General features: G+C 46.8%; 2 protein-coding genes across 5 annotated transcripts; one reads left to right on the forward strand and one right to left on the reverse strand.

Moving 5' to 3' along the window:
- Positions 1–93,218: 93,218 nt before the first annotated feature.
- MOCS1 (molybdenum cofactor synthesis 1) lies at positions 93,219–116,138 on the forward strand. 2 transcript variants are annotated; one of them, XM_058663541.1, is made up of 11 exons: positions 93,219–93,438; positions 98,635–98,770; positions 100,025–100,192; positions 108,848–109,012; positions 109,907–109,968; positions 110,289–110,400; positions 110,668–110,780; positions 111,143–111,253; positions 112,966–113,086; positions 113,437–113,484; positions 115,010–116,138. In XM_058663541.1, the coding sequence occupies exons 1-11, from the start codon at positions 93,337–93,339 to the stop codon at positions 115,768–115,770; spliced, it is 1,899 nt and encodes a 632-aa protein (XP_058519524.1). In that variant the 5' UTR covers positions 93,219–93,336; the 3' UTR covers positions 115,771–116,138. The 2 variants fall into 2 exon arrangements, with proteins under 2 accessions (XP_058519524.1, XP_058519532.1); XM_058663549.1 differs by having other exon boundaries at positions 113,437–113,499; positions 115,010–115,147.
- A 3,246-nt stretch (positions 116,139–119,384) lies between these two features.
- DAAM2 (dishevelled associated activator of morphogenesis 2) lies at positions 119,385–231,973 on the reverse strand. Of its 3 annotated transcripts, none has more exons than XM_058663563.1 (25): positions 231,929–231,973; positions 160,768–160,989; positions 155,816–155,905; positions 153,128–153,202; positions 152,655–152,749; positions 149,801–150,134; positions 148,790–148,900; positions 147,393–147,496; positions 146,277–146,343; positions 144,556–144,673; positions 141,873–142,011; positions 138,977–139,035; positions 138,654–138,838; positions 137,820–138,125; positions 133,630–133,737; positions 130,170–130,276; positions 129,107–129,191; positions 127,373–127,479; positions 127,205–127,293; positions 123,699–123,867; positions 123,462–123,569; positions 121,990–122,050; positions 120,551–120,682; positions 119,914–120,084; positions 119,385–119,639 (listed from the first exon to the last, which is right to left on the reverse strand). In XM_058663563.1, exons 2-25 carry the CDS (start codon positions 160,933–160,935, stop codon positions 119,418–119,420), a joined length of 3,210 nt encoding a protein of 1,069 aa, XP_058519546.1. In that variant the 5' UTR covers positions 160,936–160,989; positions 231,929–231,973; the 3' UTR covers positions 119,385–119,417. The 3 variants fall into 3 exon arrangements, with proteins under 3 accessions (XP_058519546.1, XP_058519552.1, XP_004590394.2); XM_058663569.1 differs by lacking the exon at positions 231,929–231,973 and adding an exon at positions 176,538–176,767 and having other exon boundaries at positions 153,128–153,196; XM_004590337.3 differs by lacking the exon at positions 231,929–231,973 and adding an exon at positions 176,538–176,766.
- Between the last annotated feature and the right edge of the window lie 17,828 nt (positions 231,974–249,801).

Genomic DNA, 249,801 nt, shown 5'->3' on the forward strand with positions numbered 1-249,801 from the left:
TTGAAGTTCCCAATTCTTAAGGGACATACTCAAATCATGGCAAGCAGAAGTTCTGATCTACATGGCTGGTGTCAATGTCAATCAAATGCTGCTGTTTGCAAGTGAGCAGATCATGATTACTCTCAAAGATTTGTAAGGAGTGACTAATCTTTAGACTGCTCTACTTCTTAACATCATGTTCTAATGGCCTAGCATCAGTAGTTCCTACGAAACTTTTCTAAAATGGGACATGCAGGAGTTTTACCAGGTTAAATGCTACCAGGTTGTCTTGGATCAACAAGCAAAGAAGTAATTGACTGTGGTCCTATGACAGTTGTTACATGAGAGCAGGTAGGGTCTTGCCTGAGACATGCTAATGTTAAGACCGAGGCCAAATTCCTCATCCTGGCCTTCTGAACGGGACGTGAGGTCGCTCGGTGAAGCAGCACACACCAGCCGAAGGATGCAACAGCAAAAGGTTTATTTCATTCGCGAATGGACAGCAACACCCCAGTACTCCTGGTAGCTGCTACCACAAACAACATTTCTCCAGGATTTTTATTGTCCCAAAACCACATACCATAAACTTACACAAACAACTTGACCTTTTTCTGCTATTGGCTAGTTTTACTCTAACAGCCCATTTCAAAATCACAACTAATGACTTCCTCATTCTTATACTATTTACTTTATTTCGGGGAAACAGAAACTTATATCTAACATGGCGACTATTCTTAAAATGGTTGCACTTATGTTAAGCCTTATTCTATTAGCAAGCAGAATACAGCATAAACACTTATAAAAAGACTTTAAGACTCTTCATTATTAACCTCTTGATGTTCCCATGGCTGACAGCACCAAGAATTCTGATAACAATGATCCCACAGAGCCTTATGGCCTGAGATTCAGATCTCTTGAAAGCAAGTGATGCTCCTTTTATACATGACCTACTTCATGAGTGAATAAGGTGAGCAGTTTCTAGTATAGGTTGATAACAAATGTATTACATGTGCTGTAAGTTGGGCCTTCCTGAATTAGATTTCATATAATCCTAGGGAGAGTGTATCTAGCAGAGATCCACACCTGTGAAAAGGAATAAAATGGAAAGTGGAGAAATAAGATACTGGGGCATTGCCAACTTGCTGGGTAACTTCATAGAGCTCTCAGAGTACCACTTCAGGCCAAAAGCGTCAGGCCTTTGTTCGTCTTCACCGGTTATAGACTTAGGCCCAGGAAATGCCTAGAGTTGAGGGCATTATAACAGTGCCTGAAAAGGATCTTGTGAACTTGAAGCTTCCAGGCTGCTACAGATAAGATGGTATAGAACCACTTGTATTAACAGTGGCTGAGCAGAGGACACTTGGTCACATAAGAAGCCTAAGATGCAAATCCTACCTGCATTCCTTGGTTATGTACTTGCATTCCCTGAATGCCTGCCTTATTTGCACAGCTGGCCTGCATTCATAGTCTAGCCCAAGTTCTTGCTGGTTCTTTGTTCTGAGAAGCCACCTACTGCCTTTCCTTGAAAGATGGCTCTTTCCCCTCAGTTTTCCAGCCCATTCTATCCTTCAAGATGAAATGTGGTCTCCCATTGCAGTCTCCTCACCTGGTGGTGGTAGTGGTCCTCTTTGCCATTGTGGGAACTCATTCCTGGGCAGTGCTAAAATTCCTGGGCCTCGCTGCATTACACCATCCTAGTGTGAGTAGGAAAAACTGGAATGTGGTTTGAATGACTTATGTAAAAACTAAGGTCTGGTTTTCTTGGAATATCCAAAGTCGAGGGAGAGCCAGGCACCCTGAAGTCCTGAAAATCACTGGTAATGTAAGCACCGTGAACAATTCAGATGAAACTTAAGATACTGATCAGAATCTTATGCCACAGGAAAAACGGTGCTGAGAAAACCCTGTTTTAAAGCAAGTTCATGGCACAACTACTCCAGGTTCAGACATACACTAGACTTGCCTTCCTTGAACTCTAGCTCAGGTGGCTAATGCTAGTTTGGTACCTTGCTTACAACTTGAATAAAGATAATAAAAATATCCCTTGATCAAATGTTGCCAAGTTCAACTGTCCAGCCTTTAATTTTACATGAGTGTGAGCGCCGAGAAGGATCCCACGGGCATCTCTGTGCCAGGGTAGGCAGCTCTAGAACAGAATGCCAGGTGAATGGTGAATCATCTGGGGTGAACCTAGTCCCTATCTGTAGCAGCCTGGAATCCAAGTTGCTTACAGCTTGGATGAAGATTGCCTTGACAGGCACCCCATGCCACGGCAAAGGCAGGGTGTGTATCTTGGCCTTCAATTTACAAGCTCACGATACAGAACTCCAATCCTGGGGATGAGGAGTGCCTTTGCAAAGGCTTCTGGGTAAATGGATCAGCTTAGCCATAAACCATCTCTAACTAGGAGACCTTTCTTGTTATCCTCCTCCATGCCTCTTTCCCCTTGTTCTTGAAATAGCTGATCTTGTGTTGAAGTAGAACAGATTTTTGCCCCGGGATTTATCTTAGGAATTGCCTAAATGTTCTTCCTGCCAAAATGCAGGTTCAAGTCTGATCAAGTGTCTAGATGTAGCTTTCAACTTACAGGGGATATAAGGGCAGGAAAACAGATATCACAAAAATCCTGCAGTACCTAGACTTCCTGGTCCAGTTTCAAGGAAATGTAATGGGTTACGGATTGTATCCAGATCCAAAAATTAAGGATTTCAAGTATCAGGGCACTTCATTTCTTAGGTTGTTTATATTGGTAAGTACTTACATTTGTCACTTAGTCTCACAATATTTCAGGTTAAAACAACGAAATGGGGTTAGCATCTGAGAGCTTATATCATTAGAATGATTTGGATCAAGGTTCCAGTGGTTGGAGAAAGTATATAGAATTAAGTGCCTAAGAGGTATAATGTCTAGAACTGCAAGATACATGAAGATATCTGAATATTTTGAGGACAAATTCATGACAATAATGCCTGTGAAAATCCAAAGTGAAAAACTTTGTTAAAGCACAAAATCCTCTTGCATTACTTGGGCCTAACCTCTAATTGTCAATGCCCGTCTTGAGAGTGGATGAGGAAGGGATGCCTGTAGTTGAAAATGTTAATGACTGAGATTCGTCTTCATTTCAGACCCCGCTTTTAGGGGGACCCCAAGCAGAGACTGATGAGCACATAGTCTACTGAGAACAGGTACCAAGGATAGGAAGTAGCAGGAAATGAGAGGAAATCAATCCAAGCAGGCTCTATTGAGTTAGGCATCACCCCAGGCAACTAATTATCCTATCCCAAAGGACTTCACGTACAGCTTCAGAACTGTCCAGTGGAGGCAGTAGTTACCCAGGTGTAACACTTAGCACTGTTTGATCATTTCCCTTGATCAAATGTTGTCAAGTGCAACTCCCCAGCCTTTAATTTTACATAAGTGTGAACACTGAGAAGGATCCCATGGGCATCTCTGTGCCAGTGTCAGAAGCTCTGGGACAGAATGCCAGGTGAGATGGCAAATCGTCTGGGGTGAACCTAGTCCCCAAGGCAATAGCTCAAAGGAAAAGTCAGTTGCTGGAAATGATGTCCAAACATTCAGTGCTCCCGAATGTAAAGACTGAGAGGGGTCTTCAAAATATGTGAGAAAACTGCACAGATTTTTAAACTTTGGCACAAAAACATTTCCATTTGAAGTACGTTCATTGAGGTACCCTTGTATAGTTAAGCGCCCCCTTGGGAACACACGTTTAGTAAACGATGACTACAAAAACAAAGGCACTTCAAGGTTTTTTTTCAGGAATGGAAAAAACACCATGACAAACCTCAGTTGGGTTTTTGAGGTATGAGTAAAATGAATTCTTAAGCTTGCTGAATTGACAGTTTCTAGAAAGTTGCTAAGATATGGTTACCTGGCCTACAAATAGAAGCAACCCTAAAATGCATGTTAGTAAAACCATGACCTGGGTGAACATTGACATGAATATGCATGTTTCTGACAAACACATTAATGCAGTATCCACAGAAAATTTCAAATACTTCACATTAGTATTTGTTAGAACACTTAACATTTTACATTAACTTTATTAGCGTTGAGCAACATTTCTGACTATTATTTTTGGAGTTTCAGCAGTCCTCGCTGGAAAGTCTTGAGGACAGCTCCAAATGAGAAATAATCAGCTGTTCTTGTTATATGGAAACTTGCTGTTCTAGCCATCAATTACTCTTTAGAGTCTGTTTCCTGATGTGATTACTTTGTAATATAACTAGAAAATAGCACCTCTGGTTTTAACTGATCTGGACCTCCTGTATGGTAGTTTTTCTCGAAGGTAAAAGTGAACTTGTAACAATACAGGAGCACAGTTCTAGAACTTTCTATGTTAAGGTCAGAAAACGTAGAACTTCTGGTATCTTAAAGAACTCTTCAAATACATGTTCAGTGAGATAGTATGAAAGTTTCGTTTTTCTTTATTTCCTGTTTAGCTGATACCTTGTTGGATTTATAGTCTCACAGTCCCATCAGTGACCTTCCTTGGCGCAATGTAGTTTTCAACTTGGTAGTTTCGTGTGAATGATACAATAGATGAATTGCACCTGCTCTATCAACAGTGGTTACACTGACTTTCCATAAAGGGGTCATTTAATGTTGAATATGGCTCACAAAATTTGAAGCGTATGTCATTTTTGAAAAAGAACCTAGCAGATGCCACAGTGCACAAAACACATGCCTCCAACTATATAGCAGCCTCCAACACTAAAATTTGTTTTTAAATCTCATTTGTTAAAATTTTCAGTATTCTGTGCATCTGCCAACATTATCTGGTGGTAAAGAAATATACTTGGTTTGTTCTATTTCCAGTGTATTCTAGCAATCTTTGTCATGGTGAGAAAGAGCCACATGTTTCCTTAGTGGCAAATAGCAGTAAGCTATTGAAAGGTAAGAGTGAGTTTAGAGTCTTGCGCAATTCTTATTCCAATAATCCACAATACAATAGAGCATTGTTAGAACTGTTGACACTTGCTAGTATACAAGGATACACTGAAGATCAGAAAAAGCATATTGTGAAACTGGATTTCCATTTTCTTACACCTAAATAGATCTAACTTGCTAACATGTGTGAAAAATAACTTTAAGCACTAAGAAAGACGTATGTTGGTTTGAAAAGAACCCTATCAAGAGTAACATGAATTCTGCAATTGCCACAAGGAAAACTTAAAACTTGGCTAGAATGAGTAAAATCCACTGCTTCATTGAAACATTATGGGTATATTATCCCAAAGAGAACTTAAAGCTTGCAAAGGTACATGTTTTAAGAAAGGATAAGGAAATGTTAAAAATGAAGCCAGAAGCAGACTACTCACACCTATTTACAAGAAAACAGCTAATCTGGTCCATGCGTGGCTTAAAGAGAAATAATGGCCAGTAGCACAGACGCCTCATTGGCTCCATTTATATAATCTAACAAACTTAATTGGGGTTGTTGGCTCAGTTACTCAAATGATTGCACCCAGGTCTGCTGCAGCCAGGAGTATAGCTCTCAATGGGAATTATACATAAGTGGAATTAACATCCCGAAGCACTTCTTAGGTGAACTGGAATGGGAGTTGACATGTCTGTGTGCTGCTTACTGTTGTGAAAATGAACACAGTCGGTAAGGTAACTTCCAAGAGGTAGAACTGGACCAGCTGACGCCGAGGCTATATCCAGGGAGTCCTTAGTGTGCTTGACTTCCTCGAGTGCCAAGAAACACTTTATTGTGAACAATCTGAGAAACTGAGCAAAAGCTTTAGCTTACTCGGAAAGGCCTCACTAGGAAGTCCTTCACCATCATGACTTTCCCATGCTCATTCCTGTGAGGGTAGTTTTGCAAGAGCTTGCCTGGGAAGTCATTAGGCATCCAACTTGCAGTCTTGATGTGAGTTTTGCTTGTTCTTCAGTCTTGAAAGGATATCTGATTTCCTTCAATTAATACTATACTGTAGGAACATGGTTAGTCTCGAGCATCTTCAGCTCCTAAGGATAGACCTTAATGGCTGGTATCATTGCTTATAAGTCTTGGGTGATGCAGTTTATGTTCAGAAACAGGTTACAACCTCTAGCCTTAAGTTTATCTTCCACAAACCCCCTGATGTCTCCTTTTGCTTACTATGATCTTAATGGCTTAGCAAGACTGGATTGGGGAAAGAGTTTGCTATTAGCAATAACTAGTCTTATGCCAGTTTTGTGTCAGTTCAAGTAGTGTGATCTCATGGCTATTGGAGAACCATACAGAAGTAAAGATGACCAGGCTTGAAATACTCCTGTTCTTGGAGTCAGATGCTCTACCGTTGTAACACAAGGTCCTGAAAATTTTCCTATCCTTAAGCACCTGCGTTAGTTTCTTCAGCAGGAAGTTTGATGGTAGCCTTCCTTACATCACATGCCTTCCCACAATGTGAAAACAATTGAAACAATATTCTGCTTAGGATAACACATCACTAGAAATTGAAAGCAGAACTGAGCCCTGGGGAAACCTTGAAACAGCCACATGTTGGAGGAAAACATGTGTCCCAAGTGCACTCTGACCATCCAATGCAGAGAGGTGAGGGTGAACTTAGGAATCTTGTGCTGTCACAAGTGTCTGCACATGGCTGCCACTGTGTCTCAAGAGGCAGGCATGCCGGCCATGTGAGACTTCCCTGTGAGTGTAAAATGACAATACTACATGATGCTCTAAGTTAAGTGATTAAACCGCTTAGTGGCAGGAGTGTCCCAAAGAGCAGAGTGACAGGTTCCTGAGGATGTACCTGAGTCACAACAGGATTCCCAAGAGGGCAGTGAAACACCTTGTTCCAGGACAGAGGCCTGGCCAGTTTTCTAGAGAAGAGACTCCCTCATGCCAATGCGAGGAGTAATACTCTGAGGAGGATGGTAGGAAACATCCAGAGACCTCAAGCCACACTTGGAAGCTGTTCAATTCATGGAGACTTAATGGATGGTCAGTCATCTTATGTAATTCTTCATTCTATCCAGCTGGTCTTTCACTTAAAGGAAATGATTGAATCTCCAATATCAAGATTCTCTGGAATAGTATAGGGTAGAAGGTACTGACTATGAATCATTGCCTATGGAGAGAGGTGGGTAAGATGGGATGTAGTAAGTTAATCAGACAATGATAAAGCCTAGGCGTGCTCTGGAGTGGGAAACTATCAAGCTGTTGCCACATCAGTGTGGGGCCGACATGGCCAGGGCTCCCTATACTTACCTTCTGTCACCAGGCACAAGCTGCCTCTTGGGCATCCTTGGCTCCTACCTCTCTAAAACAGCTATAATCATAGCAAGATTGAGGCCTGTGGGACTCTTCTTCAATACAAAGGTGACAATTACAGACCAATAAGTGCAGTAGGCATGAGATTATAAAATACTGGCAATGTTCTACATGTTATAAGAACTGAGATATTCCTATCTTGGTGGTTTATTCATTGTGGTGATCTTGACAGTGGACTGACTGTGGGAAGACAAGCTAGGGTGTACCACCTGTCTCCATCCCCAAGGTTTGTCTGACCAGTTGCAGTCCTCACACCACATCATTCCTGTTGAAATGCCCACATTTGTGTAGGGCCTAAACAGGAGAGCTAACTTGCTCTGCTCTCATGGCATGAAGCAGAGAAATGGCTGGGCTGAGGAGCTAAGTATCCCTGTAGGTGGACCCTGACTAGTACATGCTCACTCAAGGTTTTGTGACAGGATTCGATTTTAGAGCCTGTTTCTCTCCCTCCAACTCTACTACTCCCTAATCAGTCACCTGGCAACTTTTTCTTTAGTCTCCTTTGAAATGTAATCTGGTCAGGTTAGGCTTACTACTGTGCTTAGCTGTAATATGTGGGGGTTGGGAGGTGGACTCAAAGTGTCTAGATGAACAGACACCCCTATTATGATCCCCTGAGATAGAAGTAAGCTCTCATGCCAAATGCCCTCTAGAACAACCTGGCAGTGGAAAGACTCCCCACAATCTCACTGGGCTGCTATTCCAAGGCTCTGGTAAAATCCAAGAGCCATACTATTCCACAACTGCACTTTGCTGTGCTCTAAGACAAATATGGATGTGTCCCACTGACTAGAGCACTTGGACCTATAACCTCAGAGGGTTATGAAAATCATATTTAACCACTCCAGAGACTTTTTTTCCCCCAAGGGAGAACCTGCCAGCAGAGTTGCCACCAACTTCAATTCTACCTCTTTCTGGTGTTAACTGCTAATGCTGTGGCTACAGAGCACCTCTCTACTGTTCACAGGGTCTCTAAAACAAGGTCAAATTTGGTTCATTGGGCATAGGAGTGCATATAAGAGGCCAGTCCTGTTTATGTGGCTATACCAAAATACCAAATTGCACAGATTATGAAAACCGGCTTCTCATCTGGTGCAGCAGGAGCTGGCAGACTATCTGATGAGCTGATTGCTAGTTCATAGTTTGTCCGTGTACTGCATCTTCACTCCTCTTCACTCACTGAAAGTGCCAGGTAAGCTCTGAGGCATCTTCTAGAAACAGCAGTTCAATCAACAAGGGACCTGCCTTATTGACCTAATCACCTGTCAGAGGCCACACCAACCCACCATCTTGGGGTTCAGGTTCCAACTTACAAGTTGGAGTGGGCACAAATGTTCAGACCATAATGGGAATGGTAAGGAGTACTCAACTGGCAACTCGGTCACTATCTGATTCGAAGGTGTGACAAGTGGTTAAAGCTATTGGTCTAGGTAGACTGTTTGTTCACTGACCTGTTACATGCGGGAAGATAATGATCAGATTATGTAGGAGGGTTTACGATGGCTCCCATGGGAAAGTTGCATATCTGGGCTGTGAGAAGGCTGGAAGGGCTGTCTGGAGTCTAGATTACTCTTAGGACTGAGCCTCAGCTTCTGCATGCTCACTGTATTGCCAGGGCTTGGTGTCTTGAGGGTGGACAGTCTTGGATGGACAGTTAGATGAACAGACACTGGGGCCACCTCAAACTGATGTGCATGCATCTGGTTTTTCTGACTTGCTCTGTTTTGAGTACATCGTGTTCTGACAGAAAACTCTCAGAATAATCTTGTTTCTACATTTGCCCTTATGAAACCCAGTGCGTGCTATCTCACTTCCAAGCCAGGATATTTTTTTCTTAGAAGTGAAGTAGATAATAGGCATAAAGAATTTTTTCACCGTTGTCTTTAAGAAACAACCAAGTTACATTCTAGAAACTTACTACCATTTGAGATTCTATCCATCCTAGACATGCTTTTGACTTTGTACAGATCAAATAATTTTGAGTGCCAGCAGAGTTTGCTATTTAATCCACCTCTGATGCTGATTCTCATACTACATTCATAATAAAATGGCTAGGTTTGTGTAGAAGATCGCACAATGCCTGGTGATGGCTAATTTTCAATTGCAAAATGGGAGTTGTGCATCTAGGATTTCTAGCATCATGGGCTAGGAGTGGACAGTTAAGCGGGATGCAAGTCCTGCCCACCTGCAATTCCACAGAAGGTTTTGGACGTACCTTCCTTGGCTCTGCTATGGGGAGTCTCCTGGTGATGCCTAGCTGACTTACTAGTGCTAAGACAGAACCCAGCAGCAGATCTCCCCTTTGCACTTGTCCTATCCATGACCAAGGCACACATTAAGACTCTTCCCACTTTTTTTTACCTGACTGGGGTGCCACTCCCTACCTCAGTGCTGGAGATATCTCTAATTGCCACAGGTTGCATTCAGGGATACTAATTTTTTAAATCCTTTGGCTTGTGATATTTCTGTGTGGGTTGGCCCACACTCCAGTGTAAATATATGCAGCTTTCCCTTGCTGTTAAATCCTGTTCCCATTTGAATACATTGCTAGTCTCTGCTTAGTGTTTTTCTCTGTGGGAAACAAGCTAGATTAGAAATTAAGATGCTCATTTTCCACATCAGCTGTACAAATCTACATTGTCTATAGCCTCTTTGCCAGTGTTTGTTGCTGTTGATGATAGCCATTCTGAGAGGGGCAAGGTGACATCACATATTTCGGTAGCTGCACAGCAACAGCCAGAGTTTGGTACATTGGAAACAGAGGGAGGCCATGTGGGGTCTCTGGGAGCCAAGTCGTCATTAGATCCCACTCAACCCTAAGCATTTTACTTAGTGAGGACTGTGGAATTGTGACCATTAGCTGGCAGTAGTAGCAAGGGGTTCAGCACTTCCCACCTGCTTCTTTGTCATGATAACAATCCCTGACAGGGGACCCAGGAAAGAGGCAATGGGCAGTGGTCAGAGCAGTAAGTGGTGTTTTGTGTTCCTCCTCTCCTCCATCTTGCCATCGCCACCACTGACCTTCAGTTTTGCTGTTTGTAAATCTCATCACTTTCTTGCTGAACTTTTACCCTCTGCCTCCTGGATAGAATCTTTATAAAATTGATCTTCTGGTTAAGATGGTATCTGCAGGCCGGGAGGGTATGTCCCCCACCCCTTCTATAGTTTTGGGTGTCAGTGTTCTTTGCCAGTTCCTTCTGTACTAATGTTATCTATGGAGTTCTGTTTCCCAACAAGTGTCCCTCAGCCAGGGCACATGTTTCAAAGTGGCAGCAGTGGTAGTAGTGTTTTTCCCTGGTTGGGTTTAATCTCTAATGTTTGAAGAAAAACTACAGTAGAGTAACACATTCTTTTTTACTGCATTTCATTTTATGACATTGTTTCATAGGCTCTGAGGTTCCCCCAACCCCTCCCTGTACCCTCCCCCCATGGTGGATTACTCCACCTTATTGCAGTATCACAGTTCAAATCCAGTCTTGTTTCTTTCATTGCAAGCATGTACCATGCATAGAGTCCAGCATTTTATTGTCCAGAAAAATTCAACAGTTTCTTGGAGACCAACTCTGGTCTAAAGGCAGAGCTGGCAGAATATTGTTCTGACCAATTAAAAGCCATAACATAACATCAACTGTTTACAACATTATGGGGTTAATTGACACGATATTGAGTGACTGATATGTTAGAAAATACAGGTTCTTAACCACATTCTGTGACTACTTCATTAACATTTCAATTTTAGTTTATATACATCCAGCTTCTATCCTCCTTAAAATGGCTATAGGATCCTATTCAGCTGTCTTGTGTCTATTTTCATTTTTGTATTTAGCAATTTATTGTATTGAAGCATAATTTTTACTGAACTTGGCAGATCTTAGTCCAAACTGGCTTATAACTTTAACAAGGCACATGTCAATAGTTGAGGCACAGAACAATTTTAGGAGGGGTGTGCAGAGAAATCAATACCCTAGTTAGGAGTAACTTATTTTTGTGTCCTACCTAGTAAGGTATGTGAGTCCCCGCTGACCGTTTTCTGTCTGGTTCTAAGCTTTCCTTGGGAGGCAGAGAACTCTGAGGTCATCCACTCCCATTTGAATCTCCCACATGGGATAGAAGTCCAAATCCCTCCTCGCAGGGTCCAATGTCACTGGAACAACAGCCAGGAGCTCTGAGCGGTCTGCAGAAACAGAAGACTAAACTCCCTTCGGGACTAGGGAGAGGAGTTTTCTCTGGTCCTTACTTAGTTCCAACTTTGGATCCCACCCCCTGCTGCAATGACTATCAGGGTTGCCCCAGAGCCCCCCAAAACAAAATAAAACAAACAAAAAAATTAGAATAGACAAAACAACAAGGAAAGCTTAGAACCAGATTTTCATATTTAATCAATTTAGTCTTTGAATTGGGCCATCTCGTCGATTTACATTCAAGGTTGTTGTGATGACTTGGTCTTGGATTTTTTTCTTTAAATCTGTTTTGAAGGACCCATCTACATGCTTTCTATAAAGACATCACCAAGAATAGAGATTTAAAATGAAAGAATGCTGACACTTCATGCAAAGGAAACTGAATAAGTGAGCATATATAGCTATCTTAATACCAGACAAGCTACTCTAAGAACCTATAAAAGGCACTAAGGGATCAACTCAAGACATGACTACAGTAAAAGTGTACCAAGTTATCTAAAATACTAATGGACATAGGGATACCTGTTATACAATCACAAAGGGACAGTGCGACACCCCACTTCAATCAATTGATAGGTCAGTAGAGCTAATCTACATTTCCCAAATGGCTTTAATCGGTGTATGCAAAGCAGCTCATACCACAGCCACAAAATACACACTATCCATCATTGTATGGCAACTTCCCTAGAACAGGCCACATGCTGGGCCATAGAACAGATCGCAACAAAAATGCCAAGAACCTTTTCTGAGCTTAATGGAATGTTGGAAATGAACATACATTCTAGAAAACATGGCACAAGGGAAATGAATATGCTGTTGAATGGGTCATGGGCTAGGAGTGAACAGTTAAGAGGGATGCAAGTCCTGCCCACCTGCAGGTGCCACAAGAAGGTCTTGGCCATGCCTTCCTTTGCTCTCCTATAGGGAGTCTCCTGGTGACTGAGACCTGACTTACTAGAGCCAAGACAGAACCCAGCAGCAGATCTCCCCTTTGCACTTGTCCTATCCATGACCAAGGGAAGGTCCTTGAGACAGTGAAGATAGGGTACAGCAAAGGCAGGGCTAAAAGGAAAGTTTATAGCCATCAAGAACCTGGCAAGATATCAAATGATCAATGTATCTCAACCTAGAAAAAACCCAAATTAGGAAATAATACAAGTGGGAGAATTAACACACCATACAGAAAACAAGTGAAATGAAGGGCTGTTTTCCAACTTCAAACAAAACTGATACCATTGAACCAATTCTCCAAAAAGGATAAGATCCAAATTAAGATTACAGATGAAAAAGGAATTGTTGTAACTGATACCACTGAAATAGTCAAATTATTTCATGGCAACAAATTGGAAAATCTAGTCTGTGTCCCCCATTTTCTCGATGTCTTCCTCAGTTAACTCTGAGGTTGGCAAAGGGTTTTGCTCCTTTTCAGGGGAGTTTTTGGTAATATTCATTGTGCCTTTGACTCTTCTTTTGCTCTTGATCATTGTACTTCTGGTTAGCAGAGTCTTCTCCTTGGGGCAGGTTTCTAAGCTATGTTACCTACAGGTCTACAATGCGATTTTAGTTATTGCAGTTGGTACACAACTCTTTGCTTGTAGCCACTTGTGCCACTCCCTCCAGCGAGATCCAGGTCTGGGTTCTTATGTTAGATTTCCACCGTGATCTCCACAGCCTCAGCTCCTGGCTCACCATACTCCACCTCCTGTGATACCGTGCTGAGGCTGCACCATTGTCTCTGCAACCTTTCTCCCACTTCTGGTTGGAGCAGGTCCCTGGATTAGAGAGACACCAGGTGTCTTATATAATTAGGTTGTTGGTGGCGCTGATCTTGCCGGAACCTGTTGGACACTAGGTCTGGGTGCCACACGGACCTATTTTGACCCATACGATGCCATGGTCAGTATTATCTTCCTGTGGGACCAGTGCAATCCACTGAGCTCAGCGAGTTCTTGTGAGCTCAGCACATGCACAGTTCACTGTTGTCCCTGCAGTCCCAAAGTTACTGCCACAGTGTGCAAAATGGCGCCCTATGTGCCACCACTACAGTTCTTGATAAGCTGGCCATCAGATCCGAGGGCTACCCAGACCTGTCTTGGGTGGAACCTTTAGAATGCTACGTTGTTGCAGTTCACTGAGTCAGAAATGAGCTCACTCCCAGCTCAGCGCATGCTCCATCCTTTCCTTTACCCTTTTCTCCTTACCCAAAATGGTGCCCAATTCAGCTCTAGGGGGCTGACTGGGATGTGAAATCCACCCTATTCTTGCACTGCCCATCTGAGATCTGCTGCTCTGTCTCTGCTCCTGGTCAAATCAAACAGACCAGCAGGATGGAGAGTTCTTTGTCTGGGTTCACCTCCCAAGGTCCTAGTGAAAGTCCCTTCCCACCTGGTTGCTGGTGGAGTTTCGGCTGCTGGTGGAGTTCAGATCGCTGTGCTGGAGTATCAGTCTCTGCAACACCACACTGCTGTGCCCGCTGCTTTCCTGTGTCAGTCAGTCTCCAGGTACCCCTCTGCTGTTGTTCTGTCCTTTCCTATTTCCTGAAATGTGTCCTCTCTGCTTCATCCTGATTAAATGTTTTTCCATCCATTTAAATGTGTCCTTACCCTATTCCACCATCTTGATTCTCCCTGTAGCACAATCTTAACTGAAAAGCAAATCCCTGAAACAATCACACTGCCCACCTCTGGGTTGATCCCATTGTACAGGGAGATTTCCAGCTGATGGTGTCCAGGGACCTTTTAAGATTTATCCTTTACTGGAAAGGCAGATCTACAACTAGAGACAAAGACCCTCCATCTGCCAGGTCACTCAGCAAGCAGCTACAATACTGGAGTTAAGCCAGACAGAAACCAGGAGCCTCCAGGTTCCAAGGCCTCGGGCCATCCTCCATGACTTTCCTAGGCCACAAGCAGGGAGTTGGAGGGAAGTGGAACAGACAGGACATGAACATGTGCCCACATGGAATCTCGTTACACGTAAGGTGAGGACTTAGCCACTGGGCCACTGAGCTGGGCTCTTCAGGGACCCTTTAGATGATGGATTGCATCTTTGTCCACACTGGCTGTCTGGCTTCTAGGAGCATATGGCAAGTGATGTGGGGCTCCAAAGCCCCCTGGCTTGCTTGCCAAATGGTTGTTGCACACCTGTTTACTATAGCCTATTGAGAAGTAAGTGAATTACACTATCATAAACCCCTCAGGAACAGATCAGGTGTTAAGAAAATGAAGTCTCCTCAGCAAGGGCTAAGTCATTCCACTTATCTCTACTGGCTGAGTAGTTCCCACAGCATGAATGAATTTGAGGAGTTAAAGGATCTCTGCTGTGAAAAGTAAAGAATATTCCAAAAAATCTTCCATGTTCAGATTGAAAGAATTAATATCAATCTCCATACTACCAAACAAAATACTAAGGACATTCTTCTCAGATCTAGAAAACACAATGCTAAAACTTAAACATGAGACCCCAAATAGCTAAAGCAATTTTACAACAACAAAAAGCCAAAGACATCACAGCACTAGATACCAAGTCACACTACAGGTTTGTTAAAACAGCGTGGTGCTGACACACATAAATCATCAGAACAGAATAAAAACCTCAGAATTTAATCCATGCACATAAAGGCAATTTATCCTTTGAGAAATGAGTTGAAATCAGTCCCTAAAGAAAGTTTGCAACAAGCAGTATGGGAGACATTGCATCTGCATGTATATAAGTATGAAGCAAAATCCCTACCTTACATGCTATATAAAAATCATCTCCGAACACTAAAGCTATAGGCAGAAAGGGAAGAAGCATTTGCAAAATATACAACTGATAAAGTAGTAATACCCAGAATCTGTTTAAAAATTAAAACTCAACAAAATAATTCAGTTCTTAAAAAATGGGCAAAAGACTTGAATAGGAGAGGATAGAATCAAACTGCTAGCAGACACCAAAATGCTCAGGATCTCATTAGTCATCAGGGAAAGGCAAGTGAAAACTACAAGGAGGTTTTGCCTCTCCCACTTAAATGCTGGTGAGGATGTAAGTATACCTTAATACAATAGTTCATAATTTGTTTACATTTCAAAGACAATGTGTAGATTCTTCAATCTGAAGATACAGCATATGACCCAGCCATCCTGTTCCTGGGAGTTTGTCCAAATGAAATCAGGATATGAAAGCTCTATTCCCATGTCTATTGGAGCTCAACTCAAAATAGCTAAGATACAGAATCAACCTAGATGTCCAACTAGCAACCAGATTAAAAAATAGTCCGATACACCGTGGAATACTGTAACAAGAGAATTAAATCCTGTCTTATGTAACAAAGTGCAACTTAAGCAACCCCATCTGTAAATAACATGCTTTCTGATATGTGGTAGTTAATTACATGAAACGAAGAACTGACAGGAACTAAAACCTGGAAGCGTGGTTCTTACCTTGTTTTTTTTTTAAAGATTTATTCATTTTTTTATTACAGCCAGATATACACAGAAGAGGAGAGACAGAGAGGAAGATCTTCCGTCCGATGATTCACTCCCCAAGTGAGCCGCAACGGGCCGGTACACGCCGATCCAAAGCCGGGAACCAGGAACCTCTTCCAGGTCTCCCACGCGGGTGCAGGGCCCCAATGCATTGGGCCGTCCTCAACTGCTTTTCCAGGCCACAAGCAGGGAGCTGGTTGGGAAGTGGAGCTGCCAGGATTAGAACCGGTGCCCATATGGGATCCCGGGGCATTCAAGGCGAGGACTTTAGCTGCTAGGCCATGCCGCCGGGCCCTTACCTTGTTAAACTTTCTCATGGAAGCAGTGCTAATCCCTCTATTATCGTCTTGATCAACTTCATTACTATGACATTTAAATTCTCCACTAAAATACCAGGAAGGGAATTGTTATAGGAAAACACTGAAGGCACATGTTTCAAGACTTAAGAGTAAAGTGTTCAGGGGAACAAGGACTTCCATGCTGAACAGGACAGATGCAAGACACATCCCTATGTGGGGCCCATTTGAGGGTGTCCCAGTAAATGTCTAAACTCTGTGGATGTGGCCACATCTTAATCAGAAGATGAGTGTAACACTACAAGCAGCCCCAAGGCAAGACTCGTATCCGTAATAAGTCCCTGGTTTATTATGGATAAATGTTGATGTGAACTTCCGTTTGGAAAATGAATAAAGGAACTCTTAACATGATTGTGGCTACAGAATGCAAGTTCAAGTCCAGAGAGCTGAGCTCTATAAAGGTCAGGATCATTAAAAGGGAGAAATAATTACAATCCCAACATTTGAAACAGTAAGTGGAGCTCATGAAAGTGGCCAGAGAAACTGAACTGGAGGTGGTTCAGAGTAGACAAGTCAGTGGAGGAACGGAAGTATTTTTCATTTTTCTGTTTATGTTCCTTGACCTCCCAGCTTCCTACCCATAAATGTCCACTCTATAGTTCTCAGCTGCCAACACTGGCCTCATTTGTGACAGAACTGGCTGGATTCCAGCCATCAAGCCACCAAGGTTGACTGAAGGAAGTGGGCCAGTACAGAATAAGGGTATGTGACACATCAAGCCACACAAGTAGAAGCAATGCTGCTTTTCTGAAGTTCATATGCAAGATGTGGTTTGGGAATTCAGAGTGCTTATGAACACACTTCCATATTCAAGCTCCTGATCTGCCATGTATCCTCACCTCATGTGTTTTCACCCACTTGCAGTAAAGTCAAAGAGGCTAACTTACAGTCCAGGGTATTTGAAATCCTCAACTCAGTTCACAATTTATTCCAAGATCTCTCTAGTAGTATTGTTTCAACAATTACTTGGGAAGTGTAGGAGGACATTGTGACCCTGGAAGGTCAGCGAGCACAGGATTACAATTGATTGGATAATATTTGTATGATAACAAGCGAATGGATACCTTTTGTATCACTGACTGGGCATCATTTGTGTGAGAACAGTTGAGTGGACAGCATGTGAATGGGAACACTTGGTAGAATATATAAAACAAAAGGAGTTCCAAACAAAAGTATAGAAATAGTTGATGGGTTTTGTTAAGCTCAATACTTGCTCCCTTATCCCATATGACCCTCAGTGTATAAAGTCAGATGCCACTAATAAACTTAAGCTTTTGACTATCAGAGTCCACACATGTTATCGGCTCAGTGCACCAGGTCCATCGCTGAGGGACAGTGACGGGAAGTTTAAGTTGGACTACATAGGGACATGTTATTAACCCACTACCACTGAATGAGGGATGCCAGGGAGAATTTAGAATTCCTCTTTGCCTGACCCAAAAATGAGCTGAATATGTAACAGAAATAAACCTACTTCAAACACTGTTTCTGCTTCAGAAAGCAGGGGCCAGTGTGAAAAACTGAAGTCTAACATTTGAATTCAGTGAGTACTCTGAAACTGAACTCAAATCCTGATGATCACTTGTAAGTTGAGCTTCCTTGAAACTAAGGCAAAGAGGAGCATCCTCCAGAAAGATGGTGCTTGTGTAAATAGTGTCTCTTGCTTTTGCATGTGCTCCCCCAGAATGCCTTCATAGCAGCTACATCATAAATATTCCACTTGGGAAAAGTGGGGCCAGAAAACCATTCACTCCTATTATTTAGTTGCAGCATATTCTTCAATTTTGTTTGGCAGTTGAAGTTAAGAATTATCACTGCGAACCAAACGCCAGGCTCAGCGAGTCACACAGGTGCTCTTTATTTGCACATAGGGAGATGGGAGTGTGCCCTAGTGGCAAAGGGGCAGATATTTGAGAGTCCAGGGCCATGGGGGGTTGGTAGATGGGGCTATAGGCAGGCACCTGGAATACGGTGCCACAAGAGACTGGCGAATAGGGCCATCACACACAATGCCGTGGATTGATGAACAGTAATACAAGATTACAGTGACTTGGTGTAGAACAAAATTTTAACCTAAAGTACAGAAGTTACACAAGTAAAACTTAAGGGAACCAAACCTTAAGGAAAGCAGATATTTAAAATGGCCCCAGGTCTAAAATGATAGGGGTCTTATTGGTCTTCAGGGCCATTACTTGCACTGTTCCTCACAAGAGTCAAATCACATTAAAGTGTCACTGAAGCCATTATGTTATGACTCAAAGTGAAAAATGACTGTCATTGTCCCACTTGTGTGTCTCCTAGCTGCTCTGTGACTTGGCATAACTTAGAATCACCTCTTATTGTTAGATGATTAGCTAGAATATTCTAGATTTTAGTTGATGGAGACAACTGGAAAGCAGGACAATGAGATGACCTGTAGTATGGGGATATGTGATGGGGGTAGAAAAGCATTGGAGACTGTTCTACTTATCCTAGCTTCTGGTGATTAGAAGGAACAGCCTTTTTTTTTTAAACTGCAAGTCTCTGGTATATCAGAACCCAGTGACTGCAGTCTTGCAGTGTAACTTAGTTGCTGCTGCTAAACAGGGCTGGTCAGCAGATGAGTTTGTTTCTATTGAAATTCCACTTCCCTTTGCTCCTAGCGCACTGGCCCACATCCCCTGGATCTGACTTTCTTGACTTCACTGAGGAGGAATTCCAGCTGTGAGTACAGCGAAATGCCAGTCTATTAAAGTATCAGTTCATCAAAGTCTACGCTTTTCACTTGCCAGCAAAGAGTCCCGTTGGATTAGATTTTAATTGATGTTGTAATGTGGCCCAGGAAAGGGGGTTTTGGGGAAATTTCATTCTGTAATCTGGCAGTAATTAACCGACCTCCTCCAGAGCTACTGCCCCTGGGAGAGCTAAGGTGGCTAAATTGCTAGGAAGAGGAAATTTTTGTCTAGCATCCTGATCCTTACATGCTTCCAGTCTCTTCCATCCCCGTTTTTTGTATTATGTTGAGTCACTTCTAACCCAGAGCTCCCAAGGACTTTGCAACATAGAGGTGTGACCATGAGCAGATAAATGTCTCCCAATCTCCGTGTTAGATTCCTGCCCCTCAAGGTAAATTAACTTTGATCTTGTGGTGCAGTAAGTTAAGTCCTCACTTGTGAGGCTGGCATTTCCTACCAGAGGATGAGTTCAGTCCCAACTGCTCAGCTCACAACCCAGATTCCTGTTAACACAACTACCACAGCAGGAGATAGCACAAGTACTTGGGACCTGCCACCCACCTAAGAGACCAGAATGGAGTTCTTGGTTCGTGGCTTTAGCCTGTCCCAGATCTGGCTTTTGCAACTGTTTAGTAAGTGAACTCTGCTCTGCCTTTCAAATCTTTAAAAGAAATCCAAGCATGAGTCACTGTGAGGCAAATTGCTCCCTACCTTTGAACAAATGAAAGTGAACAAGCCATGTGCTTCCCAAATTCAGTGATGACTCAAACATTCTTGGTCCATAAAGCAGAAATAGGCCATTATTTCTGAAAGGAAGATAGAAGCCAGGAATAACAGGTATTATGGAGTCTAAAACTTAAAATGACTTAGGTTAGGACATGAGTCGAGGGTTATTCCAACATACTGAGTGGTGTGGGGGGTAAGGGACATCCCCACCTGCTCCATGGCTTTGCTAGGCAGGACACATGATCCAGCTGTGCCTGACCCCTAGAGTACCGAGCTTGCATTTGGGTGCTTGCAATTCTCATGGGTTGCAATCATATGCCACTGAATCCTGATTAGTTTTAGGGGTAGCAAGAATAGTCCCTATACTGGCCCTTGCCGTCTACATGGAAATAGCTGCACCCACACAGCTCTGGGGGTAAAGTGTGTGATGCTTTGTCACTTGGAAGTGACAAGGCCACTCTCTGAAATTCCTTCTGTAAGGATCCTAATCCTGCTTGTGAATCCCATTTTAATCTCACAACCTAATCATCCCCAAAGGCTCCATGTATTGATCTAATTATTATGAAGCTATTCACACATGAACTTTGAGGGGACACAAGCATTCAGACTAGCAGAATCCTTTAGGTCCTGCCATTCTAGGGATAACATGATTTTTATTTCTATAAGCAAAGATTATGCAGCAGTGACAAACCTTGGTACATTCATACAATAAAAGTAACTCAAATGATACAAAATCAGAAGGCAAACTAAGCTGTTCTTCAATGGAATAAAAATCATACATAAAAGTAACATTAAGAGCAATAAGACTGCTGATGCTTGTGGGAATGAGAATGAATCTCAAGCATTAGCTCAGGAAAGGAAATCGGACACACAAGAACTGGTGTGTATGAGGTTCCAGGCAGGGCAAAAGTTTACTGTTAGAAATTGGAATGCAACGTTTGACTAATTGACAACTAAAAGAAAATGGGCTTCTTGGGCAATGGGACTGGATTGTATATTCAAGAGATGGTCATCAAGCTGGTAGATACCTCTGTCAATTTGCTGGATCTATGCATCTAAGATTTATGCACTATGTGGCTCAGTGAGTCAGGCTAACTGAAGACCAGGCACTCTAGCAGAGTACTGGTTCAAGTCCCAGCTGCTTTGTTTCCAATCTAGTGCCCTACTAACACATGTGAGAAAGCACTGGAAGATGGCTTAAGTATTTGAGCCTCTACTAGCTATGTATGAGACCTGAATGGGGCTTTGGGCTCCTGGATTCACCACCCTTAGTTGTTAGATCCACCGGGTAGTGAATCAACAGACACATAATGGCTTCCTTTCAAGGAATTTTCTTAAAAGATATGTTTTTCTGTATGTAAACTTACCAACAGGAGGCTAAAGTGGAATGTCTTTTTCTTTTAACTTCACTAATTCTGGGAATTTGTCTTTAGACAAGTATACAGAACTTATGTTGCATAGATAAAGTAGAAACACATCTTAATGCTCAGTGGTAGGATTGATACTGGCTACTCCATGACCATGAGAAAGTAATACCCAAATGGACTATGACTTGGGACAATAGTGTGAGTTAAAATGCTGCAAATTGAAGCTCAGTGGCTAAAGCCTGTCCTCACAAGTGTCAGGATCCCATATGGGTGCCAATTCATGTCCTACTGCTCCACTTCCCATCCAGCTCCATGCTTGTAGCCTGGGAAAGCAGGAGAGGATGGCCCAAAGCCTTGGGAACCTACACATGTGGTATACCTGGAAGAAAGCTGCTGGCTCTGGATCTACTCGTCTCCCATCATTGCGACTACTTGGAGTGAACCAGCAGATGGAAGATCTCCTCTGTTAATCTGCCATTCCAATTAAAGCAATGTTTCAAAAATAACCTGTAAATCCACTGCAAACCTTAACTATGACAGTAGGTAGTTTTGGTTTAATTACAGGCAGTACATAAAATCTTGTTTCCTATATAACATTAGATTGGCTATTAATTGCTGTGTGCAGGTTTAATACCTGGTTGTTGCTGTGTATTTTAAACTAGACTCAGAACAGCTCCTACCACAACACTTATATCTAGATGCAGATGTTACTTTTCATATAAGCCTTCAACTTCATACATTCCTATTTTAGCAAAAAATAAAGTTGGCCACAGCTTTGTTCCATGTCATTGGTACACTGATCTCAGTTCAGATGCCTGTGTTCTCCAACTTGTAGCCACCTCTCAGGTGTGTTCCCCAGACACAAGTCTAGCCCACCATTGTAGGATGGTGCCCGCCACCTTTCAAGATGCAGGCTTAAATAGGTAGGACCTATACCTGAAAGTTCTTACAAGGCTTAGTTTGGGCCTTTGCTTCTACTCGCAGATCAGTTTTGGGGGTTTCCATAGGAAGAACCTGCACACTGGGCTCTTTTCCTGGTTGTAGCCATTGAGCTGTTTTCCCTCTAGCCTTCTGCTAGGTTCATGCCTTCTCACCTTCCTTCCACTCTAAGCTTTCAGACTAAGATGATCAGCTCTCAACTATCTTCAAGTTCTATACAAAACGGAAGGGTGCAGAAAGTTCATGGACAATGTATACTATGAAACTGGATATCAATTTCAAGCTTTCAACAATTTCCATGAATCTTTTGGAGTCTTGATGAGTAAGTAGGAGTCTCAATCCATGAGTAGTAACTAGTCAAGTCTAATCCTCAGTGTGACTTTGTTTATAAACAGTTTACTGAGCAACAAATTGAGATCAGCATGGATCTAGGACAGGTCCACTGTAAGGCAGATTTTTTAAAATGGAAATTTGATGCAACAACAGAGGCAGAATTTGGAGTTAGATGGAAACTAGCCAAGGAACACCCTGAGGTGCTAGGAATTGGCAGGGGTTGAGGATTCAGCCCAACCATAACCATTACCATCACTAGTATCTTCAGGAGGAAAAAGGCCTTAATGCTGCTTTGATTTTAGACTAAGGATAAATTTGTCTTAAGTCACAGCGATGTACTACAGCAATCCCAGGAAACCAGCATAGGCAGTAATTAGATCAGCAAAGCATGTTGCTTAGTTGTCCTATCCCATCACATGAAGGGGTTTTGGTAGTCTCTGCTGGAAAAATGCAAGAATCAACACATTCAGTGAGGATTTACATGCAGGCAATTCGAGAGGCAGTTCATGAAAATCGAGAGGACACAGATGAAGTGCCAGTAGAAGCCAGAGTAATCATGTTTGCCACTTGGTAACCCTTGCAAGTTCTGTTCTCAGGCACGAGGAACTACACCAGTGCCTCCCAGAATTTACCATACTAGAGACAGAAGATGGGAGCCTTAAACTGGCTGATTGCCTCTCCTTATTGATCAACAATCACTCAAGCAAATATTGACCTTATGGGACCATGTTTCTTCCAGCTGTTCTTGCAGAAACGAGAAATCCCTAGGCAGAACGGGAGGGGTTAACATCCCACCACCTGGAGTGGACATGAGAGCCGTGACTGCAGTTAGTGGTGTGACTGAAGAGGAATGGAGACAGGATACTGTGGCACTGGGAAGGCATGTCCTCATGAATCAGTTTGCAGCTTTGGAGAAATGCTTTCAAAATCCCGGTTGTAACTGATGACTAATCTGTCACAGACCTGACCTGTCAAAAGGTTGAAGAATGAATGTGAAAGTCTTTCACAAACCAAAAAAATACAAATGAGTTTCTCATGGCATAAATTTGGCCTAAATCACAAAAGCATGTCTTGTCTTGGCTGCCTTTCACGTGCTCCCCGCATCCTCGTGCGCTCTCCCCTCTGTCAGAACTCACAGCTCTAGCCCTTTGTTCCCCATCCACAGCTACTTACAGGCTCAGGTAGAGGTAGGTAAAGGTTACCAGAAGGAAGAGTCTGCACTGTAGGGTCAGAGACAAGAGTATCCCCAGAGACAAAAGAAAAACTTACCCTTCTTAAAGTATCTTTTCCTATAAAATCTAGTCACATCTTCTCTGCTACTTTGGCAGATACAATTTAAATATTCGACAAGGATACCAGCATCAGCACTGTTGGGGTGGCTATGATTGTGAGATGAGACGGCTGCTCAGTCTGCTCTGTCATGACTGGGTCAGAATAGACCTGCTCCTCTCCAAGGAGCCTGGGCTGTGGATGCTGCCTGCCTAGGGCAGGAGTTGAATTGGATTCTTGGTGGTTGCTTAGCATCTCCATCACACCAGAGACTGTAATGTTGGCCCTGGGTGTAGTGGGTCCTGGGGCCACTTGTTATTACTAAGACTTACCATTATTTAACAGGCCTGATTGTCTCCAGGGGAAGGAAACTAAACAACCCTAACCAAACAATGGGATTTCCATCTCCTTGGTGTCTCTAAATTGTTTGCCCTGATCACAGGACTCCAACTACATTTTTCAGAAATATCTTGTGGCAATAAGACTAAACTATAAAATAGAATTTATCTGAAAAAATTCCCAACTATGGTTATTGATGAGTTAGTGAAATACAGTACAAATCACAATGTCTCATGAGTTATATCCCATATATTGTAATGAAAACATTGATCCAAGTTCCAACTGTTGCTCATGTTACAGAAGGTTTGTATCAAGGACTATTACAGAGCAAGCAAGAGGTAGAGGGGGTCTCGGTGTCCTGGACTATAGTCAGGGCCACTCTGTTTCCAACCCCAGCCCTGATGGCATGAGAAAACACCCTGAACAGGAGTTGCAGCCCTGGAGTCACCCACAAGGATGCGCTAGGAACAAACGAAGAATGCCGAGGACTCTATTCCTCAATTGAAGAAACTCAGCTCGGATAGCTATTTAGTGTTTAATGTGGGATGCAGGTGTCCCAAGTGGCAACTTAGAGTGCTGATTTGAGGCATAGCTCTTCCACTTCACAGAGTACTGATAATGGGTATCCTTCAATGTAACAATGATGTTCAATGATGGCTTAAGTATTAGACCCCTGCTCCCACGTGGGAGATCCAGATGGCTCTTGGCCTTAGCTTGACTCACCCCTGGCTGTTGGTCATTTAGGCAGTGAATTTTGAGGAAGATCTGCCTTTCAAATAAAATGAAAAAAATAAACTCTGCTTAGTTGGAAGAAAGTCATTAACTTACCAGCCTCCAATCTAGAACAGATTGTCAAGAGGAAGGAACCAGCGGTTGACAAGCTTTAAAGTGGGAAGTGGGTGGGGAAGAAGAGATGACATTAGACTGAGGAAGGTTTTGCTGTTTGGCTCTGGATAGATGGGAGAAATCACACAGTGGAGATTAAGATAAGCTTAAGTTTATATCTTGGTTCCTCTCTTAAGCTCGCTATCAAGTTTTGTCCCCATACAGACCTCATTAGCAGCCTGCCTAGGATAGAATCTCATGCCTGTTCTATACCTAGTTTGGTGTGCCTGGAAGATTTCCTTACAGCTGCTTGAAGACACAATCTTGTCAGCCATGGGTAAGGAATGAGTGATAAGCATATGGTTCCTTGCCAAGGCACATGTTCCTTCACTTTGTTGGTGGAATGGGGGATAAAGGGAGGCATTGTATACCTTTCCAGGTGAAATGTTAGGGAGAATGACCAAAACTTCAAATGGGCTGCTTTGGGTGGGTAGATGTGTGGAGGGAGTACTGGTAAGGGAGTGAGTTACAGATGAGGAATAAATACTGAAGCACTCCCACTGAAGGCTACCATACTTGCAGGTAAGCAGTCAGGCGAAGACTGACCCATTTGGAGGGGAAAACTAGAGGACTCTTTAGGGTCAGAAGCACCAGCTCACATAGGGACCAGAGCTGGGGTAGTTAGCATCAACCACCCCAGAATACCGCTCACTGGAATACACTAAAGCTGGGGGCTGGGAGACTTCCTGACAGGACTAGATCGTGGAACCCACCAGTGAGTCAGAACCAGAGACTGGCAATGTTGGGCTGTGCCAAGACACTAACTAGTGCATAAAGGAATCAGGTCTGGGGGCAGAATCTGGGTGGGAGCAGGGTGTGTGTGGGCCCACCCCCGTGGAGTTACAATATTCGCTTAAGAACTGGGGATGGTGACAGGCTGAGCTAGGCATGGCCATGGAACCCTCTAGCACTCATGAGTACTGGGGTTGAGTACAGGCAAGGTCAAGCCACAGGATCGGCACGCTCACCCAAGTATAGGGTATAGGGTGGGCCAGGCTGTAGCATCCACCACCTTATACATTTGCCAGGACAGAGGGCATAAACTATACTGGCTCAGGGCCTAACATCTGCTGGTATGTGAGATCTGGGTGTGAAGATAGGCCTGGTGGGGGAACTTGGGAAACTCCCCTGATGGGCTATTGCTCCCACTAGTAAGCATGTGATCCAGGCTTGGGTGTTGGTCAGGCTGAACAAGGTAGTGCTACCCATCAGCAAATGTGTGAGTTGGTTCTGGAGGGGATGGAATCGGCAGGGCAAAGGCAACCTTAGCCCACTGGCGAAGGCAGGAGCCAGGTAGGAATACAGGTCAAGTCAGACCAGGCTATTACCTACCAGTTTGCATGAGTCAGGGATGGGAGCAGATTAAGCAGGACTCGGTTTCAATACCTGCCAGTGGGAGTTGGGACTGTGGGAAAGTCAGATTAAGCCAGGCTGTAGCATCCAAAGGCAGGGGCCAAGATGGGGGACTGGTTATTCCAAGCTGGGTCAGAGTAATTGCTGCCACATGTAAAGCTATGGCTGGGAACAAGTCCAGTCAGGGAGACAAGGGGAATCACTGTGACTGGGCTGCAGCTCCCGATGTTATGTGAAGCCTGACTATGTGGAGGGCAGGGTTGGGCTGGGCCACAGTACCCATTGGTTTGCATAAGAAATGGTGCTGGAGATCAGACCTAGCAATTGCAGTTACCAATGTGAACGTAAGTTGATGTGGGTGAGAGAGAACTGCACCCTATAGAGATGGGCACACACACAAGATAGGTTCAAGATCACCTTGGACAAAACTGCTTTGAGGATGCCCTCCCCACCCCCACCAAACCACTGGACTCGTAACCCCAACTATGGGGAGTGGCAGGACGTGTGGTCTGACAGTGGAGTACATGTGTCAAAACTGGACCTCGGTGGCTTTGATGGAGCAGTGGACGGCATAGCCAGAGGCATATGGAGAACATGATGGTCCACTGGAGCCTGCAGAAGACACCTGGTACCATAGCAGAGGAAGAGGAGAAGCACAAAATGATCAACTAGCCCAGTAAAGCATGACAGCAAACACCTGAGCAAATGGAGACTTACAGGTGGACTGTGTCAACCGATGAGCCCTAGAAAGATATCCTCACCCCTGTATCTGTACGAACAGCGTTTCAGAACTACCAGAACAACTTGATCAGAACCCTGGGGGCATGCTCCACCTTAGAGACTTTGGGATAACATCGGTGGCCATTCCACCTAACAGCAGTCCCTATTCGAAATAAGAGCAAGAAAATTACCCAGAACTACACAGTGCTACTAGTTCAGGAGTATAATATCTGAAGTATAAATGTATTGCACCTAGTAATTAAAGAACAAAAAAGCTGAGCTCGCTGTAAGGTGAGATTCAGAAATAAGGAATACAGAAAATATTAAAGCGTGACATAAGTAGAATAGAAAAATATGCTAACATCTGAATTATAAGAACACCAAAAAAAATTGCAGTGGAAAATACTTGATGAAATGGTAGGGGGAAATGTCAAAGGGCATTGAGGTGCTGTGGAGAATACCTCCTATCCAGACATGTTGAATGAAATAAGACTAAGAAGTAATAGGGGCTGGCACAATGACTAAACAGGTTAATCCTCTGCCAACCCTGGCATCCCTTATAGGCACTGCTTTATGTTCCAGCTGCTCCACTTCCTGATTCAGTTCACTACTTGTGGCCTGGGAAGGCAGCAGAAGATGACTCAAGTTCTTAGGACCCCTGAAGCCATGTAGGAGACTTGAAAGAAGTTCCTGGTTTTGAATCGGCTCAGCTCTAGCTCAATTGTGGGTACATGGAGTGAATCAGTGGATGGAAGATCTCATATCAGTAAATCAGCCTTTCAAATCCTTAAAACAAGTGCACAATCTTAGCTGGGAGAAGAAAGTTGTTCTTGCTTTTGCCATGCTGTTGAAGGCTTGTCAAAGCATTAAAAGAAAATGTTATGTTCCAGAAAATTATATCCAGTCAGGTTAACATGCATTTTAAATATTAGGCAATCAAAGCCTTACACTTGCCATAAAAGACCATCATTGAAAACAGGTTTTAAGGACATACACTTTTTCCAGCTTTCAAGTATACTTGACAAAAATCAGAGTTCAGGTATAACATGTTTTAATATATACACAATGTCTGATTACTACAATCTAGGTAATCTATTGATATCGGGATCTTTGTGTGCATGCATGTGTGTTAACACTTCAGATTAACTGTTCAAGTGTACTGGAGTGAATATGGGATTAACTATAGTTGCCTTGCTGTGCATAATGTTCTAAGAATACTTTGATCCCGTGACTGAACTCTTGCCCCTATGGTACTCCTATCCTCTGGTCCCAGCTGGCCATCATTCTACTCCCTGCTATTGAGATTGTTTTCAGATCCACATGAGATCATGTGTTTTCCTATGTTGACCTTATTTCATTTGCATTATACCCTGTTCTGGTAATGCAGGATTATTGCCAAGACAAAATCAAGCAGATTCATCTACAAACTTGCAAATGGCAGAATTTCCTTTTGTGAGACTGAGTAATCCCTAAGGACATAGAGCAGTTATTCACTCACAGAAATTTAACATATTTAGGTCATGTCCATATACTGGCTATAGTGACCAGTGCTACAGTTAAAAGGGGATGTGTGCTCCTATGATAACTTCATTTGAGGCCCTTCCATACTGGTTCCGTAATAGCTACACCAGTTGTATATTTGTACTAACTGCACATGGGTTCACCTTCCACAACTCTCCAACACATCTGTTTTCATAGTTACTCTTGCAAACATGCTGTGGGAGTTCATTGTGTGATCCATTTCACCTCCTGATTAATGATGGAGGACCTGTCCACATACCTGGTGGACATTGGCTTCTATAGTTCATTATCACTGTAACAATATCTGAGGCAGGATAACTTCATAAAGAAAGGTTTGCTTGGCTGTCCTCCTCAGGTTATGTGTCAGCTTGGCACCAGCATTGCCTCAGCTCTGTTGAAGGCCTTCTTGGCTGCTCCACATCTGGGCATATGGCAATAGTGGGAGTGTATGTTGGGAAGAATTACATTTCAAGATGGGTAGGCAGAGATTGAGGTCAGTCTGCCTTTTGCTATGTGCATATGCCTGCTGCCTTCCAGACACTGCATGAATGAGGAGCTGGAGCTGAGGCCTGAGCTCAGGCACTCCAGTATGGAGTGTTGGCATTGTTACGGGTATCTATCTGATCCAACTGATCAAATGCTTACCACCTTCAGGTTAGTCAAATTATGAGTTTCTTAAATATGTGAATGTTAAAACTAAGACAATCATAAGGCACTAAATGATTTGTAACAAGGATATGTTGGATAATTTCCCTGATCACATACAATGTTTGCAACTATGAAGATATTTTTAAAAGTTCCTATAGAACACAACACAATGGTGCTATGGCTCCCTGCTTAGGGCCTGAGAAAGCCTTAGGACCTGGCACAACAGGGGAGACCTGGAAGAAGTCCGTGCCTTTGGATTGGCTCAATTCCAGCCATGTCACCACTTGGAGTGAAGCAGTGAATGGATCTTCCTGTCTCTCCTCTCTTTAAATCTCCCTTTCCAAAAAATCCTAAATCCCTATGGAGATAGTTTAAGCATTCTATAGAAAGAAAACTTACTTCAGTTTGCTCATAACATGCATTCCTGTGAATTCCTGGAAAACTCCATGGTTGCATCTCTTCATGGTGTGTGCCTCCTATTTCATAACTTTCCTCACTTTTGGGTAATTTTCAGAATTGTTTCTGGTTAAGCTGTACAGAAGTATTTTTAGATTGATACAATCGTACTTAGTTTATGACACCCAAAGCAGAGGTGAAAAAACAAAGACAATGTCAAGCTTTTTCTTGTGTCTTTGCCTAGTTTTATAGTGTTGGGTTTTACTTACCCTTTAATCCCTTTGAGTTCTATGTGCTTATAAGGTAAGGATTAAATTTTATTCTGCATGTGGCTATCTTGTTTTCATGGCACCATTTAATAAGGAGACTATCTTTCCCCATTGTATATTCTTGGTACTCCTGCAGATGAACTGTAAATGGGTAGATCTATTTCTGGTTTTTGTTTTATTTCACTGGCTTACACATTTTCCTGGTGATACTGTTTTGATTACTATAATTTTGTAATATACTTTGAATTTACATGTAACTTCAACTCTAGACAGTGGGCCTGCAAAGCACAGATGATGTGGCTCTTTCTGGATCCCCAAGAAGGCTGCTTCTATATTCTACCAGGGCAAGCGGGCCGGTCTACAGGATCTTCAGTTTCCTGGGCCAGAACAGAGCCAGGTTTCGGATATTTCAGAATACTCAACTGAGTCTGAGGTCAGGAGAGAAGGGGTCACTGGAGACATGAACAAGCATGGCTCTTCCCAGTTCCTTTTGGCAGATAATTGAGTGGGAGGGCCAAGGCCAAGACAATGGCAGTCAGGGATACTTCTAGTGTAACCAAAACCACATCTGGATATGCTGCCTCCAGAGTCTAGGTCTGTTTTCCCAAAAGTGGGTTTTACAGGATGAGGCATGGAGAACTGGCAGTTTCCTCCTTGGATCCCAAAGTCTCTAATTTTATCTAAATCTGGCTGCCCAGTTCCTCTTGGCATAGGGGCACTCACATCATGGACCTATTGCTCTGCCATCCTGTTCATGTGACTCAAACGGGTTTTGGATGAAGCTCATAATTTACACAAAGCTTGCATAGATCATATTATAACACAGGGATGAGCCTGGATGATCAATACCCTTTTCCTTAGCTATTCTTAAAAAATATTAAAAACGAAGAAATATAATCTCAAACTAAATCTGTAATGTAAATTATAAAAATGGAAGTGAAAGATCAATGTGAAGTTCTTAAGATACAGATATTATAGAAAAGACTTACACATAGAAAACATGGGACAAGCTGAAAGGATAGGAGGTAAAGAAATCAGAATAAACTTCAATGCTACAAAACAGATGTACAAAAATCAAGTTTGAGATACAAGACTGAATTTAAAAATTCTGATGGCTATCTGTACTGTGTACAACAGAAACACCTAGAATGTAGTCTTAATGCAAAAATTCAGCTGAAACTGTTTTTGCTTCAGTACTATCTGCTATAAATACAGCTACTAGACAACACAACCATGGATAAGGAAGGTACTATTACTACAAATGACCAAGTAGTAACAGCAGTTTAACCTTATTTTTGCATTACCTGTTAGCTTCAAATTATGGAAGAGATTGGCAGAGCTATAGAATGAAATCAATAAAATACAATGGTAAGAGTTCAACACATCTTGAACAACAATGCCATAAACGTGTAAGTGGACAATAGTTAGCCAAATCTTTCAGTCTTACAGATAAATTCTCAAATATTCACTAGGACACAAAGCTTGAACTAAAGAACCGGTTTTATAAAGATTCTGATCTTTTGAAAATTACAAATCAACTTAATAAAATACATTTTAAATGATGCATTAAAATAATAGAAATGGTGTCAAAATTACCACAGCCTCTTGGAGAAAAGCTAATAGCCTTAAATACCTTTTCATTAAAAAATGATTAAACAATGAAACAAGTTAGGTTTATACTACTTTGCATTTTCTAATAAAGTGGATTATTTTTAAACCACACTTAAGATTTCTATTTTATTCATAAACTGAATCAGATTATTGCAGTTACAATAGATGTATCTATCTTGATCATATCAGAAGCAACATTCATAAAATGAGAAAGCTATAGTTTGACATAATTGGTGATGTTTTATACACTATCAGTCCTATGCAAACTTCAAAAACCTAGGCAAAATGAATAAAAATCCCAGAATTGGACAACTGAAACAGGACACACTAATAAGTCCCCTAAATGCCTGCAATAGTCAGAAGAACCAGGCTGAAACTGGACTAAGGCTGTCAGGCATGCAGGGGTAGACTCGAGCACAGGAACCATCGGTGGCTGCTGCCCAGAGGACACATCAGTTAGAGGCTAGAATTGTAAGTGAAGCTCGAACTCTGAACCCATGTCTTCCCGTGTGGAATGTGGGTGTCTTGGCTGGTAGGCCAGGTACTCTAGCTTTAAAAACTCAGGTTTCTTTAGCTAAATCCAGGTTTGTGCAGCACACACTCAGACCCGCTCATGCTGACATGCTGGGACTAAAGGGCAAAGGGGACTACTGTAAACACAAAGGTATTTTCTGCCTTGCCAGGAGCCTGAATCTCCTGTTGTAGAAAAGCATCTATAATGCTGTGGTAGGTAGGTTAACATGTTAGCTTTCAAGTATGACAAAATCAAGTTCATGGAATTATTGCAAAATATACAAAAGCATGTGGTAATCTACAACCATTTGATAAAAACTAACAAGGATTCCTGGAAAATGCAGCTTGAGAAACCATGAAATATTTCTTAAATGACTTGTACCAAGATAAATTCCTACTAATCTATTATAAAATGTCTGAATAGGATCTAATTTGAGGCATGAAAAAGCATATTCCTAATGAATGCCTTGTTTCAGAGAAACATGAATTCCAATAAAAACTAGAACAGACATCAAATTCAAAGGGAACAGAGCAAAAGATGGTGAAATTGTCCAAACTTTTCATAAAGCATCAACGTGCTGAAGAAATCGGTTTACAAATATTCCATTTTAAAGAAAGGATGAGGGCCCGGTGCAGCAGCCTAGTGGCTGAAGTCCTACCTTTGCATGCACCAGGATCCCATATGGGTGCCAGTACATATCCTGGAAGCCCCACTTCCCATCCGGTTCCCTGCTTGTGACCTGGGAAAGAAGTAGAGGATGGCCCAAGTCCTTGGGACCCTGCACCCGTGTGGGAGACCTGGAGGAGATTCCAGGCTCCTGGCTTTGAATCAGCACAGCTCTGGTGTTTGTGGTCACTTGAGTTGAATCAATGGATGGAAGAGCTTTCTCTCTCTTCTTTTTGTAGCTGACTTTCCAATAAAAATCTTAAGAGATGAGACAAGGTTGAAGATGAAGCTGGTGGTATCACATCAGCCATACAGAATCATAAAGGGAAAGTCTTATTCATGCCCTCAATGAGCTAGCTCTAAAACTAACAACAAACACCATAAGCATCTCAGTTGACTCAGTTTACACAATCCTGGCTGAAAAATTTAAGTGGAGCAAGATCTGACGGGTCAGAGCTTTCCATGGGAATTCTAAATAAATGAGATCAAAATCTTACAGTGTTCATTGAAAGAACTGTAACCAGAGATGGAGTGTGGCTCGATCAGACAATCCTGAAAGCGAAACAAAGCGATGGATACTGAGAGGTGTCATCAGTGCTGTCCAAGCAAACGTCTGTCCGTCCACAGTAAAGTCATAACCAGGGTTCTTTGGGGTGCTCATGGCATTTTGCTGATTCTTTCTGGAGGACCGGGGAATGACAACTGCTCATTGGTAGACTATAGAAAGCAGGGTGACGTTTTAGCAGTAGAGCATGTGGGGAAGTTTAGCAGAGGGGGGTCCTCCTCCATGACGATGACCCTGCTCACTCCAGAGGGATAAGAGCAGCTCTGAATTGTCTCAGTGGGGAATCACTGGGTACCCGCCTTAGAGTCCTGACTTGACTCGTGTGACGCTTCTGAAGTTTTCAAAGGCATTCATTGTGTTTTTCGGTTACTACAAAGATAATAGTTTTGACATGGTTGCATTCCCAGGACCCAGTTCTGAAGGATGGATTGAGTGACTGGTCTTATCACTTCCCACGAGTGTCTTGAACTCAATGGTGCTTATGTTCTTTTAATTCCATCTTCTACAGTTATCCCCTTGTCTAAGGAAGCATTAAAAAGCATTCATTTTAAAACCAGTTGTTATAACTAATGTTATTTAGCGTTAAAGTTCAAGCAAAGATTTTTGAAAGAAAGCAGAGCCAGGTAATCAAACTCATGTAAAATCCGAAGCAAGCTATAAGAAACATTTGATACATGAGGTATAAGAACAATATACAGTCTATTGCCAGCGTGTGTGTATACAAGCAAATCAGAACAAACAACTAGAAAATGTAATTACTATTGTAAATGAAATGATGTCTTCACTTTCTCAGAATATCAAATGTTTAATGTCTGTGAAACATAGCCTCTACATGAAAGATCTACTTAAATGAAGACATTGAAATGATCTAAATGGAAATGTTAAATAAGTTTATTAATGGCTTAATAGTTTTCAAATAGCTCTAATTTTTGTGGGAATACAAAATGGACAAGTATGTTCTCTAATGAACTGACCCAGGGAGCATTTCAGTGTGGGTAAAATCACTAGTGATTTACAGCAGGCAGTATTAACAAGACTGACCAGTTGAAATATAGAATTCTGATTTTTTAAAAGACCGTGACAGGAAAGTGCCATGTTATGGGTAAATGGAAGAATTTTTTTCAATATATTTGGAAAGTTTTAATGCTGTGGAATAAGATGAAATTTAATATCTATAATATCCAATAACTACACATAAAATAAAGAATCTGCCAATATTTTGAGTCTTAATCTTGCCTTGTTACTGGATATTCAGGTCTGAAGCACAGACTGTAAAAGGATATTGGCATACTTGTGTTAAAATTAAGAACTTTATCACAGAAATGTCATAACTTTATAAATACTAAAAGCTAATCTACAAAACATAAGACCTCACAAATGAAGTAGCAAATAGACAAATTACAAGATACTGAATCCTTCAGAGGGTGTAAGCAGACATTCATTACTGACCAAAGGTGTGGATGAAAGACACCGAGAACATTGTCTCCATCCACTGGCAAAATTTTAAAGCCTGAAAATGCCAAGAATTGAAAAAGCTACAAGAACTACAGATTAATAACTTACAGATGGAAACACGAATTGGTACAATCCAGTGTACAGATAGCACAGTGTGCAAGAGTCCTTGTGCATCTGCAAGAGGGTGACATCTGGTTCACAAAGTACTTGACATTATCTTATAGATCTGAGTTTTCAAGCTATTACCCAAATAGATTTGAATCTCCCCCTTTTCTGGCTAGATGACACATCCTGTAGGTCAAATTGTGGCCAAAGAGAAAATAAGTGGCACCTCTTCCTATGCTACAGAGCTGAAAGACAGATGCCAGCTTACTCAGACCTCTGCTTCCCTCTGGCCCACTGTCAGCTTGTGACAGAGCAGGGACTCCAGCCCAGGTCCTTGAGTGATTCTAATGAACAGACTTCAAAGGACACACAACCTGGGTGGAAGAGGAATGTTTACAGTATTAGGCTGCAGAAATGTTAGTCTGTTACTGCAGCATCCAACACCCTGTTCTGATGAATGCCGATGCTGTAAAGGTGTGCCAACTCCTTACTGTTTGTGATGACTTTTGAGACCACTCAGCTGCCCAATGCGGAAGGGGACTGAATGAACTGCTGGAATAACCTCGTGAGAAGTGATTCAGCAGTGAAAGTAAAAGCAGAATCACACACAATACATGTGAACTCTGGCAATGTAAAAAAGCAAATCCAGAAAACAAACGTAACTTAACTAGTGTTCATAATATTTTACATGTACATATCAATATGTCCTCATAAAATTCTTAAACCTAAAATTTGAACTATGCCTAAAAAATATCTGCAGGTATAAGCTCATAGCCATAATTATATAAAACAGAAAAATTAAATACATAACTCTAATTATTGAGGCATGAAAAGCTGTAAAATCAAATAGATAAATCTGCATTGTCAGATGTAGGTTATTGTCGAATTGTTTTTGGACATCAGAACTGGGAATGTGGCAGAGGGAAGAATATTATTTTAAAACACCTAAATTGTAGTTTATGGATCAATGAATGCTTTATGAACAACACTAATCCATAACCCAATCTCATCTGCCTAAAATGTCAATCTATTAACATCTCTGAAAGGAGGGGCATATATGTGGACGCATTCTCAGTCACCCAGGAATTGAGCTAAAACAGATGCGTACCTCATTCCAGTTCGTTCTTGACAGGGTCTGAATCAACTTTGGTTAGGACACTGCATTTCTTCTGTGAGGGTCTTCATTATACACCACTGTCGATCGCTGACCAGGAGACACTTTAGTCAGCTTGACTCATGCAAAAAATTAACTTTTGGGAACTGAAGATAAAGTGCGCAAGAATGCCCTGAAAGTGGGAAATCCATTTGCTGGGACAAGTAGGGAAATAATAGGTATGATGGAAGATAAGGGAAGGCTCTTCATCCAGACTGCTTAATCCAAGAGTGACTTCCCACTTGACACTTAAATTGTGAATAGGAACTGTCCAGGAAAGGATTGAAATGACGGGCATGGGGGTTGAAGATAGAATACTACTATTATCACCCAATAAAGCCATATGTGTAAGAACTCCGATGAAAGCTGTGTTGAGCAACCATAACATTCATCTACCTAGGCTGAAAACAACAAAGTAAAAGATGACAATATGAGAATCATATGGGGCCTGTGGGAATCCAGATTTTGGCCTGAGGGCAGTTCACTGCTTTAGAGTATGTTAATCAAAGGAGTGGCATCAGATCTGTTAGACAAGTGCCTTTGGGCTGCTAGTGTGCTGGGAGCTCATTTAGAAAACTGGATAGGGTGTCCAGAGTTCCCACAGGAAGGCAAGTTGTGGCAAGATTAGGAAATGATGGGACAATGCTAGTAACTGGGGAATTCTTTTAAGATTTATTGGGAAGGTCAGTTTACAGAGGAACGACAATGATCTTCCATTCACTGATTTACTCTTCAAATGGCCACAATGGCCAGAGCCAGGAGCTTCTTTTGGGTCTCCCAAGGCTTTGCGTCATCTCCACTGTTTTCCCAAGCTACAAACAGGGAGCTAAGTTGGAAGTGAAGCAGCCAGGACACGAACTAATGTCCATAAGCGATGCCAGCACTTGAGGGCTGAGAATTAGTTGACCCATTGCACTGGCCCTGCAATTGTAAAATTCTTAACACAGCAAGCCATAGAGCTAAGATGAGGAATGTTGAGCAACAAGAGACTATTGCACACTGTGTCCACTGCCACAACAAGCTCACAGGAAGTGATGGGGTACCCTCAAGTATCATGCCTTTTACTTTCTTGCCTGTGCCTCCCGTTAGGCAAACTCAACTAGGAGACAAAGATGGAAATCAGATGGAATAGCCCATATGAAGGCCAGCTGCCTGGGGTCATTGTAGGCTGTGAAGGAGCCAATGAAAACTTGAATAGGATGCTTGTGAACTAAGTTGTCTCCTTACCCCCATTCATGTGTTGAAGTGCTAACCCCCAGTGTGATCAGTATGATCAGATTTGAAGATTTGGATTAAGCCCAGGCACAATGCCTCATGACAGGATTAATGTCCTTAGAAGAATAAAAACAGCATCCCCTCCCTTTCTCTACATAGAAAGGCAGTTGTGTGTAAGCTGGAAATAATATTGTCATTAGAAATCAAACCTGCCAACATCTTCACCTTGGACTTGGCTTCAGCAGGGATATGCATTTGTCATTCTGCTACTGGTCCATGATGTTTTGGTATGTCAGCTAAAACAGGCTTTACTGGTAATCCTAGTGGTTTAGTGGCCTGGAGCAGGGCACAGACCAGATGAGAAACATGAGGATTTGAAAACTTTTAGAAATGAACATGCAAGAAAACTCATTTTCCATCTGGGTGGAAGCAGGCGGCCACAGGGTCCTTTCTATTGCCCTTTTAGCACACTCCTTCACTCATCCCCGGGACGAGCGTAATAAGCACCCTGAATCGGGCTTTGCCATCCACAGGGCCAGACTTCAGTTGGAGCGTCACTTGATGCTTTTGCACCATGAGTTTTGTCATTTCAGATCTGACAACAGGCATGGTCTGTGCGTAGGATTTTTGGATGGACAAGGGCCCCTCCTACACTCAGATCATGTATTACACACAGTGATGCTCGGCTTGTGGGTCTGCTCTACAAACCAAATCTCTTCCAGAGGTAAAGGCTTAGATCTGTAGGAGTGGAAACAGGGAAAATCTCTAGTTCAGATCCAAGCCAAACTCTGAACCTTGTAGTTTGATTTGCACTGGGATGCTCTGGTGTTTGCCTTTCAGTTGGTTGTGAGAGGGCAGAAATAATGCCAAAAAATGATGTCCCAAAGACTCCAGTATTAGTTCAGGGTTGTCCATATAGGCCATTGTGGGGTCCAATTCACATGGGCTTCTGACTGGGGCTCCCTATTCAACCGATAAATGCCCACTATTGTCCCACAAAGCAGGGGGAACATTTAGATGGTGGTCAACTGAAAGGTTGTCTTGTGCCCACAAAAAATGCCACAAATGAGTTGTCACTCATTTCACAAACCATTTGGAAAGGAAATCAGTAGTCATGAAAGGTCTCTGGTGAATTAGATAATTAGAGCTATAAAAACACAGCTGATGAAAGTGTTAGAGAAATATGTATGCATGGTCACTTCTGTGTTATAAAATTTACCTTTTGTCTGCTACACCATGACAGAGCTAACACAAACCTCTTTGGAATAAGGGGCAACACCAACCCAGAGGATCAACAAACAGTACGGACTAGACTGGGGAAAAGAGGTCTCGCCAAAGGATACACCAATTTCCCAGTCTCGGATTGACAACATCCTGCCATGTCATGCTTGTCCACTTGAAGTAATATTGTAAACTTAATTGCCTTCTAACCACTTCATTCATGACTTTTTCCAAAAGTGATTCACTATGCATATCAAAATCATTTGCAACCTATAAAACCATTGTTATGAAGAACCTTCTTGGCAGAGAAGTACTGATGATTAAAGCTGGTTAGTTCAGGTACCTGAATACTAGAACCTTCTCTACATCCCAAGGAAAATGCTTATTTCTATCTATGGGCATAACATTTAAATGCACAGAAGTAACTGAGCTGTGAACAGGGGGATTCAATATAAGGAGCCAGAAATCACGATGTCTTTGTCTTGGTCTCTGTCCTGGAGCCCAATCTAAAATTGGAACACATGTAGTTTATTTTGGATGTCATCCTAGGAGACTCTTGTTGGAGTTTCAGGGGTCCCATTATGGGACCATTATGCAAGAAATGTACCCTCCATAGGCCATTCCTCTTCCTCACTCCATCTCATTATAGAAATGTCCCCATTATCATACACAGGAATCGAGATTCCCCCACGGATTCACGTGTGACATTAGTGGAGGGCTACTAGTGTGTGCTATCTGTTTTGATTGTTTGAGGACAGAAGGAGGCAACATGCCTTGGCTGAGAAGCAGGCGCTGGGAGATGGATGTCAAAACAGCATTCGCTGAAATTGGAGGGCCTGAAGAGCATCAGCAGGGTACCAGTACTGTCTGCTTGAACCCAGTCTTCTCTGTCGTCACATAGAGGGACTGGGTGGGGTGAACACCCAAATAATAGCAGACAGAAGCTTTCACTATTTCTGTGTCTCAAATAATTTATGAAGCCCAAAAACTTACCTTAGACTCATTGAATATGAATCTGCTACCCTGAGAGGGAGTCAATACTTTAAGAAGCAACTAAAGTGATTGTTATACTTGACCTAGGCCCATGGTTCTCAAATTTTGCTGTACTTCAAGATCACCAATAGTTTCTAAGGTTCACAGTGGATAGGTGACCTACCCATGAACAACTCCAGAATCCAAGAGACCCGGGCAACGGAATGGCTTAACTTCCAGGTGATTCCAGCATTCAGCTAAACTTGAACCAGTGACCTAAGAGATGAAACTGTTCAGTGATTGACTTAGAGAAATGGGTTAAAGAGTTGTTAACTCGCCTTTTCCCCCACCACTAAAAGCCTTAAATAAGTAAAACAAACTGAACTCTAAAAGATGAAAATGTAGGGATACAGGGACCAAACAGCTAAGTTTGTTTTTTGTTCAATATTCTTGACTGTTTAGTGCCAACATCCAATTTAACAGGTCAATCTTAAATAGTAATAAGATGTGTGTAACCCAAACATCCCAGACAAATCCCCACTGCCTGATATAAGCAGCTTTTTAAAACTATAAATTTTTCATTTCTAAAAATCCAATATCCTAGTGTCCTGACTAGCCTTCTATTCATGAATTGTTGGCAAAAATGTAAATATCTATTGCTGTAAGTTCTTTTAGTGTTATTTATAGTCTAAGGATTTAGAAGTCATAGAAACCATGTATAAAAACCACAAGCTTTCCACAAGAAGAAAATAAAACATTATGTATTTGTAGGTAGCACAAGTGGGGATAGACTTCCTAGATTCAGCTCAGTATCTACAAGTACATGAAAATGTTACCAACCACAGCACACACATTTTGGGAATTGAGTACATATATTCCTACAACTGTGTACCTTTTCTACAACTTATTCATTTTTAATATTTGAGAAGCTCTCATAGGCAATGAAATGTCATGGCTAAGTCTCAAGAACTGTTCTTCACATTCCAAGTATTTAGCTTTGTAAAAATTGTTTAAAATGTGTTGAGCCCTTTTCGGTCATTGCAGTGCACCCTGTATTATGTTCATAGACAGCCCTACTTCCAGGGAAGAATAAGGTTATCACACACTGCTCTGCGCAATAGAGCCATGTGAGAAACCCAACAGTCGGTTTCCTCCAATCAAATGTATTAGGGAGCAATAAATGAGTTTTGATTGAGTTTTCACCTTATTTTATTGCATTTTCTAAAAATCTTAAAACCACATTTTAAAGGAAAATTATCTTAGAAGGGGATTTCTGCCAAATTATGAATGTGCTTCAATTGCACCAAAAACCAAAGTTTAGTTTGATTCTTCCTGGAGACAAAAATCATTTGCTTCATTTATTGTACGTTTTCATCTTTGTGCTCCAAACCTTCCAGTAAAGAGTTAAATATCCAGGGTAATAGTCTACATTCTTCTCACACCATAGTTTTGACCTAATGCAAAAGAAATCCTTTCCTGAAATGCTGCTGGAAATAATCCTAACAGGCAAAACAAGACACTTTTATGTGTTTAGCTCTGCCTGAATTGCCCTATTCTGGAAACATCTTCCATTTCTGGTTCCCTTTTTTAAAGGAAAAAGCACTAAAATACAGCATGTCTAGCAAGAAGTGCACATCAGTATATAGATAAATCAGTTTGGGCCCTCTGGCATACTCAGTGAACACAGTCTTTACTATTCCCTCTCCATTTATTTTGTTAATGCTGGAAGCAAGACTGTATTGTGACTTACATGGTACAACTTGGTGAGGCAATGTTTAAACACTAAGTGACATGACATCCACACAGTTCTTATATTCCCTGTATTCCAAAAATAAGGAAATGTGGTGGGGGAAGGGGTCTGGGTCTGACTTATTTCATGTAGTATAATTTCCAGTTGCATCCATTTTGTTGCAGGTGTCAGGACCTCGTCAGTTTTATGGCCAAGTAATATTGCATCACATATATAAACCATATTGTCATTATCCAATCATCAGTTTATGGACCTCTAAGTCATTCTGTATCAGAGTATGAACTGATGAGTGCAGGTATCTTTCATGTGTTGGTTTCATCTCCTTTGGCTGTATTCCCAGAACTGGGGCTAGGCTAGCAGGGTTACATGGTGGATCTAAAGTTTTCTGAAGTGTCTCCCTACTGCTCTCCATTATGGCTGTACCATTCTGCTTTGACTCTGGTCCATGCTGAGTACTGATCAAACAGGCACAAGTGTACAACCTGGAGCATAGCAGGTGCAAGACTGACAGCGAAGGTCAGATGGTTTCTGTACTCCTGATAACATGTAAAAACTCCCCTTACTTGCCGTCTTACTCGAGAACCCCACGTTTATCCTGCCCTTCCTCTCATCTCCCAAGTTTAGTCAGTAATGGAGGAACCAGTACAGGTATTTCAGGAGGGATTTAACTCAGTGGGTGCACAGCTGTTCTGCAAGTTATTTGATCCAATGTGCCCCTGCTTCTGTGAGACGGAACAACCATATCTACCTCCTTCATACCTGATTTCCTGGGTTCTGAAAGAGGGGAGAAAAGCTTCTCATGTTCTCAACCCCAAAACTGCAGAAAAGTGTTCTCCGGAGACCCAAAGTCTCCACCTGTATCAGTTGCTCTTGAACAGGTCTTCCCTTCTTTCTACTGTTGGGAGTGGGTGGAACTTGAACCTCAGAACTCTCTCCACCACTGTCTATGCTTGCTTCCCGAATTTCCCTACCCCACTGAAACTGCTCTCGAAACTCAAAGCAAAAACTGATCCTTTGTGTAACTCACTAGGTACATCTGGCAAGGGGAGTGCCCAACTCAACCACCAGCAAAATATTCAACAGTTAAGCAGTATTAATACAGGTATGTGCACTAGTGAAAATGGAAGTCTCCATTATAAATCTGCATAATCACTTTCTTCCATCTCCTGAAAAGAGTTGAAAAGCATGCTGTGTTTATCAATTTCCAGGGCCTGCCTCTTGGACCAAAAATGCAGAACCAAGAGGCTGACTGTTGCTTTAAGTTCTGGAATTTTGGGGTGGTCCCAGGATACAGAGAGCCATTAGTCTTTTAATGCTCACTTACATTTTAATCTACCAAAAAGGTGTAGCAGCAAATGAATAACATTGTGAAAGAACACACAAACCAATTAGGTAGATCCTAGACAATAATTTCATAGGAATAACTACCATTTCATATATACACTACACACAATTTATGTGTTTAATGATAGGAGGATAAGGATGTCTACCATCACCCAAGGTCTGTTCTTATAGAAGGGAGGAAGAGACCCACAGATGCATGAGCAGTGAGGTGACACTCCTTGTCAAATCTGCAGAGCCTGCTCCTCCAGTGGTCTGATGGGGTAAACTGAGTCACACTAGTCACATCCCAGCATGATCCCTCCTCATATGTTGTGAATGAGAATAAAAGACCAAAAAGGGAACTTAAACGAGCCATCAGGGTACCTCCATATGAGAGAACTTGTAGCAATATCCACAAAAGTCACACCTCTCAAAATCAAGGAACACACCAACTTTGCTCATTGCAGTCTCTACAATGTGAGCCATCACAGGGGAGATGGTTAGGAGTCTGTAGTATCTCTCTTCCTTCCAACAAAGAAGATACTTTAATACGTAAACCCCTAGCAGATTAAAACAGCACTATCTCCTATAGTTCCTGAAGCTCAAGAATTTAATCATGGCATTGGGTGAGCTGATAACTGGGACACCCAGGATCCAAGGCTACAGGGTCACTCCTAAGGGTGCTGGCAGACTTGGTTTATCTGGGGACTATCAGAGAGGGCCCAGATTTCCTTCAATGTTCAAAGATGTGGTGGCTAACTTCTCCCAGAACAGGTGACCCAAGAACCACTTGCAAGACAGAAAATGCAATGTCTTTTAACAGTTCCCAACTCCCACATGCTCTCAGACATGAAGCCCAATCACATTACAAAGTGGAAGAATACTTACCATTCTATTAAGCTCTCAGAGTAGTTCACTTTACAAATCAAGCAGCAATTGTTTCATTCAGCTCCTTCCATGGACTTCTCCAAAGAACATTGAACTGGAAAGATGAATATTATGGGGTTCCATGGAAATATGGTCAAATGCTATTAACTATAATTGTGGCAGATCAAGTGAGTTCAGAGTTTAAAGTCAGACTATAGTAGAATACTGGGTCTCTGTATAACTGGTCTAAGATCTTAACATGAATTGTGTCTAGATGTGCTCTTGACCTGCATTAGAATCATCTTCCCAAGGGTCAAAGGAGAATCACTCTGGGATAATAGATTGTGGAAATGACTGTACAAGTAATGAGCCCTCACAGGCCGAGCTCATTCACAAAGAGCAGGGCTCTCTCCTGGGCCAGACTTAGTGCAATTAAAAACAAGTCCTCTGATGTTTGGGTGCAACGGCTTTTTTGCTAGTTCAACTCCTCTATCTAAAATGTATTCTCAATTGCTGCTCCAGGACTCTGTTTCTCCAGGGAAACTATAGTTTTTATACTACTCTGAAAAAAAAAAGGATTTCAGTCCTGCCTTTGAGGTAGGAAAATTAGTCAAGGTCTAAAAAATCTAGATGCTAAAATAAGATTTTATAGAGTGAGGAAGAGGCCCTGTTGTATTTCACCAAGTTTTGAAGCATGAAATAGGAACAATCTGTGGTATTGGGGTTAAAAAACACTTTCCCCCTTGTTCTCTTACAATCGTTAGGAACATTTCACTTGTGGTTACCAAACTGTATGGGGATTTCCTCACACATACAACTAATTATTACTCCACTGGATACCAACTAAATGTGTTATAATTCAAGCATGATGCTATCTAGCTAGAGAGAAGGTCAGACATCACTGGCTAAGGGTTCGGCTGCACAAGACAACTCCCCACTTCAGTGCCAATTGCAATTACTGGGTTGTCACCTATACATCTGACCAGCTTGACTGTGTATTGAGTTCCTATCATCCTTCAATATGGTTGACTTTTGAAAGCAAATCACTGAACTCGGGGAAACATGCATGCATTTATTCATTTTACTGATAAGAACACAAATCAATGGGATGGAGGAAAGGCATGAGAAGGCTTACAAAATGGGTGCAAGCTTTTATGCTCTCCAGGTGACCAACCCTCCACACACACACACCACCAGGGAATACATATTTTGAGATATCCAGAAACTTCCCTGAACCTAGTCCATTAAGCTTCCGGCTGAGGCATGAGTGATTGAGTCATTGACCAATAGTAATCACCTTATCTCTAGCCCTCTTCCCTCTGCAGAGATGGGAGGATAAGGCTGGAATTATCAGCCCTCTAATACTGCTCTGGTCTTCTCCAGATCCTGAATCTGTCCAGTGACCAGTAGTTCTCAGGATATGAAGGACACTTCTATCACTGAGATGGTTACATGGATTTTGGCATGTGTTCATACACATGTGCTCCAGGACACTAGGAGGGAGACCAAATGTTTAACAGTATTGCAGGCTCTGGTTTTCACATTAGAATTCTGTAAGACCTAGGCAAGCAACACATGGTAAAGGTTGGTGAGTTCATTGGGTTTCTTACTGTGTTAATGTCTCACAAAAGGATAGGCTAGATTATACTGTGATACAACTCCCAATTTTTGGTGGAGCAAATTATGGTTCATGACCATAGAAGATGGACTACAAGTTCTGCTCATTACAATCAGCAAGGAAGTCCAGACTGAAGTATCTACCACCTGTAGCTGGCAGATCACAATGCCAGAGGAAAGAATCCACTGGAGTCTCCCATAAGTCAAATGTTTAGCTCAAATAGATGCACCTCCTGTATAGTCATCTCCATTCATAATCAATTGGCTGAATTGCATGATACACTCAGCAATTAGGGACAAGAAATTATAGTCCTTTAGATGTCTGGAGTAGGGAAGGAGAGTGAACAGTACTACTAACTACCACAACTGGAATCCTATTGAGATGGAAACCCAGATGTTCATTAGCTTTCCCTGGTGCTTGAATTCCCCCAGACAACCCTTCATCTGTTAGTGTCTACAGATGGCAACAGCCATGTGAATCTAGAGACTACAGTATGTACTGCATTCTGAAAGCATCACTCTTTCTTAGGAAATGCTATCCTCACTATGAGTCCAGGTTTGGTCTGACATTCAGGAGTCCTGTTTACCCTTTGGTAGAGTAGAACAAATGACTCAAAATTGGAATTGATTCAACAGTGTGGGTGCTGAAATGATTTCGTACACTCCAATAAAACTGGCAGCAGAGACTTGTTGAGCATGAAGTTAGGGTCACAGAAGGAAGTGGGTGTGACTTTAGAGGTGTGGGTGGGATTCGGAGAAGCCACAAAGTTAACTCAGATAAGGCAAAAAGTCTCAGCATGAACCAAATGGGTTTTTTTTTTAAGTGTTTAAAAAAATAAAATTTACTTTAAATATAGGCTAACAATAAGATAATACACACAAATTTAGAAGAGTATATTTTTGAGCTGTTATAGGGTGATAGCTTTTTTGAGCAGGGACTCATTTTCTTAAAATTTTATTTATTTAATTTTATTTCAAGGGTAGATACACACAGCTATAGGGATTTTGCATCTCCTGTGACCATACCAGTTAGGTTTGGGCTGGGCTGAAGCCAGGAGCCAAAAAAATCAATCTTAGTCTCCCATATGAGCAGCAGGAATTTAGCTACTTGATTCATTACCTGCTGCTCCCCAAGGTACATAGGGTACACATTAGCAGGAAGCTGAAATCCAGACCACAGCCAGGACTTAAATCCAGACACTCAACATGGGACGTGGGTATCCCAAGGTCATAGTGACAACTGTACCAAAAGCCTGTATCTAGAGTTATTTTTAAGTTGATAGGCAGACAAGGGTTGAGGCTGGTAAAAAAAAAAAAAAAAAAAAAATCAGTGTATACATTTGGAAGGCTGCTTTGCATCGTAATGGGACTTGAACCCATGCACTCTGATATGGAATGAGAACCAAATGGGTTTTGCCTCTAAATAATAAAGCAGAGGCGGTTGAGATCTCAGCCTTGAAAGCTAGACTTGGGAACAAGGGGCTGTGGCACAGAACCTCTAGCTCTTCAAGCGCACCATTACTGCCCAAAATGTGACCCAAAGCAAGAAGGCAATGAAGAAATAATTCTCTCCCCACTTGTCAACTAGCGATTTGTGTTTTCACTAGCTGAACCTGATGAAAAGTCAGCTTGCAAAGAACTCAAGTTAATCAGGTTTAGGGCAGAGAAACGGACAGGAAATGATCTGAGAAAGATGGGGAGGGCCAGGGGTGAGGTAGTAAGCAGAATCAACAGTTTTTAGCAAGGACTGGAGAAAATAGGAAATTTGCTATAACTTTCAGCCTAAAATTTTATTGAGACTTTGAAATTTGCTCAAATGGGGAGTTCCTTTCCTCTACAAAAATAAAGGAGGCAAGCTAATATAGGGAGAGACCCCTATGGTTTCCATCTGGGATGTTCTTTATATGCTCGACATTGTAGATGTGCGTCTTAGCTTTACTACTTCAGTAAGCTAGAGTCTATAACTAGCAATGATTTGAGAAACAGAGGGCCAGTGTTTGGCAACTCTGAATGTGGGCTAAGTATATTAGTCTACCACCTTTACAATCCTCTAAAAACAGTGAAATTCTTTCCTCCCATCCTACTGACTTATAAATATTAGTGATGAGCATAGGAAACAGACAGGAGGATTTTAATTCATGACTACTACTCCCGCTGACCATGCTGACAACTGATTGACCATAGACTTGAGTTAGGCTTCCAAAAACTTGAACTCCCTGGGCAAACACAACATTGACAAATGCAGAGAAGATACTTCTGTCACTTGAACTATCCCTTCTTAACACCTAATCGCCACCCAGAGGGGACCTGCCACCCAACCAAAATCTCAAGTTGAGAATCATGAGCCAGAGTAGAGGCTGGGCCCATTGAGTGGCCTGGTTGTGTCAATTGGGGTTGAAGAGATCTCTAGAAGATTCCCTGATCTTTATGTGGATGACTTCACCAAATGCCTGGTTTCGATGGAAGTCTGCGCTTGAGTGTTGATTGGATTTGGGAAGAGCAATCCCTGCCTGAGCCTTCAACCTCAGGCTTGTGATGCAGAACTTTGTTGAAGGTCATAATGTGTGAGGAGTCAGACTGGGTAGTATGCAGTTAGGGCATTCTGGGTCCCTGAGCCATTTTCTTAAAATGGCATTTTCCCCAGCATGTCTTGGATTCACCAGAGCACCTTTCTTCCAAGAGACAAGGGTGACATTAACATACCAATTCCCCACCTGAAACGTCATCCATTGTCTGGCCATTGTGGGGAAGGGCCTCAGACTGGTCTCCTTATCAATGAAAAGAGAACAAGGAAGTAGCATGTCTGACACCTTTCTGGCTTTTTGTCTCAAAAGGTACCATGGGGACCAGGAATTTCCTCTTGGAGAAACCCCCTTAAAGCAAAGCTTTAAAAAGATTCCAACACCCCCTGTGTACGGGTCTTTTCTATCTCAGAGCCCTCTCCAGTCACCAGGACTGGAGTCTCCTTTCTCAGCTTTTCTAATCTTGCTTTAAAACTGTGTCCGCATGAAAATTCTTCTTTCCTGTGAGACAAGAATTGAGGTTGCTGCTGTATTCGGGGTCAAAACCCCTACAACAGTGTGTTGCTGATTGCTATAGAATATGATTTTGCTCCCCAGTTCATGCAGCTATTTAGACCCCAGAGCTGCAAAATAATGCATAAAAGAGGGAAGGGCTTGGTCCAAGCATGATGCCCCAATTGACAAGTTTGGGCTAGGTTGCTAGGAAATGGCCCCATGAGGGAAAGAACAATGGTTTTCTGAAGAGACCCGTGGACCATGTGTCCCCTAGCTCTGCTTCTGGGGATTCCACCCTGGGATGCTTCCCCTCCGTGCTGTTTACCACTCCCATGAGATGCCAGATTGATAGCGTCCCCTGATCTCAAGCTGGGAGCCTCCAAGGTTACAAGCTGACATTTCCTTCATAACTAGCTCCTATCAGGTATTTAAATTGCAACAACAAATACAAGGACCTACCTAGTAATACAGAAAACTTTTGCATTTAATTTGACTTCATTTCTCGTACATATGCTGTCTCAGTATCTACCTTTCTCCCACCCAGCAACCATTTTCTCTTGGTAAGAACACCTTGAAAATGCTTGCTCCCCATCTCCAGTCAGTTAGGAAGAATGTCGATAACAGGTTATAGCATAGGTTTATGAACAGTCAGCAATGGTAAAGGATTTACTGTGCTTTGTGGGTTTTTTTTGTTTGTTTGTTTTGTTTTGTTTTGTTTTGTTTGCTGTTTTTCCTTTCGGTTTTTTAACTGAATCCTACTGAAGAGTTCCTTTTCTGGTAGTAAAGTTGGTAAAAAGAGTAATGTGACGAGAAGCCCCATGCCCAACCAGAAGGATAAAATCAGTCTTCCATAGAAGCAAAGTAATTCAACACTTACAACTCAGAGAAATCAAGAATGTTCCAGAGAGTTCACATAATCCCCACTCACCCAATCTCCCCTAGCTGCACTCATGCCCTTCCTAAAGCCAATAACATTTCCTCATTGTCCGTGGCAGACTTAATTGGATTTCTGTCACAAGAGAGTACCGACTGATTTAATAAGGGGATTAAAGGCAGTTGTGTGGGCATTTCTGGGTCTCTGGCTATCACACCCCCTTTGCCCTAAATTCTTAACAGCATAGATTAGGACAGTGATGGCAGAGTCAGCCTCAGCCAACTCTTCCCAAGTGGGTCATGGGATGCTTGCTAGGGGAACATTACCTATCACAGGCACAGGTTTCCAGAACACAAAGCAGTATTTAAGGAGCTTCAAGTAACAGAGTTCACTGAAAAGGGAATTCTACATACAGGGAATACCCCACAAGACAAGCCACAGCATTTGAAGTTGAGCTCATGGGCAATGGGGAGCCACAGCGTCTACCATGCAGGATCCCGAGCCTCCTAACAATCGAACCCACTGATCTGCCTTGAGCTAGCCTTTGTCTTAAACATCTCATCTCTTCTATCTACTTAAGATGTCTAGTGGTGTTGTAGGGTTTATGACCCATATTACGGCAGCAACCTCAATTCTTGCCTAGCAGGAAAGAATTTTCATGCGGACACAGTTTAAAGCAGGATTTACTAGAAAAGCTGAGAAAGGAGGCTCCCATCCTAGTGATGGGAGGGGGCTCTCAGAAAAGCCCTGTACCTCCTGCAGGAGGTGGAAAAGAAAAACCCAGATTAATGCTGGGGAAAGCATCTTTTAAAGGTTCCCCTTGAAGACGTTTTTCCACAAACAAGGAGAATTCCTGGCTTCCATGGTACCTGGCCTTGAGACAAAAGACCCAGAAAGGTGTCACTAGCCAACTTTCTTGGTCTCTTTTTAATGATAGACACCAGTCTGAGGCCCTCCCCCTTGGCAATGGCCAGAGACAGAACTGGGCTGACACTTCAGGTGGGGAATTGGTATGTTAATGTCGCCATTGTCTCTTGGGGAAGCATGTTCTTGATATGTTAAAATATGCACTCGACTCAGAGATGTGCTCTGGTGAATCCAAGATGTGGTGGGGAAAATACTTTTATACCTGAGAAAAAAAAAAGATGACTCGGGGACCCACAATGCCCTAACTGCCTACTACCCAGTCTAACTCCTCTGTTAGTTGTAGAAAGAGAATCTCTGCTCATTGCATTATCCTAATCTGAGGCAAGGGAGAATGGAGCAGCGCTGGCCATGGAAGATTGAGGAGGCACATCTAAGTTCACCCATCTTTTCATCTGATAGGACAATGCCCACCCAGCCCAAGCAAAGTGTCCTTATACAACTTTTGCTGACTCATGGACTAACCAACACCGCCATCTAGTGGCAACCGTGAGAAGCCATCTCACAAGATCACCCCAGCCTTTGCACCTCAGCAACCTGGGGAGTCGTGATCCTCCATCTTAGTGTGGTCTCTCTCTGATCACTCACGAAAGCAAGACTCTAACCAGCAAGCTGTGTTTAGTTACCAGCCTCTGTAATCCATACCAAAACCATGACAACCGTCTCTTGAATCCCTCAAACTGTTTTCCACATAAGATAACACTGTCCAAACATGGTCTTTCAATGGGTTCCCCACTGTATTTTCAATGGCCTACAGCTCCCTCCCCAGTAATTTCGGCAGCTACAATGCAATTTGACAACTCCAGTCATCTTGGGATTTTCAGCTTACTGGGATGATGTATGCTTCTGCACTTCACGAATATTACACACATTCCCCCCACGCCTGATGAGCTAGAAAGTTCATGTGATATTGAGGGCACTGGCAGCTTTATGGAAAGGGACATCACAAGCTGTCCTCTCATGGATGAACTGAGGCCACCATTGACTATTCCTCGGTTCTTTTTACCGAGACATGTTCCCTCTGATCTCCACCCACCATCACCAGTTGTCCTTATGCCCATCACTTAAAATGTTCATAGGCTGTGAGTATTTAAGGACTTATGCTCTGCAGACTCCCAGGCTAACCAGTATTCCAATTGGTTTCAAACTCAAAAGAACAGCACCCCTAACAGCAACTTGTGACCCAATATATCACAGAAAGTTCTTCCCTTCCACCCTGCTTATGTTACCCACAAGGCTGGTCTAAGACCAGCCAGAAGAACCAGAGGAGCCCCACCTGACTGTCCCTTGTCTTGAAAGGTACTGATAATGTAGGCTCGTCAGGCCCAGGCTCCTAGCCTGATCCTTTCAAGGATTTTAGAACCCACACACTTCTTGACGTTTATTCATTTGCCATGTGCTATTCTGCCTAGAATCCAATGGAAGGGAGAAAGGTGTAGGGGAGGGGGAAGGACAACAGAGAACACCATCAAAAATCCCATGAGAAGTAGAAATTACAACATCTCAACATGGCACCCAGATGTTTTCTACAGAATATGGAATTGAAATTGACCAGGTTTCTTCGATTGTACCAAAAGTGAAAACAGTGAAGTGATTCTGGTTTGGTTTTATGTCCATAGTTATGTAGTTTGCAAGGTTATGGTTATTGGTTTAAATCACAAAGATGTTTATTCTGTCTGTTAGAGGAATACTAGACCCTGCTTTAAGAATCTCAGCCTAGGCCAGGAATGGTAATCTAGTTGCTAAAGTCCTACCTTTGCATGCGCCAGGATCCTATATGGGCTCCAGTTTGTATCAGGCTGCTCCACTTCCCATCCAGCTCCCTGCTTGTGGCCTGGGGAAAGCAGTACAGAATGGCCCAAAACCTTGGGCCCAGTACCCATGTGGGAGATCCGGAAAAAGTTTCTGGCTCCTGGCTTTGGATGAGCTCAGTTCTGGCCAAGGCAGCTACTTGGAGTATACCAGCAAATGGAAGATCTGTTTCCTTCTTTCTGTAAATCTGCCTTTCCAATAAAAATATTTTTCAAACATCTTGACCTGCTTTCTCCACAAATCTAGGAATGAATAGAGGGCTGAAGGGCTGCCAGTGGAGGAAGGACCTGAAGTGGCCTGCAGGATTGCAGGTCTCTGGAGTCTGCTGGCCTTCAGCTCTGCACCTGCATCTCTGCCTCTATGTTGACTATGGCCTCATTGCATCCACTCATCTCATGTTGAAGGCTAACCACAGGCCAGGGCCCATTTAGAAGAGGAAAAATCACAATTAGTGGAGTGTCCTGATTATGGGAACTACCCACAGAAACTCCATCTGGATTGGTATGGGTGGGGTGGGGATAGGTGGGACCATAGAAGCCATGAAGGAGGAAGCCACTCATTGATTAAAAGAAACACACATTGGAAATGGAAAGAATGGAAAGTTAAAAATACAAAACTTGGATATGGTGCTTGTAGTGTTCCCGTGTTCAAAGCTTTAGGATGCATCCTCAATGAACAAATGTGAAGGAAAATTCTGAGAACAATTCCATGCATGCTAGCATTTTAAAAGAACATTTAGGAAGTGAGTTAACCATGGTGGTAAAATATTTGTGCATTAAAAGCTATAAACCATGGCTGAAAGACAAACAGCAACAGATCTCATCTCCGTGGGTTAGAAGACCATATCCCTGAAACACCAATATAACCCAATGTGATTTACAGGTTCAGTGTGATCTCTACCACAATCCCAAAGGTCGCTTTTGAAAAGATAAAAAAGCTCATTCCAAAGTTCATATGGGATTTCAAAGGGTCATGAAAGCTGAAACAATCTTGGAAGAGACACATGCTGGAAATTCACATTTCCTGATTTTAGAATTTACTCTGAAGTACAGTAATCAAAACATGATCCTGGCATATTGATCAGCTGAATAGATACCACAAACAAATCCTCATGTGTTTGGCCAAGTGAGTCCTGTTTCCATTTGTAAACTACAGGGAGAACAAGCAGTATTTCATAAAGAGTCAGGAGCGTAGTGAAACTTCCCGCCCACCCTCCTCTTGCCCACAGTCTCCTCTTCCCTCCTCCATTTGCTTTTGCTCTTAAAATAACATACTTTGCATTTATTCTATAATCACAGGCTTAACCTTCCACTAGATTTTTTAAAAACTGAACCAATATTAAGGAGAAAAACACTGTTCCTCAAAATTAGACTATAAACAATCAAATATCAAAATGTCAATTTAACTCTTGATAAGGGTGCCATGAAGCGAAAAAGAGGATCAGCATACAAAACTATTGTGCTGGGAACACTCCACAAAAAATGGGTTCTTACCGAATAACCCTTGCCAGCAGGAAAAAAAATGCAAATAAAGCTTGGAATGGATCAAAGACATAAATGTAAGACCTGAAACTCCTAAAGCTCTCAGACAAAAGCTTCACAACATTGGTTTGGGCAGTGATTTCATGGATAGGATTCCAAAGGCACAGGCAACAAAAGACAATGTACACTTGAAGGAAATTCTAGCACCGCAGTTAGCAGGCACTATCAACAGCGGTAAAAAAAAAAAAAAAAGAAAATATTTTCATATTATGAATCTAATAAATTAACAGGGCCAGCATAGTAGGATAGTGGGTAAGCCTGACGCTTATCCAGCTCCTTGCTAATGGCCTGGGAAAAGCAGCAGAAGATGACACAAATACTTGGGTTCCTGCCACCACTTGGGAGAGCCAGGTTAAGTTCCTGGCTCCTAGCTTTGGAGCAGCCCAATTGTTGAAGCCATCTGGGGATTGAATCAATAGATGAGTGATTCATTCTGCCACCTGCCCCCATCCATCCACACTGTAACTGTTTCAAATCTTAATAGATTCTTTGATTTTTCCTCTAGAAAAACTCCATAAACAACTCCAGTTCAAAAGTGGACAAAGGACATGAGTAGACATTTCTCTGTAGATGATACCCAAATGGCTACTAAGCACATTCAAGACCACTGAGAACATACTAAAGCAACAACAAAATACCACCTCATATCTATTAGGTTGGCTACTATAAAAACAAGCATTCGTAAGGTGGGAAAAATTAGAACCCTTGGGAAGTGTTTGGAATATACACTACTACCATTGTGGAAAACAGTATGATGGTTCAAATTTTTAAAAAATTTACATTAATTCAAATGTTTTATACCCAAGAGAACTGAAACCAAGACCTCAGTAAATATTCGTACATTTATGCTCAAGCAGCATTATATGCAAAGGCCAAAATATGGAAGCAAACCCATTGTCCATAAAGATACATGGGTAAGCAGAGTGTCACGTACATATCCTGGGATACTATTCAGCCTTTTAAAAAATTTGGACACACCCTACAATCAGAATGAACCTGGAAGATCTTATACTAAAAATTTGGTCACAAAAAGAAATACTGCGTGATTCTAATTACATGAGGTGGTTAGTCACCATCATAGATTTAGAAAGTAGAATGGTGGTTGTCATGAACCAGTTGGAGGGGAACAGGAAGTCATTGTTTAGTGGATGTAGTTTCAAGTCTTACAAGATGTAGAGTTCTGGAGATGCCTGGAGATTGTTATATAACAATGTGCAACCACTAAACATTTAATGGTTAGAATGGTATAATCGTTTTTATTTTTTATTTTTTTTTTTTTAAGATTTATTTTATTACAAAGTCAGATATACAGAGGAGGAGAGACAGAGAGAGGAAGATCTTCCGTCCGATGATTCACTCCCCAAGTGAGCCGCAACGGGCCGGTGCGCGCCGATCCGAAGCCGGGAACCAGGAACCTCTTCCAGGTCTCCCACGCGGGTGCAGTGTCCCAATGCATTGGGCCGTCCTCAACTGCTTTCCCAGGCCACAAGCAGGGAACTGGATGGGAAGTGGAGCTGCCGGGATTAGAACCGGTGCCCATATGGGATCCCGGGGCATTCAAAGCGAGGACTTTAGCCGCTAGGCCACGCCGCCGGGCCCGGTATAATCGTTTTTAAACAGTATATTTTTTTCACAGTAAAGTTTTGAAAATGAATTGTAAAAATATAAAAGCATGCTCCTGTAATGCAAACTTAAAGTATTATCTCGAGCAGGAAGGGAGAGCATGGTGTAGAAGCACTGTCTTCTTAGAATGCTATGAACTATCTTGAATCAGCTAAAACCAATTACTAAGGAAAAACTCCCCATTTCCTGTAGAGCACTCAACTCAGTCCCCCTACAGCCTGACTCACCAGTCCCACATGCCAATTACACCTCTTGTACCTAAAAGCTCGATTTATGGGGAACACAGACCAATCCCAACCTCTGTCTATGGATGTGGCCCTTAACCAAACTAATCTTCATATCTGGTTCTTACCAAGCGGTCTTCAACCTGCCAACTCGGACATCATTGTCTTTGTTCTGGACTTCCTGCTTCTGATCTGCCAATCAGTTTCCTGCTGCCTTCTTCATTCCCACAGATCTTGTCCCCTTATTGTTACACTTTTCCTGACAGTGCTCTTGAGTCTGACATCCCACTAGACTCACAGCGGAGTCAGTACTGTCTTGTTTGTGTGTTGAGGATTGGAGTCAGTAGTGGTCTTGTCTGTGTGTTGAAGATGGAGGTGATTGCTGATTGCCAGGAGGCTTTTGCAATAAGTAAAGTGACTCAGGCTAGAGCCTGAGGCAGCAATGGATTGAGAATGTTTGGTAAACAGTGGGCCGTAGGAACAGGGTGTACCAATGCTGCCAGGAAGAATGAGTTAACATTCTTTATGAGGAATGTTCATGGTCAGGGTGAAACCAATGCCCTGTGTTTTCCCACATCCTCCAGATCTGAAATGTCACACTATGGATTGCAAGTATCCAACCAGAAACCCATAGTTATTCTCCAATGTAACTGAGCAGAACTCTGACAAGGAAAAAGGGGATGTTGGACAAGCATGCATGCTGCCAAGTCAGTGTTAGAGGACGAAGGTGGCTTCTTGGCTGGAAGTCATTGGCGAAATGGAGAAGATGGAGGGGAATCAGAACCAGAGGGTAAAGTGGCACTATGAGCTGAAAGGGCAGCTTAAACCCCATGGTCAACAAGTGAGAAATCTAAGCTCCTTGAAGAGAAGCAAGTTTCCTGAGTTCCATGGTTAGAGCTCAGGTTACACAGCTCTGTTTTCAGTGTTTTGTTCCTGTGAATGGACTTAAAGGATCTGAGGGCTGAGAGCTTGGGCTCAGGACACTCACGCGGAGTCCTGTGAGGTGTTTCCACATTCCTGATGATGTGTGCATAAGAAGGGCACTTCAGAAGCTTCAGGAAGATGAAATTAAATGCATTTTAATGCAGAAATATTTTGAAATCCATTCATAGTTCTCATGTTAACTTTTTGAACACCCCTTCCTATTCAATTCTGCTTCAGTGAACTTTATGAAGCATCTTTAAACAACCCATGGCTATTCTAGAATGACAAATTATTAAATGTGCCTCTGATATCCCCATAGACAGATCAGTTCTCACATCCCCTCTGTGTTCTCTTCTGAGCTGGTTTTTCCTTTTTAGTGTATCCTTCCCTTCACCCTGCCAGGCAGCCTGAACTATTCAAACTTTAACTTTGTGACATCTTTGAAAGAAATGGTGCGGTAGCTTTTGGACACAGTGAATTTCCCCCATTACAAAATCATATATTCTCATCATAGTAAGTCCAGAGAATAAGAATGCTTTAGACATATTTACTCATAGCCAGGAAAAAAATTTCAGTATGTATCTGTGGATGTAATCTTACACGGTAGGAATCCAGAGTCGCACACCTGGTCTGTACCTGCCTTCCTATGATGTGTTCAGAGCTGCTGCCTCAGAGAAATTTTCTGTTTTGACAACCTGTTCTTGGCTTCTCCTATTCCTATCACCAAAAAATAAATAAATAAATAAAAATAAAATAAAAATCCAACCCAGTGCTTTCTTTGAAACCTAAAAGTTCTTAGACTTTTAAAACTGAGGCAGGAGTTGCAATAAAAGCCCCAGAACAGAGGAACACTGAGATAAGAGGAAATAAGAAAAGCATACCCAAAAATGTCTTCGTTTGAAAAGGCCCATCAAGTATGAAGCAGTATGAATTTCCAAAACTTGAAACACACTTAGATACCTACTAGTGACACTTCTGATCTCAGCAATAGAGATTGCAGAAGCATTCAGAGATGACAAATTACAAATCTTTCTACAAAGTAACAAGGCTCAAAGACATCACCGGTAATTCACAAATGACAGTGGAGCAATATCTTCCAATATCTGAAAGAAATGGCGAAGCATAGAATTCTAGATGCAAAAGATCAAATCAAATGTGAATGGAGGTAGAGTGTAAGTTCACGTTCTGCAAGGACGCATTCTAAGTGGGACTGGGAAAACAGCTGTAACAGAAAGGACCAGAAAGTTCAGTGACCTCACACATGGGCAGTCAGCTGGCTCCACGTAAGCGAGACAGGCTGGGAAGAATCGGTGGGCGGGACAGTCAGACTGCACCCCCTTAAAGGACTGAAGGTGTGCAGGCTTGGGCTGCTCTGCCCATGAGACGCTTCTGCCTGAAGCATAGCATGGGACCCAGGGCTCCATTCTCCCTGCAGTGACTGACCCACCAAGCCCATGTGCTAAATGATGTGCTCTAGAAAAAGTCCAGAAGGACCAGAGTGAAATATGTGGAATAGCGGGGAGCAAAGAGCATCCCAAATCTAGCAAATGAAATGAAAAATTCTCATGAAAGCAAGCCCAGGTTAGCTCAGAGCTGTTCCAGATAATTTTTAAAAATCACTCCCTTGTTATAAAGGGTTCATTTACACCACTGAGGCGTCTACTACAAATAAAAACTAAATGATCAGAAACATTATCAGTCAATGAATTGTGGCTTTTTAAGGACTGATACATAGAAAATACAATGATTTTAAAGAATGTTATCCTTGGCAAAATGAGAAGGTTTGTAACACAGCAAGTTGGAGGTAAGGAATAGAAGGTGAAAAGAATATAGCCAATTCATTTGCACATCTCACAGTATAGGTTGTGTCTAAATGTAAGCAGAGGAAGATGTTTTTATGAGTATTGTCTGTTTCACATCAAGAACTATCAAAACTATCAAACTGGAGTTTTTGGGAAGTGAGGCTGGGGGAAGATTTAACTGTTCGATGTAATTCTGTTTGTATCATGTACATGATTTTTCATTTTAAGTGGTTAAAAACATGCTTGTAACTCAAATTTCAAAATGCTCACCATCTTGTAGAGAAAGCATATACAGAACCTTTAGTTACTCAAACATGAAGCAAGAACACATCTATCATGCTTAGAAAGATTGCTCACTCTTCACCTGAGTACAGATGTGTCAGGTTAGAACAGAACAGGTGTCCTATTCAGTAATGCTGACTACATTTAATTCTAGCAAGATTGTGTCCTTAGTGAAATTTCAAGAAATATTGATCAGTAAGTTTTTCTGCCTCTGAGTTCTGTTTTTGGAGGGTCAGTTATTCTACAGGTAATTCTTAGAATATGCATATTGGGCAGTGGCACAAGGGATTTGAAAGTATCTTTGTCTCAAGCTGGTCACAGAATTCTGAAAATGATCACAGGTGAAAACCAAGCTCGTTCCCAACCATAAGCCCCAAGTCCAACAAATTCCAGTAAGAAGGGAAGCTTTAGGAAATGAGGCTTCAAATATCTCAGTTGCTATGCCTGGAGGATAAGGCTATGTTCAGCCAACGTGGTGTTAGATACTGCTATTAAAGGGACAAGGGGGGAAAGACCCTTCTCTGTAGCTGGAGACAGAGGAGCCCAAGCCAAGAGGAGACATGGTTTAGCCAAGGCCTGAAGGAGGCCTCTGGTGAAAGGGCACAGACCAGATTCCAGAAGCAATGACATTCAGAATATGGCATCAATGTCATCTCTTGCTTTGTAATCTTCCGTTACTTCTGTAAGGTGCACCATGGCCAAAGCTAAGAAGTTGAGCAAGACCTTGTCCAGGCTTTTACCAAACTAGTGCGATGAGCAGGAAGAACAGATTGGAAATACCCTAGAGAACTCTGCTGACAGCAGGTGATTTGATGGGAGAAATGGAATTTCTCTAGGCATGAGAGTGGCTTCAAGCCCCATCTCTTCGGGCAGAAAATGCTGTTGGAGACAGAAATGGGAAGCGGGGAGCAGGGCAGTAAGGGGAAGTTTGATAGTCTTCTTGGAACTGTATGGAATGTATAAAATTACATGTGTGTAACAAGTTTAAAAAGAAGGGAGACATAAAATTATTTCTGAAAATTAACCAGTAATATTTATATGTAAAAATTCCTAGATTCTTTTCAATGAGGGCAATTATATCTTGATTACTGAATGTTGCAGTTATCTTTTTAATCTTAACATTTTTTCTCACTACACTTGTGATTGCCAGTTCAAGGTTTAAATGTTAACACTGATCATGGCCATTCTTACTCTGTCCTGATTTTGAGAAAATACTTATGGTGAAGAATGTTTCCAGTAAGCTCTTGGATGATATGAGGTTATTTCAAAATGTTTGTGGCAAATGGAATTGCTTTTTATTTTAAAATTTGAAATCCACTCAAGTTTTTTCATAATACATGTTTTCATAAACTTTCTGAAGAATTCTCATGTGGATTTCACAATTTTTCATGCCAAAAATAAACTTGTAATTCTTTGAACTTTTTGAAGTCACTTCATATATCAGGAATGTTTTCTGGGACCGACTCCATGGCATAACAGGTAAAGCTACCACCTGTGTTGCCAGCATCCCATAGGGGTACCAGCTTAAAACCTGGTTGCTCCATTTCTGATCCAGTTCTCTATTAATGTACCCAGGAAAGCAATCAGGATGCCCCAAGTCCTTAGACCTTTGCAGTCATGTGGAAGAACCCAAGATGTTCCTTGTTCCCAGCTTCAAACTGGCCTGGCTCCAGCAGTTACAGCCATTCATTTGGAGAGTGAATCAGCAGAAGGAAGATCTCTGTATTCTGCCTTCCAAATAAATCATTTTTACAAGTTCCTTGCATTTTCTAGCTAAGGATTTCATTGAATGAGATTATTGATATCCTTTAGTTTATTAACAGGACTCTGTTCCGTTGGTCTCCTGTAATATCTGTCTTAATTGTAGCCCTACAAATCTGATGGCTAGGTAAATGAATCTTTTTCATTCTTTTATAAAATTCTGGTAATTTGTTACTTTCCTGAATAAATTATGAAACACTCTTGTTGAATTTACAAAAGCTAGGGTGCACGTGGAGAGAACTAAAATCCTTACTATTAACATCTTTTTGCTGCTTGAATTTTTCACATGACACTTGTACAACTATGGGATACAGCAATAATCCAATCTCTATACACATCATAATTCAAACAAAGCAGCTGGACTTCCCCATTTCTGTGTCTGTTTGGAGTCTATCCACTTCTCTTCCAGTTGTTTGCACAGTATGCAGCACGTTTTCATGAACTACAGTCACCCTACTGTGCTAAGGAAAGCTAGAACCTGTTAATTATCTGAAGTAGCAGACTTTAGTGTTTTGGCACCTGTTTCCTGAACTCCCTCTACTCCTACCCTGAAACCTTTCCAGCCTCTAGTAATCTGATTCTAAGCTCACATCAGCTATTGCTTCAGCTTCTGTGGATGGGATACAACATGTGGTTTGTCTAATTTATTTCAGCTGACATGGTCACCTCCACTTCCATTTTGATGCAAATGTTGGGATTTTATTGAATAGCTTCCCATTTTCTCTGGTCAGCGTTTTGTAATTTCTAGCCTGTCCATAATTTATAAGGGAAATACTTAAGTATGTCATTTAAGCAATTATAAGGACTGTACTTTAATTATGGTCTTCATTGACAGTTTAATTTTTTTGAAATTTTTCATTTGAAAAGTAGTGACAGATGAAGAACTCAAATCTGTTGGTTCACTTCCCCAAATGACTAGGACTGGACTGGGCTGAAGCTAAGTCAGCAACTCAATCCAGGTCTCCAGCCTGGACAGCAAGGATACAAGTACTAGAACCAATATCTTCTACCTCGCAGGACGTGTGTTAGTAGGATATGGAGCTGGGAGCACAACATGGCTAATCCAACCTATCTTGATAGGAATTTCAGTGTTCCAAGCAGGGTTTTCACTAAATTCTCACCCTCGTAGTTGATTTTTATTATATCCCGTGACATCACAACTCACTCATTCTAGTTTTGTTTTGCTTTAGATTCCCTGAGATTTTCAGTATATTATATTCTGTCAACCAGAGATAGAAACAGTCATTATCAATATGCATTCTATGTCCTTTGTCCAGACAACCCCTAGCACTAGGTTGAGCAAGAGGGAAGAGAACATTTTTGCCTTGTATTTGGTCATAAGGGGAAAAGCATTCAATCTTTTTCCACTAAAGAAAATGTTAGCTATAGGATTGTCTTTTGTAAATCGTGTTTATCTGTTTGAAGAACTACCTTTCAAATCCTCTTTTCTGATAATTTTTTTTATCACATATAAAAGCCTTAGTTCCCTTCATCTTTCAGCATCTCTTACATAAGTTTTCTTAAGTATTCTTTCTACATGTATTTCAAGTCACAAGAGAAAATGCTAAATTTCTGAAATATAGAAAAGTCTACGGAATTCTATGTTTACTCACCTTTTTACTTGTTGGTTCCTGATGTTTATGATTAACTCATTTCTTTTATGTTCTTTTTTTTTTTTTCAATTATTTGAAAGAGACCTTTCCATCCACTCCCATTCATTCTCCAGATGGCCTCAACAACCAGGGCTGGGCCAGGCTGAGTCCAGGAGCCAGGAGCATTTTCTAGGTCCTTTATGTGGGTGCAGAGGCCCAACCAAGTATTTGTGTCATCTGCTGTTTTTTCCCAGGCCATTATTAGCAGGTAACTGGATCAGAAGTAGAGCAACCAGAACCTGAACCAACATCCAAATAGAACAGAGGTGTTGCAGGCAATAGCTGCAGGTGCTGTGCCACAACGCTAGGATAAGAATCGCCCATCACTTCCCTCTACTTAGACAACTTCTGATAATCATTCTTATTGTATGGCTCTGTGGGTGACATGGTTCTTGGTGCTCCTTCATCTGAGAATGTCTCGACTTCCCTTGCATTCCCAAAGAAATTTTTTCTGAAGACAGAATTCTTGGCTAATTCTGTGCTGCTATACTTAAACTGCCATCTCCTTCTGGCCGCCTTAGTTTCTCATCATCTCCATCGTTCCAATTACGATTTCCTCAGTAGCTACCATTTCTTGATGCCTTTGAGACTGACTTTAACTTTCAGATGTTACTGAATTTGGTTTTGGCTTTTGGAGCTTACCCTGTTTGAGGTTTCTGAATCTGTAGTTTTAAACATGTCATCAAACTTGGGAGACAGTTACCCTTGCTTCTTCAGCTATGTTTTCTCTCACTTTTGACACTAAGCATGTCAATTTTAAAGCTTTTCCAAGTCCCACAAGCCCCTGTGATTGCCAGGTACAGTCAGTACCCTTAAAATTTACTAATTATCATCCCCCTGGGTAATGTGGTAGTGGGGAGGCTGGGTGTGGTCTCTCCCATTTTATCCCCCCTCTCCCCATATACAGGAAGGAAAAATGTGTAAGCAATGATCTCAGCCACTACCCCCTGTCCTCAACCCATCCCACCCTGATCAACTATGTAAACATCATCAAAAATAAGACAGAAAAATCAAACTTATTCCCTCCCATCTATTTTGCCACTAAGCCCATGAGTGAGTAATCTTGTTTAATGTTTTTATTTTTAAAATTTCTATTTTTTCCTTTTGTTTCAAACCTTTTCATTCTTGCTCTTTTTCTTTTGCCCCCCCCCAACCCATCCGGTAATGTTAAGTAAATCCATACTGTTATGAAACCACCACTAACCATTCATTTCCAGAAAGCTTTTTATGTTAAGAAACAGAAATAAACTTTGTGGCCAGTAAACTGTAGCTTCTCATTGGCTCCTTCCTCTCTGCCCTGGGCAACCACTGTTCTGCTTTGTCTCTGGAGTACTGTAACGACTTCATGGGAGTGGAATTGTGCAGCATTTGGTGTTTATATAATTGACTGTGCTGCAGCAGGTGTTAGAATTCCCTCTATAAATCTGAACAGTATTCAAATTTTGCTGCTTCCTGTGACACTTTGGTTTAAGACCTGACGCCATGAAGATCTTTGTGCTCCTCCTGCTACTTGTGTCTGCTCATAGCTTACAAGATTTGTTTGCATCCTGTACTGACTACTGGCTCCAGGTCAGGATTAAATGAGTATGTTTTGTGAATGAACTGCAACCCCAGAAGTATGCACTCTTATCTTGGAACTGGCTATCCTATAAGCAGAGTGTTGCCTAGTTACTTTGAGTTCATATATACACTTTCTTATTGTGGCAACCAGAAATATGAATGACTTTAGGGTATTCTGAGTTCAGTTTCTTATCAGTATTTCTGAGTGTCAGTGGACACGTCCCTATATTCATCTAAAGACTGACAGTATTTTGTATGTATCACATTTTCTTCAGCCATTCATCTGTCCATGGACACTTGGTATACTTTGACATTTTAGCTACTGTGAATAATACAAATATGGGAATATAAGTACCACTGAGACCTTGACTTGGATTCTTCTGGGTCGAAGTGGAATTACAACATATATGGCGATTCTAACTTTCTGCAGAGCTTCCACACTTTAGTGACAGCATCATTTTACATCGATGCCTTTAGTGCACAGAATCCAATTTCTGTATCAGCACTTTGTGGTTTGCTCATAATCATCTAGTGGATATGAGATGGTATTTTATTGTAGTTTTATTTAGCATTGCCCCAATAAGTGGTGTTGACAATATTTTCATGTGCTTATTGTGCAATTGGATACCTTCAAAGAAGTATCTACTCGAAGACACTGTCCATTTCTGAAAGGGGCTACTTCCCATTCACTTCTATGGTTACTGTTTTAAACTCTGCACCTACAGGCTTTTCAGTGTTAGGAGCACATCAATTTCAAATCTGTAATGTGTAAAGCAAGAAGCAAGTCTCTTGGGAGACTTGCCACCATGCCATTTCTTGAGTTTAATATCCCTAACTGGTCCCCAGCAGTGTTTTCTCTTCCTTGTAGCATATCTTACATTTGTTCTATATATAATATCTAGGATCTTCACTTGCACTTTATATGGCTGTTTATTTCATTTATTCCATTAAAACTACTGATTAGTTAAGGTTATAAGCCTGTTCAGATTTTCTTTTCATCCTATTGGCTTCTACATGTCTTTCTCAGGTCACTAACAACTTCATTTTTCAAATGTATGGACATAAAATCGTTCACTGCAATCAGTTATATTAAAGTGCCCTAAAATTTCTGTAGTAATGTTTCCTTTTCTAGACATTACTTTGGTCATTTGTTATGAGGGGCCCAGTACAGTAGCCTATCGACTAAAGTCCTCGACTTTCATGTGCCAGGATCCCATAAGGATGCCAGTTCATGTCCCAAAAGCTCTGCTTCCCATCCAGCTCCCTGCTTGTGGCCTGGGAAAGCAGTCAATGACAGCCCAAAGCCTTGGGACCCTGCATCCAAATGGAAGACCAAGAAGAAACTCCTGAATTCCAATCGGTGTATCTCCAGCTGTTGTGGCCACTTGGAAAGTGAATCAGATGGAATATCTTCCCCTCTCTCTCCTCTTCTCTGTGGCTTTCCAATAAAAGCCAATAAAAATTAAAATTATCTTTATTTGAAAGACAAAGTTGGAGTTCTGCATTTTCTGGTTCAATGGCCAGAGCTGGGCCAGGCAAGTCCAAACCAGAAGCTTCTTCCAGGTGTCCCACTGAGTACAGTGGTCCAACTACGTTCCCAGATGTATTGGCAGGGAGCTGGATCAAAAATGAAACAGCTTGTATTCAAACTGCATTCACATGGAATGCCAGTATTGCAGGCAGTAACTTTACCCACTACACTACAGCAATGGCCCCTATTTCTTCTTCTGTTCCCCATTATGTGTGGCAGAAATTCATCTGTCATCTTAGAAGATCAGACCTGAGATTTGATGCTGTGCTATGTATGGTATGTTTTCTGTTCTTAGTAAACTAGCTCTTGCTAATTTGCATAATGAACCACCAAAACTCACTATTCAACCTTCACCCACTCTAGTTTTTGCTTGCACCAGTCGGAACAGTCAGCCCACCGTGGCCCTTCCCTTATCTAGCCCACATGAGGCCCACAGGTGGTTGGGCTAGCCGCAGTACTAGCTGGCAGAGGCTGGCACCTGGAGCTAATTCTGTCAAGTCAAATGCCAGAACTACCTGGAGAGTGCATAATCTGGGAGTGAGTGTGGCCTAGAAGGGAAATAGTGGGCACCTCCTTCGGGGCTACCACTCTCATTGGACAGCACGAACACCAGGACAGGGGCAGGGGTGGCTGTACAGAAGGGCACCTGCCAGTAGGTGTGTGGGCTGGATAGTAGGTTGGTTGGGTTGAGCTGGGCTTCAATGCCCATCGACACGTGCGAGAGCTAAACGGGATGTGGGACAGACTTGACAAGCCTGCAGTGCGTACTGGCAAGCATGAGAACCAGAGTAGGGGGCAGAACTGGTGGGGGTTTGGGGGAGTCACCCCAACCAGGGTGCAGCTCCAACCGGTTTGCGTGAGGACCGAGTATGAAGTGGGCAGGATCGAACTGGACTACAACACCCGTTGGTACACGAGGAAGACAGGGCTGGAAACAGAATGAACCCAGCAATCCCAACGACCAGCATGAGCATAAGCTGATTGGTGTGATGGACGGTGTCGGGCTCTGTACTAGCAAACTCGCGCAAGAATCAGGCCTGGGATCATCTCAGATGAAGTTTCTTTGGAGATACCTCCAACTGAACTGCTGATCTTAGAACCCCAACCATGAAGAGACTGTCAGCCAGTGGATTCTGAATAGGGTTCATTGCGATTGGAACTGAGAGATTGGCAGCAATCCAGAACTGATGAACTATCAAAACTGAATGAGCAGGACCCTCAGAGCGCGCCTCCCGTTGGGGATCTGGGATGGGTGGGAGGTTGGGTGGGGCTTTTCCCTTTGTTTTTTTCCCTGACCCCAGATACAGGGTAAACTGATATTGCTGTGGAAACAATGGTATTACCCACTTTCACCCTGTAGCCCTTGACACTTTGTTCCCTAATCAACTAAGTAAGATTATTAAAAAATAATTAAAAAACAAAATAAAACAAAAAAACCTCACTATTCAAGCACAAACATTTAGTCCTTCCTACAGGATGCATTCCACTGGGCAGTGTCAGGCCGTGTTCAGATCTCTTCCTTCTCGGCCGCGGACAGAATTTCCTCTGAAAGGCGAGTTTGAAATGGACAAAATTAAACTGCACAAAACTCAGGCCCCTGCCCCTAAAGAGCTCGCCAACATTTCATGGGCTAAACAGGTTGATAACAAAGCTATTTCTCAATGGTGTGGGAAGCAATTACATTCTGCCTGACACCCCTGAAGCAGCCCTTTACTGTGGGTAGGATGTGTAATCGGACTGTAGGAGAGAAAAACTGAACCCAATAATCCAACTATCACAGTTAATTGCTGTTTGTATCTTTATTGTCCTCCATCTTATTACTTTGGAGTCTGTTCTCTAGTTTCCCGAGTTGGATGATTAACTCATAAATCTTGACACTTTGAACATAAGGCTATAAACTTTTCTAAAGGTTATGCTTTAGGTATACCCCATAAAATTTTGGTATTTACATTTTCATCATTCTTCAGGTGAATTATTTCCTAACATTCCTTTCAATATTGTCAGAAAAAATTTTAACAGGGTGGTTTAAAATTTCTAAGTGTATTTTTGTATGTTTTTTCTAATTTCTAGTTACACGGTTAGATAACACAGCCTGCACAAGGCTTCCTTTACTAATTTGCTACTAATTTTCACAACTGTTCTATGCGTGTTTGAAGTTTATGTATTTTTTTAAAATTTGGATGAGACTGAATGTGTTCATTGAATCACATCGTTATTAACATCCATGTACCTTTCCATTTAATCTATCAAATTTAAGGCATTTTTAAGATTTTTTTTTTTTTTTCTGAAAAGGCAGAGCAACAGAGGAGACAAAAAAATCTTCCCTCTGCTGCTTCACTCCCCATATAGCCAAAATGGCAGAAATTGAGCCTGCCTGAAGCCAAGAGCCAGGAAATTCTTCAGGGTCTCACACACAGGTGCAGTATCCCAAGGCACTGGGCCATCCTCTGATGCTCTTACCGGCCAGAAATGGGAGCTGGATGGGAAATGGAACAGCCAGAACATAAATTGGCACCATTTGAGATCCTGATAACTTCAAGTGGAGGATTAGCTAATTGGGCCACCATGCTGGGCTCCAAATCTAAGCCATTTTAAAAATTCTATTGTAGGTTTGACATCTTGTATTTCATTTTTTTGCATATTTTGACGCTACATTTTGGATGTGTATTTAGAAATATATCTTTAAATAGACATGATTTTGAAATAACTCTTCTTAAAGCAAAAGGTATTTGTAGAGGTAGTGCCTTTGCCTCATGAAATAGCTGCAATAGTTTTACTTTGGTTAACTTCTGTTCTACGTGTGGCCTTTGTGCTGTCAGCTTGATATATATGAACAGCATAGAGCTAACTTATAAAATATACTGTAAGGCAATCTGATTTTTAAGTCATTTAGTGCTTTTCTAGTGAATATTTGAATTTCTAGACTTGTGCTAAAAATTTTCACTTAAGGCTTATGTTTTAATATCTCTGATTAGAATGTTTTAAAATTCATGATGCAATAGAGAGCAGCTGTGTTCTTAGTGGCATAAGAATTTGGATGTATTATCCAGCTGAAATCCCCTAAAAGTAAAAATGCAAAATGACTGTCTCCTCTTTGTCCAGTCTTTATTTGATTTCTGTTTATTTTGTTTTTAAAGTCACATGCTATATCTTTATAATTTTGGTATTAGAATTATAGCAACCATGCCTGAAAATTCTAAAGCTGGTCTGTATCTTACTTGGATTCTTGCAAAAGGTACCCTTAAGACAAGAATGTGAGTATTTCGGAAGTGACCTCAGGATGCTCAATGAGACAGAGATACAAGCAGCATTCTAGAGCAATTTGGGAGACATTGAAGACTCAACCCTTCCAGGCAATTAGGGACCAGGTCCAACAACTCTTATTGGAGAGGACAGGAGTGGAGCATTTACCTACTGACTCTCCCATTGGTTGAAAATAATCCCTGGGTGTTAAGCAGTTGCAGGCTGAAAAGATGGGGTTCAGGCAGAGCGTATTTCCTTGGTGCAGGAGAAGGACATCAGGCATCGAAGACAGACATGTGTCCAAGGAGAAGCCATCAGTTTATGGAGAATCATCTGTTGCGGTAGCAGCATGGTTGGACAGAGGGATGTGGTTGGGGTATCAAGAGTGGTGGCTGTCCTAAATTAGTATTCCCAGTCTCTTCCTGCTTTATGCCAAAACCTTGAACTCCACACCTGTTCACCCCTTCTGCTTTGTGTTTATGTCAGTTATACATATTTTATTTTTAATTTGAGAGCAGTTTTGCCCACAAGAGCTGAGAATGGATCAGGCTGAAACTGGGAGCTAGGAACTCAATGTTTCCTACATCGAGTTGGAGCCTGAACCAGGTATCAAACCTGAGTATGCCAAATTGGGGTGTAGGCATCCTAACCGGCCTCTTTTTTTATTATTTTTTTTATTTTATTGTATTGTTGTTGACAATCTTTACATAGTTAATTGCGGTTAAAAAAAAAAGGTTCAGAGGGTATAGGGAAGTGGGTAATACTATTATGTCCATATTGTTTCCATCATGTATCTGAGGTAAAGGGGGATATTGAGGGAGAAGCCCCACCCGGTTTCCCGCTCACCCCAAGTCCCGGATGTGGGGCATGCTCTGAGATATTTGCTCAAGTGGTTTTAATAGTTCTCCAGTTATGAATCACTGCAGTTTCGCTTGATGAGGTCGTCCACTGATTGATATGGTCCATCATAAAGTCTCCGTTTGCCCCATATTTCGCTGCCAACATATAGCTGAGATGAATGAATGACCTGTTCTGTCTTCTGTCTTTTCTTGGTTAGAGTTCTGAGTCCAGCAGTTCGATTGGGGAGATCTCCAAAGAAACCTTGAGGTATTCCCAGACCAGATTCTTGTATGTTCTAGCAAGCACAGGGCCCGGCACAGTCCATCACCCCGATCAGCTGGTGGTTGCAATTGCTGGGTTGGTTCTGTTTTCAGTCCCGAGTTGCACTGGAACCAATGGGTGTTGCAGTCCAGTCTGCTAACCGGCCTCTTAACTGCAAGGCCCAACCCCAACCTCATCAGGATATACTTCTTTCCACTTTTTTGTATCCCTGCAGAAAGTGACAATTTGGGGGATTTTTAGATGAGCATTAAATCACATTTAATTAGCATGTTTATTCCCCTGCTCACTTCCCCTTATTGAGAGTCCTTTATTACTACAGAGGCTTCATTTCTTATATCCTTCAGTATTATGCTTGACATCTGCCTTTTTTGGTTTCTAAATGTGGGTAGCATTTGGATATGAGATTGAAAAGCATACTGTGCTGCATAAATGCATTTCATTGTTGGATTTCACAATAAATAGCAAGAGTTTTTATGAAAAAGGGATCTATGTAGTTCAGAGGTTTTTTTTTTTTTTCAGTAAGAAACTCAGTTTAGTCTTTCAGAAAACAGCTTTGTTCCCTATGCCCCAATGACAGCTAGACTGAATATAAAATTGCAGGCTCCTTACCACCTTTCTGAGCAGTTACAAAACAATACCTGAGTGTTGTTGTTGATTTGAAGTCAACTGTCCATCACTCCACCAAGGTGGCCTTCTGTTTTGCTGGCTGCTTTCAGATACTCTAGTTGTGTATGCTGTTCTGCTCTAATGTGTGCTTGCTTTTATTTATGTCAGAGCCATGGAGCTATTTCAAGAAAAAGAGGGCAGACTCTGCTTGGATTCTGTCAATGCTTTCTGACCAAGACTTAAGGGGAAAATGAAAACAGTTTAGTCTGGCAGTGATGAGTAAATAAAATCAACTGAAAGCTAGTTAGAGCTTACCAAACTCTGAGAATTCAAGTTGAAACAGCAATTACTAAAGGTACTGAAACAAAAGGCCTCACTCTCACCTAAAGTAACAGACTTAGGACTCCCCTATAATCTACAGGTTACAAAAACTGGATTCAATATGTCAAATTGTGATGTAAAATGAATTCTCCTGTATGTAGGCAGCTCCTAGTTTGCTGTTTTGAAATGTCCAATAAGCAATGCTAATTGTTGCCTCATAATCCTATGATAACTAGTCTTAGGAAAAGCTTACAGGTTAAGTATCTCAACCCTAGAAATAACAAATGTTGACTGTGATAAATCCATGTCACTTATGTTACTCAGGATAATGTCTGAGTATTTAAAATGCTTGTAGAATATAATTGAACTTGACATACTAAACCAAATAGCAAATTTTCCCATGATTCTAAAATATATGCTTGATTTGAACTTGAATGGTATAAGTGACTTAACATATAAACAGTGTTAGAATAGCTCAGAGAAGTTGTATTAGAGTTGCCTAATAACATTTGAAGAATTAGCTTTTAGGGTCCTAAGTCTGATTTTAGTCATTCCAACTTCTTAAAGGAAATTGAATATAATTAAATTTATAAATGTTATTTAAAGGAAGTAAGTCTGCTCAACTCTAGTTTGCTTAGCATTAATCAAAATCAAATTCCCTTAAGTAATCAATCCAATTTATATTAAAGTTTCTCTGAAAATGACTCTAACGTAAAACGTACTAAGTTTAAAAGAGTATAATGAAATTTATAAGATGAGCTTAGGAACCTAAGGAAAACTATGTCTTTAAACATTTATATAAATCTAACATTCAAAAATTTGAATAAATGAAAATGATCTGTCTGTACCAAAGCTGCGCTTGGACATTGTAAATATTACATAGAAACTTGACTGAAAGATTCATGCCATCATTTGCTGGCTCCATCTATTGTGAGATTCCTGTTGGATCCTTCCACTTCTTTTCTTGCCTCATTTTCTACCATTTTCTTCAAAACATGTGAATAACTTCTTAACCTGTCTCTTGCAATTCTAAATTCTGCCTTCACCTGTATCTGAATCTATCCACTGGGATTGCTTCTCAATTTGAATAGCTCTATCAGAGTGCTGCAAAGCAATCAGGGAGAATTGGAATTAAAGATGAGCTTATTTTGGCATGCATTTTTTATATCTATGCATAGTTTTCTTTTGTATCTTCCACAGGCTTTAAGATCCCTAGGATGTCTCTTATGATGTCAGGCACAAGCCTTGTGCACATTCTCCTACTTGCTAAGATTGCTGTAGTGAACAAGCTCTGTGGCCTTGGCTGAGCCTCTCAGATGGACAGGAGGCCTGGGTGTGAATAACCACCACTTTCCAATGCTCAGCCTGCTTCTCCCCTCTGCTTCAGGAGATGAAATCTGGTTCCTTGCATGAATTCATTCTTTGAGGGTGATAGGACTTAGGGTTAGGCTCTCCAAGGAGTGTCTTGACTAATGGGTAATAGTAAGAAAGTTGACAAATTCTCCTTCCTTCTTCCCTCTAATCAGAAGTGGTGTTCCCCTTTGAAAACTGTCCAGAGAAGTCCTATGGCCTAAGCAAGACATGAGTGGCTGTTTCTCCATGGCTTCTCAAAACCCAGTGGCTGGCTCATACCTCATGTCACATCGCTTCACAGCTTTCTTCAGCCCACTTGCTCTTGTGTCTGCTGGCTTCAGCTCATCGGACTTGCAACTCCTAAGCAGGACAAAATAATGCCTCTTAGTCCTTATTCCAATCTTTCTAGCGAACCTCAACTGTGAGATTCTTGATCTTTGGCTTTTGAGGATCTAAATCTTCCTTTTTGTAAAGTGCATGTGTTCTGAGATACTATGAATACAGCTATCAGTCAGACCCTATAAAATGATATATCATTTTATGATATGTCATTTTATATAATAAACATACAAATGTTTATCTTGAATTTGGGGGAATCCTATTCCTTCAAACTGGTTTCTGAGTTATTTACCTGAAAGCCACAGCAGGAGCATGTGATGGAGAGAGACAATGAGCTTTCCATCTGTTCTTCCCCCAAAATTACATCAGTGGGGATATGACAGTTTCAAGCCAGGACCACCATTTGGGTCTCCCAAGTGGGTGGCAGGAACTCAAGTGCTTGAATTATCAACTTCTCCCTCCCAAGCACTTCAGTAGACGGCTAAATCAAAAGCAGAGGCAAGACTGAATCCCAGGTACAACAGTACAGGCATCCCAGGCAGTGGGTTAACCTATTGTACTTCAACATCTGCCCGTAATCCTGCTCATTCAGGTGACCGTGTGAGCAGATCCTCAGCAGGACCGTACTGAAGGGAACCGTGCAAATCTTCAGCTGGGGATTTTTCTTTTGCTCCAAAGAAACCTTGTGATTGCTGTCAGATACTGCCAGCTTGAGAATTCACACAAGTACTGTGAATGCCAAGCTCTGCCTTGAGGGAGGGAGGACTCTGGGGAATCCTTTCCGTTGAATGAAACTTCTAGAGAGAAAAGTCCTTGGTTTCCTCCCTTGCTGAGGGGCTGGTTTGCTCTCAGGCCCTGCTCTTTCGCTCACAGTAGAACAGTTCTTTGACAGCTCTCAACCTTTTAGAGACGCTGCATCAAGGTCCCCGAGGCAGACAAATCCCCTAGAGACCACTGACGTTCACACCTTCAGTTCCTTCACCATGTTGGCCCATAGGGTTTATATTATTTTTGGATAAGGTTAGTTATGGACTCAGAAGAATATTGTCGATATTTTATCATTTTCATGATATTTTTATAATGGGAGGCTTTTTGCATCAGTTAATTTGTAATGCTAGAAATGTAAACTGAGGCTTGACTTTAATAGTAATGATGATAGATGGAGTGATTTTTCAAACACAAGAAGTAAATAAGTTCATTTCTTGTCTGAAATAGTTAAGATGCCAGGCCATGTCCTCTATGACAGACACCATGACTGGACCAAGTATGAAAAGATCATATTGTGAGAAAGGAAATAGGGTGCAAGCTGGCAAGGTTGGGAAAATCATTAGATCATAACCCAAGTCTAACCCACCATAAAGGAGAGAGTGGAATGACTTACATTGCAGAGCAGCCTCAGCCAAGTTCAACAGAGCTGTGAAGTATCTTTGCACCAATGCAGGTTGAGGAAGGAGTGTCAAGTATCCTGGGAATGTGCTTGCCTTCACTTATCTGCTATTTGCAGTCATGTTGGGAAGTAGCCCAGGAGAAGATGTGGCCTTGGCACAGATGCTGTGATGAATTGTTCCAAAGTGCAGCAGGTGGGGCTCTTGGCTAGGTCTGTTTTCTGTGCTTGGTTCTCCCAAATGCATTCTCAGAGCCACCACACCCACTCGGAGTATGAGGAGGTGAGAGGTGGTTTAACTCGTCCAAGGACCCACAGCTATTGCACAATGAAAGCATGCAAGCTTGGATAGTTTGGCTCCAGAGTATGACTTCATAATGATATCATTCTGCTTTGTTTAGGAGTTTTTGCATTCTTTGGGAAGAATATTAAGTGTACAAATAACTGATTTTTTTCAGGGTTAAAGTTGTTATTTTTGATTCCACAAGAAGCTCTACAAAAGAAAGAAGGCCTTTAGAAAGGGGGCCCTCAAGATCAGGGGTCTGCAGATGTGACAGTGGCTATGTCATTGTAAAGTCAATGACTAGTTCTGTAACTCTCCTTCTCTTCAGCCTGCTTGGTTACAAACTGGTGTTTATCCCCTTGCAGGTAGTCTATGACAGCCAGCTGCCTGCCCACTGTCCTGCTCGATCATTGTGTCCAGTCCAGAGAACAGGTTGGGCAGGATGGCCACCTGACTGTCTCCTAGCAATAAAAGCAACTGGCTGGAACTTCCAGAAAATTCTTGCTCTCCAGAAAATTCAGGAGCTATGTTCCGTGTAGAATCATCACATGTGCCTGGAGATGATCACATTGTGGGTTGGAAATCATTTTTTAACATCTTAAAATTTTGATTGACATGTGATGCATAAATCTTAGTGAGGACAGTGCTATATTTCTTGTCTTGAGCATAAACTGTTCAATCCAGAAGTTATCTTTCCCATTTCCTTTACATTGCGAGCCTATGAGACTCCCCTTTCAGTTCTGTACATAACATGCAAGAAATTGTTATGAAACACAGTTGTCCCCATGCTGTGGAACATGAAAACGTGTTTTAGTACCTCTTCTCCAACCTCCTATTCATTGCTCACACCCTTCCAGCCACAGATAATCACTGTTCTAAGTTCATATCTTTCACATACGACAAAGCATGCAATGCTTGTCTTTCTGTGCCTGGCAAATTCCACTTAACAAAAGAATCTATGATGTCCATCCAGATTCCCACAAATGTCAGGATTTCATGCTCTACAGCTGAATACTATTCCATGGAGGACCTATGTTCAGGAAATCTTGAGGCAGACTCCTCTGGCCCTGTAGTGTGTGGGGTCCTAGCAAAGAAAAGACACACAAACTCAATCACTTGCAGTTGGGAGTGATTTCATAGATAATGGAACCATTAGGGAAGGTGTTAGCAGAAAACACAGACGTTTCCAGAATGTTTAGAGGAGCTGGGATTGTGGTAAAGCACTCCGAGTTGCCACTTGCCAGACAGAAATCCCAGTCCGGAAGGGGGGAGTTGATGTGCTGATCTGAGTTCCAGCTATACTGCTCTTCTGATAAACTTCTTATTGGTTCATCGGGGAAGGCATCAGAATGAAGGCTAAGTATTGGGGCACCTTCCACTCATGTGGGAGACGAGAATGGGATTCCTAACTGTGGGATGCAGCCTGGTCCAGCCCTGGCTGTTATGGTCATTTGGGTAATGAACCAGAAAATGGAAGATCTATCTCTATGACTCTTGTTCTACCTTTCAAATATTTTTTAACTTCGTGGGAAATGCCTCTGTATGGATTTTAAAAATACTTGGCTCTAAAAAGTTAATTTTTGCCATGAACTATCTTAAAGTATTCCACGTGTGAAAATTGTGAATAGCATAGGATCCCAAGACTGGAACCAGCTGGGTAGATATCTCTACCTGCACTGGAAAGGAGGGGATGAAGCAGAGCAGGCAGGCTTGAGGACAGTGACTTACGGATCAAGAGATGCAGCAAAAGGCTTCGTTGGTGATAAAAGTGGGTACTCTAAACCCATTCTCTTAACCTATGAATAAATCTGTCTGAACCCATCAAAGTCAGAGGCAAAATAGCCACTGAAGCAACACACACAGGACATCTACCTCAAACAACCAAGTAGGAAAACGTGAAAGAATTCATCTGAGTGAGGACATACAGACATGCACTTGGCTCTACCATCTTTTATGATTTTCATGTAGCTGTGGTGCTTGGGGTAGCAGTGGTCATTTGGTAACTGAATATGGAAGCAAATTGCTGAGATGATACAGCAGACATTCAGAGGAAGCCTGAGCTTTGGCATTGAAAACTAACTTGAACAGCCCCAATAGTGGCTCTCTTCTTTTTTCCCTCTCTCCCGCCATCCCTTCATTCATCCAAATATCTTTAAAAACATCTCCAAGTATGGCTGGTATTGTGACACTGCCTTCAATGCAAGCATCACATATTGACACCAATTTGTATCCTGACAGTTCCACTTCCAATCTAGCTCCTTGCTAACGGCCTGGGAATAGCAACATAAGGCAGCCCAAGTGACTGGGCTCCAGGAACCCAGGCAGAAGACCTAGACAAAGCTGCTGGCCCAACCCTGATCATCATGGTCATATGAAGAGTGAACCAGTGAGTGGAAATCTTTCTGTCCCTGTTTTTCTGTCACGTTGCCTTTCAAATGAATGGATAAACACTTTTAAAGGAAAGAAAATTCGAATCTACAGTCTTACCATCGCTATTCCCCACATATCAGTTCTGGTATATCTGTTACCTGTCCTATACAAATGTAGAGATTGACTTTCATTTTAATCAACTCTGCATGCTTTTGTTTTTGACTGAAATATCAGACATGCAGTAGTCCAGTGTGCCATCAGAAATGTGAGTCCTGATCTTTTAATAAGATCCTCCAGCGCCAACTTCAAAATTTACAAAAGGAACCTCCGTATCTTGGAAGAGAATCCCAGAGGCAGCGATGGAGTGATCTTAAGAACATTATCAAAGTTCCCCATAACCCAGAGGGTGTTGGAGTGTGAGGAAGGGAGAAAATCCTGACAGCACACCTGCTTGAAAAGTGAGTCAGAGGACTCCGGTGCCATGGGGAAATGTTTAATGATGTCTTCACCAATGTTTAAAAACTTAAGTCAGTTTAGGGCGTAATTTAAAGTATAATAAAAACCATCCTTTTAGGCACAAAGATATCTCAACTGTTAAAAATGTTATAAAGCTACATATCCATCACCAAAATTGGGGTTAGACATTTCAGGTTTTCTCATGCCTTGTGTAACTAGTCAGTCTGTCCTCCTCAGCAGCCCTGACCTCTCTGGTCTGTTTCCTTCCCCTGCTGATGATGTCATACAGCATGCTGAGTGTGGCTTCGTTTACTTAAAATATTTTCTTACATTTATGAGTGGTCCATCCTTTTTGTTGAGGAATATTCTGTCACACAGATAAACAATGTTTGAACATTCAAGTTTGTGGTTGGCAATTAAACAGGTGCTGGTTTTGCATGAATACACAGTTCTGTTTTATATGGGTCATATAGTAAATGTGGATTTAACTTTTAAGTGTTACTTGTTTGTCAGAATAACCTCGCATCAACTAGTTTACTTCTCAAAAGCAAGTGCAATGACCAGGGCTGGGCCAGGCTGAACTTGGGAGCTGAGAATTCACTCCAGAAAACACATTAAAAACAGAACCAGAACTTGAACCCAAGCATGCCAACATGGGACACACGTGTTCCAACTGGGATCTGAACTGCTGGGACAGACACAAGTTCCAGATTTCACTTCTTAAGAAACCTTTGGGTTATTTCTAAAGTGTCTGAACTTTCAAATTTCCACCATCAATAAAGAAAAATTCCAGTTTTTGTGGCCTTGCTAGTTCTTGCTTTGATCTGGTTTTAAAAATTAGTTACTGCATCAGTTTGTGGTAATATGTGATTTTAATTTGCATTTCCTAGTTGACTAATTATATTGGTCACATTTTCAGGGGTTAATCTGCCATTCTTAAATCTTATTTGAATATTTGTTCAAATCATACTTAATTGGATTGTTTGTGTTCCTGTCATTGAACTATGATAGTTCTTTGTATATTATGGATATTTTTATTAGATATGTTTTGTAAATAGTACCAGTTTTTTTCATTTTCATAACAATATCTTTCAGAAAACAGAATACTCATGTTACATAGAGCCAAGTCTCTCTTGTGGCTCATGATCTTTGTGTCTAATTTATAAAAGCTTAGACCAAACCAAAGTCTTACAGGCTATTTTTAGATTTTCACAATCAAGTCTATAACCCATTTTTATATATGGTACAAAATATGAGTTAACGTCCAGCTGTTTCATTTATTCAAAGGACTCTTTTCTATTGAATTCAATTCTTACTAAAAACCAATTGACCATGTAAGTGGGAGTCTATTTTCTGTTTCACTGTTCAATTTCTTTTGCCAATTCCATATTGCCTTAATAGCTATACCTTGACAGCATATCTTGCAATCAAATAGTACAAATCCTCTGACTTCACTGGTTTTTATAGAAAAAAAATTTTGATTATTCTTGCTGCTTTGGTCTTTCCTATAAATTTTAGAACCAGCTTCTTGACAAAATCCATACCTGCCAGGATTGGGGATTTAGGCATTGTATAGAATTTATGGATCAATTTTGAGAGAATTGACATCTTAACACTAGTCTTTGAATGAAGAATATCTCTCATTTTTGTAGTTCTTCGATTTTTTTCAAGATTATGTCAAATAGAATATTACTGGGTTTATGTTGGAAATACATTCCTAAATACTGTACGGGTTTTTCCAGTTCTGTTGTGAGAGTACTTGAAGACATTTATGAAAAGTGTGATTAGGGAACAGGCATTTAACCTAGAAGTTCTTTAAAACTCAAGATGGCTGTGTCTCATATTCGAGCTCTGGGTTTGATTCTTAGCTTCAGCTCTCAAGTCTCATTTGCTAATATATGTAGATCCTGGGCATTGATGACTCCCAAAATTGGGTTCTTAGAGCCAGCATTGTGGCAAAAATGGGATAAGCTGCACCTGCAACTTCAGCATCACAAAGGTGTTGCAGGTTCAAGTCCTAGTTGCTCTACTTCTAATTCAGTTTCTTGCTGATGTGCCTAGGGAAGCAGCCCCTGTAACCCCAAGGGAGACCTGGAAGAAGCTCCTGTCTTTGACTAGCAGTGGACCAATGGATGAGAAGTTGTGTCTCATATGTGCATACAACTCTGCCTTTCATAAAATCTTCCAAAACCTGGATCGCTTCTACTCATATAAGGGACATGGAATGAGTTCTAGCTCTTGGTTTTGACCTGGCCCAGCTCTGGCCATTGTGGGTACTTGGAGTGAACCAGTGGATGGGAGTTCATTCTTTTAAGTAAATTTTTTTCCTACTTGCTATGAGTTGATACCTTTATCTAATGGAGTGTTAAGCCTGTAATTATGAGTAAAACAAAAATATGCCATTGCAAACAGGGAGAAGGAGAGGAGATTGGTGGAGAATTTCACTATACTCCTAAATCTGTATTATGAAATGAGAAATTTGTTCAACTTACATAAATTTTTCAAAAGGAAAATTAAAAGCCAACATTCATAGAAGGTGGGATCTTCAGAAATATATATTTTGAAAACATAGATTTCAAAAATTTTTCACACCAAAATCAACTCTAATTCCATTTATCTTCACAAACTGAAGAGTCCTAGTATCTGACATTTTTTCTAGGTTTGTAATGTTGATTACTAATATGAAGATAAGATGACCTTTGAATATTCACCTTATATCCTGCAACCAGGAGAAGCACAACAGTAGCTTTTATTTGTATCCTTTAGGGTTTTCTATACAAATCATATTACCTACAAATGGGTTTAGTCTTCCTTCCCAATTGTATGTCTTAATATTTTTTAACTTCATGTTGGCTAGACCTTCTGTTGTACATAAGGCCAATATATGATAAATATAAGTATTAAAAGGTATTTCAGTAAATTTTGTCAGCTTAATTGGTGGTGTTCTTTCTCAGCGACATCTAAAAAATGGTGGGTAGACAAGCCTCTGAAGCAGTGGTTGACACTGCCTGGGCTGCCTGTATCACATATTAGGATATTTGCATTTGAGTCCTGCCTTACCTTCCAGTTCTGCTTCCTGCATGTGATAGCATGTAAAGGCTCAAGTGCTGGGATCGCTGCCATCTATGTAAACTGTCTAGAAGACCTGGGTTGAGTTCAAGGCTTCTGGCTTGAGCCTCATCTATTGCTGGCTATTTTAGGTATTTGGGAAGTGAACCAGCAAATGGAAGATGTGTGTGCATGTGTGTGCGCACGCAGTCCACACACAACGTTCAAATAAAATTCTTAAAAGGGCAGGAATATTTTACCATTAGCGGTACTAGGTACAGTGAAACTTGTAATTAGAGCAGCACATCTCTTAATTACAGAATATGGTGAAGGCAGTATGGCTAAAGCTGGCAGAGTGGCAGCCCTGCTATTAAGTTACATATGTGTCAGGCTTGATAGTTCATACTATTATCACATAACTAAAGTATGAGGTTTCAATATAATCCTGAAGCAAGTCTAATACTGGAAGTTCCAGAAAGTTATAAAACAGTTTGGGATTCAATGACATTCACTAGGTGTTGATCATGATATCTGTAGCTCTCAAACTATGGAAAAATCTGAGATCCTACCATACTGGCAAACTGACAAGTCAGTCTGTCACAGATTCACAGATGCTTTAGGAAAACCATAATGCCTGGGTAAGAGCCAAAGGATTTTGCTACTTACAGCACAGCAGGTAGAGCAAGTTTTGTGTTTGTGCTGGGTTTCTCTTGCCTACCAAATCCACAGAGCAAAACAGAGCTAGACGCAGATGGTTGCAAAACATAAGACAGATCTGTGTCACACCCAACAAAAGCCAAACTTAGGCTTGCTTACAACTTCTTTAAAGACAGATTTCCCATCAAACCATTTCCCAAAGTGAGGTATTATCTTTATTAATGTGGATATCAAACTGCCTGCTGTTCCAATGGGAAGTGAGACCTCTGTTTTTAAGGAATGTTAGAACTATGCAAACATCCATGAAAATACAGTTCGGAGTATCATTTGTGTTTCTGCTCAGATGAAGGCCGTGCATTAGAAGCATGCCAGCAGTAACAATCTCAACAGGCAACCGGGAGAAAAAATTCTATGACAAGCATGATGCCAGTCTGTCCCCAGCTGTGGCAATCTGTCTACATTCAATAAGCCTGCTTTTCTGACAGGACACGCAGTTTGACCACATTCCTCACCCTCTTTTGCTGTTAATTGTGACCATAGGGCCTAAATGGCTGCTGAAAGGGGTGGAAATGAGGTATCAGCTCTGGACTTGGAGTTCAGAATATTCACCGCACTGTCCTCTGCCTCTCCTCCTTTTCCCACTCCTTCCCCACTCTGGTCTGATGTAGAAAAATTCTTAGAAGGTTGAGTCTTTGAATGATTCTGTGGGGCAGAGCATATTCCCCTTTCTACTTCAACATGCATGGAGTTGTGATCTAAGTGAGAGAAAAACCAATATGTTTTTAATAGGCTGACAGTAAGATTGTCAGTTACAGTAATGTTGTCTACCAACACGTTAGTCTTACTACCATGTGAGTCTAGCTAAAAATCTCTTCTGATTGTGTGTGGCCTAAGCACGCACTGGTTTATCTGTTATTTATAGCCCATTTGTTAATAGCAGAAGAAAGACTCCCAAGTCCACTTGCTGTGAATATGGTATATTTTGTATAATTTTTATCACCTCACAATGCAGTGGTGCCAGGTGGCACTAGGGATATATCTAAACCAAATCTAGAGGCATAAGTAGGGCTGGGGTCTCTCACTTGGGACAGGAATTCTTTGGCCACTGCCCCACGGGCATAGGTGTGGAAGAGATGATCAATAGCATAGTGAATTGTATATTGATCAGCATCGTGAGACACTGCCTGGATGTGCTGGAATACCTTGGTAAGAAGTCAACTTAGTCCACATGAGGGATCAGTACCATTGGAGGCCAGAGCCAGGACAAAGACTACATCTTTCTTAAGCCCATTGGATACTGTTGGGAATCGAATCCTTCCTGCCACCTACTTTCATGCGCAACAATTCATGGGCTCACAGCCATGCCTGTGTTTTAGGCCACAGCTCTGGCTGCTTTTGTGCTCCAGTGACAGTTGGTTACCTGCACGGGGCTATATGATCCACCACTCCCAAATTATTTACATTTGAAAGTGACTGCTGAGATCATGACTGTGTTTGCTCTGTGACTGTTGATACTAGGGCTCTGTTGAGTAGATTCAATTCTACTAGTGGTAGAGCAGGTAATTCTGCTTATGACTTGGGATTCCTTCCAAGGTTCCTTTTTCCTGTTTTTACAGCAGTCCTATTGTATATGTCTCCTTAGCCCAGAAGATGACTTTTATTTTTTAAAAAAAATGATGGTGGCTCTGATGGTGTACACACATCATTTAGGAGTGTTATTTTGAGTCCAAACAGTTCTACTTTCAATCAAGCTTCTTGCAAATGTATTCTGAAAGGCAGCGTAAGATGGTTCAAATGCTTTGGCCCTAGTCACCCCTGTAGGTCGCCCAGATATAGTTCTGGCTGTTGGCCTTGTCCAGCCCTAGCTGTTGCAAGCATTTAGGAAGTGAACCAACAAGTGAGAGAGCTCTCTCCCTTTACTCTTCTCTCACTCCAGTATGTGAAATAAATGTTAAAATAAGTGGTTAGAATACATCAGGTGGCAGGAAGGATTCAATTCCCAACAGTATCCAATGGGCTTAAGAAAGATGTAGTCTTTGTCCTGGCTCTGGCCTCCAATGGTACTGATCCCTCATGTGGACTAAGTTGACTTCTTACCAAGGTATTCCAGCACATCCAGGCAGTTCATTTTTCCTTTCCATAACTGAGCACTGTACACTGTGTATTAGAGCAGAGAGCCTCAACCTGCCTCTTTTCTTGGGCACCTCTCTGTATTCTCATGGTTCCTCAACAGTAACTGAGCCTGTTATGTACCTGGAGCTAAGTGATAGAAATTTGTTCTAAAAGTGACCCTTAGACCCACTCAGGATATGGATATATTCAGACATATGCCAGTATGATTTTTCCTAAGAAAACTAAATTTTATTGTATACATTTGAGGTTTGCAACATGAAATGGGATACGGTAGGCAGTAAAATGATTACTATAGTGAAGCATATTAACATCCATCAAAGCTTTGAGACAAAAGCCACTAAAACCCACTTAACAAAAATCCCTCATGTAGTAGAAGTTTGTTGCCATTAGTTCTCATCTTATACATTACATCTCTAAATGTATTCATTTTATGTATCTATTTTGTAGCCTTTAACTCACATTTTCCAATTCCTCTTCCCTACCCCACTCCACCCATGGGGACCATGTTTCATTCTTTATCTCCATGTACTAAACTCTTTCTTCATTATGCCACCTGTGAATGAAATGGTACACTATTTTGTTTTCTGTGTCTGGCTTGAATATGAGCCAGCTGTTAAGGACAGCTCTGCCCTCCTCCTATTCCTCACCCTAGAGTCCAAGAGTAGCAAAAACACAGGAACTGGAGAAGGGAGGAAATAAAGCCAGAGTGAATGCCTGGTAGAATGCGTGAGTTCCAGGAGTAGTCAGGACTTGCTTCTATGGGGGGGAAAGAGGCAGAACCAGAACAGACCCATGCTGTCTGGAGAGGGCCAACCAGCCAGAGAATGGGAGAGCCAGGGGACCTGGGGCCCACTCAGAGATCCCTGTGGTGGCTGTGGAAATATAGCTGAGCACCTGGGTGCCGGGACTGTGAGACTTCACTTTGCTGCCTTTGTCTAGTTACCGACTCCTACCTTTGTAGGACTCTTTCTTGTGTCTGCAAAGGAAGTCATCTGGACAATACCACAAGGAAGAGAAAGCATGCATACTTAGGAGGTCTCAGATGCTGGGTGATAAGAAGGGGGTTGAATGCACTAAGGAGGAACTAATTGGTCTGCTTTGTAAATGGAGTGGGAGATGATACCATGTTTTGCCAGGCATAAGATCTACGGTTACGGTTGGAGAACTTCTTTCTTGTGGTCCAGCTCACTCCCTGTGTCCAGAAGGGTACCACTGACCACTCACAGCCACACTCCTAGCCTCCCTGGACCCTCAAGCCAAGGCCTCTCTTTCTGTTCATCTTTCTTTTCGCAAGGAGCATCCATATTTGGGTCAGGCACTGTTCTTGCCGTTTTATAGCCTCACCCTGGACCTACATCTGTTCCCAGTTTTCCAACACTGCTCCCTGCATTTGAATGAGCTCAAGCCACAGGCCCAGGAACTTGTGCCTGAGAGCTAGCAAAATAGATTGAAGGTGTGGGGAAAATACACAGATCAAGTATCCCTAATACAGGGGGTCGGGGGGTGTTGGCTGAAATTCAATATGTTCCAAAATCCCTAACTTTCTCAATGCTTACTTTATATGGCAACTAAAATTATTTCAGATTTTGTAATGAAGATTTTGGATTTGGGGATTAGAGATATTCAAAGCAATATTTGTGAAAATATTCCAAAATCAGAAAATCCTAAACCTGAATCACTTTTACACCCAACATGTTGGATAAGAAAAACACCACCTATATTTAGAAAATAGCAAATTCTTTGTCATTTCTCCATAATCTCGAACCACTTTTCACTCCCCAACTCTCACCCTCAGAACTGCGGTGCAATTTTTTCCTTCTCTGCTCTTTTACCCGAGCTCTCATGTTTTATGTTCTTGGGTTCATGTATCCCACACCAGGAATGCTTACTTGTGTACAAACATCATGTTCTTCCCCTAAACCCTTCCATCATTTTTCCACATTTAAGTGAGATCATGCAATGACTTTCTTGGGCCTTCCCAAGTGCCCAGTTGGGTATTGTACATGTGTCATGGAGGGGTCTGGTGATGCCCAATAGGAACGTAAGAGAGGGACAGACAAACATGCCAGGGGAGGAATGGAGTGATTGAGAGGCTATGCCCAGAGGCACTTATTCAGAGACTTGGGAAAGAAGCCAGTGAGTGGCAGGGACGCACCAGGGAGGTGGGCAAGCAGCAGCAAGAAAGGCAGGCACCTGCATCCGTGTTTGCTCTTCTAACAAGATGACTGACACTAGATGTTTTTGTATACAATGGGAAGTCAAAGTGCCGGCAGACTGGATGCCTGATGAGTCCTGGCTCTGCGGAGGGCAATACCTAGCTTTGTGCTGATAAGGAGGCACAGGTGGGACTCCAAGCCCCTTTTGCAAGAATGCTAATCTCATTCATGAGGGCAGAGTTTTCATGACCCAATTACCTCCCAGATGTTCCACCTCATAACACCACAGCAATGATGATTAAATTCCAACATGGGAATTTGGGGTGGGGAAACGGAGATACTTGAAGCATGGCAGTAGGCAACAATACTGAGTTTCTATCACACTAGGCACAGCTTCAAACCTCATCAGTGACTCATGCAACCTTCAGCCACTTCAGAAAGCTGACACTATTGTCCCTTTCTAATTAAAAAATGAGACATAAAGGGACACACCACCTTGTGACAATTGTGGCCGTTGAGTGCTAGAGACAGTCTTACCCCAGGTATCCTGACTCTAGAGCCCATGCTCATAACCCACACAGCTCTACCTCCCTGACTCAGGAGGGTTGTCGGCTCCCTAGTTCTGCAGGGGACTCTGACCCCGTGAAGGCACAAATTGTTCCCTCAAGCTACTACCAGGGTCACATCAGTCTTTGTGTCCAAGTACTTGTATAGTGAATCCTTCCCCCAGGCCATGCATGCCTTATATTTTTTTGGGTAATAAATTAGGTGGTTGTTGGGGACACTGCACAACTAGGCCACCACCTACAGTTCTGTGAATTGTGCACATGGGTACAAGTGCTACTTTCCTGCACTCAGACCTGTTGAAGCAACACAAATGTCCACTTCCCAGATATTGCCTTGGGCTCATTGTACACCATGCCAAGCTGGTTCCAGAAGGGACTTACAAGAGCCTATGCATGGAGGAAGATTAGTCACACTCTGAAAATTGAGTCTAGGGTGTTTTCCTATAAAACCATTATTCCTTCATTGTTTTTGAGATACTGTTTTCATACTATCTAATACTACCAAGAAGCAATATTTACGTTTAACTCACAGGCACAGATTAAGTCAACTACGACCGCTTTTATTTTTTTAAGATTTATTTTTATTGCAAAGTCGGATATACAGACAAGAGGAGAGACAGACGGGACGATCTTCCATCTGATGATTCACTCCCTAAATGACCGCAATGGATGGTGTTGCGCCAATCCAAAGCCAGGAGCCAGGAACTTCCTCCATGCAGGTGCAGGGTCCCAAGGCACTGGGCCATCCTCGTCTGCTTTCCCAGGCCACAGCAGGAAACTGGATGGGAAGTGGGGCTTCTGGGACTAGAAACTGCACCTATATGGGATCCTGGCATGTTCAAGGCAAGGATTTTAGCCACTAGGTCACTGTGCCGGGCCCTATGCTTTTCAATTGATCTTCACTTTGACTAGTCAGTGTCTTATCAGGACCCAGAGGCACACTCAAATCAGAAGACCCTAATAAAGCTATAAAGTGGGCATAGGGAATTTCAAGAAAAGGTTTGGAGCTAGTAACTGCATGTGGAAAGGGGGACAGCGGTGCATCATTGTTAAATCTGCTGGATCAAACTGAAGGGAACCTGTAGTGACCCCAGAAATGATGAAGTGTCCCATGGTGAGGACCACTTTGACAGAGACTATGACTGCAATTGAGGTCCTAGCTGTCCAACAGCCAGCACCCAAGGGAGGAACCAAGAGCCTAGAACCCTCATACACTCTAGTTATACTACCAGTGCTCCCCTCTGGATACACCCATTCAGAATCCAGAGTGCCAGGGTCATCCCCACAAGTCAGACTTCTACAGTCAGAACAACAGTGAAAGGATGGATAGTGGAAAGAGAAGATGCCCTCATGCCAGTCTGGCCTCTTTCCTCAAACCCAGGTGTAGGGATGAAGCCACAGTGTTGGAATAGCACCCATCGACCCAACCTCACAGGACACAAAGCACCAGGCAAGAAAAGAGCTGCAGAACCTGGTCCTCTTCCTGCAGAGCAGCCCGCAATGGAAAAGGAAAGGTCATGTACTCACCACTGAGATAAAGTTTATCTTAATTGTCCCATTCTGTATTGCTTCACATCTATACAAGGCTTTATGAGTAATTCCAAAATCCAAAGTGCTTGTGAAAATTGAAAGTTCTGTTCTTCAACTCTCACCACATGTAACCCACGGATATGAACTACTTGAAACTCGCCTCCGTACTGCTGGGTATGAAAACATTTTCACGTTTTCTTACAGAATCATTTGAATACTACAGGCTCACCTAGCACCTGCACTGTGGGCTACATTCACACAGTTTAAGATTGACATCTGACATATACAATTTACAGTGTGTGGTTTTCAAAAATTCCAAAACACACCGAAGTTCAGAAAGTCTACCAGGCCCTTTGGCCTGCAGATAAGAAGTTTTGGATTTGTGTGTGGGTTCATTTCAGCTCCATAATATTCTTTGGAAATGGACAAGGGAAAGTTGTGTTTTGCAATCATAATTATTTGAAGTACCCCAAAAAAAGGTCATGGGAAAGGGCATGAAAAGATAGGCTTGGCTTGGTGCAAAGAAACTTTGAAATTCTTGCCTACATGGCTGTATGGTTTGGCTGTTAGTTTGGACATCGGAATGCTCCCCCAATGGAGTCCATGTGATGGCTTAAAGGTTTAGTCCCTGGAGTCATAGGCTAATCAGACTAAAGGGTGAGAACAGGCCCCTGGGAGTGAGTTGAGGGTGGAGTCCCATGATCGATTTCTGTTCTCATTATAAGAGAACAGATGGACATGGACCAACTCACTCCTGCTGTCTTGCCACATGGGGTTTGATGCCACTTCAGGACTCTGCCAGCAAGAACACCATCACCAGACACTGATCCAAAGGGGCCTGGTCACTCAGTGAACCTGGAGAACTGTTAGCCAAAGTGAGTCTCCTATAACGTCAGCTCTATCTAATATTTGGTTTTAGCAAGGCAACACTGACTGTTGCACAGGGAACCTTCAGAAAGTTCTTGACAAATACAAGTTGCTAAATTATGATGCATGAATTTCAATTTTTGCCTTACTATTTAGAAGTATCTTATGCAATTTCTTCACATGAAATTTGCCTTGGATGCTGGTTTTGATAAAATACAAAGTTACCTTGCACTTAGAGTTTAAGTACCTTTTTGCCCCTATGGATCTTAGATAAGATTATGAAACACAACAAATTACAGTAGGAGTAGAAACAGATGAAAGAGATTTAGGAATACTCAGTTTGTGAAAGGGCTATTCACAGGAGTTGGTCAGAGCCCAGGACACAAGAAGATGGACCACGCTTCAAAGCATAGATTCTGCAGCTGGACTTCCCAAGTGGGAATCTCAGCTTGGCCACTTGGCAGCTATGTGAGGCTGAGCTGTTCACTTCTCTGTGCTTCAACTTCTGGTTTTGTAACGCAGCAAAATCCTCTTTAATTCAACTATCACCCTGAAAAAATGTGGATAACACAGGCCCCTTTCCCTTGGGTACATGAGGAAGCCCAAGATGTTAATTGTCCCGTGGTTAGGTGGTGAAGTTACGGCAAGTGGTGACTAGCAGTCAGGGGTGCCTGCTGCCAAGCCAGGGTTCTTAGCAGCTATCCACGGGCATGTTCAAGGTTGGCCCCTCCCTGACTGCTCCAGGTGGGAATGTGTCTTGGCATGTTTCATCTGCCCAATTCTCCTTTAGCCGGGGACAACTTCTGACATGTTTCCAGCAACATTTGCTTTTGATATGTCTTGCTTTAAATCTCCACCCCAAGAATGAGCCCACTTGGATTTAACGATTAAACAAAGCACTTAATCCGGATAGTACGTGAGCTTGCTTGAAGACTCCAGGTTGAGTAAGGGGATCTGATTAGAGGAATTAAAGAAAATATTGTACTTCAAAGGTAGGTCCCAGTCAGAGTTGCTCTTTTGCTAAGCGCATGGGCCTTTGCTCATGGAACTTCAGTTCTACAGACCTGAGTAGAACACAGTCATTGGTAACAATATTTTGCTTCCCAGGGAATGGTGAAGGAAGAGTCAGAGGAGTGGATGCCCTGTCCTCTCCTGCCCTGCCATCTATTCCCCACCAGCAACTCCCACAGATGGAGTTCAGATGGAAGGCTGAAGGGAAAGAGGGGTATGCGTGATCATCCTCTTGGGCAAACACCGGGACAAAGATAGGTGCAGAACTGATGTCGGGAAAGGGCAGGGCAGTTGGAAAAGAAGCAATCCAAAACTCCACCAATGCACATACCCAATGGGATCTTTTCCCTATAACGGCAAAAGGCAATGTCTTTAAAGAAATGTCATCTCAACATAAAAAAATTTGCAACCTGTATCAATCTTCCATGTGTCACAAGTTATTCCAAAGCATAGTGGTTTAGAACAACCAATCTGTAACATCTCACCCAGTTACGGAGTGTTGAGAATTTGGGAGTGGTCTGTCTGGGTGCACCAGACTCAGGGTATCTCCTAAGACTGCAGGGGCTGGAGATACACATCTCAGGTTCACACACTTGGCTGTTGCCAGGTCTTGGTGACATCATTTGGGTCTCACTAAAGAGCTGCTCTCAACACTGCAACTTCTTTGGGGTGATTTCAAGGGGAGAACAGGGAGAAGCCACAGTGGCTCGTTGCTCACCCTCAAGAGTATAAGACCATCAGTATTCTACATCCTTGCTTGTCCGCATCCTCCATACAGCCCACACTGAGGGGGAAGGGATTGAGGCTCTGCCATGTGGGACTCGCCTGAAATCACCAGTCACTCAGACTGGGAGAAGTAATTCAGGGTGACTGTCTTATGAAACCATCTGGAGAGAACTCAGTTCCAGGGACCCATCCTTCTTGATAATCCCTGCACCTTCTCAATCTTCCTCTTTCATGTTATGCCTATACCATTTACCATCTTTGCCTTAGCTAATGAGCATCCAGAAAATCACTAAAGCAATTCAAGCTTAGATGTTCATAAGATCCTGCAGTGTCACTTTCACCCTGTTGTGGCTGATCATAAGCAAGTTATAAACCTACTCAGTTGCCAGGGAAGAAACTTAACTACCCCCTCTCCCTATTCCACAGGGGATGGAAAGAGTAAAGGATCTAGAAGAGTGTTGAACATTAGTGTTCAGAAGTCATAGACAGCTACATAAAAATTCTTAAATTCCCTTGCTGAGTCACACTAGTTTCATGTCAGGTGCTCGGAGGCCCCCTGCGGTCTCAGGATGGTTCCATTATTGCAGAAGATTCTGTGTGGCAGCAGGGCTTGAGCAGAACACATGAGGCAGATTTTATTTTCTTTTTAAGATTTATTTTTATTGCAAAGTCAGATCCATATATAAAGAGGAGAGACAGAGAGGAAGATCTTCCGTCTGTTGACTGTAACAACCTGAACTGAGCCGATCTGAAGCCAGCACGCAGGAGCTCTGCAGGGTCTCCCACATGGGTGCAGGGTCCCAAAGCTTTGGGCCATCCTCAACTGCTTTGCCAGGCCACAAGCAGGGAACTGGAGAGCAAGTCGGGCTGCTGGGATTAGAACTGGCGGCCATATGGGATCCTGGTGCATTCAAGGTGAAGACTTTAGCCTCCAGGCCACTGGGCTGAGCTCAAGGCAGATTTTCTTATAGCCACTTTACAAAAATACTCTCTGCCATCGGAACTCAGGGCAACTGAGCTGTACTCAGGAAGAGGGGCGATCGTGACATAGTACCTCACACAGCGCTATATGAGAAGGAGGGATGGCAGCAACTACTTCTGTCTGATGAAGAGGAGAGCACTTGGCTCATCAGAAAAACTTAAAGCTAAGTTTCTTTTGGTGGGAACACTTTTTAAATCCACGTCAAAGTACACATCTTTTATCAATTTAAGAACTTTTACACATAGTCCCAGGCTGTGAAACTAGACTGGTAGAGTTCACCGCAAGCTGCTTTCTAGGCAGCATGCTCCCCCTTTCTGGGTTGATGGGCCTTGTTGAACTTGGATTAAACATCACAGCTTCTCAGGAAAAAAAAATCTGTGTATCCCACATCTATATCACCCCATGTTCCTCCAAGGACTTTCCTGGTCAGAGCTCACTCCAGACTGGGAGCTCTGGGAGGTGCTGGCTTAGCACCAGTCACTAGCAGAATCCTTGGCTCTGGTGACATTCATCCTATATCACACACACACACACACACACACACACACACAGAGTATATTTGTGTTCCATACAAGTAAGGGTTTTGATAGGAAGGGGAGTGTATTGTGGAACAGGCAACATCGAAGTTGGTGAGAGTCCCAAAACTAGAGGTATCACAGCAGATCTGCATTACACAGGAAGAGTGCTGCATACAAACAAGCATGACCAAGCCCAGAAGTTCTAAGGTTCTGCAGTGATAGGAAGGCCCAGAGACAGGAACAATCATGTACAACCGGGGTAAAGAGGGCAGGACGTAAAAAATGGCTCCTTGTAAGCAGATGCATTTAGATGGTCTCAAAGAGGATGAATATCCTGGGAGATCCCAAGATCACCCTTAGAGAGCTACTGCTAAAAATCAACACACTGTTGTTGCTTCTACAGATCTGGTACCCAGTAGCCGGTAGATACTTCACCTGCTATTCTACAACTCACTCTCTCCCCTTTAGTCATCTCTGCCTCCCCAGTCCCTAAAAATGCTTCAAAACAAGTGCCTCCTTACAGTGCCAAGTGTCTGGATAGGAGGGAGGCACAGGAAGGTTAAGAAGCACAGAAGACCCCATACTTTGAAGATGAAGGAAGGGGCCAAGGAAAGCAGCTTTCCAGCCTGGAAAAGACAGAGACCCTCTACAAGAGCAGGTGCAAAGAAGGCAACCTATCAGCATCTTGTTCTTAGCCCAGTAGCATCCATCTCAGACTCCCAGCTTCCAGAAACATTACAGTTTAACAAACTGTCATAAAGTTACCATAGAAAAAGATTGCATTGTTGATTGAGAGCCAATGTATTGACTCAGTTTCTACTTCCCTCAAGGGACTTAATGCTGGGTCAGCTTTATTGCATCAGGGGGGTACTTCCTGGAGTGCAACCCTCTTTTGGAATTCAAACTAACAAAACAGTAATTGTTGTTCTCTCTGTCCTATGCCCTAGCCTCCTGACAGATCTAGAGATGGATGGGTCTTTAGTGCAGCCTCATTCCCCTTCCCCCGAATCTGCTGTGCCAGTTCCCCCGGGTTCAAACACCTGAGGCACACCATCTCCCATGATGTACTTCCTGAAATCTGAATAACATTGTGAGAAACTCAACCTTCATCTAAAGGTAAAATCATCCCATTCTTATAGTCTTGCTACATATGTGAGTCTGCTATATTCAGTTATTCTTTCCTCCATAGAGCCTGTCAATTCTTCTAGACTGAGAATCCTATCCCTACTGTCTGGTATACCCTTGCCAGCTAGTCTGTTCTGGTCAGTTAATTTCTTGCAAGTCCAACAGTGATCGAATTTTGGAAACAATGCATAGGCTCATTTGAATATAAAAAATGCTACAGAGAGGGAGAGAGATCTTCCCAACTGCCATTTCATCCTCCAGCTGGATGCAATGACCAGGATTGGGCAAGGCCAAAGGCAGGCACCAGGGGCTTCCTCCAGGCTTTCCATGTGAGTAGTAGGGATTTAAGAACCTGGGCCACCCCCCCCACACACACACACACAAAACAGCTTTTCCCAGGCCACCAGCAGAGAGCTGAATGGGAAGTGGAGCATGCAGAACATGAACCACCATCCACATGGGATACTAACATTGCAGCTAGCAGCTTTACCCACTATACTACAATACTGACCCAAGTATAATGATTCTTAGTACATAATCAATGAGTGGAAATTACCTCCTAAAATCTTAGCACATTTACATCTTTGCTTTTCAGAGAGGAGGTATAGTCACTTCCACCATCCCCAATACTACAGAATCTTGATTATATAAAGTGTAGAGATTTGACTCATTGGGTATGGAATCCAGTTTTGCCACTCAATCAGCTGTATGGCCCTGGAGAGATTATCCAGCCTCTGCAAGCCTCGTGTTCACCAGTCATCAAGTGGACATTCTGTTCCATGACATATGTATTCAGTGATGCTCAGCATGGTGCTTTGTAGGAAATATTCCAAAAATGATGCCCACGCACCCCTTGATTTCTTTGCATAAACTCCTTTTGATCTAAGACTGATATTGTTCGTGTCCTATGGAGGTACAATTGGAGAAGTGTACCTTGAAAAGAAAGTGACCCTTTGGCGTTGGAACTAGGAAGCAGCAAGCCACGTGAATGCAGAATGGGTCTTGATTTTAAAATGCTCAGTTTGGGGGTCAACATTGTGGAACAGCAGGTGAAACTGGCACGTGCATGCCAGCATCCCATGTGGGCACCAGTTCTTCCAACTGGCTGTTTCACTTCTAAACCAGCATTATTTTTCTTAGATTTATTTTTATTGGAAAGGCAGATTTACAGAGAAGGATAGTTGGAACGATCTTCCATCTCCTGATTCAATTCTCAAGTGACAGCAACAGCTAAAGCTGAACCGATCTGAAGCCAGGAGATTCTTCTGGATCTCCCACATGGGTGCAGTGTCCCAAGGCTTTGGGTCATCCTTTACTGCTTTCCCTCCCAGGCGACAAGCAGGGAGCTGGTTGGGAAATGGAGCAGCCAGGACACCAACCAAGTTCCCCGCACCTGCAAGGAGATTAGCCAATTGAGTTATTGCACCTGGCCCAGCTCCCTAATGGCCTGGGGAAAGCAGCAGCAGATCGCCCAAGTGTTTGGTCCCTTGCACCTGTGTGGGAGACCCAGCTGTAGTTTTAGGTTCTAGCTTTGATCTAGTCCCAGCCATTCTAGCCACTTAGAAGGTGAAATGGCAGATCAAAGACCATTCTGGTCCTTTCACTTTGTCTGTCAAACGTCTTCAAAACCCAAGTGTTTCGGTTAAAACTCCTTTGTAACATCATCAAAGTGGCTGGTTTAATTCCCAGCTCCTGACATCAGCTTCCTGCTAACGCAGGCTCGAGTAATTGGGTTTCTAACACCAACATGGAAGACCCTGGTTGAGTTTGTCACTCCTGACTTCCAGCTATTTGCCGGCATTTGGGGAGTAAATCAGAAAGCATAGAGCTCTTTGTGTCTCTCTCTGCTCCGAAATAGTTTTCAAGGCTGATACTTACTAGATTTGCTTTTTCAGAAATTTTGCATTGCAACATCTTTTTACATATTGCACTCAAGGTAGTGGCTAGCTCTCTTGACTCACACCGCAACTAGAAGAGGGCGGCAGACAGACGCGAGCCTCCTGGACCCAAAGCCAACTTCATGCTTCTGCCCCTAGAATGCTTAACCGGCGCGGCCGCGGAGAGGGGCGTGGACTACAACCCCCATAAGGCCGTGCGGCACGGCGCCCTTGCCGATTGGCTGTCCCAGCCCCGTCCCTGCCCCGCCCCCGCCGGGGCGACGGGGCGGCGAGTCCTGGGCTAGCGTGCTCCTCAAACCGGCTACTCGCCCAGGCGCTGTTGACCCACAGGCTCCATGACGGCGCGGCCCGTGACCCGGATGGTGCGCCTCCTCCTGCGGCCCGGCACCCGGAGCTGCAGCTCGGGGCTCCCGGTGTCGCAGCCCCACCCCGGCGAGGTGAGCCCACCTAACCCGGCCCCAGAAGCACCTGCCTGTGCTCGGAGGCCACTTCTGGGCTCGCAGGACTGGGTGGAGTGATGGCCGGCCGGAGGGGCGCCTGGTAGTGGGGGGCTGTCCCGGGGTAGGGGGACCCCCCCAGACCTTCCCTCACACCCCCTGAGGGCCGGGTTGCTGTGTGTGAGCAGGCGTCCCTGTGACACCGTGTCATCTCCGTGCCACCAGCAGCCAGGTGTCACTTTGGACCCACAGCTGTGTGACTCGTGCCTGGCTGACTGCGGAGTCCCTGTTTTCTGTTGGGAAGGGATAGAAGCTGGCATCATCCGGGCAGGGGGCTTCACTGCGTTTCCCTCCCGCCCCCCCAGCCTTTGGGCAGCAGGATCCCTGACTCTTTGAGGGCACCCCTTGGAGTGCTTCCTGTCCTAGTCTGTTGTTGGTTGCTTTGCTCCTGTGGTCAGGAAAACGTGTCTGGGAATACTTGTTTCCTGGAAGTCTCTGCCCGTATTCTTTCTCCGTCTTGGCATCCCTGGGATCACTCGCTGGCCCTCCCCCTCCTGCTCTGTGAGGGGGCCGGGCTGCCCACACCGCTGGTGTCCCCTACCAGACCCCGTGGGATTCCCAGGTGAGCTGGACCACCGGCAGGAAGTATAGACCTGCTCAGTGTCAGCCCTGAGTTTCACGGGGCAAGGAGGGCTGAGAGGTCTTAAAAGGTTTCAAGGAAAGGGCTATTTTGCATTCTTATGAGCTGCTGGTGTTGGCGCCTGGTTCTTCAACACAGGTGTTGAGAGTTCACTTCCCTGAAGGTCACAGACCTCTAAAGCTGAGAGGGTAGGGAGTAAGGCAGGAATTGGAGCCCCAGCACCTGTGCTCTGCATCCTCCATGTGGGGTGACCTGGAGAGGTTCTGTCTACCCTGGAGTGCTGCAGGGAAGAGGGGTCGTGCACCTGGGGGAACTGGGACCCCAGAGCAGGATGCTGGGCTTCAGATACAGCCCCGCCGCTAACGAGGGTCTCTGTGGAAAGTGGGATTGGAAGTTTGTTTTGAGGCAGTTTTTCCAGATCCATGCATTTAAGAAGTATGACAAAGTTCATGCAAAGTGCATATTATGGCAAACATTATGTATGGATTTCAGTTTTTTTTTTTGTACCAAAACAAACTGACATCCTATTTTTTTCTGCAGACTTCTTCTTGAAGTGACCCTTATATATGTTCAGCCACTCTGCAGAGCTTGTCTGTTGGCCAGAGTAGGGGTGGGGCTTCTGGTCTGCCTGACCGCCTTCTCTTTCTATCTTTCTACAAGGGTTCCTCTCCCACACTCGCTCCAGGATAGAAAGCTAGTCAGGCATTGTCTATGAGTTAGGTTCAGGTGTGAGAGGGGTGTGCGAGGAACCACATCTGTGGGAACCAACAGGGGGGACCATAGGAAGAGGGCCTTGGAGAGCCCCCTGGGACAGGCCAGGTGCTTGCACACATGGAAAAGGAACTTGGCAGAATGCGGGACTGGCAGAGGCACCTACTTGCTGGACTGAACAGGATGGCCAGGCCATCTGCTTACAGGTTTAGCCTGGCCCAGGAGGACTACACTACTCCTTTGGAGGCTTGAGCCCCTAGCAGGCTCTGCTGCGGTACCAAAATGCTGGCCTGAGGCCCTGAGCCTCTGCTGCCCAAGGCAGAGGCAAGGAGAGGGCAGCTTGGGGCAAGGCCAAGACACCCAGCCATTCAGGGTCCAGAAAGGACATGCTGACCAGAGGTGGGTTATGTTGGAAGAAAGTAGATATGAAAGTTGGAGAACAGGGCTGGTGTGGGGGACAGAGAAGAGCTGTGTGGTGTGGGGATTTCCTCTTGACTCCAAGCCCACCCTGCATCCCATGTTTCTGTGTGATCATCTTTGCCTAGAGCCAGGGTGGGAGTTGTAGAGGAGGGGAGAGAGAACCGGGATGGTGTCTGGGACCTGGCTGGCTCCTCCCATCACACAGATCACCCCAGCACAGGTTATTTCTGAGTTTGGAATGCGCCATTCTTCTCCCCTGTCTCTACACTGGAGGGCTCTTTGTGGGGCTGGCCTTTTACCCTTTGGATCAAGTACACTTAAAGTCAATGTCTCCTTAACTAACTCCCTTGTAGCATCCTTGCCCATCCCCCACCCCCATATTTCAGGCTTCACCCATGCCGCCCCAGCTTACACTGACAAGAGGTAGCCATATGCGTAATGCCTGGCTACTAGCCCCTCGTACCAGGGCTCCTTGGGGAAGCTCCTATTTCTCTAGTCCTGCTTCAGGTATTGGGGCCACAGGTCCGGAACCCCCCAGCTTCAGGCCATCTGCCAGTGATAGAGATGGAAGGGGTAGTCACGGCACACACACGAATATCGAATGGGTGAATGTCAAGAACTCTTTTAGTGAAATAACAGTTGTTCTCTGAAGACCTGGTATGTGCCGAGAACTCCTCCAAGCCAGCTAGGGAGGGTGATTGTCTCACCTTGGAGAGGAGCAACCTGAAATTTGCAGACCTCAGGCCACTTGAGGACAGCTGGAGCCAGGCTTGTAATCGAAGCATGCCTTCTCCAGAGCTCTCAGATCAGCACCACAGCCACCACCCCTGGATGAAGCAGTAACACCTGATGTGGCCAGCACTTCCCAGCCCTGACTGCACAGAACGGGGCTGGGACTCTTGGGTGTGTCCCAGGCTGCTGGTGGGGCTCTGTCATCAGGCCTGGGAGGCTCTGCAGGTAGTTTTGATGTGCTGCCAGGGTTCAGAACCACAGCGTTAGGTTAGTCCTTTTGACGGCAGACCCCAGCCCAAACATGAAGGCTTCCTTGTAACTAAGGTTTGCATACACCACCTTCCCTTTGGATTAGAGACAGGTCTGTCCATTGACACAGAGGTCCTATACCCGGTACCAATGCACCATAAGTCAGGACAACAGCCCACACAAAGGAAACTGCCTGGGGCTCTGGGAATATGAGTAGCTGGGGGCTTTGTCCTACCCCTTCTCTTTGCTTTATCCTGTCATTCTCCACCCTGAATTCTGGGTTCCTTCCACTGCTACAAGTAACCTTTTCCTTCCTAGAAAATCGAGTTAAAAAAAAAGAACAGCCCAGCATGATAACCCAGTGTCTAAATCTTAGTCTTGCATCTGCTGGGATCCCATATGGGCACCAGCTCTTGTCCCGGCTGTCTGCTTCCCATCCAGCTCCCAGCTTATGGCCTGGGAAGGCAGGGGAGGATGGCCCAAAGCCCTGGGACTCTGCACTCACGTGGAAGACCCAGAAGAAGTTCCTGGCTCCTGGCTTCAGATCAACTCAGCTCTGGCTGCTGCGGCCACTTAGAGTAAACCAGCAAATGGAAGATCTGTATCTCTCCTTTTCTCTGTAAATCTGCCCTTCCAAATAAAATAAGTCTTTAAAAAAAATGAAAGAACAAAAGTAGGACATGAACTGTTGGAGAGCCAAGGCAGAGAGGAAGCTTGTCCTTACCCAAGTGAAGAGTGTGTGTGTGTGTGTGCATGTGCGTGCGCTTGCATCTCAGAGATGGTGGTGCAGGGTCAGGCCAGAGCCAAGGGCACAAGTCTGTTCTCCATCACTCTCTCCTCCTGCTTATGCTCTGGTTTCTGCTGAGTCATACTCCGTGATCCTTTCGCCTGCTCCCAGTTGCTGTGTTTGTGTTGGCTCTGCTCTCACCCAGCACCTTTTCCCACAAAGCATGTTAAGATTAAGGTGAGGAGTATGTGTTGGCAGGTGAAGGGGAACAGCCGGGAATGAGTGACAGATAGCTGTCGATGGAAGAAAGGCTGCAGCTGCACCTTAAATCAGGGGTGGGGCAGTCTCTGGAATCTGTGGATTTGGGCCAGGGGCATTCTCGGGTACAGGGCATTCCCTGCCCTACTCCCCAGCGCACCTGTGGATGGACTGTGTGGTTATGGGGAGCGCCCTCCTTCTCTGTGCTGCTGGGATTGCAGGGGCTTTAGTTCAGGGAGATAGTCCTGGGACTGTGAGCAGGGCTGCTTGGAGGGGGTGGGGAACTGCTGTTTGAGTATACTGAGGCCAGTTGGGTGGACATGGGAGAATCCCGGAAGCTCCCACCTCGACACACTTTTACTCATGTCACTTGTATCTCTGAGTGGATTAGTGGCCCTGCATTCTGGCTGCACATCTGAGTTGCCTGAACTTGACAGTAAGTATCCCCAGAGAGCTGGATTCAGTTGCTGTCCAGTGGATTTTGTTTCTTATGCCTTGCAGATGGTTCTGATGGGCAGCCAGGGCTGTAGCTCTCTGGGAAGGCAGCGTTTCTTCATAATCCTGTGCCCAAGAATGTTGGTTCCCTTGGATCTGTGCAATGCCTGAAGTCCCCTTTCCATTAAAAGCCATCTACCAACATCCTGACTCCCACCTTGGCCTGTGTAAGGTTAAGGAACCTTCTCAGTGTGCCTGGTCATACCTGATTCACAAGCCAGGGACTCCCACCCCACTTCAGACCCCTGTCTGTAGACTCTACCCCTTCACCATGGATGAGCACCAGGGCCACAGCTGCTTTTCCTTGAGGGTCCCACAAGGGTAACGTGGCCATCGTACCCACCTTGGCCTCTCCCTGGACCATTAGTGCAAAGAGTTTACAGCTTGGAATTGGGAGACCTGGGCTATATTCTTGCTTTTGCCCAGGGTTCTTGGACCGATCCCTCCGCACTGAACCCTATCTGAGCCTTAGAGAATCTTACAGGCTGGGGTGGGAATGGAACTGAGGACAGTCTTTGGAAGGTAAGGTGCTTTGCTAAACGGCACCACTGGAGCAAGAAGCTCGTCGGGCTGTGTCACAACACAGGCTTGTGCTTTAGATGGGGTGCAGCAAGGTGGAGTGGGGAGAGTGAGGGTGGCCCCTACCCACCCCAAGACAAGTCTGGGCCTTGTTTGGAGCCTCCGGCACCATAGGCCCCACCAGACAAAAGACGCCTAATCCTTCCTCCTGGCTCTGGGAAGGATGCCCATTTCTACTCACCTCCGCTGAGCCCAGCCCAGGGGCTGGACCATCGCCCAGGCGCTGGACCATCGCCCAGGCTTTGGCACTCTGGGCCAGGCTGTAGAAATGTGGATGGTGACAGTGGGGCTATTGGTCTCTGGGCTGTCTGGTTGCTGCCCAGGGAGCTCTCCCCAGGGACAGGGCCCACTGTCCTCATCCTGTCCTCATCCTCCATCCTCCCAGCCCCTTCAGGAGCCGTCCATACGCAGGCAGTTCCTGCGGGAGCATGTGGTCCCCTTCTCCGCCTTCCTCACCGACAGCTTCGGCCGGCAACACAGCTACCTGCGCATTTCCCTCACCGAGAAGTGCAATCTCAGATGTAAGTCACCTCCCTTGCTCAGAAGCGCTCCGCACCTCCAAGTCCGGGTGCCACTTCCACCCAGGTACCCCATGTGAGACACATGGGTCACGACTGAGTGTGATGGCTCCCCAGATCAGAGCACAGCATGGTGGCTGGGTTCAGGACTGAGGTCAGGTCCTGCACAGCTCACTCCTCGGGACTGCTTCCTCCTGTCTCCCAGCCATTCCGAGTTGGGGGCGGTGATGGGGTTGAGGACATTGGGAACACTTGCAGTACATGGCAGTGCCTATGGCAGCACTGTTGACTGGGGAGACACCCTAGCTCTCAGCCAGACCAGTACACAGAGCCCTCTTATAGTCCCAGCGGGGAGCTCTGGTGCTGTGTCTGCCCTCCACCTCCCCTCCTTCTCCCTCCTCCCTCCCTCCTTCCTTCCCTGCTTTCCTCCCTCACCCTCTTTTGTGCCACCTTCTCCTTTTCTCTCCTCTTCCCTCCCTCTCCCTCCTTTCCTCCATCCCTATTCCCTCCCTTCTGTGCTTTCTCTCCCTTCTTCCTCTCGCTTCTTCCTCTGTACGTGCCCACAGAAATGTTTGCTTCACAGATCAGTTAATACTCACATGGATATTTAGCAAATGTTTAACCAAATAAAACTACACCAGTCCATCCTCATATTCTCATTGTGTTCTCCTTACTTGCACAATCCAGTTCCAGACTGGGTCACTAATCTGACCTGTGACCCACTAACAGGCCCTACCCCTACCTACCCTCAGTAAAACTGCCCTGTAAGAAGTGATGCTGAATGAAGGCGCCCCCTCCCTTCCATGTCCTGGCCAGCTCTTCCGCCTGTGACATGGGGACGGATGGCAGCGGGGTGGGCTGGGGAACACTCATACACAGCCTCTGCTGAGCCACGGGGTACCACTCCTTTCAGGGTACCCACAGTAGGTGATGGGGAGAAGGGTGGACAGTGCCAGTATGAACAGGCTCTGAAGCCCTGGCCTTTCTAGGCAGACCCTGCCCACCAGGCCTGCCTGTTGCTGTTGGCCCAGCTCATCTGTAACTCATAACCTCAGCTCCCTGCAGAGGGATGTTACAGCCAACTGGGGAGGGGTTGCTTACATTTCAGGGACCAGAAGGCAGGGTGAGGATCTGTACCACCTCAGCTTGAAGTGTCTAGTTCAAGTTCTGGGGCCTCTGGACCTGCTGGGAGCTGGGGAGCAGGCAGTGTCTGCCTCCATGCCCATTTCTACCTCCTCATCCTCTTCCTGCCCTCAGGCCAATACTGCATGCCCGAGGAGGGCATCTCCTTGACCCCCAAGGCTGACCTGCTAACCACAGAGGAGATCCTGACGCTCGCCCGGCTCTTTGTGAAAGAAGGCGTGGACAAGATCCGGCTCACAGGCGGAGAGCCACTCATCCGGCCAGATGTGGTCGATATTGTGGGTGAGTTGGCCAACTGGCATCACTGCTCCTCCCAGCACCTGTCAGCATGGCTGCTCAGCAGCATCTGCCTCCCTGGTTGGACCCTGGCATCAATGTGGCACCTAGGCACAAGTTCACTTCATCCGATAGCACCCTGGGAGACAGGCACTCTTGGGAGTCCCATTTGGATGAGCAGATGAGGCAGGCAGAGGTTGAATAACCCCCCAAGGTCACAAGCCAATCCATGCCAGGTCCCGATGCCTAGCTGTGTGTTTTGGTTAAAGTCTTTGCCAACAGGCCATGTGACCTGGCTCCTGCTGCCTGCTGCCTCCAATAGCTGTTCTTTGCCTGGTGCTCCTCACAGATCACACAGCTGGGCCTGCACACTGGCTGGTCCCCTAGCCAGGAGCACAGAGCTCGCTGCTCCTCTTCAGGTCTGCTTGGTGTCACCTCCTTGGCCTGGCCTCCTTACCCCAGTAGGAGGTGTGTCTAGTGTACACACCCATCACTCTAGGAGCTTGACAAAGTCCTGGGGAGAAATCTGGATCAGCACCTGTGTTGATGTTTTGTAATCCAAGAATGATTTTTAGACTTCTAAACTGTATGTTGTGTGGAGGGAGGGCGGATGGAAGGAGAGATCCTGTTTTACACTACGTGAAAGCTATTTGAAATCCTAAGTTCAGTGTCTGCAACAAGGGCCATGTTGTAGAGCTGAAAATGTTTGTTCTCCAGACTCTGCCAGGAAGAGGGTGGCATCTCCCTGCCATCTGCTCTCTTCATAGCATTTCGCCCCTCCTGACTTGATGGTTTTGGTGGCACATTCGTGTTTTTCATTGTCTCCCTCATTAGTGAGTATGGGAACTCCTGGGTTGCTGCTGGCAGGTTTTGCTCACAGCCGTGTCCCCAGCCCCTAGCACCATGCCTTCTATAGAGTTGGTACTCACTTATATTTGTTGAACCAGATGTATTAAAAATGGGTGGAAGTGAAGACCACAGAGCAACACAGCCCATTCGGATCTCGGTGATACCTCTTACCAACAGCAAGTCTTCAGGCTCCTTTTACAAATCTAGTTTGAGCCTCGAGGCAGTGATGGGATCTACCTGTGGGGGCTGACTTGCAGAGGAAATACAGAAGTGCCTACCATGTGCAAGGGTTCTGTGGAACTGGCCCTCAGAGCCTCATGCCACGTGCTGCTTCTAAGCCCCAGGGGCAAACGGGGAAACCTTTGCTTGTGTCTTCTGGGTGATGAAACCAAGGGCAGTGGGGACCCTGGTCTTGAGTGGTCAGCCCCTTGCCTGCTGCTCTGGACGACCCTCCCAACTCCTGCCCTGTCCACAGTCATTGAAACACCTCAAGAACTTGTACTGTACTGAAACCACATAGGGAAGAGCTACAGCCCCTGCTGTGAGACCCCACTATGCACTGGATGGCAAACCCCTCAAGTGGTTCCATCAGTGCACTGAACCCCTAAGAAAGAAGTGCTCACAGTACTAGAATTGCCCCAAAGAACATCTTGAGGCACCCTGACCTCCTCCCGTCACCTTCTTTGGCACCAGCTCCTTCCCACACCCCCGGGTTCTTGCATTGGAATCCTGACATCCTTCTTGGCTGAGGACAGCTGACCCTTGTTCCAGGCAGCTCCTCGGTGCTAAATAGCAGGCTAGCGTCCAGGAAAGCAATGCACCTGCTGAACCGTGCTGGTTGCCAGGCCCAGCCCTTTCATCCAGCTCACTTTCTATACATGCTACCCTCTGGTATGGGCTCCACCCATGCCCCTGGCGAGAACCTGAGGGAGGGGTAGGGCACAGGATGGCAGGCTGCTCAGTCAGGCACAGGCTTGGATATGTGGCTTCTCATGGCAGCCTCTGGCCTGCCCTTTACGCCGAGTGGGAGCCAGGGGAGCTGGCACCCTGTTCCTCTTCTGCCACTGCCTGACCCCTGTGGAGTTATGCACAGCCTTTCCACTGGGCCTCAGAGCCCTTGTCACCAGAGTAGCCACCCTTCAGGACGTTTCCCACTGTGATGGTTCATGGTTATTGGGCCTGGCTGAAGACATGGGGGTAGGAAAGAGGTGGTTGCCTGGTAGACATCAGTTAGGACAAGTGTCCTGCCTTGGGTCCCTTCAGGATGGTTGGGCTCAGGGAGACAGTGTATATTCCTCCCCAGCCACACACTTCAGAAAGACGGGACTGCAATGCCTTGAGTTGCTGTGTGTACCAGCCCTGCACATCTTCCCCACTGGCCTCTGATCTTCCCCAGGAGGAGTTGCTTCAGAGCTAGCCAGGCAGGGGCTTGTCAGTAGAAGTGGGAGGAGGACTGGGCCAAGGGAGGGAAGGCTGCTCACCAGCTGTTGTGCCCAGACTCCTGGGTGAGAGTGGCGAAGGATGCCACCCAGAGGGCATTATGAGGGCGGCTGAGCCTGCTGTTCCCTCCCTCTCCCCTCTGAAGCTCCGTGGGCCCTGGGGCTGCTGCCCAGCTCTCCTGGAAAAGCTTTGCGACGCTTGGCTCTTGGCCTCTGTCGGCAGTCATCTGTGATGCCCTCCCCCAACCCCCTCGCCTCTGCAGCTCAGCCCCAATCTGCCCTGAGTAGCAGACAGTTCCCCTGCCCTTTTCTGCTGAGCAGTCTGCAGTGGCACTATCCACTGGACTACCCCAGAGGAAGGGCACCGTCTGGAGACTGATACAGCAGCTGCCAGCCACCTGGAGCACTTGAGCGTTTGACCCATGGCTGATGAGACTGGGGACTCGGATTTGTCATTTTATTCGTTTTATTATACTTTAATTAATTTAAATAGCCTCATATGGCTAGCAGCTGCCATGTTGGAGAGTGAAAGTTAGGGTTTTTTCCAAAAGAAGTGAGGAAGAAGGGAGCTGAGTGCACAAGCACTTTGCTGGTGCTGGAGGAGTTTGCAGGGCCCTCGATTTGGAGCCCGACTTCACTGTTGGAAGAACTTGACTCAGCTCCAGTCATTCCATGTGGCAGCTTTTGCTTCCCCTCACTTAGCTCTCCCCTCCCTTCCTCGCTTCTTTAATTTTTCAAGCTGTTAGTCCATCTCCCCCACCCCCACCCCTGGCCCCACGCCATTTCCTTCTTTCTTAAAGGGAATAGCTACCCTGTTCATAGCTTGAAGCCTGTGAGAGATGAAATACAATGAGAGCCCATGGTGGGTTCTGGAAAAGGATGAAGCTTGTTTTAGTTTGATGGGTTCCATTGATAATCCTTGGCCATGGAATATGCTCCTCATTGGTCCAGGCAGGACCTGACTTACATTATTGTGTTGGGCTTTATGGATAGGTTATAATATCATCCATTCTCAAGGAAGTCCATTGTCCCTCCTGTTTGGGAAGAATAGAGAAACTGACAGTAACTCTCAGCCACCTATGTAACCTCTCCTCTTCTGGACACACGAATCCCTACTCCTGCCTAGGTAAATCCTCCTGATTTTTATACTCATCGTTTCCTTGCTTTTTAAACTTTAGACATATCGGGGCAGGGGTTAACACACTGTTCCGGAATGCTTTTAAATTTACAAAATAAATGAGGTAGCAATACAAAATAGTTTCCCTGTAGCCTCACCCTTTACCCCTGTTGGCATCTCATGTTAGTATTTGTCACAGTTAATGGACCACACCTAACTCCCCACCCTACTGCCCCTTTGTGGAAAATCCTTCTCTCCCAACATTCTAGGGTCACACTGAGGGGTGACTGTTCGTTTTTGGTTTTTAGTTTTAGCTTCACATGTAAGGGAAGAGCATGTGATATTTGCCAATTATGTCTGGCTTATTTCATTCAGCACACTGTTCCAGTTCCATCCACTTTGCCACAAATAACAGAATTTCACTCTTACAGGTTGGCGATATTCCATTGTATCTGCCACATTTTATGCATTCTTCTGATGAAGGACACCTGTCTTGTGGATAAGAGCCATTCTAATAGAGTGCAGGGATACCTCCTTGTGGTTTGGATCTGCGTTTCCTGATGGCTAGTGATGTTGAGCATGTTTTCATGTCTTTGTCGACCATTTGTCTTTTGAGAGCTGTGTTCAGGTCCTTTGCCCATTTCATAACCGGATTGCTTGTGTTTTGTTGTTGAGCTCTTTCAGTTGCTGATGTATTCTGGATATGACTCCTTTATCATATAAGTACCTTGGTGATGTTCCGTTCGGTTAGCTGCCTCATCTCTGGAGAAATCGGACATAACCTCATCTGTCTAATTTTGCTCTTGTTTCCTTTGCTTTGGGGATCTTATCCAAGAAGTCATCACCAGTGCCAACGTCACAAAGTGTTTCCTGTGTTTTCCGCTCACAATTTCATAGGTGTGGGTGTTTGATTTAGGTCTTTGATATATCCTAAATTGATTTTTTTTTCTTGAAATACTTGGGCTTCTATTATGTTTTGTTTTAACTTGTTACACTCTGTTTCTCTTCCCTGTATTTTAGTTTTAACAAAAATGACTCCTCTTTTTCTCCCTGAAAGACGAGCACCTTGGCACACTCTCCCCTCCCTGCACTCTCCAGCCTTCCCCATGCTTGCTGAGTTTGGAATTTTAGTCCTGGATGGATTGCACCGTGGGCTCTGTCTGCTGACACAACCAGCTCTCCCCAGCTCTTTCACCATTCAGAACCGCCATGGTCTTCCAGCATCTCATCGCTATTTTGTTTTTCTCTCTAAGCTTTTCAAACGCAGGTCTCTGTGTGTGACAAACCCAATTAAATCTAAGATGCCAGATAGTTCTCACGATGTCTCAGAGTCGAATGGTAGCTTTATGATGCAATTTGAACGTGTCTAAAATGTTAGGCTCCACGTTCTTGCCTACAGTGTGTTAAGGACATGACCTGTTGGCTTCTTACCATCAGCATCACAGTTAAAGTCTGCTGTCAGTTTGATTCTTGTTGCTTTGTAGGTGATCTGTTCTTTTGCTCTGAAAGTTATTCGTGCACTTCCTTTGCTACCTAATTGTCATGAATTTGACCACCATAAATGTGTTGAATTGGCTTTCACTAATCTGTCCTATGGACTTTCAGTGAAATTGCTAATACTAAGCCATGTGTCTTAAGTTGAGGAGAAAGTTTCTCAATTATATTTCCTTCTTTCCGTTTCATGTATTGTCCTTCCAGGAACTTTCATTTCTGCCTTAAATGACACTTTGATGGCTTTTGTCCTCTGCTGTTTCCTGGGAGAACGGCCGAATCTTCAGACTCCATTTTCTCCTCCCGTGCCCAGCCTTGTGACTGGTTCATTTCCTGTTATTTATTTCTCAATCATACTGTTACCTAATAATTCCTCCTTTTGTTCTGTGTATCATCGTGGAATTTTATCTCATATTGTGTGTGTATGTGTGTGTGTATATATATATATATATATATGTATATATATATTTTTTTTTTGGCTGTACTTATCATTCCTGCCATGCTTGTTTAGTACTTTCTTATTCTTATATTTTCTTGGTGCTTGAAAACTTTAACATTTCTTACTTATTGATACAAAGAAGAAAGATTCTATGCATTTCATAGAAACAGTTGTAAGGATATTCACCTCCCTACCTCCTCCTTCCTTTACTGTCTTCTAATGTTATTCTTTTTGCAATAATTAAAGTAGTTTCTCCCTACGAGAGGAGAGGACTCGAGGATCTCTGGTGTAACTGAGAATTGAGGTTCCCTCATGGTTTCAGCTAATCTGTGTGGCACTGCATAATGGGAAAAAGGTTTAAAGCCACATCCTCGTCTTTGACAGCAGAAGGGGAGGAAAGAAGGGAGTGTGAAGAGCCTTAGGTTGCAGAATATCAGCTGTTCACACTTTTTTCCCTTGTGTATCAGACAGCTTTCTGTCACTGCAACTGTCTAAGACAAGCAACTTAGGAAGGAAGGAGGTTTATTCTGGCTCCACTGTGGAGGTTCACAGGCCTAGATCCGGCAGGTCTCAGTGGTCCATTCATCTCGTGGGGCCAGAGGATGGCCGTGGCCAAGTACGTGCAGAGGAAGGATCATGGGATGAAACAGGAAACAGAGTGGCTGAGCCCAATTCAGGCTTTGAGAACCATGCATCTTACCAGAGCTACCCTCTAAGGGTGAGCTTCCAATGCCTGGAAGACCTCCCACTGGGACCACCTGCTAAATGCCACAGTTAGATTAAGCTTCCACCTTCCCAGCACCAGCAACAATGCAGGGCTCCAGTATCTGCAGGAGTTCCACAGCCACATTCTGCTCAGACATTGGCACCCCAATGAATTCCCAGCCTTGCCTCGAAGACTGCTACCTGGACTGGTCTGGATTCCAGCAAATCCCACTCCGTTAGGTCTGGGCTCCCCTGGGGTTGTGGACATCACCATCCTGCAGGTCTTTGCCTTGAAGTGGAGGTAGTCACCACTGGTTGTAACCCACAGTCCTGGGCAAGGACAGGAAGGGTAGGGAGTGAAGGAGTGAATGCCAGTTTCCCTTCCGACAGGGAAGTCTGTGCCCTGAGTATACCTGCTGTGAGCAACCAGCACTTGTTTCTTCAGTAAGAGTGAGTGTACCAAGCTGTGCACAGGTGTCGGTGGGCAAGGCCAGGACAGAGCTTAAACTGCCTTGCTTTCCTTCTTGCTGTTTATGTTCTCTGCCAGGCACCTTCAACCCAGTTCAGAGCCACTTAGCTTGTCTTCCTCAGAACTTCTCAACACATTATATTTTTAAGTTTCCTGTTTCCTTGTTTGTTAGGGGTGGATCTGGTAGTCGATGCCAGCAACCACTGCTCACTAATCTTCCTTGTTGGCATGGCCAGAGGAAAGCCATTTCCTTTCTTTTGCAAACAATTGCTTTCATTTTTTAAGAGTTTCGTTTTCTGTTAAAGTACATGTTTACCTCAGATAAGCACAAAGACCACTGCTGCTGCTCGGGTAACTGCTGGGAGACCTACCTGTGTCCTCTGTCCCCTAAGTAAAGCACGTGCATTTCCTGCAGGCCAACACGTTGCAGAATCCGTTTCGAATCATCATGTTCCATCACCCAGAGAAAACACACTTGTACTCTCCGGATTCTTTCCCACTTGCCTGTGTTACATAATACACTTCATTGTAACTAAAGACTGGCCTATCCATGACTATCCCCTTAGCTTAAATTCCTAGCAGTGTTTTTTGTTTTTGGTTTTGGTTTTGGTTTTGGTTTTTTTTGCTTTTTTTTTTTCTTCTGGCCAAAGATTTTTGAAGTCCCATGCAAGGCTTCTCTCCAGCAAAGCTACAGGATATGTATATCTCAGTATTGGAAAAGTAAAATCCTTCCTTACAGAATCAAGTTTCAGCTGTAGGTAAGAAATGCAAATATCGCCTACAACCTTGTTGCTCAAAGATGATTGAATGTATTGACAATTCATCTTTCATCTGGATTTTGTTGGCTTTCAGTGTTGAGCAGGTGAATTTTGTCTTTCATTTCCTTCCTTTGTATGCAGTTCTGCAAGAAATTCTTTGCTTGATTCTCCGGCTAGCTAAATTTTCTCTTCAGATATATTCATTCTGCTTTGCACTGAGTTTTTTTCATGCTATAACAACCTATATTTTAATTTCCAAGAGACCTAATTTTTCTTCGTTTTCAGCAAGCAGTGTCTGTCCCAGTGAGGATTTTAACTCTGCTGTTTTTAAGGAATACTCATCTTCCATTTCCTCCATGACTGTTGCTGTCTTGCAGGTTTCTGGGATGTGCCATACCTCCCTGCATGCCCAGTGCTTCTTGGCTATGCTACAGCTCCCACCAGCCTGGCTGGCAGCACTGCTTCTGTCTCTGCTCAGCCGGAAGTGGAGGAAAACAGAGTGTGAAGTGCTAGTAGGTGCTCACCAGTGGCTGCCCTTAGTGTCTACACTGGTGTGCTTGCCTTGGGGTGAATGCTTTTGCTTACCGGGAGAAGCCAGCTGCCCAAGGGCAGGTCCCCAGCCAAGCAGCACCCCCTGGTCACACAGAGGGGACTCTCTGCTCCTGGGGCTGTCACCTCTGAGCTTGGAGCTCACAGATCTCCTGCTCCCTCTTCCAGAGCTGCTTCTTGGTACCTTCTGGCTGTGGTCTCCCTCCGTCTGACCCCTTCCGGCTTACTTGTTGAGTATTTCTTTACCTTTCTGGGCCATTGGCTATACTTAAGGTTCCCCACTCTGACCTCCACAAGGTGCTGTACAAGGTGCTCCACAAGCCTGTACCCTGTGGTTATTGTCAGTGGGAATTAATAGTTCAACACACGAAGCCTTAGGGGACTCTTTCAGGAACATATGCAAACCAGAACTGCTAGGGAATTGGGTTTAGTTTTTTTAAATCTATGTTATTTCTGAGAATTTTGGATGCAGTGGAAATGCCAAACAGCATTTCAACATTTTTGTTTTCCCTTACGCAGGATCTGAGTCCTGGAGTTAAGTCCATGTGGACTTGGATCTGGGTTGTGTAACTCAAACGATTTGCTCAACTCCTCTTCACCTGCCTTTCCTTCTCTAAGTGGGGATCCTTTTGGTGAGGCTGCATGAGACCCCGTGGAGAGCTGCCAGCACAGCACGGATGCTCTTTGTTTAATCCTTTGGTCATAGTCTTTGTTCTGATGTTTCACATTAGCCAACCCACGTATGGCTTACAGATCCACAGAGGGCAACTTGAGTCCATCTCCCTTGGACTAAGAGCAAGCTGCTGATGCCCTGCTCCCTCTGTTGTGCCCTTTTCCCTCAACAGCCCAGCTTCACCAGCTGGAAGGGCTCCGGACCATCGGAGTGACCACCAATGGGATCAACCTAGCCCGGCTGCTGCCCCAGCTGCAGAAAGCTGGCCTCAGTGCCATCAACATCAGCCTGGACACCCTGGTGCCAGCCAAGTTTGAGTTCATCGTCCGCAGGAAAGGTGATGGGGACATGGGCTGGGTGGCTGTTCCTCCAGGTAGCTGGGGGGCTGGGCTGGGGCAAGGCGTGGGGCCTGGTCATGTTCTCTGGGAGTGTGGGCTGTGGCAAAGCAGTTTGTACAGCTCATGGTTCTGGGGTTTCAAGAGCTTATATTTGGCGATGGCCTTTGTATTTTCCTGGCAGTGTTTTTAGGTTGCCTGGTCTGTGTGTGTGAGAGGGAGGAAGAGGAGAGTAGGCAGCTTTTACACATGGTGCTGCTGGGGTCTCCTGGAACCAGTTGTCCTGTCAAGCACTCCTCTCCAGACAGGTGGAGGCCACCAAAGGACCAGTGTGGGAGGGGAGGTGTTAGGATTCCCATCTCATGCTGCCACACAGCCATTAGGTACTTGATGGGAGCCTGAATAACCAGGCTGCCCCTCCACTGTGCCCCAGCTCGAGTTGTCCCAGGACCAAGGGGGTTTCTACAAGGAAACTTGCAGATTTACAGCCCTGACTGCCCCTGGAGTGAGCTCTGAAGAGAGGTGGGACAGCCAGGAGGAAAGCAGGCTCCTGAGGTATCAGGAGTACACTGCCAGCTGGGACCCCAGTGGCTCCCCACCCTGTCACTGTGCCCATCTAGAGGAATCTTTTTGCTCCCTGCAACAAGCTTAGCCCTGTCTTACCCCTGCCTTGGTTTCTTCCTGGAGGATGCCTGTCTGTAGCCCTGTATTCCCAACAACGCTCCTTATGACCACAATCTGAATCCAGTAGCAACCCCCATGCCCTGCCCCAACAGTGTCTTTGTTTGAGACCACATGCTAACCTGCAGGCCAGTAGTGTTCAAGCTTTCCCCGTGGGGGTGGGCCTGGGATGAGGGGCGGTTCCTGGACCCTTGTTTCTCTCGCCCCACCCTTAGGCTTCCACAAGGTCATGGAGGGCATTCACAAGGCCATCGAGCTGGGCTACAGCCCAGTGAAGGTGAGAACTCACTGCTCCTGCGGACAGCAGACTTGCTCCTGGCCCTGACCCAGTCTTCCACTCACATGCCGTTCACCTTGGCTGGGGACCTAATGTCCGGCCCTGACCAGTGCAGCCAAACCACACCTCCCACCACTGAGAGAAGGGGGAGAGGAATCAGTAACCCCTTGGAATCCTCTGACACAGGACTGGATGGGAAGGGGCCAAGAATGGGAACCTGCTCCCTACCAGTTAGAGAGCCTTGGCAGGTGCTGAGCCCCCAAGGCTCTCGCTACCAGAGAGCAGGACCAGCCCTCATGGCGCCATTGTGCCCTGGCCAGGTGAACTGTGTGGTGATGCGAGGCCTGAATGAGGATGAGCTTCTGGATTTCGTGGCCTTGACCAAGGGGCTCCCCCTGGACGTACGCTTCATAGAGTACATGCCCTTCGATGGTCAGTGGGCCAGGGGTGAGGAGGGAGCAGGGAGAATGTGGCCAGACCTGCAGGGTATGCTCACCCTGGGGTGCGCTGCAGGGATGGGAGCCCAGTGTCCTCTCAAAGCTGTGTGTGGGTGAGGTTGGAGCTGTCCATCCAAGCAGGGCCCCTGTCTTCCCCACCACAAGCTACAGAATGGCCACCTATGCCATGTGGGAGGGTGGGCTTGGAGACCCCTATGCCCCTTCAGCTCTGTGATCCCAGAGCTCCCGGCCCCCACCACAGGCAACAAGTGGAACTTCAAGAAGATGGTCAGCTACAAGGAGATGCTAGACGCCATCCGGCAACAGTGGCCGGAGCTGGAGAAACTGCCTGAGGAGGAATCCAGCACAGCCAAGGTTAAGGAGGAGGGCCAGAGAACCAGCAGGGGGTGCTGCGGTGGGACCATGGCCACAAGGGTAACCCCAGTCAAGCAGGAAGCCTCCCAGGACCATCACAGCCAACCCCCCGTTCTGTGCAGGGGGTCAAAGGAGGCTGGGCATGAGCAGTGCAGCTGCAGGCCCAGGCCGTCTGCAGCTCTGAGGCCCCAGTACCTTTTATGCCTTTCCTCCAGGGAATCCAGGCCTGGGCAACTCATGGGTCATCCCCAGAACCAGAGGTGTGGGAACAAGCTTCCTGGGGGCTCCTCACATCATGGAGGGAACACATGGATCCAAATGCTCACCCCCCCCGCCCCTCCCTTTCCCTCCTTCCCACTCAGGCCTTTAAAATCCCTGGCTTCCAAGGCCAGGTCAGTTTTATCACATCCATGTCAGAGCACTTTTGTGGGACTTGCAACCGGCTGCGAATCACAGCTGACGGGAACCTCAAGGTGAGCATCCCCCTCCCCTCACGACCTCTGTGCTCCCTGACCAGAGGCTAGTTCAGCAGGGTACACATCCGCTCTGCTGCCATCCAAAAGCAACATCCCATGCGGTCAGCCCTGTGAGCAATGCCAGGGCCAGCAAAACTTAGGAGACCAAGAAGAGGCACTGTGTGTCCCCAGCCTCCCATCAGTGTAATCATTTGTCAGGTGTGGGGCTGGAGAGGCAGTAAGGGGTTGTGGTGAGGGGCCCGGGGCAGACCACATGGACCCAAGCCTTGAAGTTGGGGATAGCAGGAGAGGTGGGTGGAAGGGTGTGTGTTGGGGTTTGCATGGCTTTGTTAGGGGCAGATCAGAATCTCATGCGTGGAGATACAGGGGACTCTGCATCCAGCCCTACATGTCAGCAGGAGTGCAGAATACCGGCCCCAGTTATGAACATGGGGAGACATGGTGAGGCCCTGTGCGTATTTTAGCAAGAGTGAGCCACATGTTGGATCTGTAGCCTGGAAGGCTGGTTATCTGGCCCTTGCACAGCACTCCCCGAGTATGAGGGTGCTAGATGAGGCTGGGAGGGAAGGACCGGGAAGCTTGGTGATGCCTGTGGAAAGAGGGAGGGATAGCATCATGCTGGGTGGGAGGCCTTGGCTCTGGCTCAAGACTCAGGGTTTAGATGCATGCAGCTTGATACCCAGCAGGTTGTAGAAAAGATAGGGGCTTCTCTGGGCTGGAGGCCAGCACATCAGGTCAGCACATCAGGCCAGCACTAGCACTAAACTACAGCTGGGATTCTGAGGATGGAGCCCAACAGGTTTCTTCCGGGGTGGTGCAGGGTGAATGACATCGTCAGGGACGGTGAGGCATTTGTGGCAGCAGCATGTGGCTATTCCCACTGAGCCAGCAGGTGGAAGGGGAAGCAGTGGTGCCACTGAGACCCAGGGAAGGGAGTTGGCACTTGAGATTCGGCAGGAAGCAGCTGCTGCAAGCTGTCAAAGCATGGAGGAAGCAGGTGCAGGGCTCCACCTTTCTTCTCGGCCTCCTCTCTGCCAGGCGGGAGTGAGCTGGAGGGAAGCACCATAGGGTGGGATGTGCAGTGGGAGTGGACACTGAGGCTGGTGGGGAAAACCAGCAGTTAAGACCTATGCCTTGTGCTGCACCTGCCATGTGCCAGCTCTGCCCTCGGGGTTGTTCTGATGGCCTCTGCATCCCTGGTGCCCAGTGCAGAGCCGGCATGTGGTACTGCACACCTAAGCCCACAGCACCATCTTGCAGGAGTTGGGGTGACCTTAAGATGTCATCTCCATCAGTCCACAGTAGGGTTCATGGCCTCTGACAGATGCAGGGGCAGGCAACCTGTTTGCAGAGCAGAATGACTGAAGTGAAACAGGATGCCCAGGCTGGGTGTGGGGGCACCACTGGATCTCGTGGCGATGACAAGGCTACCCCATCCACTGTTGTAGGCCAGCTCATTCTGTAGGGTCCCCTGAAGGAAACGTGACCAGGGCATCAGATGCAGGCCTTGGAAGTCAGTTCTTATCCTCCTGGCCCACACCTGTGTCCCTCATTTCCAAGGTCTTGCCACCAGTGTGTTGCCACTGTGGGGGGCTCTGGGGCACTCCTGCTGAGCCACAGGTCATTTGCATGAGTTGCTCAGACTCTTGGAGGTCACGGCTCACAAGTAAGGCAGGCTTGCTGTCCTCTCCCCACCTCACTACACACAGGTCTGCCTCTTTGGGAACTCGGAGGTGTCGCTGCGGGACCACCTGCGGGCAGGGGCCTCAGAACAGGAACTGCTGGCCATCATTGGAGCTGCTGTGGGCAGGAAAAAGCGGCAGCACGCAGGTAAGGGTGGATGTAGGAAGGCCGAACTCAGTGGGGAGGGGCTCTCAGCAGTGGGAGCGTAAGCCTGGAGCATAGTGGGAAGCTGGTGGAACTCCTACCTGGGGGCAAAGGCTGCCCAGGAGGGGCACCGTGGGCCCTCAGGATCTGTTTTCAGGGGTAGAGGGGCAGGGTGTCATCGCTGATGTAACAGATCAGGAGGATGGGGCCCTAGGCAACCTTGTCAGGGTGCATATAGAGTATGCATCCTAGGGGCTGTGGAACCACTTCCGTCCAGCCACCCATCTCAGTAACCTCCTCTTCTCACCCTCCTTCTCTCCCCACCCCCCACCCCCATCTTTCCCTCACCCTAGGCATGTTCAGTATCTCTCAGACGAAGAACCGGCCCATGATCCTGATCGGTGGGTGACCCATCAGTACGTAACCGCTCACCCTTGTCACCGGGTCCCCCAGGGTGGGAGAGTGGGTCCCTGCCCTCAGGTGCCCCTGGATCACGTATCGCACCCTGACTTTTTTTGCTTCTGCTCTTTCTCCCTCTGCTTAGCCCTCCACATCCTCAGTGCTTTTTCTCCTCTCTGCCTCAGAGATGGCCAGCCTGACTCATTAAAGAGCAGGTCCCTGGTGAAGGCATATCACCCCCCCCTCCTCTTCACTGCAGCCTCTCAGCTTCGCTGCACCACCAGGCACTTTCCCCTCTGTAGGAGGGACCTGCCCCGTGCATGTGGAGCTAGACAGGAGCTCCTGTTCAGTGTGTGATTGTGCATCCACACTGGTCAGGGCCAGGGGCAGCTAGCTCAGAATGTCTGTCGCCTTTCATCCCTGGGGCAGAACTGGCCTGGACCTCAGTATCCCAACGTCTGAGCGCCAGGGAGCATGCATGCCTAGGACTTGTCCTGTGTGGTAGGATGCTTCCAATAGAAATGCCCTTCTTACGAAGCCATTGTGGTCCCCAATCCTGGGGACCTGACTGGGCTACCATGGCTAACCTTGGTCTGGGCCCCCTGAAGGAGGGGGAGGAGAGGCTGGAGTAAACTGGAGCTAGCCCAACGGCCGCCAATGGCAGCTTGCCTCCCATCCCCCACGAGGAAATCACCATCTTTCTTCTCCTGCCACTGGTACTGGAGTCCTCTCTCTGGACCCCCATGCCGATGCAGCTGCAAAGTGGCAGGGAGTGGGGATGCTCTCCCGGCTACCCCAAAAAGGGATGTTGCTGTTGGTGTAGGGGCTAGGAGTAGGATGGAAAGCTATGGAATTTCATTATTCCCAGGATATACTGTAACCACTAGCATAGTTTCTGTAAAGCCAGTTGCCTGGGGCAGGGCCTCTCAGCTGTTTGTGTGCACACCAGTGGCTTGGGACCCTGTTCCTCCAGGTTCTGCTCTGGGAGTCTGGGTGGGATTCTTCCACTTTAATGAATCCCCAAGGTAGTGCTGGCCCTACTGGTCCTGACCACACCTGCCAAGTGCCCAGGGCCCTCTGGACTGGCAGGCACTGCATGTGCTTCCTGGCTACCCCTGGAGCACTGGAAAACCATGATCTTAGTTGATGAGATTTTGTCCTTAGTATGTCATCTGAAACCTGGAAGATGGTGGTTATGAACTCCTCTCGGATGTGGCAATAAACCCACCTGTCCTTGGTCATTCAGGGGAGTTTCCCTTGAGGGGGTCACATGCTCCAGGCTTCAGTCTTCAGGTGCTTCTGAGAGCCCTGAACATGACAGTGGGTGCGTGGGGGTACCCAGTGGGTGAGCCTACACCACCAGTGCCCGGAGTCCAGCAAACCATGAGCATCCACTGTCTGCATGTTTCTTATTGCTGCACTCTTTTTTTCTTCTCTGTTCCCCAGCAGAAAATAGTCAACTTGTTCACATGGGGATAAGGAGATAGTTGGGAAACTTAGATTTTGCATTTTCTCCTTGCCTTCTAGCATTGTTTCCAGTGCCACGAGCTTCCCCACAAGCCAGACTAAGCATTTTCTCCTGGGACCCCCACCGTGTTCAGGGTCTGAGATGCCAAGTGAGTTTCTCCAACCAGATGGTGACATTGTGGAAAAGATACAGTCACCCTCAACCCCACACCCCAGCCCAGCAGTGGCCAGGCTCTGGCTGCCTTCAGAGACACTACAGCTCCCACGTACACTCAGATGCCAACTCTAAGTGCCTTAGCTCAGCATCCCAAGCCCCTGCCACCTGCTCTGGACCACTGCCAACTTCGGACGAACTCACTCACGTGGACTCTGAAGGACGGGCCGCCATGGTTGATGTTGGCAGGAAGCCAGAAACAGAGCGGGTGGCCGTGGCCTCGGCTCTCGTCCTCCTGGGCCCTGTGGCCTTCGAGCTTGTCCGTCAAAACCAGCTAAAGAAGGGAGATGCCCTCCTGGTAGCCCAGCTGGCTGGAATCCAGGCAGCCAAGCTGACCAGCCAGCTGATCCCTCTGTGTCACCAGGTGACCCTGACCCACGTGCAAGTGCAGCTGGAGCTGGAGAGCGCAAGCCACACCGTGGCCATCCAGGCAACCTGCAGGGCTCGGGGACCCACCGGGGTAGAGATGGAGGCGCTGACCTCAGCTTCCGTGGCCGCCCTTGCCCTGTACGACATGTGCAAGGCCGTCAGCAGGGACATCGTGGTGAGCGAGGTGAAGCTCATCAGCAAGACGGGCGGCCAGCGAGGCGACTTCCACCGAGCTTAGAGCTGCCACGGCCTCTCAGGCAGCAGCCCGGCCAGGTCCAGAAACGGGAAGCACCCGAGAGCCAAGGAAAGATGTCAAGTTCTTGAGTCCCAGCGCACCGTTTGCTTTCACCAGGAGCCTGAGATCAGCCCTGTCCCTTACCACTAGATGACCTAGAGTAACCTGTGGGGGCTGCTGCAGAGGATCCCCGGCAGGCAGCGCCAGAGAGAGGACTGCCGGGACTCACGCTGGAGAAGGGAAATGCCACCTTGCTGCCAGTGGCCACCAAGCCCACAGTGTCCTCTTCACGGTTTGGGTTTTCTCAAATACTTCCCTGGGAGAGAATTAAGGGCTCATGAAACAGGAAATCCACTGTGAGGAGGAAAGCACAGGGTGGCTTGCAGAGAGAGTGTCACTGTTTTTCTCCAGCAGCTGCACCTGTTCACACCACACTGTCTGTCCGCCCCGCACTCCTGCCACAGTCCCTAAGGCGCCCCAGGTCAGCCTCCGCTCATGCCTGGCCCTGCTCACTGCCGTTTTATCCGCACCAGGACACTTCAGGGAAAGAAATGGAGTCGAAGATGCCTTCACATTCACAGTGCAAAAAATAAAGCCGCGCTGCTACCTTTGGAGACATGAGAACAGGATTGTGTGTATGCACGCTGAGTGGGTAGGGAGCAGAGGGGAGTAGGGTCCCGAGCTGCCTTAGATCCATCCTGGAGAGAACAGGTCAGAGACCCTGGAAGGGCCTCCTTCTGTGGATGAGTGTAGCCCCAGTCCAGGGGGCAGGCAGGCAGCCAGATCCATATGCTCACAAGGGGACTCTGCCCAAAGGGGAGGGGTGTCACCTGCTTGCTGCTCGTATCCCCAGTTGTTAGTACAGTCAGCCCCTGCAGCATCCTCCAACACAGGCCTGGTCCATAGGATGCTACAATGGGGCTGGGCCTCTTCGGGTCATGTCTTCCCGTCGACCTCACACCGAGGTGTGCTGCTGGCAGAGGTTAAGTTGGCTCTCTGGAAAACACCCCTGTGTTCCCATCCTGACCATCGGCACTCCTCCAAGCTCAGGTCTTGGGGCTTGGTGAGATTCCTAGAACCATAAGCCAGCAGTTCTCACAGCTAAGCTGGCTCCAGTGCCCCGTTGGACATGCCCACCACACACCACACCCTCAAACCCCTCCCCGGAAGAAGCATGCTTCCAGGCAGGTAGGCACACTAGGGAGTGGTATGGATTTAATATATATATTTTTAGTATGACAATATATTCTTATTAAAAAGGTACAGGTAAGGACATGGCAGATTTTGTACATGAGCCTCATTGGGTGTCTGAGGCAGCTGGTGAGAGCAGCTTTGGTATGGAGGGCAGGGGAGACGGGCCAGCTGGTGGACATGGAATGGGCGTGGGGAGAGTCCAGACCAGACCCTACCACTCCACCTGCAGGTTTCCTCCTGTCACGGGGGAGCAGCAGGAGCTGCTGCGAGAAGAAAACAGCTTGCACAAACTTGATCGAGTTTTACATTGAACACAGACTGCTGGGGACTGTAAGACCAAGGAACATGCTAGTAAGAGTTAACAACCTGTCAAGGACCAGTCCAGCCCCCTCTCATGGACACCAGCCCCCCTGCTTGCTGAGTTGACCATGATAATCTCTGGTTTAAGGCACTGTTGGAGATCTGGCCATTGCAGCATCTAATACCAGAGCCATGGGCCAGCTCTGAACTTTAATAAATAGAGAAGTAGAAATCTTGGGGGGATGAGGAAGCTGGGGGCTGTGGGGACTGTATGTGTCCCTCTGTAAACAGTGAAACCAAACTCGTTTTTTTCTGCGGATCGAACAGGTCATGAACTGCTTCCATAGTCTTTGTCTTGCCTGGTGCATATCCAGCGCCAACCCCTGGACGTGCTGCTCAGGCCAAAGCGGAGCCTTCCCTGCCCGTTGTGGGTGAGGCTGACGTCCGCCCGGCCAGCTGCTGGGGAGAGAACTTCCCTGCCTCTTGCACAGATGGCCTTTGGTTAAGCAGCCGGTGACCCTGAAGCTTCCCCCCAGCCACTCCCCACAAAAGCCTTCACCTCATCCTCACCTGGTTTCCAGGACGGCCCCGTTGCACATGCTCGGACCCCTGCCACCAGAGCACATGCGCCGCTCCCTCGAACCAACACACGTTCTGGGCTTGCCAACTGGGTCTGTTCCTCTGCAGTTACTACGATCCCAGCACCTCCCCCACCCCCAACCAGGAATCTGACAGAGAAAAGGCACAAGACAGAAGAGTGGGCCCTGCCCACCAAGGCTGTCCCTGTGCTAAGGGGATTGGATCAGAAGATGAGAGACCCAGAAGGCAAGGAGTGGGAGCAGGTTTCCAAAGGTGCAGGGTGAACCGGGGTGGGAGTGAATCCAGAATAAGGTTTGATGGAGCCTCCTGTGCACACCTCCTCTTAGAAGAAAATATGTGCTGGGTGTAGCTGCTACCCCCACATGCAAGTGAGGTGTGGGAAAGATTCAAAAGGGGCCCTGTGTGGCTGGTTGAACTCAATGCCAGAGCTAGGGCCTTTGCCCTCCTCTGGCCTCTTCAGGCAGTGCAGCTGGCTGTCCAACCTCCATCACATCTCTCCCTGGCTATCTGCCCTGCCGCTAGACTGAATGCCTCCAGGAGTGTGCACCCTGGGACCCGGCCTGCACATGCAGAACACACCTCAGCCAAGCACATGTCCTGAGGGGTCCCCTGCGGGCTAGAACAAGTGGGAGGGCACTGCACTTCCTGCCCAGACACAGGTGTTAGCGGAAGAGCAAGGATCTAAGTGACAGACAGCTCTGGGGCAGAGGTGGCCCGGCAAGTGTTGCCCTGGGTGCAGGGCCAACAGGACTTCCCGAACGCCATGGGCAACACCTGAGGTCTGGTCAGCTGGCTTCATAACAATGGTCAGGTGGCAATGGCAGGGGTAGGGGGACACAGATCTGTCACAGGAGCCTGATGTATGAGGTACAGATCTGGTGAAGAACAGAGTCCTTGGATAACCCTGCCACCACCACTACCAATCTGGGCACATCAAGGACCTGGCAGTACAAGGTCACAGGAACTCTATGGTGAGTTTTCTGGATTGTGGGTTAGTACATGGGATGCCGGGGGGAGGCAGAGAGACTTAGAAACGTAAGAGAGAGAGAGAAGCCAGCAAACCTGTGACATGGAAGTTGCTCTGTCCTGAGGGCTTTGGTCCCTGTGTAACGCTGCCAGCATCTGTTTTCCTGGCATCCACCAGAACTGATACCACATGGTGGGTGCCTCTTTCCAACCAAGGAGTGGACACTCAGACCTACTCCATCACGCCTCCTCTTGGAGGAATTGGAGTCTTGCACCCCACCACTACCCCACCACACATACTGCAAAGGGAAGCAGGGCAGGGCTTGTGAGGTCTGCAATGCCAACACGTGGTGGTCCCATGGTAGGGGATGGGACCCAGAAAGAATGATGTGCAGGGGAAATGGGAGGGGCTCCTTGAGTGAGTGTAGGGATACACCTTGTCCAGCCACACACAGCCTGCAACCCAGGGCCCAGCCCAGGGCTCTGAGCTCACCAGCACCCAGCTGTGAGAGTCTCACCATCTCCCAAACTCAACTCTCCGGCCTGTCCCCATCTCCCAGTCTCCTGTGCAGCCTGTCCACTGCCGTGGGTCAATGCTTTAGCCTATTTATAGCCCGCTCACGGGTCACCTCCAGGGCCTGGCCACTTGACCGCTTGCGGCTGCGCTTGAGCTTGCACAAGTCCTTGTCGAAGACTTCCCCAGAGCGCAGGGCTGACACCAGGTCATCGAACTCGCCACCCTCCTCCAGCGCATTGCCAGCCAGCACCTTCCGCTGCCGTTGCCACCGCTCCCGCTCCCTCTGCTCCTTCAGCTGCAGGGTGGAGGGTGGCAATTTGAGAGCCTCTCAGGGGCAATGGACCAGGACAGGGGCAAGCCACCAATAGCCCTCTACATCACCGATGGCTCCCAAATGGGAACACTGGAAGACCCTGCTTCCCCACTGTCCACTGCTGGCTTGGTTCAGGTCACTGGCTGCGCCTCTTTCCTAAGCTGGCATGGGTTCCTCTGCTGTGCCTCATTTTCTTGCCTAACCTTCCCATCTGCATGCCACAGCCTCTGCCTTCCCACCAGCCCAGCCCTCTCACCATGGCTTCCATGCGTGCCCGGCGCTCCTCTTCCTCCTTCTTCCTCCTCATGGCCTCCAGGTCCTGCCGGGCCTCTGAGAAGGCCTGCAGAAAGGTGTCAAAGATGCCAAAGAATTCGTCTGGCTGCATCTTGCTCTCCTGCTCTCCAAAGTGCATCAGGGCCTGAGCAAACTGTGGAGGAGGATAATGAGGTTGGTGTGGGTCATCTCCCCCTACAAAGTGAGCTGACCTGTAGTGGAGGCCCCTCTTGTTCCTACAGCAGAGGACTGGGAACAGGACGATGAGGCTTTGGGAAATCAAAAAAAGGACCTATGAGATCATCTAGTGACTGAGTTAGTTACATGAGTTTCCTGGGCCTCCACTTTCTCCTCTGAGAAATAGGAATGATGATAGAATTACTTTGTAATGTTCCAGGGAGTACTGTGTGCGCCCAGAGGTGGAGGACTATCTCCCCTTTGCTGGGCCAGGTATGACCGCAATGGCCCTAGGAGCCTCCATCTCCAACTCGACCCATTCAGTATCATCTAGGTCCCCACCACTCCATGTGTGCTCCTGGCAACTTGCTAGAAGTGCCACTTGCAGTGAGGTTGGGGTTAAGTGGGTGAGTATCTAGCAGAGGCCTGACCCCTCCCCTTACCTTGTCCCGGGCCTCATTTAGCTGCTCCTCTAGCTCGGAGAAGCTGAAACTGGACACTGTGATGAAGTCGCTCATGATGGGGACAAACCTGTCGCTGGGCTCTCGCACCTGGCGTTTCTGGTAGTCCAGCTCCTATGGAGGGAGGAAGTGAATGAACGAGGCATTCAGGGCTCCCTGTTTCTTCCACCCATGGTGCCAAGCCTGTCTGCAGATGAGTCAGCACCCTGCATTTTACAATTCCAAGGGTGACAAAGATGGTGGGGCCATCGCTGACCACCACCTGCCACTGTCCCTCCCTCTCCCATCATCACCATTTTTTCTACTACAGCCTTGTGACCCAAGGTGGGGTCTGGGACCAGTGACATTGGCAGGAACATTTTCATCAACAGACTACCAGGCCACCACATGCTCTGCACTGCATGTGAATTGGCCTCTGTGCTTCACACACAGGACAGAGACCGCTGTGGAGGCATGTGCAGCTGGCTTGTGGACCATATCGTAAGGGCCCTTCCGAGGACTACAAAATGAGACTTTAAATCCCGGCTTCCTACTCTTTTCCTGACTCCATCTAACTCTGAGTTCTTTCTTTCCTGTCCCCTCTATCTCCCCCAATGAATGGTGAAGATGGGGAGGGTCTTTAGTTTACAGCTGTGAAGCACAATGGATCAAGGGCATCCCAGTATTGAGCCAGAGTTAGGACGATCTGAGAGAACAGTGCAGGGATGGTGGGAACCAGAAGTCTTACATGTCTCACAACCTTCCCACCTCCCCAACTTCCTTGTGAAAATTCTCATGTTGAGTTGCTAAAGCCCAAGACCAGGGTAGAAAGAAGCGATTAGGTCACAGGGGCAAGGCTTTCAGGTATGGAATAGATGCCCATGCAAGAGAGACCCCAGTGGAGCTTGTTCATCATCTCTTTTGCATGAGGACCCAATGAGAAGACAGGCCTCTACCAGACATCACATCCACCAGCAACTTGAACTTGGCCTTGCCTCTCTCCAGGACTGCGAAATCACCTTCCCCTGCCTACAAGCCTTTCAGAGTTTAGTGTGTTCTTTTATGGCAGCCTGAGTGTACCAAGACAGAGAGCCTCTACCAGTTCAGGGAGATGGGGAGGAGTGAGCAGGAAGGACCTGCTGGGGCCACTGCTTCCCACTGCCTGCCTTGAGCCTGCTTCCAAGGGCTGGAATCCACCAGGATCCAACTCAACCACACAACTCAGTGGTTCATCCCACAGCCCAGTGTAGAGTGTGTTGGACACTCAGATAATCCAGTCACCCTTTCCTGAGGGCTGTACTCACTGTACCCAGTGTCCTCTCCCCCCAGGTGGGAGCTCAGGTCACAGAAACACACCAGGTAGGTGTCTGGGGTCCACCGTCAGGTCTGACAACACAGATGGCAGCCAGCACTGTATCCCCACAGCCCAGGCAGGTACTCACCACCTCCACTGCTCTCAGGCCCCTCTTCAGGTTGCCCACCTCCTTCTCCAACTCTGCCAGGCTGCAGGGGAGATGAGGGGTGGGGTAGAAAAACAACTCTATGCTTGAGGAACCCAGGTGGGTGCAGGGAACAGTTCAGAGTCAGCGACCAGGCCACCTCCCTCCAGGATTCTGGCTGTGCCTCTGTAACCACCGGGGCTGGGTGGGAATGGGCAAAGCTAGAGTGCTGCAGACAGTCAGACCACAAAGGTCCTACTGTTCATCAGAAGCTTTCCAGCACGTGGCTTCTGGGCTAATGTGGACTGTCACACCCCACAGATCATATGTATAGCTGGGGCCCCATCAGATTTTAATGGACCTGAAAAATCCCTGTGGAGAGGCAATCCTAACGTTGTCAGACAATGCATCACTCGTGTGTGTGTGTGTGTGTGTGTGTGTGTGTGTGTGTGTGAAAGAGAGAGAGAGACAGACAGAGAAAGAAAGAGAAGTAATGTGTTGCAGAAGATCCTGGCATAATTGACTGGCTGTGCCACCACTTGCGTAAAAGCATGGCCCATGACACACAGTACAGTACACAGTAGTTGATGACAAGCCATTGTCTTCTGGCTTGTGTACTTAACTATACTACTTTGATCATTTCTACTGAAAACTATATGGAACTTGACTATGATACAGCATACTTTGTCTCCCAGCAACAAAACAGTCTTACAACCACAAAATTGCCTGTAGATAACTTAGAATGTATGCCATAGTCGTAAACAAGGTGTGACTGTAGCCATTTCTATTAACACCAGGTAATGCACATGAGGTCTTAACCATATACTGCACCTTATGTGCAGTAGGCATTAAATATCCATTAGCAGCATAGACATCATTACTTTTCTGGTTCTAATGCAGATGGCTGCTCTCTACCTTGGTATTCAGGTCTGGTTAGGAAGATGTTGCAGTCCCACTGTAATTCTTTGGAGCAGCCAGCACAGCACGTGGCCCTGGCTTTTCCAACCACCTGGGCATCTTTTCCTGTGGACAAGCCCCCCTCTGCCTGTACCGATGCCCAGAATCCACAACCCCCAACCAGTGGCAGACAGGAGATGTCATACAACCATCACAGATCTTTGATCCTGCTGTGGACCAACCAAAGCCAGCTCTATGACTAAATCCTTTGGGGACCCAAACTCTATTTTCCACAGGGAGTAACTAGTTAGTAATATACCTATTATGTATATAGTAATAAATGTATATAGTAATATAAGGCATACTTTCCTTCCCTGGCTCACTTCCTCACTCCTTTATTACCACTTTCTGGAAGAAGTATTTTAGAGTGAAGAATCTCTGGTTGGTCCTTCCAAAAGCAGACCCTGAAATCCTGGTCATTCCTAGTCTTCCCAGCCTAGGGCTTACAGGAGGACATTCAGCTGAGAGTGTGCGTAGACACAGGCAGAAGGCAGCCCAGGAGGGAACCTGCCCCTTACTTGACTTTGGCGGCTTCCGAAAGATGCTGCAGCTCGGAAGGCATGTTCAGGATGTCTGGGAAGTGCTTCTCCAGGATCATGATCAGGTAATGCAGCAGAGAGATATTCCTGCACAGGACAATGGTGTCAGTGGCAAGTGACTGAGGCAATGAGGCTGTGTGCTCAGAAACAGAAGTGGGGAAGAGGAAGGATGAGGCTGGGGGTGAAGGAGGTCTCAGAAAACAGGCGGGTCCTCACCTGTCGACACTGGACTTGGTGTCAGCAATCTTGTTGAGGCTGGCCACCCGGAAGCCATAGGCACCCCCACGCTGCCCTTTGTTCATGAAGTTGCCGATGGCCAGGACGACTTCTAACATCTGCTTTAGACGCTTGCTGAGGGTCAGCTCCCGGGAAGCCAACAGGATGGCTGGGAAGGGAGTGGGGGACAGTTCAGAGCTCTGTACAAACTGGGCCAGGACAGCTGGACCCCTAGCACCTCAGCAAGATGTTGGCAGAAAGGGGCTGCCAACTACTTCTCCTTCTCGGCATTTCCAACCATACCACCCTTTAGAGGGGAAGCAGACACAAACCCAAAGGCCATTGACCAAATAACCTGCTCTTCAGAATACACTGGCTTTTGCTGAGAAAAGCTGTGTGAGGACCTCTCTTTGGGTATATAGGTATGTAAGGGTTATTGAGCTGTTTCTTATATGAAAAAATGCACATAAATCAAGCCAGTCTATCAGTTGTAGACTACGATTATCTAAAATGGTGAGAAGATTATTAAATCCCCCTATGATCTTTAGCTTATGTTCAACCGAACATTTCTTCCTTGGGAAGACAAAAAGGAAAACCACTTGACTAAATGTTGGCAAAATACTAGCAGACTTCAGGAAGAGCAGCTGTGAAAATTAGACATTCAATAAAGCTTTGCAGAAGTTCCTAAGATGTTTGACATGTGTGCTCTATCATCTATAAAACAGCATTACTGCTAGCGTCTGCAGTGTTTCCAGTTTTGCTCTCTTTTTTTCAAACTGCATGTATTTGAGAGAGAGAGAGAGAGAGAGCACCCTCACGCATTCATCCACTCAAATGCCTGCAGTGGTCCCTGCCAGTCTCCACGCTGGGAGCTTGAGGCTCAATCTAGGTGGCTGATGTGAGTGGCAGAGATGCAAGCCCTTGAATTGCCTTCTAGGATGAACAGGAACGGGAAGCTAGAAGCAGAACCTGGAGCCCAGCACTCTGATGTGATATGGAGACAGCTTAACTGCTAGGCTGAACATATGCCTCCCTCCAGTTTTCATAAATCATGAATAAAATGGAACACTGAAAGCTAACAACTTAATGCTGCATAGAACACTAATGTGGAACAGCAGCAGAAATATCATTGTTGTTCTTAGATTATGTCATTTATACAAAGTTCAAAACAGACAAATCTACAAGACAGCTATCATCAGAGAAGAGAAAGGGGGCAATAATTAAAGTGGGGTAATGATTGGTAGAGGAGGGTTGAAAACTTTCTTGACCTGGGTGTCTGTTATGCAGGTGGGTTCACTTATAATGATTCACCAAGACTTATGTACTTTTTTCTACCCATGTCGTATTTCAATAAAGTTTTGCAAATAAAACACCCTACTTATGAAAATCTCAATATATATTGGTTGGGATAGCTTTTCTAAAGTTGATTTGACATTTGAAAATTTTGCAAAGGAATCCTGGAAATGCTAAAATGTTGGCAAAATAGAAAGCGGTAAGAGTTCAAAGGAAATCAGTGTAAACTTCTATATGTAATCCTGACATTTTAGACACCTTCACAATCCAATCATGAATGTATTCATAGGATTATATTTGTACCCATACTCATTTTGACTACATTCTGTGTATGTATTTAAATAAGAATTGGCAAATTTGCTCTATTCAGCCACAAACATAGACATACAAGAATATACCCAAGAAGAATATGTTCATAACTATATTCATAGAAAAAATGGTAAATAATCAAATTCGGCAGCTCAACTCAGAGCCCCATGCTTGCTGGATGTTGTAGGGTAGGTGTTCGTGGCTCATCTCCCTGCCAGGGTAGGGCAACCCTTAGCTCTTTCAAGATTGCTGGCAGAAGGAACGTGGATTCCAACTCCCCAACAATCTTTTTGCCTCCACTCCAGTCAACTCCTCAACTGCTTCCCTATCCAGTTCCTGGAGTGATTTATACCCTAGACCATCCAGCTACAGCAGGGCAATCCTTACAGATTTGAGCCATAGGACAGCACCCTACCCCCACCTTTCCCCCAGCAGGTTCGCTATTCCAAACACATGTCGTTCTCTGCACTTGATGTTAAAGTTGTAATCTTGCCTGAGCATGCCCTCACCAATTCTAAGGGAGAGCTTAGGAATAAGCTTCTGCAAGCAGACAACTGCCTAAGATGAAATCTCCCTGCAAACAGCAATTGCCCATGACTGCTCCTCTGAATTTAGATACACAAAGTTGAGCACCTTTGTCTCAGGCTGAACCCCTTATCTGCGCCTCATGCCCCAATGGCAGTTTACAGCAGGTTGGAAGGAAGTCATGAGGATTATAAGGATTCCTTCATCACCTGGGCAAGGAGACAATACCCATCCTTCTTCCTCACGCAGGTTACTTGTGACCACAGTCTGCATACACCTCGCTGTGCAGGTGTGTGTGTGTTACACATACATGTTAAATGAAGGGAGACAGAGTCCACAGCACACACACTATAGAAAATGTCTCCCCTGAGTTCTGCAAACTCCACCCTGCACACAGAACCATCTACAAAGCAGCTCCTTGGACTGCAGGAAGGACCCTTCTCAGGACAGGACAGCTCAGGGGATGCAGGCTTTTCCGGCAGGGGGCGCTATGCTCTGCTCTGCTCCTGGGATCACCCTTAGCACAGGGTGTGACACAGGCACTGTGGCTTCTGCTGATCCAATGGAGAAGAGCGGAGGAGACATAGTGGTGAGCCTGACTGCTTTTTCCGGGACTTCCCTCCTCAAGTGCCAAGTTCACCCTCCGTCCTGACCCCTGCCCTTCCTCATAGCTTCCTGCCGCTCTCCACAAGCAGACCCCTACTCAGGGAAGGAATGGATTTTGAAGAACAGCAGCTGTGTTCTGACACTGACTCTCACTCACCAGTAATATGACACAGCAATTGGCTTAGCCCCATGTGAGAGATGAGAGCCCAGAGACACACAGAGGTGCAACGGTGGCACACACGCATGGGATTTGCTCTCAGACCCAAATGTGACCACACACACCTCTGGTATGCGACTGCCACTGAATCCCAAACTTCCCCCTTGGAAAGAGTCCATGTTGAAGGGGTTTTGCCCTAACTCACAAAATCATTGCCTCTGGGAATCAGCAGGCCTGGTGTCCTACTTTCTGAACAGCTCACACTTCGAATGACATGCCCAGAGGTCTTCTGCTAACCAAGTACCTCTCCATGAGCGGACTCGATGAGCTTAGCAGCTCAAGGCACACTGTTCCATGTCCTGGCTGCTACTGCCTTCAACAGATGGAACAACTGCCAAGAGAAGCTCTACCCTGCGCAGTGCACGCTGAGGCATAAGGTGCAGTGATGAGCTGCTGGTCCCAAGGACAAATGCGTATATTTTCGCTTTTACATTTTGTCCTTGACATTGGAGAGTAAGGCAGGCACTTCCCCTGCCCCTCTATGACCGTGGACTCTCTCCACCCTGGCTGTCCCAGATACTGTGGCACTGCAGACCTCCTCCACCCTCAGCCCTACCTTCCACTTTGGGCTTGGCCTCAGCCAGTCGCTCTTGGAACTTCTTCTTGAAGAAGAGAGCCTGAAGACGCTGCTGGTAGTGGTCAATCCTGTGGACAGGTTGAATGGTGTCATGCTGGGGTAGCCCCCGCCAACCCCTTCCGCTCGGCAGCACCCTGCTTGGCCCACCTGCTCATCTCATAGAGGAAGCGGTCGGCGCGGGCCATCCGCTCAATCTCATGCTTGTGCTCCTCCAGCAGGTCAACATCACTCTTCTCTGGGACGAACTTGAGGAGCTTCAAAGATGAAGGGCAAGTCAGACAAGAAGCTGGAGGTAGGGGGCTGAGGAAGTTTAAGTCAGACCTGGAGGTGGGTGCTGGAACAGGGTGGGATGGGGTAGCACAGGAGAAGCCCAGACGCCAGATCTACTCAAGGTGAGGTGGGGGCTTCAGAGAGGCCCCCTCGTGTAGACAGGCTGGCGTTTCCTTTTGTCTGCCCAAAGGGAGTGGCAGGCCACCCAGCTACTATTCACCGTTTAGAATTGAAATGTTATCTTACACAGGGCACACTCTTTTTGGTGATTTTTCTCTTTTGAGGCACATTTTCACCAGGTATCATTTACATAAAACACAACACACTCACTGCCAATGAGTGAGTTCAATGCCTTTTGGCAAAATTTTCTGCCACATGCAGCCACCTCCATAAACCAAACCCCAGATCCTAATGTATCCTCCCCAGTAAATCCTGCCACCTTAGGTCTGCCTGCTTGTGAACTTCATGGGGATGAACTTGTGCTGTGTGTTCCCTTTTGTGACTGGCTTCTTTTATTCGACAGAGAGCCCTATGGTTGTCTGTGCAGTGAGTCCTGAGTATCTGTGTTAATGACTGCTGAGCAGTGGTCTGTGACATGACTACGTCACAGTCTCCAGGATCACCTTCCCATTGGCAGGTGGTCAAGTTGCTCACAACTTGGGAGTTTTATAAATACAGTTGCTATAAATATTCTCATGTGTGCCTTATGATCGATATTTGTGCTTGACTTGCCATAGAGTGGGATGATGGGGCCACAGAGTAGGCATGTGTTTGTGCTTTGGTATGCGTAGCCAAATAGTTTCCAAAAGGACTGTGCTAAAGGAGAATTCTTGTTGCTTCCCATTGCACCCGCACATGGTGTTGTCAGTCTTTTTAATTTTAGTTCTCCTCTTGGGTGTGTGGTGCCACCTACTAAGGGTGGTGGCCTGGATTTCTCTGATGGGACTTGGTTGGCACTGAACATTTTTTCACCTGCTTCTTGGTATCTGCTAGTGGCCTTTCACCAATTCCCTGCTGAAATCTTCTCATTTTTCAGTTTCCTTCCTCACCTTTTCTTGGATTTGTGGAGTTCTTTACGCTGAATAGGAAATCTTGGTTACATACTAAGGAGCTTCAAAAAGTCCGTGGATAATGGAACAAAAAGACTCTCTGAGTTTTTAGAAGATGCCTTGGATGCAGACGGCAGATAGGTTTGTTATCTTGACTTTGTAATGGTGTTTTCTGATGGACTGAAGTTCTTAATTTTAATGATAACCCAGCTATTGGTGCTTTGGATTAGTAGTTTTGAGATTACTCAAAGGACATAATAGACTAAGTGGAAGAGATTGGGGGAAGAGAACAGTTACTTATCCTGATTTTTCCCTGAGACCTATGGAGGATGACACCCCATACCTCTTTCCAGGATGCTCAAAGTCCCCTGGAAAAGATGCAGCCTTTTCTAGCCTTCTCCCAGGAAAGATTAGCCCAGAAAAATTTCCAGAAACTTTCCCCCCCAACTCCTTCAGCCTGATTTCTCCTTGACCCAAGAGTTTCAGCTCTCTGCAGGCTGCTGGGGAGAGGCAGGTCTGCCTCTTAGGCTCCGCCTCCCTCCTCTCACCCTGAGAGTCCTACCTGCTCCAGCATGTCCTTGGCCAGATCCTCCTGCTCGTCCATCTTCAAGATAGCCTGCCGGATCTCCTCATTGGAAAGCTTCAACCTAGGACAAAACCCACCCAACTGAGCAGCCAGCCTCATCCATAAGCTCAGGACAACCCCAAACCTCCCTCCCCAGGAGGTGAAGCCTGCATCTTCTCCCTTTCCTAGATGTAAACCTAGGAGCACATCCACTAGTGTAGATGGAAGAGACATGGCAGAGGCTACTCAATCCCCCTCTTTTTCCCTAGGTCTCAGGAATCTACTGCACTTCCAAGGTAAAATGGAACTGGAAGGGGCGCCAACTTCCTGCTTCTCTCCTTTCAAAGAAGGCAGAATATCTCTTGGTCTCCAGCAATGTGTCAGCTCCCACCCGGCTGTCCCATCAGTCTTCCAGGCTCGGAGAGGGGCGAGCCACCCCCTATACCCCTCTCCTTACCCACCCTCTACATGCACATCACTGGGAAGCCTCGAAATTCAGAACCACCCCTCCCCCATCCAGTGCGAGAGAAACTGAGTTCTGTCGAGGGGGTACACGGAGGGGGAAAACACCCCACAATGACTGAAGACAACACCAAGAATAGTACAGGAGATAGTGCCCTCCAACCCTGGTGTGGGTGGCAGGCCCTGCACAGAAGCTGCACTGTTGGGGCACACACTGCCCTGTTTGTCCTGCAGTGCCGGGAAATGCTTGGGCACTGACGTCACGCTGTCCAGAGCGGCCCAAATGGAGCATGGCCTCCACGGGCTGAGAACAGCTCCACAACCAGACAAGGCTGAGGCTGTTCAGGGGGCCTCGTGGCTGGAGACAAGCCCCAAACCACGACTCAGCTTTGGCTCCCAGGAGAGGGTTCTAGATCAGTACCATCACCCCACTCCCGAGTCACCTCTATCCCACAGCGTAGCTGCTTCCACCACCTTTCTTTGCCTAGTCCTGGACCAGAGCCTCTGACCCTTGAGAGGACTGATCCCTCCCACCCAGAATTGCTCCCCCCATCCCAGCAAAACCTGGCAGGGTGGGGAGGGGTGGGCCAGCACCTACTTAGAGAGCAGGATGATGCAGTTCTGCGCTCTCCGGCCATCAATGACTGACAGCTCCTTGACCTTGCGGGAGGCCAGGTAGATGTCTTCGGTGGAGCCCAATTCTTTCTGCAACCAACAAGCCAAGGGGAAGTCTTGAGTGTTTTCCCCACTGCTTTTCCAGCCCAACCTCCAGGGTCCACCCTCCTACAGGTGTGGAAATGCTCCTGACTTGAGGACCAGGAAGAGAGACAAGCGGACAGGCAAGACAGAGAAGGGGGCATCCTTACGGACAAGGGAAAGGCCCAGGACTTTGCCATGGGCCAGAATGGGTTGGGAGGGGGCAGTGAGTGGCACCCTTTCTAGAGATTATCCTGTCTTGGCAAAATAGGTAAGGAGCTGCTCCCCTAGGCGAGGGTGTGACCAGTCCCCCGGACCTAGGAAATGTGCCATGCATACCATGTCACCCACAGATTCAACCCCCCATTCTTGCACTTCACCTAAGGACCCTTCCCAGGAAGAAGATGGGACCTTGGCTCCAAATCTCCTATCAGGCTACAGCTCCTGGCCCATGGGAACTTCAGCTCACAAACCCAATGACAAGGGCATCCACAAATGCAAAGGTATGGAAAGCGAGAGAGAACCTCAAGTAGAGTTCTCTCCTCTGGAATTCCAGCAAGCAGACTCCCAAAGAGTCAGAGCTCTTACTGCTCTCCCTACTTTTCTGTGGCCCTGGTGAGGGAGCCTGGAGAGACTATCCAGTGGACTGTCCTCCCTCTGGAAACACCCTCCAAGCAACAGGCCTCGGGGACCACCACTCACATCAGCATCGTTGTGAACTGTGTCCCGGGCAATGTGTAATGCCCAGCCTGTGTAGCCCTGCAGGAAGCCCTTGCCCTGGGCTTGGCCCCTGAGAGACCTAGAAGTCTTCTCATCGCTCCAGCATTCACCTCATTGCTCCAGGAGTTACATTGCTTCCCTCTCCAACAGTTTCCCTTCCCTCTAGGGGCTGCCTCCTGCCCCTATCTATAGAACAGCAATAAGGTGGGACAGACAGAAAACCTTCTCTCTTTGGGGCCTAGTATGCAGCAGCAGCAGCCCAGTACAGCAGTGGAAAGCTGTAGTGTTCAGAACCCCGAAAGTGACTCACCTACTGGGCAGGATTAGTTACCAGCTCCTAGGCAGGTAGCAGCCACAGCCAACAGAGAATTAAACATGCACAAGGTTAGCCAAGAGATTCGAGGACCTGGGACCAGCAGGACAAGTGTGGGGACCCTCAGCATCCATGTGTCCACTTTATTCCAGTGAGACCTCCTCAGGAGGTGACAGGGACCTGATGCAGTACCCTGATGCAAGAGCTGCTTCCAGCAGGCATCCACTCAGAGAGAGCAGCTTGTTCCCAGGGGAAGCCTGGAACGAGCTCTCCCACCCTGCCCTTGACTCCCATCCCTTCCTCTCCTCTGCTGAGAAGAGCTGTGCTGTGCTAGAGCACAGGGTAATTTTGATACCCCCAGACAAGTTTGTCTTTGACCTAAAGGAACTGGAACTGGAAATGCTGGGTGCTGTACTCAAGGAAGGAATGAAAAGCAAGTGTCCCTGAATTTGCTCCTTTGCTTTTTGCCTTTGAGCTGACCCCCAAATGTGTAAAGTGAGGGAGACCGGAGAATAGGCACCTGTGTCCTTCCCTCCTGTTGAAGAGCGAAAGCCACCAACTCAGAACTTGACTAGGACATGAAGAAGAGACTACAGCTCCTAGGACCTCCCCTACCCACAACTCAGTGCCCAGGACCCTGAGGCGAGAAGAGGTGGCCAGAAGACTTGTGCCAAGAAGTGGGTGGCATACTGAAACACGGCAGTCTGTGTGAGCCTGGCCCCAGAGCAGGGGTTTGGACTAAGTGGGTTCAGAACAGCAAGCAGCACAACCAAGATCTTCCAGGTTTCATCTTTCTCATCTCTCTCGGCAGAGAAACCCCATGCTCCCTATTTTTGTACCAACCCTGCCCTGGCTCATTTTGGAGCCTTGGCAACTGGGTGGACAGGGCCAGAATCCTGGCCTGGAAAGAAACCCTTCTGACAAAGAGGAAGGGTGTGTTTTCCATGTCTGACACACACCCCCGCCCACTCCCTCTGCTCCCAGCACTCATGCAGGAAGCTTGGTTCTCACAAGAACCAGTGCTCAGCATGCCTGCCAGCTCCAGCAGCCTTGGCTGCTGCCCGTGGCTGTGCCAACCTGACACAGGTTTGCATCTATACATGCTTCCTGGAATTAAGAGCAGAGAACCCAATGCCCTACACACTGGCATTTACATGAAATAGCTATTCCCTGCAAAACCTGGCATGGTTTGGGACACCTGCTTCAGGAATGCTCTGTGATCTGTCACCAACCCAGCCCCCTTCCTTCCACTGGGGCTCCAGGACCAGTCCTACTGGTCCAGCTGTCCACACACAGAGCTTGCCGAGCAGACCAAGGGACCAGCCTTGACCTCCAGCCACTTAGATATCAGAGTGGCATCTCTGCCTTTCCTGCAAGTTTAGCATCCTCTGTTTAATGGGCTCAGCAGGTGTTGGGAGACAAAAAAATTAGGAAAAGTAAAGTTTGAAAAGCAATGTCCTCCTTCCTGGAAGTGACCTTAAGTGATGGGTGAAAATGGTTTACCATTTAGTTGACCCAGAAAACCCCACAAAAGTGTGCCGATCAAATTTACAAGTGCACTATTCAAATCTGCAAGCTCAAATCTGAGCTCCCCATGCCACACTGAGATATCGCTCGCTGAAAAGGAACAGCTCCTAAAGCAGACAAGGAGATGGCGGAAGAAAGAGCTCTCAGATGACACTAAAGAAGCAAAACCTTATGACTTGGGAATAATTTCAGCACAATGACACAGGGCTGTCATTGTGGTGCAGTGAGTTAAACTGCCACTTGCGATGCCAACATCCCATCTCTGAGCACGGATTCAAGTTCCTACTAATATGCCAGGAAAAGCAGTGGAAGATGGACCAAGCCCTTGGGTCCCTGCCACCTACACAGGAAAACCAGATGGAGCTCTAAGTTCCTGGCTTTGGCCATCTGGAGAGCAAACCAGCAGATGGAAGATCTATGTCTCTGCTATCGCTCTACCTTTCAAATAATTTTTTCAAACAATACCAATGCTTTCTAGGTATTGCTCTGAAATCCCAGGTTAAACTGAGTAGAGATCAACAGTGACCATCCCCAGGCTGAAAGAGAGAGAGAGAGAAATGAGCAAAACAGGACTTCTTCATTTGCTGTATAAACTGTTAACATCATGGAATGCAGATGTAGCCACATCTGCAACCTCCATGAGAACATGGCACCTTGTACAGAATAAATCATTTAGTCTATGTGTGAGCGAGGAAGAAGGAGGGAACTCAGAAAGGGGCTGAGGTTTGACCGAAGGCCTGTGGTGTGACAGGTCAAGAGCAGACGTCGAGGCCTCAAGAGCCCAGTGGGGACAGGGTCTTACCTGGTGCCTCTGATAGGCTGAGAACATTTTTTCAAAATCCTCTAGGTCCAAGACACGAAACACTTGCATGTCATCGATGTCATTCCACACGGTGCCGGGAACCCACTCCTGAGATGCAGGGAGAGATTCGGGACACAGCCCCATGACTGGGTTGAGCCAGCTCCGTCACCAGGGGGTGCCTGGTGCCCCCCCCAAACCTACCTGTGTTCCCATACCACAGACCGCAGTGCCCGGGCTCAAACCCTCATAAAATGGGCCCACCTGGCTCCTCCTCAACCCTCTGTGCAACAGGATAGCAGTCAGAGCCAGCCCCCTGCTCCCCTGGGTGGTAGGCCATATGTGACAATGTTCCAGAAACCCCTGGGTGTGCTATAGCAGTGAATGAGTAATTGCGGAAGACACCTTGCTTAGAGCCCTGGCTCCAGCCCTCACTGTCTCCAGCCCTCACTGCCCCGAGGCAGGCTGGCGTGGCTTTGCTCCTATGGCTGGCTGGACTCCCTGGAAGCATATGGGCCCACACATCCTTGGGACTCTCAGTATCTCTGCACAGACTGTGTTTTGGGAACCTAAGATGGTAATTTTCTCTCCAAGACCTTCCCCTACTTTCCCAGATGTAGAGGTGGACAGGTACCAATGATGGAACACTCGGGCTCCTTAGTGGCCCTCCTCAGACCAGCCACACTCTGCCACCACCTCTCTGCACTGTCAGTGAGCCCCAGGGAATGTGTCCCCATGCCTCTCACATGCAATGGGCTCCAGGTGTTCTACCCTGAGGCCTTTGCCACAGGCACTGCATTCCCTATGTGAGGGACCCTAGCTTTGCAACCCAGCAAGCAGTGTGAGCCAAGCCATAGACAGATGCAAGTAATCCTACAACACCCTGTCTATGGCTCCACAGACAGCCGTGCCCTCCTCAGCCACAGCAGTGCTCTCCACCCCTCTTCTGCCCAGACTTTTCTTCCTTAGAACTCTGCTCACCTCAGTCTCCCAGCTCCCTTGGGCTAGAGGGCAGTCTGGGACCTTCACACTGCCTCCCTGTCCTTCTCCAAGACCTCCTCCACAAGGCTTGGAGACAGAAGCATACCTTCCACTCACTTTTATTTTCTTAAACTCTGCAAAGGGGAGGCTAGGCCAGAGTCGACGGGGGAGGGGAGCGGGTTACATTCCTGTGGCCTTTGGAAGGCCAGGGACCCTCCTGCGGAATGCTGGCCTGGGAAACCCAGAGCAGCGAGGCTTACAGGCAGCTGGCCAAGCCCAACACAGACGCATTCTTTTCACGGCAGAAACAACCGCTATATATATGTGTTGATGTGTGTGTGTACACGTGTGTGCACATGTGCATGTACAGGTAGTGGAAAAAGTTTGGCGACAGGGGCCCGGCTTCTGCAAAGGGAGATGAGAGATGCAGAGAGCTGAGAACGGGGACTGAGGGGGGGAGGCAGGGAGGAGGCTGGTTGATGTTCTGTGGCAGTGAATGATCCAGAGTCCCCTCCAGAGGCAGACCCCCACCTAAATCAAGACCCCCAGAGGGGAAGCTGCCCATTGCTGTTCATTTGTGGCAAGGCTATGCAAGACAAGGGGTATGGTGTGAATGTGGATGTAGGGAGGAACCCCCATGAGGCCACAGCCAGAGCACCCAGCTCTTCCTCACATGTCATCAAACATCAGCCCCCGACCCGACCCCACCCCACCCCTGCCACTCCTCTAGGCTCTTTGTGGAGTGTCTAACTGAGGTCTGGTGTCAGACAAAGCCACATCCTGACCTGCACTGTGTCACCCTGGCGTGCCTCCTGTTCCATCCTCAAATTCAAGTTTTCTACCCCTCTGGCCAAGGCCTCTCACACCTCCTTGTGGACTCCTAGGGCTTCGGTCCCTCCCTAGAGCTAGCATTTGTTTTTCAGGGAAATCATTTTTTCAAAAAAACTCTTTCTAATCATCCTTCTGAGCACTGCCTTTGGGGTCAGGCAGAGCTCATGGGCGGACTCCTCCAGTCCAGCCGCTACTTAAGACAGCGTGCTCCTACACAACTGCTAATCTTTGCCTTTGACATAGCAAAGAAAATGGAGTCTCGTCGATGCTTCCCTCGCTGCGTTGAAGTGAGGATTACCCAGATAACATGCTTAAGGCATCGATGGTAGTGTCATAGATAACCACTGACCTAATATAACTAGTATCGAGGTTCTCTGTCAATTACTGTTACAAGTATTTTCTTAATCGATGTCCACAGGCTGCAGTCCTTAGATTAAATCACCTGCCCCTATATGCAATTAAACACTTGGAACTGGAATATTAGTGTCCCCACCCCAGGTTCCCACGTGACTATAAATGAACTCCCTTACCCACCGCATTTACTCCATCAAGCCTGCATAGACTTCAAGCTAAGAACAAATCTATGGCCAATTCCTGACTCTTAGGGGATCTATCTAAGCTTTGCTATTACTAGACCCTAGAGAAAATCCTATACAGAAAGCACCCTGTGATGAAAATATCACAGAAATATTAGCTGCCTTGTCTGTCTTCCCTAGTCATTGGTATGCCTGCTAACCTTTCATTATGCTTTTAAAGCCTTAAATTGTCAGTTTCAAACCTTGAATTAAGCAGTGGAGACAAATGTATTATTTCTCTCTCTCTCTCTCTCTCTCTCTCTCTCTCTCTCTCTCTCTTTGGTTTGTTTTTGTTTTAACCACACAAACTCAAATTTTTCTTTGAATCATGAGCAACAAATGTGGTGGCCCAGTCTGCAGCCTTCGGCTCTGCAGAGCTGCGGGCCTTGGCGGCCTACCTCGTGGCCAGCGAGAAGCAGTCGCAGACATGACTGCAGGGGGGTCCTTGCAAACTCCACCACTCTGGCTCTAAAATGGTGCTAGCAAATGGATCTAAGGGTTTCATAACTCATGATGGAGACATTATTCGAAACAAGAGACTATGAATGGGCCTGATTTCTGCTTTATCTTCCCATTTCGATTATAAACTACAAGTGGAAGAGACCTTATAGACTACCTCAGACAACTCCAACCGGTGAAGGAGAAAGCAGTGGCATGTGCGGGACACACAGCTAGATACTCGGGTTTGGGTAGAGGTTAGCACCTCTTCTACCCATCCCCAGGATCCACGAGTGTTTCCTTGAATAAGTGTGTTAACCTGCCAAATGCTAAGCCCTTAGAGGGCCATGTCACTTCTCAACTTTTACTACTATCCACTATAATGCCCATCAAAACCCTCTACATTAAACCGACTTCAGTCTAGCCAGCTGGTCTACCCTTAGGAGCAGTTCTCTTAACAAATAGCCACCTTACTAGCTTGCAATTTCCTATCTACCCTGATGTGAGCAGCCCTTTTAGCTCCTTTAATCTCACAGACAAGATGAATCCCCCACGAGTGAAATCAAGAAGTCTACATAACAAGATCATAGTAGATCCACCACCCCAGCTTCAAGCTGGTGTCTCTGTAGCTGCTACTGAAGTAGATATATGGACCAGGATCACTGAAACCAACCACCCTGTATGTACTGACGTCAGGCGGCAGTGCGGCTGGTCTCCCGACAGGACCTCTATTGTGCAGCAGCAGCAGCAGATGTGGCTGGGGTTGGTCATCAGTTCCAGGTCTCGAGAGACCCAGGGGCCCTGTATTCTGTTTGCAAGAATCCAACAGAAGAACAGCTTCTCACATGTGGCCTGTGGTTGGTGCTTCTCAGATAATGCTCATGAGGGCCTCTCACTCCGGTTCTCAGAATGTGACCAGTGTCTGGGCCTCCCAGGCAAGATGCTTATGACTCAGGGCATCAAACTTGGCAGCCTTTTGTCCATGCTGTCCCCAAATCTAGACGCTGGTCCAGGTTCACTATCTACATTTTCCACTCTGCCTCAAATCCATCCTGTCTTTGAAATTGCAGTTAGACCCTTGACCCCACCTTCCAATGGCACACGCTGGGCCATCTCTGTTGCTCTGTTAGCCCTCAGCTAACTGAGCGTCACCAGCAGAAATTTCTCCCTAGCAGACAGCAAGCCCTTAGGGAACCAATAAACCCATCGCCTGTACCCACTATGACCGCCCCCCCCCGATCTCTCCTGCCTTCCCCATCAGAAAAAGAACCAGGCCAGCACATCTGCAAAGGGCCAGAGGCATCCCATGGGGCTGACCACCACTGCCCACAAGACAATGGACCCATGAACCCTCTCCCGAGAGCTCACCTCATTCAGCTTGACCCAGTTGAAGGACTTCAGCGGGTGGGAAGGCTGCGGTACACGCTTTTTCCTGAGTGGGATGTAACTGCTGGGGAAGGGGTCCTGAGGGACGGGCAGGGCCATGCCAAAGCAAGGTGGGGCACCTGGGGGTGTGGGAGCCCCACTAGGCGGGAGGGGCGGTGGGGGTGGAGGAGGACAGCAGACGAAGGGGAGAGGGGGTGGTGGTGGTGGAGGCCGGTCATCGGTTGTCATGGAGGAAGAAGACAGGATGACTGGCCCCCCCGGGGGAGGGGGAGCAGACACAGGGCCCATCTGTAAGGAGACAGAAGATTGACAAGGACAGACATCAGCACTGCTTCTGCTCACCCATCCTTTCCTCCTCTTCTCCATCTGTGCTGGGCCCCGAGGCTTGCTCTCCCTTCACACATGGTCATTCCCTCCCTCTACAGCCCAAACATCCAACACATACACACCCACATCGTACAATTGGAGTCTCAGCCTCACAGTGCAACCACAGAATGGACACATCCAGTTGTACAGGCCACTGACTGCACCAGGACATTCAGCTGAGGGGACTGGGGGTAGAATTCCTAGCTTCCTGCGCGTCCCAGAGTGTGTGCTTCCTGGGGCAGTGTTGGCTACAGAAGGTGGGATATCATCCTAATTAGTACATAGTGCCACTTGTACAGCCTTAGGGGTCCCAGGCAGCCTAGCCTGTACTTCCCCTCTGTTCTGCCTCATGCGGAGGTTCCTGGCACCCCTGCACACTGCTCTCCCCGCCCTAACCTGAGGCCCAGGATATCTGGTGAGCTCTGTAAAAAGGAGAGAAGGCCTACATACCGAGAGGTCACTGAGCTGGGCCACTAATTCTGCCACTTGTCCCCGGGCCTGGCGCAGCTCCTGGGACTCCCGGGCCAGTTTGTCCTTCATCTTGTTCAGTGTTCGCATCATCTCCTCCTTCTCCAGAGTCTTGGTCTCGCATTCACGCTCCTTCCTCTCCAGCCGGCTCACCAGTTCCATGTGTTCTGGGCAGGGATAGGGCAAGAGAGGAAATGTGAGGCAACAGTGAGCATCTGTGCCCCCTTTGGTAGGAGGAGATGGGTCCTGGACTGGGCAGGCAGCAGGACAGGGAGTGGACAGAAGGTTTCAGCAGAACCTCTCACCTTTCCGGAACTTCTCTGCCTGTTCTCGCCACTGTTTGACTTCATTCTCATTGATGAGCCTGGTGGGGAATGGGGCGGGGAGCAGTGTGTCAGTGTGTCTGTCAGCTGGAAGAGATGTGTTCTCTCTCTCTGGCCCACATGGGTACCTGATCCCCAGTGAGGCCAGCCATATTGCAGGGCAGCTAGGATTTGGACCGTGTAACTGTCCCTCCAGCTGCCCGCTCACACCCAGGTCTCATTCCATGTCTGTAGCAACTACCAGAGCACCAAGCACCCTTTGCTACCTTAGGATCCAATCCCTCTTTGATCCCCTTGGAGCTACTAATGCTCACAGACCAGAAATGGGACTGAGAGCTACTTAATAGGTAAACTAGGACTCATGTCAGGCTTTGCTTTGGTGGCATGCACCCTTTGTAAAAATAGACCCTGACCTCAGGAAAAAGCTAAAATGTGGGCTACACCATGGTCCAGGCTTCCCGTGTGTAAGAACAAGAGAAATTTCCTACCCTAGCAATCATACAGAGTATGTTTTGCCCACTCTAGCAATAAGACAAGAGAATGAGTTTGTGGGAGTTGACAGAGGATGTGTCTACAGCAGGAAGGCCCCATCCGTGTCAGACCCTTGTAATGATATGGGCTTAAGCAACACTCCCACCTGGACACCAGGGTGTCCAGTAAACACTTCTGTAAATTTTTAAGCACAGATGTGTTAAATGACATATACTTTTCAACCAGATCCATGATAGGGATAGGGGAGTATTTAGTGAGGTTTCTTTGGAGAGAGCCTTTATTTTCTTCCAGACCTGGGAATGGGGTTACTGCCTCCTTCACACTACCCCAGGAAGAGGTTTCCATGGGCCCATCCACTCTGCTAATATTGGGAAGGAATCCAGGAGGATGGAGACATGACTTGGGGAATGGCAAATCCAGAGGCTGAAGCAAAACAGAGCAGGTATGTGCTGCTGTGCCAAAACCTGCAGGCACCCTGAAGGATGTTAGCCTAAGAGGCTGCCTAAGTGTTGCTTCTGGGTCAGATGTAAGCCTTGTGGAGGAAATGGGCTGAAGCTATTAAGATTCCTGTCCCAGAGGTCCACTTGGGACAAAACTTGGGCACATCAGCACCAGCACTCTTTGTGTGAACCAGGGGGCTAACAGAAAGAACAGCTGGAAACAGCCAGCTGGCAAGAACTTCCTGCATGTCAGTGAGTCAAGTTTTATGAGATACATTCTGGAGATCACTGGAACACACTAGCATCTTTGCCCTGTGCCAAGCCCAGAGAGCAAGGAGCCTGTCAACTAAATTCACTGCTCAGTAAAGACCCCTTCCTGATCTCTTTCCTGCCCCCAGACTGCCTCTGGTAGAGGTCAGTGAGCTAACCAAAAGATGGGTGGGAGGGAAAAAGGAATGCAAAAGAAAAGAGAAGAGAAAAGAAACCAGTCATCGCCAGCACATAGATGTGCACCCTTGCCACTCTGGCCTCCCTGGGCCAGCCAACAAAGCAGAGAGACAGAGACAAAATCAAGCCTTGGGTATTGCTGCCTATTTGGTAAGTTGTTTTCTCAGCAGCAACAGCCTCATGTGATCTTAGGGCTTCCATAGCTCAAAAAAGGAGCAACAACTGACTTGTAGTAAGAAGCCTCCTCACTAAATACTCAACAAGTAGAAAATATGACAAAGGCTGCCTTTTGGCCACTTTACTAGTTATACTTGGCCAAAATACCAGTTAAGATTTCACTTCATCAGCATAAAGCAATTTGTGAAAGTGAAAAAATAAAGTTTCAAGAATGGTTCCATAACACTTTACTCAGCTTTAGGAGGCAGCAGGATGAATCCTTGAGAGCCAGTTTATCTCCTTAGGGGCAGTTAGCTCAGACTCATGTCGAAAACAATGTGTTCATGGACATTCTTATTACTCACTGATGCACACTTCAATTTGGTTCTCTGTGTTTCTGTACACCCATGGTCAATAAAAGGTAGAAAATCAAAAGACCTTAGGGTCCACCAACCTCCCCCAACAGCCTCATGGCCAAATGATTACACTTTGTTGGTCGTTAGCAAATGTATAAAGGGCTAGAGAAAGTATCCTTTGGCTATAGGCACACATGGAGTCTCTGTCAATATTCTTGTGCCTGTGTTAAAATTGAAGGAAAAAATATTCACAGCTCATGGACCACACAAGAAAAAGCTGGAGGGTCTAGCGCATTGGCTCAATCACTAAGTCCTCATCTTGCAAGCACTGGGATCCCATGTGGTTGCCAATTCACATCCCAACTGCTCCACTTCTCATCCAGCTTCCTGCTTGTGGCCTTTGAAAGCAGTGGAGGCTGGCCCAAAGCCTTGGGATCCTGCACCCACAGAGGAGACCTGAAAGAAGCTCCTGGATCCTGGCTTCTGATTGACTCAGCTCCAGCCATTGTGGCCATTTGGATAGTGAACCAGTGGATGGAAAACGTTTCCCTCTGTAAATCTGATCTGCCTTTCCAATAAAATTTTAAAAAACAAAACAAAAACATAAGCTGGAGGCATGGAGTCAGTGCATGCACTACAGCTGGTGGAACAAGGCTATATGTTACTGTGCTAAAATCCTCCTTCTACCCAACCCCTATGGTGAGTCACTGAGAAGTGAGTATATACCTGCTACACCCATGTCCTCCAACACAGGAAGCAGCAGCCACAGGTCAGGTGGTTATACAAATGTAACTCAAATAGAACATAAAATTCATTGGCACACCAGCCACCTATCAAGGACTCAGTCACCCTGTTCTCCACCCACCCTGCGATGTCTACTGGCCAATACTGCTCCAGACCCCCTGGAGCTGCCTGTATTGACAGAAGGGACCATTGAAAGTGAGCTAGAAGGTGGAAGGTCTCAGGGCAGAAACAGTCACTGCTCACATATTGACGATGTTCTTGACATTGAAGTTCTCCAGGGGAGCCAGGTCAGGATCCACGCCTCGTTCATCCTGAAGGACGATCTGTTGCAGGATACGGTCCAGGAGCTGCCACTGCTGGAAGTAGCCACCATTTCGCTTGTCTGGGGGACAACATGTTAGTGTTACACCACTACTGAGCCCCAGGGCCCTCTGGAGGCCATGACTGCCCAGGGCCCCTGCCTGGGTTCAGGCTGGTGATGCACGCCCTTCCCCATCCATAGTGAACTCCCAGTCTGGTGGGAGAGGGACTGCCATCACCGATGAAGGAGACATTCAAATGCAGCCATCTGATGATCTACAACTGACCATGAACCCACAGACCCTCCCAACATAGTTCTGAACACCCTGAAATGCTCCCTGACTTTCTTGTTTGGACCCCGAGGATGAAAATTGCTTGTCATGTTATCTACAAAAAGCACCTGTTCTAAAACACTACATGCTGAATGATGAAGTCTCCAGGGAAATTTTTTTACAAAAAGATTTTAGGATTATCTATGCTATTGCTCTACAGAGGACGACTGAAAAATGATTACAGGTGTGCCCAAGAGATACTCAAAGGTATTAAAGAAGTAGTTAGTAGAAGTCAGGGATATATATTGCCAGAGGTCACCTTGAACCAGGAAGACAAAGACATTGTATGCTATGCCTTCTCTTACAGGACCCCACTCAAATACCTTAGAATCAGTCTGGCTGTTCATGGGCTTCCTTTTCACACAATGGCCACAAACTCTTCTTCCTTGGTTCCTTTTAAGATTTATTTATTCAAAAGTCAGAGTTATAGAGAAAGAGAAAGAGATCTTCCATCTGCTAGTTCATTCTCCAGATGACCACAATGGCCAGAGCTGGGCCAGCCTAAAGCCAGGAGCTTCTTCTAGATCTGCTACATGGGTGGCAGGGGCCCAATGCTTGGTCCAACTCCACTGCTTTTCCCAGATTACCAGCAGGGAGCTATATCAGAAGTAGAACAGCTGGGACCCGAACCAGTACCCATTTGGGATGCTGGCACTGTAGGTAGCAGCTCTACCCACTGTGTCACAGTGTTGCCACATACTTCTGTGGTTGTTGATCCCAGGTACTTCATCTTCACTGGTTAACAAGGGAAACCAATCAGTGCATTCCTGACATCAAAGTCACACCATCCTGCTCACAGGCAGGCAAGCTAATCTACACAGCCCTATTTGAAACAAAGGTAAGATTCATTCATAAGCCAGACCACCGAAGGCAAGAACTCTAGGAGTCAGAAAACTCAAATTTCCCAGGCCTTCCATGTGCAACTTCTGGGCTGAGTTTTGGAAAACTGGTAGCTTTCCAGTTAGCCCATCTTCCCTTCCACTATCACGCCACTGGCACTGCATTGTGAAATGGCACAGGTTTCCACTCACCTTTAAAGCATAACGTTTGCTTTAAAATCCTGACCCCAGAGAAGTGACGATTCCTTCTGTATGTAAAGAATGGGCTCAGAGGCCATTACTGTGACACAGCAGGTTAAACCTGCAATGCTGGCATTCCATGTGAGTGTCAATGCCAAGTCCCTGCTGCTCCACTTCCCATCCAGTATCCTGCTGATGGCCTGGGAAAAGCAGTAGACCATGGCCCAAGTGTCTGAGCATCTGCTACCCACAGAAGAGATCGGGAAGAAGCTCCTGGCTTTGGCCTGGTCCAGTCCTGGCTATTGTGGCCTTCTGGGGAATCAGCCAACAAAGGGAAGATATTCTCTCTCTCTTTATACTTCTGGCTTTCAAAGAAATAAATGTTTCAAATAAAATAAATTCCAAAGCACATTCTCAGCTTCAGGTTCATTCACTACGGAGACAGCAGTGCACACTTCTTGGGTCATCCAGAGGTTTGGAGACTGTGCTGAAGCACTTTGTCTCAGGCCTGGTTCAGCTCTGATGCATGACACATGACAGTTGTCACAATTAGTGAGACCACCAGCACTGCTGTCACCCCCATGTAGAGAGTCTGGCTAGCTGACCACTACTGTGGTAGACCACACAAGTTTTCTGTGTGAAGAGTCCAAATATCCAATGATACAGTGAAAGCCCATTTCAGATTTCTTTCTGGGGTACCCACTAGTAATAAAGGACGTTCATTCCTTCATAGCACACACCTGGGTCTTAAAAGCTTATGCATCTACAGATGCTAAAATGGGGCACTTGCAGGTAGAGGCAAGAGTGCTAAGATGGGAGACAGCAAGGAAGGAGCTGGTGACACATTAAAAAAAATCAGGCATGTTCATGCCACATCTGTGCAGCTTTCCCAGACAAAAAGAACTTCCTTCTGGATCCTCCGCAGCCTGGCAAGAACGGACCCTCCTCTGGGGACTGACCCCTCTTCTGTCACAAGCTGACAGTCAGGGCAGTTTGACCTTGCAGTACTGGATCTATTGCTTGTCGGACTAGGATGCTGAAGTCACTCAGCGCCAAGTTCCCCACCTTCTGCAGGTGACAATGGGCATCAGTGACCCCCAAGGGGGAAGAGAAACACAGGGCCTAGGTCCTAGGGCTCAGGCATGGCCTCATGGGACTGGTGTGGAGGGAGACACAGTCAGCCCTGCCAAACCCAGGGAGCCCTGGAACCCTGTTTCCTCTAGCCTATCCCAGGCTCAGCACCAGCTGAGGGAGTGGCACATTTGGGCTACTCACATGGCATCTGCAGACAGTGGTGCAGGACAGAGAGCAGGCAGGGGTAGGCCTCCGTATGTTTCAGTTTCTTGTGAATCAGGTCGAACATCTGGGAAGCACTCTTCGTGTCGATGTGGACCTGGGGCAGCGCAGGGCACAGGGAAGGGAGATCAGGTGGTCATGGAGGAAGAGAAGGGGAGAAGGGAGGGCCGAGTCCATAAACTGAGCTCCAGACCTTTTCTTCCTCTGCCTCTGGCCCAGGCTTGAAAAAGAGAGACAGGGGCTGGCACCGTGGGATGGCAAGTAAAGCCACTGCCAACATTTCATATGGCTGCCAGTTCAAGTCCTAACTGTTCCCTTTCCGATCTAGCTCCTTGCTAATGCACTGGGAAAGTAACAGGATGACCCAAGTGTATAGGCCTCCGGACCCACATGGAAGACCAGGAAGAACCTCCATTTTCCTGATATGGGCTGGCCCAGCTCCAGCTGTTGCAGCCATTCGTGGAGTGAACCAGCAGATGAAAGATCTCTGTCTCTTTCTAACTCTGATTTGAAAATAGAAAAAAAATAAGTCTTTTTTAAAGAAAAGAGAGAAAAGGAGGGAGAGTATTAATTGACAAACTAGGGTTTTGCCATCTCAGCTCTCTCTGTTCATCTCACACTGTCTAATTCTTTGCTGTGGGTAGGCAGGAGCTGTCCTGTGCATTGCAGGATGTTCAGGATTACCCCTAGCCTCTGCCAGTGGTGACAACCCAAAATGTCTCTAGACGTTGCAGATGTCCCTGGGGGAAGAGGAAGCAAAGCTTGTCCTGGTGAAGAACTACTGACCCAAGCCAAGGGAAGGGAGCAGATGCTAAAATGGGGCACTTGCAGGTAGAGGCAAGAGTGCTAAGATGGGAGACAGCAAGGAAGGAGCTGGTGACACATTAAAAAAAAGTCGGGCATGTTCATGCCACATCTGTGCAGCTTTCCCAGACAAAAAGAACTTCCTTCTGGATCCTCTGCAGCCTGGCAAGAACGGACCCTCCTCTGGAGGACTGATCCCTCCTCTGTCACAAGCTGACAGTCAGGGCAGTTTGACCTTGCAGTACTGGATCTATTGCTTGTCGGACTAGGATGCTGAAGTCACTCAGCGCCAAGTTCCCCACCTTCTTCTGCCCTCTCTCACTTCAGCATCTTCATCTACATGTTCAGGGCTGTGAGCGTGTACTGATATAGTGCTTGTTGACTGCAGATACCACTATCACACCATGCCCCCTCGCCAGAAGGGGGGGCTTCTCTTTGGATAGGGACCTGATAACACTGAACAGCAGAACTGCGTGCTTTCAGGAGTTCTAAGACTGAAATGAAAAAAGGATTTGGCTTTTGGCTTGTGGCTCATGAGCTGGTTAGAGATGAAGAGCAGAGGCTTGGGGAATTTGAAGGAAGGAAGCAAGAGAGGTGGCACCAGGTGCTAGAGGGCTAATCCTGTGCAGGAACTGGCTAGCTTTCTCTCTCCCCCCCCCCCACACACACTTTGGGGTTTTGATCTCAAAGGTAGAAGAGCAGGTGAGGCCTCCGGAGGAAACTCATTGGGTATTGTTCAACACCAATGTACTACCAAGGCTTTAGAAGCCAGATTCCGCCATGGGGAAACCCATCACAAGACAGCCCAGTCAACATGGACTCCCTTAAAGCACATGCCCTGTGGAAGTGCCTGTTTGGGACCCCATCACCATCACCTCCCCTGACAGGATCCTCACCATGTCAAACCTCCTGGCTAGTTCAAGGTCATCCTCATTCCGGACCATCTCAAAAAAGTCTAAGTGCCTAGAGAGGATGGGGAATAAGAGGGCATAGATGTTAGAGCCAGAACATCCCTGGATGAGGCTACAGCCCCTTCAAGCCCCACAATGCCTGCTCAGAACACTTCATCCCCACCAGGCCAAGGCAGAACGAAAAGGAAGCCATCTGCCTATAGGTCAGCACACTTTCCCCTTTGCTCAGTCCTAGTGCCCTCTTTAGCAGCTCAGTCCAGGGCTCCATCACCATAGCTGCAGGCACCTCCACTTGAGCACCTCCATTGCGACAATTTTGGCTTGGTTGTCCACTGCTGTAGGAGGCTGATTTGTGCATTGCTAGATGGCCTATGGCATCCCTGGCCTCAATTGGCCAGATGTGCTAGAATTATAACCAAAAGGCCTCCTAATGTTGCCCAATATATCTCCTGCCATGAAATCACCCTCTGGCCCAGAGCCCCATCTCCAACTTCCCCAGGGTCTCCATATCACTCCCCACATCATCCCTCATGCCGGTCTCTCACTCATTTTCTATTCTTTCACCTACCTATCACACACTACCGCAAAAGAATGCATCCCTCTCCTTTAAAGGCAAGCACCATAAAAAATAGGCTACACTAATGGGACAGGACAGGAGGAGCCTCACAGGAACTTAACCATGCCCTTGGACCATCAAGGGCCTGACAGCATGCACTTTGAGCATTGCTCAGTTGGGCAGTAAAACACTGAAGAAAATTTAGTATTCCTGGCCCCAACAATCAGTTCTGTGCTTCACCAGCCACTTTGAAAACCAGAGAACACTCCCCAGTAAATACACACACAGATTCCCAAATGTCCCCCAGGGGGCAGCACTGCCACAGTTGAGGACTACTGGGTTCAAAGGTCTATACTGTCAGAGGGAACACATGGAGGTGAGCAAAGTAGACAGACAAGGGTACAGCTATCCCACACAGAGCCCATCCCTGGGCACAGCAGGTCATTTCTAGTGGCAAGAGCAGCCTTCCCCCAAGGCGCTGAGCATCCTCAACTGAGGCTCTGTCCCCACAGATTTGCAGAGGGGGTGGGTTGCTCTGGCCTTACTTGTCCAGGATGGCATTCTCGTGTTGCCGGAGCTTGTCGATCACAGGCTGTATCCCCAGCATCAGGAACTCATACCGTAGATGGAGGCGAAATTCCAGGTTATCCTATGGGGTAATGAATGGAGAAGCTTTGGTCTAAATAGCCATAAGAGTGGTTGGTGGACCCATTGCCACCACCCCAGCTGTAGCCCTACCATCTCTCCCGCAGCAAACTCACCTGCAACTGTCCCAGGGGGAGCTGCCTTTGACCTCGTGACCCATGGCGAAAGTGTCCTTTGATCTCGCTCTTTCTCTAAAACAAGCCTACTGCCCAGTTTCCTTCAGGTCTTCTACCTCACATCCTTCAAACCCCTGATCAGTTTTCGTTTTGCCTCCAGCATCAGAAAGCAGTGGTGGAGAGTGCCACAGACCTCAAACATCGGCATCAGATGCATCTTGGTTTAACTCCCTGCCAGTTCCCAACTAGCCCTTAGTTTCCCACACTTGTAAAATTAGCATACCAAGAATCACCTATAGTGGATGGAATTCCTAACAATTACCAGATGGAATGTGACTACCAACTCATCAGAACACATGCCAGCCATAGATAGCTGGCGCTGATCAACCAGGTGGTATCAGCAGGATGTCCTAACTCAGCTCAGCAGGATTGCAAGAATAATGCCATGCTGGCAGACAAGAAGGGGAAGTAGAGCCATTTATTGGCCCCCCTTCTACCTGTTGTCCTCCCAGTTGATCTTGACTGGGGCATCTGAATGCCTTAGAGCTTAGGGCGTCCCTCTCTTGTTCTTCAAGGTTTCCTGTTAGTATTGCTGTTTTTGTACTCTAAGAATCCAATTCTGATCCCAAAGGGAAGAAAAGCAGAAGCCATGCCTCCCATAAAAGGTGCTAGAAAACCATCACCAACTTTTCCAGTTCCCTAGAAAAGTCTAGAAAGAAAGCCCAAGATCCACCCTCCTCCTGTGATGACATCTCTCCCCCTCCACACCCCTCTGCCCCATCACCCTGAGCCATCATCAGCCTGGCAGGTCTGGCGTTTGTTCATGACACAGATATTACCCCAGCAGCAACCCCACCCCTACACCACCCCAGAGGAAACACAATCAAGAATTTGGAGGAAAGGAGAGCCAGCATTCATCATCATCACTACTTGGAAGAGCCAGTTGTGAGTGGGTCACAAGGTGGTGCCAGGCTGTCCCTCACAACATCAGGATTCACAACGTGTGGCTCTTTCTTGGCCCCAAAGTGAAGGAGCCAGGAGATTCTAAAAATAATCCTAAGATGGTGGGGGGGTCGTGGCAGCCACATCGGCCAGAAGCCTTGACCCCCTGCCCAGATTGCTCTCACACAGTCCACCCATAAACACACTCAGTGAACAGTAGGGACAAAAAGGCTCCCCACCTCTCCAGCTCCAGCATTGAGGACAGCGTTGATGAAAGACATGATGGCTGTCTTCAGATTCACTTCATCCCGGTACCGGCCCAGGCTGCGGTCCAGCTCATTCAGAAGCGTCTGGATGAACAGGTGGGATGAGGCAGGAAAGGAAGGCTCAGGGTCCCAGGAGGGCAACCTCTGCTCCTTTGCTTTACCATTGTGATTGTCTAGAAGGTCCCCCACACTTCCCCTCTGCCAAGAAGCATCCTTTGCTCTGTCCACCTGTCTCAGCGCTGCCTTCCTGCCTCTCTACTCAACCTTGGAGCTCCATTTCCATGGCTGGGCAGTGCTGCACCCTGCTTCATTGCTGCCTATGTGTTTTAGGTGCCGCTAGCCCCTGTGTATTCCCTGCCCAGACACTAGCTGGTTCTAGACACAACCTTTGATCCTTCCTCCATCATCTGCAAAGCACCAGGGGCCACTTTCTGCACACAGCAGGTGCTCAAAAATGTTTGACATAAACAAACCATCATGCTGGCAGTTTGTTGCCTCAGTTCACATTCACTGATATTTACTCTATGCCAGGCATGTTACGTGTATTATCCTTCTTGTTATTTTTCTGCACAGATCAGGGAGCAGCTAAGAGAACATGGCCTGAGCTCCCAGGGCCGGTCCCAGTGTCCCCACGATTTGATCAGCCCCAGCAGGGAGACTAAAATTCGGATGCCAGCAATTGCACTTAATAATTCTTGAAAGAACCACCATTCTGAGTCAGGCACTAGGCCCAGAGACGCAGAGCCACAGAAATTACACAGCCCAATACCTCAGCGTCTAGGAACCCATGGTCTGGTGAGCAGGTCAAGTCCACTTCCTCAGCCATGCCTAGCACTCAGCCTCTCCTGTCATTCTGTCAGCCCTGTGGGTTGCTCTTCTCTCTGTAGCCCACATTAGGCCCCTTCCCCTGCCCTATCGTTCCCTACAGAGTGTCCTTAGTGCTTTGTGCAGTATCTCCACCCCACCCCGGGCCAATCTTCTCACCTGGAAGCGTGTTCGCTCAGCTGCGTACACCTGGTAGTGCAGCATGGCTTGGAGCACCTTCTTGTGGCCACCAGGCACAAGGCACACAGCGCCCAGGATCTCCAGCACAGCCACTTTGGTCTTGCTGTTCTCTGTGCGCAGACTCTGAGCAATGGTGCTGATGGCCTCAGGCTGGGCCAGCACATGCGCCCGCCCCTGGGAATTGTTCATTAGTGCCTTGATGCAGCCGATGAGGGAGGTGTGGATGCGGCTCTCACAGGTGGCGTGGTCCATGCTCCGGAGGAAATTCAGCAGACAGGTCAAGCCCTCCAGCTCGATGAAGCGAGTCACAAACCTACCAGGCAGACATGTAGAATGAAAGGCATCTCTACCTGCATTTTGTTCTGCAGGCATTTTGCAAGCAGCCCTTTACCTGAACACCACCTTCCATGTAGGGTGGCTATTTGGCTCATTTATAAAGTACATGCAAGACATTAAAATCCTCTCACCCTCACACCTTCTTTGCATTTTAAGTACTGTGCATTTGCACCTCATTGTCCATGGCTTTGCTAAAGTGACTTATAGGTGACAGGGAAGATTATGAGCATCATGACAGGTGCTCAACCTGAATGCTCATCTCCTAGGAGGATGGAAATCAAGAGGATGACAAAGGACAAGCAGGACTTCCAGCCAGGGACACCATCTGGGTCCCTCAGGCCAAGGACCAAGACTGACTCGGGGAGCTGCTAGTCCAGGGATCCCTGAGAAGACAGGAGTTGTCCTGGCCACTGCAGAAGCCATGAAAACCCACTTAACACAGGGGCTCTTAACCTATTCTGTTTCCCTAAAGGGTTTATGGGGTAGCATTCAAGAATCCAAGGACTAGAATGGGATAAGAAAATTACATTTTCATTTTTGGTAACTGAAATGTAGAGTTTCCTTCTGTGATGAATGTGGGCAATAAGTGACTGTGGAATGAGCAGAATCTATGACTCTGTCACCCAAAGAAATCACAGCTATTTTCATATCAAATTATAGTTGTTGCAGGTATCTCAAAATATCATTTACACTCATCAGCACTTCAAAATTATGGTGGTTATCAGATCCACTGCTAGCTTTTGCTTTTTCAGGCATAAAGAAGCATGTTTATTTCTATCTCATACATTTTTAATATTTGGTGGCTGTATTTTAATCTAATTGGTTTATTTTTTTAATCCTCTCTATTTTATTATTTAAAAACATCATTTCAGGAAAGCAGCCCATAGATTTTAAAAGACGCCAGAGACCCCTAGTGAACCTGTTTACACACACAGAGAGGCTTGGAACTCTTGATTTAAAATAGTAATTAATGACCTGAGGCGAGGGGCATAAATTGAGCAGGGGAACCACTATCTATATTTATTCCAAGTGTATTTACATGCATTTTATATTATTGTACAAATATGTCTACCAAATATGCTGCCAAGTTAGCAACAGGCATTTTCTTGTACCTACAGTATATGCTTTTCTATATTCCACAAATTTCCACAATGACTATGTATAGCTTCAGTCATCAGGATTTTACTAGAGGATAAAGTGCCACAAATTGAGGCGAAGATGAACCTGTCAATTTTCTCTCAGTCCTTTGGACTTCCTGACCTCCTCAACCTTTACAGCATTGCTCCCCCTGACAGAAGAGTGACAGCTAGCCGAGTGGCAGCGGCTTTAGGATGTCCCCGTTTTCAGGCAGGATCTGGTGCCAGGCTCCTGAAACACAGTGCTTAGCCCAGTCACAATCTCCTCCTTTCCCCTGACTCCCAGTCCCTCACAGAGGCCAGCAGACAGCTAGTGTTGAACAACCAGATCTCTCAGGAAGAAAAAAAATCAAAGGGCTAACTACCAGCGCTTGCCATCCCCATGGTATCAATACTTCCAGCACAGCACATTCCAGCTATCAATGAGCCACCGTTGAACTGGACTAGGGAAGAAAGGCACCATCACATGGTACCCCCACCACACGCGTGCACACAACACTGGAAATTCAAGCATACACTTAATGGTCACAAGCATGTGTCAATGATTAAAAAGTAGAAAAATAATTAGATGATTAGAGAATGGTAAGTTGCAAGGGTCTAATACCTTTGTTTTTGTTATATTTCGTCCTAAATTTATATTATAGTCACAGCTGTGTTTGGACAACCAATTTGCAAAATTTTAGAAAATTGAATAGTCAGCTCTCACCATCTGGTGCCAGTCAGTTCCAGCAAACCCTGGGGCTGACCCAGACACAAGGAACCCCTTGTGACTCTTGGCACACTGTGGACTCCACACATGGTAGCCTGGAAGGAGCAAAGAATCCTCCCACCACCCTCGGGGGATCCAATCCTTTTCCTTTGCTGACAAGGCTCCCATTCCAGATGGTCAAAGCTCAGCCAAGGGCACCACAGCCCCTCCTAGTGGTTGGAACATTTCTCAAACCAAACCCAGGTCCATCTTCTTCCTGGCTGGGCACTGGCCTTGGCCCTGGGTTTCAGAAAGTCCTTTGCCATAACTTTATCCTTGTGACCACCTTCCTGTTTTATCCACCCCCACATACTCACACCCTGCAAGTAACAACACCTCCCTCCCTTTCTCTAGAGAGAGTTCCTTGGGACCAAGGCTTATTCCACTTGCAGCCTCAATCCCCTGCTCTGGACCTGCCCATCCCTTGGCAGCTCCCCTGTCCCTCAGGAGGGAAAAGGTAGGGGCTAGGAAGCATAGTCGGGAGCATGAACTCCAGGGAATTCTGGGTGTGGAGTCAGCAAAAGGCATTGGCATGGATGCAACACTGTGTAAGGCTTTGGGACCGACTGGTGATTGGCGTTGAAGGATATGAAGGTGGAAAGATTGGTGTCACCTCATGGGCTGTGTGCGGAGAGCTGTCTTCAGATCTTCCACCACTTGATTCCTCATCTCCGTCTCCTCCTCGTCAAAGGCGTAGAGACTCTGCATCTGAGGAGCCCCAAGCAGCAGGGAGTAGAAGTCACACGGCATTGCCTGGATCCCAGATCCCTGTACCCCTCAGCCCAGAAGCAACCCAGGGCCTTGGGAAAGGTGGAGGGGCTCAGGATCTCATCCTGAACTTTCCCTTCCTCATCTGGGCAAAGGAGAGAACTACTGGGCCAGCTTAGTTCCCAAGCCCATATGCTTTCCAAAGGGGCTAATAATGGTCTCAAAGGGTCTACAAGTCATGCAGAGGAGGGGCAGTTTATGATAAGATCTGGGGGAGGTGATTAGCCCTAGTGAGTGGGGTGAGAGGGGCAGGTAAAGGTGAACTGAAAGGGAAGTTTTCCTGAGGGAGAAGGGAAGGATAGGAGCAGACAAGCTCACCGCAGCCATGGAGTTGATTCGGTCAATGTAATAGTCCGGCCAGCTGGTCGCCAGCTTGTTGGGGTCCTCCTGCTCCTGGAATAAGGAAGATGGTGTGCACCAGTTGGCAAGACAGGCCCGTGGGCTGGGGTCCTGAGCTCTGTCAGTGTCAGGACAGGGATTCATGCCCCAGCCCTGCCCACATAGGGATGCTTGGAGAAAGTTGTAAAATCTCCGTGTGTTCCCATGACTTCCTGTACTGGATGCGGATAAAGAGCCCTGATCTCTGCGGCACAGGCTGGAACTGTGGAACTGCTTTCAAACAAGTGCGGTTTTTAAAGGAAGATTTTCTCCTCTTACCTCTGTTCTCCATCTACTGAATGAATCACAGTTCTATGGTGGTTGGATCTAAGACCCACATATGCTTAGATCTTAGATCTCATTTATTTTTCTAATCAAATTTTTTTATTTGACAAAGAGATTGGCCTGTAATGGTTTGGAAGCTTTAATGCATTTTATGCTATGTCTGCTCCATAGCTTGTGCTCAATAAACAGTAACCTTACAAGGAGACCACACTTACCTGGCAGGGAAGATGCCACGGTCACAAAGAGATGAACTCCCAGGGCCCCGGGTTTTAGAGACACACAGAAGCCCTGGTAGGTCAGGGTTTTCTTTAGCTCCCAACTTGGCTGAGGGATGGTATGCGTAGCTGGGAGGCAGAGTCCCCTGGGAACTAAATCAGCACTAAAGCCGCTGGACATCCAGCCTCTCTAGCCTCGTGGCTCTGCTTCTGGATGTCATACATGTCCTGCTCATGCCTGTCCCTGTGCCCTGATCGCCTTGGATGCTTTTCTATAGACTTTCTTCCATTTTCATGCTTATAAACTAGTGCAAAAACTTGCCTCCTCCATCCCTGTCCCCTGACCCTGCATCCCCTAAGTTCTACCCGCACCATCTTCATTGCTTTGTTTCATAAAATCCAAATTTTGGACCAGTGGGAGGGCTGTCTCATTTTGGTCATGTCACTTCACACTGGCTAGGTTTCACAACAAACACCTACTGTGTGTCTCCTGCCTTGAAACAGGAGTCACACCATGAAAAACGATAGCATCGCAAAGACACACTGCTCTGCTTTGGCTGCCTCATGATGCATCCATGCCACGTGCACTGCACAGGCACCTACTATGCACCACTCTCTGTATTCTGCTATAAGAATATCAGGGAAAGCGTTATGAGTTCTGCCTTCCCTACAGCAGGCCAGGGAATGGGGTATAACTGTCCATGGTGCAGAAGACAGGCAGCTCATACAGGAGTTGATGGAGGTGGGGGCCCAGCGGACTGGGCTGGAGAATCCCTGTCCAAGATGGGTGAAGGGGAGAGCTGTGAACATGCCTGGGGGAATCACACAATTTGGTTCAGAAGGTAGCAAGAGAGACCCTGACATTATAATTGATGTTCCTATTTTAGCCAAGACATCTGAAAAATCTCATAGCAAATCAATGCGGCACATAGAGACCCATGAGATAGGATGAATTCCTCCTATAATGCATCTTTTCTCATTTCTTTCCTCCCTCCATGACTTGAACCTTTATTCTTTCCTCTTTTTTAAGGCTTGCTTTTCTCACAGTGAGATGCACAGAGCACAGTATTCTGTAAATGCTTACGACATGTGCACTGAGTACTAGAGTGGCTTGCAGTGTGGGCCACCTGTGTACTCTGACACTCTACCCCCATCAGTGCTGAGGTCCAGCCATGGTGTAGCCCTTGCCATGACTGCCCAGGGTCTGGGTGGGGGGCAAGGGAACCTGATGGAGTCCACTGTCTCTCAGGGCCTACATGGCTTCATCCACAGCACACAGGACTCCACTTCTTGGGTTCCCTCCCACTCTGAACATGAGTAAAATTCTAGTCCTCCAGTCTGATAAGGACCCTGTCACCTAGAGTAGAGCCAGCAGTGGGACAAATATCCTCATCAGGAAGATAGAGAGGAGAGGAGAACCCACAGAGATCCTTTCCAGGCCCTCCAGGCTTCTCCCAGGAACCAGTGGGCCTTTAACCAAAGGTCCACACTCCAAAGCTGAAGGCACACACTGCAATCCACACTTAGATCATGTGAGGGAAGAGGTGCAGGGCAGGCTGAGACACAACCAGACAAGCCCAAAGTAAAGAGGGCAAGAAAGAGACAGTGAGATGGAGACAGAACCTCAGAAGGGAGGAGCTCATATGCAATTATGGCCTGGCTGGAGCCCAGTGCACCCCCTTCGAGGGAGGGTCCCATTAGAAAAGGAACAACATCTCTTAATGAACAAGGGCAAGGGAGGAAACTGTGTGGAGAACAGAGGCTGATATTGGACTGTTAGCCCAGGAGAGGGCAGAGGCTGAGGCCCTGAACGAGGACACCCCATCCTGAACCCTATGTTCTGAGAGCCAAGCCCTCTCCTGAACATCCTGAGCTGCACATCCCAGCCTGCAGCAGGCCCAAGAATGGCATCTATACCTTCCGTCTCAGTGTCTGACTCCGCCCCACTCCTGGATGCCAGCAGGTGCCTGCCTCATGGAATTTTTAAAAAGGAGTCCTTTCTCTAATGTTTCACTTCCTGTTGTTCCTTCCATACCCACAACAGGCTGAATCTTATAAACTAGCTGTTGAATGAATGACCCAGTGAGGGAGCTGCCCCAAGACGCAGCAGGAGGGAACAGAACAGCACCTTCTTCTTGCTGCAGTAGATCTGCCATTTCTTCTCAGGCGGCAGCGCAAACACGGCCTCCCGGTTCTTGTCTGTGAGGTCCAATTCATCCTGCCAAGAGAAGACAAGGCATGAACAGAGCCCAGGAGGGCTGCCATCAGAATGTGCGGCCCCATAGGAAATCACAGCTTCTCCAAACCCACCCCTTGGCCTCCTGCCTTCAGCCCAGACAGCATCACAGAGAGGAGACTCAACAAAGTTGGTGAAGAAGACAGAATTAAAGTTGATTTTGAGTAAAACTTTTTGAAATCCATGCATGTTTTCTTTTGCATAATATGCATCTTCCATGAGCTTTCTGGAGGTCTTTTTCTTCTAGAAACTGAGCTGTTTCCATGTTTCAGCCCAAACCCGACTCCCTGTGAACCCCACCACCATTGTGTTTGCGAGTCTTCCTGTTCAAGCCCCTCTGTCCCTTGGCAATCTCCTGCATTGCTTGGTCAGCGCTAATCCTTTCACCCAGATTTTCTTGTCTTCCTAAGTTGGCCACCATCACAAATCAAGACTTGGCAAAGAGAGGTATTACCTACATATCTAGCCCTGCCTTTCTCAGATTCTTGTCCCATCAGTCAAGCCCACCTGTCCTTTGAGTCTCTGTCCCAGAAATTCCCTGGCTTTCTTTCTGCCACACGCAGCAGCAGTAGCATGGGTCCAAGGGCAAACAGGGCAGCACAGGTGGACAAGGGAATGAACAGAGCAGGAAGGTGTGCCATGCCAAAGCAGGTGATGAGCTGCTTCCCACAGGGTCAGTGCTTATCCCAGACAGTGCTCCACCTGCAGGGTCACCAAGATATGGTTCTGCAACCACACAAAAAGCCTGAGGCCCCAGCAGGCAAGCCCACATTTTCTGAAGAGTGAAACTAAAGTCGTTGCATTTGGAATGCCTCTACAGGTTGTCTAGGATGTTTTCATAGATCCAATTATACTGGCTGGTCCCTACAAAGCTAGCACCTTCAAGTTTACCCTATAGTCCGAGGTAAGGCCAAGGCTCATCAAAGCAATAATTGGAGCCCGGCGCCATGGCCTAGTGGCTAAAGTCCTCGCCTTCAACGTGCCAGAATCACATATAGGCACCGGTTCTAATCCTGGCAGCTCCACTTCCCATCCAACTCCCTGCTTGTGGCCTGGAAAAGCAGTTGAGGACAGCCCAAAGCCTTGGGACCCAGCACCCGTGTGGGAGACCCAGAAGAGGTTCCTGGTTCCCGGCTTCGGATCAGCGCAGCACCGGCTGTTGCGGTCACTTGGGGAGTGAACCATCGGACGGAAGATCTTCCTTTCTCTCTCTCCTCCTCTCTGTATATCTGACTTTGTAATAAAAACTAAATAAATCTTTTAAAACAACAGCAACAACAAAAAGCAATAATTGAAAAGCCAGGGACACAGTAGGCTATTCGACTCAATACCTCTGCTTTCTCTAATAGCAAAAATCAAAGCTCTGATTAAGACTGAAAAGCATGCTACTAATCTTTACATTTTCAAATACAATAAACAGTGAAATGTGGGCATTTGTGTTCTTTCCCTAGAAATTCATTTAAGGAAATACATTTCAGATTTCTGTCCAAGTTGATCCAATCAGGGAAACACAAATGCAATGAGAGTCACATATATTTAAAAAGTGCCCAGTGGCAAGAGACAAGAAATAGGGGAGGTTAATTTTAATAAATGTTGCTTAAATGAATAGATCTAAAATATTATAATTTCTACATGTAATCAAGATAAATGTCAGTCAGGGGCCAGTGTAATGGCTCAACTGGCCGATCCTCCACCTCCAAGCACTGTCATCCCATATGGGTGTCAGTTAATGTCCCAGCTGTTCTTCTTCCCATCCAACTCTCTGCTTGTGGCCTGGGAAAGCAATAGAGGATGGTCCAAAGCCTTGGGACCCTGCAACCATGTGCGAGACCTGGAAGAAGCTCCTGTCTCCTGGCTTTAGACTGGCTCAGCTCCAGCCATTGTAGCACTTTGGGGAGTGAACCAACAGATGGGAGATCTTTCTATCTCTCCTTCTCTCTATAAATCTGTCTTTCCAATAAAAATAAATGAATCTTTTAAAAAAATGATCAGTTATCTATTTTCAATCTGTTTCAAACTGAGTCTTTAAAACACAATATGTAGTTTCTATTTCTAGCTCACACTGGTACAGATAGCGAGTGGTCCTGTGAGGCCAGTGGCTGCCATTTGGATAGCAAATATGATGATCTGAAATCAACTCTGGTTCAGAGCCATGGCAACTTCAAGACTCCTGAAGATTTAATTCCTAAGCCCCACCCACCCCAAGCTCCTTGGTCTAATTCTTGCCTCCTCTATGTAGAGCAAGTCTTCTATCAACCTTGCCGGCTAAAAACTGCCTGTGCCTTCCTCAAGCACAGAGAACTTATGGTCCATCTTGTACTCTACATCTGGGTTCCCTGTTTGGAGGTATCCACCTCTCCATTAGTGGACACTCTCAGCAGCTTTCCTGAGCCCAGGAGGCAGAGGGTGCTCTTCATTCTCCTTCCTCCATCTATCCTCTCTTCTTCAGGGAATCCAGCAGCCAAACTGTGGGTCAGTCCCTCCTCATCCCTCAAAGTTCCCTCTTGGATAGCCTTGCTGACTTCTTTCCTCCCCTCCCTCCAAACGCTGAAAGCCCTCCAGGCATCCTCCTGGGCATGCCTTTCTTCTCCCTCTAAGCTGCACCCTAAGCGAAGCCTTCCCCACTCCTCTTCATTTCCAAGAACCCAGGTACAAGACCCCCCAAATGCTCTCAAATTTATTCCTACCAGCTCCCCAAGCTCCACACCTTGGCCCCTAGGCTGCCTCCTCCATCTCTTTGTTTGAATTCCTTCAAGTTTCTCAGACTGGTCTTTGATATTACTCTGCCAGGCATTGTGCCAAGTACCTAAGGGTTATCCATTTGTTTTTTAACTGGCAACCACCATTTTACAGATGAGCAAAATGACACATGGAGAGAGAATGCAAACTGAATGCAGGATCCTAACCATCTCCAGTACATCCTGTTCTGCACAGACCTCAAAATCCACCCACTTCTTCATGCCAAAGACCTTGGTGTTCCTTGACTTTGACTCCTCCATCTACTCTATCAGCTGCATTATCTTTCCTCCTGAACAGCTCTTGGATCCACCCAATCCTCTCCCTCCCCACTGCTCACTCTCTAGTTCAAGCCTCCATGTTCCCTGCCTTGGATTCCTTCAATTGTTTCCTACAAGTAAATCCAAACACTTTCTTCAACAGAACACCCTGAGTGCAGATTGTATCACTCCAACAACAGCTTTAAAATCTTCACAGGCATCTTGTTGCTTAATCTTCAAATCATTAGTCATTCTGGCTTTCATTATGTCTCCCAAGAGGACAGAGCTTTTTCTGACTGGCAAGTGCTACCTATGCTGTGCCTTCCATGGGAACCCTGTCTCATAGTTTCGCACAGCCAATCTGACCTCACTCAGGGGAAACATCACTGTCCATGGAGGCCATCATGATCTCTCACCCAGAAGGTAGATCCCTTTGAGATGCTCCGACAATCCCATGAATGCTCCTTTTGTGACGCTCATCACACTACCATTGCCCTGCACGATCTCAGTCTTCCCCTTTGGTCTTGGAGTTCTGGAGGGCAGACACCTGCCTGGCACCTCCTCACAAGGACCTCAGGGCCTCCATAAGGTCCAGCACACAGCTGACTCATCTCTCCAAAAGGCTTCCATTGGTTTGGGCAATACCTGACACTACCCGTTGGCAGATAAGGCATTTGCAAAAGAACCCTGCAAGAATCTCATGCTTATAGAAGTTGATCAGAAAATGTTTGTGGAGTAATGAGCTGAAGAAAATAGCACCTTTCCTCATATCTGTCATCTCTCTTTGACTTTTCAAACCTCAGTCCATTCGAAAAGACATCCCCAACTGACACCAATCAAGCTCCATGTGCTATTCTACATGAACAGCCACTGTTCCCTGACCTCCATCCCCTGGTCCCCTCTTGCAATGGGCTGTTATCTGGAGAGCTGGATCACCTTAACCAGATGCACCAATTATGCAAAAGCACATTCCAAACCACCTAGCACAACTCGTCCACTCATTTGACTATCTGTTCCACATGAGAGTGAGTGAATAAGAAGTGATGGCAGATGAACTGGAGCTACAAATCCATGCCAGGGTTGAGTTTGTGCCTCCTTGGTTTGGGACTTCCCTTGGTGTGTGCAGGCCTTGTCTCACCCATTAGACCTCCAGAGCAAGAAATCATGATTCTTTCCTGCTGTCCCTGTGAGGTCAGAGCACAAAGCTCACACACTGGGGCTTCTTACAAAGCAGACAGACGCTCTAATCCAGATGGCCATTCCCAAGAAGCAGGAAGAGCTGATGATAGAGCTTTTGGCTGCCCCTGGCTAACCTTGGGGTAGAATCATTCAGACCAGTCGGTTACCAAAATGAGATTGCCATTTCCATCTCGACATTCTGATTTGTCACATCTGCCTGTGGAATTCCTCTTAACCTTTCTTCCTGCCTCTAAGATTATATACATATACACATACATATATACACATACATATATACATATCCTCAGGAAAACTCCAAAGGACAGAAAAAAGGGTTAAGTGTCCAAGTGTTCTGACACTCCTTGATGTTTCTCACTCACTTACTGCACAAAATCCTGTACCTGCCCCTTTCTGTGGTAACCTAATCACTGCACCACATGGTCTAGCATCCAATGAGTTAGCCATCCATTCTCCTGGTGACACGGTTCACTGTGTCTACCCCAGGGAGACACACCTTGTTCTCTTGAACAACAAGGGCACTCAAGGGGCCCACCTCCATCCAGGAAGGAGTGTTGAGAGCAGAAAACTCCAGCAGATGGGCTCCTATCCTCCATCTATTCACCGTCTTCCCCTTGCCCACACCCTCCCTTCCCTGTTCCCATTACTGACCACAAGCTCCGCAAAGCGAACATTGAGCTCCTCAGGATTTGGAATGGGGCCGGAAAACTCGAGGAACTGCAGAGGGTGGTTGTCCCGGATGTTGATCTCAGGGAGGTCATTGCCCCCAAAGCAGCACAGGAAGCCCAGGCCATGGCGGCTCCTCTTGCGGGGGGCCATGGTCACTGCAGGCCAGGGGGTCAGCAGGCAGATACCCTAGGTCCTCATGGTGATCTGGGCAGGAGAAGAGAGCACAGGATGTCAGGCGCAGTGGTCAGACAGGTGGGGACAGAGATCACTCTACCTTCAAATCTCTTTGCTCCAGAGCAGCTGGAGTCTCTGCTCCATTGGAAGCCTCTGTCCTCTCTCCCAGCTCTTCCCACTTCGATGCACTGGCATGTCCTCCCTAGCAGACCCTATATGCTATAGACACAATCATGTTACTCCTCTCTGTCCCAGAGAAGGGGGGGCTGATTACACAGGTTGTATGTCCCAGCTGGTGAGAGCAGGTATTCATCCTAGGCTCTCAACTGCAGTTAGGTGCTATTCTCTGTACTCTGGGTGAGCAGGCTCCAGCTGGGCTCACTCACATGATTCACCCCAGAGTTGGGGATGGTTTCTTCAAAGGCAGCATCCAATACGGAGTGGAGTGTTGAAGTAGTCTGGCAGAGAAATACCAAGCTGATCCCATGACATAGCCCCTGGCACAAGCAGGTGCTCCAGGAGGGGTTGGGAATGGAAGCCCTTGGGGAATGGCACAGGTATCTCCCCATCATGCTAAACCCAGGCACATGCAGATGCATGCCAAATGGCTACAAGGAGATAGCTCTCCCATCTACCAGGAGGAGGCCACATGCCTTCAGAGAGGTCACTTGAACAGTTGTGAAAGCAAACCCTGTCAGAGGAAATGGGCTAACACTACCATGGTCTTCAACATCTCATGGGAAATCTGGTTAGAGCCACTCTCTTTTTTAATACAAAGAATAGAGATGCTGCTTTGGGTAGAAACTGGAATGACCCTGTATCTAGTAGTTCGTGGTGCTTGGGAGAGAAAGGCTTAAACCTTTGGCCTGCCCCTAGTAAACCTTGTTCAGTGATGACCAGCCACAGGAGGAAGTCTGGCACCAGTTCAGGGGGCCACCCAGTGTCCAGACCAAGCGAGTTTAATTCAGCACACAGGTGTCTGGAGGGCCAGAGCTGTTCTTGAACAAGGGTTCCTAGATGTGCCTTCAGACAACTCAGTGTGTTAAACAGAGATCCTGACTCAAACAACAAACTCTGCCCAGCCACATTCATCCCATCCCAGGCTGAGAGACCATCCTTAGACACAAATACGGAACTCTTTTGTTACCCTTGGTGAATATTGTGGTTTGGGAACTCAAGAAATTTGAGTCTTAAGTTTTAGTTGTTTATACTAAATGCAGACCATGCACAAAGTAGAGGGTCTCCATTGGTCATCACCCACAGCATTGCTGGCCATGTTGCCTCCGACAAGGACACAGACTTCAAGGACAAGTGGCCTTGGCTTGGACACCAGAAACTTCCTCTCCGATACTCTCAGAGGACAGTCTGTCAACTAGCATTAAATCCATGCAAAAATGCTGTACTCCAGCCTCATTTTCTGTTATTTATGTATTTTCTATTATATATATACATTATATGTATGTATATACACACACATATATACATACACACACACATATATACATATATATATACACATTATTTTTTAGATTGCTATTGTTGAGAAATAACGAGACAGGCAGAGATATAAAGAAAGTGAGAGCTTCCATCTGCTGTTTCATTCCCCAGATACTAACAGTCAGGGCTGGGCTGGGCCAGTCCAAAGCCAGCAGCCAGGAACTCAATCCAAGTCTCTTATATTGTGGGTAGAGACCCAATTACTTAAGCCACCATCTACTTTCAGGGTCTCCATTACTAAGAAGTTGGGCATCTGGAGCCAGAGCTGGGGAATGAAACCCAGACAACCCTAATGGGGGGGGGGGGGGCAACGGTCTTTTAACTGCTAGGCTAAATGCCAGCTGCATTTATTCTATAAAGACAACATAAGACAGTTTTCCTAAATCCCCATGGAACTCCAGATATGCTAAACCTAAGACATTCCTTCTCTAGAATCTTACCAAAAAACAAGAAAACAAGATAAGCATGCTATAACTTGTTCCCAGTGAACTCAAAGTAACTTCCAGAGCACATTGCTTTGCTTCCCAACTCCCAACAACATAGCTAGTAAACCAGTGAACTCTAATTCCATCACTTACAGACCAATGAAACATTATCATTATCGTTCTACAACTTTTTACTGACTTGGTTTTATCTTTCTTTTTAAACTTTGTGACAGGCTTATTATTATTATTATTTAAGATTTATTGACTTACTGGAAAAGCAGAGTTACACAGAGAGAGGTAAAGATTGGTATCTTTCATCTGCTGGTTCACTCTGCAAATGACATCAGTTACGACTTGGCCAGGCTGAAGCCAGGAGCTAGGAACTTCGTTCAGGTAGGTCTCCCACATGGTTGGCAGCAGCCCAGATTTGGACTTTTCTGCTGCTTTCCTAGCTGCAGTAAGCAGGGAGCTGGACCAGAAGTGGAGCAGCTAGGGCTTCAACTGGTACTTGGATATGGGGTGCCAGTGCTACGGAAGGCAGCTGCACCATTAACACCAGCACCTTAAAGGTTTTTTATTGGTCCAGGAGAGCCTCAAAATACCATGTGACCAAAGCTGCCTTCAACTCCTGTCTGCCTTTTTCCTGTTCACCTACACTGACATACAGTGAAGGGAAGGTTCTTTGAGGGCAGGGACTCTGTCTCCAGCTTCTTTGATACCCACCCCCATTTGCACAATAAAATCCTCATGCTTGGAAGGGCTCAATACACGTTTCTTATGTCAATTGGGAAATGACCTATGCTCATGGAAGGATAAAAAAGGACTCATGTTAATCAGTGAAGAAACACTGAGTGAAACCTTTGACTCCCCATAGTTGGTGAGGAATTAGGAACCTTGGTAAGGAGCAAGAAGACAGAAGGCCGGGGGTGGGTAAGTGACAGGTACGCTGTTGCTACAATCTGGTTCATGGAGGCAGGGACCTGGAATGGGCTGGCGGCTGAGGACACTGGAAACAAAGGAAGGCTTCGGGATCTTCTCCTCTGGGACTTGGTAGCCAATGGCCAAGAGTGGACGAAACAGACCCAAGACTTCAGCTTTAAAGCTTAGTAAAGACTGAAGTATGCAGAAAGAAAGGGGCGCCCTGGGGAGGCTCAGGAGATCACAAAGGAAGACCACAGTCACTCTGTCACCAGTCTTGAAGGCAGCTGCAGCAGCAAGCAGGGTGCACTGTTTAGAGCAGGGGCTGCTCTGGAGGCTGTAGTGAGGCTGGATGACAAGAATGATGGATGGGGAGCCTGGGGAGTGGGCCGGCAGCTGGAGGTTTTGTGGACCCCTCCCCTTCTACCTTCACCTTCCAGGTTGCCCCATGCTCTCCCAGACTCTCTCGGGCCATCTTTGCACTTTGGCCCCTGAGGCTTACAGGAGGAATCAGAGGTAGGAATGGGGCATACAGGTGGCACATATGGCACAGCCCTGTGCCAGTGGTTATAGCTGAGACTGCTCTGATGGGTCCGTGCTGGTACAGGGGCTCTTAGGTGATGCAGAGATGTAGACCTAGACTCTCCAAACAGGAAGCTCCATCCCTCAAGAGAAGAGCCTCATGCATTTGAGGAGTGCTACCAATTTGCTTTTTAAGGGGCTACATGTTCCACAGCTCCTGGGTCTGTGTATGTTCCCGAAGCTAGTTGCCTCTCAACATCCTCCTTAGCATTTTCCCTGCCCCCATTTCTTAAAATCTCTCCCTAATACCCAAAACGGAAGCTACCAGTTCTCAGCAGGGAAGAGCTTCCAAAGTCACGTTGTCTCATGGCAAAAAGCAGGAAAAAAATGAGATTAGAAGAGCTAATGTCTTATCTGAGGTCACAGAGCTAGGGACAGAGTTGGTCTAAAACCCAAGGCTCCAGTGTCTAGGCTGTGGTCTTGTCCTTGCCCTCTAAAAAGTCCCCTTTCTCCCGCACAGTTCATCTTCTCATGTCAGCAAGTCTTATTCCTATTCTGTCCCCAGGTCCCCAGTAACCACCCTCTCCTGGAGAAGATTTATCTCTACAGCTCTGCTGAGAAATAGCTCCCCATCTTAAATGCCCTGCATCTCCCCCATCAGTGGGACCTGTTTTCATCTTGCACAGCCTAACTTTCCATTCTCTCCTGTTCCAGCACCTCCTTCACTCCAGTTCCTGGTGGCAGGGGCAGAGGCCTTGGAGGTAGACACATTGGTGTTTGACAACCACTCTTGCTTTCCCAGTGAATCTCAAACTCCCAGAGCCCAGCTTCCTTGTCCATGAAACCACATGCCAACCAGACATCCTCCTCCCCAGGCTCTAGAAGAGAAAATGAAGCCCTATGGGACCTGGCACTCACTAGATGAAGAGCAGCATGGTGAGGTGAGTTACCCAGCCCAGAGTCTGAAACCATCAGTCCTTCTCCAGGCACAGATGGAGCAGCTGAGGCCTGACCATGCAAGAACTGGCCCAGCCAGATTTCCAAAGCAGGAAATCAAGTCCAAGGGAGTTGGCTGTCCCTGGACTCTGAGTTATCACTAGTTGAAAGGCACAGAAACCCTGTGCACTGGCCTGAGCATGCAATGGGAGAGGAAAGTTGGCCAGAGGTTCATTTCTACAAAAGTCCTTTACTAAGAGGAGCCACTCACGGTGCAGTAGCCTAGGCTATGCCTTGCATGCACTGGGATCCTATGTGGGCACTGGTTTATGCCCCAGCTGCTCCACTTCCATTCCCTTCCAGCTCCCTGCTTGTGGCCTGGGAAGGCAGCAGAGGATGGCCCAAAGCCTTGGGACCCTGCACCTGCCTGGGAGACCCAGAAGAAGCACCTGGCTTCTGATTTTGGATTGACTGAAGTCTGGTTGTTGTGGTCACTTGGGGAGCGGGAGCGAGCCAGTAGATGGAACATCTTTCTGTCTCTCCTTCTCTCTGTAAATCTAACTTGCCTATAATAATAAATGAATATTTAAAAGAAAAGAGAAAGGAGGGAAAGCAGGAAGGAAGGACAGACGGACAGTTAGATGGGACGGTCGGACAGATGGACGGAAGGAGCAAGCCATAAGAGGAGTCACTTGGCGGCGGGGGAGGGGTGATGGAGGGGCAGCCAAGAAGTGAAGACAAGGCATCTTGGTGCACTTGACCTTGAGCCAGAAGGATTGGACCTACGTGTTCTGTCACTCATTTTTTCCTTCTGTGGAAACTTTCACAGGGTGGGCAGCCCCCTTCCCCTCCCCTCTGCTTGTGGGCAAAGTCTCCCTGAGCCTTCCAGTCCAGGAACACAGACCCCTGCTGGCCTTAGACATCAGCTGTCGTGTCATCATCAATCAGTCAGCACCTCCTGCGGGGTCTCCTCCAGGCCCATGGACCCTGCCAGACTTTGTTCCATTTGTCCCAATTCCTCTAGATTAAGCACAAAACACACTCCCCAGGCCCCAGAGATTGTGGCAAGTCCCTCCTGGGCACCAGTCAGCTATGGCCTCAGTTCCTTGCTCCAGCACGCCCAGCTTCCACTAAAGACCTCCAAGGTTGCTACCAGCCCGACTTCCATGCTGCCCAGTTCAATCTTACTCCCAAAGCTTTCCCCAGGGGCTCTACACAGCCAGAACCATTTTTCCCACATCCTGTTCTGAGCCAGGAAGTACTTCCTGTTACTTGATCTCAATCTTCCATTAAGCCTGTCAACAAGAACATCCTAACCCTTACCCCTGATCCCTGGCGCCTACCACTGCCCACGTGAGCTTTTGCGTCTTAGGATTTTAGCAGTACCCAATCATCAATGCTTATTCCTTAGGCTTCAGTGAAAGCAGAAGAGTAACAGAACTAGCAGCACTATTTCAAGTCCTGGCTGCTCCACTTCTGATCCAGCTCCTTGCTTACGGCCTGTGACGGTAGTGGAGAATGACTCAGGTCCTTTTACCCCTACTCCTAGACACTGGCATTCTGGGAGCAATGACATGGCCTACTCAGCAATACCTACTCGTTATTGGGAGCTAGGGCTTACGGGTCAGTCCTCTGACCCCAGGTCCAGTGCTCTGGTCCCAAACCCAGAGGTGATTCATAGGCCTCTAGTATCAGCTCTTTGAGACATTCACATTGCCTCCTCTTATCCCCTTCTCCATATCTGCCCATGGGGTTAAGAGGGCAAGGACATGCTGGCGACACTCTTTCCCTGGCCATGTCCAAAGTGCCTCTTAGGAGCCAGGCACTGTGCTGAGCTTACTGCATTATCTCATTTATTCTCCCAACAGCCCGGGGTTGCCAGAGGACCTTCTTAGCAAAAATGATTCAACATTCCCTAAGGGTAGGTCACTGGCCCAGCAACCAAGCCCTGAAACGGAAGATGCTGGGTTTGAAGACGGAAGTGTCTGTCACACCCACGTGCTTTGCACCTGGTTTGAGTGCTGGACAGAGGCATGGCAAAGAAGACATGGAAGTCAACCAGGCCAAGTCCCTTTCCCAGGCAAGGGGAGTTAAAGCAGTTGCCCACAGAGGATTGGTGGGCGGGGGTGGGGGGAGAGGGAGAGGAGAGCCCAGGAAGTACTGAGAAGAGTGTACTGTACAGCCAACTGGCGGACAGCAAAGGAGAGGTCAGGACAGGCTTCCAGGAGAAGGCAACAGTGAGTGAGTCAAGGAAAAGTGCATGGGAAGGAAGATGCGTTTCAGGCGAGGGGGGCAATGTAAACAGAGGCATGAGGGGAGGAAGCTGCATGGTGAGAGGGACGCCCAGCCCCCAGCCCCCAGCCAGCAGCTCTGTCCCTCTGTGGCTAACAGGCAAGAGAAAGCAACCAAGCAGAAGAGTGGAGAAGGCGCCACAGTGCCTGCGCCTCTGCTGCCTCTCCCAGCATGTCTGGGATCAGGCCCAGAGCTTCTGCATGGAGCATAAGGAATGCAAACCATTTCCTGCTCCACAGGGGCGACTGTTCCCTCTACACTCACCCTCCATGTCCCTGGGGGTCACCTAGGAAATGGCTCAGGCTCAGCCTACCCCAAAGGATGGCCTAGAGAAGCCTCTCAAGACCGTGTCCTTCTGCCTTACTGTAAACAAAGAGGCCTGTGGTCCCTTGTAGCCCCCACTGCACCTGCCTGAGCCCTGAAGCTGCCTGAATCACCACTGCCCACCTCCACCCCTGACACTGGCTCAGGCTCTGCTCCACTGTCATCAGCTCAGACTGGGAGACTTCAGACAAGTCAAGGAGCCTCCCCTCATCTGTGACACAGAGGAAGTAGGGGTCTGTGCTGTGGAGTAGCAGGAAAAGCTTCCACCCACAGTAGCCGCACCCCATATGGGTGCCAGTTTGCATCCTGGCTGCTCTGCTTCCAATCCATCTTCCTGACAGTAAACCAGTAAAAGCAGCAGCAAAGATAGCTCAAGTGTTTAGATCCCTGCTACGCATCTGGAAGACCTGGTGGAAGTCTATGGTTTCAGCCTGTCCCCATGCTGGCCATCATGGCCTTCTGAAGAATGATCCAGTGAATGGAAAATCACTCTGGCTCTCCCTCCCTGACTCTTTCAAATAAATTTTTGGTCCAGCACAATGGCATAGCAGGCTAATCCCCCACCTGTGATACCAGCATCCCACGGGCACCAGTTCAATCCTGGTCCTCTGCTTTGGATCCAGCTCCGTGATAATATGCTTAGTACGACTGCAGAGGAGAGCCCAAGCCCTTGGACCCCTGCACCCACATGGGAGACCCAGAGGAAGTTCCTGGCTCCTGGCTTCTGATCGGCTCAGTTCCAGTTGTTGTGGATATTTGGGGGAATGAACCAGGAGATAAAAGACCTCTTTCTTTCTCTCCCTCTTTCTCATTGTAACTCTGACTTTCAAGTAAGATAAATATGACAAACGAGTCTTTGAGGGAATAATATTTATACATATCTCACAGGGTTGTCATGAAGTTTAAATTAATTAGCACTTTTACAGTTCAGCACTATATCAAGACATCACTGTTATCAATATGAAGATACCTGAGAACTGATCGCATGCATCTTAGAAGGACTTCACTGTGTGAATGAATTTTACATATTACAGAGGTGGGCAAGTAAGACCAGATCAAGCCCACAGACATTTTTCATCAAACATATGGACTACGGGACACCGGCATGCTCGTCCTTGAAGCATTAGTTATAGCTATCTTCATGCAACATCTAATCTTCTCACCAACAGAGCCAGAGATCATTACTGTCAAGCCCTTTCAGAAAAAATATACCTATTGACTTTCAGGATGAATCCTAGGGAGCTGGCAATATCCAATTATTTTTCATTTACCAAAACATCCATTTTAGGGATGTTGTTATGATAGAGTAGTTAAAGCTACCACTGTGAGGCTGGCATCCCATATCAGCTCCAACTGGCATTCAGCTGCTCCATTTCTGATCCAGCTCCTGCTAGTGCACCTGGGAAAGCAGCAGAGGCTGGCTCAAGGGCCTGGACCCATGCCTTCCCTGTGGGCGATCTGGCTAGACTTTCTGGCTCCTGGTTTCAGCCCGGTCTGGCTCCAGCTATTGCAGCCAAATGAAGAGTGAGCCCACAGTCACTCTGCCTTTCAAACAACTATCTTTTTTAAAAAATGAAAGTCCCAATTTTATATCCATCATCCTGATACATCAAATATATCACACTGGCTCACCTCTTTCTTGTTTGACCTATAATATTTGGAAGAACATGCCCTATACCCAGCAATTTTGTGTCTAACAATGTTCTATTGCTCGCATATTGAGTACCATGTGCAAGCTTTTTCTGAAACTTTCACACCCCCCCCCACCTTTTTACAATAAAACAAACAAATCTTAAAGTCAGATATCCAGAGAGGAGGACAGACAGAGAGGAAGATCTTCCGTCCAATGATTCACTCCCCCAGCAGCCACAACAGCCAGAGCTGAGCCGATCTGAACCAGGAGCCTCTTCTGGGTCTCCCACACAGGTGCAGGATCCCAAGGCTCTGGGTCATTCTCTGCTGTCTTCCCAGGTCACAAGCAGGGAGCTGGATGTGAAGCGGAGCAGCTAGAACTAGAACCAGGGCCGATATGGAATCCCGGTGTGCGCAAGGCGAGGACCTTATCCACTAGGCTACTGTGCCAGACCCTTACCTCCTCTTTTTACAGACTAGAACCACTGAGACTCAGCCAGGGGCTCACCAGGAGCCTGGGGATGAAGCCAGGGGCCACTGCCCCACCTCAGCTGTGCCACCCTTACTCAGGTTTCCGCATCTCAGAGGCTGCTTGGGAGTAATAGCCATGGCTGATGTGGCTGACCTCCAGCACTCAACTCCTCTGTGTGTCCAGCTCCCACGTGCTCCTGTGCCAGCCCTGGCAGGAAGCTCCAGGAGGCCACCTTCGGCAATCCTCTGCACAGTCTGACTTTAGGACTTGGCGGGGGCGAGTCCCAGGGCTGGCTGAGGTGGGGGGCAGGGAACACATTCAGAAGTAAGCCAGCTCTCTTTCCAGGACTGAGAGAGCTATTTTTAGCAGCCGCCTAAATTATGGCTTCCCCTCCTGTGCTCTGGGAACAGCCAAGGAAACAAATGTAAACTCTCTCAGCCCCAGAGTCCCCCTGTGCAGGCCAGAAGGTGAGAGACCCAGAGTGGAGTCACTGAGGTAGAAGAGAAGTAGAAGGAGGCAGAAGGGCACCCTGCTGGGAAAAGGCAAAACCGAAGCTCTCTCAAAGGGACATGTCTGCAGTGTGTGGCGGAGGGTGGGAGTCAAGGGCTTTTCTGTTGGTTTTCTCATGGAGAGAAATGCTAAGGGGAAGATGAGCGCGTTGTCTCACTGGGGCAGGAACCAAGGAGGCGGTAGTCCTCCAAGGCCATGGCCAAGCATCCCACCCGCCCTCTGAGCCCCGAGAGGCCAGCACATTCAATGCCATTTCCAGAGTACTTCAGATCAGTCAGGCCCCTGAGCCATGCTCACTAAGCTACAGCCTTGCTGGGGAACCACAGTGCAATCACAATGGGGAGGCAGGGCTGCTAGGCTGACTCGTGGCCGTGGCGTTCGTTGGCTGAGGACCAAGGAGAGATTTTGTGATGTCCAGTCAGCACAGGGACCCACACAGACATTCCCAGAGCAGTGGACAGGGTGAAGCATAGCAAGGAAAAGCAAAGAAAGGAGAACAGCAGGCAGTGACCCTGCCGTGTGGGCAACAGCTAATGAGAATCAAACGGAGAGGAAGGGGCGGATGTGAGAGATAGCACAGAGGAGCATGCATGACAGCTCGTGTGTGAGTGGCTGATAGAGCCTTGGCAAGACCTGTCCTGGGTGCAGAAAACTGGGCCTTAGGCTGAAAGTGATGAAAGCAGTGGGAAGCTCCTTGGGCATCAGCTGTGAAGTCCAAGAAAAGAGGCATCTTGATGTCCTCTGCTAGCCCTGAAAGCCAGGGTCCTGGGACCTGTGGCTCCAGGTCAGAGTAAACCCACTCTACACATGGCAGCCCATCCATGTGCTTGCAAGAAGCCAACCCACTGCTCTGGTTCCCACAGATAGGACTATGGGGTTATGCCTGTTGAAACAGCGCAAAGAAATGGCTTTTTCCTTGCTGCACCTGCAATTCTCTCATCTTGAGTGCCTCACAGCATAGACAGTTCAGCATCATTCCCAACACATGGCTGCCTCTTCCTGGTTCTTTTCCCCCAAGACCTCAGGACAAAAGTCATTCTATTCCTCAGGGCCTCAAGACACAGGAGATAACATTAGGGCAGTTCCACCCTGGGACCCCAGCTGGGCCTGCACAGATGGTCCTCTCGGGGACCACTGAGCTGCATCATCCCTAACACAAGGAGATGTTCCTGTCGGGAACCAACATCCTGTCCCTCTCAGCTGTCCACATAAGAAAAGGTACTACATGTAACTCAGGGCCTGGCTGGACATAAATCCATAAACACCAGCACATTCCAACCTAGGGAGGGAAGGAAAGAGGGCAGGGGAGGGCCGGCACACGACTTGAGCCGTCTCCTAGAAGACAGATGTGGTTGAGAAATGGAGATCCAACATGACCCATGACCTCCTCCCCAACACTGGCCATGCAACCTCCTCTGTTCATTCATTCCTTCTAATAAGCATTGTGGAGCACCGAAATCCCAGCTATGAAAAGGAAAAATGCATGGTAAACAAAAGTTCAGTCTGGTGTGGGAGGGAGGCAAACAGACTGAAATGTGGACACAGGACAGGGTGATCAGGGAAGCACTCCTGTTATTGTCTACATCTGTATCCCAGTGGGGGTTCTGGTCCCGCAGGACCCTCCACTCACACAGTTAAGAGAGGACAGCGCAGAGGGGAACGAGAGCTGGAAGATAATCAGATGCTACTGAAGATTCATGATCAGAAGAGCTTCCCAGGGATACTGATGCCATAAAAGACCAAACCACCCAAAATATGAAGATTTGAGAATGGACAATGGTTGATGGTAGAAAGGTAGACAGATAAACACACGTATTTGAAAGACTGAAGCAGTTATTATTGAGTTGCTGGGGGGATGGTTAGTGAGTTTTCTTACATTTTTCTGGAAGGTTTTCAAATTTTCTACCATAGGACTCTATTGTTTTCACCAAAAAATACCATTTGTAGAAGAAAAAGAGCCCAGGACAAACAACAAAGAAACCCATGCTTGAGCCCAGTTCTAAGAGCCTACCTGAATGACTGTGGACAAGACCAGGGCCTTCTCTATACTTAGGTTGGTTAAATCATACATTCTCTGGAGTTTCTTCCAGTCCTAATCCTAGGACCTGTGCCACAAAGTACAAGAGGTGTTCCATGGAATTTGTTGAACTGAATGAGTATAATAGTTCACCATTCTCTCATGTGTCCACTCATGCAAATGCCATTGATTTGTTTTGTAGCACTTGCTCTATACCTAGCACTTCTCTTGGTCTTGGGTTGGGGAAACAGAACAATCATCCAATCAAGTTATTCCTCCTCGGCGTCAGTGCTCCAAAGTCCCCAACGCCAGATACCCTTTAAACTGCTCCTTGTCACCCATCCTTAATGCTTCATCCCGTGAATGATACTCTCCACCTTGGACATATTGTTTTGGACATATTGTTTCACTCCAGAACACCAATCTACAGATCTGGACAGCCCCATAGGACCTCATGCTGAAAGCAGGGCTACCCTCTCCTTTTCCCCACTCTCCCAGTCTTCCTGCAAGGGACCCTTGAATAATGTTATAAGAATGTTTGTGCCACATCCCTGGACTCAGGATCTCTCAAGGTTCCCCTCAGCTGAAAGACACCTGCTTTAGTTTTCAGGCCACAAATTCTCTTCTAGCCAAGCCCTGAAATCTGATCTACCACCAGTGACTCAGTGAGGATGTGAGAAACTTGGAACTCTCACAGACTCCTGCTGGTAGACATGGGAAAGGGGGTGGCCATTACAGAATACAGTTTGGCCGTTTTCTTTGCCTACACATGACCCAACTCCTCTGCTCCCAGGCATTTACCCAAGTGGAAAACACATTCATACAAACACTCCTCCATGCACGTTCTTAGCAGCTTTACATACACCAGTTCCCAATGCCCATTAATTAATGAACCAACAACTTGTGTATTCACACAGCAGACTACTACTCAGCAAGGACAAGGGATGAACTATTGTGCCCTGCCACTCACAGATGGCAGGAAACAATAGTTCAATGAGGTGGTAAAAGCCAAAGAGACAAGAGTATATACAGTTGCAAGAAATGCAGCCTGATCTGCAGGGGCTAGAAGCACATTGGCATTCACCTGCACAGGGAGTGGCAGGTGGGCACATCAGCAATAGGCATAGGGGAACTTTGGGGGATGCTGGACTCCTTTACTATCTTGAGCGTGGAGATAGTTTCAGGCCAGAGAAAAACATCAAATCACTCACTTTAATTTTGTGAAGTTGATCATGTGCCAGTCACACCTCAATTTAGCTGTTCAGAAACGAACACATCTATTCATAGTTTCACAATAGCAAACTTCCACGGGTAGAGGCCACTGCAGCCAGCTACCCTCCTGAAAAGGACTTACATCAGCCATTCTAGCTTCTAAAAAGACCCAATATAGCCCAGGGTGAGGGAATGGAGAGCTAGGACTCTAACTCCAAGCAGAAGCCTCAGCAGATCTCCCATTGCAAGAGGCAGGCTGGGACACTGTAGAGACAACACACTTTCCTATCTCACCTATGGCAAAATTACTTAGTGTCTGGGAGCCTTATTTCCCTTGTGGGCATAAGGAATAGCAAGGCCCACCACCTAGGGTCTCCACTTCCATCAGCCGAAAGTGGAAGACCAGGTGTCATGTGGCCAGCACACTGCTGAGCACAGCACAGGTCTTTTCCAGCTCCCAGTTCCTGGCTCCTCATAGTGTAGCCACAGGTTAAGGTTTGGCTCACAGGAAGATGGAGAGAAGCCATCCTGGGGGTAGAGAAGGGTGGAAGTCAGAAACCAAAAGAGTAGACAGACCCCAAGCTGGCTCCTGGTGACCATGTGTGGGTGTGGGTACGGTGGAAGTGACTGCAGCCAAGGTTCCTGTGTGGGTAGGATCAGGGCTCTCACAGGCTGGGTAATAGTCCAGAAATTTATGGGAGGCAGAAATGAGGGTGGTGAGGGGGCTGAGACTGGCATTCAGGAAGTGAAGCCTTCGGGGCAAGGCATCAGGACGGATACAGATGGAGTGAGGGAGGGAGTCTCTTGATCCAGAGCCCTGGTGTAGCAAAAGTTTGTAGAGAATACAGGGAGAAGGGATGGTCAACACTGACTGGGGAGAAGGCTGGACGCTAGGGGTGCAGAGGATGTGAAGTGTGGAAGTACATAGTTATTGGAGGCATGAATAGATGTGTGGTGTGTTAGCAGACATGTTGTGCATGAGATGTGTGTGAGAGTAGGTGGTGTATGTGCATTGTATGTGTATATAGGTGGGAGATGTAGGTGAAATATATGTGTGCTGTGTGTACACAGAAGGTATATGTGAATTGTGGGGTGTGCTCAGAAGTGGTTTATGTACATGTAATATGTAAGTGGTGTGGGGCCCAGCGGCGTGGCCTAGCGGCTAAAGTCCTCGCTCTGAATGCCCCAGGATCCCATATGGGCGCCAGTTCTAATCCCAGCAGCTCCACTTCCCATCCAGCTCCCTGTTTGTGGCCTGGGAAAGCAGTCGAGCATGGCCCAAAGCCTTGGGTTCCTGCACCCGCATGGGAGACCCGGAGGAGGTTCCTGGTTCCTGGCTTCAGATCGGCGCAGCACCGGCCATTGCACTCACTTAGAGAGTGAATCATCAGATGGAAGATCTTCCTCTCTGTCTCTCCTCCTCTATGTGTATCTGCTTTCCAATAAAAATAAATAAATCTTTAAAAAAAACATGTAAGTGGTGGGGTACATATGTGTGATACATATGCACATGTGTGTCATTGGCATATCAGGCATGCATGGGTGGTGTATACATAGGGATATGTAAGTAGTATTTTGCATGTGTAGGGTGTATATACATGTATGTGTACTGCATACATTGTGTTTTGCATAGCTGGTATATGTAAATGACGTGTATGTGTGGAGTATGTTTGCACATACATACATATGAGTGTGCTATATGAGTGTCATATGTGCTTAGGTGATGTGTGTGTGTAAGCAGTTTGTGTGTAAATGGCATATGTGCATGTATGGGGTACCTATATATGCATCCATCTTCAAGAAGCTAAGACATGATTACACAAAGTTCCATGACCAATCAGAAAACCCAATCAGATCCCGCAAACCTGCAAGCAAAGAATAATGGGGCCCAAGACCAGCGCCATGCCAATTCTACCACTTACCCTTCTGCTTAGTTGACAGAGGAGTTGCTTGAGCACAACCTTTGGGTAGGTTATGATGCAGGTCCAAGGTCCGCCCTGGTTTTCCAGGGGTACCCAGCATGATCTGAGGGCAGGACCTCTCATAGAAAGCTTGTGTCATCATGAGCCAGAATGTGCACATGCACATCCATGGTCCCATTCAATCTCACAACAGTCCAGTGACTGGCAAGGTCACAGAGACCCAAGACTAGGAGATGCTGCCTAAACCAGGGCTCCTTCCTGAACCACACTGGCTCACGGCTGCTCCGTCACCCTTCTGCTCGGGCTGTATGTACATGTTACATCTGTATGCAGCAGATACAACTGTGCTTCCTAATTGGGTGTCCATTTCAGCGGGACATGCCCTTCTCTGCTTTTTGAAATCAAGACTGTTTTTTAGCTGCTTCTCTATCAATCAACCCTGGGGTGGAAAAAGCAAGTTACTAATAAGAATGCACCTCAAACTAACCTGGTATCTAGACTATAAAAAATTCACTGTCAAACACATTTCTAGGAAGAAGGCTACTAACATGTACTCAGAGCTAAGTCGGGGTCAAGATTTCCCATTATTATCCCAACATCTGACCAGGAGAGCATTACTGCCTTCATTTTTTAAAGTTAGGGAAATTAAGACCCTGCAGAAACCTAGGCACCTGCCAAATCAGTGGAGTTCAGTCTACTTCATCCCAGCTCCCACCCACCATTCCCATGTTGAGGACCACAGGCTCCTTGGGTACAGGAGGTTCCCGTTGGGGTCACACCCACCCCATCAATCCTGCTGGTCTCGCAACCCATGCCAGCTCCCAGGACAGAAGTCAGCACCATTCATACAGCCAAAAACACTGCACCCTCTGCTCCCTGTCAAACACACCCACACTCACCCATTCACAGCAGTATCCAGGCCCGCCCATCTTCAGAGCAGCCTCTTGGGTGTGTGAACTGGCCACACTTGCAAGGATCCCGCACTTGGCTGCACATTCTGTGGGTTCTGTCTTGAAAAGCTTAAGAAGCTCTGAGTGAGGAGCCCCGTGTCTTCATTTCGCTTCCCCCAGAGCCCTGTAAATCATGCAGCTGGTCCTGCCTGTCTGCCGTGGCCAGCACCTGCGCAGCCTTTCCCAGCAACAGCAGCCCAGCCAGCCACTCCCTGTGTGTTTCCAAAAATGTTACCCACAGTCCCCAAATGGTTAGGCCTGCACAGAGACAAGTTACTTTAATCTAGGGTGGCTTCCTGCCTGGACAGCCTTGACCCACAGCAAAGTAACTGCTGGCCTGTCTCTACTCCACCCAGCTCCTCCTCTGCATCCTCCAGAGCTCCCAGTCACTGGGTCCAATTCACTCCGCCCGAAAGGCACCATTGCTCAAGGGACTGCAGTTCCTAGAGGGCATGGACACTTCTGGCTAAGGGCACCTCTAGTTTTGTCTTTCCCCCTCCCCACATGCTCACTTAGGACTCCATTGGAGAGGAGGGACTAGCTGGATTTTCTGAATTCCTGGCCCTATCAATATGACAATCCTCAGTAGGATGGCATAGATGAAAAGCGAGGGCACAGCAGAGCTTTGTACCATGGCCCGGCTTACTCCCTGTCCTCCCAGATGCCCCCTGTGCAGCCTCGGCCATTTCCCAGCAGCCTCCTGACCGTGCCAGTCTACCCAAGTCCTCCCCAGTCAGCTCAACGCATACTTTGCTCTCTCTGGAGGACCCTTCATGGTTTCCTGCCTCACAGCACTTCATGTTATCAGGCTTCTTGTGCTGCTTTACATATTTTATGCCAGACCCTGGAGTCCCTGTGTATGTGGCACTGAGCCAGGGATCAGTCTCATGGGACTCCAGGGTTTGGCTGGGGGAAAGGTCTGGAAGGAATGCACCTTCCTAAACTCCCAGGTTAAATCAGGTCTTCAGATTCCTAGGCGGGGCAAGCATTTGATGTAGCAGCAAAACCCCTGCTTGGCACACCCACTTCCCAAACTAGGCCCACTTCTGACCCAACTCCCTGCATGGTGGCAGGTAGTGAGTCAAGCGCTTGGGGCCCTGCTACCTGGACTAAGTTTTGAGTTCCAGGTTTGGGCCTGGCCCAACCCAGGTCAGTGCAGGCATCTGGGGGAATAAAGCTTTCGATGGGAGATCTCTGTTTACCTTTCAAATACTTTTTTAAACCTTCTTAATTCCCATGTAAATGTTACACATGGCAACTTGCTTATCCTGTATCCACTCCCAATCTCCTGTCTCCCTGTAAACAGCAGGTGCCTTGCAAGGAGGAGCTGAGGGAGATCTTTCTCTTCTCAAGTCCCTGAGGGATAGGAGGCTTGCTATAAAGTGTAAACCTTGGAAAGTTAGATTTCCACAAGAACTCAGAGCACACCCCACTTTCGTGTTCCCAGGCTCCAAGAGCTCCTGACAACAGCTCTGTGGAGGCCACAGGAGGCAAAGAGTGGACACAGCAGAGCCGTTTCCAGGATGAGACAGCCCTGGTCCTAATAGACCAGCACTAAGGATGGAGACCCTTTTCCATGGAAAGAATCAGGGGTGAGCTTTCAGGGATGTCAGAGTTGAAAACAAGGATTTAAAAGTGGGAAATGCATACAAAGGCTGGTCTCATACAAAGGCTGAAGGCGGCCCAAGCACCCTGGACTCCTGCCACCCCCATGGGAGATACAAGGTATTCTAGGCTCCTGCCTTCAGCCTGGCCTTTGCCACCACTTGGGGAATAAGCCAGTAGGTGGATGCTCTCTCTTTCCTTCTCCCTCTCTGTAGCTCTCCCTTTCAAATAAATAAAATCTGTCTTATAAAGCAAGAGTCCTGGTGCCCGACACAGCCTGGCACACAGAGGAACACTGGAGCTTTGCTAAAATCCAGATCCTTCTCTTTCTACAACCCACCTGCATCTCCATCTCTCACACAAATTCAGCAACAGTCGCTACAAACTCCACTGGCTCTACTCAGCCATCCTGATCTAACTCCCACAAAAGCCTGGCAAACTGACTTCCTCTGCTTCCCACTTCACTCCGTGAGGGACACCGCAACCCTGTGGTTCAATACTACAGCAGCATCCTCCGCTCTGCCTTTGTCTTGAGGACTCCGTGCTGGGCTTCTTGTCCAGATTATCTTGTTAAACGTTCACAAGCCAAGCAGATGTTGGCATTGAGATTTTACAGACGAGGAATCCATGCTCAAAGAGGTAAGAGGACCTGCTCAAGGTCAGACACATGAGCGTGTCACTGACGTAGCCAGGAGCAGAGGCAATATCCCCCACAGCTCCCAGTCTTCCTAAGACACAGTCTTCTCTCCTGTAGCTTATGGATTAGCCGGTATCCATTGCCAGTTGATATGACTCAGAAATTTTCCCAGTGTTAGTATATGCTCAGGAGTGTGGACACAGAGCTGCTTCGGGCCTCAGGCAGGGAGGATGATGTCCAGGCTTTCACGGGAAGGAGATGGGTCATGTAGAGTCCTGTGCCTCTCACGTACACTGTGTGCTCACACTGCATGGGACATCTGCCCCAAGGGGCTGACCTTCCCCCCTGGCTATGCTGACTGCCAGCCCAGGCCAAGGCTCCTGTGGTACTGGCAGACTCCCTTGCATCCCTCTCACCCTCTGGTCTGCCTGGACCACAACTCTAGGCTCCCAGCCCTCTCCCTCTCATGTTACCTTTTGGTTTTTCCACCTGCAGCACATCTCAAACCACAGTGCATCATGAGTCACCTGGTAGCTTATGAAAGCCGCAGCCTCCAGGGTCCGGCCCTAAGAGTTTCTGAGTCAAGTGTGCCTGAGGTATGGCTCTGGGAGTCCGAGCTGCAACAAGCTCCCTTTGGTATGATCTGGTCTAGAAGCAGGCAACTTAATTTACACTGAATCCTCTTCAGTCCTTTCCTGTTGGCACTTATATCAACCATTGCAAGTCATCTCCTCCCTTTTGTTAGTTTTTTTAAAGATTTATTTTCATTGGAAAAACAGATTTACAGAAAAGAAGAGACAGAAAAATTTTCCATCCATTGATTCACTTCCCAAATGGCCACAATAGCCAGAACTGAGTCAAATGGAAGCTGGAAGCCAGGAACTTCTGGCACCCCTATTTCTAGAATTCAGGGTTTCCCACACAGGTGCAAGGATCCAAGGCTCTGGACCATCCTCTGCTGCTTTCTTAGTCCACAGGCTGCCCCACTTCCAATCACGACACTAACTGGCACCCATATGGGATGCTGGTACTTGCAGGGAGAGGATTAGCCTTTGAGCCCCATCCTCTTTTGTTAAAGTCAGAGAGAGAAACACACACACACACACACAGGGAGAGAGAGAGAAAGAAAGAGAGAGAATCTTCCTCTGCACCATTTTACTCCCCAAATGGCTGCAATAGCCAGGATGGGTGAGCGCAAAGCCAGGAACCAGATACTATCCAGGTCTCCCACATGGATGGCAAGAAGCCAAGTGCTTCTTGCACTTGCTCTGCCTTCTCAGGGACATCAGTGCAGAGCTGGATCAGAAATGGAGCAGCTGGGACTCAGACACTGATGAAAGAGGTCAGCATCACAAGCAGCACAACACTGGCACCCTGGCTCAACCCTGGCTCCATAGAGAAATCATCAGGCATTCTGGAAACTGATGGCTAGTGCCCATCCCAAACCAGCTGAAACCAAGCATCTCATGAGCAGGCTGGAGAGCTATGATGGAGAACCCCTGGATCTTTTACCTTCATTTTAAAGCTCTGAGTCCCCTTGCTCAGGACCGCACTCAAGCCCCTGGCTTGCTGGGACAGCTGGGCCCTGGCATCAGTACAGAGCCGGCTCCACTGGACGCATCTCCAAGCCTGCTCCCCTGCCCTGCCCCAGGGACACCTGTGTTACATGGCCCTACGCTGCCATCCCAGGAAATTGAGGCCGGCCCCAGCCTTCAGCCTGCTGTGTCGGCTCTAGACCCAGCACAGGGCACCAGCTGCCAACTGTCGCCAGCCCCTTGCTCGGCCGTCTCTAGCCACACACCCAGCCCGATCCCCTTGGCTTCTACCCCTAGTCTCTCACCCCTTAGCCGTGGCCCCCACCTATATCAGGCCCATGTAACCAAGGCCCAGAAACCTAGCCTGGAGTTTAGGGAGTTAGGTTTGTTCTCCAAAGACCAGCAGCCTTCACCCAGGGCTGAAGCCAGCACAGGTACCCAGGAGGTCCGCCCTGCATGGGACCCACCAACGAAGCATCGTGATGGTTCCAGCTTCCAGTATAAGTACCAGCTGCCCTGTACCTCCCTCTGCACCCAGCTCCAGGCAATCAGGCTCCCCCCCGCAGCTCATGGCCTGGGCTTTGCATCTTGTCATGGAGTCGCACATGGAGTCAGAGCTAACCCAGGTGTGATGGGGAGCTTCCGGGTACACAAAGTGCTACACTGTGCTTCCACTGAGTTTTTTAATAAAATAATATCATGCGGCAAAAAAAAAAAGTGAGGTCCCTCCAGGGAAGGCTACTCTGGGCAGCTTGCCAACTACTGACATATTTCCAGGCCAAGAGATGCCTCTCCCTATTAACCACCTGCCCTCCAAATCTGCTCCAAAGCTCATCTCTCTCTCTCTCTCTCTCTTCTTTTGGCTCACCTTTAGCTCTGCTCATCTCCAAAGGTGTTTCTCCACCAATACAAGTCACTAACCTGGGAACTTAGTTTTAAAAGTTGAACTCATCGGGGCTGGACCCCATAGGCTCCACATCCTGTACCTACAACTGCTAGTACCCTATATGGGCACAGGGTCATGTCGCGGCTGCTCCACTTCTGATCCAGCTCCCTGCTTATGACCTGGGAGAGTGGCAAAAGATGGCCCAAGTCCTTGGGACCCTATATCCATATGGGATTCCTGAAAAGAAGCTCCTGGCTTTGGATTGGATCATTCTGGCAATTGTGGCCATTTGCGCAATAAACCAGCGAATGGAAGATTTTTCTGTCTCATTCTCTCTGTAAATCTGCCTTTCCAATAAAAAGTAAATGTTTAATGCAGATCTATCTAAAGTAGCAGCAGCAATAATGACAACACCTACAACTCCTCTGTGCTTCTCCGACAGGCCAGGAATCCCCCTGGGTACTGTGTCCCCATTTAACTTAAACATGTGAGGTCTTTGTCCCTGTGATCTCTTTTGGCCATGTGGAGAAGCTGAGCACCAAACAGGCTGAGGAAACCAGGGCAGGCCACACTGCTGGTCAATGGCAAAGTCAATGGCCCCATGCCAAAGCCCTCATCTTCTCTCACCCGCATAGGCTTTGTGAGTCTCCATCCAAAAGCCATGCCTCTACAAGCCTGAGTGAAGGCAGTGACCAAAGAATTAACTGTCAGCCAAGCAAGAACTGGCGTGGAATGGTTTGAGGCAGGGAAGTCAATGCCCCGAGAGAGGCCTTGGTTTTGAACCTAGTGTAGCAATGCTTACTGACCACTGACTAACTGGCTGACTGTAACATATCATCCCATCAAAGTCAACATGAATTCCGCCAAGGGTTTGGGGTTGGGGTTTTGCAGGGTTCCTTCATAAGACTTTCCACTTCTTGCTCAAATTCATCCCCGATTGAGAAACAGATTTATGAACTATACTGAAGGAGGTCAGATCAGCAACCGTGTTTGTGAGAGTATAGGAGAGTTGGGAGTATGTAGTCTTACATCCCCTGCCAAAGGGGGCTTCTAGAAAAGTCCACCCATGAGTGAGGCCAATTCGCACATCCAAACACTGGCACAGGATGACCACAGATCACTGCATAGGAACAGGCTGCCAGCCTCATCACTCAGAGCTGGCCACATGCAGCCAGCCTGTAGATGGAGAACCACGACAAGCAGGCCCAGCTCCCAACTCCCCAGGAGCCAATGAGAGACATCTCACCTCTTCCATTGAAGAAGTGATAGGGAATGAAAAGCCAAAGAGTGAACCCCACTTGCCATGACTTTTCAGGCTGCTCAAACCTTGTGCATACCCCCAGGGATGATGGCTTGGTTTGGGAAGAAGGCCACTTGCTCATATTTCACCAAAGCTCTTCCCATTGGCTAAGCTGCCACAGTGTTGAGCAGCCACTTAGAAAAGACTTTCTCTTAGAAACAAGCAACCAGGTCCCTCTGGAACAGGAAAACAACTGTTCAGGACACTCAGACTTGCCCTAAGCCTGCAGCTAGTACCTACAATGATGAGGACCAACAATCCCAGTCCTCCCAAACCTAGGGTGGACTTAGGAGCTTTCAGCCAGCCTGGAGCCAGACCAGCAAACTCAACCATTTGCAAACTGTACTCTATACTTGAATTTCTTGGAGGGCTTATCAACCTGCAAATTCCCGAAGTCTCTGACTCAGAGGGATGGCTTTGTAGCTGTGAGAATAGGTAAGTATGAACTCCTGCTTATTCATTTGAAAGGCAGAGAGATGGATCTCTCATAGGCTGGTTCACTCCCTAAATGCCCACAAGAGCTGGGGATGCACTAGGCTGAAGCTAGCAGCCAGGAATGCCATCCTGATCTCCCATGTGAGTGGCAGGGCTTCAATGACTTGAGCTGTCATCTGCTGCCTGCCAGGGTGTGCACAGGCAGGAAGCCGACATCCTGAGCAGAGCTGATTCAGACTCAGGAATTCTGATAAGACACACAAACATCTCGAGCATGAGCTTTTGAGTGAGGCGTGTCTGGGTTCTAGGCATAGCTTTGCCAGCATCTAACCTGGTTTACTCAGTTCCTCCGTGTGTCAAGTAGGGGTCACAGCCATCATGACCTAGTATGTTTTCTGTGAATTGAATGGGGACACGTAGAGCACTTAGGGTGATGCATGACCCATAGGCAGAATGTGGCCAGATGGTGGGTGTTACTGATGGTGTTGTCACTTAGGGATGGCTTTTCAGAGAAGGTTAGAGGGAGGTCATGGATGCAGACAACCTGTTGAAATATTCCACTATTTTATGCATTCATAAAATGTGCCAGTATTTCACCATCATCCAAGGACTTGAAAAATACCCTAAAACTAGACTACTGAGATGAAACACTAAGGTGAGATGGAGTGAAGCCTTAACGAATAGGAGTGGAAAGGACAGGAAGTGATCTCCGAGTTGAAGGCTGGCATGTCAGGTCACGTGCCAGGGATTGGGTCTGTTTCAGACCTGGCAGCAGAGGGGCCAGCAGTCAACAACACCCAGAATACAACTTCCTTCTCTTTGGGCCTGTAATGTACGGCTCCCCTCCTCCCCAGGCCACACTCACTCAGCATGCCTGTGACCAGACTCATTCCTTAGAACTGGCCCCCCACCCCACCCCCACCCTGGCCCTAGGGACTCCAGGAATCTGAGCAATGTCTCTAAGTGCTGGAGAGGAAGAGGAGAAATAAAAAGCCATGCGGGGTTGGGCGGGGGCAGGGAACAGGCTCTCTCTGGAGACCTGGGCTTTTATAGGACTTACTACTACCTCCCAGACTCCCCCACCCCAAGATATGGCCATCAATATCTGCCTTCTGGTTAGGGGTAATCCACCCGAGGAAGGGCACAGCAGCCTTCCTCCCATCGCCCCCCCCCCCCGCCTCCCCAAGCCACAAGCCCACTTGGCCAGCTCATGCCTTTCCCTCCTTTCCTAGCCAGGCTCAGTGCTTGTCCCCTGATGAACCCAAAAGTGATTCCATCAGTTCCTTTCTCCACATGCTCATTTCTTCCACACGTGTTCCCTCAACGCCCACTCCATGACCAGGCTCTGTGCCATGCATCATGGATTCTAAGACGAAGCAAGCACAGCCCTTGAGCTCATGTGGGCTAAGGAAGATAGCTTGAGACTCTCAGGGGACAGGAGCTCCTGCAGCCAAGAGCAGGAAACAGGCCCTTCTCATAGGCAAACTTTTCCTCTTCTCCTTATTTTTGATTTGTATTCAGTTTGATATACTTGAAAGGCAGAGAGATCAATACCCGAAGGTATCCCATCTGCTGGTTCACTCCCCAAATAGCTACAACAGCCACAGCTGGGCCAGACTAAAGCCAGGAGAATTTGGGATGCAATTGGGATCTCCTCCACATGGGTAACAGGGACCCAAGTATTTGGGCTGCCACCTGCTGCCTCCCAGGGTACATAAGAGCAGGAAGAGGGAATCAAAAGCAGAGCTGAAACTGAAATCCAGGTACTCCAGTATGTAATGCATGTTAAACGCTGGTCCCCTTCTCATCCCTCATGAGAGATCTCCCAGCCATTTCCAAGACACAGCCAGTTCAGTTCTGACTGTTTCTCATGCACATGCAAAACCCACAAAGAAAAACACAGCACATCAGAAAGGGTCAGACCCTTCCTGATGCCAGGCAGTTTTCCCTCCCGTAGACTTCCAAAACCTGTCTCAACCTCCATGCACCAATGCCAGGTACTGCCCAGACCCTCTGTTCAGCCTCTCAGCTTCATGGTCATCTCAGCCAACAGTTCCTCTGGATATGCAAGGCCTTGGAGTGACCCAGCAGAATGAGATATTCCATTATACTTACAGTCGCATGGACAAGCACACACCTAGACAGCCATAAGACTTGTGACAAGGTCAATAACACATCAGTGTCATGTGAGTAGAGAGGGGCTTCTAACAGGTGCTGGCTCTGGATGAGTAGAATCCCAAGGAGCTTCCTGGAGGAAGCCACACCAGCACTCCACCTTAGAGGAGAGAAGCAGCAAGTGTGAATTCAAGCCTGTTCATTGGCTTGGTGCTGCATTTTAAGTTCTTGAATCATCTCTCACTGCTTTCATTCCCTTCCCTGCCCTGCCCTGCCCGGATTTCATAGGCTCAGGGCACTGGGGATTTGGGAAAAACGAATCCATGTGTGGTATGATCATGGCTGCATTTTTCCCTTCCTTTTATTTAATGTTTTAACACCAATAACATGAAGCCAATTGTGTAACAACAGCTAAAAATATGAAGCAAGAGTTCATTTCTCCCTGTTTTTGTGGTGTTCAAATGCCCACGCTGTTGCTTCCAACTCAGTGCAACCAAAGGCCAGAGCTGAGTTTTCCAGTATTTCACCTGCGGGATTCAATCACAGATTGGTTCCTGGCAGATGGAGAAAGACAGGCCTCTATCCAACCGACTGACCATCCGGAGGGCTGAGGTGGAGCTGTCCTGAGCTCAGCTGATAGGAGCAGCAACTGTGAGTCAAGAGTCTCCTATACTGGGAAGTGGGTGTGTATATGGCGGGCAGAAGGGGGCAGAGGAGGGAGAGGTGGGTTTGTCTTTAACTGGTTGGAGCAATCAAGTCCAACAATACAGGAAGAGAGACCAGCATGTACAGGTTCAATCACCACCTGTACCTGTGGCATCCCAGTCTGAGTCCCAGCTGCTCTGTTTCCCATCCAACTCCATGACTATGGGCTCCCATTGTGCATATGGAAGACTAGATGGAGTTCCTGGCTCCTGATCTCAGCTTGGCCTAGCCCTGCCTGTTGTGAGTAACTGGGGAACAAACCAGCAGATAGATGATTCTCTCTTCTCTCTCTGTGTCTAGCTTTCAAACAAATAAATCAAATTTTCAAAGACAAGTAGGAAAGAAACAAGTAGACATGTGCATGCCTATGGATGGGAGAGTCTGAAAGCCAGCATGTCCTTTTCTGACACGGAACCCAAGTCCCTGTGACAGTGCCCTATTTATCCCTGCCTAGGCCAGGTGAAGCCAATACCCTGGACTTCGTCACCAAGTGCTGGCTAATAAGTCCAGCAGAAGTCTCAGAAAGATCCCAGGAATGGGACAGGCATTTGAGGCAGCAGGTGGTGGCTCAGGCAGGTGTGTTTCTGCCACCCACCTGAGACACCTGGACTGGATTCCTAATTCCCAACCATTACAGGCATTTGGGGAGTTAGCCAGAAGATGGAAGACCTGCCTATCTTCATGCCTGTATGTAGGCCTCTCAAACGAACCAATGATAAAAAATATTTTAAAAATAGATAACAAAATGGGGTGGAGAATCTGCAGTTCTGAGAATCTGAACTTGCCTCAGCAGGTGTTGGCTTCTACCTGTAATCTGACCCTAGCACCTTCTGTGGATTTTTGAGCAGAGGCCAAGAGGCAGGGGGCACAAGGTACAACTCAAGAGATCAGCAGAGACCCTGCAGCCCCAGGGCTGATCCTGACTTCCCTGGGAACTCAAACCACTGGGACTGAACTCTCCCCGCTGGAGTTTCCCCTCCCCGTTTTTGGTCTTCACAAGCCTGGCCAAGCCCTGCCCTTATACTCACGGGTGACTGTGGCCAGGCATTCGTCCCCTCTGTCCTGTTCTCACCAGATGAGCTGCAGAGGAGCCAACACCTGCTCCCCTCTGCTTATACCTGCCTACAGACCTCTTTCCCCGAGAGCCTGGCCAGCCCTGGCCTGCTCAGGCCTCTCATCCCCACCACTACCTGACCTACTTTGTCATGTGTTTGAAGCTAGACAGGCTGGTCACAAGCCCGAGCACCTAACCTCATCCACTGTGTCCTAGACCTCCCTGTGCCTCAATTTCTCCAGCTGGAAATGAGACTAACAATCTGCCTCACAGGGTCCTGATGTAGATTACATGGGTGAGCCACATCCAGGTTAGTGTGGCACCAAGAGGGGACCCTGTCCAGGAGGTCTTCCACAGAACAGTGCTGCTCTGTTCCCCACCAAACATGTTCCCCATAAATTGATTGCATCTGTGAGGCTGTATGCTTCTGTTTATTTGCTTTCTCCCACCACGCTGCCCACATTCCAGGGGCACTTGTCTGCCCTTCATCTTCAGTCTGTAGAACCACTGCTGGGCACTTGGTAAGGTCCTTGAGATAGACAATGAGTTTATGGAACTCTGTACCAAACTGTTAACATACAGGCAAGTTATTGAACTTTACATGCCTCCGTTTATGAGTCTGGAAAATGGGGTTGGGGCTATACCCTAATACCTCTGTGAGAATTTTACCTGGTAGCATCCGTGTATTCACGCAGCTCAGCCCTTGGAATGTGCTGAGAGTCCATGGAGGCTCATGCAGCGGTCCAGTCTCTGCCTGACTCCTTCAGGGCCTCCCCCACCAAGGCCAGGCTGGGCTGTGGGGCTGCTGGCAGCTGGCCAGGTGGAGGGCACACGTCACAGGCACTTCCTGGTCTGGTGCCGTCTTGCCCTGGGCAGCTGGAGCCTTCTCCCCCAGCCCCTTCCTATTGAGAGACACTGCCTGGGTCTGGAGCATTTGGGAGTGAAGGAGCTGAGTGGTGGGAACGTCTCCCTGCCTGGGTCCCACGCCACATCCTGGCCTTGGGGGAGGTGGACCCGAGGCCCAGACTTGCTTCCCAGCTATTCCCAGGCGGCCTGCTCTTCTGACAACCCAGTTGTGTGCTGCTTGAGTCGGAGGAAAGCTGCAGGGACAGGTCTGCCCTCCAGTATCACTATGCCCCCTCACAACACACACATATAGCTTCAGCCCTACAGCCCCCATGTCTCCAGGCCTTCGGGCAGGGTGGTGAGCACAGATGGCGTGTGAAGGCAAATGTTCATGGCATGGCCAAGTCACACAGCAGACACATAAAGGGCAGGGATCCCGACCTAGGGCTGCTTGTGTGCCTGCAGCTTCTGGCTGTGTTGCCCTGGAGTCTACCTCTCTGTGGACCACCAGAAAGACAGGGAAACTGACAGACCCTTAGACTCCAGCACACATGGGGCAGATGGAGTGAATGGAAGCCGAGGTCTGCCACACAGCTTGCCTCATTTCCAGGATCACATTTGAGTGTTAACTGTGCAGACGCTGCACACACAAGTGGCCGCAGCCCAGACCCCGCCATCTGCAGCATCTGCAGTGCCCTCGGTTAGGAGTGGGTTCAGCCAGGGAGTGGGGGCTTTGGGAAGGGGCAGCTGTACCTGAGAAGAATGAGGACAGGGCTTGGTGGCGTGGCCTGGTGGCTAAGGTCCTCGCCTTGATCCCATATGGCCGCTGGTTCTGATCCCGGCAGCTCCACTTCCTCTCTGTCTCTCCTCCTCTCAGTATATCTGACTTTGTAATAAAAATAAAATAAATCTTAAAAAAAAAAAAGCTATAATTTAAAAAAAAAAAAGAAGAAGAATGAGGACAGCTGAGGTGACTGCCTGCCTAGGAAGGGAAGAGCCAGACATGGGGCAGGTGTGGAGCCACCCCAGACAGCATGGGAGTCAGGGGTCTGAGATGGGCCTGTTCCCACACAGGGGCCGGGTTAGAATTGCTCCAGGAAGAGGCCTGGCTCAGCTCCCATCGCTCACCTGCAGGGACTAAAGCCCCTAAGGGTAGGGACCTGGTACTGTCTGTGTCCTCGGCACCTGAAGCCAGTCACAGACAGGTGTGCATAGGCTCATGGATACATGGCTAAGGGGTGCCCCCGTCCCTAACACAGGGCCCGAGTTCAACAGTTCAGCTTCCTGCTAGCAGCAGCAGTGATGGCTCAGGTACCTAGGTCCTCCCCGCTAGCTGGAGCCCCAGGTTGACAGATGATACCACTCCAACTTTTGTGGGCATCTGGGGCATGAACAAGTGCATGGGAGACCTGTCGGTGTCTGCCTCTCACATAAATACAATGAATTTGGCATTTTAAAATTGTGTCTGATTGTCTTAAAGCACAAACAAGCACCTGGAAAGAAAATCCTACTGACCCTGAAGATTCCTTGTTCTCATCTGACCCCACCGAGATCCACAAACATCACTGCTGCTTGGGTCCCCTTAGCCAGTGTGGGAAGTGCCACAGGCCATGCAAGGCACCTCTCAGGCTCCAGCACGGGTGGTCACCACCAGAACAAACAAGGCACTGTCTGTCTCCCAAAGTGCTGGCAGCTGCCCCTCCACAGGCCCCTCCTTCTGTGCACCTTGGGTACAGCCACCAAGAATCACACGCCACCATGGACAATGGCCAGAAAGCCTGAACAGTTGGCACCAATGACCATAGTCATTATGCTGATTATGCTGTACAAGTTACCCACAGCAAGTCTCAGGCATACATACTGGCCTGTCTGCACACCCTACGTGGAACACACAGCCCCTCCCTAGGCCCCAGCCATGACTGTAGTGATGAGAAGACAGTAGGAAAATCCAAGCAGACACCATGGCTGGCTTTGGGCACCCCACACAACACCAGTCACCTGCTTTGCTTTTCACGGGAAGTTTGTAAAGAGGATGCACCCCCTGGCATATCTGGGTTTCATTTGTTCTATATTCATTTGTTCAGTTGATACTGGGTGAGCACCTCCTGGGCACTAGATTCTGTCACGGGGGCTGCACTGTGTGGAGGTTTGTGTTCGTTCCAGGATTCCTATGACATTTATTCCCCATGGCTACGGTAGTAGTGGGTGAAACTCCACCTGTGAATGGGTTAGTGCCTAAAGAGGCCTAGGGACAGCTATCTTGGGCCTTCCTAACCTTGGATCCCTTCTGGTCACACGAGGACACAGGAACAAGGCACCATCTTGGGGCCTCACTAGACCCCAGTCCTGCTGGAGCTATGGTCTCCTACTTCCCGACCCCAGAACCACAAGAAGTCAGATTACATTGTTTGTGGATTACCCAACTGGTGATATGTTAGAGCAGCATGATTAGATGGAGGCACCCTAGGAATACACAATGGACCCTTTAGCCTGTGGCATGGCGGAAGTTCCTAGCCTAGTGAGAAAACACGGAACAGGGGTTTTCAGGTAGGGTACTGTGCAGGAACAGACTGGGGAAGGGGTTGGGGCAGCTCAACCACCTGAAGTTGGAGGGCAAGAGAGGGTTCTCCTACCGTGACCAGTAAGCGATGACCACAATGCCTTTGAAGTGAGAATCTGAAGGATGCTGCCCTGAGGCCTTGGGTCCAGTGGAGAATACCAGATAGGACCAGCAGTGGGTGGCCCAGGAAGGGTGCAGCCAGTCAAGAATGTGAAAGGCGAATAGCTAGGAAGGCACATACCTGAAAAGTCATCCAGGCAGGAACTTTGGGTTCTGGACCTGGGTCTGGCACCTACCAGGAAGAGGTTCCATGCTCAGGCCAAGCTCAAAGAGCAGCTCCCTCCACATGGATGAGGTGCTGGGCTGCCATCTGCACAGAGACCCCAAAGGAAGGCATCAGGCAGCACCCTTCAGCTTCTCCCCATCACACCAGGCACAGGGTCATCACTACTGGTCCACACCCGGTAGGCAAGGAAGGAGGCCCAAATACTTGCCATCCACCCAAAGCAATGCATCAGACTCTAAAATGACTACCTCTGCCTTCCACTCCTGCTGGCCGGCAATTCCCTCTCCTGCCAGAGAGGGAAGGATATCAGCTCCTCCACACCCTGACACAACCTCAGGGGCTCACACACCACTGTGGGGAGCCATAGAAAGCTGAGAACTGGACCATTTTGCAGGTAAGAAGTTGGCCACTTGCCTAAGACTCACAGCAAACACATGACACAGCCACGTCTGGACTCTCACCCTGAACTTCACAGCCCAGAGCTGCAGCCTCTCCCACTGTACCCCAGCAGACAGATCTGGATTCAGTTCTTGGGCTCCATTAGTTTCCATGGAAGACAGAGCATGCAGGAGAAACAACCAAAACAGAACACAATGCAAGACAGAATACAAATGAAAAGAAAAATCTCCAAAAAATCATGGCCAAGATTTGTCAGTGATCCCTGCTGGGCCTCCTGCAATGTGGCCTGCCTTCCCATGGAAAAGAACTCACCACTTGTCCCAAGTTTCATCTTGAAGGTTCCCTCTATGGTCTGAGATGCACTTAGCAACCCCAGGGTTGCCATGTGCTGAGGTGTCACTACAGGAACCTGAGGTTGGACACCTTCATCATTATCATCTGCTCACTGTAAGTGAACTTTCTCATATCTCACATCTAATATTCATGTATCTTTTCTAACTGTAGAGTATAAACAACCCTCACATCTAGGGAGAAAAATCAAGAAAAGCTAAAAGCAAGGGACTGGTATAGTGGGGGAATAGGCTAAGCCTCTGTCTACGGTGCCAGCATCTCATATGGGCACAGGTTCAAGTTCTGGCAGCTTCACTTTTGATCTAGCTCCCTGCTTATGGCCTGGGAAAGAAGCAGAGGATGACCCAAGTCCTTGGAACCCTGCACTCATTTGATAAACCTGGAAGAAGCTTCTGGATCCTGGCTTCGGAGTCCCTCAGCTCTTATTGTTGCTCTTTGGGGAATGAACCAGCAGATGGAAGATCTCCCTTTGTCTCTCCCTCTTTCTCTGTAAACCCTGCATTTCCACTAAAAATAACTTTTAAAAAATGGGACCCCTGCACAATGGCTCAGTGACTAAATCCTCACCTTGCAAGCACCAACATCCTATATGGGCACCAGCTCATGTCCCGGCTGTTCCACTTCCCATCCAATTCCCTGCCTGTGCTCTGGGAAAGCAGTAGAAGATGGCCCAAAGCCTTGGGATCATGCACCAATGTGGGAGACCCAGAAGAAGCTCCTGACTCAGCTTCAGGTCAGTCTAGCTCTGGCCATTATGGCTATTTAGGGAGTGAACCAGCAAATGGAAGATCTTTCTAAAAAAAAAAAATAAAAATAAAAAGCTGGAAGCCAACCAGCCTGCCTGATGCCCAAGGATCCAAGAATCTAGCAGGATCTGGGCAGTACCTGGGTCTGTTCTCCGGGAGAGAAGCTTACCAGCCAGCCACAAGCAGTGCCTCAAGGACATAGTGGGGACCACAAAGAAAGAGAGAGAGAAGTTAAGACACATGGGCTTCCTGTGAGCAAGAGACAAAGAGAGCGAGCAAGCAAGCACTTAAGACAGGAGTCCCCCATGGCTCCTCTCAGGCCACAGAAATGGTCACCTCTTAGAAGACTCATTTTCCCAAAATAGTCCCAGCCACGCACTAAGGTGACTTCATCCCATGAGTGACAGAGCTATAAGCACCCACTTTCAAATGTCAAGGACCCCTGAGAGTTCCAGGATCCAAGGAGAACTCAGAAGCCCACCGATGACCAGTTACTCAGATGAGCTGTGCCCCCATTCTAAGGGCTGGCTGTCCAAGACCTTTCTCCCCAGCTTCAGCAGCCACTCATCATGGGCTTGTTATTTCTTCCAGTAGCCTTTCTGGAGGGGCAGATCCCCAGTGGGAGAGCAGCTGGAGGGGGAAGGGAGGCATGCCAGGCTCACAGAGCCAGGTACGGACTCTGTACTGGCTGATATTTGCCAGCCCTCCTACTCCAGTGGCAAACCTGACATCCAGCACTATCCCCACTTTCCATTACAGTCAGGAAGCTCCCAGGGCCCAGATCATTGGAAGTTGGTCCCCTGTGCCAGCCCCAGAGGCCAGCCCCAAGTCACCTGGCATGACTCTCATCCCATAGCTGGACAACTGAAATAGTTCGGTCCCTGAAAGGCTGGGGAATCCCCAGGAAACCTTGTGTATCTGCTCCCGGTGCTGCTCCACGGGCTTCTCCCCAGGATCTTTACACATCCCTAAAGCACTCTGGGTGGGAAGGAGGCACAGAAACCATGCTGAACACTCCCCCAGCTCTGGGATAACAGCTTCTACAGCAGCTCCTCAGGCTGAGAAGGCACAGCAAGGGGCTTGCGGGGGGGTGCCATAGCATAACCCATCCTGCCGACAGGAGCTGGGGACCTCTCTCACACACGAACACAAGGCTCTCTGTCCTCACATTGCACCACCATCTCCATCAGAGATTGAGGGTTTGTTTTCCTAATGAACAAAAGCCTAACATCAAATTCCAGGAGCTGGCAGGGGCCTTGGCCTTCAACAACTGCTAGGGAAAAAATTTTGTTTTTGCTTTGAAATCTGGCTCTGCCATGCCCTGTGTTGGATGTCAAAACAAATAGGGACACTGGATCATGGGGCATAGGGTGGGGCCGGCACCAGCTCAGGTTACAGAGCCCGTGATGGATTTAGCTCCAGAATGTGTCAGTGTCCAACAGGTGAGGTGATGCTGAGCTCCCCTAATGGCACAGTGGTCCCTCAACAGCCGGCTGCTGCTGCACAGTTTCTAGGGAATTCAAGCAGATGCCAAGGGTTGATGCCAACTATATTCCATAGGGATCTGCAAGGCCAGAGATGCAGGTGTGACAGGCACTAGAGAAAACCGAACCCTGTCCTTGAGGAAATGGATTCAGGATAGCTTGTCAGTGTAGCATAGAAGGTCACCCATGAGGCATGCACCAAGAGATGGAGTCACAGAGCACAGGAGGAAGCCACAGGACCAACGAGAGTTAAACGATGGGCAATTGTGGCAGGACATGAAGAGGGACTAGCTGACCTGGACAAGAAGTCAGCAGAACAGGATGCACAAGGAGGAAGATGGGAGGAGGATGGGACATGGCAGGTGGAGAGACCACACAGATGAGGCCTGGGAAGCATGGAAGAGACAACTGTGTTCAAGGAACACAGGCAGTACAGTGTGGCAGGAGAGCTTGGTTTCCAGGGTCACAAGAAAGACTTGGTCAAAAAGTACACCTGCAAGCACACAAGGAGTGGGACCCATCATGCTCAAGCTTTAGGCAGCCCACAGGAGTAGAGGAACTACTATAGTTCATCTTTCATCAGAGGCCATCTCCATCCACATCAGGGTGGCACATTGTGGCTCAACAGCCCACCCCGGCCCACCACCTCATTGGACTCCAGCCTGTGCATTCATTCATGGAGTGTTGCGGCTGCTTTGGCATCACAGGGGCAGAGCTGAATGGCAGAAACAGATGAGGTGGCCCTCAGCATGGGAATATCAGCTAAGTGAGAACCTTGCAGAAGATATTGACCATTCCTATCACCAAAGGGCAGGGTGGGGTCTGGAACAAAGAAGCTCTGTCCAGGGAAAGCTATCCTGGAGCATCCCACCAAAGTCCTCTCTGGGCAGACTCACACCTCAGAGCAGCAGGACGACGACACAGGAAAGGAGACCCAAGCTCCGAGTCTCCCAGCTGCAGCCTCTGCATGGGTCACCTACAGAAGGCCATTTGCCCACCACAGGGGCCAAGGCACAAGGCAAGCATGATGTGTCCTGGTCACCCTAAGTGGCAGGAGCAAAGTTACAGCAAAGATGATGCCCCAGCCTTCTCACCAGGTAGCCTTGCCCTGGGGAGGTGGGAGGCTCTGAATAAGCAGAGGGGACATTGTACTCTGGGAAAGGCCGATATTGTGGGGAGGCCCACCCCTACCTCCCGCAGCCTCAGAGCAAGCTGTCCGCTCACCCACAGAAGGCAGGAGAGGAGCACTGAGGTATGGCAGGGCTCCAGGCTCCCAGCCCAAAGACCTTTCTTCTCCTGACTTGCTGGCTCCTCTCCCAGTCTCTGGTCTGGATCCACTCTTGCCTGACACCAAGAGGTTGGATGGTACCAACCTCTGAGCTGCCCAATCCAGTTGGGTACAGTGCTTCTGGTCAGAGAGAGACATCACACTATGTGCTCCTGAGACACTCTCCCAGCTCCTCTGCCTTCCTACGGTAGAATCAGTGCAGTCTTTCTTCATCTTTGGTACTCCAGGCCTTCCAAGCATGCAAGGCTGAGCCCAGTTTAAGAAACAAAGCATTAAAAGCTAAACACTATCATTTGAGGACACTGCTCACTGCCAGCTCATACCAAAATGCAAACTTGGGGACTAAAATCTCCTGCCAATGGGAGGTTCTATGTGGTCATGGCCATGATGCAGAATTTTTAGATTATTATTAAAATGAAAAAACAAAATGAAACATTTCTCAAGGAAGAGAATTTCTGAAGCAGAGCTCACAGATGTGGGAGAAGGTGGACATTTCCACGCAAGGCCCCGGCATGAAGCGCTCCAGGTGGGAATGCAGGCCCAGGCAGAAGTTAGGCCCAATGTCAGTTTTCCCAGTCTTGGTCTTAGTTGCCCCACCAGGCACATGCTAGGCTGTCATTTGAATGATGTTGAACATATGAACACATGGTTGAAGAAAGAACAAATGAAGGAATGGAGCGGGCTGAACCCTGGCTGTGCACTTGGCCAGCTCTGTATTTCCTGGGAACAAGACATAATCTCTGAACCTCTCCGTCTCCATCTGTAAAAATCTTAGTATTGATGACTCAAGGAATTTCTGCAAGAATTAACCTCAAGGGTAAGCCCTTGGCACAGCAACTGGGGCATTCAAGATAATGGAATAAATGGGCTCTACTCTGGTTCCTTTTCAAAAATGGTTTTCAGCACACATCCAACGCATCTTTCAGGTGGCTCTCCCTATCACCCCACCCGCCATTCCATCAAGATCCTCTGCATTGTGCTAAACCTCAGACATGAAGCCTGGCACCACCACGAGCACAGTATACAGCTGTCACAGCCGAAGTCAGCAGAAAGCTCCACGTTCTGAAACCCTGGCCTAGGGGAAAGCATAGGAGCTGAGGCTGCGGCTCCATCCTGCCTCCAGGGCAGGGGTTCACCACGCCCCTCCCACCCTCTGGCACCATCCCACTGCACCTGGCATGCAAGGCCAGGGAGCTCACTGTGTCCACGCAACAGGAAGTGGAAAGGGGAGGGCCAGGTGCTACGTGAGGGAAGGTGTTGGCTCAGCCCCACAGACCTCTCCCCCAGTCCTCCCCCTGCCAGCTCTGGGCAGCCTCCCCTGAGGCTGTGTTCCCAGGCCTCTGCGCTAACAGACGTTCCTTTCTTCCCTGCCCTTGGCAGAGCTGCCTCCTCCCACCACAGCTCATGGGCAAGGCCAAGGGACAACACAGACCTTTTAGGGCCTGGGGAACAAGCCCAGGGCCTGGTTAGTCTCCTCACCCCAGGGAGAAGAGGAGTTGGCTTGAAGCCGCCACTAAGGCAGAGTCACCAAGCTAGGCTTCACCATCCGCCTGCAAATGTCACTTGACCTCTCTTCACAAACAGCCACCTTTGACCACGCCAAGTTTTTCCCCCAAATGAGGGAAAAATCTGACATCCGTCCCTTCCCGGACTGCACGTCTTGGGCCAGGCTCCAGCTGGGACCAGATGTCAACCCTCAGCTCCCTGCCTCAAGGGTGACAACTGCTAGGAAGAGGGTTCAGGGTTATCCCCCTCCCCCCGCAGCCCTAGTCTAAGTATCACCGCCTACCTACTGGGGATCCAGGGCCTCCCCTCCATCTGCTCCTTCTCACATTGCCCTGTCAGATCCTCACTGGCAAATAATAACACCAAGTAAAATCACCAGCACTCAACCCCAACACTGGCCTTCAGTCCCCAGAGAACACAGTGCAGGTTCCTCTCACTTACCAAGCTCATACGCTTTCTTTTAGCGATCCTGCGCTCAGTCCTCAAGAATGAGCTTCTTAAGTCCCGGAGCCCAAATGGGATGGTAGCAACCCAGCGCCGCTGCAGTGGAGGGCTGCAGGCAGGGGGTCCTTCTGTGGGCATGGATTCCTGGGGGGTGTGCACCTGACTCCGGGCAACACCTTGACACTGGGAACTCCACTGCTCCAAACTCAGCCCAGAAGGTTCCAGCTGCAGTAGCCCCAACACTGAGCCCAGTAGAAAGAGAGGAGGCAGGACTGGCTGGCCAGCTGTGCTGCTATGTTTCTTAAAGGGACAGCCTGTGCTGCAGCGGAAATGCCAGGAGGGATGGAGAGAGGAGCCTGGGGAGCCAGCATTCTCCAGGGAAGAGCTCAGGGCAAGCTCCCAGACCCTGGCCCCCCATGAGCTTGACCCTGAGGCTTTAGACATTCACCCGCTCTCCTGACCAGTAAGACATCGAGCAGCAAGACCCTTCTTTGCCCCCTGTTCTGGTCCCATTCCAGAGGGCAGTAGCACAGTGACCAGTCACAGATATTCCAGAAGGAATGACATAACTGTGCAGAGGGCACCCTTTCCCAGTGCTGCAAGTGGAGAGATTCTGGTAAACACCCATAGGAACTTCGGGAACTGCTATTCCTCTTTTTATGGTTATTCCCATTTCAGAGATAAGGAAAACTGCGGCCTCGAGAATGAAAAGCTAAGAATTGAGCAGAAGCTCCAGCACTAAGCCTCCTCTGGAAGAGTCCCAGGAAGCTTCACCATATCTGTCTTTCAGTGCAGTTGTGACACCTGCCAAGATCAGGCGCACGCCTCAAAGATAGCAACATTCAAAGCAGGCTGTCTGGTCCTGCAAATGCCTCTCAGAGCTGATACCCATCTAGTCTCTGAGGGGGTTAGGATCACTTCAGTCTTTTTCTTCATCTTTATGGTTTTTCTATTTTGACCACATTATAAAATGAGTGGCTATTTTTTATAAAGAGAAAAGAGCATAAAGTTTGCACATTCTCTCCCACCCAAATATCTCAAACAATAAAGACCAGAGCAAACAGATGCACATGTCCCACATGGAAGCTCCAAGAAGAGCGAGTGCCAGAATGAACAGGACAGTCCTGGAAACACTGTGGCTAAATCTATTTGAATTCAACTTTGCCTGTTATAGACTAGGAGACAGGTTAGAAGTAAAATGAAAGCAAAAGCTTTTTCTGTTTGCCAAAATGGAAGTAAAACTTTTAATTAAAAACTTCAAGTTCAAATGCCCCATAGGAATTCATGACTTGACCACCAACACCCTCTCCAGCTCTCCTGCCTCCCAACATCCCTCCCAGCAGCCTGGTCAGATACCAAGGCTTATGTGATTTATGCATTTGGGGCCCATCTCAGTGGACTTCTCCCCCTTCCTATAAAGGTGACATCTTTCAAGACCAGGTTCATTGCCACTGCTGCTGTGAACCCAGTCTTCCCCACAAGCTGCATCCGAAGCTCTGTCCTCCTAGTTCCCACAAGTTCTGCCCTGTGTAGCTAGCTAACAGAATGCTTGTGTGGCCTGGGAACTCTCAGTCAGATGTGTGGGTGTTAGGAGTTGGGGTTTTTGACAGGTGATAGGTCATGGGGGCAGAGCTTTCACAAACGGGGCCCATGTCTTTCTCAAAGCATTCCACAGCTATGCCCCACCCCTTCCTCCAGGGAGGAATATATTGAGAAGAGGCCCCCAGCAATGGGACCTCCCCCAGGCCCTGATTTGTGTAATTTTGACCTTGGACCTTCCAGGTTCCATCATCATGAGCTATAAATGCTTCTTAAGCCACTGGGTCTGTTTGGCTGTATCAGCTCAAACTAACAAAACTGCTAGAACATTCTACCAGAGTCGGCAACACACTGTACTCCAATGAATTCAATGTCTTGATTCACTCATCTAGCACCAAAAGTAATTTGTGGAGAAAGGAGACAGAGGTGACAAGAACAATTGGGACTGTGGATGGTTTTCCAGACATGGCCTCAAATGTCATCTCATTTGACTGGCCAGGGTAGGTGTCAGGTTTGGGAAGCAGCAGCATCTAAGGGCCTTGAGCGTGATCGTTTAGGGGTGAGTCTTGCCCACATGGCCATTTGTGCAGCAGGACCAGGCAGTTCCCACACCTTGCTCCTGCCCTGTGCCTGTCTCTTAGTGCTCTGACCCAACATGGCCTTGCCCTGAGCTCTTCATCCCTAGCCAAAAGGAGGACCTAGGGACATGGGGGGTGACACTTCTCAATCGGTATACAGGGAATGCTTCTAGTTAGAACCCAGGGCCATCCTTCCAGTTTTATGGCAGGACACCCTGACACAGTCCCACCTGCGGGCAACAAAATGGCCACTCCATAACCCTGGTGCTGAAATCACCAGGAAAGAATGTGAGTCAAAGAAGCTGGAAAGCAGTTTTAGGATCACATTGCTCAAACTGCCTCCTAATCCAGGACAGCCAGGGAAAACAACAACACATAGAGTCTACAGTGGAGAGATGCAGCAACACGGAATGAGACGGTGACAAAATGACAGCTGGCTCTCCAACACTTTCCAGAGAGTCTCATCCAAGCAAGAAAAAAAGACAACATCAAAGATTTGTATTCAAAGGAAGTAACAAAAGCCAAGTTAATTTTCAGTTCATTCTTCAACAACCATAAAAAGGATCCCTATATGGGACACTACATGCAGAAGGCAGTCAAGAGAAGCCCAAGGCCCGATAGCAGCATTCAAATGGAGTCACACTGGGGACCAGGTATGCCAGGTCTCACCTCCTTCTGTGAGCTTGCCTGTAAATAGAGCCATCATGTGGGCCTACTTCTAAGCTTGATTTGGCATTACTTTAGCAGAATACGTGGACTATGAACACTCAGCAATTCCATCTTTCACCCTGGGACAAAATCACTTGCAATTGCACTTGTGCTGGGTGCTTAGGCAACCATCGTTGGTCCCCACTCCATATTCCAGGCAGAGGGTACTTCCTGGCCACTTGCATTTGGGAGGGACCATGCAGCAAACTCTGACCTCTGAGCCTAGGAGAAATTCAGTGTTGTGATGGGGGATTCACAGCTCAGTCTGCCTGCGTCTCAAACATCCTAGCTGGTTCCTACAATCCTGTGAACCAATTCCTTCAAAACAAACTCAGGAAGAAAGACAGAAAGGGAACGTGCTCTGGAGAGCTCTAGTACAAAGCTCCTAAGTGGGGTGGGCAGCAGGCCTCCTGTCCATTCTCCCAGTCTGTGCTTCTGGCAGAGTGGAACAAGTGCAGGCCCGCCAGATGGATGACACAAGTGAAAAACCTGTTTCATGTGCCTGGACTTGGGAGAGGGTCTGTTACCAAGCAGGGTCGGCCTTCTACCGACTAGGACACAGACTGTGCCCTCTAGGCATGGGAGCCTGGGGTATGAGGAAAGAAATCTGGAAAATTATCGGAAGCATATGAGGATTCAAATCCAGTCTCCCCTGGGAGTCCCAGAAGTATGAGCTCTTTGCCCAGTTGCACAGCTTCTTCCCCATCTCTCTTGAGAACCAGGACCCAGCCACGGTTGCACATATGCATCAAAGGTACAATCTCACTGGTGAAACTTGCCTAAAATGTTCAGAGTTCCACCAAGGAATCTGACCTGAGTCTTGAATGGGAGACTGTCCAAAGAACAAAAGTTTCCACTACGGCAAGAAGAATGCTAAACATGATTTGGGGGGGGGGGGGGACCTCTCAGTAAGAGAAATGATCTGATGAGTATTTATAAGCCAAAAACCAAAGGCCATTCCCTGGTTCTGGCGAGGCTTCCTGTTACCTCGGGAGGGTCAGGAGGGTGGGAAGGGTCCTGGATATAGAGTCAAGTGCCTTAGCTCAGATGCAGGTGAGCAGAGCATGGAGCCCTGGAGGAAGCAGAGGGTGCAGTGGTGAAGATTGTCCCTAGCAAGCTAGCATGGTGCCAAAGCTGTAGGCACTGCTCCGTCTTCCTGTTCCATGGTTTAATCCAGCCCTCTGACCTTAAATGCATTCCAGAGGGAAGCTCCAGGGTGAAATAAGCTGTGATGGACTTATGGGAAGTGTCCTGCTCAGCTCAGTAACTTTTTTTAAAGTTGATTACATTGCATTATGCGACACTGTCTCATAGGCTGTGGGATTTTCCCCAACCCCTCCCCATCCCCTCCCTCCATGGTGGATTCCTCCACCTTGCTGCAGTATTACAGTTCAAATTCAGTCAAGATTCTGGGGTCTCAGGACGGGGCGTCTCATGCCTGGATCCCAGACACCAGCCACCACATGCACATTGTGAGCTACCCCCGGGCCTGCCTGGGCTCCGGGGGCTGCTCCCTTCAGGGTGAGTACACTGACCGAGGGGGAAATCTCTGTGGCTGGGCAGGTCCGGGGCCTGCCTGCCACCCTCATTGGGCGGTGAATGGAATTGGGGAAGGGCGCAACCTTGGGCCTGGTGGTTTAAACTTCCAGCAGCCTCCTGGATGCTGTTGGGTCTCAGGACGGGGCGTCTCATGCCTGGATCCCAGACTCCAGCCACCACGTGTGCGTGGTGAGCTGTCCCCAGGCGGCCAGTGTGCAATTTGGTGCCTGGCTCTGCCTGCTGGCCGCCTGGCCAGGAGCTCTGGGGCTTGGGTTCTTTGAATCGCTGCTTAGGTAGTTCCAGGTTGAACCCACTGTGCTTCTGGGACGTGAGTCAATCCTAAACATTCCCAATGACAGTAACTCTTCCTTTGAAGAACTTGTAATCACTGAACAATGCTGACCACCAAACACCAGTCCATGCAAAAGCTATGGCTCGGGGCTTGTCCAGCAGAATCATATCCTGTTACCTGACATGATGATGGATCAGGAGAAGGGTCACATTATGCAGGGCCATTACATTAACTAGCACTGGAGAACCATATCCGGGGGTAGATTCTAAGGGGGGTGTGTGAGCCAAACCCTGTGGAAATTCTAGCCCCACTGGTTAGCTCAAGAGTTGGGGTGGTGATGGACTAAGCTAATGGTAACCAAGGAGCCTGACATCAATCACAGGTAAAGAAACCCACAACAGTCTGGACTGGTCAAGGCAGCAGCACCCAAATGTGCATCCTGAATAGGGTGTGGGGTGGGCTGGGCTGCAACGTTCACCAGCTCATACAAGGCCAAATGGAAGGCCAGACTTCACCAGAAACTGGCCTAAAACCCAATAGCATGTATGAGAACTGGGTCTGGGAGTGGATTAAGTGGAGGAACTTGGGAAACTCCCCTGGCGAGTCATAGCTCCCCCTGGTGAACATGTGGTCCAGACCTGGGGGTCAGACAAGCTGGGCATAATAGCTCCAACAGCTGGCTAATGTGTCAATTGGTAATGGAACAGGGTGGATGGGGCAGGACTGAGCAAACCTTAGCCCACAAGCAAAACTAGAGACCAGGATGGAGCACAGGTCATGCCGAGCTACGCTCTTGCACCTAATGGTCTGCGTGAGCCAGGAACGCTAAGCCACAGTGTCTAAGGCAGAGGTCGGGACAGGTGAGAGGCTGAGCCAAGCTGAGTCAGAGCAACCACTGGCAGGTGTGTGATCTACGGCTGGGAACAGGCCCAGTTGGGGAACTAAGGGGACAACCCTAGCTGGGTTGAGGTTCCTACCAAGGGGCGCGTGTGCCGGAATGGGGGCTGTGTTCTGATCAGGAAACGGTTGCAGTCTCCCTTGGCACAAGTGAGGACTGGGATTGGGTGCACCCAGCCGGGCCAGACTCCAACACTGTCTGATGTCCTGGAGGACCAGGGTAGATGTGGGACAGACTAGGCAAGGTCTCAACCCCTACGGAGCCATGTGTGAGCCGTATGTGGGTATGGACGAGCCATGGCTGGGCTGAAACATCCAACAGCAAGGACCAGAATGGGTTGAAGGCCAGTCAGGAAAAGCCACTGTTCCTACTAGGACAGGAGGTGAACTGAGTAGTGCTGGCTCATGGACCCCCTGGTATGCACAAAATCTGGCATTGGGAGAGGTTCTGATGGAGGAGCGTGGGCATCTCCTCTGGCAGGACAAAGACCCTGCAGGTAAGTGCAAGAAGCATGATAGGAAACAGCCCAGAATAGGCCATGGAAAGTTACCCACTGGCATACATTTGGCATGGGTCGGGGGCAGACCAGGCTCAATCAGTTCATGTCATCCACTGGCAAATCCGAGCACCAGAACAGTGTGGGTTCAGCCAGGTTCGGTCGTGACAAAAACCAGTGCACAATATGGAATGCCAAGGTGTGGATGCCTGTACCAGATGTGACCACAGCGCCCAACCAGCACACGTGAGAACCAGGAAGGGAGGGGGTGGAGCCAGCAGGGGGAATAAGAGTGGGGGGTCCCTTGTTGAATAGCTACTCCCACTGGAGAACATGAGCTGGGATGGGGGCAGATCAGACTAAGTAGGGCTACAACACCTGTGCGCCTCATGTGGACTAGATCAGGGAAAAGTCAGGCTGGGCTGATTATTCCGACTGGTGCAAACAAATTAGAGTGGGTGAGGGTTGTTTGGGCTCAGCCACAGCATCAGCTGGCAGAAGCTGGTACTGGCGTCTAATTCTGTCAAGTCAAACCACAGAACTACCTGGAGTGTGCATAATCTGGGAGTGGGAGAGGCCTGGGAGGGAAACAGTGGGCTCCTCCCTCTTGGGTTACCACTCCCATGGGAGAGCACGAAAACTAGGACAGGAGCTGGGGTGGCTAGACAGACACCCAACAGCATCTGTATGGGATGCATAGTGGAGCTGGTTAGAAGGAACTAAGCTTTAATACCCATTGACATGTACGAGAGCCGAAAGGGGTGTGGGACAGACTGGACTACTGCTACACATACTGGCAAACCAGAGTAGGGGCAGGCCTGGTGGGGGTTATTGTGGGTCACTCCAACTAGGCTGCAGCTCCCACTGGTTTATGCGAAGTCCGAGTATGTGCTGGGCAGAACCAGGATGGACTGCAACACCCATTGGTTCCAGTGGAAGTCAGGGCTGAAAACAGAACCAACCCAGCGATTGCAACCACCAACTAATCGGGACGATGGACTGTGCCGGGCCCTGCACTTGCTAGTACATACAAGAATCTGGTCTGAGAACACCTTAGACAAAGTTTCTTTGGGGATCTCCCCAATCGAAATGCTGAACTCAGAACCCTAACCAAGAAAAGATAGAAGACAGAACAGCTCAATCAACCACCTCAGCTATATGTTGGCAGCAAAACACTAGGCAAACGGAGACTCTATGATGTACTATATCAATTAGTGGATTCTTCAAAGACCTCATCATGCTTGGAGTGGCAAGATTGGCAGCGATTCATAACTGGTGAACCAACGAGACCACTTGAGCAAAAACCTCAGAGCGTACCCTATATCTGGGACCTGGGGTGGGAAACTGGGTGGGTCTTCTCCCTTAATATCCCCCTTTAAACATGGAGGAAACAATATGGAAATAATAGTCTTACCCTCTCTCTTTCCTATAGCCCTTGAACCTTTTTACCCTAATTAACTATGTAAAGATTGTCATAAAATATAATAAGCAAAAAAAAAAACAAAACAAATTCAGTCAAGATTCTTTCATTCCAAGCATAGAGTCCAGCATCTTATTGTCCAGAAAAATTCAATGGCTTTTTGGGGAGACCATCTCTGGTCTGAAAACAGACAGCTCAGCAACATTCAACTGCTATTGGTTTCTCACCCCAACTCCCAACCCTCACTCCCAGGAGACATTTGATAGTGTCCGCAGGTGTGTTTTGTTCTCACAGGAAGACGACATTGGAGAGAATCAAGATGGTGGAATAGGGTAAGGACACATTAAAACAGACAGAGAAATGTTAGCCAGTGAGAAGCAGAGAGGGCACATTCCAGGCAATAGGAGAGGACAGAACAGCAGAGAGGTACCTGGAGACTGACAAACACAGGAAAGTAGCAGACACAATGATGCACTGTTGTAGTGACTGATACCCTAGCGGCATTTAGAGGGTGGCAATTTGAATTGCACCGCCAGCCAAACTCCACCAGCAACCAGGTGGGAAGGGACTTTTCACAGGGGGAGCTCAGCAGGTGAACCGAGACAAAGAACTGCCCATCCTGCTGGTCTGTTTGATTTGACCAGGAACAGAGACAGAGCAGCGGATCCCAGATGGGCAGTGTGGGAACAGGATGGATGTCACAACCATGTCCGCCCCCTAGAGTCGTATCTGGCGCCATTTAGTTTAAGGAGGCAAGGGCTGTGGGGCAGGACTGCACATACACTGAGCTTGGAGTGAACTGATTTCTGACTCAGTGAACTACAATACATAGCATCCTACAGGTTCCACCCAAGATAGCTCTGGGTAGCCCTCAGACCTGATGGCCAGCAGATCAAGAACTCTAGTAGTGGCACATCAGGTGCCATTTCGTACAGTGTAGCGAATTTAAAATTGCAGGGACAACAGTGAGCTGTGCATGCACTGAGCTCGTCTAATTCAGTGCATTGCACTAGTCCCACAGGAAAATAATACTGACCATGGCATCATATGGGTCAAAATAGGTCTGTGTGACCCTCAGACCTAATGGCTGACAGCTTCTGGCAAGATCAGCACTACCAACAACTTAGCTATATAGGACACCTGGTGTCTCCCTAATCCTGGGAAGTGTTCCAACTGGAAGTGGGAGAAAGGTTGTATAGACAACAGTGCAACCTCAGCACGGTATCACAGGAGGTGGTGAGACTGATGAGACAGGAGCTGGAGCTACGGAGTTCTTGGTGGATATCTAACGTAAGAACCCAGACCTGGGACTTGCTGGAGGGAGTGGCACAAGTGAGTGCAAACAAAGAGCCGTGTGCCAACTGCAATAAGTAAAATCAAATTGTGGACCTGTGGGTGACAAAGCCTAGAAACCTGTCCCAAGAAGATTCTGCTAACCAGAAGTACAATGATCAAGAGCAAAAGAAGAGGTAAAGGCACAATGAATATTACTGAATACTCCCCTGCAAAGGAGCAAAAGCTTATGCCAGCTTCAGAGTTCACTGAGGAAGACATCGAGAAAATGGGGGATACAGAATTCAAAACACTAGTTATAAAGCTTCTTATCAACAGCAAGAAGCATGTAAAGCAGGCATTCAAGGAATTCAAGGAATATGTCACATTGGAAACGAATCAAATGAAAGCTGATATATCAGCAATGAAGAATACAGTGGAGCAAATTAGAACGAAGGAGGAAGAAGAAAGAATCTCAAAATTAGAAGATCATCAGGGGGAAGTGTCATTAGAAGTGTCACCAGGGGAAAACAAACAAAAAGCTGGAAGCAGAGCTGGATCAGACTAAAAAAAAAGTATTTAAGAATTGAAAGACACTACTAAAAGGTCAAATATAAGAGTTAAGGGAGTTCCATAAGGTGCAGAAAAAGAAACTGGGTTTAAAAATGGATTTAATGAAATAATAAAAGAAAATTTCCCTCATCTGGGGAAATTGGGAACAACATCCAGGAGGGGCACAGAACTCCCAACAGACTTGACCAAAAGCGATCTTCACCACAACACATGATAATCAAGCTTTCTTCCATTGAACATAAGGAAGAGATCCTTAAATGTGCACATGAAAAAATTCAGCTGACACATAAAGCAATGCCAGTTAAACTCACAGGAGACCTCTCACAGGAAACTCTACAGGCAAGAAGAGACTGGAGTGACATATTCCAGGTTCTAAAAGCAAAAAACTGTCAGCCCAGGAATAACGTACCCAGCAAAACGTTGCTTTGAAAATGAAATAAAATTCTTCCACAGTAAAGAAAAGTTGAAAGAATATGCCTCTTTCAAACATGCCCTACAAATGATACTTCAAGATGTTCTCTTAACAGAGAAAAGGAATACCGCCCACCAAAACCAAAGGCAAATGAGAAGAACATCCCAATAAAATAACAGAAGACTAAATCAATGAACAATTCATTGCTAAAATGACAGTACCAAATTACTACCCATTCCTATTAACCCTGAATGTAAATAGCTTAACTCAATCAAACGTCACAGATTAGTAGACTGGATTTAAAAACAAGACCTATCTACTTGTTGCCTACAAGAGACACATTTCACCAACAAACATCAGCCAAAACTGTATCTTATGGATTGTGATTTTTTTTTTGTTTCACCTCTTCAAAACATTTTCTTCTCATTAAATTCTTCAGTGACTCATAGATCATACAATAGCATCATTTACTTCAAGAAGGTTCTTGGTTTTCTTTTTCGTTTCTTCAGTGACACATTAGTCATTCAGTAGCATGTTATTTAACTTCATGGTGTTAATTTTTTTTTTTTTGCTTCCTGTTGATTTTGTTTTGTGGCTCTTCATTTAAGCGGATATATAGTAACTGCATAATGGAGACTATCATATCCAGATGTGAGGATACAATACAGCATGCATTTCTACTTCCACACAAAGATGGAATCCCAATGAAACTGTTTACTATATCTTGACAATAGGATGCTGGACTCTCTCCAATTGTCCATGCCTGCAATGATGGACATATGACTGTGTAGGAAGAGCTATATAATAGTAATGATATAGAGGAACTCAGTGAGGGGGGAGAGACTTGGGGAAGGGGTAAGGGAAATCCCAGGGCCTATTGAACTGTATCATAAAATAATAACAAAAAGAATTAAAATTTTAAAAAGGAGGGCATTACTGGAACCTCCTGGGTAGAAGGAATACCATGAAGCAACCTAGAGCACCCACATCAGATCAACCCCAAAGAATTGTCTGAGCTAGTATCAAGACTGACAAATCCTAGTTGAGACTTAAACTTTGGTAATAAGGGTGTGATGGTTTAGAACGAAGACCAGGCAGGACATTTATAACAAGACAGCATCAAGGGGAAGGCCTAACAGATACTTACACACACACATAGAACTCTGTGTATTCTGATACGTACGCGAGACTTCAAAAAGTTCAGAAAATAGAATAAAAATATTGATATTGGTGTGAAACATTTTAAACGCATGCATGCAAGAGGTTTTCTAAACTATTTTTGAAAGTATGCATTATTTAGAGAACTATGGGATAGGTATTTGGCATCACATCACACTTCAAGCCTTTTGCACCACTTGCAATATCTGCCCCCCACCATATCAAATTGCCTAGGTTTAAGTACTTGCTCCATAAATTCCAGCTTCCTGCTAATGTACCCTACTGAGTAGCAAGTGATAGTTCAAGAAGTTGGGTCTTTGTCATCCTACCAGCTTCAAGCTGGCCCATCCCCAGCTTTTACAGGTATTTGGACCAGCAGATCGGAGGGGTTGTTCTCTCCCTCTTGCTAATAAAATAAACTCTACTAACACACATGAATTTCAAAATTTGGGGACCAAAATGAACTTCTGTTTTAATTCTGCATTTTCACAATTTTTTGAAGTACCTTCTGTCTCATAAACCCAAAATCTCTCACCTGATAGGAATCAAACTGCCCATAAATCTCACTGCTACTCTGTTCCTCTGTTAGCGGACTCCAGCAGGAGAGTCAGCTAGAAGGTCTGTTACTTACAAGTTAGCTTTAGCTGTGCCAAGTTGAGGCATGGAGCTGGAGGACTAAGATGGCACAATGAGTCTGATCAGAAGGGGTGTTTGCTTGTCTGAGTCGCTGGTGAGCATGCAGGGAGAGAGGAGGAACTTAGAACAGGGTTGGCCAAGGTCACATTGCTTGCATTATTACATAAACACCCGCTTTCTTCAAGTGTACTGTGTTCCTTCTTTAACAGTACTATGTTCACAATGTGTGTGTGTGTGTAAATCACAACACAGGAAATGAATTCCACATCTGGGATAATGCAATACAGGTAAATCAGTTTGCATAAAACTATTCCAACCACAGCTCCCATGTACCACAGGCTTTCCATGCACCAGGCCCTGTTCATATACTTAACAGTCTCACTGACAGCTCCCAGCCACTCTGTGGGGGAATGTAATGACTTCCCACAACAGGGAGATGATGTTCAAGACAGAGGACGTTAAACCACTCACTTAGGGACACTCTGTCCAACAAGTGAGCCTTGAGGCAGAACTCAAATTCAAGTGATCTGTGCAGTTCCAGGGCCCTCAGTCCCTGCTGTGCTCTGCTTGTGAGCCAGGGTGGATGATAATCCTAACCATTTGGGAGGAAATAGAACCAAGATCCAAAGGTGGCATGAAAAACATTAGCCACCTCCTTTTACCCTGGAACATCTCCACCAGGCTCATGTGGGTAACAGAATGATCTGGGAACTTGTGGAATTGCAAACAACAGGGCTGTAGCCCGAGTTTGACCCAGGACCATGAGCACAACTCACATGTTCCTGCCTGATGCTGGTCCTAGAGTTTCTACCATGGAGCTCCTCTACAGCCACTGCACTCTGCTTGCAGGGACAAGGCTCGGCTTGGATACTGCAGGTCAGGATTCCTCCAAGGATGGTGGGGCATTTTCAAATGCCTGGAATTCTCACAGGCTGAGCCTGATGGGACCAGAGGAGGGCAGGCAGTGCTGGAAGAGCCTGGGGGTAGCAGGTTTGCTGAAATCTGCTAAAGACCCACTCCAGAAAGCAGGGCTTAGCCAATGGTGTCCCCTCCCGCAGAGAACGTGATTTATTTAGATGAATGTCCATTGTGGAAATTTCTGGGAGGGCACCCAGTCCCTGGCTCTTGAGTGATTCCACCCAGAAAGTCTTGGCAGCAAGTGTGCAGGCAGCAAACAGCCTTGGCCGGAAAGCTGGGCAGGACACCAGCTGAGAGACCAAGGAGGTCCGTTTGCAGCTCTGCTGCTGTGTGCTGTGGACTTGGCTCAAAGTTTTGGTTTTTCAGTTAGGCATTTTCTATCTACTTGAAAGACATAGAAACAGGTACAAAAAAAAAAAAAAGAAGGAGAGGAGCAAAAGGAGAAGAAAAAGGGGAGGAGGAGGAAGAAAAAGAGGGAAAAGAATAGGGAGGATGGCAAGGACAGAGAGAAGGGGGAGGGAGAAAAGAAGGGGAAGGTGGAAGAAGAGATGGAAGAGGGGGAGGGACTGGGAGAAAGAGGAGCAAGGGTACGAGAGGAAAAGCAAGAGAAATCTCCCATCTGCAGGTTCACTTTCCAAATGCAGATATAGCCAGTGCTGGGTCAGGTGGAAGCCCAGAGCTCAGTCTGGGTCCACATAGGCAAAATGACCCAAGCACCTGCCTCCCAGGGAGGGTAACACCAGGACCTGGAATCTAAAGCAGAGCTGAACTCCAACCAGACACTCCAATAAGGGATGAGTGCATTCCAAGCAACATCTTAACTAGTGCATCAAGTGCCCAGCCTTGCTCAAGGCTCTGAACTGTTCCAAGTCTATAAAATGGATCAACAATCTACATTTCAGCTGCACATGATGAACACACTACAGTGCCCCACCCTATCCCAAAGCTTAATAGGGGCATTAGAGCTCTACCCATGGCCAGGAACACCAAGGTCAAAATACAGGGGCTTGCTACATCACTGCTCACGCCCCTGCAGGAGTCAGGAGGGTAAACTGTGTCCCTGTTTAAGGACCCTTCCATGACTCAGGCTGTCTTCCAGTATTTTAGAGACCTTTTACCAAGTTTTGAAAATTTTTTCACCAGCAAAGTGGTCCCAACATCCCTTTCTGCACCTACATCAGCACATCTCTCTTCTAGGGTCTGCGTCATGGCACAAAGGGTCAAACCACGGCCTGTCCAAATCAATGCTGGTTCAAGCCCTGGCTATTAACACATTTCTGATCCAGCTACCTGCTAATGTGTCTGGGAAAGCAGCGGAGGATGGCCCAAGTGCCTGGGCCCGTGCACCCACATGGGAGACCCAGAAGAAGCTCCTGGCTTCAGCTTCATCCAGTCCTGGTCATTGTAGCCTTTTGGGGAGTGAATCAGTGCGTAGAAGATACCGCTCTCCCTGTCTCCTTTGCTCCTCTGTAACACTTTCTTTCAAATAATAATAAAAACATGTCCCTCCTCACAAAGCTGGTTGTTTTAGGTAGAACAAAACCATATACAAAGGAGTCTGACATGTACACATATGGTATCTAGTCAGCCCTGCTTTAAAAAGCATATACAGTGAGAAAAGCCTTGTCACCTGCCAAAAAGCTACTTAAGCAGGAAGACATATTTCTCGAGCATGGTCTGTGGCCATATAGGAGGCTGAGGGGCAAGGGAGTGGAGGAACAGGAAGATCCAGACCCCATTCAGTGCCCCAGGGATGGGCTTCAAAACCGGTTTAATTGTTGGCCTCTGCCTCCATGTATTCTCTACACTAAACCTGCATTTCTCTTGCAAGACAGGAAGCAACACTTTTTCCTAACTTGATGTCCTTCTAAAACACTCCTTGGCTACAGCCTTCTCCTTGCCACTCTGCTCACTCCCGTGCTTCCTCTTGGCTCTCACCCTCTGTGTCTGGGCCATGAATTTGCATCCACGGCTGTGAAAGCTAGTTTCCCACGTACGTACCTAAGACCCCTGCGAAGCTGAGCTGTTCCCTGGTGGGAGGAGATGTTTCCCACACACAGAAGAGCAGCTGGGCTTATTGCCCACCATTAGCTTTTGGGCAAGCCCTCCCTCCCTCCCTTCCCCCAAAACACATAGAGGGATCTTCCTACAGTCAGAATTTCACACTAACGGAGGGGAGCTGGGAGGTGAGAGGAATGGTGTGTACACATGGGTGCACACGCACACACACAAGCGTGCCTCTTTTTGTCCCACCCCTCTACAAGGGAAGTGACATGAGATTACTGCCCTCGGATGAACTGGGAAGGCAAGTTCCCCAGTTGTGGTCTGTGAGGAGGCGGGAAGCGAGGGCCAATCCACTTCCATCTGGCTCTCCAAGTTCCTACTTATTTTCCTGGCCGGTTCCCCAATCTCATTTCCCCATGTGAGGAATCTTGCTCCCTTGGTGACACACACTTTCCCCAAGAATGTTTGGCTTTTCCACGAGGAATTTTTTGCATTTGGAAGATTCTTGGAAATGGGACAAAGATTAATGAACTGCCAGCTCCAGTTCTGTCCCTGGCTTGGATGTCTTCTGGAAATCACAGAAGGAAGGTGAGGAGGGAAGCGGGAAATGACCAGGAGGATGTGTTTGGGGCAGGGCGGAGGGTGACGAGATAGAGATGATGTTCAAGCTCCAGACCCTCCAGAAGCTACTGGCTGGGTGACCCCACTGCAGGAGGCCAGCCGGGGTGGACCTGCTGAGGCTAGCCACTGACAACAAAGCAGCAGGAGGGCTTGATTGCACTGTTCATTGCACAGAAATGGTGGGGCCTTCTGGGGGTGTCCACAGAGCACATGGGGGTGACGTTGGCCATGTGGTCCTGGGAATGTCCTCCGACTACCTCTGGGAAACTTGGTAGAGCACCTCACTTCTCAGGAATGGGATGGTAGCCCAGGGACAATGTTTAGCAAGAAAGAGATGGGCTGGAATGTACAAGTGTCTGCCACATGCGGAGCCCTCCACAGCTGGAGGTGACACTGCCCTCCCTCGGTGTCGTGGGCCTGACAATCTCCAGGGAGGAGACGGTACCCACAGTTCCTTACTTGGTGTGTTTTCCAGGTCTCTGTCTGCACAGGCAGATCCTGGCCCTGAATCCTGACTCCTGTCCTCCCAATCCCACACCACATTCCGTGTGCATCCCAGCTGCTCAGAGCTGAGATATAGCTATGCAGGCTCCAGAAGGAAATCGCAAGGTGTCTACAGGCATTCTAGGTACTTCGGGCTCATCCACTGAGAACAGCTGGCAAGTGATCTGGCTGCTAAACAAATATCGGGTAAGCCACTACACACCCTATTGTCCTTGGATGCTGGGGCTCTTAAGCCAAGACCCTGGGCCACCTCTGCAGGGCCCTGCATGCAGTTCCTTAACCTGAGGGGTGTGGCATGGCCCCAGGGTGCCCTCAGTCTCCCAAGGAAGACCCAGCACAGATGCCAAAGGGACTTCAGAGAGCAGAAACACCAGGAGAGAAGAGCATGCTGGCTGCCCTAGAATCTCACAATCCAGGTTACAAAGCCTGCATTCTACAGAGAACTCTAGATAGGCTATGCAAAGAGGATGGTACTGGGTACCACTGCCCCAGAGTCCCCTGGTGCACCACTGGCTGGCTGCAGCCTGGACAGGCACTCCTTGACAGAGTAAATTTATGTAACCCCTGGTGGTAGCGGCGCTGTGCAGGGTGGCTCTGGTTACAGCCGGCTGGCAAGGAAGGCAGTGCCTCAGTGGTGGAGCCAGGAGGAAACAAAACAAACCCACATGAGGTTTTCATTTGTCACAGCCACGTGAAATCGTCCCGTAGACCCAGCTATAAATATTCAGCTGCCATGGCCAGAGGCGGAAAAATCACACAGGCTGGCTCACATGGGCACACATGGCCAAGTCACATGGGTGCACACACACACACACACACACACACACACACACACGTTCACAGATATATGCAGCCAAGTCATGCACACATACATGCTCAGACATGCACACAGCAAAGTCATATGTACATAGCTACCCATGCTCACACATACAGGTACATGTGCATATACATAGAAGATTCATACATGTATAGTCACATGCCAATATACACATGCACAATTCTGAAATAAATATATTCACATGCTCATGTGCACATACATTCATACAAGCCAGTTCACACATTTACTCACAATACACATGCACAAATATATTCACATGTGCACGCATGTACATATACTCACAGGATGCACACATACGCTCACATGTACACATTCATGTGTACAGCCTATACATGTGTGTATGTTCACACATGCATATATATACACATGCACAGACCTGCTCATAAGCTCCCACTGCACATTTACCTATATACAAGGCACTCACCTATGCAGCGGCACAGTCACTCACACAGTAAGTCCTCGCTAACAGCTCCTGGGCTTCAGAACACGGAGTAATGTTTCTAAGCATGTCTGCCTTGAGAGAGAACAGGTGCAGCTTCCCTGTACTGTGTGTGTACCTAGCACTGAGGCATCCTCAAACCTACTGCACAGGCCCTGCAAGGAGCTGCCCCAGCCACTCCCAGGGCGGAAGGCAGAACTCGCCCTTTCCTGCACTCCACCCTAAGACACAGGCCATGCAGAAGGCCACCAGCAACCTCAAGAAGGAACAGGACAAAGGCAAGATCCTAGAGGGCAAGGCAGAGCAGCCTGCTCCAGGGAAGCCATCAAGAGCGGGTCTCCAGATGTGTACACACAGCATTTGCCGTAGCCATACTCTCAGGGGAACCAGGAAGGGAAAGAGTGAAAACAGGAGCAGGCGCAAGAAGCAGCTGGGCAGGAATGTTCTTCCAGATGAAGTCCTGCTACAGCCACATCCCGTGGGGTGCTCCCCGCACTGGCCCACACTGCCATGTTCACTCCTGGGGCAAGGGCAGGGGGGCAGCCTCTGCTGGTCAGACATGGGCTGCAGGGTGCGTGGGAGAGGTGGAACAGGGCAAACTGGGCATGCCTACCAGGCAGCTCTGGTCAAGAACTCCCCAGACCTAGGGTGATCCACGCAGGTGTGAGCCATCAACGGGTACTTGCGGCAGTGCAAACCCTAGTAGGCACCTATGACTTGCTCTGCTCAGGGTCTGGGAGCCCCAGTGGTTGCTGGCTTAGAATTTGTCTTGTACATTGCTAACAAGAGCTTAGTTTGGTTTTGCTTTGTTGCTCTTTCATTTGTCCTGATATATCTTCAAAAATCAACCCCAGAAGCCAAGGTTTTATCACTCCCATTGCCTACCTAATACCTGTTGGCTCCTTTCCCCATATTAATAGACCCCTGGCTTTGGTCTAAGGCAGTGGCATAGCCAGTTCAAACGTGTTCCACTGCCTCCTAGGCTCTGGTGGAGCTTGGGATTTCCTTTTAACACAGTTGGGGCCAGTTTCTGGCTGGGGCCATCAGAGGAGCTTGCTAGAGAGTGCAGACTTAGCTGGCATGTATCTGCTACGCTTCCTTATTTTCTTCCTGTTGATAATGCGAGTGTGAAGACAGACACCACAGCCAATCATGGTCACAAAGCCATATGCACAAAAATGAAAGTCTCATGCTAAACAAGGCTGAAGCAAAGAGATAAAGGAGTCCAGGTCCCAGGCAGCCCTGTGGAAGCACTCTGTTGACTCCAGTCAGTGTTTGCCTGCCATGTCTCAGTAAAGACCTCTGAGTGAGCAGCTCTGCTTGGAGTTCTGTAAAGTGCTACCAACCTCCCAACACTAGTCCTGTGGAGCATCTTGTGAGCAAGGTCCTTTCGATAAAGCACATTGTGAGAATGCTAGTCAGGACGATGGGGACGCAGCATTTCACAGAACACTGTGGCTCTGTAGGAATGAAAGGGTGACAGTTGAAAGTCATCCACTGGGAGCAAGTCTTCTCTGCAAGCCACTGCTTGCTGTCATAGCTAAACAAGCCCTAAACCAGTCAGCACCTACTTTGGTCTACTCCTCCTGGAATCTCCCAGTACCTCCTGTATCTGTCCTCTCTGGGTAATAAGCCCTTTCCAGCAATCCTCACCAGCTAGGTCCTTTGTGGGTCACCAACTTTTTCTGCCTGGAGTTTGCCTAAGTAGATTATAATGCACATGCTTAGAGAAATCATTCTCCCATCATCTGCCCAGACAAGCACTGTCTTTCACATTAAAATGAATTTTAAGACCTATAAATCAGCGAGAATCGGGGTGAAAGCCACCCACAACAAGGTTGAGGGTCACACGCTGAGCAAGGGACAGAAGCTGTCTGAGGACTCAAGGCAGCATGTCACTGCCCTGGGCTCAAACCAGAACCCATGTGGGAAGAGCTGTGACCGAGTCAAAGGTTTGTAACAGCTGAATCCACTGTAATGCCATGGGACTACGAGGGACGAGGCCTCATCTATCAAGGGCAATACCAGAAGTTGCTCCCCATCCAAGCACAGGATGTGTGCAGCAGGACCAGAGCCCTGTCAGTGGGCAGGCAGGGATGCACAGGGACCAGGCAGTCACAGTGGAATCAGGGGTGGCGATGACGTTTCCATTCCGGACAATGAGCACTACTTGAGACTGCCAGTTCCCCAACCCTTCCAAAAGCACGATGGGAGGATGATGGCGGCTCCTTTCTAGCACATCTAAGAAATCCCAGTCACTCCCCAGGAAGAGATGGGAGAAAGAAAGCTCCAGAAATCCATTCTGTGGGAATGTGCCCGAGTGTGGCTGTGACCCCATTTTGCCTGGCCACTGATGTATCAAAATAGGATCCCAACAAACCCACAAGTTAGAAAAAAATAGGTCACCATGTTTGGTTCAAAACCAGCAGTTGCCATGTGCGTGTGTGGAGCCTCCAGGGGCAGAAGTCTGGGGCCTGGCCCACCGGGAGCCATGGCTACCCCTAAGTCTCCCAAGAGGACTTGGAGCAGTGGGGAGCAGCCTCGCACTCCACCCCACAGCACGTCTGGCTTGCCAGAGGCTAGGAAAAGCGGGTTAGAAGTTCAGGACTGCATCTTAAAAATAACTTTTCACCAAAAATGTCTGAAGTGTCTAAGACGTACTGAGAAGAATAAGCATTTACACACTCACCACTCAGGGTGAGAAATACAATTTTTACTAGAAAATAAAAATCAGCAGAATCCCCTTGAGTCTCCCCCAACCCAAGTTCTCCCTGTTGCCGTCCATAGAAGGCAGGAAGACACCTCCTTGGTGCCTCTCGGCACCTCATGACTGTTCACAAGCATGATTTACACTGTAAATACTCATGCAAATACATGAAGATGAGAGTGCGCTGTGCTGCGGGATTTTCAACAGCAAGAGCACCCTTTTGGTGCTGCTTTTTCCTCCTGTGACAGACTATACCTCCTGGCCCCTGTCGTCCTAATGCCTGCACCCACCACAGCCCCGGATCCCAGCCTATCTCACTGTGTGTGTGCAGCCAATGACTACTCAAACTTCCAGTCGATGATGGATATTTGTCTTGTTGTTTAGGTCTTGACCTTTGCTACCACGGATCTTCTTGAACCCAGCTCCTTTGCACATGTGTTCATCCTTTCCTTACAATCCTTTCTACACGAGGTGGCGGGTGAAACTACTGAGTCCCAAGCCTCCCAAGCATTCATGTCATTTTAGTTCCACCCTCAAGAACACTATGTCCAATGGGATGAATGTGAATTCTTCCCCCAAGTTGATGAGTTTGGCATCACTCTCCTTGTGATGGTCCTTTTCTGTTTCCACAACACCAAGCTAGGCTGAGCATCTTCTCACTTGTTATTCTATAGAAACGTTTTAATGTTAAGTGCTCCATTTGCATGTTCAGAGAAATCCAAAGCCTTGCCCTTTCCATTCATAAAAGTTTAGAAAACCTGTAGCAAAGAAATGCCATCAATAGAGGCAAAGGAAAGACCCCATTTTGCATACTGGCTTTAAAGCAGTGATTTCTTTAAGTAAGCAATAATATTAGAAATAAAACCCTCAGAGCAGAAATTCCAGCAAACTCCATGCAATGCGAGGCATGCGTGTGGAGGCCTCACTGGCATTGTCAGACTTTTTTTCCCATGCCCTTCACCCGTGAGACACACAACAGCATGGACATCATAGAGGAATGGGTAGGAACGAGGGTGGGAGCACATTACAAAATTCATGGAGTAATAGAATGAAAAGTCCCTGTTGGTGAAGAACATGCTTAAAATGTATGCATAGTTTTTTTTAAGATTTATTGTTATTGTAAAGTCAAATATACAGAGAGGAGGAGAGACAGAGAGGAAGACCTTCTGTGTTCTGATTCACTCTCTAAGCGGCCACAACAGCCGGAGCTGCACCTATCCAAAGCCAGGAGCCTGAAGCCCCTTCCAGGTATCCCACATGGATGCAGGTTCCCAAGACTTTGGGCTGTCCTCCACTGCCTTCCCATACCACAGGCAGGGAGCTGGATGGGAAGTGGGGCCACCAGAACTAGAACTGGTATCCATATGAGATTCTGGTATGTACAAGGCAAGGACTTTAGCCACTAGTCTACTGCACCAGGCCCACATAGTTGTTTTTCCTAATATGCATTTTCTAAGAGTTATTTGAAAGTCCCACATACGCACAAGTGCAAGTTGGTTTTACACCAAAAAACATAATTTAATTCTGCTTTCCACTGAAGTGCCCTTGTAGCTACCACAACAGACAGAACTAGTCCTCTAATCACAGAAACCCAAGGAGTCTTACATTCCCATCTTCAACAAAACCTGGACACACCCCCTCCAAGGTTTGAGCATCTCCCTATCTAGTGTTTATCACATGGACTGGTCTCTTCTCTTCCAGATCCTTCCCCCAGGCTACCAGCAAACATGAGCAGGACTCATCAGGCCCACCATGGCCCTGGCACAGAGACAGCAGCACAAGGTGTGAATGAATATGGCAACACATAGAGGCAGGGCCCGTGGGTTACACAGTTTCAAAGCCCCAGTGGGCTCTTGATTCACACACTTGCAAGGTGGGAGTTTCTTGCACACTGTTTCTGTGAGCTTCAGGAATAGAGTGAGAAGGTGGGCACCTGGCACAGCACACAAGTCCCCACTTGGAATGGCTGCATCCCAAATGGGAGTACCAGCTCCTTGACTTCTCCAGCTTCTTGCTAATGTGTACTCTAAAAGACAACAGGTACTTGCTCAAGTAGCTGGGTCTCTGAACCCACTTTGGAGACCACCTACTCTGGCTTTGACAGATGCAGCCCTGGTCAGGAGTGGGGGTAAGAGTGAGCCAGCAGGTATAAAATCTTTATCTCTGTTTGTCTGTCCTTTCAGATGAAAGGAAGCAATAAAAATTTGAAAAAGAATGCAGTGATGCTGGACATTAACAAACCTCTATCGCTTAGGGAGGCTTCTTTTTCATGAACCCTCCCCCAACTTCTCCCATCCCCAATCTTTCCTCCTCTAATTCTGTACTACATTCACGTCATTTTGATTGGGAAAAAAAAAAAACCTCAATGACTGGCAAATAATAATAATACAAATTTATGAAAGACACTATATTCCAGGCACAGCTCTACATACTTTATGCACTTGATCCTCATTGGGATATTATCACCATCTGACAGAGGAGGATGTAGAGGACTGGTTTCCAAAGGCTACAGGTTACATGTCTGAAATGGTGGCACTGGGAACCAGATTCCAGCAGTTTGATCCCTAGGCTCCACAAGAGCAGCTCGTCTGCTGTGCCCAAGCTGCTGCTGGCCGCACAATGCCCTCAAACACTTCATGGTGTCACTCTAGTACAGACGCAGCCTGGGATCAGCAACAGATTAACCATCCTCTGTATGTTTCATCAAACCCTTAAGGCCCTAAACAAGCAGACTTCCCAGCCATTTGGGTTGACCACACACACATACACTGTGGCCTCGTGCTAACAGGGCCCTGAATACAGAGGTGAGTTTTGCTCCCTGGCATCTCCCCGCCCCCCAGGGTCTGGCTTGGTACATGGTGTCTTAGACCCAACAACCACGCCTGTCAGCAATCAAGAATTTCATGACACTTTGCAGCATGCGGAGCACTGGTCATCTGTCCTCCACCATTCAGACTCAACTCTGGCCCACACGACAGGCATTCCTGTCATCTCCATTTCACACATGGCTAAGACAGGGCTCGCACACACTCACAGTCACTCATCTGAGGTGGAGTAGCTAATGAGTGCAAAGCTGGAATTCACCCCTGGATCCAGACACCCAACCCCATGATACAGCAACTTTCGCTACAAATGAAGTTCATCTCTTCTTTATGCACTTGCATACATATAGACACACCTGGCTTCCCTTCTGGATCAGTGGACAAGGGTAAATATCAAAAGCAGAAGAGGCACCTGAGCTCTTGCTTGCATGACTTATGAATGAAGGAACTGTGTGTGAACATAGGTATGAATGACATGCACCATCAATAGGGATGACCCAAGTGCTGACTCTGGGTCTACCATCAGGCTTGGTGTGTAACAGTAGCAAGGTGATTGTGCTAGTTTTGAGGTGACTCTCAGGGGTAACTGGAAGCATCCCTGCTAGGGGGGCCATTCAGAGCAGGAAACGTCATGGAGAGTAGCAGTAAGAGGTCAGGCCCTGATTTCCACATGGGTAGAAGAGATCAAGGCCAAGGCACCGGAGCAAACTCCGGAGAGACCACGAAGGGGTTAAAAACCACCTGTACAGTCCCATAGATAAGGACAGCAAGGATCATTTCAGACTTCCAAAGGGTGAGTGTGTGTCCCAGCTGGCCCAGGAGAAGTTTCCATTTGTTCCTCTTTCCAGTCTGCCCACCCACTTGGTGCCCCTCTCGCACTTGAAAGAGTCTTGGTAGACAGTAAGTTACACAGTTGCCCTTGCCTTCTGGGAAATGCATGACTTTCTCCAACAGCCCCTTTTTTGGCTTCTCAAGGTCATCGAGTTACATCCTTTGTACTGGGCTTCTCACACAGGTCCAAGGGCAAACATCCCATCCAGAGCTTTGTGCTTTTGTCCAGGGACAGCACGAGGGCCAAGCATGTTGCTAAGGGTTTGCATCGTGCCTGAGCTGTAGAGGTGGAGAACCTCGTCTCATATCCCGACTCTCAGACTCATCCTATATCATCTTGAGTCACTAGCATCCCCTCTTCCACCCCAGTCTCCTCACTGGTGAAAGAAGGTGGTGATGCCTAGCTCAAGAGCTAGCTGAGAGGATAAGAAGCAGTATAAGACGTCTAGCATGGTCTGGGCCCTGCCTACCCCTAAAGTACATTCTAGAACAAGTGCACTCTGGGTTGAAGGGGTATGGAGGATGGGAACATCTAGAACCCCAGGCTATCCCCAGGCCTTGAGTCTCTGCACTATCAAGTTAGAACTACCTCTTGGTCTTGAAAAGAAAGGGATGGGGGAAGAAAGGAAAGGGAAAGGAATAAAAACGTGATGTAATTCCTCTCTAAAGTGGTTTGGCAATATCTAAAGCTGCAGGAATATACCAATAGAAATATATCCACACATCCATGAAGCAAATGCAGAAACATTCGCAGCAAGGGACCTGATGACATCCACACACATGCTCATTGGCAGAAGCATGAATCCATACAGTGTGGCAGCCATGCAATGAGCTACTACACAACACTGAGAGGGAATGAGCGACACAGCATTACACAGACCAGAAAAAGCCAGACCCAAGCCAGGACCCACTGCATGACTCTACATGAATTCTAGAATAGGCAGAATTCATCTATGGGGTCCAACACCAGAAACCTGAAGGGTATTTAGCCAGCAGGGGGAGCCCACGGGGATATCTCAAGGAGGTGCTGGTATGGAGGAGGGGATGTACCCACAGCACTGTTTCTTGAGACTGGTGCTGCTTACACACATGTGTGTTCAGTCTGAGAAAAATCCATTCTGCCAAGTACTTACAAACTGTGTAGCTTTCTGAATTATGTCAACCTTCAATGAAAAGATTAAATTTTAAAGTAGAACACGTAACTCTTGCTTGGCAGGGAGTTGAGCAAACTAAATAGGCACAGACATATAGTCAAAAGCTGTGGGATCATTTACTAACTGTTGATTGAGGAGACCCAGTTCTACACCAGAGACTATACACTATTCCTCAGGATGCTAACAAAACAGAACAACTGAGATGTGCTACCTGTTCTCCATTACCATCTGTCATCTTATAGTCATATCGTCACCTCCATCTCCATCCCATCTCCGTCTCATTACCTTCACCAACATAAGTACTTTTCTTTTTCTAAACGAACAAATAATGTGTTAACTACATCAACCTTATCTTCATAACAACCCATCCTATAGGTAAAGAAACGTAGGAACATAGAGAAAAAGCATGGAAGATTAAGCAGCCAACAAGAAGTGATCCTTGGCCGTCTGAACCCAGAGTATGGGCTCTGAGAAACAGCCTTATACTACATCTGCCAGTTGAGAAATCGGAGCTGCTTGTCAGCTCTGTTCACCCCAGTTTCCATGGACTTGGAAGCCATTCCCTCTGGTCAGGACAGTGGTGCTGGTAACTTCTCCCTTGTGTGTCTTGGAACGGCACAGTGGTGGCTAACTAAGCCTCTGGGCGGCTGCCAACGTAGTGCTGCACAGAAAGGAGCAGATAGGAGAGAACTTCTCAACATTTGTAGAAAAATGGAATTAAAAGGTTTACTTTGGCTCAAAATTCCGAAATGCATACATACTGTGCTTTTTTATAATTACATACTTTCCAGGAACTGTTCGAAGATTCCTCATATGCATGGATTTCCAATTTTGCACCAAATTAAACTTACCTTAGGCAAGGATGTGACAGAGCAGGTTAACCTGCTGGTTGAGATGCTCACATCCCATGTTGGCATGCTGGTTTGAGACCTGGATGTCCTGTTTTCTATCCTGTTTCCTGCTAATGTCTCCTGAGAGGCAGTGAGTGAGGGCCCAGTATTTAAGTTCCTGCCGTCCAAGTGGGAGACCTGAATGGAGCTCCTCACTCTTGTCTTTGACCTGGCTCAGTCCTGGCTATTGCGGGCATTTAGGGGTTGAGCCAGGAAACAGTGACTAGAAGATCTTGCCCTCTCACTCTGCAACCCTCCCTCCAAAATAAACAAATCTCTCAAATAATTACACATCTTAAATTCCATTTTCCAAGAACATTTTCACGTCCCCTTGTTTATTGGTGCAGATTGAAAAAGAAGGGTTAAAATGGCCCTTCTATCCAAAGTCCACAGGAACTCTTAATTGGTTTCAAATTAACTTCAAAGCCACCTCTAACACAGTGGTAATATCACTCAACCTTCCCTCTGATCTGGAATCCTTTGCTTCCCTCCCTGCTCTGGTCAAGGGGACTTGAAGCTGGGGTATGCTGGAAGAAACAAAGACAGGACTGGTGACACTGACCCAAGCCAGTGCGCTTGTGTCTGGCTGATCCAGCGTACATCATGCAGGGAAACTTGGCTCTTGAGTTTGGGCTGAGTGATCAGTGCAAGGAAGAATGTTCCAAGTAGAGGGTTGATGGCCTGTACATGAACAACAGCACAAAGAACAAACGCTCACACAGAGGAGTCATGTGTAGCAGAGACCTACGCAGGTGCCTATCCAGTCAGCTTGGAGGTGGGCAAGGGACAGCTCCCAGTGGACTGGCAGGGTCCTCCAAGACCACCTTGCTTCTACTGCAGAAGCAGCAGCAAAGGGAAAAGGAATTCTCCAAGATCAACTAGTCCTGACTCCCGATATGACAGAGTCACTGCTCATGCTTCCTCCTCAACACCTTCCTCAGATTAGCACAGGTCAGGGTACACAGAAATTCGCAAAGATACTCGGTTGACCCAGGCGTGGCACACTATATTAGAGAAACCAGTTAAAAATATCTTGGAAAGCACACGAAGGAAAATACGGGGGCGGGGTGCGGGAAATGGGAATATACTTCTGCAGACTCTTAGAAACTACCAACAAGTAACTGAAAAATAATGCACTGTTCCCAAACAATTTCATTGAAATTGAATTTCATTGAAATTCAATGAAACTCATGTAGCTGTCACAGGCATTGTGCCAGGATCTAATGCACATCTTCGTGCTTAACTGTTAGCAAAGCATAGAAAGCCACTGCCTGCAATGCCAACATCCCACAAAGACATTGGTTTGAGTCCCAGGCACTCCACTTCTAATCCAGCTTCCTGCTAATGGCCTTGAAAAAAAAAAGGCAAATTGGCTCAAGAGCTTGAGCCTGCACTTACGTGGGAGGCCAGGAAGAAGCTCCTGCCTCCTGCCCTTGAGCTGGCCCAGCTCCAGCTATTGTGGTCATCTGGGGAGTGAAGTAGTGGATGAAAAGTCTGCCTCTCCATCTCTTTGTGATGTTGACTTTCAAATAAAATTTTAAAAAGAAAGGTGTGGATATGGTCATTTTTCTACTTCTCATTATGAATCTTGGCATAATACTTGTTCAAACAAGGAATAATCATTTCATGACAGAAATATAAAAAATTTTAATATATGCATAGCACCTTGAGTATAAGACTGAATAGCATAAATATTATAAAATATTATTAAAATACTATTCATCCCCCTATTCGCTCCCTCTTAAGAGGCAGCTCCTGGTCAAAACATAAAATCTGATTCAAGCGGAAGAATTTTCTCTGCCATCCCTTTAACAACCAGGAAAGAACTTTATCTCAACATTATTCCACACACAATGCATATCTGCCATTAAAATAAACCTGCTATTTAGATCTATAAAAATTAAACAACACATTCTGCTGTCAAAGAACAAAACTGAGAATTTTGGTTTTTGTTACCTGTGATCATGTCTGCCTCTACTGCTAGGAAAGAAAGCAGACCATACCAAACCATCTTCCCAGTACCTTGGCACATAGACATAGACCTAGAGAAGCTAAGTCCTAACTTTTCACCACATCTGTTGACAAGAAGTCACAGCTATTTTTAAGCTTCTTCCATCTTTTCTTCTTCCTGGTTGCCACCTAGAAGTGTTTCAGAGGCTAAGAGCCACCAAAACCTGGAGGGATTAACACACAAGGCATCTGCCCAGATTCTAAAAGGGACATCTCCTGTCCTTCTGCCTGGCTATGGAGATTTGCTCTTATGCTCCCATTGATAGCTGGGCAGGTCCTTACTACTCAAGGGTTAACACGAATATTTTTGCATTGGATCAAGTGTTGACATTGCTTGGCTACCAGGTGTTGATGTCACAATGCAATTTGACTTATGAGCTCTAAACACATACAGAACATGAAGGAAACTTCATCCTTCCTTGGCTGCAATGCAGCATATTAAATTATGGCAGAGCTAGGTGCAGGTTCATGAGGTTGAAGAGCAAGGAGTGATTGGAGAGAATCCTGAAAATGCAGCTGGACAAGCAAAGTGGACACCTGAAAAAGACTTGAAGCATGAGGACCCCAGAAAGATGAGGGCAGTGGGAAGCTCTTCCACATAGAAAGAACAGTGAACAAGATAACTGAAGTCAGATGTCCTTGTCATGAGAGATTCAGGGCAGGGTCACCTAAGCTCAGCCTTGTGGAATGATGGGAACCGCTGTTCCACAAGGCAGGCACCCTTTCAGGAATACCTCATTCACACAGCCTAGGGCCTGACGTGAGTGGTCTTGAGACAACATCCTGTATCCTACAAGCTGATCTTTCTTTATCACACTAGCTTATGGGTTGCTTACCTCACCTCTTGCCCTGTCTCTTGATACTGGATTTACACTTGACTGTAATTTCTCCTTCGCTTGGTTAATAACCAGTAATTATAGCAGCCATCAAAGATAGCAATAGCTAGTATTTATGCTGGGTTTACTTCCAGCCAGGGGCTGACAACTTCCAAAACCATCCTATGAGGGAGATATTATTGTATCATCCCCACTCTTCAGATGAGAGAACTGAGAATCACGTAACTAACAAGGTCTTACAATAGGTAACCGGAAGAATCAGAAATCACACAAAGGTTTGTCTGATTCTAGATTTATCCTAACAATTGTACTATCAGGACCGCCTCCAAGCTCTATTCATGTCAAGAGGCAGAAAACGTGTTCCACTGGGGTCAGATGTAAGCATGTGTTAATGTATTTGAGAGAGAGTAACAGAAAGAGATCTATCTAGTAGCTTATTCCTCCAATGGCTGCACAGCTAGAACCAGACCAAGCCAAAGCTAGGAGCCAGGAACTCCACAGGAGGAACAGGGACTCTACTACTGAAACCAGCCCTGATGCTTTTCAGGGCTTGTACTAGCAAAAGACTAGATTGGAGAGTGGAGCCAGGCTCTCCTATATGGGGCTATAGGTATATTAACCAGCATCTTAATGGCTAACCAAATGCTCTCCTTCAGATAGTAAACATGCCCAACTTGTGGGTTGGTAGTCTATATTACTACCATACAGCTCCACCATTACAACCTGAAAGGGGCCATAGACAGCACATAAAACAGGGGGCATGGCTGTGGCCCTTCAAACTGTATTTATAAAATAGGATGACAAACTGAACTTGGCTACTGAAATTATTGTCACTTTATCTATAGTATTGTGTACATTATTCAGTCACCTAATGCTTATTGGGTGAGCCTGACAGTTCTAGGGCTACAGGGAGAACCATACAAGAATCCTGAACCTTGTGAAGTTTAAATCCTGCAGAGCCTTGACTGTCTGATCCACACATGGTGCCCTGGTGCTTTTCAATCTTATCTCAGACCAACTGAGGTCCCAGCTGAGGTCTCAGCTCACCTGGGGAGTTTGCAAATCTGTGGTCACCCGGGCCCCACCGCCAGGGACTGCTCTGTGATCTGTCTAGGGTGGGCTCATTGCCGATACTGACAAGCTCCTTGCCTGATTCTGATGTGAAGTTGAAGTGCTCCACTCAGATAGGTTTTGTTTGCTGTTTCTTCTGTTTACTTGTGTGTAAAATAGTTTTTTCAACCCCCTGAATCTGAGCTGTAAAAAATGGGATTAATACTAAACTCAGAGGATTCTTACGATGTATTTAACCATTTAAGATAGGTATTTAAACACTTTAGACGTATTGAATACTTAAAAGCCCCTACACCTTCCAAACAGTACAATATTATATAAACTTACGGCACTGCTGTCATTAAATAGTGCTATCATCACTAGGTTTTAAAGTTAGATTCTTCCTCAATGAGTGGTTTTTTGTTGTTGTTGTTTTGTTTTGCTTTGCTTTGTTTTAATAAGCAAGCTCACAAATAGCTCAGGTTCACAGGTGCCTAAGCTAGCTGCTGGTCTCCCTGTTATTCCAATAGGTGGTCATACAGACTAATCTGTATTAAAGGTCTTCATCTCAGGGCTGAGATTCCTGGTCTTTGAGCTCTGTTGTCAAACCTCCAGTAAGTGACTTAGCCCCTTAGACTTGCAGTCCGATGTCCGACTCAGACTTTCATGAGCTTAGAACCAGGGAGGGCAAAGGCATGACCACTGTGCTGGTATTTAGCAGGTAGTTAGCCCTTTCCCCTGAACAATTTCATTTCATCTTGAGACTATCCCTGGGAAGTGAACACAGTGATTATCCTCACTTAATAGGCAAAGACCATTCAAAAAGCTTGAACAGCTTGTGGCCAGAAGGTGCCAGGAGGCAAATACTAGTCTGCTGGATTTTAAAGCTCTTTCCAGAGAACATGGGACATCCTATAGATAATTTAGCTCCTCTACAGCCAGGATTTAAAGACACAAAATCCCCTAACTTCCATTTTTCCTAGGGTTTTGTTTTGTTAAAGAGGAGAACCCAGAAAGAAACGCACACAACCTACTAATGACCATAGCCTGATAAGGCACAGACAGCATTCACATAATATGCAGATTCCAAGCAAAATCACCTTCTTCCCTCCATAGCTTCTAGTCTGTGCAGTTTTAGAACTTCATAATGAAGCAAAAAACCCAAAAAAATGTGAGGAAAGAGTTGCAGAAATAGATGCTGCCAGGAGTGAGGAATTCAATGACCCCCCTACCCCCCAATCTGGGCCATCTCAAGAGAAGCTGGCCACTGACAGAGCCTGTTAAAAGCTTAAAAGTCATCCCAGGCCATGGTGAAAGAGAGCACAAAGCAAACAAAAGCAAATGTGATCTTCAAAGTCTTAAATGTCAACTTGAAGGCTAACTTAGCAGCTCAGGAATGGGCCAAGAGGACTGCAGCTGCTCCCCCAGCCTCAGGTTCGCCTTCTTCCCTTTGGAGCAGGTACAGGTCTAGATCATGTATCAACCAGGGTTCAGGGGCAGCCTCCCACCCCATCCACTGCACATATCAATGGCGGCTAAAGGATCAAGCCTCCATTCTTTACAACCCATCAGATTCCCCCTTAATCAGATCTGAGCTTCCCAGGCAGGCAGTACCCTGCCTAACCCATCTTGGACCTCAGGCTTGTCCTACCAGGCACAGTTCATTCTTTTTTCCTTTTCTGAATTGGAAAGGCAGATATACAATAAGAAGATACAGAGAGAAAGATCTTCCACCCGCTGATTTACTTCCCAAGTGGCGGCAACAGCTGGAGCTCAGCCAATCTGAAACCAGGAGTTTCCTCCAGGTCTCCCCAATGGATGCAGAGTCCCGAGGCTTTGGGCCATCCTCTACTGTTGTCCCATCTTACAAGCAGGGAGCCGCATGGGAAGTGGAACAGCTGGGATACGAACCAGCACCCAGATGGGATCCTGGCACATGCAAGGTAAGGATTTAACCAGCAGGCCACCATGCCGGGCCCACAGTTGGTTCTTAACCCTCCTTCCTGCCCAACCCCCTCTCTGTTCCCCTCCCCATCTCACATGTACTAACTTCCCAGTTTCCCTTCTACCCACCCCCATAACCCCCAGAGAGCTCAAACACAGAAAGCCAAGGTGCCTCAGTGCCTCCTAGAATCACCCCTAGGAGAACTGGCCAGGCGTACTTAAAGCTAATCCTTACCGGTCACCTTTCCCCAGAAGGAGGGTGGAAGTATACCCTGAGTCTTGGAACTCAGCCCATGACCTTCAATCATAAAAAATCACAGCCAGATTTGGATAGAAGTCCCTTCTAAATAACCCTGGCTGTTGATCTCTGAACAACTGAAGAAAAGCCCTTTATAAAAGGGTCAATACTATTACCCACGTTTGTAATTAGCCTTTTAAAAAGTTGTTACCTTTTAAATAACCCTGGACAACAAATACTATCATCTTACAGATGAGGTAGTTGAAGTTCAGAAGGAATAAGTCATGTATCCCAGGTTACTAATTCTCGAAGCATTGTTCACAAAGTTCATGGGAAATGCATATGATCCTTTTTTTTCTATCTAAGAAACACACAAGCAGGTAGATGGAGCTCCCACTCGCTAGTGCATACTCCCAAATGCCTGCAACAGCCAGAGCTGAACCAGGCCCAAGCTAGGAATCTAACACTCAATCCAGGGTGAAAGGGACCCAATTACTTGAGTTATCACCAGTGTCTCCCAGGTGTACATTAGCTTCAAATCCAGGTACTCAAATACGAGACACAAGAATCTTAACTGACACTTAACCTCCAAGCCAGTGTCCACCCTGCATATTATCTATCTTGCCAAAGCCAATAACCACCCTGCATATTATCTGTTTTGCCACAAACTACCTGAGGTGGTCCCAGTTCTTTCCCAGGGTACCCTGCCCTAAGGTCTACAATCTCTCTGCTGCCAGGATGCACCTGGCATCCAGGACTGCATGACAGAGGATCCCTAATTCTGATATTCTGACAGCTGATAACCCTTTAGGTTTCGACAGTCAAGGTCAGGGATATCCTCCAAGCCATTCCTTCCCACCGGGTGCAGTTGCCCTTTGCGGCTGCAGAAGAGCCTGAGAAGGTAGCCTTTTAAATCTGCTTGATCTCAGAGATGACACAAGAGCTGGCCAGAAGACCCAGCCCCAGATGAGCAGAAAGAAAGTTTCTAGGTCAGTCCAAGAGTCAGTGGCCTGGGGTGTCATCCCGGTTTTCAGGTTGAAGAAATCTCTCCCACAACAAGCTCAGAAGGCCTCTAAAGAAACCCCAGGCATCAATACCCAAGAACTCAGTTCTGTCAGCTCTCCCTAACATGTTATATGCTGGGGCAACGGTTCTTCTGGGAGTCCTGTGCCAATGGGGTCCCTCTGGTGTTGACCATCTATTTTTAAACAATGGGAAGGAGGGAGAGCATTTGAACCAATTATTGCCATTGGTGCCTGTAAAAATCAAACAAAAACACCCACATCATTTGTTATGCCTTCTTCACCACTCAGTCTTGTGTTTGCCTTCATTCTTTACCAGCAACCCAATGACTATTCATTAATGTAGACCATTCAGCCTATTTTGTGTCTACAAGTTGGAAGGCAAGAAGTTGGAAAAGGGGGTTGGGGAGGCACAGGTATACATAAGAAGCAGCAGGTGAGATAGTAGGAAAGCTGCTGCTCCCTGGGAAGTCCTGGCTACTACACTTTCCAGCCAGCTCCCTGCTTGTAACCTGGAAAAGCAGTGGAGGATGGCCTAAAGCTTTGGGAGCCTGCTCCTGCATGGAGACCCGCAAGAAGCTCCTGGCTTTGGACTAGCATAACCCTCACAGTTGTGACCATTTAGGGAGTGAACCAGTGGATAGAAGATCTAGTTCTCTCCCTTTATCTGTAACTTTGCCTTTTAAATAAATCTTAAAGTTAAAAAAAAAGTTTTAAAAAAGTGGTACTGCAGGCTCCTCTACAAATACCAAATGCAAAGGCAGTTACAGGCTCCAGAAGAGCCCTGCCTTCACACCCCAACCTTGCTGTGTCCCTGGTTCTCCAGGTCCTAGCTCCCTGGAAAATTTTTTCTCCTCCTTTTGTCCTGATGGGGGCACAAGTATGCCCTTCGCAGCCAAGCATCTGGAGGGAAAATTCTGGAAACTGCACTTGCAGTTGGAGCAAGAGTACGTCAGGGAGGGAAGTATAATGGCACAGTTGTGTTTTTAAAGGCAGAAATGGGGGTGGGATGCAGCTCCCAGCAGAGATGAAGAAATGACCCATTTATGCTTCCATGCCCGAGGCAATGACCATCACCACACAGTCATGAGTGCATAAACATGCGCCAGTGGGTGCGTCTCGCAGGGACCCAGCTACCCCTGTTTACAACGTGCCTGGGTTTACAACACTCGTAGGTTACCCAATTTCTGCCTTATTCCCTGTGCTTTAGCTACTGGCTCACTCTAGAAGTTATAAATGACTCTATTTCTGACATTGCCGCCCACTCCATCTTTTGTAGTGCTTCCCTGGGCGTCAATTTGTATCATTTCTAAAATGCTTCCTGAATTCCAACTTCCGGCATGTCTGTTTTTATATCCAGATTGCTTTCTCGTCCTTTCACACTCTCATTTTTCTAGGACATAAGGAAGAGTCCGGTAATCTTCCTCCCACCCAAACATCACAGGTTGGCTCCATTGCAAAACACAAAACCAGAAACCTGGCTAAAGCAAAGCTGAAAATTCAGGCTGTCCTGCAGTCACTCCTGTGAGTGGGTGCAATGCCATGCACCATGCAGCCCAGGCTGGTGGATCCACACGGTCCCACAGCCGCTCTCCTCTGCACCTTCCACACGGCTCTCCCCTTTGCCTTCTCCATCCTAAGAAAAGCCATCCGTTTCTCTGATGACTTTCCAGAAAAATTCAACAAACTGACCTGAAACTCAGAAAGGGGAACACACACAACCTGTGTGTGAGAGGGGAGAGGGGAACTTATTTTCATTCTCATCTGGGCTTCAAGGAAAGCCTACTGGGATGCTTCAAGAGATGTAATGTTGTCTCCTGCCCTCCCCAAAGCCCCCTGATTGCACCCGCAGAGTTGTAGCAGAGGGACCGAAGCAGAGAGAGAGGAGTTAAATCAAGCTCAGACCTCAGCAGTCTGTGTTCAATTTTGATAAAAATCTTCGCTCTCCCCCCACTGCCCCTCTTCCTCCACACCACCACTCAGACACGCCTCTGTTAGGAGCTCGCTTCTTGTTTGGGGCACCCCATGCAGCTCAGAGAGAACCCAGTGCCCAAACTCCCACCTGGCTCCAGGGCCACCATCCTCCTCCCTCCCTCCTCATGATTACCTGTTCCCAGTCCAAGTCCTTCATTCACCCATTAAGTCCTAGGCCCACTGCCTGGTGAGATTAAGGGCCCCAGTCTAAGGTTAGGACGTTTGAGAGCCCCACTGGGGGCACCCCTTTCCGAGGATGCTCTTTGCCGAGACCCAGGTCCCACTGTGGCCGAGAGCAAGAACTTCACTGCTGCCGCTTGCTACTGCCCTGCCCGCTGGCCTGGGGCCAGGCCTGTAAGTGGGTGCTGGGGGGCTCTTGCCTGCTGCCGTCCATACACACCCCTCAAAGGAAAGCATGAGCGTCCTGGGGTAAAGCAACCTCCAAAAAAGAAGTTGTCAGTTTGGAGGTTCCGGGCTATTTGTCCACTTGTGACAACAAGGAGTCAGATTTCAAAGCCACAGAAAAACATTTTTTAGAAGTTTTCCAAAGACATTTCCTGTGGCCAGATGTGCCAGGACTGACAGACACACGCAGGCCCACGCAGTCGTCGCCCCACACCCTCACCCTACACACACACCCCAACCCGTGGACACAGGAAGGCCCTGGAGCCCACTCCGACATCTAGGCTCTTGCAAACACTTGGGGCACACAACACAGTCTGCTCCCAGCGCCGCCGTTGTCCCTCCCAATCTCATCTAGCATCCCGAAGAAAGTAGAAGAAAGACTGCCCGCAGTGCCCCCGCCACGTGCCCCAGTTCTGTGCGCCCCACTCACCCTAAGGGGCCCCCGGGTGCGCTTGCTTCGCACAGCCCCCAGATGTCCCGGTCCCTGTGGGCACCGTTGCTGCTTCTTGCTCGCGCTCCGCTGGCCGCTTCTGTCTTTGCAAGAAGTCAGAGCTCGGCCGATCCCCTCCTGGGCCGGCCTAGCGCCGCAGCCCGCCCCGCTCTGACGTCAGGCGCCCTGGAGCGGGATATTTATGGCAAGGAAACTCTGAATTTTCCCTAGGTAGAGTTCTGGTTGCAGTTCCGAGGGATTTGTAATTTTCACACTTGCACACGCCACGGAGGGCCGAGAGGCAGCAGCAGGCAGGACGAAGCACACAATGAAGGTGGCTGTTGTCTGCCTTGGCTCCCTATGTTAGGCAGTGCAGGACCGTGTCAAGGAGGCAGGCTTGACCCCTCCCCTGTGCAGCGATGTCCCTGAGCACCTGACTGGAGGTTAGGTTGGAGGCCAGCTGTGGCAAGTGGGGGTCGAGTCCTGAGGGAGCTCTCATCTTTACCAGTGTCCCTTCTTGGGACCCCCAGGACTCTGGCACTAGGCAAGACAGCAGGGAGCCTGGCCCAAACCCTAACAACTTTTCCATTTCTTCGCTGGGAATATACATGTATAAAGTTTATTTTTATTAAATTATGTTCCACACTCCCTGCCTCTGTGTAGCTTTTACAGCTCAGTGCCAGTCAATTCATCTTACTTCTTTGCTTATATATGTAGCTGGAGCCGTTTACAATAGCTCTTATTCATTACTTTTTAAATTGGCTTTTTTTTTCTTTTAATGTGATTGTGGTCCATCTCCCTGACTGCACTAGAAATTGCCTCAGTCCACAGCAACTGTTGGCTCCATGATTGGCCACACCCTGGGGCGAGAACTTGATCTTCTGTATTTTGCTGGCATTCCCAGGAGTCCCTCTGCCAGCAAACGGTGCCTGGCACTAGGTGAGGACATGCACAATTTTCTGGGTGTTCGGGTCTAGGTTCCAAAACTTGTCCATTTTATTTTTACAGTCTGAATAGGATGTGGGGAAACAGTTTCAGTTAACAGCCATTTTCCTAGAGAAAATAGCAATGCTCCATGGTGTCCAAGGATTAAGGAAGTTAAAAATGACACTCACAGCTGTGGCTATCTGGCCTAGCTGTTAAGACACCAGCATCCCTATCAGATTTGACTATCCTGACTCTAGCTTCTCATATGTGCAGCCCACTCAGAGGCAGCAGTGGTGATGGCTCAAGTAGAGTTGGATCCCTTCCACCCACATGGGAGACCTGTTTTGAGTTCTGGGATCCCGGCCCTAGCTTTGGCCCAGCCCGAACCACTGCAAGGAACAGTAGGGAGTAGGTGGATGTACAGTCTAACCACCTCTCCCTAATTTTCTGTCTCTCAAGCTAAAATAAATGAGTGAATGTTATCCATGAGATACAAGTCACTTCTACTAAAGATAAATGACGTAGGGATGTAGATATTCAACTCCCCACTCTGGGGAGGGGGGGAGGCAGAGACCACCAAAAAATCATTAGAATTTAAGGAAGATGAGCTTTTCATTAGCCAAATGGGGTAATGGCAGGAGCATGAATTCACCCAGCTTGCACATACAAAATAGCAGACTCGAGGGTTTGGAATGTGTTTAGCTTCTGATTAAACACAGTGACTGGTTAGGGCTGATTGCCAGTAGGGTCCAAGACTTGGTCTTGAACCTCTTGGCCGGGGACAAGCATGCTGCTTTGTCATTGTTAAGCTGCTCTCCAGAGCATCATGCCACTGCCACCTTCTTCCACCCCCTTCTGCACTTCAGGGTCCCATTGGCAAGGTGAGGTCTCAATGAATTCCAACGCTAGGGAGAAGGAGGATCACTGATTGTTTTGAGGTCTCTCTCATCCCCAGTTGGGGAATCAATCTGCTGCCCCCTGCTATCCCACTGGCTGTGCTCAAGTAGATGCTCAACTCTGGCATTAAGAACATTGTTTTTTTTTTTTTAAAGATTTTATTATTACTGAAAAGCCGGATATACAGAGAGGAGGAGAGACAGAGAGGAAGATCTTCCATCCGATGTTTCACTCCCCAAGTGAGCCGCAACGGGCCGGTACGTGCCAAACCGATGCCGGGACCAGGAACCTCTTCCGGGTCTCCCACGCGGGTGCAGGGTCCCAAAGCTTTGGGCCGTCCTCGACTGCTTTCCCAGGCCACAAGCAGGGACCCGGATGGGAAGTGGAGCTGCCGGGATTAGAACCGGCGCCCACATGGGATCCCAGGGCTTTCAAGGCGAGGACTTTAGCCGCTAGACCACGCCGCCGGGCCCAAGAACATTGTTAATGTTGGGGAGGCCAAATAAGCTTGCTCCAAAGTGGATCCCAACCAGCAGACATTACACGCATGAGGGGATGCAATCAGGGGCCCAGGCATGTGCCTGACCATGGGTCTGCCCAGTCTCTTGCTTGTAATGAAGGATCTGATCTCCAGTGTTTACAACAGGAATTACTAAGGACACACATGACTCAAGAGAGAAAAATTCCACAGCTATCAGTTTATTCCTTAAAAAGTGATTATCAAAAAACAGGACACTAGAGCAGCTTAAAGTTATTTTAAGTGCTCCTTGTCACATGATGCAGTAGAATATAGCCTAACAGCCTGATTTCTTACCCCAGCTCTGGCTCTTGCAACTAATAGCATCATTTGCTTCACTACCAAATATGAGTTAATAACAAGACAATCAATGGTAAGGTGCTAGAGTGTGAGTAAACTGACAGAATGTTACCGATGGCCACTATTCGTATATGCTTTTTCCTGTCTTTACCATCTTTTCCATTTCTCCTCTCCAAAACACACCATTCCGCTGTTAACTAACACCAAAAATGCACTTAGCATTAACACACACTTCCCCAGGTTCCTGGCATTCAGTTCTCTGCAAACCTCTTTGCCCAGAGTTAAGAAATCTCCTCCAGCTCAGACATGACCACACCAAATAGGCAGTGATTGGAAAATTGCCCCCATAAAGGCTGGCTCTTTCTGAGGCACAGGGCTGCATTTTTTAAGAAGCCTTCCCAGGTCGTTCGCGACAGCTTTGAGGGTCAGCTCTGCTGCCTTGCCTGCGTCAACACCCTAAGTGTTTAACCACAAGACACACAATCCTGGGACACAGTGGCGGCGGCCCTCCACCCCCACAGCAAAGCAAGCCACGCGTGTGTCTAATCTGGTATGCAGTCCCCGTCACAGACCGGTGAAGGCCAACTCTGGTCCACTCCACTGTACCTGGCCAGATGTGAGAAGGAATATCACAGTGAGCAGAGTGCTTTGATGGCAGGAAAGGGGGCCGAATTCTCTCCCAACCCCTATCTCCCATCCCTTCAGATAATCTATGATCAGGGCTCAAAGCCTCCCCCACTGAGGAAGGCCATAGCCATTGTTAACCACAGCTGTTTATGTTATTTCTAGAACTGGCATGATCACATACGAACTTCCAATCTATCCCATTTTCAGTAGATCAAAAACCTTTGGAAAAATAATGCTCAAGGCCAAGTGCTCTGGTCAGCTACAGTGTAAAATTATGTTTGGGAATCCTGAACAGAAATCTCCCCAGTTGATCCATATTGGCCATGAGGATGGATTTCTTACACACATACACACCTTTTCTCTGTTGAGCCATAATCTGAAACTGTTTAGAACATCCAGGGGTGTGTGAATTTGGGTAGGTACCTATATATGTATTGGACAACCGAGCAGTAATTAGAATTCTAAGACTAAAGGACTTCAAGAAAAGCATAAAATGTTTCATCATTCAGTGGTTTTGTCTTTTAAAGGAAAATATCTTTAAAATGGTAAAGTGATGATGTTAAGAATCTGTTCTTAATTACCACTGAGTAACTTGGCAATCTGTTTCATCCCATTCATTTCTTCTGGAAAGTTCTCAGCATCTCATCTCTTCAGCTGTGTGTATACAATCTCTCTTTGAGACACACAGAGAGAGAGAGAGAAAGAGAAAGAGAAAAAAAAAGAAAGGGGAAAATTCACCCTGCTTCCCCCTGGAAGGAGCACAGGACATTGAGCCAGCCTGCTGCATATCGAATATTCATAAGCACAGGCGGGTGGGAGAAAAGGGGTGATTCTTAAACATCCAATGCATTTACTGACTGTATCTGTTGTTTGGGATCCCTAGTATGGAGCCCTATCTTACACTGCTTAAAAGAAAAAGCAGCAGTAGGAAATACAAATAAACCAAAGAAAATGAAAACCCTCTCTAACACTTCTGTTCACTCAGTTCTGCAAAGTGCTTGGCACTATAGCAAGTGCTACAAGATGAATGCGATGGGGCTCCTGTTTGTACGGAACTTGTAACTTTGTAGAGAGACCACACAGTTCAAGCTTCACTAAGTGCCGGCTCAGAAAATAAAAACAGACCTTTCTGGGTCACCATGGATAGGAGAGGAGGGTGGTAACACGCTGCCTCTGGAAGGGGAGTCTTCCACACCCCCTACCCAGTGGGACTTTCCAGCCCAATAGTCCCCAAATCTTTCCTACAGAATACAAACTCCAGTGGTTTACTAAAGAGGTAATGGACAGTTCCCCATGGTCAAATAAGTTTCAGAAGAACTATGTATACTCTGTCCCTCACCTCCATTCCCAGAACCCCAGGGTGAGGCTTGGATTCCTGCAGCAAAATAATCAAAGGCGCTGAGAAGTCCTGCAACAAAGGGGACTGCTTGACACAGTATTTCCATAAGTTAGTTCTTCAAAGGATCCACTCAACACATAATGTCTACAAACAGCCCATAACGGAGAAATGTTGCTTAGGAGCCAAATGTTGCTTAACAGGCAATGGCATACAATGCTAAGTCCCCACCTGTGGCACCAATATCCTGTATGGGCACTGGTTCAAGTCCTTGCTGCTCCACGTTCAATCCATCTCCCTGCTTATGGCCTGGGAAAGCACAAGAGAATGACCCAAGTCCTTAGGCCCCTGTACTCACATGAAGACCCAGAAAAGGCTGCTGACTCCTGTCTTCAGATCATCCCAGCTCCAGCCACTTTGGCAATTTTGGGAGTGAACCAGCATATGGAAGATCTTTGTCTCCCCCTCTGTCTGTGAACTCTGCCTTTCAAATAAAAATATATTGTGCAAAACAAATGAACAATGGTTAGGCTAAGGAGGACCAATAGTCAAACATATGTGCAACAGAATGGAGAGTTGGAATTTTTAATGAGGCATCAAGATACAATAGATAAGAAATCCTAAAATAATGTTTTAGGATAAGAAGCAAATCTTCTAAATTAAATATCTGGGAGCCAGTATCATGCCTCTAAAAATCTTTCTTCCAAGTCTATAAAAAAATGGAAAAGGAAAAGAAAAAAGAGAAAAGAAAAAGAAATTACAAGTGTGGAGGTAGAGAATGTTAGAAGGACTCCCTTGAGAAATCTGCCCTGGATACTGGGTTTCTTCTCCTTACCCCACAATAAGGAGTGCTTCCAGGGACTGACTCAAAGATCTCATCAAGCAAGCACTCCCAAAAGTTGGGGGATTATGAACAGAGTTGGACTGCAGCCTGGCAATCTGGAAGACAAGAGACCCAGCTCGTGGAACGCTTTGGTGATGGGGTCAAGGAAAGAAGTTGCCTTGCTGAAAAGGCTGGAACCCCCGGAGCTTAGGATGAATGCTTGTTTCCTGAGGACCATGTGTGGGTCACTTGAGAAAGTGAGCCAGGCATTATTTATAGATTGTATCCCAGAATTCGAAGATTTATGGGATCATCAACAGATGAAGTAAAACCAGTGGAAAAGCAAACCAAGCAGGAGAAAAGCAACTGCAGGGAGAATGCAAGCCAATGCCATAGACGTTTCAAGTTCAAGAAGCCCAGTTGAACAGTTTCCGAAAACTCAAAGAACTATAAATATGGACGAGTCTAATAAACTGTTATACAATTATACCAGTCATGTAGAAACTTCCCTGTGGAAGGAAGCACCTTTTAGCTAGGGACAAAAAGGAGATGAACAAGCCTTACTTGCCAACAGCAACCATAAACAGGGATAGAAGGGACAAACACAACCATTTTGGTCCCAGAGTGGTAGCCTAGTAGCTAAAGTCCTTGCCTTGCATGTGCCAGGATCCCATATGAGCACCAGTTCATATCCCGGCTGCTCCACTTCCCATTCAGCTCCCTGCTTGTGGCCTGGGAAGGCAGTCGAGCACGACCCAAAGCCTTGAAACCATGCACCCATGTGGGAGACCCTGAGGAAGCTCTTGGCTCCTGGCTTTGGATTGGCTCAGCTCCAGTTGTTATAGCCACTTGGGGAGTGAACCAGCAGATGGAAGACCTTCCTTTCTGTCTTTCCGTCTCTCAGTAAATCTAACTTTCCAATAAAAATAAATAAATGTTTTTTTAAAAAAAAAACCAAGCCATTTCACTACTACAGAAGTCAATCAGAAGCATAAAACTGAAAAAAATGTTTTTTTAAAAGATTTGTTTTTATTGAAAGATTTACAGAGAGGCGATAGAGAGAAACATCTTCTGTCCGATGGTTCATTACTCAAGTGGCTGCAACAGCAGGAGCTGAGTTAATCCAAAGCCAGGAACCAGGAGATTCCTCAGGGTCTCCCACATGGGTATAGGGTTCCAAGGCTTTGGGCCATCCTCAACTGCTTTCCCAGGCCACAAGCAGGGAGCTGGATGGGAAGTGGAACAACCGGGACACAAACCAGTGCCCATATGGGATCCTGGTGCTTGCAAGGCAAGAACTTTTGCCACTAGGCTACTCTGCCAGGCCCCTGAAATATGTTTTTGCCTTAATTTATTTTTATTGAGAAGTCAGATATACAAAGAGGAGAGCTAGAGAGAAAGATCCTCTATCTGCTGATTCACTCCCCAAGTGGTTGCAATGACCAGAGCTGAGCCAATCCAAAGCCAGGAGCTTCCTCTGGCTCTTTCATGTGGGTACAGGGTCCCAAGGCTATGGGCCGTCCTTGACTGCCTTCCCAGGCCACAGGCAGGGAGCTGGAAGAGAAGTGGGATCACTGGGACACGAACCGATGCCCATATGGGATCCTGGCACGTGCAAGGCAAGGGCTTTAGCTGCCAGGCCCATGATTTCACTTTAAAAACTACTAAGTTAGGACTAGTAAGACTCTTGGCAGTTCTGACTTAGGCTGAATTAAATCATTGGCTTATCAGTATCCTCTATGGCCATGTGACTGACCCTTAGGAAGCCAATCTTATAACATTAAGAAGGTTAAAAACATGGGCCCGGTACGATGGAGTAATGGTTAAGGTCCTCGCATTGAACACACCGGGATCCCATATGGGCACCGGTTCTAATCCCAGCAGCTCCACTTCCCATCCAGCTCCCTGCTTGTGGCCTGGGACCCTGCACCCTTGTGGGAGACCTGGAAAGAGGTTCCTGGCTCCTGGCTTCAGATCGGCACAGCACCAACCCCTGCGACCACTTGGGGAGTGAATCATCGGACGGAAGATCTTCCTCTCTGTCTCTCCTCCTCTGTACATCTGCCTTTTCAATAAAATAAATAAATCTTAAAAAAAAAGGTTAAAAACAAAATTGAGCTGAGATTCCATTGTCTGCATAATGCATATTTCACATTTCAAACAAGGCAAGTCATAAGACAAACAAGCAAATGAAACAGCAATAGCAACCCTCAGGGGAATAAAATTATAATTAAAATTGCTATAAAATTTTATCTACAATGTTTTTTTATTCAATAACAAAAAAAAATCCACAGGACACACAAACAGTAAATGGCATTCTGTATACAAGAAAAAATAGTCAGTAAAAACTGTCTTTGCCCTAAAATGTTGGACTTAGTAGGAATAAGAAACACAGATTTAAAAATGATTACTGCAAGTATCTTTAAGGAACTAAAGAATGCAATGTTTAAAGAATTAAAGGAAGCATTGAAACTATATCAATAATTACATAGGACACAGACATTAATATAAAAAAGCAAATTAAAATTCTAGAATTGAAAGCTATAACAATAAAGAATCCACTAGCAAGGCTTAATAAAGCATTCCAGATGCAAGAAGAATTAGTGAACTTGAGCATACAACAATAAAAAAGACCATTTTGAGGAACAGAGAGATGGACATAGAGAAGAAAATGGAAGGAATAGACTCTCAAACCTGTGGAACAGCACGTACTGAGCCAAAATTCATGGACTAAGAGTCCCAAAGACAGGAAACAACTCAATAGAAGAGAGTTTTGAAAACATATTGGCATAAGATTTCCAATTTGATTATTTTATTCTATTGATTCAACAAGCTGAATTTTTTTAAAAATGTAATCATCCTATACCCAGATAGCTCACAGTTTAACCTGTAAAAGACATAAACTGAAAGAAAAAGATGACTTTCTATAACAGGGACTAACAGTATGATTAGTGACTGACTTCTCATCCTACTCAGTCGAGGCCAAAAAGCAGCATCAAAATGTACTCAATGAGATGAAAGAGAAATATTATTGGGGCTGGTTTCAGGGTATGGCAAATCGGCTCCTGTCTACGATGCTGGAATTTAATATGGGTGCTGGTTTGAGGTCCAGTTGTAGTGCCTCCAACCCAGCTCCCTGCTAAAACACCTGGAAAAGTAATATTAGATAGTCCAACTGCCTAGGTTCTTGACACTCACATGGGAGATCTGGAAGAAGCTCCTGGCTTAGCCTGAACCAGCCCTGGCCACTGGAGACATTTGGGGCATGTGCCAGCAGATGGAAGACGTGTTTGTTTCTCTATCTGTAATTTTCAATGAATAATAACATTTCAATAAATAATTCCAATAAAATTTCAATAAATAAAATTAACCAGAAATTCCACATGAACATGCCATTCACTTAAGATTCAGGCAAAACTGTCCCAGCACAGGATTAAAACTAAGCAGCAATAGTCACCCCTGAAAACTCATTGAACTCACAGGAAAAACCATCAAGACGGAAACAGCAGCATATGGGGCAAGTAGCAAGATAATTACAAATCCAACCATAAAATGTAAAACACATGTGAATGGTCTAAAAGCACATAAAAGACTGTCTTACTGGCCTTGAAGACAAGAACCAGCTATGTGCTGCCTGCAACAAACACATCTTAGATTCAAGGATATAAAAATAAGTTGAAAGCAAAAAGTGGAAAGACATGCCATGCAAATATCATCCATGAGAACTGAAGTGATTATACTCATCAGACAAATTGCATTTAAAAGTTAGAAATACTACTGAACTCATGACAATCATGAAATCATCAGTACATCAAGAAGATTCAATAACAAGGGAACTAAAAAATTCATTAAATAATGCAAATTGAAATGAGAAATAGAGAATTGATCCTGAGTTGCAGATTTTAATCTCACTCCCAAGCAATAAACAATAAGTCAGCAAGGATAGAGCAGATGTGAGCATTTCTATCAAATAATTCAGCATAACTCATTCTGTGTGTGTACATATTTCATTAGCAGACACAAGGATTTAAAGGCATCCCCTGCAAAATTCAGACACTACCAATGTCAGGTATCAAGAGGCAGGCCTTTATGAAATGAATAGATCCATGAAGGTTCCTCCTTCATGAAAAGGAATAAAATCCTCATTTAAAGAAAAAAAAAGTTATGGCGTGGTAGCTTAGTAACTAAAGTCCTCACCTGGCACATGCCAGGATACTATATGAGCGCCAGTTCATATCCCGGCTGCTCCACTTCCCTTTCAGCTCCCTGCTTGTGGCCTGGGAAAGCAGTTGAGGATGGCCCAAAGACTTGGGACCGTGCACCCTCGTTGGAGACACAGAAGAGCTCCTGCCTCCAGCTTGGCGCAGCTCCAGCCCTTGAGGTCATTTAGGGAGTAAACCAGCAGATGGAAGATCTTTCTGCATCTCCTCCTCTCTATCTACCTTTCCAATAAAAATAAATAAATCTTTTTTAAAAAGTCTCTATGCAGCATTCAGGTACCTTGCTCTTCTGCTTTCTGCCCCAGGATGACACCACAGACCCCTGCCAGAGGTTGTAGTCCTCCCGGGACATCAGATCTGCCTGCATGTTCATCTTAGACTTGTGGGCTCTCAAGAACTGTGAATAACTAAACTCTATTTAAATTACCCAGTCTTGGATATTCTACTGCAGCAGCACAAAGACAGTGTGTGAGTGTGTGTGTGTGTGTGTGTGTGTGTGTGGTGATTTGTTTTATGATCTCGGAAGTCCCCTGGGGAATGTTTCAAGTATGCTTGAAAATTATTTGTATTCTGCCATCATTGAATGGCTATTATAATAAAGTATTTTCCTTCCCACGTGTTTCTAGCCTAGTATACTAGAACACTCTTCAGCGGAGAAAAAATCATTCATGAGGCTATAGAATGAGTCTCAATAAATTAGAAAGAATCCAAACCATTCAAAATATGGCATATGGCCACAGAGGGAATTATAAAGCAATGACAAAAAGAAACCTTAGAAATCCCCCAATACTTGGGAAATTCAACACACTTCTAAATGTGGACTAGAAGATTCCATCTCGTCAAGATAGCTGTTATGACTCTACATCATTGGACTGCATTCCCCAAAGGCCCGAGTGCTGAGAGCTAGGACTCCAGTGTAACAATGCTGGGAGGTGTGGCAGTCCTTCAGAGGTAGGGCCTGTTGGAAAGAATTAGGCAGTGGAGGCACAGCCTCAGGTGGTCTTTGTGCTGATCTCAGAGTTGGTGAATGCCCTGGAGAGCGGATTATCATCAGGTGATATCACCCCAAGCGCTTGGCCTCTTGTGAAAGTGACCTGTTTCTTCCCACCTCTCTGCTATGTTGTGGTGTAGAGGAGGAAGCCCCCAACCCCAGAGCCAGGACCATGCATTTTAGACTGTCTGGCCTCATGAGTCTAATAAACTTCATTATTGTCCATGTCCATGGGGACTTGGTGACAGCCACAGCAAATAGAACAAGACAGCGGCTTACCTCCCCAAACTGAGCTATAGATTCAATGAACTGCCTATCAAAATCACAGGATTTTTTTTGGTTTGGGTTCCTCCTCCTCCTATTCCTCCTCCTCCTCTTCCTCCTACCCCTCTTCCTCCACCTTCTTCCCAATAAAAATAAGCTCATCTCAAAGTCTGCAGAGAAATGTAAACGACAGTGACAAGTGAAACAGACTTGAAAATGAACAAAATGGAAAAATCCATACTACATGATTTCAAAACTTACTATAAAGCTACGATAGTCAAGACTAAGTGGTGTTTTGTATAAAAATAAGCATCTGGAAGGACTGAAAGTTCAGAAAGAAAGTTTTGAATTCTGTAGAACCAATTTTTGACAATGCAATGAGGAAATGACGGTTTTTAGCAGGTACCACTAAGACAAGATCTTAGATGGACTTAAGTAGAAAACTGTAAAACCTCTTCCAAGAAAAATATTTGCAAGTTTGGATCTTACACAGAGTTCTTAACACCAAAAACACAATCCATAGAAGAAAAAAATGTCAAACTGAACTTTATCAAAATATAAAACTTTTGTATTTCAAGCCACTGTGGAAGTGATAAAAACAAAAAGGTAATGAAAATTAAAAAGACACATCACAAATGGAGAATATGCTTTATAAATCATGCACCTGAAAAAATGCTTTGTTTCAACCAAAAACTGATAACTCTTACAACTTAAGAAGACAAACGACCCAATTTGACACTGGTCTGGGGCAGGCATTAGGCACAGCTGTCAAGATGTGAAGGTCTGGGTTTGAATTCTGGCTCCCCTTCCAATTCCAGCTTCCAGCAGGTGCACATCTTAGAAAGAAGCAGGTAGGGCCCGGCTGCGTGGCCTAGCAGTTAAAGTCCTCGCCTTGAACGCCCCGGGATCCCATATGAGCGCCGGTTCTAATCCCGGCAGCTCCACTTTCCATCCAGCTCCCTGCTTGTGGCCTGGGAAAGCAGTCGAGGACGGCCCAAAGCTTTGGGACCCTGCACCCGTGTGGGAGACCCGGAAGAGGTTCCAGGTTCCCGGCTTCGGATTGGCGCGCACCGGCCCATTGCGGCTCACTTGGGGAATGAAACATCAGATGGAAGATATTCCTCTCTGTCTCTCCTCCTCTCTGTATATCCGGCTTTCCAATAATAATAAAAAATCTTTAAAAAAAAAAGAAGCAGGTAATAGGCCAAGTGTTGGGGTGACTGCTATTCATGTGAGACGCAAATTGAATTCCAGGTTCCCGATTTCAGCCTGGTCCCAGTCCCTGCACTTGTGGCTATTTGGGAGTAAACAGCAGATGATAAATCTCTCTCTCCTCTTTAGCTCATTTAAAAATTGATATTTAATAGAAATTTCACTAAAGAAGATACATGGATGCTAATAAACAGAAACATTCGACATCTTTAGACATCAGGGAAATAAAAATTTAAATCACAACAAGATATATTTACACAGTCACTGCAGTAGTTGCAATAAAATAAGACAAACAATTATTGGTAAGGATGAAGAAAACTGGAACCCACACACTCTGCTAACATAAATGTGAAATTTCATAGCTTGCATGGAAAACATCCTAGATAATCCCTAAATGCTAATTTTGAACTTATCATTCCATCCAGAAACTTTTCTTCTAGGACAAAAAAAGTACAAAAGAAATAAAGGGGCAACTACATAAAGAGGTAGTGACTACCTTGCATTGAGAGAGTAAGGTTTATTTGCAAATGAGCTTCAGAAAGCATCAGGAGGTAATGGAAATCTCCTGATAGAGTTAAAATTATGATAGTTACACAACTGCATAAATCCACCCAAAAAATGAAATTACACACTTAAAATGTGCAAGTCTTACAGTAAGCCAAGTGTGGTGTGCAGACTACTAGAAATAATCATAACTCTTGCCGCTTCTTTCCAACTGTTATCTTAGGTAGGAGGGTGACTGGGGGAAGAATCAGTCCAGAAAGAGAGGAGGAAGAGAACTTCATCCCAAAGGAGGGAGTTCGACTAAAGCCAGTCTTGGTGAGGCAGTGTTTATGATGCCAACCATGTTAGAAGGCCCAGGTTCAAGTCCTGACTCCACTTTTCGGGTCCAGCTTCCAGGGACATGTGTGGTAGGTAGTCTCAAAAAGACAAACTAAGGAGATGATTTATATGTAAGGTTAAGTCTGTAAAAAAATTATTTTAGTGAAAAGGCAAGTTCACAGAGGAAGAGACAAAGATCTCCCATTCACTGGTTCACTTCCCAAATGGTTGCAATGACCAGAGCTGAGCTAACCTGAAGCCAGGAGCCAGGGCCTTCTTCTGGGCCTCCCTTGTGGGTGCAGGGTCCCATGGCTTTGGACTGTCCTCCACTGCTTTTCCAGGCCACAAGCAGGGGGCTGGATGGGAAGTGGAGCAGCTGGGATGTGACCTAGTGCCCACAAGGGATGCTGGCACTTGCATCTGGAGGATTAGCCTGTTGGATCACCGTGCCAGTCCCAGGATTAAGTTTTCAAGCAAGACTACCTTTTTACTTCCTAACATGTTTGTGAAACTTTCTATCACCTACTAAGAAATGAAAAAGTCACTGACGTGAGTTTTTGCCCGCAGGTGAGAGTGGGTAGCAAGAGACCAGAGCAAAGTTGTGATCACCACTAAAGAACTCATTTGTTAGCCTCATGCTACACAGAGGTGAGAAACAGAGTAAGAAAGAGACAGACTGAGCAATGCATTTTTTCCCCTTATCTATGCATGTTGGTTTTCTTTTTTTATTATTATTATTTATTAATTACATTGTATTAGTTTCATAGGTACTGGGATTTCCCCCACCCCTCCCCACACCCTCCCCCCATGGTGGATTTGAGCAATGTATTTTAATTCAAAGTGTCCGGGGAGCATAGAGGTTAGAGCTCAGAATGTACTAGGTCTGGCTTTGAGTCCCGATTTGGCTGTGTAATAGCTGAGTGACTTGTTACTTTCTGACTTCAAATTCTTTATCTTCAAAATTCGGGTAGAGTTTACTGTAAGGATTTAACTGAGTGATGGATATAAAAGGATTTTGAGGGAGGATTTATCAGTCTTGGCTTGTGAATCAGGTTTTCAGCAGAGAGGATGATTCAGAATGAGAGATACAGAATGAGTTTTACAGGGCTGATATTTAAGATTTGGTACAACAACAAATTTAGAGGCAACCAAGTCTGCAAAGGTACAAGCTCCAGTGGAGCATGGATGTGAAGTAGGGAGACTAAGGTTGAATGGGCTGGAACCATGACTGCTGCTTACCACTTTTACAAACTTAGTGACACAAGTGACCCTCAAGGTGAGCTTTACCACAAAGCTTCACCTCCAACTGACTTGGTGTTCAGAGAAAGAAGGAGCATACCAGCTAGGAGCTGGTAGCGTGCTGGGCCCAGCTCCTGCCCCCTGCCAAAAGATTTGTCACAGTATGCATGGGTGAGCGGCACCTGCTACAACTTGCTGCTCTTCCACCTCTGAAATCCTAAGTGATGGAGCCATACAGAGAACTATGGGAAATGTAGTTTCAGCTTGGCAAGGCTGAAGTATGTAACGCAGTCTGTCCCATGACAATTTGGTATCCATATGTATTTCTTTCACAGTTAACCTCTAAATAAAGACAATAACAAGATCATGCTTTATCATATTGATGAAACTGCCTGGTACAGCACCAAAAGCAAATCAAGAGAGCATATAAGGGAGCTTGACACAATAGCCTAGCAGCTAGTCCTCACCTTGCAAGTGCTGGGATCCCATATGGGCACTGGTTCTAATCCCAGCAGCCCCACTTCCCATCCAGCTCCCTGCTTGTGGCCTGGGAAAGCAGTCAAGGGCGGCCCAAAGCCTTGGGACCCTGCACCCGTGTAGGAGACCCAGAGGAAGCCTCTGGTTCCTGGCTTCGGATCTACTCTGCTTCAGCAGCTCTGACTGCTTGGGGAGTGAATCAACAGATGGAAGATCTTCCACTCTGCCTCTCCTCCTCTCTGTGTATCTGACATTCCAACAAAAAGTAAATATTTTTTAAAAGAGCATACAAGGGCATTTTTTCTTTTATAATTCATCTTTGAGGGATGTTTATCCCTCTTGCAGCTAAGACAGGTTAACTTCTTGGGTAAGATGAAAAAGTGGGAGAGGGGGATAAAAAGAAGATAGAAAAAATAATATGGAAATATTCATAATTATCTTTTCATTTCTGCAATTCATCATAGAATCCTAGTTGGTATTTATGACTACCTTCAACACTTTATACTACCCGTTGAATATTTCACCCTCAATAAGCACTTTCAAGGGGTCAGGTTTCTTTATGTGGACTGTGTAGGCAGCTCTACTTTTATCCCTAAAGGTTCTAGGCCACTAGATGTCCATTCTGGAAGAGGTTGCTATAATTGGCCATTGACCGTTATCATAAGTTCTAAGAACAGCAAAGATTTCCTGCATTGTAGACATATTAACATACTCTTCCTCAGCCCCATAACATTGTAAGTAGCAACCAGTTCCCCTTTGATGAAGCTAGCCATCTCAATTGACACAATGACTTTCCCTTCATCTATTGATACCTGAAGAAGTCCACCACAGCCATAGGGCAGTCCCAATTTCCAGCCTAATAAACACACTGTCATGGTAGATAATTTTATCTTACATAATCTAAGTGTTCTAGACAAAAACCCAAAGACACAAGGCCAAGAAGCAAAACTTACTGGTGATATCACTAATATCGGGAAAACTCGCTCCCATTTCCACTTGATTTCCCTTGATTGCAAGACCCCTTCTTTCTGATGAAGAGAAAGATTGCTTGTACTGGTCAGAATTCTCTAGCACAACAGTATCTGTAGGAACAACAAGAATGAAAGTTACAGAGAGAGAAGGGATGTCTCCCCCTAACAAATATGAGATTGTTACAGAAATTGGTTCACACGATTATAAACATTGAGGGGATCACAATCTGCCATCTGCAAGCTACAGAACTAGGAAAGCCAATGGAAAAGCCAATCCCTGTGAATCAGGGACGCTGCAGTGTGAGACTCAGCGTCTGAAGGCCCAGGAATCAGAAGCTCCAATATCTGCAGGTGGGAGGAAATGGATGAGCCAGCTCAAGGAGAAGCCTCTTCTCATGCAGGTCTTCAACATGTGAGATGCTGCCAGCCCACTTTGATGAGCTCAGATCTGATTTGTTCAGCCTATTGATGCAAACGCTCATCTTCTTTGGAAACACCTTCATAGATAGCTCCCTGAAAGAATGTTTTGCCTGCTTTCTGGTAAAGCCTGCTCCAGTTGACACATTAAAAATTAGCAGTCACAGCATTCTGAATTGTTTGCTTACAGCATGTGCCTCAGGGATGTTGTTCTAGCTCTGCCAGAGATGTGATGCAAATATGGCTGTAGCTAAATCTTCAGAAGCCTCTCTACCATTCTAAAATGTTACTCCAGGACAAAGGTTCCTGGGTAATTTCATGAGCATGGGCCCATCCCTGGACTTCATTGGCTATAAAGCAAGTTCTGTGTCAGAAGTGATACTGTGCAAAACATGGACAAAGTACTCTCTAAGGCCATTGCAATGTGTTTGGAAGAAGAATTGAGTCCAGGAAGGGAAAATCTATATCCCAAAACAGCATCTACCTTAGTAAGAATAACGTGCTACCTCTTCCATGATGGAAAAAAAGTACCATAATGAGTTTGTCATTGGATAGCTGGCTGGCTGATTCCACCAAGGAATGGTGCCCTGTCAAGGACTCTGTCAGTTGCCGCTATGACATGTTGGCTCTCAGCAGTGACTATATACAGATTAGTGTTGGTAAGAGAAAGTTCATGCTACTGAGCCTGTGCACATGCTGCATTTCCTGGCCCCATGTTCACTAGCCAACTGGGCGAGAAGTGTGGCTAAGGATTCTGGGCATCTTGTCGACTAGATTCAGGTCCATCTTAGCTGTGGTCACTCTCTGGTGAATATTCACAGCATATGCAAATATCTTTAGGTCTGCATGTAGAAAAGCTTATCCACATAGCTCTTCTCCAGAGGATTTTGTGAGGAGTTTTCTAAGGCCTTGGCCATTTACCTGATCCATTATCTACCACACATATATCAGTATAAACCCAAATTGGTAGTTTTTCCTCTTCCAGGCAGGATGAGCTAAATTCCCACTCACAGGCATTTTTTTCAGCACTGGGCCTGCAATTGGACTATGATTTGGTAGCCATCACATTCAAGCAATGGCGATTCTTGAGCCGAGAATTAAGATCGACCATGTCCCATTTTTTTTCTTCGGTCAATTCATCATTGAAAATTCCACACACAACCATGGGCATTGATTGAGAAGGAGGGGATTATGTGGCCCAGACTATATAATTTGAGAGTTTCTGATCAAAATGAAGAAGACAGGCCCTTCCTTTAAATATGATCAGTAATTTCAAGATGGTGACGGCACAAAAATTAACAGATTCATTGGAGCACAGATCCTGGGAGGCAATACAGGTCAGGTACCTGTGAAACCGGCCCTTGCCCAGCATGTGGGGTTTGGCATCTAGACCCTTTGCTCTTGTAACTTACTTGAGCCCGGTTCTGGGACTACCTCTCTTGTCTGATGATGGAAAGACGTGGGCACACTTCACTTGATGGCTTACCATGTCAGACAAGTTGATATCCCATTCATGATGGGCTGCTCCTCATCCAAGGCATTCTGTCATTCCAAGCGGTGAGGCTCTGGGCACGTCTGGCACTGCCAAGAAGCCTCTGACAGCTCCAGGCAAATCTTCATGATTCCCAAGGCCTCTGCTACCTCTCTGACATTCTAATACTGCACGGGGACTCTCAACTGCCATGAACTGTGTGTCCCTTTCTCCCTGTAGCCATGAGCACCCATGATCCCAGCAGAGAGCACTTTGACCAAGACCTTGCACCATTTGCCCCAGAAGTAGGTCCAAAGATTTTTATATATATGTGTGTGTGTGTGTATTATATATATGTATTA

This window comes from Ochotona princeps, chromosome 1 (genome assembly GCF_030435755.1).
Source record: "Ochotona princeps isolate mOchPri1 chromosome 1, mOchPri1.hap1, whole genome shotgun sequence".
Classification (NCBI taxonomy): domain Eukaryota; kingdom Metazoa; phylum Chordata; class Mammalia; order Lagomorpha; family Ochotonidae; genus Ochotona; species Ochotona princeps.

Excerpts from the sequence above, each read along its gene's own strand:
- MOCS1 (XM_058663541.1), top strand. The coding sequence starts at position 93,337 with ATGACGGCGCGGCCCGTGACCCGGATGGTGCGCCTCCTCCTGCGGCCC. Across the intron at positions 109,013-109,906 it reads GTTCATCGTCCGCAGGAAAG|GCTTCCACAAGGTCATGGAG; the intron begins GTGATGGGGACA and ends CCCCACCCTTAG. Across the intron at positions 110,401-110,667 it reads AGAGTACATGCCCTTCGATG|GCAACAAGTGGAACTTCAAG; the intron begins GTCAGTGGGCCA and ends CCCCCACCACAG.
- DAAM2 (XM_058663563.1), bottom strand. The coding sequence starts at position 160,935 with ATGGCCCCCCGCAAGAGGAGCCGCCATGGCCTGGGCTTCCTGTGCTGC. Across the intron at positions 133,738-137,819 it reads ACTGGGTCAAGCTGAATGAG|GAGTGGGTTCCCGGCACCGT; the intron begins GTGAGCTCTCGG and ends CCTGCATCTCAG. Across the intron at positions 127,480-129,106 it reads CCAAGGACATGCTGGAGCAG|CTCCTCAAGTTCGTCCCAGA; the intron begins GTAGGACTCTCA and ends TCATCTTTGAAG.